This window comes from Salvelinus alpinus, chromosome 13 (assembly GCF_045679555.1).
Source record: "Salvelinus alpinus chromosome 13, SLU_Salpinus.1, whole genome shotgun sequence".
NCBI lineage: Eukaryota > Metazoa > Chordata > Actinopteri > Salmoniformes > Salmonidae > Salvelinus > Salvelinus alpinus.
The window spans coordinates 5,276,993-5,565,350 of NC_092098.1; the positions used below are offsets into that span (position 1 = coordinate 5,276,993).

The window sequence follows — 288,358 nt, forward strand, 5'->3', positions numbered from 1 at the left end:
GATACCTTTAAAAAAAAAAGTAGGGGTGTGGATCAGTAAACCAGTCTTTCTGGTGTGACCCCCATTTGCCTCATGCAGCGCGACACATCTCCTTCACATAGAGTTGATCAGCCTGTTGATTGTGGCCTGTGGAATGTTGTCCCACTCCTCTTCAATGACTGTGCGAAGTTGCTGGATATAGGTGGGAACTGGAACACGCTGTCCTACATGTCGATCCAGTGCATCCCAAACATGCTCAAATGGGTGACATGTCCGGTGAGTATACAGGCCATGAAAGAACTGGGACATTTTCAGCTTCCAGAAATTGTGTACAGTTCCTTTGCCGAATGGGGCTGTGCATTATCATAAACATGTGGTGATGGCGGCAGATGAATAGCACGAAAATGGGCTTCAGACAGCCGGGGAAGACCAGTCTACGAAGCAGAATTTTGCAGTATGTTAACAATATCAGTGAATGATACAAAGTTCCATCTTGAATTGATGGGTAGATCTACAGTAGCTACAGGGCAGCATCTTAAGCTTACAGTCTGGGATCTGGGAATAATGGTCATTTCAATTATTGAACCATTGATTCTATTCTTGGATAATATAATGTATAAATGTACACCAAGATAATTCTTTGTCAAGCCTCATCTAAGGAGGATCAGATGGTGACATGGGTCTCAGCAGGGTCAGGCAGCCAGGTAAGACCAGTCTGTGATGGATGTCAGGTGAATTTTTGCAGATACAACACTTTATTCTCTCTGTGCAGCAAACACTGGAGAAGCCAGATGCTATTTTAAGGTAGTCTGACAAACCTCCAAATTTGATTTTCAAACTGTATCAAGGGTTGATAGAGACTTTTCACGATGACACAAAACATGGAAAACAACAATTTGAGGAAGACCTGGTAGAAGCTATTGATGATGATGATTGGATACAGATATGTTTGAATGCCGAGACATGTTCGTATATCTCAGACATACATTACTGCAGTTTAAGACCATCCATAGAATGTACTGTATGCCAGTGAAACTGAATTACATGCAGAGGAAATGTAATTCCTCTGCTGGAGGTGTAAAACACAAAACGGGACATATATGCATATGTTATGGTCTTGAAATGCATTGCTATTAATTGGAAGGTCGGTTATCCTCACACAATGTCAAGGTATGTATCACTAAATGTAAACTCAGCAAAAAAAGAAACGTCCTCTCACTGTCAACTGTGTTTATTTTCAGCAAACTTAACATGTGTAAATATTTGTATGAACATAACAAGATTCAACATCAGGTTGGAGACCTGAGCCAACTCCTCGTGCTTACCGTAGGGAGCGTGGTACTGGTCAGGCACTGTGTTATGCGGTGGAGTGCACGGTGTCTCCAGTGCGCGTTCACAGCCCGGTGCGCTACATTCCAGCTCCCAGCATCGGCCGGGCTAGAGTGGGCATCCAGCCAGGACGGATGGTGCCGGCTCAGTGCGCCTGGCCTCCAGTGCGTCTCTTTGGCCCAGGATATCCTGCGCCGGCTCTGTGCACTGTGTCTCCGGTGCGTCTGCACAGCCCAGTGCGTCCTGTGCCAGCACCCCGCATTTGCCGGGCGAAGGTAACCATCCAGCCAGGACAGGTTGTATAGACTCTACGCTCGAGACCTCCAGTGTGCCTCCACGTTCCAGTGTATCCGGTGCCTACTCCAAGAACCAAGCCTCCAGTATGTCTCCCCAGCCTGGTGAGTCCTGTGCCTGCTCCCAGAACTAGGCCTCCTGTATATCTCCCAAGCCTGGTAAGTCCTGTGCCTGTTCCCAGAACCAGGCCTCCTGTATGTCTCCCTAGCCTGGTAAGCCATGTGGCAGCTCCACGCACCAGGCTGCCTATACGTCTCCTCACTCCAGTGATGATCCATGGCACGAAGCCTCCAGTGATGATCCATGGCACGAAGCCTCCAGTGATGATCCATGGCACGAAGCCTCCAGTGATGATCCATGGCACGAAGCCTCCAGTGATGATCCATGGCATGACGCCTCCAGTGATGATCCATGGCACGAAGCCTCCAGTGATGATCCATGGCACGAAGCCTCCAGTGATGATCCATGGCACGAAGCCTCCAGTGATGATCCATGGCACGACGCCTCCAGTGATGATCCATGGCACGAAGCCTCCAGTGATGATCCATGGCCCGAAGCCTCCAGCGACAGTCTCCAGTCCGGAGCCTCCAGCGACGGTCTCCAGTCCGGAGCCTCAAACGACGGTCTCCAGTCCGGGGCCTGCAACGAGGGTCCCCAGTCCGGGGCCTGCAGCGAGGGTCTAGTTTCTTTATTTCTATGTTTTCTGTTTCTATGTTTTGGCCGGGTATGGTTCTCAATCAGGGACAGCTGTCTATCGTTGTCTCTGATTGGGAATCATACTTGGGCAGCCTGTTTTGCCACCTTAGTTGTGGGTAGTTGTCTGTGTTAGTGGCCTGTATAGCCCTAGTCAGCTTCACGTTCGTTTTTTGGTATTTCTTGTTTTGTTGGTGACATTTATAACAATAAAAGAAATGTACGCTTACCACGCTGCACCTTGGTCCTGTCATTTCCACCCTGACGACGATCGTGACAATTCCAGGGTTTTTCTTTATTTTTACTAGTCTCTATATTGTAGAATAATAGTGAAGACATCAGAACTATGAAATAGCACATAATAACCAAAAAGTGTTAACAGATCAAAATAAATTATATTTTCCAAAGTAGTCACCCTTTGCCTTGATGACAGCTTTGCACACTCTTGGCATTCTCTCAACCAGCTTCATGAGGTATGCATATATGATAAACAGAGAGTAGCAGCAGCGTAAAAGAGGGGGGGGGGGGGGGGGCGACGACACACACAATGCAAATAGTCCGGGTGCCATTTGATTACCTGTTCAGGAGTCTTATGGCTTGGGGGTAAAAGCTGTTGAGAAGGCTGTTGGTCCTAGACTTAGCACTCAAATCAAATCAAATTGTATTTGTCACATACACATGGTTAGCAGATGTTAATGCGAGTGTAGCGAAATGCTTGTCCTTCTAGTTCCGATCATGCAGTAATATCTAACAAGTAATCTAACCTAACAATTTCACAACAACTACCTTTTACACACAAGTGTAAAGGAATTAATAATAATATGTACATAAAATATATAAATGAGCGATGGCCGAACGGCATAGGCAAGATGCAGTAGATGGTATAGAGTACAGTATATACATATGAGATGAGCAATGTAGGGTATGTAAACATTATATAAAGTGGCATTGTTTAAAGTGGCTAGTGATACATTTATTACATCAATTTTTCATTATTAAAGTGGCTAGAGATGAGTCAGTATATTGGCAGCAGCCACTCAATGTTAGTGATGGCTGTTTAACAGTCTGATGGCCTTGAGATAGAAGCTGTTTTTCAGTATCTCGGTCCCCGCTTTGATGCACCTGTACTGACCTCGCCTTCTGGATGATAGCGGGGTGAACAGGCAGTTGCTCGGGTGGTTGTTGTCCTTGATGATCTTTTTGGCCTTCCTGTGACATCGGGTGGTGTAGTTGTCCTGGAGGGCAGGTAGTTAGCCCCCGGTGATGCGTTGTGCAGACCTCACTACCCTCTGGAGAGCCTTAAGGTTGTGGGCGGAGCAGTTGCCATACCAGGCGATGATGCAGCCCGACAGGATGCTCTCGATTGTGCATCTGTAAAATGTTGTGACTGTTTTTGGTGACAAGCCGAATTTCTTCAGCCTCCTGAGGTTGAAGAGGCGCTGCTGCGCCTTCTTCAGCACGCTGTCTGTGTCGGTGGACCATTTCAGTTTGTCCGTGATGTGTACGCCGAGGAACTTAAAACATTCCACCTTCTCCACTACTGTCCCGTCGATGTGGATAGGGGGCTGCTCCCTCTGCTGTTTCCTGAAGTCCACAATCATCTCCTTTGTTTTGTTGACATTTAGTGAGAGGTTATTTTCCTGACACCACACTCCGAGGGCCCTCACCTCCTCCCTGTAGACCGTCTCGTCGTTGTTGGTAATCAAGTCTACTACTGTTGTGTCGTCTGCAAACTTGATGATTGAGTTGGAGGCGTGCACGGCCACGCAGTCATGGGTGAACAGGGAGTACAGGAGAGTGCTGAGAACGCACCCTTGTGGGGCCCCAGGATCAGCGGGGTGGAGATGTTGTTACCTACCCTCACCACCTGGGGGCGGCCCGTCAGGAAGTCCAGGACCCAATTGCACAGGGCGGGGTCGAGACCCAGAGTCTCGAGCTTAATGACGAGTTTGGAGGGTACTATGGTGTTAAATGCTGAGCTGTAGTCGATGAACAGTATTCTGACATAGGTATTCCTCTTGTCCAGATGGGTTAGGGCAGTGTGCAGTGTGATTGCAATTGCGTCCTCTGTGAACCTATTGGGGCGGTAAGCAAATTGGAGTGGGTCTAGGGTGTCAGGTAGGGTGGAGGTGATATGGTCCTTGACTTGTCTCTCAAAGCACTTCATTATGATGGAAGTGAGTGCTACGGGGCGATAGTCATTTAGCTCAGTTACCTTCGCTTTCTTGGGAACAGGAACAATGGTGGCCATCTTGAAGCATGTGGGAACAACAGACTGGGATAAGGATTGATTGAATAGGTCCGTAAACACACCAGCCAGCTGGTCTGCGCATGCTCTGAGGACGCGGCTATGGATGCCGTCTGGGCTGGCAGCCTTGCGAGGGTTAACACGTTTTACTCACGTTGGCTGCAGTGAAGGAGAGCCTGCAGGTTTTGGTAGCGGGCCATGTCAGTGGCACTGTGTTGTCCTCAAAGCGAGCAAAGAAGTTGTTTAGTTTGTCTGGGAGCAAGACATCGTGGTCCGCGACAGGGCTGGATTTCCTTTTGTAGTCCGTTAATACCTCTCGTGTCTAAGCCGTTGAATTGCGACTCTACTTTGTTTCTATACTGAAGCTTAGCTTGTTTGATTGCCTTGCGGAGGGAATAGCTACACTGTTTGTATTCGGTCATGTTTCCGGTCACATTGCCCTGATTAACCTGTTATGGCTGCAGCCCGACGTCATCCCGACGCCGGTACACCTATGACAACATCCAGCTCAAGTGCAGGGCGCGAAATTCAAAATCTATTTTTTTTTTTTATATTTAACTTTCACACATTAACAAGTCCAATACAGCATTTGAAAGATAAACATCTTGTCAATCCAGCCAACATGTCCGGTTTTTTTAATGTTTTACAGAGAAAACACCACATATATTTATGTTAGCTCACCACCAAATAAAAAAGGAGGACAGACATTTTTCACAGCACAAGTAGGATGCAAGTAGCATGCACAAGCCAACCTAACTAACCTAGAACCAACCTAAATAACCTAGAAAAAACTACCTCAGATGACAGTCCTATAACATGTTACACAATAAATCTATGTTTTGTTCAAAAAATGTGCATATTTTAGCTATAAATCAGTTTTACATTACTGCTACCATCATAGCTACAGTCAGAAATCGCACGGGAGTAGCCAGAGAAAATACAGACACCAACGTCAACTACTAATTACACATCATAAAACATTTCAGAACAATATATGGTGGATAGCTAATGAAAGACAAAGATCTTGTGAATAGAGCCAATATTTCCGATTTTTCAAGTGTTTTACAGCGAAAACACAATATATCGTTATATTAGCTTACTACAATAGCTAGCACACAGCAGCATTGATTCTAGTCAAACGGTAGCATAGCACAGTTCGACAGATATATGAAAAAGCATCCCAAATTGGGTCCTTATCTTTGTTGATCTTCCATCAGAATGTTCACCAAGGGGTCCTTTGTTCAGAAATGTCTTTATTTCGATCCAGAACGAACAATTTCCCTCTTGAATTAGCAAGCACACTGGCAGTGCGACGCTAACCTCTCCATCTTGAAAAAATTATTGCGTCGCATCACGTCTAAAGTCCAGAAAACATTTCAATAATATAATTAAAGTATATTGAAAAAACATACTTTAGGATGATATTGTGACATGTATCAAATAAAATCGAAGCCAGAGATCATATTCACCTATAATGACGGTTTTCCAGGAGGCTACTCCAGATCCAACTTCGCGCCTTCCAAAAAAAATAAAGTGCGCACTTCTCACTCCAAGAGGTTGTATACAATCCCTGACCGAGATAATCAAGTGATTTCTTCTCTCACTTCCGCATGACACCCAGAGGAAGGCGTATGACGTGTTTCTACAGTCCTAAGTGACATGCCCTTTTATAGACAAGGGCTTGAAAAGCGACATCGATTTTGGAAATCTCACTTCCGGATAGGAAATGGGCTGTAAAAATTGTTCTGTTCCACTTAGAGAAATAATTAAAACGGTTTTAGAAACTAGAGACTGTTTTCTATCCAATAGTAATAATAATATGCATATTGTAAGAGTAAAAATTGATTAAGAGGCCGTTTGAAAATTTGCACATATTTTCCAGTTTTTCAATACGCCCCCTGCAGCCATAACAAGTTAAAAGCATTGGTTTGTGCTTTCAGTTTTCCGCGAATGCTGCCATCAATCCTCAGTTTCTGGTTGGGGAATGTTTTAATAAACGCTGTGGGTACAACATCACCGATGCACTTGCTAATAAACTCGCTCACCGAATCAGCGTATTCATCAATGTTAACCTCTAACGAGCCTCTACCCCGGGTCCGGGATCCCCCCCCATCCCCCCACACACTGATTAGCATAGCTAGCATAGCTTCACAAGTAGATAGTAGCATCTAAATATCATTAAATCACAAGTCCAAGACACCAGATGAAAGATACAGATCTTGTGAATAAAGCCACCATTTCAGATTTTTAAAATGTTTTACAGGGAAGACAAAATATGTAAATCTATTAGCTAAACACGTTAGCAAAATACACAATTTCTTTGTCCACCATTTTTTCTCTCCACCAGTAGCTATCACCAATTCGGCTAAACTAAGATATTGATAGCCAATAACCTATAAAAAACCTCATCAGATGACAGTCTGATAACATATTTATGGTATAGGATAGGTTTTGTTAGAAAAAAGTGCATATTTCAGGTAGAAATCACAGTTTACAATTGCACCTACCATCACAAGACGACTAGAATTACTATAGAGAGCAACGTGTATGACCAATTTACTCTTAATAAAACATTTCATAAGAATAGACAAAGCATAGCAATGGAAAGACCCAGATCTTGTGATTCCAGACAATATTTCAGATTTTCTAAGCGTTTTACAGCGAAAACACAATAAATCGATAAGTTAGCATACCACATGTGAAAACGTTACCAGAGCATCGATTCCAGCCAAAGAGCGCTATAACGTAATCACCGCCAAAATATATTAATTTTTTCACTAACCTTCTCAGAATTCTTCCGATGACACTCCTGTAACATCATTTTACAACATACATATACAGTTTGTTCGAAAAGGTGCATATTTAGCCATACAAAACCGTGGTTACACAATAAAAATACTAGGAAATCAAGCCTCAATATGTCTGACGTCATCTATCAGAGTGATCTAGTTTAATTGAAAGCTAATCATATACTTGACTAAAAAATACAGGGTTGACAGGAATCGAAAGACAAATTAGTTCTTAATGCAACCGCTGACTTACATTTTTTAAATTATCCTTACTTTTCAATACAGGGTTCGCCAAGTGACGCGATAACAAACAAAATGGCGAAATATGCGTTTAAAATATTTCGACAGAACAACGATTTATCATATTAAATATTGCTTACTTTGAGCTGTTCTTCCATCAGATTCTTGGGCAATGTATCCTTTCTATGTTGTAATCTTCTTTTGGTCGATAGATGTCCTCTGTCCTTCGAAATGTCCACTAACAACGACCGAGACCGCGAAACGTTCCCAAAGCTAGAAAGTGCACGACAAATAAATTCCTCAGAATCGCACTAAACGGATATAAATTGCTATAAAACGGTTCAAATTAACTACATTATGATGTTTTTAACAACTATAACGACTGAAAACATGACCGGAGAAATATCACTCTCTAAAAAACGATTTGGAAGGAGGCAGGTCTGATGTCCATTTGGCGCATGACGCATGCAGGGAGAGAGCGGTACTTCTACGTTTTCGTGTGTTATAGTGGCTGTGATTGTGCAATCGACTCCATTCAAAACGTGATGACGTACAGACACCCAGAGGAAGACGTAGGCAGTGTCGGTTTCTTCATAGCATTCACTGTCGCCTTAAAAACAGACTCCAGATCAGGGGTAAAAATTTCTGAAATCTGACCCCTGTCATGAAAAGTGCTGTAGATATTGTTCTGTACCACTCAGAGACAAAATTCCAACTTCTATAGAAACTAGAAAGTGTTTTCTATCCAATAATAACAATAATATGCATATTGTACGATCAAGAATTTAGCACGAGGCAGTTTAATTTGGAGACCCAAATATGCTAATGCGGAACAGCACCCCCTATAGTTCCAAGAAGTTTTAATATCCGACGCTATGCGGAACATATCTCAGTCCACGTGATCGAAGCAATCTTGAAGCGTGGAATCTGATTGTTCGGACCAGCGTTGAACAGACCTGAGCACGGGCGCTTCCTATTTTAGTTTCTGTCTATAGGCTGGGAGCAACAAAATGGAGTCGTGGTCAGATTTTCCGAAAGGAGGGCAGGGGAGGGCTTTATATGCGTTGCGGAAGTTAGAATAACAATGATCCAGGGTTTTTCCAGCCCGGGTCGCGCATTCGATATGCTGATGAAATTTAGGGAGCCTTGTTTTCAGATTAGCCTTGTTAAATCCCCAGCTACAATAAATGCAGCCTCAGGATATGTGGTTTCCAGTTTACATAGAGTCAAATGTAGTTCTTTCAGGGCCGTCGATGTGTCTGATTGGGGCGGGATATACACGACTGTGATCATGATCGAAGAGAATTCTCTTGGTAGATAATGCGGTCGGCATTTGATTGTAAGGAATTCTAGGTCAGGTGAACAAAAGGACTTGAGTTCCTGTATGTTGTTATGATCACACCACGTCTCGTTAATCATAAGGCATACACCCCCGCCCTTCTTCTTACCAGAGAGATGTTTGTTTCTGTCGGCGCGATGCGTGAAGAAGCTGGGTGGCTGTACCGACTCTGATGACGTATCCCGAGTGAGCCATGTTTCCGTGAAACAAAGAACGTTACAGTCTCTGATGTCTCTCTGGAAGGCAACCCTTGCTCGGATTTCGTCTACCTTGTTATCAAGAGACTGGACTTTGGCGAGTAGTATGCTCAGGAGCGGTGCACGATGTGCCCGTCTACGGAGCCTGACCAGTAGACCGCTCCGTCTGCCCCTTCTGCGGCACCGTTGTTTTGGGTCGCCAGCTGGGATCCGATCCATTGTCCTGGGTGGTGGACCAAACAGAGGATCTGCTTCGGGAAAGTCGTATTCCTGGTCGTAATGTTGTTGACTTGACGTTGCTCTTATATCCAATAGTTCCGCCCGACTGTATGTAATAAAACCTAATATTTCCTGGGGTAACAATGTCAGAAATAACACATAAAAATGACTGCATAGTTTCCTAGGAACGCGAAGCGATGCGGCCATCTCTGTTGGTGCCGGAAGTGGATCCGGTACCGCTTGCCATGCAGTAGTAGAGAGAACAGTCTATGACTCTTGGTGGCTGGGGTCTTTGACAATTTTCAGGGCCTTCCTCTCACACCGCCTGGTGTAGAGGTCCTGGATGGCAGGCAGCTTAGCCCCAGTGATGTACTGGGCCGTACGCACTACCCTCTGTAGTGACTTGCGGTCGAAGGCCGAGCAGTTGCCATACCAGCCAGTGATGCAACCAGTCAGGATGCTCTCGATGTTGCAGCTGTAGAACCTTTTGAGTATCTGAGGATCATTGCTAAATCTTTTTAGTTTCCTGAGGGGGAATATGCTTTGTCGTGCCCTCTTCACGACTGTCTTGGTGTGTTTGGACCATTCTAGTTTGTTGATGATGTGGACACCAAGGAACTTGAAGCTCTCAACCTGTTCCACTACAGCCCCGTCGATGCGTGCTCGGTCTTTTTCCTGTAGTCCACAATCATCTCCTTAGTCTTGATTACGTTGTGGGATTGGTTGCTATTCTGGCACCACCTGGCCAGGTCTCTGACTTCCTCCCTTTAGGCTGTCTTGTCGTTGATCAGTTTGCAGACTGTTGTGTCGTCTGCAAACTTGATGGTGTTGGAGTTGTGCCTGGCCACGCAGTCGTGGTTGAACAGGGACTACAGGAGGGGACTGAGCACGCACCTGAGGGGTTCCAGTGTTGAGGATCAGCGTGGCAGATGTGTTGCTACCTACCCTCACCCCCCTGGGAGGGTCCGTCAGGAAGTCCAGGATCCAGTTGCAGAGCGAGGTGTTAAGGGTCAGGGTCCTTAGCTTAGTGATGAGCTTTGAGGGTACTATGGTGTTGAACGCTGAGCTGTAGTCAATGAATAGCATTCTCACGTAGGTGTTCCTTTTGTCCAGGTGGAAAGGGCAGTGTGGAGTGCAATAGAGGTTGCATTATCTGTGGACCTGTTTGGGCGGTATGCAAATTGGAGTGGGTCTAGGGTTTCTGGGATAATGATGTTGATGTGAGCCATTACCAACCTTTCAAAGCACTTCATGTCTACGGACGTGAGTGCTACAGGTCTGTAGTCATTTAGGCAGGTTGCCTTAGTGTTCTTGGGCACAGGGACTATGCTGGTCTGCCTGAAACATGTTGGTATTACAGACTCGGACAGGGACATGTTGAAAATGTCAGTGAAGACAAGACACCAAGTCCATATTATGATAAGAACAGCTCAAATAAGCAAAGAGAAACGACAGTCCATTACATACATGAAGGGCACGTTTCGGCATTTGCTGTATGATCGATGACAATCTCCATATTGCAAATGTACGGTCCCTTACTAGACGTCTGCGAATGTTTGTAAAATTCGCCGACGGCGGCGGGTCCAGATCTTCCGGGAAGTCATTGAACGAAGTCTCTCGGACATTTGGTTTCCGTTTTATAAAATGTTCAAATTTTTGTCCTTTTTCCGCTGTCCCGGTAAATTCCACCAGATGGCGAATGGAATCTTATTGCAAAGTACAAAACATCACCAATCACAACATGGCCATTTCTCCTAAACGGAAAGACTTCGAAGACGAAACTTGGTGAGCATAGGTTTGGACTAATGGGCTGTTTGACCATAAACAAGATGGCGTCGAGGCCTCAACGCTTTTTGAGTTAAGGCCATTTTTCTAAGATTAAAGGTCAAAAACGAAAATAGAGCGCTAATTTGACCGCTTCACATCAAAGTACATGAACCTACGATGTCAGGAAAAAAAAGAACCAGCCATTTATCTATCGTAATTTAAGAGAAATCGTACAATGTACAATTGGTGATGGTCAAAGAAATGTGTTTTTTCCCCAAAAAAGTTACAGTTGCGGCGTGTTCAGACGAATCCGTTAAGGCGGGTTTCGGAGCACTGCGAGATTTCTGTGATTTTCTGTGAATTTCTGAAATCACACACACTCATTCAACCCTCTGTAAATCCGTCAGTTCTTAACGTAAAGACTTATAATTCAAAAGTCTGTAAGAGCCTACCCCAAGGAGGATATGTGTTTACTTTCAGCTTCCTGTGTCAACCGGAAGTGCCTTAAATTGGGGTCATAGGGGCTGTTTTGAAGGGTTAAAAAGGTCACATCTTTCCAAAACTTAATGTGTGAGATTAGGAAACCTCATGAACTGTAAATCAGTCATTGCTCCCATCAGATTTCCAAGAAAAGCTCACACACACACACAAACACACAGCAAAGACGGAGTGACACAGTGTGGGGCGTAGAGACACACAAAGCCTGCAATAGTTACCTTTGTTCGAACTATCAAAGAACCGTAAAACCTAGAGCTCTGAAACTTCAGAAACCTGTTCTAGAGCTCAAGTCGATAGTGCACGTTGAGTTATGTGGATCTAGAAGGTTCTCAGACCGAGAAATAGCCTCGTACATTTGCAATAACTTCAATTCATTTTGACCATCACGAAAATGACGACATTTAGAAAAGTCCCAGAGTCACAAGACTAGGTGCATTGAAACCGCCTCGGCCCATAGAGACGGACCCTAACGTTTCTGTCTGAAAGCTCATTCAAGAACCCCGTAGCAACGCCCGGAAAATGTGGATTTTCAGCACCAATTAAGGTCGCTGCTCCGGCTCCAAATTACCTATTGAGCCAAAACTTGGGTTTCAGGGTCGCCTCAGCTAGGCCTACACACAATGTCAGAACTGGACCTGCAGTTGGAACATATCTACGTGTTTTATGGTTTTATTATGGTTTAAACAGAAGGCGCAGTGAATTTTGGGCCGGCTCTGAAATGTGTGATAGTTGGCTTCTAAACGAGTTGGAAAAAGTGGGTGTGGTGTCAGTTTGTATCAGTTTGGTGTCAGAATTATATCTAATTGACTGATGGACGGTGATTTGCTAGCTGACTTTTGTCCATTTGCCATATGTTTAAACAGTGATAGACCATCACCAAATTGACATTCTGAAAGCAACACCAACGAGCGATGGAGAGGAACCACTATCACTGCCCGGCCATCCTGAGTTCATCGGGCCAGTCAATTTTGCATTTCTGCAGTATTTTTGAGCATGTCAAATTCGTGATGGTAAATGCCCATTGAAACATATTACAAATGGACAGCCATGCACCTGGTGATTGGAATGGGATACCAGGAGCACATTTTTTTAATGGTTTTAATATCTTTAGGGGGGAGCAAGTGGTCTATGGTTGGGTAGGGAGCACCCCCATCCATGCCCATCCAATAGGGGACCCCTGTTCATTTTGGATGTTTTTTCCCTCATCATTCATGACAACTAGTCCATCTAGGTTGATTCATGGCTTAACATAGTGCTATATTTCATTTGGGCAGTATAAATGCCATTTGGACATGGTTCTCTGACTTTTGGGTTTGGAAACCGACTTCCTATGATCGTACATGGCAAATGGACATAACATCCTGATTTGGCACTTTCAATACTTTCATATTGCATTTGGACTTTTCTTATGGCATTTGGCAATGGTTCACAGATTTTTGACTTGGACTTTTGACTTCCTATGAAATCATATTGCAAATGGACAAAACATGTGCCTTATGGACAAGTAAAAACAATATGACAATAAAATATGACAAAAGTATGTTCATACAGTTCTTACACATGTATAATTGACAAAACAATCTAAGGAATTTCAAAAAACGGTCCAGAAAGCACTTTTTTAAGGGGGTGATACGTTTTAGATTTATTTTTATTTTTTTCAATATTTGACCCTTGGGTCTTGACTTAATGTGCATTTGCAATATGAAAATGTACTGTGGATTTTTGCTGTGTGACACTTGGCATTTGCCATATTACATTTGCAATAAGTTTTGAATGAAATGCCGTCCATTTGAGTGGTATTGTACATTGTGTATATGTTTCGTACGGTGCCAATAAGTTCCCATTCATTTTTGTCCATTTCAGGGGGGTCTTCCCTTACTTTAAATTAAGACACAAAAGTCAGTCAATACGGAATATTTTAAGAACTTTGAAAGTTTCTTCAACTGCAGTTGCAAAAATCACCAAGGGCTATGAGGACCGCCACAGGAAAGGAGTACCGAGAGTTACCTCTGCTGCAGAGGATAAGTTCATTAGAGTTAACTGCACCTCAGATTGCAACCCAAATAAATGCTTCACAGAGTTCAAGTAAGACACATCTCAACATCAACTGTTCAGAGGAGACTGCGTGAATCAGGCCTTCATGGTCAAATTGCTGCAACGAAACCACTATTTAAAGGACACCAATAAGAAAAAGACACTTGCTTGAACCAAGAAACACGAGCAATGGACGTTAGACTGGTGGAAATTTGTCCTTTGGTCTAATGAGTGCAAATTTGAGATATTTGGTTCCAACCACTGTCTTTGTGAGACGCTGAGTAGGTGAACGGATGATCTCCGCATATGTGGTTCCCACCGTGAAGCATGGAGGAGGAGATGTGATGTTGTGGGAGTGCTTTGCTGGTGACACTGTCAGTGATAAGGCACACTTCACCAGAATGGTTGCCACAGCATTCTGCAGCGATGCGCCATCCCATCTGGTTTGCGCTTGGTGGGACTATCATTTGTTTTTCCAACAGTACAATGACCCAAAACACACCTCCAGGCTGTGTAAAGGGCTATTTGACCAAGAAGGAGAGTGGTGAGTGCTGCATCAGATGACCTGGCCTCCACAATCACCCAAACTCAACCCAGTTGAAATGGTTTGGGATGAGTTAGACCGCAGAGTGAAGGAAAAGCTACCATCAAGTGCTCAGTAGATGTGGGAACTCCTTCAAGACTGTTGGAAAAGCATTCTAGGTGAAGCTGGTTGAGAGAATGCCAAGAGTGTGCAAAGCTGTCATCAAGGCAAAGAGTGGCTACTTTGAAGAATCTCAAATATATTTTTGTTTACTACATGATTCCATATGTGTTGTTTCATAGTTTTGATGTCTTCACTACTATTCTACAATGTAGAAAATAGTAAAAATAAAGAAAAACCCTCCAAACTTTTGACTGGTACTGTATATTTGAGATGTACAGTGGGGAGAACAAGTATTTGATACACTGCCGATTTTGCAGGTTTTCCTACTTACAAAGCATGTAGAGGTCTGTAATTTTTATCATAGGTACACTTCAACTGTGAGAGACGGAATCTAAAACAAAAATCCAGAAAATCACATTGTATGATTTTTAAGTAATTAATTAGCATTTTATTGCATGACATAAGTATTTGATCACCTACCAACCAGTAAGAATTCCGGCTCTCACAGACCTGTTAGTTTTTCTTTAAGAAGCCCTCCTGCTCTCCACTCATTACCTGTATTAACTGCACCTGTTTGAACTCGTTACCTGTATAAAAGACACCTGTCCACACACTCAATCAAACATACTCCAACCTCTCCATGGCCAAGACCAGAGAGCTGTGTAAGGACATCAGGGATAAAATTGTAGACCTGCACAAGGCTGGGATGGGCTACAGGACAATAGGCAAGCAGCTTGGTAAGAAGGCAACAACTGTTGGCGCAATTATTAGAAAATGGAAGAAGTTCAAGATGACGGTCAATCACCCTTGGTCTGGGGCTCCATGCAAGATCTCACCTCGTGGGGCATCAATGATCATGAGGAATGTGAGGGATCAGCCCAGAACTACACGGCAGGACCTGGTCAATGACCTGAAGAGAGCTGGGACCACAGTCTCAAAGAAAACCATTAGTAACACACCACGCCATCATGGATTAAAATCCTGCAGCGCACGCAAGGTCCCCCTGCTCAAGCCAGCGCATGTCCAGGCCCGTCTGAAGTTTGCCAATGACCATCTGGATGATCCAGAGGAGGAATGGGAGAAGGTCATGTGGTCTGATGAGACAAAAATAGAGCTTTTTGGTCTAAACTCCACTCGCCGTGTTTGGAGGAAGAAGAAGGATGAGTACAACCCCAAGAACACCATCCCAACCGTGAAGCATGGAGGTGGAAACATCATTCTTTGGGGATGCCTTTCTGCAATGGGGACAGGACGACTGCACCGTATTGAGGGGAGGATGGATGGGGCCATGTATTGCGAGATCTTGGCCAACAACCTCCTTCCCTCAGTAAGAGCATTGAAGATGGGTCGTGGCTGGGTCTTCCAGCATGACAACGACCCAAAACACACAGCCAGGGCAACTAAGTAGTGGCTCCGTAAGAAGCATCTCAAGGTCCTGGAGTGGCCTAGCCAGTCTCCAGACCTGAACCCAATAGAAAATCTTTGGAGGGAGCTGAAAGTCCGTATTGCCCAGCGACAGCCCCGAAACCTGAAGGATCTGGAGAAGTTCTGTATGGAGGAGTGGGCCAAAATCCCTGCTGCAGTGTGTGCAAACCTGGTCAAGAACTACAGGAAACGTATGATCTCTGTAATTGCAAACAAAGGTTTCTGTACCAAATATTAAGTTCTGCTTTTCTGATGTATCAAATACTTATGTCATGCAATAAAATGCAAATTAATTACTTAAAAATCATACAATGTGATTTTCTGGATTTTTGTTTTAGATTCCGTCTCTCACAGTTGAAGTGTACCTATGATAAAAATTACAAACCTCTACATGCTTTGTAAGTAGGAAAACCTGCATAATCGGCAGTGTATCAAATACTTGTTCTCCCCACTGTATGTGTTTTTTGTGTGTTTTTTTTGCCCCTTCCAAACCTTTCCCTTGGGAATGAAAAAAAAGAAAGGTGGGAAAATAAATTGTGTTGGGAGAGAGTTCGATTATTGACTAGACGGGGGTCGGGCGGGCAGGGGGCTCGGGCTGGCTGGTCGGTCTGGCTGAAATTTGATATTGGTGATGTCTTAATAAAGACAAAAAGTATTTGTTTATTTGTTAGGCAATTGGTTAAAGGTGCAACACAATATGTATTATTGAATTACCTTTCATCTAGTTCAGTCTTATTAAACACTTAAACATATTTAATAATGATCTCTTACCTAGCTTGACTGTGGGCATGTTTGCTTACTTTTTGTTCTAAATAGAAATGGCGTATTTGATTGTGTAAAAATGCAGGAAATTAGCTTTAAATGCCCCAAAAACATTCTGGGGAGGACCCCTAGACAGGTTATGCCCCCCCCCCCACAAACTTCTAAAACCAAAGTGGTGCCCCTGATTGAATCTCCTAGGCTGGCTAGATAGGTAGCTAACGCTAGCCTAGGAACATTCAGACGCTAGCTAGATGATTATCATGTAGCAGCCTATGCTGACTAGAGTCGCTAGCATGCTAACGTTAGCTAGCTAATGACGATGCACGATAGTTGTGGATCCACAAAATCAAGCAAATGGTACTGAATTCATAACAAAAATCATGTTTTAACATTGTAGTTGATGTTTTGGTTGTTTGCTTTTTGCTCAGTAATACTGCGAATAACATATTTTTGGCATTTAACTTAGATTGAACTACTTTTATGTACCTTATCCGAGATACAGCTAGAATTTGCGTACTCACAGATACGGAGCCTCAAAAATAAAAGATCCGGTCACGGATTATGCACCACTCCCTAATGTTATACTATATCCTCTCTGTTATTAAGTGTGAGTAAATCTGACTTGATCTGTTTTACTGTAAATCAATAATGGGGATTAGACTGGACTTGACTACATTAGACTGGACAGAATAGAACAGCACATCGACTGATAGTTGAGTTGGGAAAGTCAGCCCCAGTACAGTGCTCCTGGAGAGAGTTGAATTGTGTGGGCAACAGAAGGTGGCACCATCTGCCAGCAACCCAGGTGAGCAGATCACATTTCACTAGATATTTGTTCTCTCACAGCCAGCTCTTCAGCTGGAAAGAGAGGGCTGGGGGAGAGAAATGGAGAGGGAGATAGAGAGAGTTATTGAGAGCGCATGGATGCAGAAATTAATGAAGACAATGTTCTCTATAAACTGAAGGAGAAGATACAGAAGGAGGGAGAGGTTGAAAATTAAGAAGGAGGTATCGGAAAGGGGGTTGGAGAATGCAAATGAGGAAATAAAGAGGTAGAGAGAAAGGAGGAGGTGGAAAGGCAGAGAGATGAAGTGGAGAAGGAGATTGAGAGGGTGAGGAAGGAAGGCAAAGAAGTGGAGATGAAGAGGAAGAGATGAAAGAAAAGGTGGTGGAGAGGCAGAAATAGAAAATGAAATCAAATTGTATTTGTCACATGCACTGAACCACACATGTGGAGATCATCTGTTCAACTACTCTGTGCCTCACAAATACACTGTGCGGTTGGAACCAAAAATCATCAGACCAAGCCAGTCTCTTCTTCTTATTGGTGTCCTTCAGTAGTGGTTTCTTTGCAGCAAGTCGACCATGAAGTCCTGATTCATGTAGTCTCCTCTGAACAGTTGATGTTGAGATGTGTCTGTTACCTGAACTCTGAAGCATTTATTTGGGCTGCAATTTCTGAGGCTGGTAACTCTAATGAACTTATTCTCTGCAGCAGAGGTAACTCTTCCTGTTGCGGTCTTCATGAGAGCCAGTTTCATCATAGCGCTTGAATGGTTTTTGCGACTGCACTTGAAGAAACTTCCAAAGCTCTTGACATTTTTCAGATTGACTGACCTTCATGTCTTTTCTCTTTGCTTATTTGAGCTGTTCTTGCCATAATATGGACTTGATCTTTTACCAAATAGGGCTTCACTCTGCATTCTTCTGTATACCACCCCTACCTTGTCACAACACTTCTGATTGGCTCAAACACAATAAGAAGGAAAGAAATTACACAAAATAACTTTTAACACGGCACACCTGTTAAGTGAAATGCATTCCAGGTGACTACCTCAAATATATTTTGATTTGTTTGGTTACTAAATGATTACATATGTGTTATTTCATAGTTTTGTTGTCTTCACGATTACTCTATAATGTAGAAAATAGAAAAAATTAAGAAAAACCCTTAGGGTGTCCAAACTTTTAACTGGTACTGTATATGAGCGGGATATATTGACAATATGGACAGTATATGTATAGAACATGTAGAATATCTGAAGAATAGTATATGTACTGTATAGCAATAGTTAAATAGAATATTCCTTGATGAAAATACAATATATACACTGCTCAAAAAAATAAAGGGAACACTTAAACAACACAATATCACTCCAAGTCAATCACACTTCTGTGAAATCAAACTGTCCATTTAGGAAGCAACACTGATTGACAATAAATTTCACATGCTGTTGTACAAATGGAATAGACAACAAGTGGAAATTATAGGCAATTAGCAAGACACCCCCAATAAAGGAGTAGTTCTGCAGGTGGTGACCACAGACCACTTCTCAGTTCCTATGCTTCCTGGCTGATGTTTTGGTCACTTTTGAATGCTGACGGTGCTTTCACTCTAGTGGTAGCATGAGACGGAGTCTACAACCCACACAAGTGGCTCAGGTAGTGCAGCTCATCCAGGATGGCACATCAATGCGAGCTGTGGCAAGAAGGTTTGCTGTGTCTGTCAGCGTAGTGTCTAGAGCATGGAGGCGCTACCAGGAGACAGGCCAGTACATCAGGAGACGTGGAGGAGGCCGTAGGAGGGCAACAACCCAGCAGCAGGACCGCTACCTCCGCCTTTGTGCAAGAAGGAGCAGGAGGAGCACTGCCAGAGCCCTGCAAAATGACCTCCAGCAGGCCACAAATGTGCATGTGTCTGCTCAAACGGTCAGAAACAGACTCCATGAGGGTGGTATGAGGGCCCGGCGTCCACAGGTGGGGGTTGTGCTTACAGCCCAACACCGTGCAGGACGTTTGGCATTTGCCAGAGAACACCAAGATTGGCAAATTCACCACTGGCGCTCTGTGCTCTTCACAGATGAAAGCAGGTTCACACTGAGCACATGTGACAGACGTGACAGTCTGGAGACGCCGTGGAGAACGTTCTGCTGCCTGCAACATCCTCCAGCATGACCGGTTTGGCGGTGGGTCAGTCATGGTGTGGGGTGGCATTTCTTTGGGGGGCCGCACAGCCCTCCATGGGCTCGCCAGAGGTAGCCTGACTGCCATTAGGTACCGAGAGGAGATCCTCAGACCCCTTGTGAGACCATATGCTGGTGCGGTTGGCCCTGGGTTCCTCCTAATGCAAGACAATGCTAGACCTCATGTGGCTGGAGTGTGTCAGCAGTTCCTGCAAGAGGAAGGCATTGATGCTATGGACTGGCCCGCCCGTTCCCCAGACCTGAATCCAATTGAGCACATCTGGGACATCATGTCTCGCTCCATCCACCAACGCCACGTTGCACCACAGACTGTCCAGGAGTTGGCGGATGCTTTAGTCCAGGTCTGGGAGGAGATCCCTCAGGAGACCATCCGCCACCTCATCAGGAGCATGCCCAGGCGTTGTAGGGAGGTCATACAGGCACGTAGAGGCCACACACACTACTGAGCCTCATTTTGACTTGTTTTAAGGACATTACATCAAAGTTTGATCAGCCTGTAGTGTGGTTTTACACTTTAATTTTGAGTGTGACTCCAAATCCATACATTTGATTTCCATTGATAATTTGTGTGTGATTTTGTTGTCAGCACATTCAACTATGTAAAGAAAAAAGTATTTAATAAGAATAGTTCATTCATTCAGATCTAGGATGTGTTATTTTAGTGTTCCCTTTATTTTTTTGAGCAGTGTACATATGAAGTGGGTTAAACAATATGTAAACATTATTTAAAGTGACCAGTGTTCCATAACTATGTATGCTCCCGAGTGGCGTGGCGGTCTAAGGCACTGCATTTCAGTGCTAGAGGTGTCACTACAGACCCTGGTTTGATTCCAGGCTGTATCACAACCGGGCGTGATTGGGAGTCCCATAGGGTGGTGCACAATTGGCCCAGCGTCGTATGGGTTTGGGTTTGGCTGGGGTAGGCCGTTATTGTAAAGAATTGATATGCCTAGTTAAATAAACGTTAAATAACATAAATACATATATAGGGAAGCAGCTTCTAAGGTGCATGGTAGAGTAATCGTGTGGTAGCTGTCCAGTGACAGTGACTACATTTCATGGCAGGGTACTGGGTGGGGGCTGGCTAGCGGTGACTATTTAACAGTCTGATAGCCTTGAGATAGAAGCTGTTTTTCAGTCTCTTGGTCCCAGCTTTGATGCACCTGTACTGACCACGCCTTCTAGGTGGTAGTAGGGTGAACAGGCTGAGGTACTTGATGATATTTTTGACACCGGGTGCTGTAGATGTCCTGAAGGGCAGGCAGTGTGCCCCCGGAGCAGACTGCACCACCCTCTGGAGAGGCCTGCTGTTGAGGATGGCGCAGTTCCCGTACCAGGTGGTGATACAGCCCGACAGGAAGCTCTCAATGGTGCATCTGTAAAAGTTTGTGATGGTCTTACGGTCCAAGCCACATTTCTGCAGCCTGCTGAGGCTGATTGTCAGTGATGTCTACGCTGAGGAACTTGAAGCCTTCTAGGTGGTAGCGGGGTGAACAGGCTGTGGCTCGCGTGGCTGAGGTCCTTGATTATCTTTTTGGGTGTTGGGTAAGGTATAGTACACCTCCTTAACTATCCTCTCAATGCACTTCATGATGACAGTAGTGAGTGCTATGGGGCAATAGTCATTTAGTTCAGTTACCTACACTTTCTTGGGTACAGGAACAATGGTGAATATCTTGAAGCAAGTGGGGACAACAGACTGGCATAGGGAGAGATTGAATATGTCTGTAAACACTCCAGCCAGCTGGTCTGCGCATGCTCTGAGGATGCGGCTAGGGATGCCTTGCGAGGGTTAACACGCTTAAATGTCTTACTCACGTTGGCCACGGAGAAATAGAGCTCATAGTCCACAGGAGCAGTGGTGGCCCACGTCAGTGGCACTGTGTTTCCCTCGAAGTGGGCTAAGAAGGTTGAATATGTCTGGGAGCAAGACATCGGTGTCCGCGACATGGCTGGTTTTCTCTTCATAATCTGTGATTGTCTGGGGTCCCTGCCACATACGTCTCATGTCTGAGCCGTTGTATTCCAACTCCACTTTGTTTCTGTACTGACGTTTTGCCTATTTGATTGCCTTACAGAGGGCATAACTGGACTGTTTGTACTCAACCATATTCCCAGTCACCTTGCCGTGGTTAATTGCGGGGGGTTGCGCTTTCAGTTTTGCATGAATGCTGCCCACTATCCACGGTTTTTGGTTTGGATAGGTTTTAATTGTCACAGTGGGTACAACATCCACTTGAAGCTTTCTGATGAATTCAGTCACCATGTCAGTGTATATGTCAATGCTATTCTTAGAGGAAACCCGGAACATATCCCAGTCCGCGTGATCAAAACAATCTTGGAGCATGGATTCCAATTGGTCAAACCAGTGTTGAACAGTCCTTACCACTTGTACTTCTTATTTGAATTTCTACCTATGGCAAGGGAGGAGCACGATGGAGGCGTGATCTGATTTGGCGAAGGAAGAGCGGGGGAGGACCTTGTAGCCGTCCCTGAAGCAAGATTAGCAATAGTCGAGAGTTTTTGAAGCGTGAGGGGTGCAGGCAATGTGTTGATACAAATTTGGTAGCATTTTCCTCAGATTTGGTTTAGTAAAGTCCCAAGCTACAATAAATGGGGCCTCAAGATATGCGGTTTCCAGTTTGCACAAAGTCCAGTGTAGTTCCTTGAGAGCCGTTGTGGTATCAGCTTGAGGGGGAATATACACGGCTGTGACGGAGATCGAAGAGAATTCTCTCGTGAGGCAAAGCGGCCGGCATTTGATTGTAGGTCGGGTGAACAATAGGACTCGAGTTTCTGTACATTACCACAATCACACCATGATTAGTTAATTATGAAACGTACACCTTCACCTTTCACACCCACTTAAGCCTTAGCCTCACCCATCTCTTTAAGGATTCACATGTGAAGCCAAGTGCTAAACAGTGAGTACAGTAGTATAGTATATGTCAATCTAGCAAACCAGGCTACAAACAGCAACTTTCTAAACAATGTTTTGGTTTGTTTCTAGCTTGTTAGCTAGCTAGCTAACAGTGTGCTTTGATTGACTCCATTGTCTTAGTTGAGATGTTGACATCACTGGTGTGATCCACATGTTGCAGGTCAGTTGTGGCCAGGCCCATAGCGTAGACCGTGGTTGGTGCTTTCATTTGTGTGTGCTCTGTGTTTGATTGAGCTGTTCTGGACAAGAAGTTAGCTACATGTAGTTATTTGCCTTGTTTTATTGCATGTGGAGTTGGTATCTTTGTAGCCTTAGCAACATTCTCTGTAGTCGCTTGGGGGCTGTGAGAAAGGATTTCTTGAAGATCGTCTTGGGGGTTTGTGGTCGCTGTGTATTGTGATGAACTCCCTACCATGCAGATACTGGTCAAACATGCAAAAACAATGGAGAGACATTCTTTCTCAAACTGTACATATCTTTGTTCTGTGTGAGTCAATGTTCTGGAGGCAAATGCAACAGGTTGTACTTTTTGTAGAAGGTCTGCACCCAAACCCGTCTCACTGGCATCACACTGCGGTGTGACTTCATCATTCAGGTCGTAGTATTTGAGCACTGGGTGTTGTGTGACTAACTGTTTGATAGTCTCAACTGCTGTGTCATTTCTGTGGTAGACATGTCCATTCAATGTCCTTGTTAGTCAGTCTTCTGAGTGGCTTACACACATCAGATAGGCGGGGCATGAATTTTGCAAGATAGTTCACAAACCCCAACAGCCGCTGTTGTGACTTGATGTCGGTCTGTATACCCATATTCTGAATGGCTGTTATTTTCTCTGTGTCAGGGCAAAGGCCCTCTGTGGTGAGAAGATGACCCATGTATGTCACACTAGGTAGCTTTAACCTGAGTATATTTTTGTTCAGCTTTAGGTTGGCATCTCTTGTTCTCTGCAGACGAGCTGTAAGGTTTCTGTCATGATCTGTGTGTGTCACCACATCCATAGAGTAGAATGTAATCTGCGATCACACTCACTCATTTTAGTCCCTGTAGTCATTCATCCTCTCTGCGCTGGTATTCTTCAGCTGCTGGGTTGATTCCAAATTGCATTCTCAGAAATCTATACCTTCCTACAGGTGTCCAGGAAGTTGTTAGATAGCTGCTCACTTCATCAAGTTTCACTTGCCAATATCCATCTTTGGCATCGAGTACTGAGAATACCTTTGCGCTGGATATCATTGGTAGAATATTTTCTATTGTGGTCATCTGGAATTGGATCTCAGTAAGGCTTTGTGGAGTGCACTGAGGTCCATGCATATTCGTAGTTTACCAGGTTTTAATAACAACCATGTTGCTGATCCACAGTGTTGGCTGTGACTTTCATGATGTCTGCAATGTCCATTGAATGTATGGCCTTTGTGATCCTTTCCTTCAGTGGAATAGGCATCCGTTTTGGTAGCTGCTGCACAGGCCGGGCTGCATTGTCTACTTCTAGGTGTAACTCTCCAGGAAGGCAGCCAAGCTCATCCAACACATCCTTGCACTTGGAGATGATCTCCTCAGTTGTCATGATGACCTCAGTTGATGTGGTGCTTGGGGTGTCAACGTGATGTAGCACATGGCTGTGGTTCACATGTAGTAGGCTGAGTCTTTCACATGTGTCAGATGACAGCGGAGGAAGCTGGGATGTCTTCAACTGAAATGAAAATTTTTCCCATCATGATCTGCTGAGATTGCATTCTCCTGTTGGAAATGATCAGTGTGCCGTCATATAGCTTGAGTGTAGCTTTGCTGGGTAGGAGAACTGGGTTACTGTCTTGCATGACTCGCTGTTGGTCCCCATAGCTTATGACATTCACTGTTGATCCTGTGTTTAGTTGACATTTAATTGTATGGCTGGGGTCATATGTCAATGGCTCATCACGGAGTGGAGCTAGCTTAAGGTTAATGAACCATTTGTTTGCCTTGTCTTCCACAGAGTTAACCCGTGAGATGTACCACATTGCATCTGTTTGGTCATCTGACTCATTACGGTCCTCTAATAGATTAAGTTGAGGTTTGTGTTGTGCTTGTTTATAAACTCTGGCAAAATGGTTTCGTTTGCCACATGCTTTACAGGTTTGAGTTTGAGTTCATTGTATTTTTACAGGGACAGTGCACATTAATCAACGTTTCAGTAAAAGTGCTGGTTTCAGCCAGCTGGCTAATTTTCAACCGCAGTCCCTGGGCAGGTTATTAAAAACAATTACAATATAGACAATCATTGAGCAGTGAGCACACGCAGAGCAACATAGGACAAGCAAGACGTAGCATACAGACAGAGCAACATAGAACAAAAAGCAGCAAGACAAGGTGACATTGTATGCTTAGCATTTGGCTTTGGCATGTACTGAACCACAGTAATGACAGGGTCAGTCGTTTGGCATTCTATGTTTGTAAGTATCCCCTGTAAACTCTGTCTGTTTACGACCTTATGTTTGGCGTATTGATTCTGAACGTCGCTCAATGGAGGTATAATGTACAGTCTTGTGTTTATTCACTTGAACGACACGTCAATGGATTTGTTCAGTGTGAGGTTAGGTTCTCTGCGCATGCACGCTCGCACAGCTATATCTTTAGTGCCTATGACAGGCCTGTCACAGACTAGTTCCTCTCGTAATGCGCCAAATTCACGTGTCTGCTAGCTTCCTCAGATTTGCAATGTACTGCTCTGATGTTTCACATTGACTTTTGTTGACAAGCATTAAACATGTGACTATTAAAACCTACCCTAAACAGAAACTGTGGATAGATGGCAGGATTCGCGCAAAACTGAAAGCGTGAACCACCGCATTTAACCATGGAAAGGTGACTGGGAATATGGTTGAATACAAACAGTGTAGTTATTCCCTCCGCAAGGCAATCAAACAAGCGAAATGTCAGTACAGAGACAAAGTGGAGTCGCAAGTCAACGGCTCAGACACGAGACGTATGTGGCAGGGACTACAAACAATCATGGACTACAAAAAGAAAACCAGCCATGTCACGGACACGGACGTCTTGCTTCCAGACAAACTAAACACCTTCTTTGCCCGCTTTGAGGATAATACAGTGCCACCGACGCGGCCCACTACCAAAGACTGTGGGCTCTCCTTCTCTGTGGACTACGTGAGTAAGACATTTAAGCATGTTAACCCTTGCAAGTCTGCCGGCCCAGACGGCATCCCTTGCCGCAACCTCAGAGCATGCGCAGACCAGCTGGCTGGTGTGTTTATGGACATATTCAATCTCTCCCAATGCCAGTCTGCTGTCCCCACATGCTTCAAGATGGCCACCATTGTTCCTGTACCCAAGAAGGCAAAGATAACTGAACTAAATGACTATCGCCCCATAGCACTCACTTCTGAGCATCATGAATGCTTTGAGAGGATAGTCAAGGATCATATCAACTCCACCTTACCTGTCACCCTAGACCCACTTCAATTTGCGTACCGCCCCAATAGGTCCACAGACGATGCAATCGCCATCACACTGCACACTGTCCTATCCCATCTGGACAAGAGGAACACCTATGTTAGAATGCTGTTCATTGACTACAGCTCAGCATTCAACACCAAAGTACCCTCCAAGCTCATCATTAAGCTTGAGTCCCTGGGTCTCAACCCCATCCTGTGCAATTGGGTCCTGGACTTCCTGACGGGCCACCCCCAGGTGGTGAAGGTAGGAAACAACATGTCCACTTCGCTGATCCTCAACACTGGGGCCCCACAAAGGTGCGTGCTCAGCCCCCTCCTGTACTCCCTGTTCACCCATGACTGCATGGCCATGCACACCAACTCAATCATCAAGTTTTGACGACACAACAGTAGTAGGCTTGCTTATCATAAACAACGAGACACTCTATACGGTGGAGGTCAGCACATTCTGAGTGTGGTGTCAGGAAAACAACCTCTCACTCAACGTCAACAAAACAAAGGAGATGATCGTGGACTTCAGGAAACAGCAGAGGGAGCACCCCTCTATCCACATCGATGGGACAGCAGTGGAGAAGGTAGAAAGTTAAGTTCACATCACGGACAAACTGAAACAGACAGTGTGGTGAAAAAGGCTAAACAGCGCCTCTTCAACCTCAGGAGGCTGAAAAAATTTGGCTTGTCACCTAAAACCCTTACAAACTTTAACAGATGCACAATTGAGAGCATCCTGTCGGGCTGTATCACCGCCTGGTACGGCAACTGCACTGCCCACAACCGCAGGGCTTTCCAGATGGGGGTGCGGTCTGCACAACGCATCACTGGGGGCTAACTACCAGCCCTCCAGGACACCTACAGCACCCGATGTCACAGGAAGGCCAAAAGATCATCAAGGACAAGGTTAGTACAGGTGCATCAAAGCTGGGACCGAGAGATAGAAGCTATTTTTCAATCTCAAGGCCATCACTAACACAGAGAGGCTGCTGCCTACACACAAACTTGAAATCATTGGCAACTTCAATAAATTGATCACCTGTCACTTTAATAACATGTACATATCTTGTATTACTCATCTCATATGTATATACTGTATTTTATACCATCTATTGCATCTTGCCTATGCCGCTCGGTCATTGCTTGTATATTTATATGTATATATTCTTATTCCATTCCTTTACTTAGATTTGTGTGTATTAGGTAGTTGTTGTGGAATTGTTAGATATTACTGCATGGTCGGAACTAGAAGCACAAGCAGTTAGCTACACTCGCAATAACATCTGCTAACCATCTGTATGTGACCAATAAAATTTGATTACGATTACCTCTAGTAGATCACATTTCTGGATGGCTCCAAGTGTTTCTGTAGCGCATCATCGGGTCAGTTCTTTCTGCTTCAGGCATATGAGGATGACGCTGTTTGAGATGACATTCGTTTCCCCCATCACAGTTAGCCGGGTTGCCATGCATCATTTTGCTTCCTTTTCATTCAGACCCATAGCCATCTCATAGTTTTCCCATTGTGAAGTATATATCTATTTGGTTCTAACACTGTTTTGTGTGGTGTTTGTTCTATACAATAGCAAGGTAATGTTGATGAGAATGTCTTTACTTCAGAGGCCATGCAATTCAATACTCATCTTTAAAACAAAAGCAATTTAGGTCAAACGAGTCCATATTAACAAAGGAAATGGAAGGACTAACAGTACAGTTAGATAGGAATAAAAACTGTACCATAGAGGCACAGAATAAGTTAGAGGAAAAACAAAAAGAAATGGAGGGAATTATTCAAGAAAGATAACGTGTAATATATTAGGCAATATGATACATAAAGCGAAAAATTTACCAATTATATATTACTGAAAATGGTAACAAATGACGGAGTCGCCCATTCAACAAACAATTATTTGAAAGAGAAAGCAAAGTACTTTAAGCATGTTTTCATTTTAGTCTTCTCCTGTTCTCAGCTCCTGCTTTTCCCAGTCTCTCTTTTTCTCGCTTTTCTGCTTTTGACCATTGCCTGTCCTGACTCTGGGCCCGCTTGTCCTGTCTCTGAGCCCGCCTGCCGACCTGTACCTTTGCCCCACCTCTGGATTGTTGACCTCTGCCTACCCTGACCCTGAGGCTGCCTGCCGTCCGGTACCGTTGCCCCACATCTGGTTTACTGACCCCTGCCTGCCTTGACCTGTCTATTGCCTGCCCCTTTTGGACAATTAAACCATTGTCAATTCGACGTTGTCTGCCTCTGGGTCTTACCTTCATTCCTGATATGATCGTGCAATCAGTGAAACACAAAGGCCACAATAATTGCTACAAAAAAATGACTCCATAGATTTTTAGATCAGACAGCAGGCTCAATCAACCAATGACGTCATTGGCGTTACTCCCATGGCGCGAAAATACAGATTTAACGCATAATTATATCTGAAACACCCTCTCATCACTCATTATGTAGGGAGGGATACATTGGTCGGCTAATAGAGGACTAGTAAAAGACTCAGTCCACTACTTGTGAGAAAAAATGTGTAATATATATATATTTTTTATTAAGGTTTTTCAGGGGGTGCTGCAGCACCCTCAGAACCCCGACTTCCCACGGCTATGCTATTCACTCAGTGTAATGAAAAAATGTCTAGCTAAAACTGATAAAATCTTGCTGTGCAATGACAGAAATTTGTTCAATTCGGTCTATGCCTTCTCAGAGTATAATATGTCTAGATAGTCCATAGAAGTCTGGTTAAATGACTATGGAATATGAACTTGTAAAACTGTGCTGTCCAACTGAAATACTCCATCATACATTGCCACCTAGTGGCGTCATTTAATAGTAGCATCTTTACAATCGCAAATATCAATCAAAATCACACATGAATGCAGATAAAACATTTATTTGCAAATCATTTTTATATTTCTTAAGCAGTTCATGATCACTATAATTTTCACAATCCTTATCATTACAGAGGCAGTCATTTGCAACAAAATATAATACACAATCTTCTGGAACACTGTGTAATGCATACATCTTAAAACAATAAATACATAACAGTTTAACAGGATTTTTTTCATGTATAGTTTATGAGCTTGTTTTATTTCCCCTTTTTGCATGGAGAGCACTTGTGGAAATAGTGAGAGCAATTTGGCTCAGCGCAGAGGAGGTGGTTATTATTAATATGAACTCATTTTCCCCCATTAAATGACAACAAAACAAGTTAACGGTAATGTGGGAAGACTCGACTGTGTAGAGTACTGACGACTTAAATAGATGGAGTACTGCCAACTCAAGTAGGATGGACGAAACAGTGTGAGAGTAAAGTGAAGTTGCAAAACCAAGTAAAGGGAATAAACTCAGCACAGAAAAAATTATCTGTAACTTCTTCTAACCAATAATACGTTTTCTTCACTCATTCAATAATGCATTCACTCCTTTACAATATAAATGAATGGTTTCATACATTATCATTTGAAGGCTGTTGTATATATCGTACATACATTTGACAACCATATCATTATATCCTTTTTTTCAATAATAGTGATGCCCCTGTTCATATAGGCAATCACGTACATTTAAAATAAACTTAAATATCCAATCTTTCAACATATTCAAATAACTTTCTAATCTAGCAAACATATCACTGATTAAACACAGACAATGGGAGAGTCCTGAGAAGAGCTTTCTGTGCTCTGTGCAAAGACATGGCATAGAGCACAGTAAAGAGGGGAGAGAGAGAGAAAAACAGTGAGAGTGAGAGGAAGAGACAGAAGCGAGAGAGGGGGGGGGGGCGTGACAGAAGCATTGTTTTAATTTGTAAGATCACGTTTTCCCACTTCTGCCAGCATATTGTGTTTGCAGCCATGTTGTTGCAAGCACAATGCTTTGTTATACTGTAGATGGGTTACTAATGACTTATCAGGTTGTGAAAGAAAGAGACAAGTTACTACTTTGTACATCTTTGCAGAGAGACCGAAACACAGTTGGCCTCAAATGAAGACATATTTGTGATATGACTGATCATCATGGCAAAACACATTTTTAAGTGATATCGGCAATAGATTAATAAGAAGTCCTTACAGAGGAAGCATCTCAATGTTGATGGTTTAATGTACTGTTTAGTCTGTGGTTTGAGCAAAGGTGACATTTGGGGCGGAGGAGGGGGAGGCTGTATGGGTTACATTGCACATTTACCAGGTCTCCACTCATAGGTCACTATATAAGGAAAAGGAAAGCAGACATACATTGAGGAAGAAAAAAGTCTGAAAATATGCTGGTGCTTTTTAACACAACACTGCTTATAACAGGTTCTGAGAAGGATCATTAGGATCGAACGATTCTTCTCAAGACATCTACGATGACTGTCAACCATCTCCATTTCTGTTTCACCTTGATAAAAATCATAATTCAGACAGCAAGAGTAGTTGGTTGGTTGGCTACATCCTAGGTGTCTCATGTGCAGTAGCTAGCTGTCCCAAAACACGTGGTACTGGTTGATATGTAGAACTGCTCATGACATCGTCCCTCTGCCTTCATTGGTTGGACATACCTGCATGTCATTTTCTTAGTTGTGCTAACAAACATGAAATTTTTTGTCATTTAACAGCATGTGCGCTGCACAAATGTAAAAGACAAAAACAAATAAATGTTAAAAGCTTGAACGTTTAACCCTTTCCAAACAAACGTCTTTAAACTAAGCGTTTACGGCTAGGTTGGAGTTGCTGAGGGATGGTTGGAGGGTTGACCTAGCCATCTCGACCCTAAAGCTAAAAGTGACAGCTCTCATCTGATTGTCAAGATTCAGGCCTAGATTTGTGCTTTTTGAGGAGGGTTTATGCAGCGGGTGAAATGACTGAGTACATTGAACGTCACATTTTCAGAGCCATGGAAGATTCTAGCAGACAAGGGGTTTCTTGTGCAGGTCTCTTCTCGTCACAGTGTATGAGAAAGCAGCCATGTTTTTCAAAAAAAAAGGTGGCACCAAAGCGTAGGCTGGGTAGAGACCCCAGGCAGCACTGTCTGAAACATCCCCTTCTCATGACACGACCCAACCTAAGTTTGTTAGCCACCAACAACTGCTCTGAAATATGACATGTTTTCATGAAGCGCTCTCCCCATTCAGTGAGGCATAGGGAAGGGAGGGGAAAGGGCAACTTGCAGAGATTTTGCTGCCCTGCTCCTGTCCTTTGTGCTCTGGCCAATACACACACCTCCTCATTCACAAATAGTGCATTAAAGCATACATCTTCAATACATATCAACATATTCTATCAATATACACTACCGTTCAAAATATAATATAACATCAAATTGATCAGAAATACAGTGTAGACCTTGTTAATGTTGTAAATGACTATTGTAGCTGGAAACAGCAGATTTTTTATGGAATATTTACATAGGTGTACAGAGGCCCATTACCAGCAACCATCACTCCTGTGTTCCAATGGCACATTGTGTTAGCTAATCCAAGTTTCTAATTTTAAAAGGCTAATTGATCATTAGAAAACTATTTTGCAATTATGTTCGCACAGCTGACAACTGTTGTTCTGATTAAAGAAGCAATAAAACTGTCCTTCTTTAGACTAGTTGAGTATCTGGAGCATCAGCATTTGTGGGTTCAATTACAGGAATTACAGTCTATTCCATGCGAGAAATTGCAAAGAAACTGAAGATCTCGTACAACGCTATGAACTACTCCCTTCACAGAACAGCGCAAACTGGCTCTAACCAGAATAGAAAGAGGAGTGGGAGGTCCCGGTGTACAACTGAGCAAGAGAACAAGTATATTAGAGTGTCTAGTTTGAGAAACAGACGCCTCACAAGTACTCAACTGGCAGCTTCATTAAATTATACCCGCAAAACACCAATCTCAACGTCAACAGTGAAGAGGTGACTCTGGGATGCTGGCCTTCTAAGCAGAGTTGCAAAGAAAAAGCCATATCTCAGACTGGCCAATAAAATAAAGATTAAGATGGGAAAAAGAACACAGACACTGGACAGAGGAACTCCGCCTAGAAGGCAAGCATCCCGGAGTCGCCTCTTCACTGTTGACGTTGAGACTGGTGTTTTGCGGGTATAATTTAATGAAGCTGCCAGTTGAGGACTTGTGAGACGTCTGTTTTTCAAACTAGACACTCTAATATACTTGTCCTCTTGCTCAGTTGTACACCGGGACCTCCCACTCCTCTTTCTATTCTGGTTAGAGCCAGTTTGCGCTGTTCTGTGAAGGGAGTAGTTCATAGCGTTGTACGAGATCTTCAGTTTCTTTGCAATTTCTCGCATGGAATAGCCTTAATTTCTCAGAACAAGATTAGACTGACAAGTTTCAGAAGAAGTTCTTTGTTTCTGGCCATTTTGATCCTGTAATCGAGCCCACAAATGCTGATGCTCCAGATACCCAACTAGCCTAAAGGTGGACAGTCTTATTGCTTCTTTTATCAGAACAACAGTTTTCAGCTGTGCTAACATAATTGCAAAAGAGTTATCTAATGATCAATTAGCCTTTTAAAATGATAAACTTGGATTAGTTAACACAATGTGCCATTGGAACACAGGAGTGATGGTTGCTGATAATGGGCCTCTGTACACCTATGGAGATATTCCATTAAAGAAAAAAATCTGCAGTTTCCAGCTACAATAGTCATTTTAAACATTAACAATGTCTACACTGTATTTCTGATCAATTTGATGTTATTTTAAATGGGGGGGAAAAAGTGCTTTTCTTTCAAAAACACCGACATTTCTAAGTGACCCCAAACTTTAGAACGGTAGTGTTTATATATATCTCAATGCTGCAATATACACTGATTGTACAACATATTAGGTACACCTGCTCTTTCCATGACAAACTGACCAGGTGAATCCAGGTGAAAGCTATGATCCCTTATTGATGACACCTGTTAAATCCACTTCAATCAGTGTAGACGAAGGAGAGGACACAGGTTAAAGAAGGATTTTTAAGCCTTGAGACATGGATTATGTATGTGTGCGATTCAGAGGGTGAATGGGCAAGACAAAATATTGAAGTGCCTTTGAACGAGGTATGGTTGCAAGTGCCAGGCGCTCCGGTTTGAGTGTGTAAAGAACTGCAACGCTGCTGGGTTTTTCATGCTCAATAGTTTGCCGTGTGTATCAACCATTGGTCCACCAGCCAAAGGACATCCAGCCAACTTGACACAACTGTGGGAAGCATAGGAATCAACATGGGCCAGCATCCCGGTGGAACGCTTTCGACATCTGGTAGAGTCCACGCCCCAACGAATTGAGGCTGTTCAACTCAATACTAGGAAGGCATTCCTAATGTTTTGTACCCTCAGTGTATAGAGACTCATTCAATGAGTGTGTTTACACAGCATATGCGATGGAAGGCGTGGCATTTTTGGTCTGGTTTTGATAGCGGTGTGTGTGTGTGTGTGTGTGTGTGTGTACGTTTACCGCGCTAGTTAGATAGCAGAGGAAATGTTTGCTTTGCGCTTGCGTTAGCTGCATCCGTCTTAGCTCAGCAGTGTCTCTCTGGGCTGCTGGGAGGTGGGGGCGTGGGCAGGAATTCCTCAGTCCTGCTGTAGCGTCTCCCTCCAATTGAAGCTGTGATTGGGCCCGTGGGTTAATGGTAGGATGGGCGGGTCCACCAGCTGCCACACCCCCGTCTCCCCCATCTCCTCAGCCGCACAGAAACCTAGGTAAGGAATCTATACAGGGAGAGAAGGAGAGATGGATGCGTATTGAGGGACAATCTGGTTTCATTAGAGAAGTGTGCGGGGGGAGGGGCAGAGAGAGAAAGGAGGCAGAGAGAAAGGGATAAAGAGGGAGAAAACGAGAGATACATTAGGAGGGAGAGAGCGAAAGAAAGCGAGATAGAGCAAGAAAGAGATAGCAGATCAAGAGATGTCCTGAAGAAAGCATGCTGACCTTCCTGACCACTTGTACAAAGTCCTTGGCGTTCTGTGGGCTGAGGCCCTGCATCTGGCGAGTACATGCCTCCAGGGAGGAAGCATGGGCCACGATCAGCACAGTGTTTCCTGTGTGAGACCAGAGGGAGACCGCAGAGGTTACATACGTTTACATTTTTTGTCATTTAGCAGACGTTCTTATCCAGAGCGACTTACAAGAGCATTTGGGTTAAGTGCCTTGCTCAAGGGCACATCAACAGGTTTTTCACCTAGTCGGCTCGCGGATTCAAACCTTTCCGTTACTGGTCCAACGCTCTTAACCGCTAGGCTACCTACCACATATAACATGACTTACTGTACAGTACATATGGACTTACACACGCTAACTCACAAATACCATCACTTAAAGTACATGGACCAGTGGAGGCTTCTCAGAAGAGGAAGGGGAGGACCATCCTAATCAGTGAATTTCAGAAATAGATAAAACTATATTAAATATTCACTTCACCAAGTACCTGATTAAAACACACTGTTTTGCAATGGTCTATAGTAGTCTCAACTGCACCCTCTAGGGTAGCACCATGGTGTAGCCGGACAACAGCTATTTTCCATCCTCCTCTGGCTAAATTTATTTCAATACAAAACCTAGGAGGCTCGTGCTCCTCAACCCCTTCCATAGACCTACATGGTAATCATGACGACTTTCGGAGCACGTCCTCCAACCAATCAAAGTTTTTGCAGTATGAACTGACATGTTGTTCATCCAATTAAAGAATTAGAGAATGAACCTAGTACTACGCATGTGTGATTTAGAAGCTTGGTGAGTTGGTGACATTGTTGGTTAGATTGAGATTGGAATAGTGATAGCTAGTTAAGCGTTTTTAGGATATTCAATTAGTTTATTCAAACTACAGGACACGAAGGTAAATTATATATTGTTTTCTTGGTTTTATAACTTTATTTTTGTGTTAGTGCCGTTTATAAAAATAAAAAAAGTGCAGCAAATAGCTAGTTTAGCTACCAGAGTGCAGTTTTCTCTGCCAGAATTGCTGCTAATGCTAACAACAATGTAGTGGATTTTTTGTTGAAGAACCCCTCATTGCCCACATCAGATGTTACGACGCTTTACTTGCTGAGCATATGGAAGTTTCTACTGTCTTCTTCTTTGATCATCTTCTTTGAGACAAAATCAATTCAGAATGATTTGATAGCTTCCATCGCACAATCCATTAAAAGTGAGATTAAAAGGTGACGCGGAGCATTTTGGCACATGGCAAATCAGCTGTCGCTCGCAGTTGTTAGCTGTGAATACAAATAGCCAATACAATTCCATTACAGAAGCGCCATCGTAAGTTTGTGCAACAAGTTTCTCCATGAAGTTAAACTCGGACTTTGTTCATTCTGAGATGTCCAACAGACTGCTCATTTGACACATCAAAGTAACCCAAGAAACGTTCCCGAATAAAGGCCTGATCATCCACATACCTGACTATAACTAACAACTGCGAACGACAGCTGAGGTCTGTGGTTTCATCCATTTGCCATGAGACAAAATCCGCTGTCAACCTTTTAATATAACCTTTAAAATGGATGGAAGCTATCAAATCATTCTGAATTGATTTCGGCATCAAAGAAGACAGTAGAGTCTTCCATATGCTCAGCAAGTAAAGCATCGTAACTTGTTGCCCAAACCTAGGACGGCGCTTACGTAATGGAATGTATTGGGTATTTGTATTCACAGCCAAGTCCCCCCCTGTTCCCTGATGAAGAGGTGATGTCCACTCCACTACCAGTGTCAACTCTCTCCTGACATGAACTGAAGCCGTGTCTCATGTGCCCTCTCATCAACTGGTGCATTGAATGTTTCCTCTCCAAGCATTGTGAGTAGACCTGTCAATTTTCTCTCATTACTGTATGTAGAGTCAATCACATTCACAATCGCATTATTACACATCAATGTAATTTTAATCCTTGCTTGGACTAACTCGTTCTTAGCTCTTTTGTACTGCACCGTAGCCTTTGAACACATACCTCATACCCACATTCAATCACTGCTGTGATCCCTTCCCAACACTAAGTAGCCCTCTCATTCCCATTACATTTCTTTATTAAATGTATTAGGTTAAAATCATTTGTCTTTGGCGATTTTTGAAACGCACCGTCTTCTTCGTGTGATCTGTGCCTATACCGTGGTTCTCTTATAATCCTCCATTTTTGAAGTTTACCAGCCTCTATTGATGTGGATACGCACACGGTAACTCAGGATCATCCCGAGCAATTAGTTGCACAGATTTGCTCATCTTGACCGCATCATGAGTAGTTATTTAGGATGCAGGATGATTTGTAGATCAGGGATTCTGCAGAGCCTTGCTCAGGCCAAATCCTCTGGAACACTCTGAATATGTAGCATAGTGTTACTTCACAGTGACTGTCTAGTCTGCTTTGGTCCATCTTACCCAGGTTTTTGCACTCTGTCAGAATCTCCCTGGTGACCTGGAAGCTCCGGCTGATGTAGGTGTCATAGGACTCTGACACGCCAAGCTTGCTGATGGGAATATGAGGTCTGGAGGAGAAGGAGAGAAGAATCCGTTAGTTACACTGAGCCATGTCCTCTGTAGCTCAGTAGAGCATGACACTTGCAACGCCAGGATACTGGGTTCGATTCCCGGGACCACCATACGTGAAATGTATGCAAGCATGACTATGTTACTTTGGATAAAAGCATCTGCTAAATAAAATATTCAGAAAATCCTTATAATGACACTCTATAACATTTTTATTGCTGGCTATTTTCTGTTTACAATGTATTTTCACCTGACTGCAACACTTACCAAAGAGCTGCAGTTAGTTTCTAAATGGGTAGCAAGGAATTAGTTAGTCCTAAATATTTCCAAAACTAAAGGCATTGTATTTGGGACAAACCAATTATCTAAACCCTAAATCTCAACAACGTCTCGTAATGAATCATGTGGAAATTGAGGTGACTAAACTGCTTGGTGTAACCCTGGATTGTAAAATGGTCAAAACATATCGGTACAACAGAAGTTATGATAGGGAGAAGTCTGTCCATAATAAAGCGCTGCTCTGCCTTCTTAACAACACTATCAACAAGGCAGGTCCTACAGGCCCTAGTTTTGTCGCACCTGGACGACTGTTCAGTAGTGTGGTCAGGTGCCACAAAGGGGGACTTGGGAAAATTGCAGTTGGCTCAGAACAGAGCAGCACGGCTGGCCCTTAAAAGTACACGGTGAGCTAACATTAATGTTGTGCATGTCAGTCTCTCATGGCTCAAAGTGGAAGAGAGATTGACTTCATCATTACTTGTTTTTGTAAGAGGTTGACAAGCTGAATGTACCGAGCTGTCTGTTTGAAATTCTAGCACACAGCTCGGACACCCACGCATACCCCACAAGACATGCCACCAGAGGTCTCTTCACAGTCCCCAAGTCCAGAACCGACTATGGAAGGCGCAGGGTACTACATAGAGCCATGACTACATGGAACTCTATTCCACATCAGGTAACTGATGCAAGCAGTAGAATCAGATTTAAAAAGCAGGTAAAAAATACGCCTTATGGAACAAAAGGTAGACACACACAAAGGTAGACACATGCATACGCACACATTGTGATATTGTTGTATGGTGGTATTACATTTTTTGGGGGTTGTGGATATGTGGTGGTGAAGGGATGTTATATGATGTACTGTTTTACGTGGCCTTTAGATTGCAGGCCTGCGTAAGAGTAAAGCAAAAGAACTGGCTAGGAACTGCTCTGATTCAGCCGTCATGGGGAGCCTAGCGGTGTGGAGGAGAAGGCACTCTTTGTTTCCTTAAGTGTCCATGCATCAACAACCTTTGAAATGTTTGAATCCTTTATGATGTCATGTTATTTGTGGATTCAAATAAAGTATTTCAGGTGTGTGTGTGTGTGTGTTTGTGTGTGTGTGTGTGTGTGTGTGTGTGTGTGTGTGTGTGTGTGTGTGTGTGTGTGTGTGTGTGTGTGTGTGTGTGTGTATGTATGTATGTAGGTTCTGAGGTACTGTATTCAGACTAGGTGTACTGCACCTGTAGGTTGTGTCCACACACAGGCTAGCAGCAGCCATGTCAGTGGGAGGGATCCAGGCAGGGAGAGAGGTGCCAGACACCCACTTGGTCCACTCAAACAGACCAGGCTCTATACGGATCTTAGTCTTCCCCTCCTGCTGCAGACCTGTGGAATAGAATAAAGTAGAATGGAATAGAATAAAACAGAATACAATAGAATAGTTTATTGTAATCCGAGGAGGAAATTCTTTGTTCATCAGATTGATGATTGTGGTGGATGGTGATGATATTGATCAGGACATACCTCTGAGGATGTTGTGGGCAGTCTGGACACAGCGCAGCGAGGGAGAACAGTACACAAAATCTATCACCGCTTGGCTCTCCAACAGGGCTTCACCCACAAGGCGGGCCTGAGTGGAGCCGAACACTGTGATTGGACAGTCTTTGTCGTAGTCTCGGAAGCCTCCACTCCTCGTTGGCAAACTAGACGGCATGTTGAGGTTGGAACGAACATATCGGCCTAGAGTTATGAACGTAAAATAGGAGGCAGACTGATTATCATAATACAGTATGTACATTAGTACTACAGTAAAGCATATCTACTATTAAATCCAATACATTTCCCCCTATATCCTATCTCCTACTGACCTTTAGCATCAAAGCACTGAGTGATCCAGTGTTTCCCAAACACTACATCCATCCTCTCACCATGGCGACACACAAACAGACTCCTCTTGGGAAGACATGACTGAGTGGTGGGCCTCAGCATCTGGAGAACACAGTTGCATTACACAGTTAACACACCGTTCATACAGCATTGATACACTGTTAATACCCATTATTAAGTATTATTATTCAATCATGTCTGTACATAAACATTTTGAATTCTTATTCAGAGTAGAATAAGCAAGGTTGTACAGCCTTTAGTAACCTCAAATGTGTTAAGTTTTGTGACAAATCATTCAGTGTAACACGACTACCTGGACAGGTGGACAGAGGACAGTGAGGCTGGATGGATCTCCAGGGTCGTCAAGAAAACGTCCGTCCAGCTGTCCATCAAATAACAGGCCGCCCACTGCACCCCCAGCGTTGGACGGGGAGGCTGGGTTGCTGAAAGAGTGAGATCTGGGGAACAGATATACAGAATCAGGAGACTAACTTGAACCTAAACCATATCAAAAGTAACAACGCTCTTTTAAAATCACTACGTTTTGGAGTAGCAAAACAGCAAGCAGAAAAGAAAGGGGACAACTCTACTGCATTAAAAACTCACTTTTATTTACAGAATCACATCCATAGCAAATCTCTACCCATTGAGTATGAAGCCTTCCTCGACTTACCCATGGAATACCCAGGTGTCACACTCATCTGCCCGCCTGACATAGTTCTCAGGCAGCAGTCCAGGTAGCCCAGTGCCCAGAGAGGTGCCATAGACCCAGCCCTCGCTGGCACTACCCTGCTCCACGGGGGTCATGAAGATAAAGTCGCCAGGCGCCAGCTCTAGCTCGTCCTCGTTCTGGGGCACGTATGGGTACATCACACGCAGCGTCTGGGAGGGGGGGTTAGAGGGCAGGTATCAAACAGGTCACCAATCAGAGAGCAGGGGTCAAATCTAATTGCATTTAAAAGTTGTATTTAAAAATGTACTTTACAGTAAAACAATACAACAATAGAGTAAAACAATACAGCTAGACTAAAGTAAAAGAGATATAAGGAAAGGAAAACAAGAGATCAACAAGAGATAAAGACAAAAAAGAGAGATGAATAACACATAGGCCACAACCAGGTCAAGCAGATTGGGGGGGCTGGTGTACCTCGTGGTTGGCAAACCGGATGTCCCGGGAGAAGAGCACGGCCAGCCAATCGCAGCCCAGCGACACGTCCACTCCCTTGGCCAGCTTCTCCAAGGCAGCCAGGTGATTGGTCTGGAAGTGGTAGGCCAGGGTCACATGGAGCTGCTTCTTATGGGGCTCCACGTGCACATCTGAGTTACGGAGGGAGAGAAACAGGAGCATTATAGACACCATTTATATATTTACAGCTATATGTTTTTTTGTTTGTTGAAAGTTCGATCATTGGAGAGAGACAGAAACGTTAGAGACATCTGAGCACAGAGGAGCATTAAAGACACTGTGTTGCTCTTATTTGCCATTTTTCTTGTTCATTCATTATAAGACACCACAGAGACAGAGGCGTGTGAGCACAGACATGTGAGCACAGAGGAACAGACACACACTACGTTTCAGGCACTATTATTGCTGGTATTGTCCATTTCTTTCTCATTCATTGCACCACAACACTGTACAGAGACACACAGAAGTATTCCATGCATTATTACTGCTATAATGCGGTTAATGCCCAGTTATTGTAATACAGAACAATACATGTTTACGATGGACTGAATGAATGTTTTCTCCCCTTCAGTCTCTGGTAGGAGCGCAGAGTGGAGAATACATTCATTCAGTCTATCGTACACACTGAGGCAGAGGAACACAATTCCCAACCGTCTGTATGACTGCAGTGGCTACAAAAGAGGGAGGAATGTACGAAGCATGAAACGTTACTGCTTTCATTCTTAGTATGTTGTATTGCTTAACAACGGGTGGATCTAATCCTGAATGCTGATTGGTTAAAACCGCATTCCAGCCGGTGTCTATTGCACGAGTTACCAACGTCTATGACGTTAAAATGGCTATTTACTCTGTTCCATCTGACTGCGCAATCCACTGTCTCATCAGCCCAGCCAGGGCAATTTAAAAACTTGATCTCCACTATAAAAAGCATCTAGACATCTCCCATTTCTTTTAGACTAACATTTTGTTTTCAACAGCGGAGATTTGAATAAATCTTGCTGTCTGTCCGACATTTGCAAAAAAAAATCAATATTCAAATTCGATCTCCAGCTATCCCATAATAATGAACGTGTCGGGGTCGAGAGTCGGGACAAGAGACATGCAGGCAGCTTTTATCAGCCAGTCAAAATCAGCATAATTTTTATGGATATACAGTATCAGTCAAAAGTTTGGGCACACCTACTCATTCAAGGATTTAGATTATTTTCTATATTGTAGTAACTATGAAATAACACATATGTAATCATGTAGTAACCTAAAAAGTATTCAACAAATCAAAATATATTTTATATTTGACATTCTTCAAAGTAGCCACCTTTTGCCTTGATGACAGATTTTACACTCTTGGCATTCTCTCAACCAGCTTCATGAGGTAGTCACCTGGAATGCATTTCAATTAACAGGTGTGCCTTGTTAAAAGTTCATTTGTGGAATTTCTTTCCTTCTTAACGCGTTTGAGCCAATCAGTTCTGTTGTGACAAGGTATAGGGTGGTATACAGAAGATATCCCTATTTGGTAAAAGACCAAGTCCATATTATGGCAAGAACAGCTCAAATAAGCAAAGAGAAACAACAGTCCATCAATACTTAAAGACATGAAGGTCCGTCAATGCGGAACATTTCAAGAACTTCAAGTGCAGTTGCAAAAACCATCAAGCGATATGAGGCTCTCATGGCTCTCATGAGGACCGCCACAGGAAAGGAAGACCCAGAGTAACCTCTGTTGCAGAGGATAAGTTCATTAGAGTTACCAGCCTCAGAAATTGGCAATTAACTGCACCTCAGATTGCAGCCCAAATAAATGCTTCACAGAGTTCAAGTAACAGACACATCTCAACAACAACTGTTCAGAGGAGATTGCATGAATCAGGCCTTCATGGTCAAATTGCTGCAAAGAAAACACTACTAAAGGACACCAATAATAAGAAGAGACTTGATTGGGCCAAGAAACACGATCAATGGATATTAGACCGGTGGAAATTCAAAGGACTCATCTGAGTCACTGGCTTACTGGTGCTCTTCCATGCCATTCCTAGGAGGGGTGCGTCACTTGAGTGGGTTGAGTCACTGACGTGATCTTCCTGTCCGGGTTGGCGCCTCCCCTTGGGTTGTGCCGTGCGGGAGATCTTCGTGGGCCATACTCGGCCTTGTCTCAGGATGGTAAGTTGTATGGTTGGCGATATCCCTCTAGTGGTGTGGGGGCTGTACTTTGGCAAAGTGGGTGGGGTTATACCCAGCCTGTTTGGCCCTATCTGGGGGTATCGTCGGATGGGGCCACAGTGTCTCCCGACCCCTCCTGTCTCAGCCTCCAGTATTTATGTTGCAATAGTTTGTGTGTCGGGGGGCTAGGGTCAGTCTGTTATATCTGGAGAATTTCTCCTGTCTTATCCGGTGTCCTGTGTGAATTTAAGTATGCGCTCTCTAATTCTCTCTTTATTTCTCTCTCTCGGAGAACCTGAGCCCTAGGACCATGCCTCGGGACTACCTGGCCTGATGACTCCTTGCTGTCCCCAGTCCACCTGGTCGTGCTGCTGCTCCAGTTTCAACTGTTCTGCCTGCGGCTATGGAACCCTGACCTGTTCACCGGACGTGCTACCTGTCTCAGACCTGCTGCTCTACCTGCGGTAGAGATACTCTGAATGATCGGCTATGAAAAGCCAACTGACATTTACCCCTGAGGTGCTGACCTGTTGCACCCTCTACAACCAATGTGATTATTATTATTTGACCCTGCTGGTCATCTATGAACATTTGAAGATCTTGGCCATGTTCTGTTATGCTCTCCGCCCGGCACAGCCAGAAGAGGACTGGCCATCCCTCCGCCCCTCACAGCCTGGTTCCTCTCTGGGTTTCTTCCTAGGTTCTAGGGAGTTGTTCCTAGCCACCGTGCTTCTACACCTGCATTGCTAGCTGCTTGGGGTTTTTGGCTGGGATTCTGTACAGCACTTTGTGACATCAGCTGATGTAAGAAGGGCTTTATAAATAAATTTGATAGATGAGTCCAAATTTGAGATTTTTGGTTCCAACCGTCGTGTCTTTGTGAGACACAGAGTAGGTGAACGGATGATCTCCGCATGTGTGGTTCCCACCGTGAAGCATGGAGGAGGAGGTGTGATGTTGCTTTGCTGGTGACACCATCTGTAATGTATTTAGAATTCAAGGCACACTTAACCAGCATGCCTACCACAGCATTCTTCAGCGATACACCATCCCATCGGGTTTGCACTTAGTGTATCATTTGTTTTTCAACAGGACAATGACCCAAAACACACATCCAGGCTGTGTAAGGGCTATTTGACCAAGAAGGAGAGTGATGGAGTGCTGCATCAGATGACCTGGCCTCCACAATCACCTGACCTCAACCCAATTGCGATGAGTTAGACCGCAGAGTGAAGGAAAAGCAGCCAACAAGTGCTCAGCACATGTGGGAACTCCTTCAAGACTGTTGGAAAAGCATTCCAGATGAAACTGGCTAATGCCAAGTGTGTGTAAAGCTGTCATCAAGCCAAAGGGTGGCTACTTTGAAGAATCTAAAATATTTTGATTTGTTTAACACTTTTTGGATTACCACATGATTCCATATGTGTTATTTCATAGTTTTTGATGTCTTCACTATTATTCTCAATGTAGAAAATAGTCAAAATAAAGAAAAACCCTTGAATGAGTAGGTGTGTCCAAACTTTTGACTGGTACTGTATACAAAATAACTATCTATAGAAAATAGGTAAAACAAAATTAGGTGCAGCTTTGCAGTCTTTCCAGCTTCAGTTTGAAGTGATTGTGTTAGCTGTGTTGTTGGCTAGCTCTCGAACAACAGTGTCCTGACCACATTGTCTAATGCAGGTGAAATGTCGCATCATTAGCTCATTGTTATGGATGTATCCAAATAAATATCACTAGAAAACAGCTTAAACAAATGCAAATGCAGCTACTTTGTTGTTATTCTGGCTGCACTGTTTGACCTGACCGTAACGTAGCTGTAGTTGGCTAGCTAGCAAGCAAAGGATAAGAATGTGGCCAGCATGGTAATGGAACATTTAGAACGATCGACTGGGTCGCGTCCAGAGATACAGAACAATAAGACTGAACGATCGGGTCGTGTCTCTGGCAACCGAAACGATAGAACTAACGACCAGTCAGTTTGGGTAGCAACCTTAGATTTGTGTCGGAACTTGTGGAAGGATGAAACAGTGTGAATAAATGAATCAAAATACCACTTTCATTATTGGACTATGTTGGTAACCCGTTGTATATCCTCCAAACACCTGCTTTCATTTAAAAGTATTGTCCAATACATAAGTCCAATATATACCTGCTTTAGTAGCCGCCTCCGTGGCGAAGTCAGCGGCAAAGTCCTTGAGCACTTCTGCCACCTGCTCCTCCACAAAGAGGCCTATGAAGTTGGAAGAGGTGTAGAGCTCCAGGGGGAGAGGGGTAGGGAAACGACCCCTCCACGCCCCCACTGTAGCCTGTAGGGCCTCACTCAGTGCCTCCACCTTACCGTCCGCACACTGGAGAGAGAGGGTGACTGAGTTAGTTACATGTACAGTACAGACACGCAACTCTGTACACAGTGATGCGTAACACAGACATTGCACAGATACAGAGCGACGACAGCTGCGTCAAACCCAGTGAGCAGCATATACATGCACCATGGCACATTACACGGTAAAACAATGCCAAGAATCCAGGTCAAAGAAACCCAGCCAAGACGTGCAGTCACTGCCAGTACTGACGACAAACAGTCTCACGGTTTGTCCTGAAACAGACAAACAAGGGTCCCCCATTGGTCAGGGCAGTACTCACCATGAAGAACTGGCAGAGGGTGATGTGAGGGAAGATGTTGTGGGCCTTGTTCTTGCCGCAGGTGACCCGTGACTGCTGCCAGAAAGTGCTGAGCTGGTGGAGCAGGGGGCCACTGGGGCGCAGGTACAACACATACTCCCTGGGGAGAGGGTCGTCCAGAAATGGGTCGTCCACATGAGAGAACAACCTTGGGCGAGGATAAGGGTAGGTGAGGAGAAGGAGAGGGGGAGGTGAGGAGGGAGTCTCAGAGTAGGAGCACTGATTTAAGATCAGTCTCGCCTTTCAGATCATAACGAATATGACTATATGGACGAGCGTGGGGACCCGATCCTAGATCAGCATTCCTACACAAAGATGCCTTTGAAATATGAGCCTAGGGAACTGGATGTGGGCTACACCCTCAACCAACAACATGAGTCATGTCTTTATAATGAAGTGTCTGTCAAAATAGTATTTGACTTGACACTACAGTATTTTTCATTACTCTACAATATATTCATTCATATAACAACAAAAAAACATATTTCTCCATTTTATAAAGCGGTACTGTGCAATAAAAAGAGTGTCGGGTGAGTGAGTGGTGCATATTTGTTCCATCACCAGCAGCTAGCAACAGGGTTGCAGTAACAGAGTTACAGCGATGTCCTCATACAGTCTATGGACGGATGTTCTTAATGTGATCCGCTTGAATGATTACCACCTCTAACCAGGCCTTCACTATTAAGTCAGGAAGAAGTAAGTACGGGTGTGTGTTCAATACCCACCAATCACAGGCTGCCTGCACATTTCTGCCTCCCGTAGACACCAGAGCTTTTAGCCTGCAGAAAGAGAAAGAGAAAGACAGAGAGAGAGAGATGATCAGCAGAGTCTCAAAATCAATAGTGTCTTTACCGGAGGATGTTTTATTCGAACTTGTTCAAGAGTTTGTATTATTTCCATCTATCCCTGTATCACAGTACCCAGTACTGTACCACAGCGAAAAATGTATCCAAGTGTGCAGGCCTTGCAGTAGGTATGGCTATGGTTTGCATTTTATATGGCTCTAAATGTCACGACACAGTACAACCACTGTCGGCAAAGTCAACTTCTGTTTATTTGCTTCGGAGAGATATTAAATGAAGATGTGAAAACAGGGCTTATTAAGGGTTAAATAAACGACTGCTAATGCATGCTCAACACAAGCTACAGTGTTCATTCTTATCACACGCTAGGGAGGGAGGAGTTATCACACGCTAGTTCCTCTTACACGTTTTTAGTCATGAAGAAAACTGTGGCCACTGACCATCTTTCGACCGGCAAAGCATAGCCACTGTCCTCGTGTCACACAGCTGGAGTGGATGATATTCAGTGGACTGTAATCAATAGCTCCTTACACAACTCTTAACAGGCATCAATAGCACACTTAGGCTTCCGTGGCAAGATTGAGCGGTCAAGATAGCGATAGCGTTTGACAACATGCATGTTTATTTGTGTCTTTACGGACGGCGTGTATCCATGTGTGTTCGTGTCTGAGAGAGAGAGAGAGAGTCATTGTGTGCAGTGATAAAAAGGCAGCAGCTGTAGCTATATGTTCCTTGTTGAAATTAATGATTGAATATGTGAAGAAAATGCAAATGAGTTACTGCTGGGAAATTAGAAAAACACAAGCTCAAACTAAAGTGGGGAGAAAGTCACTTAGAAACATTATTATCTACATTTGATGCTATCTATGAAGCTACGGTATAAAAAGCTAGCTAACTGTGCCATTTCCCAAAGCCAGTCAGCTAACATCTATGGGATTTTTTTTACTCCGAGTGAGAAAGAGCTAATGACATTACAGTTAATGAGAGCTTCTCAGATTATAATTAGTGTCTTTTTATAAAACCTCTAAAATCACATGTTCACACTCAACAGTAACTCTGTAGGGACTAGAATACCTGCTATGATGATCAGAGGCTGTGCCAGGCAGTGCCAGCTGCCACATAACTCAAAGGACTACATATTAACCCAGAATACAAACTGACAACTGGACTACAACTCAGAGGACTTCATAACCCAGAATCCCCACTGACTACGGCACTGGGGATGGTAATTAAATGTGAGCCGCATGGACAGAGTTAAGTGGATGGACTCTTATGGACACACACTCCCTACTCTCAGTGTGACACTGTTCTATGTCACATTGTTTCACACCCACCTCAGTCAGCCTGTCCTCAATGTGTCGTTTGTACCTGTGAAGGATCAATATTCACACACACGGACACCTGCACGCACGAATAAACACTTCAAGTGAATGACACAGATGAGAACTTTCACACACCGTCACACACGTTCGGGATGCAACATACAACACCACGCTGTCTCTCTGACTCGAGCTGAGAATAGCAAAAGCCCTAGTTTATTTCAGATGACAATAGACCACCATTTGTTTGATGTTATCACAGAGGGCCATTGACTGATTCCTTTTCCTGGTTCTTCTCAAGGTTACTTCACTTCCTGCATCTCTTTCACAGGCTACTTACTAGTCACTTTAATAACGTTTACATATTTTGCATTACTCATCTCATATGTATATACTATATTCTATCCTATTCTACGGTATCTTAGTCTATGCCGCTCTGACATTGCTCATCCAAATATGTATATATTCTTAATTCCATTCCTTTACTTTAGATCGTGTCCAGATTGTGTGTTAGATATTACTTGTTAGATATTACTGCACTGTTGGATCTAGAAACACAAGCATTTCGCTACACCCGCAATAACATCTGCTAAACACGTGAATGTGACAAATAAAATGTTATTTGATGAACTGTATGCATTTTATTTCCGTTGGCGGTAAAGACTCGATCAAAAGTACTCGCGACTCTGCTTGATCACCATCAGTGAATGATTAACACACATTACCACACAGACTAAATGTACTGTCTTTCTTCTTTTTTTTTTTCATTTCTGTTCGCAGCATAGAAACAACTGAGAAGACTAGTCTACCAATCACCCTGTTTGTGACTCTGCTCTCTTACTTTGCGTGTCTCATGATCTCACCATCTGTCTGTGAATGAGTTAAGCTTGAAGTTGTATTTGTCACATGCAAAATAACAGTGAAATGCTTAACTTGCAAGCCCTTCAAACAGTGCAACGACAGGTTGATGTAAGCTATATACAGGGTCAGTGCCAGTGCCACACATACAATGTGCATACTAGAGCAGTAGAGGTAGATACAATGGTTTCATAAACTATTCATACCCCTTGACTTATGCCACAATTAGTTGTGTTTTTCAGAAACGTTTGCAAATGTATTGAAAGTGAAATACAGAAATCTCATTGACATAACTATTCAGACCCCCGAGTCAATACTTTGTAGAAGCACCTTTGGCGGCGTTTACAGCTGGGAGTCTTTCTGGGTACGTCGAAGAAAGTGCCACACCTGACTGTGCAACATTGGACCATTTTGCTTTTCAAAATTCTTCAAGCTCTGTCAAATTGGTTGTTTATCATTGTTAGACAACCATTTGCAGGTCGTCGTAGATTCAAGTAAAAACTGTAATTCGGACACTCGGGGACATTCACTGTCTCCTTGGTAAGCAACTCCAGTGTAGATTTGTCCATCTGTTTTAGGTTATTGTCCTGCTGAAAAGGTGAATTAATCTCCCAGCGTCTGATGGAAAGCAGACTAAACCAGGTTTTCCTCTAGGATTTTGCATGTGCTTAGCTCCTTTCCGTAATAATAATTATAATAACAATAACAATATAGCAGCAACATAAGTGGTGGGTGTTTGTGTGTATGTGACTTTGTGTGTGGGTGTAGTGTGTGTGTGTGCAAGAGTGTCAATGTGTATGAGTAGAGACTGAGTTTGCATTTAGTCAGTCAAAGGCATATGGTCCTTGGTGGGGGTAGGCAGCTATTGTCTATCTGTTTAAAAGTCTAATTGCTTGGGGGGGTAGAAGCTGTCTTAGAGCCTGTTGTTCCGAGACCAAATACTCCGCTGCCGCCAGCCGGACGGAAGCAGAGAGAACAGTCTATGGAAGGGGTGGCTGGAATGTTTGGTCATTTTTCGGCCCTTCCACAGACACTGCTTGGTGTGTACAGTATGCCCTGAGGATAATTGAGTGTGTAGACTAGACACTTCATAAAGAGGTGGAAGCAAATAAGTGTCAAAGACAACATTTACTATTACGTTTTTGTTAGCAGTGTAGAAACTATCCAAGACACGAGCAACCAACCAACCACCGTGATTATGACTACTCACTGTGTGTGTGTCTCGGCTCTCTGTGTGTGAATGATTCATAATGGAAACAGAGTCTGCATCCCAAATGGACCCCTTTTCCATGTATAGTGCACTAGAGTTGACCAGGGTCATAAAGCAGTGCCCCATATAGGGAATCAGGTGCCATTTGGGACACATCCAGAGACCCCACCATCACCACTATGTGACCAGACCTCTTGGAGTGAGAAGCTAACAGTGAATGTAGTGCCACTCTGGTGTTCACAGTCGGCGAGCTATTTTTACACTAGCTATCCCCACAGAGAGAAAGCATGGCCCACAGAGCAGTGTGCCTGCCTGCCGCCTGCCGCAATACATTCTAGGATAAGAAAGTCCTGATTACCTCACCAGATGGCTCATACAGTCATGTAGAGAAAACACAAGAGACATACGGACATTTCCATGTAAAATTACCCATGAGCACCAACATATGACATTCAAAGGAGTATGTAAAATTGGGTGTGAAATATTTTGCAAAAGTAATTCATATATACACTACCAGTCAAAAGTTTAAGAACACCTACTCATTCAAGGGTCTTTATTTGTACTATTTTCTACATTGTATAATAATAGTGAAGACATCAAAACTATGAAATAACACATATGGAATCATGTAGCAACCAAAAAAGTGTTAAACAAATCCAAATATATTTTAGATGTTAGATTCTTCAAATGTGACCCATTTCAGGAAACTAGGCATATGTCGCTAGTCATGACTCACAGGAGAGACATTAAAAAATATATATATTATCAAAATGCGTTTTTGGGCAGAAATGCCTTCTGGAATGTGAACTTTCAAGTGCCTTAATAACAAACTTGTGGCATCTGTAAATACGAATACAATTGTAAAATTACGAGCCTTGTTGGTTAAGCCACAGAAAGAGACAGCAACCTTCCCACTAGCCATGATTGGCTGAGATAATGAGTGGGCTAGACATGCTGTGAGAGGAGTTCGGATTGGTCTGCCATATAGAGAGCTTCTGTCTATTTGAGCTGGTCAGTCTGTTGGTAATCATGTCAAACGTGGCATTAAAGAAAATATACACTGCATCTCAGTGCTAGAGGCATCACTACAGACCCTGGTTCGATCGGGAGTCCCATACGGCCGCGCACAATTGGCCAAGCGTCATCCGGGTTAGGGGAGGATTTGGCTGGGGTAGGCCGTCATTATAAATAAGAATTTGTTCTTAACTAACTTGCCTAGTTAAATAAAACGGAGGTACATTTTACCGAAACTGTTACCAAACTTTGCATCGCCAGTAAAAATGTGTTTTCGTCAAATGTTCTGTGTACATTGTTAAAAGCAGTCCGTGCATTGAGTTGTATGGTTTGTTAAATTTGGAAATTAATGGTTTTAATTTGGCATATATTTTAAGTGAAAAATGTGAGTTTCAGCACAATTCCATTACCATGGAATTGCCCACATATAGTGAGGGAGACATGTGGAAGCATAGGCCTACACACATACACAGTATATTCCACCTTTATTCAAGGGAGAAACTACGCTGAACAAAAAAAATTAAACGCAACATGTAAAGTGTTGCTCCCATGTTTCATGAGTTGAAATGAAAGATCCCATTCATTTTCCATACTCACAAAAAGCTAATTTCTCTCAAATTGTATGTACACATTTGTTTACATACCCGTTACTGAGCATTTCTCCGCCAAGATAATCCATCAACCTGACACGTGTGGCATATTAAGAAGCTGATTAAACAGCATTATCATTACATACTGTATATGCACCTAGAGACAAAAGGCCACTCTAAAATGTGCAGTTTTGTCACACAACACAATGCCACAGATGTCTCAAGTTGAGGGAGCAAGCAACTGACATGCTGACTGTAGGAATGTCCACCAGAGCTGTTGCCAAATAATTGAATGTTAATTTCTCTACCATGAACCGCCTCCGTTGTCTTAGAGAATTTAGAAGTATGTCCAACTGGCCTCACAATCGCAGACCATGTATATGGCATCGTGTGGGCGAGCAGTTTGCTGATGTCAATGTTGTGAACAGAGTACCCCATGGTGGCGGTGGGGTCATGGTATGGGCAGGCGTAAGCTACGGACACTGAACACAATTGCATTGTATTGATGGCAATTTTAAATGGAAAGAGATACCGTGAAGAGATCCTGAGGCCCATTTTCGTACCATTCATCCACCGCCATCATCTCATGTTTCAGCATGATAATGTATGGCCCCATTTCACAAGGATCTGTACACAATTCCTGGAAGCTGAAAATGTCCCAATTCTTCCATGGCCTGCATACTCACCAGACATGTCACCCATTGAGCACGTTTGGGATGCTCTGGATCAACGTGCATGTCAGCTTGTTCCAGTTACTGCCAATATCCAGCAACTTCGCACAGCCATTGAAGAGGAGTGGGAAAACAGTCCACAATCAACATCCTGATCAATTCTATGCGAGAGACGTGTCGCGCTGCATGAGGCAAATGGTCTGACTGGTTCTGATCCACGCCCCTACTTTTTCCCCCCAGGTATCTGTGACTAACAGATGCATATCTGTATTCTCAGTCATGTGAAATCCATAGATTAGGAGATAATGAATTTATTCCAGTTGACCGATTTCCTTCTATGAACTGTAACTCAATAAAATCTTTGAAATTGTTGCATGTTGCGTTTATATTTTTGTTCAGTATAGATAGATCTCCTATTTCTGCAGGAGATCTACTTATGAGATCACAGCGACCCAGAGGCGACCGAGTCTGACACCAATAACAAGTAGGACACTGCCCTCGCATAAAACATTTGGCACACAATCAAACGGAAGTGTGTTAGAACTCGTTTTCTCAATATTCTCAGTACAGCGTTCTATGGAAGACACCCCAGTGTGGCTAATATAAAGTAGCTAAATCTATGTAAGTGACACTTACAGCGACACAGACTAAAATACTTTGATCAGCTTATCATCTCATGAGGATTAGTGTGAGAGAGTTTAACTCATTCAGGGGAGACTAGAACACTGTAATATAACACACACACACCTGTTAAAATGCTAGCTTGTCACGTTCTCCAGTGTGTGTGCTGGCCAGGTCTCCAACCCCCTCCACCCCTCTAGTCCCTAACAGTGATGGGAGAAGAAAAAAAAAATCTATAGTTACATATCATATTTGATGATATTGTAATAGATTATATCATATTGACAATATCTCAACATACTGTCATTTTTGCTCTAGTTGGCTGTACCTGCACCAACAACCTTCATTAGCTAGATCTCCATCTTGTTTTTAAAAATATGGAGGTATTTTGTTTTTACGCTCTTATTTCCACGACTGATCAAAACTCGTTTTCTCATGGCTCGTCCTTCTGCAGCCGACATACGGTCAGCGAAATGTTTGGAACATCGCAATACATATCGAACCGAGAGAGTCGCAATACATATCGTGTCGGCATTTAAGCATTGTGATAATATCATATCGTGAGGTCCCTGGCAATTCCAGGCACTAGTTCCTAGCACCTCTCCTCACCTCGTCCACCCCGCCCCTCCTCGGTTGCAAGCAGGAACTCAATGATTTATTTATAAACTGCATTTCCTGTTCAAGGCAAGCAAGGGATAAAAAAGGTTGGAGTGCACTCCGATAATGTACAATCATAGTTGTGGTGTGGTGAAAGGGAGTGTGGATTTGTCTGAATGGACATGTTGCATAGCCGTAGTGTATGTATGTTTTTGTTCTGGAATAAAATCACAACAGGATCAAGCGGGAGGAACCTAACTGCTTGGTGATAAAGAAGAGGAGATATTTGAGCGAGTACAACATTTAGGAAACACTTTGGAGGGAGCTAAAAACATACTCATCTGGTTGCATCCCCTATCAGCATCTGAGCTACAGCTCCCGCTGGCCCCTCCCCGACTCAGCCTCTATGGGGAAATTCACATTTCCTGTTTACAAAGCTGCCAGTGAGCACACATCACTCACCACTTATCACACTGACCGTGCAGAGAAAACTCCTCATCCACAACACACAAATCAACTGCACCTCCAAAACTATCAACAGAGGACGTGTCCTTCCCTGTATCTGGCCTGGCTTCTGACTCGCCCTTAGACAGCTGAGATAAGGCTTCACGGGCCTGATCCTCCTGCATCATCAGCCTGCGTTTGAACTGAACCACACAGAATAAGAAAACACTTCCTCATCCTCACCAACTGTAGGGCCTTTTTTCAACAGCAGTTACCGCATTCCTGTTGGATGACCTTGAAGAACAACACATTCTGTATGCCTCCGAAATGGCACCCTATAACCTACATAGTGTACTACTTCACAGTGCACCCTATGAGCCCTGGTCAATGTAGTGCACTGTGTAGAGAATAGGTGGCCATTTGGGACAGAGCCTATGTCTCAGTCTCGGTGCTCTGTTGTGCCGTAAACGCATCATCTCCAGCTCCGATCAGTCTCAATGAGACTCACTACATATCCCTACTCACTCAGGGAGGAGTGATGGCACACCTCGCTGTAATGTGCAGAGGTAGGCAGAGCAGGGAGGGGGTGAAGAGGGGAGGAAGAGAGAGTTCTAAGACAAAGAGGATAGAGGGGGGGGAAGAAAGAAAAGGATACGGAAGACAACAGGAGGGAGACGGAAGAGAGTTAGGCGTGCTGATCCTCTGTGCTTAAACCACACAAAGCCCATTCTGTGCTGTACTGTCTTGCGCGAGCTGCTCAAACATCTTCTGAACCCAATAAAAAAAGCTCAGCCCAGTAATTGGTTGTGTAAGACATCTTTGTTATCCAGGGCCAGTATTCATAAAGCTGCTCAGAATAGGAGTGCCAATCTAGGATCAGGTCTCCCTCCTGTCCATGTGATCTTATTCATTATCATCTAAAAAGGCAAAACGGATCACTGATCAGCACTCTTACTATGAATACGGGCCCCGGTCTCTAGTACTGTGAATTCATTCATTGTGGTTAACAACTAGGCCTGAACTCTTTCCGTTCAGTGTCAAGGTTTCCCTCAGACCGTAGTCTCTCTACAAAGCCAACAGTATGATGAACCCCTCTGCCAGTGTCTCACACAATCACTCAATTCATAAAAAACTTTTTTTTTTTTAAAGAGGGTAGAGATAGCGGTGGGTGACACCATTAAGTACAGAGCAAGAGAGAGAGAACGAGAAAGAAAAAACACATTTCCATCCACAGTTATGAGAGTTAAGTCATACCGTATAAAACATTTTTTTTTAAATCACAACAGCTGTGATGGAAACAGGAAGTTTCAGTACAATTTTTAATAAGTGGTGTGATCTGTGTCTGTAAAATGTATTATGCGAGAAATGGCGGTGGAAACATCTTTATGTGCAAATATTGATATAATAATCATATCGAAGTAAACTTGGGAGTCACAGATGAAATAAATGATGAACTTCACAGGGTGGTGAAAGCGCACGGTGATGAGCTTGATGCTCCTTGCCAATAAATATTGAGGCTCTTGTTCTGGTTACATGATCGATGCTTGACAAAAATATTCCATAATACACTCATCCTGTAGGATAGCCTACCCGCACAGCCTGCGAGCTGTTGGCTAGAGCGCACGTGCCAAGACCAGAGTAGGCACATTTGCTATTTAACGCAACGCTATTTGACAAAACTATCGGTAGAGGTGATAATGCGATGGAAACACACTGAACTTGAGATTTTTTTATTCGGTACATGAAAACGGAAGAAAGAAGAGAACAAGAAGCTCACATGGAAATGTAAAACCAACTACTAGTCCGTCTAACATTGGGAGTCTCCAGGCGGAACACTATACAGCAAGGACAGATGTGTGTGCAACGTTCTTCTTCATTGGTATAGTTTATCTTATCCGTTAGTCAGCACCACCTCATCTAAACGGTGTGTGTTCTTTATTTCATTCCCTTTCTCTCCAGAAGAGCCACCAGAGAGATATGGTAGTGTCCTAAATGGCACCCCATCACCTATATAGTGCCCTACTTTTGACCAGAACCCTAAAGGGCCCTGGTCAAAAGTAGTGCACTAAATAAGGAGTAGGGTGTAATTTGGGACATGGCCATAGCCTAACATCTGTCACACAGAAAGCCGAGTCAAGCTCAAGGAACCAGCAACATTTCATCCATCAGGTCCTCCCTATTCTACTCTAGCCTGGGTAGACCAGACTAAACACTGTACTTAGGTGGTGAGCGAATCGTACAGTCAGGTTTAACCAGGGCTGTGTTCAGTACAATTTTTAGTTCTGGCACGTTTAATTGAAGGGAAACGGTGCTGTACTGAACGACCATTTGAAAAACGGAACGTGGTTGGGTTGTGAAACGCTGTCAGCATGGCCACTGCCGTTTAAATATTTCACTCAATGCGTCAAGCCACACCCACCATGGTACATCCGCAAGACTAACCTACTTGTCAAACTGTAGAAATAGTAGCCCTTTACTGAAGTAGTACAACTTCAAAAGACTGGCTAGCTTTGCAAGGGGCACAAATAAAAATACTAAATAATACAACAATTAATAACCAAAAAACGCTGATGTCACTGTAGCTATTTGGATATGTTTTCCCCTCTATTGCATAATGCATGAGATGCTGAGTCCACAGAAACAGTAAAACACTAGTCTTTTGGTATTCACTTTTAGTTGACACAGAAGAGCCAGAGTAATCAATACAAAATATCTCCTCTCAAAGTCTGTCCTCAGTGGCTCAGATCAGGTTACAAATGCATGAAGGCATCATGCATGCAACCCCCCCCCCACCCCACCCCCACACAGTCAAACACATCCAAAAACATTTTTTTAAACCGTCCCTCTCATTTTGGTTGTGGTCTAGTCCATGTGTGTGGCTTTAAGCTACAGTATATTACCAACGACACTACAGCTTTCTGACTCAAGTCTACACTGTATCTACTGTCAGCAATCAAACCATACTTATTTTGAAATTCAAAAGAATTCCATCTATTCCAGCAGATCTGAATCTGTCCACCATGCATGTTTGTCTCTGGGGGCCTGCTTGCTGAATGCACACGGTACAGAGCCTCAGCGAGCTATTCTGCAGACAGTCAGTAACCCCCCCCCTCCCCACACACACAAACAAACAAAGGAACATCAATATATCAATTTGCTTGTAGGCTACATCTAGCAATGTGGTAAACATCTCTACTGGATGTCCCTAGAAATGCAACTACAAAGCTTTTGGAAAACGGAAACAAGAACAGGAGAGAGAGAGTCTCCAATAGTGTTGGATCTGTGCCATTCACTTGTGTTGCTCATATCTTCAATGCAATATCAGTTCCCATTGACTTGTAGTGACCATAACATTGGCTTTCCTTGTTATTGCCACAAAGTACCAAAGGAAGGGCTTATAGTTATTGATAAGAGATCATACATGTTCCTCAGGACTCGTTTGTTGAACATTTTAAAAGTGTATGTTAGTCTGATGTGTATAAGGAGGAGAATCCAGATGAAGCGCGGAGTATTTGTAAAATTATTTACATTTACATTTACATTTAAGTCATTTAGCAGACGCTCTTATCCAGAGCGACTTACAAATTGGTGCATTCACCTTATGATATCCAGTGGAACAACCACTTTACAATAGTGCATCTAACTCTTTTAAGGGGGGGGGGGTTAGAAGGATTACTTTATCCTATCCTAGGTATTCCTTAAAGAGGTGGGGTTTCAGGTGTCTCCGGAAGGTGGTGATTGACTCCGCTGACCTGGCGTCGTGAGGGAGTTTGTTCCACCATTGGGGTGCCAGAGCAGCGAACAGTTTTGACTGGGCTGAGCGGGAACTGTACTTCCTCAGTGGTAGGGAGGCGAGCAGGCCAGAGGTGGATGAACGCAGTGCCCTTGTTTGGGTGTAGGGCCTGATCAGAGCCTGAAGGTACGGAGGTGCCGTTCCCCTCACAGCTCCGTAGGCAAGCACCATGGTCTTGTAGCGGATGCGAGCTTCAACTGGAAGCCAGTGGAGAGAGCGGAGGAGCGGGGTGACGTGAGAGAACTTGGGAAAGTTGAACACCAGACGGGCTGCGGCGTTCTGGATGAGTTGTAGGGGTTTAATGGCACAGGCAGGGAGCCCAGCCAACAGCGAGTTGCAGTAATCCAGACGGGAGATGACAAGTGCCTGGATTAGGACCTGCGCCGCTTCCTGCGTGAGGCAGGGTCGTACTCTGCGAATGTTGTAGAGCATGAACCTACAGGAACGGGTCACCGCCTTGATGTTAGTTGAGAACGACAGGGTGTTGTCCAGGATCACGCCAAGGTTCTTAGCACTCTGGGAGGAGGACACAATGGAGTTGTCAACCGTGATGGCGAGATCATGGAACGGGCAGTCCTTCCCCGGGAGGAAGAGCAGCTCCGTCTTGCCGAGGTTCAGCTTGAGGTGGTGATCCGTCATCCACACTGATATGTCTGCCAGACATGCAGAGATGCGATTCACTACCTGGTTATCAGAGGGGGGAAAGGAGAAGATTAATTGTGTGTCGTCTGCATAGCAATGATAGGAGAGACCATGTGAGGATATGACAGAGCCAAGTGACTTGGTGTATAGCGAGAATAGGAGAGGGCCTAGAACAGAGCCCTGGGGGACACCAGTGGTGAGAGCACGTGGTGCGGAGACAGATTCTCGCCACGCCACCTGGTAGGAGCGACCTGTCAGGTAGGACGCAATCCAAGCGTGGGCCGCGCCGGAGATGCCCAGCTCGGAGAGGGTGGAGAGGAGGATCTGATGGTTCACAGTATCAAAGGCAGCCGATAGGTCTAGAAGGATGAGAGCAGAGGAGAGAGAGTTAGCTTTAGCAGTTCGGAGCGCCTCCGTGACACAGAGAAGAGCAGTCTCAGTTGAATGACTAGTCTTGAAACCTGACTGATTTGGATCAAGAAGGTCATTCTGAGAGAGATAGCAGGAGAGCTGGCCAAGGACGGCACGTTCAAGAGTTTTGGAGAGAAAAGAAAGAAGGGATACTGGTCTGTAGTTGTTGACATCGAAGGGATCGAGTGTAGGTTTTTTCAGAAGGGGTGCAACTCTCGCTCTCTTGAAGACGGAAGGGACGTAGCCAGCGGTCAAGGATGAGTTGATGAGCGAGGTGAGGTAAGGGAGAAGGTCTCCGGAAATGGTCTGGAGAAGAGAGGAGGGGATAGGGTCAAGCGGGCAGGTTGTTGGGCGGCCGGCCGTCACAAGACGCGAGATTTCATCTGGAGAGAGAGGGGAGAAAGAGGACAAAGCACAGGGTAGGGCAGTGTGAGCAGAACCAGCGGTGTCGTTTGACTTAGCAAACGAGGATCGGATGTCGTCGACCTTCTTTTCAAAATGGTTGACGAAGTCATCAGCAGAGAGGGAGGAGGGGGGAGGAGGGGGAGGAGGATTCAGGAGGGAGGAGAAGGTGGCAAAGAGCTTCCTAGGGTTAGAGGCAGATGCTTGGAATTTAGAGTGGTAGAAATTGGCTTTAGCAGCAGAGACAGAAGAGGAGAATGTAGAGAGGAGGGAGTGAAAGGATGCCAGGTCCGCAGGGAGGCGAGTTTTCCTCCATTTCCGCTCGGCTGCCCGGAGCCCTGTTTTGTGAGCTCGCAATGAGTCGTCGAGCCACGGAGCAGGAGGGGAGGACCGAGCCGGCCTGGAGGATAGGGGACATAGAGAGTCAAAGGATGCAGAAAGGGAGGAGAGGAGGGTTGAGGAGGCAGAATCAGGAGATAGGTTGGAGAAGGTTTGAGCAGAGGGAAGAGATGATAGGATGGAAGAGGAGAGAGTAGCGGGGGAGAGAGAGCGAAGGTTGGGACGGCGCGATACCATCCGAGTAGGGGCAGTGTGGGAAGTGTTGGATGAGAGCGAGAGGGAAAAGGATACAAGGTAGTGGTCGGAGACTTGGAGGGGAGTTGCAATGAGATTAGTGGAAGAACAGCATCTAGTAAAGATGAGGTCAAGCGTATTGCCTGCCTTGTGAGTAGGGGGGGAAGGTGAGAGGGTGAGGTCAAAAGAGGAGAGGAGTGGAAAGAAGGAGGCAGAGAGGAATGAGTCAAAGGTAGACGTGGGGATTATTCTTGCCAATTGTTGACAAGCATGCGCCTGTTAAGAAACTGTCGGAGCCCACTGGCTCGATGATGAATGGAAAAATTGTATGGTTCAAAGAAATGCAAAAAAAGGTGGCACACAAGTCAGGTTGTTCATCTGTTTGGTTGACATACCAAAACAAGATAAATAAATAAAAACTATGGATAAAGTCTTTGGAGCACCTTAAATGATAGGGAGTGGCTCCTAATCCATGACTGGATCTTTTATTTCTGAGGCTCAGTATCCGTGAGTGTGCAAATTCTTGCAGTATCTCACGGGAATTTGGGACTTCACCTCATTTTCTCATGCCGAAATCAGATTAGATACATACAGGGCCTTCAGAAAGTGTTCATACCCCTTGACTTATTTCACAATCTGCTGTTTACAGCCCAGATTCAAAATGGATTAAATATTTTCTCACCCATCTACACACAATACCCCATAATGACAGTGAAAACATGTTTTTAGAAACTTTAGCAAATTTACTGATAATTAAATTACAGAAATTCTCATTTACATAAGTATTCACACCCCTGAGTCAATACATGTTACAATCACCTTTGGCAGTGATTACAGCTGCAAATCTTTCTGGGTAATTCTTTAAGAGCTTTGCACACCTGGATTGTACAATGACTCCCTAGTCCTTGCTGATGCAAGCATACCCATAACATGATGCAGCCACCACCATGCTTGAAAATATGAAGTTTCTCAGTGATGTGGGTCGGATTTGCCCCAAACATAAAAGTTTTAAGGACATAAAGTTAATTTCTTTGGCACATTAGTTGCAGTATTACCTTAATGCCTTATTGTATATTTGTATGCGGTACAAGCTTCCTTCCTTTTACTCTGTCATTTAGGTTAGTAATTTGGAGTATCTACAATGTTTTGATCCATCCTACCATCAAAGCCATTAGACTAACTGTTTTAAATGTCACCATTGACCTCATGGTGAAATCCCTGAGCGGTTTCTGTCCTCTCCGGGCACCTGACTTAGGAAGGATGCCTGTACTTTTGTAGTGACTGGGTGTATTGATACTCCATCCAAAGTGTAATTAACTTCACCATGATCAAAAGAATTTTCAATGTCTGTTTTCTTTTTTACCCATCTACCAATAGGTGCCCTTATTTAGGAGGTTTTCCAATGCCTCGCTTGTCTTTCTGGTTGAATCTTCGTTTGAAAATCAATGTTCGACTGAGGGACCTTACAGATAATTGTATGTATGTGTGGGGTAAAGAGACGAGGCAGTCAAAAAAATTATGTTAAACACGATTATTGCACAGAGTCCATGAAACTTGTGACTTGTTGAATACCTAGCCACATAGCCAGCAGGGTTGCATCAGTTTTCATTGGACTAGAGCTAGCTAGGCTGGCTAGCTAGGTAGCTAACACTAGCTAAATAACATGAGCTGATCATCATGTAGCAGCCTGTGCTGACTAGCGTCGTTAGCATGCTAAAATTAGTTAGCTAGCTAGCAAAAATCAAGGAAAGTGTACTGAACGCATGACAAAATATTGTTTCAACATTGTAGTTGCTATTGATGTTTTGGTTGTTGTTTCTTTTGCTTAGTGACATTGTGAAAATCATATTTTTGCCATTTAACTCTAATTTAACTACCGGTATGTTTCAAAGAAGTCCTAAATTCCTGCGAAATTTTGTGCACTCACGGAGAGGGAGCCTCAGAAATAAAAGATCCGGTCACGCATTAGGAGACACACCATAAGTGATATTATGGGAAGAAAACCCAATTAATCTCCATAGTTTAGTGATGGGTCATTTATAACAAAACCTTTTGATATAGCCAGTCATTTCAATGATTATTTCACCGGTAAAGTGGACAAACTGAGAAGTGAAATGACAACATTGAACAGTGGACCGCCATATTTGTGTATTGAAGATCTATTAAATGTAAGAGAAGGATTGCCGTTTTGAATTTAGTCAAGTTTGTGTGTGGAAGAGGTAGAAAAACAGTTGTCATCAATGAAAAACCACCAGGTATAGACAACCTAGATGGGAAATGACTGAGAATGACAACCTAGATGGGAAATGACTGAAATGACAAAGATGTTTTCGTTAATGAGTCGGAAGCGAAGGATATAATGTCGCTCCCAGACAAGGCCCAAAACCCCGTCATACGCATTAAGAAAATAAGGAAATAGAGGGGGCGGAGATCATGGTGCCTTGTGAGAATTCGTTGGCAAGTGGGTAACCCGCCTCTACCATCCGTTCTATTAGCCAACATGCAATCCCTGGAAAATAAACTGGATGAGCGCCGTTCGAGACTATGCTACCAATGGGACATTAAAACCTGTAATATCTTATGTTTCACCAAGTCGTGGCTGAATGACAAGGATAATATACAGTTAGCTTGTCCGTGAATCGGCAGGACAGAACAGCTACGTCCGGTAAGACGATGGGTGGGGGTGTGGGTCTATTTGTCAAAAACAGCTGGTGCACAACGTCTAATATTAAGGTTGTCTCAAGTTATTGCTCGCCTGAGATAGAGTACCTCATGATAAGCTGTAGACTACACTATCTACCAAAGAGTTTATCTATATTTTTCATAGCAGTCTATTTACCACCACAAACCGAGGCTGGCAGTAAGACCACACTCAATGAGCTGTATTAGGCCATAAGCAAACAAGAAAATGCTAATCTAGAAGCGTCACTCCTGGTGGCCGGGGACTTTAATGCAGGCAACTTAAATCCGTTTTACCTCATTTCTAACATGTCAAATGTGCAACCAGAGGGGGAAAAGACCACCATTACTCCACAGAGACGCATACAAAGCTCTCCCTTACCCTTCATTTGGAAAATCTGACCATAATTCAATTTGCATGATTACAAGCAAAAAAATAAGGCAGGAAGTACCAGTGACTTGTTGAATACAGAAGCGGTCCAATGACACAGATGCTACAGGACTGTTTTGCTAGCACAGACTGGAATATGTTCCGGGATTCATCCAATGGCATTGAGGAGTATACCATCTCAGTCACAGGCTTCATCAATAAGTGCATCCACGACATCATCCCCACAGTGACCGTACATGAATATCCCAACCAGAAGCCATGGATTACAGACGACAACATCCGCACTGAGCTAAAGGCTAGAGCTGCTGCTTTCAAGGAGCGGGACACTAATCCGGACGCTTATAAGAAATCTCCCTAAGCCCTCAGACAAACCATCAAACAGGCAAAGCGTCAATACAGGACTAAGATTGAATCCTACTACACCGGCTCGGACGCTCATCGGACGTGGCAGGGCTTGAAAACTATTACGGACTAAAGGGAAACCCAGCCACCAGCTGCAGAGTGACGCGAGCCTACCAGATGGGCTAAATGCCTTTTATGCTCGCTTTACAGCTCGCTTTATGCTTGCATGAGAGCACCAGATGTTCTGGACGACTGTGTGATCACTCTCTCCGTAGCCGATGTGGTCAAGACCTTTAAACAAGTCAACATTCACAAGGCCGCGGGGCTAGATGCATTACCAGGACGTGTACTCAGAGCAAGAGCGAACCAACTGGCAAGTTTCTTCACTGACATTTTCAACCTCTCCATGAGTGAGTCTGTAATACCTACATATTTCAAGCACAGCACCATAGTCCCTGTGCCCAAGGAAGTGAAGGTCACCTTCCAAAATGACTACTGCCCTGTAGCACTCATGAAGTGCTTTGAAAGGCTGGTCATGGCTCACAACACCATGATCCCGGAAACACTAGACCCACTCCAATTTGCATACCTCCCTAACAGATCCAAAGATGACACAATCTCAGACTCCACACTGCCCTTTCCCACCTGGACAAAAGAAACACCAATGTGAGAATTCTGTTAATTGGCTACAGCTCAGCATTCAACATCATAGTGCCCACAATGCTCATTACTAAGCTAAGGACCCAGGGATTAAACACCTCCCTCTGAAACTGGATCCTGGACTTCTGGACGGGCCACCCCCAGGTGGTAAGGGTAGGCAACAACACATCTGCCACGCTGATCCTCAACATGGGAGCCCCTCAGTGGTGCATGCTGCTTTTCCCCCTCCTGTACTCCCTGTTCACTGACGACTGCATGGCCAAGCACGACTCCAACATCATCATTAAGTTTACTTTTGACAACGATGGTAGGCCTGATCACCAACAACGATGAGACAGCCTATAGGGAGGAGGTCTGAGACAACCTCTCTCTCAACCTAAGCAAGACAAATGAGATGATTGTGGACTACAGGAGAAGGAGGGCCGAACACGTCAGAATGATAGTAGAGAGAATGATTTATTTCAGCTTTTATTTATTTCATCACATTCCCCAGTGGGTCAGAAGTTCACATACACTCAATTAGTATTTGGTAGCATTGCCTTTTAAATTGTTTAACTTGGGTCAAATGTTTTGGGTAGCCTTCCACAAGCTTCCCACAATAAATGTAGTGAATTTTGGCCCATTCCTCCTGACAGAGCTGGTGTAACTGAGTCAGGTTTGTAGGCCTCCTTGCTCGCACACGCTTTTTCAGTTCTGCCCACACATTTTCTATAGGATTGAGGTCAGGGCTTTGTGATGGCCACTCCAATACCTTGACATTGCTGTCCTTAAGCCATTTTGCCACAACTTTGGAAGTACGCTTGTGGTCATTGTCCATTTGCGACCAAGCATTAACTTCCTGACTGATGTCTTGAGATGTTGCTTCAATATATCCACAATTTTCCTGCCTCATGATTCCATCTATTTTGTGAAGTGCACCAGTACCTCCTGCAGCAAAACATCCCCACAACATGATGCTCCCACCCCGTGCATCACGGTTGTGATGGTGTTCTTCGGATTGCAAGCCTCCCCTATGCGGTGTCAGAGGAAGGCCCAAAAAAGTGTCAAGAACTCCAGTCACCCAAGTCATAGACTGTTCTCTCTGCTACCGCATGGTAAGCGGTACTGGAGTGCCACGTCTAGATCCAAAAGGCTCCTTAACAGCGTCTACCCCCAAGCCATAAGACTGCTGAACAATTCATCAAATGGCCACCCTGACTATATGCATCGACACCCCTCCCGCCCCTTGTTTTTACTCTGCTGTTACTCGCTGTTTATTATGTATGCAGTCACATTACCCCTGCCTACATGTTCAAATTACCTTGACTAACCTGTACATTGACTCGCTACCGGTAACTCCTGTATATAGCCTCTTATTTTATTGTGCTACTGTTTAAAAATGTTTTACTTATTTTCTTACAACTGCATTGTTGGTTAAGGGCTTATAAGCATTCGACGCATGTGACAATTTTTTTTATTTGAGTGTCCCCACAAGTGTGGAAGCTGAAGTAATTCCACTGCCTAAAAATAGTAAAATACACTTTGCTGGCTCTAACAGCCACCCAATCAGTTTGCTCCCTGTTCTTAGTCAACTGATGGAGATAATTGTGTTTGAACAAATAAAGATATTTTTGAAAGAACAAGTTAACTACTGACTTTCAGCATGCATATAGGGAAGGGCACTCAACTTGCACTACATTGACTCAAATGACTGATGATTGGCTAAAATAAATTGATAAGATAGTTGGCACTATATTGTTAGATTTCAGTGCAACCTTTGATGTTATTGATCATAATTTGTTACTGAAAAAAAACGCAATTGTTATGGCTTTACATCACATGAATGGAGAATTACTTATCCAATTGAACTCAGAGAATATTCATTAACGGAAGCTTCTCTAAAATCAGATATGTACAGTGCGGTATACCTGGGCCTTTACTCTTTATTTTTATACAAATTATTTGCCATTTGTCTTACAAGAAGCTAAAATGACTGTATGCCGATGATAACACACTCTACACATCAGCACCAACAGCCAGTGAGCTCACTGAGACTCTTAGCAATCAGTTACAGTCAGTGTCAGAATAGGTCATTGACAATAAACTGGTCTTAAATACATCTAAAATCAAAAGCATTGTATTCGGTTCAAAGCATTCCCTTAGACCTCAACTGGAGTTGTGCATTGTCATGACTCTCTCCTTGGTGAGGATCAAAAGGCGCCAGATCAGCTCGGTACAGGGCTGACAGCCAGACCCCACCCCTCTCTCCCACCAGAGAGGAAGGCCGGTTTGAAACTTTCTCTCGCTTGCCCTGCAGTAAAAATCCCTTTGTTACACAGAGAGACTTCACCGCCAAAAACGTCATCAAACAACGGACACTGGGATAATATATTTCAACATCCAAACGTTGGAGATGATGAGGGATGGAATATGGAAAATTAAATGTCTATTTTGTGATGTCATAAAAAATTTCAGGAAGACTGTACAACGGAAATACTAACTTAGGAAACACATTCTAGCTGTAAAGTTTCCACCCTACAGGATGTTAATACAATATGAAGAGCAATGAAACTGTTTGAAAAGATCGAAAAATTAGTGTAATGAGTTTTTTCATGTCTGTTGCACATTAACTAAGCCACGCCCCTAATGAGGTCAGAGTTCGTGTCCACATGGTTGAACCACCCTCCAAGGCCAGAGTGCTTAAAAGGACTCAGAGAATTTAAACACAGACCACGAGGACGTGGTCCACACGTTGAAATGGTTAAAACTACAAGACCAGAAAATGGTAAGACCCTCTGAAACTCGACGAGTGACGAAGGTGAAGACTAGACCAAACATTCATATTCTGCAGTCGGTATCTAAAGTAGTCTAGGATATTCGACCAAAGACGAGAGGGAAGAACAGATCCCTCTCACCACCATAGGTACCTCTGATGTACCCATTTTAACAAACACTCCAAGACAAGGACATTGTGAACTCTGGTGGACAACCAGAGACTTACATCGAACTACTCGCCATAGAGGGATCGAGTGGTTTACCGCACCCTCCCGCCCGACTAGATTCACTACTCTGGACGGTTCGGACCTAGAATATGTGGATAACTACAAATACCTAGGTGTCTGGCTAGACTGTAAACTCTCCTTCCAGACTCACATCAAGCATCTCCAATCCAAAATTAAATCTAAAATTGGCTTCCTATTTCGCAACAAAGCCTCCTTCACTCATGCCGCCAAAAATACCCTCGTAAACTGACTATCCTACCGATCCTTGACTTCAACGATGTCATTTACAAAATAGCCTCCAACACTCTACTCAGCAAACTGGATGTAGTCTATCACAGTGCCATCCGTTTTATCACCAAAGCCCCATATACTACCCACCACTGCTACCTGTATGCTCTCATTGGCTACATATCCGTCGCCAAACCTACTGGCTCCTGGTCATCTATAAGTCTTTGCTTTGCTAGGTAAAGTCCCGCCTTACCTCAGCTCACTGGTCACCATAGCAACACCCACCGTACCACGCGCTTCAGCTGGTATATTGCACTGGTCATCCAAAGCCAACACTTACTTTGGCCGCCTTTCCTTCCAGTTCTCTGCTGCCAATGACTGGAACGAATTGCAAAAATCTCTGAAGCTGTAGTTTTTTATCTCCCTCTCTAACTTTAAGCATCAGCTGTCTGAGCAGCTTACCTATCACTGCACCTGTATACAGCCAATCTGTAAATAGCACACCCGACTACCTCAACCCCATATTATTAATTACCCTCTTGCACCCCATTATCTCTACTTGCACATCATCATCTGCACATCTATGACTCCAGTATTAATGCTAATTTGTAATTATTTGCGCCTCAGGGCCTATTTATTGCCTACCTACCTCCCTACTCTTCTACATTTGCACACACTGTACATACATTTTTCTTTTGTGTTATTGACTGTACGTTTGTTAACGTGTAACTGTGCTGTTGTTTTTGTCACACTGCTTTGCTTTATCTTGGCCAGGTCGCAGTTGTAAATGAGAACTTGTTCTCAACTGGCCTACCTGGTTAACTAAAATATATATATATATTTTTTTTTAAAGAGACAGAAAGACATCTACGCGTAAATATGTTGCATGTCTAATCCGAATGAGCGGTTGTCAGGGTGCTAAATATTCTGACTCCGGTGGGCGTAGTTTCCAAATGTATGTACGAGAAGTTGACTCCGTCTCTCTCTCTCTCCTTACATAGCCCCCCCCCGCCCCTTTCCATTGTGTAACCAAACGGTCATGTTTTTGTTAGTCCACTAGGGACTGTTTTCATTGCTTTATGTTAGCAATCAATAACCTATACTGTGTGTGTTTATGTATTTCTGTGTGATTTAGTTAGTAAATAAATAAGCCAATTTGTGTATCGCTGATTCATCATCAGGGTTTGTGCAGATTTAAGAAAGTCAACAACGTTCAGAATGAGACCGATGAGGAAATAGTTAATAGTTGACTGTTATTGATGTAAGAGATATTTAGATTAAAGATGGGAGATAGTAACTTGTAAACAACTTTTCCCATGGTGCCCCAAATTCCTAATAGGTTAATTGTTACATGATTCATTTTAAAAAATTGTAAATTAAACCTAGGTAATTATTCGATAAAATAGCAGTTATCACATTAATGATAGTCATGAAAGCATAAAGTGTGTAACCATTGAACAAGCTTGAAACATCTGCTTCCAACTCACTCTCAAACACATAGATCCCCTGAACGCAGCACACTCTCCAGATCCCAATCACCTGTTCACACACCTGTATGTCATTATCACACACCATTTAGTTCAGTTCTTTGCACCCCATCATTGTGAGGTATTGTTTGTTTTGTGACACCTATTCAGGGCTCCGTTTTCCCCGTAATTTAATCCTCCCGTGTATATAGTGAGGCAGGCCAAAACTAACGACTAGAGGTCGACCGATGAATCGAAATGGCCGATTTCAAGTTTTCATAACAATCGGAAATCTGTAATTTTGGAAGACGATTTTGCAGTTTTTTTTTTTTACACCTTTATTTAACTAGGCAAGTCAGTTAACACGTTCTTATATTCAATGACGGCCTAGGAACGGTGGGTTAACTGCCTTGTTCAGGGGCAGAACGACAGATTTTTACCTTGTCAGCTCGGGGATTCAATCTTGCAACCTTACGGTTAACTAGTCCAACGCTCTAACCACCTGCCTCACGAGGAGCCCGCCTATTACGCGAATGCAGTAAGAAGCCAAGGTAAGTTGCTAGCTAGCATTAAACTTAATCATAATCACTAGTTATAACTACACATGGTTGATGATATTACTAGTTTATCTAGCGCGTTCCGCGTTGCATATAATCGATGCAGTGCACATTCGTGAAAAAGGACTGTCGTTGCTCCAACGTGTACCTAACCATAAACATCAATGCCTTTCTTAAAATCAATACACAGAAGTATATATTTTCAAACCTGCTTATTTAGCTAAAAGAAATCCAGGTTAGCAGGCAATATTAACCAGGTGAAATTGTCACTTCTCTTGCGTTCATTGAACACAGAGTCAGGGTAAATGCAACAGTTTGGGCCGCCTGGCTCATCGCGAACTAATTTGCCAGAATTTTACGTAATTATGACATAACATTGAAGGTTTTGCAATGTAACAGGAATATTTAGACTGATGGATGCCAACCGTTAGATAAAATACGGAACGGTTTCGTATTTCACTGAAAGAATAAATGTTTTGTTTGAGATGTTAGTTTCCGGATTCGACCATATTAATGACCTAAGGCTCGTATTTCTGTGTTATTATGTTATAATTAAGTCTATGATTTGATAGAGCAGTCTGAGCGATGGTGGGCACAAGCAGGCTCATAAGCATTCATTCAAACAGCACTTTTGTGCGTTTTGCCAGCAGCTCTGCTGTTTATGAATTCAAGCCTATCAACTTCCGAGATTAGGCTGGTGTAACCGATGTGAAATGGCTAGCTAGTTAGCAGGGTGTGCGTTAATAGCGTTTCAAACGTCACTCGCTCTGAGACTTGGAGTAGTTGTTCCCCTTGCTCTGCATGGGTAACGCTGCTTCGAGGGTGGCTGTTGTCGATGTGTTCCTGGTTCGAGCCCAGGTAGCAGCGAGGAGAGGGACGGAAGCTATACTGTTACACTGGCAATACTAAAGTGCCTATAAGAACATCCAATAGTCAAAGGTATATGAAATACAAATGGTATAGAGAGAAATAGTCCTATAATAACTACAACCTAAAACTTCTTACCTGGCAATATTGAAGACTCATGTTAAAAGGAACCACCAGCTTTCATATGTTCTCATGTTCTGAGCAAGGAACTTAAACGTTAGCTTTCTTACATGGCACATATTGCACTTTTACTTTCTTATCCAACACTGTTTTTGCATTATTTAAACCAAATTGAACATGTTTCATTATTTATGAGGCTAAATTGATTTTATTGATGTATTATATTAAGTTAAAATAAGTGTTCATTCAGTATTGTTGTAATTGTCATTATTACAAAGACTTATTTATTTATTTATTTTTTATTATTATTTTTAAATCGTCCGATTAAATCGGTATCGGCTTTTTTTGTCCTTCAATAATCGGTATCGAAAAATCATAAAATCGGTCAACCTCTACTAACGACACCTTTTGCCTATTCCCCGCCTGTACTTTAGCCTATTGGATTTCCTGTTATCAATCTATTGCCTGATCTCCCGGACGATGTTACTAGCCTTTTCCCTGCCTGTACTATTGCCTTTTTGGACCCCCTGTGTATGACCTTCTGCCTACCCCTGGACGCAGCTACCTGCCTCCTGCTGTGGTCCTTTACAATAAACACCCGCTGCGCCCTGCGCTTGCAACCAGCCCTCTGTGTCCCATCGTGTTCATTACAATAGCTGAACTCCTAGGAGAAACATTGAATGGTCAGTTATCATGTTCAAGTCAGTTGTTGTGAAGATGGGGAGAGGCTTGTCTGTTATAAAATGTTGTGTTTAACACAAAGATCAACTGTACTAGTTGTTCAGGCTTTGATCTAGTCCCATCTTGATTACCGTCCCGTAAAATGGTCAAGTGCAACAAGAAAGACCTAGCAAAGCTGCAACTGGCTCAAAAAACATGATTTCATGTGTTATTTCATATTTTTTATGTCTTAACTATTATTCCACAAAAAAATTATCAGTACCAGTCAAATGCTTGGACACGCCGACTTATTCAAGGGTTTCTTTTTTTTTTTTTTACTATTTTCTACATTGTAGAATAATAATGAAGACAAACTATGAAATAACACATATGGAATCATGTAGTAACTAAGAAAAATTTTAAAAAAGTTAAACAAATCAAAAATAAATTTTATGAGATTCTTCAAAGTAGCCACCCTTTGCCTTGACAGCTTTGCACAATCTAGGCATTCTCTCAACCAGCTTCATGAGGTAGTCACCTGGAATGCATTTCAATTAACAGGTGTCCTTTGTTAAAAATGTATTTCCTTCATAATGCGTATGAGCCAATCAGTTGTGTTGTGACAAGGTAGGGGTGGTATACAGAAGATAGCCCTATTTGATAAAATACCAAGTCCATATTATGGCAAGAACAGCTCAAATAAGCAAAGAGAAATGACAGTCCATCATTACAAGACATGAAGGTAAGTCAATACAGAAAATGTAAACAACTTTGAAAGGTTTCTTCAAGTGCAGTTGCAAAAACCATCAAGCCCTATGATGTACTGGCACTCATGAGGACCGCCACAGGAAAGGAAGACCCAGAGTTACCTCTGCTGCAGAGGATAAGTTCATTAGAGTTAACTGTGCCTCAGATTCCAGGCCAAATAAATGCTTCACAGAAAACAAGTAACAGACATCAACTGTTCAGAGGAGACTGTGAAATCAGGCCTTCATGGTCGAATTGCTGCAAAGAAACCACTACTAAAGGACACCAATAATAAGAAGAAACTTGCTCGGGCCAAGAAACAAGAGCAATGGACATTACACCAGTGGAAAACCAGTCCTTTGTGTTCAAATGCGAATTTTTTGTTCCAACTGCCGTGTCTTTGCGAGTAGGTGAATGAATGATCTCTGAATGTGTGGTTCCCACCGTGAAGCATGGAGGAGAAGGTGTGATATGTGAGGGTGCTTTGCTGGTGACACTGTCAGTGATGTATTTAGAATTAAAAGGCACTTAACCAGCATGGCTACCAAAGCACTCGGCAGCAATACGCCATCCCATCTGGTTTGCACTTAGTGGGACTAAAATGACCCATAACACACCTCCAGGCTGTGTAAGGGCTATTTGACCAAGAAGAAGAGTGATGAGTGCTGCATCAGAAGACCTGGCCTCAATCCAATTGAGAAGGTTTGGGATGAGTTGGACCGCAGAGTGAATGAAAAGCAACAAGTGGTCAGCATTTGTGGGAACTCCTTCAAGAGACTGTTGGAAAAGCATTCCTCATGAAGCTGGTGACAGATTGCCAAGAGTGTGCAAAGCTGTCATCAAGGCAATGGGTGGCTCCTTTAACTTCTTTGGTATAGGGGGCAGCATTTTCACTTTTGGATGAATTTTGTGCCCATAGTGAACTGCCTCATACTCTGTCCCAGATGCTAATATATGCATATTATTATTACTACTGTATAGAAAACACTCTGAAGTTTCTAAAACTGTTTGAATGATGTCTGAGAGTATAACATAACTCATATGGCAGGCAAAAACCTGAGAAAAAATCCAAACAGGAAGTGAAAATTCTGAGAGTGGTCGTTGTTAAAGTCATCGCCTATTCAATTCCCTGTAATATATGGATCTGTTTGCAATTCATACGCCTTCCACTAGATGTCAACAGTCAGTAGAACGTGGAATGAAGTTTATGCTGTGTTGTGGGACCGGATGGGAGGGGAATGAGTTAGTGGTCTGGCAGATTGCCAGTTCTTGGTCACGCACTTTCCTCATGTTGTCGCCTTGCGTTCCATTACTTATACAGACATGAAATAATGCTTCGGTTGGAACGTTATTGGATATAAATGATAACATCCTGAAGATTGATTCTCTACTAAATTTGACCAGTTTATTCGACCTGGAATATAACTTTTTGAAGTTTTCGTCCAACGTTTGCCTGCATCTGCGCGAGCGTTTGGACACGTGTACTACACATGCTAGCAACATTAGCTAATTGGACATAAGTAATGGACATTATCGAACAAAACAATTTATTGTGGAACTAGGATTCCTGGCACTGCATTCTGATGAAGATAATCAAAGGTAAGGGAATATTTATGATGTAATTTCGTATTTCTGTTGACTCCATGAAGGTGGAGAAATGTTGTTAAATCTGAGCGCCATCTCAGATTATTGCATGGTGTGCTATTTACGTAAAGTTTTTTTTAAATCTGACACAGCGGTTGCATTAAGAACAAGTGTATCTTTAATTATATGTAAAACATGTATCTTTCATCAAAGTTTGATGAGTATTTCTGTTATTTGACATGGCTCTGTAATTACTTCGGATATTTGGGAGGCATTTCTGAACATGGCGCCAATGTAAACCGAGATTTGTGGATATAAATATGCACATTTTCGAACAAAACATAAATGTATTGTGTAACATGATGTCATATGAGTGTCATCTGATGATGTTCAAAGGTTAGTGATTAATTGTATCTCTATTTCTGGTTTGTGTTACTATCTTTTGCTGGGAAAATGGCTGTGTTTTTCTGTGGCTATGTACTGAGCTAACATAATTGTTTGGTGTGCTTTCCCCGTAAATCCTTTTAGAAATCAGAAATGTTAGCTGGATTCACAACATGTGTAGCTTTAATTTGGTGTCTTTCATGTGTGATTTCATGAAAGATTGATTTTTATAGTAATATATTGGAATTAGGCGCACTACATTTTTTCTGGATTTTGGCCAGGTGGGACGCTACCGTCCCACCTATCCTAGAGAAGTAAAAGAATCTCAAATATAAAAAATATTTTGATTTGTTTAACACTTTTTTGGTTATTACATGATTCCATATGTGTTATTTCATATCTTGGATGTCTTCACTATTATACTACAATGTGGAAAATAGTAAAAATAAAGAAAAACCCTTGAATAAGTAGGTGTCCAAACTTTTGACTGGTACTGTATGTATGCATGCATGCATGCACACACACTTGAAGTCGGAAGTTTACATACACATAGTCATTAAAACTCGTTTTTCAACCACACGTCTTGTTAACAAACTAGAGTTTTGGCAAGTTGGTTAGGACATCTACTTTGTGCATGATAAGTAATTTTTCCAAAAATTGTTTACAGATTATTTTACGCTATCACAATTCCAGTGGGTCAGAAAATTCCAGAAAATGTCATGGCTTTAGAAGCTTCTGATAGGCTAATTGACATCATTTGAGTCAATTGGAGGTGTACCTGTGGATGTATTTCAAGGCCTACCTTCAAACTCAGTGCCTCTTTGCTTGACATCATAGGAAAATCTAAATAAATCAGCCAAGACCTCAGAAAAACAATTGTAGACCTCCACAAGTCTGGTTCATCTTTGGGAGCAATTTCCAAATGCCTGAAGGTACAACGTTCATCTGTACAAACAATAGTACGCAAGTATAAACACCATGGGACCACGCAGCCGTCATACCGCTCAGGAAGGAGACGCGTTCTGTCTCCTAGAGATGAACATACTTTGGTGTGAAATGTGCAAATCAATCCCAGAACAGCAAAGGACCATGTGAAGATGCTGGAGGAAACAGGTACAAAAGTATCTATATCCACATTAAAACGAGTCCTATATCGACATAACCTGAAAGGCCGCTCAGCAAGGAAGCCACTGCTCCAAAACCACCATAAAAAAAACAGACTACGGTTTGCAACTGCACATGGGGACAAATATAGTACTTTTAGGAGAAATATCCTCTGCTCTGATGAAACAAAAATAGAACTGTTTGGCCATAATGACCATTGTTATGTTTGGAGGAAAAAGGGAGGCTTGCAAGCCGAAGAACACCATCCCAACCGTGAAGCACGGGGGTGGCAGCGTCATGGGGGTCTTTGCTGCAGGAGGGACTGGTGCACTTCACAAAATAGATGGCATCATGACGCAGGAAAATTATGTGGATATATTGAAGCAACATCTCAAGACATCAGTCAGGAAGTTAAAGCTTGGTCGCAAATGGGTCTTCCAAATGGACAATGAACCCAAGCATACTTCCAAAGTTGTGGCAAAATGGCTTAAGGACAACAAAGTCAAGGTATTGGAGTGGCCATCAGAAAGCCCTGACCTCAATCCTATAGAAAATGTGTGGGCAGAACTGAAAAAGTGTGTGCGAGTAAGGAGGCCTACAAACCTGACTCAGTTACACCAGCTCTGTCAGGAGGAATGGGCCAAAATTCCCCCCCAACTTAATGTGGGAAGATTGTGGAAGGCTACCCTAAACGTTTGACCCAAATGAAATGTAAAGGCAATGCTACCAAATACTAATTGAGTGTAAATGTAAACTTCTGACCCACTGGGAATGTGGTGTGTGGTGTCAGGAAAATAACCTCATACTCAACGTCAACAAAACAAAGGAGATGATTGTGGACTTCAGGAAACAGCAGAGGGAGCACCCCCCTATCCACATCGACGGGTCAGTAGTGGAGAAGGTGGAAAGTTTTAAGTTCCTCGGTGTACACATCACGGACAAACTGAACTGGTCCACCCACACAGACAGCGTTGTGAAGAAGGCGCAGCAGCGCCTCTTCAACCTCAGGAGGCTGAAGAAATTCGGCTTGTCACCAAAAGCACTCACAAACTTCTACAGATGCACAATCGAGAGCATCCTGTCGGGCTGTATCACCGCCTGGTACGGCAACTGCTCCGCCCACAACCGTAAGGCTCTCCAGAGGGTAGTGAGGTCTGCAGAACGCATCACCAGGGGCAAACTACCTGCCCTCCAGGACACCTACACCACCCGATGTCACAGGAAGGCCATCAAGGACAACAACCACCCAAGCCACTGCCTGTTCACCCCGCTATCATCCAGAAGGCGAGGTCAGTACAGGTGCATCAAAGCAGGGACCGAGAGACTGAAAAACAGCTTCTATCTCAAGGCCATCAGACTGTTAAACAGCCACCACTAACATTTAGCGGCCGCTGCCAACATACTGACTCAACTCCAGCCACTTTAAAAATGGGAATTGATGGAAATTATGTAAAAATGTACCACTAGCCACTTTAAGCAATGCCACTTAATACAATGTTTACATACCCTACATTACCCATCTCATATGTATATATACTGTACTCTATATCATCTACTGCATCTTGCCATCTTTATGCAATACATGTACCACTAGCCACTTTAAACTATGCCACTTTATGTTTACATACCCTACAGTACTCATCTCATATGTATATACCGTACTCTATACCATCTACTGCATCTGCCATGCCGTTCTGTACCACCACTCATCCATATATCTTTATGTACATATTCTTTATCCCTTTACACTTGTGTGTGTGTGTAAGGTAGTAGTGTGGAATTGTTAGGTTAGATTACTGTTGGTTATTACTGCATTGTCGGAACTAGAAGCACAAGCATTTCGCTACACTCGCATTAACATCTGCTAACCATGTGTATGTGACTAATAAAATTTGATTTGATTTGATTTGATTTGAATGTGATGAAATTAAAGCTGAAATAAATCTATTATTCTGGCATTTCACATTCTTAAAATAAAGTGGGGAACCTAACTGACCTAAAATTGAATTTTTACTAGGATTAAATGTCAGGAATTGTGAAAAACTGAGTTTAAATGTATTTGGCTAAGGTGTATGTAAACTTCCGACTTCAACTGTACACACACATATATAACTTATTTTATATTTAATTACATGTAATATCCTGTTCTGGTCTATTACTGTTCTGTGTCATGTATTTGTAAGTTTTACATGGACCCGAGAACAGCAGCTGCTGCATGTGCAGTAGTTAATGGAGATCCTAATAAACTAAACGGTCTCGCTCTCAGCACTTTGATTCTGTAAAGGTCACAAACCACTTCCTCAAACAGTCCACTTCCTCTAGGCGAACAAATGAGACAGAGCCTGCCCTGCCAGCGTGGGTGGAGAATACGTGTGTGCATGAGTATGCATACATGTGTATTTGTGAGTGTGTGTGTAGACTTTCTTCTCTAACCAGAAAATTAATTAATTAAAAGAGGAAAAGGTGTACGTTGTTTGGTAGAGAGTAGTAGAGCATTTCAAAAGAGATATCTATTTTTACTCTCCGCATTATCATTCCGTGACCACAGAAAGAGAAAGACTGAAGTTCTCTGTTTAGGGAGGAGAGAAACAAAAAACGAGTGGCTTGGTTGGAAGAGACATGTTGTTTAACACCACCATGAAGAAGAAAAATGGTGCTAATTATACAGGAAACGATTAATCCTCCCTGTATCATGTGACAAGAAGCCACACAGTGATCTAACGAGTGTCAAACATTAAGAATTTTACTTTCACTCCAGTATAATACAGATATTTTGTCATGATCACACTATAGTAAGCAATTCTGTCTTAGCATGGTGCAAGTCGCCTATTTTAAGTGTGCAACATTGAAATACTGTTAATTTCGTCAACAAAAATATTCCGTTTTTTTAAGTAAGCATTTCACTGTAAGGTGTACTACACCTGTTGTATTCGGCGCATGTGACTAATAAAATTTGATTTGAATATTCATCAAACATTCATTTTTCAGTGGCAACTGACGAGACTATAGCTGACTAAATAGACCCAGATAAAAAATATATTTCCAGTTGACTAAAACGAGAACATCTGACCAAAATCTGACTACTAAATGGACTGGATAAGAGTTGGAGAGATTAGAGCTTTTCAGTGATAAGCTAAATTAATATTAGAAGCACAGATGCAAAGCGTAATTCTGTTCAGCAGTTAGAAGGATGCGCCAAATCCGGCACATACAAACTAGCCTACATCAGCTGGTGCGCTGCGGGAGGGCAAGAGATGAGTGTGGGCAGACAGGCTCCGCTCCAACGCCACCTCCGATTACACACGTCCCAGGCGACGCTTGCTTTCCAATAGCTAACCAGTCATCACCAGCGTTCTAGTTAGATACCCTTTGCCTAGTTATGAAACACTAGCTGTTTTACGAAATTAAAAACAATAGCAGCATTAAGTTTAACAGTAAAACAACAGCCTAGCTATGTTTCTCTCCCTTGAGTATAGAATGTTTTTGAATTTGTAGTCACGCTCAACCCTCGCACGTTCCCCACTGCATTTCATAGACAGGTACTGTAGCCAACGTACTAGCTGCGTCTCCCTCTTTTCCTCAGAGAAAACAGCTTGATTCTAGCCATTACTGTTCAAAAGTTTGGACCGATAAGACCGGCTATACGTATCTTTCCATCAGTGTATTGGAGGGCTGCATTTTACGTTCGTGAAACATATCGCAGGTCGTTGTAAAACTAGGCTACTTAACCATTTTGTTTAGGCTACACCTTGTTCAATTCCGTTACCTCATCAGCTAGCTAGCATCAGATAGCTAACAATCTGGGGTGCGTTCAGCACGATACAATGTTTTGGAACGTTTAGATAACATATTTCTATATAGAACAAACCTGCCTCTGACATGTTGAATAAGGAATAACGTCACTCTATTCATGGAATTTCTATCTGCAACGTATTGCAGCTTTACTTGGCCCTGGTAACATTACCAACAGCCTATATGTAAACATTTGGTGGCACAGAAAGACAGGAAAATGGATAGCAAACAATGTACTGACCAAATAACTTTATTTTGAGTTCATTTGGACTCAGTGACTCAGACTTGAGCACGGGGACTCTGACTTCAGCCATAGGGACTCGTGACTCGATAAGGGCTCTAGGTTTAGTGACTTGACTACATCTCTGGGCGTAATTACACAGTAACCACATTGTAGTATCACAGTAATAAGACAGTAACATAGGGCTGTTACTAAAAAATAAAAGTATTGCATGTCAGAGCAAAATGTCAGAGCTATTGTCCAGGGACAGTGGTATGCCATGCCTGCATATTGCCAAAGGTTGATTATCCATGTGACATACACTACATGGCCAAAAGTATGTGGACACCCGCTCGGCGAACATCTCATTACAAAATCATGGGCATTAATATAGGGATTTGCTTCGATTCAGCCACAAGAGCATTAGTGAGGTTGGGCGATTAGGCCTGGCACTCAGTCGGCGTCCCAAATCATACCAAAGGCATTCAATGGAGTTGAGGTCGGGCTCTGTGCAGGCCAGTCAAGTTCTCCATACCCATCTTGCCAAACCATCTCTGTATGGACCTCGCTTTGTGCACGGGGGCACTGTCATGCTGAAACAAGAAAAGGCCTTCCCCAAACTGTTGCCACAAAGTTGGAAGCACAGAATCGTCTACAATGTCATTGTATGCTATAGTGTTAAGATGTCCTTTCTCTGGAACTAAGGGGCCTAGCCCGAACCATGAAAAATAGCCCCAGACCATTATTCCTTCTCAACCAAACGTTATAGTTGGCACTATGCATTGGGGCACGTAGAGTTCTCCTGGCATCCACCAGACCCTGATTTATCCGTGGGACTGCCAGCTGGTGAAGCGTGATTTCGCACTCCAGAGAACGCGTTTCCAATGCTCAAGAGTTCAATAGCGGTGAGCTTTACACCACTCCAGACGACGTTTGGCTAGGGCTGGGCGATAGAGTGCATTCAGAAACTATTCCTTTGCTATGAAACTCGAAATTGAGATCAGGTGGATCCTGTTTCTATTGATCAACCTTGAGGTTGCTACAACTTGATTTGAGTCCACCTGTGGTAAATTCATTTGATTGGACATGATTTGGAAAGGCACACACCTATATAAAAAGGTCTCAGTTGACAGTGCAGTTGACAGTTTGCATGTCAGAGCAAAAACCAAGCCATGAGGTTGAAGGAATTGTCCGTAGAGCTCCGAGACAGGATTGTGTCGAGGCACAGATCTGGGGGAGGGTACCACAAATTCTGCAGCATTGAAATTACCCAAGCACATAGTGGCCTCCATTTTTAAATGAAAGAAGTTTGGAAGCGACAGGTAGCCTAGTGGTTAGAGCGTTGGGCCAGTCACCAAAAGGTTGCTAGATCGAATCCCCGAGCTGACAAGGTCGTTCTGTTGTTCTACTCCTGAACAAGGCAGTTAACCCACTGTTCCTGGGCCATCATTGTAAATAAGAATTTGTTCTTTACTGGCTTGCCTAGTTAAATAAAAAAGTCTGTAACGTAACAAAATGTGGAGAAAGTCCAGGTCTAAATATTTTCTGAATGTATATCGAATACATTTGATTCATTTAAATTCATATTTTTGAGCGATATTCCAAATGCCTGTTTTGCAGAGTCAAGTTTTTTTTGTAATTTTCGTTTTTATGAGTGTTTATGTCCGCTTGTTCTCATGGTCACCTCTTTCTCCCAAGCCCATCCCTCTACCACTCACAACAAGATGAGAGATCAGGGACAGTGGAAAATGAATGCTCAGTTTGTCGTGCAAGCATTACGGCTGCATGTATTGCTAGCAACATTTAGTCAAATAAAGATAGCTATACTAGCTGTTTAGTCTGTTTTATAAATGTTCAATAAGCATTAAAAAAAAATATATATATATATATATATATATATATAAGGAATTGGCAACTAGTTCTCATTCTGAGAAATAACGTAGGCCACTTGATTTCAACATTGAACAAAGAGGACAGGCTAGCATGTTGATGAAAGTCTGAGATGGGCAGAAGGTTGTGTTCATAATTCAACTGTGTTGCATTGTCAGCTGAATTCAGAGCTTGTACCTAGATCCAAGTTGGCAAAACCTGAAATATAAATATTAGCTGGCTACTCACTAGCACGTGGACTTGTGCTTGAGAGATTGTTTATGAGATCGGTGTTCATTTTATATAACGCCTGCTACATTATGAGTGAATGTGCATTATGCACGTTTCTGGTTAAATGTGTAACTAAAAGCTGCAGTTTGCCATGTTGCTAATGCTGGGTTACTATGTCACAACATCTCCCTGGTCATGTTTAGCAGTGTTTACATCTAACCAGAGTGGTCAGAGAACAAACAAACAAACAGAGGGAAGCTACAGAAGAAGAGAAAAATGAGGAAGAAAAGGAGGGGAAGAGGACAAGGCAGCAGTGAAATAAAAAACAAAATGTGCCAAGAAAAAGTAGATGGAGAAAATGGAGGAAGTATAGTCAGAGGAAGAGGCCGAAGAATAATAACAAAAGCAGAGCCGGGCTAAGGCCAGGCCAGTGAACCCCACGGTTGTGTCAATGGGCCAAATGTAATCAGGCGTTGTAAATAAAAGCCTATTACTCTGCAGCCATCCCATCCCAACCCAACAGAGAGCCAGAGAGCCATCTGCACTATGCTGTGTTGCACATGCCTTCCAGAGCCCTGCCAGACCCTACAGCCAGTGCCCACAGGCTCTCATCTCAGTATGGAAACAGACTGAGGATGGGCATTAACAGACTGGGAATGGATGGCGATTGAGCACGACCAGTATGGTACAGCAGGGAGGGATGCTTACTATGGCAACAGCGACTAGGCAGATGGCTCATCAATAAACACATGCACAGAGAGACACACTCGTACACAAAGACACCCTCCCTCTGTCAAACACACACACAAGGATAAACATGTGTTCAAACACACCAGTAATTACAGTCAAATGCATTACCCTCCAACAGAAGCATTGGCTACTCAAACATTAACAAGCAGCCTATGTCACATAATGCTAATGCAATGAGGCTGTGGAGTCAACACTTTTGTATTTTTTGGGTTGAGTAAGTACACACTTGTGGTCAACCTCATCTTAGATGTACTGTACAGCAGACATGCAGGCACTGCGAAACACACTTCACCTGAACTGTGGAAACTGATGAAGACATCACTGTTAGTTTATACTGGTTGATTACAAAGCGGGGCTTAACTGCAATCTCACAGTCAAACTGCCAAAAAGATCTAATGAGCATGTGTGAGAGAAAGGTTAATACAGACATTTATGCTGTACAGAGACTTCCTGTCACAACATGTAAATGATTAAAGTTGTTTAAGTGAATAACTCACTTAAATAAAAGGTTAAAAAATGTTTAAACTGTACGTTTAGATGTGTCGCAATACCTGGAGAAGCATAGCTTTTGTCCAGTAAAATACCGTACAAGCCACGGAGTCGCTCTGGCATCAACTCTGCTATCCTGGAAGGACACACTGGGCATTGAGATACACCCAAATCATAAATTGTACTCTCCGCTATTGCATGGCAAGCGGTACCAATGCACCAAGTCTGGAACCAACAGGACCCTGAAGAGCATCTACCCCCAAGCCATAAGACAGCTAAATAGTTAAATAGCTAACCAATAACTACCAGGTCTATCTGCATTAATCCTTTTTAACCCTACTCTTGACTCATCACATACGCTTCTGCTATTGTTTATTGTCTATTGTCTATTTTTTATTTAAACTTTATTTAACCAGGTAAACTAGTTGAGAACAAGTTCTCATTTACAACTGCGACCTGGCCAAGATAAAGCAAAGCGGTGCAACAGAAACAACAGTTACGCATGGAATAAACAAGCGTACAGTCAATAACACAATAGAAAAAAAGAAAGTCTATATACAGTGTGTGCAAATGGCATGAGGTGGTATGGCAATAAATAGGCCATAGTAGCAAAGTAATTACAATTTAGCAGATTAACACGAGTGATAGATGAGCAGATGGTGTGTAAGTAGTGATACTGGTGTGCAAAAGAGCAGCAAAGTAAATAAAAACAAATGAGGCTATTTACAGATGGACTATGTACAGCTGCTCAGATAGCTGATGTTTAAAGTTAGTGAGGGAAATGTAAGTCTCCAACTTCAGCAATTTTCACAATTCGTTCCAGTCACTGGCAGCAGAGAACTGGAAGGAAAGGCGGCCAAAGGAGGTGTTGGCTTTGGGGATGACCAGTGACATATACCTGCTGGAGCGCGTGCTACGGGTGGGTGTTGTTATCGTGACCAGTGAGCTGAGATAAGGCGGAGCTTTACCTAGCATAGACTTATAGATGACCTGGAGCCAGTGGGTCTGGCGACGAATATATAGCGAGGGCCAGCCGACTAGAGCATACAGGTCGCAGTGGTGGGTGGTAAAAGGCGCTTTGGTAATAAAACGGATGGCACTGTGATAGACTACATCCAATTTGTTGAGTAGAGTATTGGAAGCTATTTTGTAGAGGACGTCGCCTAAGTCGAGGATCGGTAGGATAGTCAGTTTTACTAGGGTAGGTTTGGCGGCGTGAGTGGAGGAGGCTTTGTTGCGAAATAGAAAGCCGATTCTAGATTTAATTTTGGATTGGAGATGTTTGATATGAGTCTGGAAGGAGAGTTTAGTCTAGCCAGACACCTAGGTATTTGTAGTCCACGTATTCTAGGTCAGAACCGTCCAAAGTAGTGATGCCTAGTCACTTTATCCCCTGCACTGGTACCCCGTGTATATAGCCAAGTTATCTTGACTTGTGTATTTATTCCTCATGTTATAATTGTTCTATTTTTTCTCTGCATTTTTGGGAAGGGCCGGCAAGTAAGCATTTCACTGTTAGTCTATACTGGTTGTTTATGAAGCATGTGACATTTGATGCAAACTTCAGCATTTCCAACCTTTCTCTTCCCTTTTTAATATCTTCTAGCTGTAAATTGTAAGTTCTTCTTCCTCAAGGTTGAGGGAGAGACTGGAGTGGAAATATTCCCCCCAGGAAGGGTAGTGTGTTTTGCAATGGTCTACAGTAGCCTCAACATCACTCTGTAGGGTGGCACCATGGTGGAGCCGGAGGACAGCTAGCTTCTGTCCTCCTCTGGGTAAATTTACTTCAACACAAAACCTAGGAGGCTCATGGTTCTCACCCCCTTCCATAGACTTACACCATAATTATGACAACTTCTGGGGAACATCCTCCAACCTATCAGAGCTCTTGCAGCATGAACGGACATGTCCACCCAATCAAAACGATCAGAGAATGTATGAATCTAGTAGCTTGTTCAATGAACCATAATTAATGAACATGCACCTGTGGAACGGTCATTAAGACACTAACAGCTTACAGACAGTAGGCAATTAAGGTCACAGTTATGACAACTTAGGACACTAAAGAGGCCTTTCTACTGACTCTGAAAAAAACCAAAAGAAAGATGCCCAGGGTCCCTGCTCATCTGTGTGAATGTGCCTTAGGCATGCTGCAAGGAGGCATGAGCACATCAGATGTGGCCAGGGCAATAAATTGCAATGTCCATACTGTGAGACGCCTAAGACGGCAACACAGGGAGACAGGGCGGACAGCTGATCGTCCTCGCAGTGGCAGACCACGTGTAACACCTGCACAGGAACGGTACATCCAAACAGCACAGGTACAGGATGGCAACAACTGCCCAAGATACATCAGGAACGCACGATCCCTCCATCAGTGCTCAGACTGTCCGCAATAGGCTGAGAGAGGCTAGACTGAGGGCTTGTAGGCCTGTTGTAAGGCAGGTCCATGGGCACAAACCCACCATCGCTGGACCAGAAAGGACTGGCAAAAAGTGCTCTTCACTGACAAGTCACGGTTGTGTCTCACCAGGGGGGATGGTTGAATTCGCGTTTATCGTCGAAGGAAGCCATGACCTCATAAAAAAAAATCTAGAACTCCACAAGTCTGGTTCATCCTTAGGAGCAATTTTCGAACACCTGAAGGTACCACATTTATCTGTACAAACAATAGTAAGCAAGTATAAACACCATGGGACCACGCAGCCGTTATACCGCTCAGGAAGGAGACGCGTTCTGTCTTTAGAGATGAACTTACTTTGGTGCTAAATGTGCAAATCAATCCCAGAACAGCAGCAAAGGACCTTGTGAATATGCTGGAGGAAACCGGTACAAAAGTGTCTATATCCACAGTAAAACGAGTCCTATATCGATACAACCTGAAAGGCCGCTCAGCAAGGAAGAAGCCACTGCTCGAACCTCCATAAAAAAGCAAGACAACAGTTTGCAACTGCACATTCGAGCGCTACAGACAGAAATGGACAATGACCCCAAGCATACTTCCAAAGTTGTGGCAAAATGGCTTAAGGACAACAAAGTCAAGGTATTGGAGTGGCCATCACAAAGCCCGGATCTGGGCAGAACTGAAAAAGTGTGTGCAAGCAAGGAGGCCTACAAACCTGACTCAGTTACACCAGCTCTGTCAGGAGGAATGGGCCAAAATTCACCCAACTTATTGTGGGAAGCTTGTGGAAGGCTACCCGAAACGTTTGACCCAAGTTAAACAATTTAAAAAGGCAATGCTACCAAATACTAATTGAGTATGTCAACTTCTGACCCACTGGGAATGTGATGAAAGAAATAAAAGCTCAAATAAAATCACTACTATTCTGACATTTCACATTCTTAAAATAAAGTGGTGATCATAACTGACCTAAGACAGGGAATTTTTTAATAGGATTAAATGTCAGGAATTGTGAAAAACTGAGTTTAAATCCGTTTGCCTAAGGTGTATTTAAACTTCCGACCTCAACTGTGTGTGTGTATGTATATAAAATCATTTTGGGGAAGGAAAGGAATAGCTCCCTTGTGTGCACTGCCGGTTATCAAGTCGACAGCCTTTCCTGCAAGACTTCTTGGAAACCAATCTTAAAATGGAGAAGCAGCAGGAAGCTAACAGCAACCACATTGAAATGTGAGATATTTACATCTTATAATTCTCTCAGACGGATCCATTTTCCACATGGCTGATCAAGCCTGGGTGCCAGTCTGTTTCTGCTCTCTTGCAACACACACACACTTCCAGATCCCCTCTTGCAAGACAGCAGAAAGACTGGCACACAGGTTAGATCTAACCACCACACTCAGGATCACTGCCCCTTCCTCCTACAGTACTGCATGTGACAGTGGGTGACTGTGCGTGCAAGTGTCCAGTGCTGTGACAGTGGCTGACTGTCCAGCTAGATCACATCTCTGATTATCGCTGCTCAATGACAAATTATTCAGCATGAATTCCCTTCATACAACAGTAGGGTTGTATGATTCATGTTCTCCACACACACTGAAGCTCTTGTCCTCGAAAGGCTATGCCAAAGATAGTTTCCCCCGGGACAAACATTTTGTCTTATCCTCATAGCTACAGTAGTCGGTGAGGCTTGTGTGTTTGTAGAGTGAATCATAACCCTTCTGTTGTAAGTATTAGTGCTTCTCTGTACCAGGAAACCTTCAATCACTACAGGGATTGACGGTAAAGAGACTCACTAAGCAATTAGCCATGCTAACAAACAGAAGGATACACTGAAGTGAGGGTTAAACCCCTGGTCAACTTTCAATATTAAACTGTTTAAATACAAACCAATCAACACTCATTTCCAGATCTCAAATGTTTGGTTGAAAAACCATAATCTATAACAATTTGCTTGTCTTTCCCCATTTTCTCTCCTCCTCCCTCTGCTTACAAAGTTGGATACCTAAACCATCTGTGAAGCTCACATCTGGTGAGGAGTACTAGAGTTGAGTACACTAGCATGTAAAACAGTGTTTAGGCTCGGAGTATTGGAAGTATTCAAGCATGTGAAACAGTGTTCAGGCTAGTATTCTAAGTATACTAGCATGTGAAACAGTGTTCAGGCCATTAGTATGCGATTGTGAAACAGTTCAGATTAATATGTAACACAATGCTGTTTGGTATAGGAAATGTTGAACACCCGACCAGTAAAAAAAGTATATATATATTTTTTAAACACCTGTTGCTACTTAGAGGTGTGACATGACGGTGCATTACTTTTAAGACAACAGATTTTCTTTAAGAGTGGTTTTGGTAAATCCTGAGAAGTATTTTCATATTACTTACAACCTCATGCTAATCACATTAGCCTACGTTAGCTTAACCGTCCCGTAGGCGGGGGGTGGGGGGGTTACAACAACAATCCTGTTCAGGTTAAGAAGAGTTTTTGGTAAATCCTGAGAAGTATTGCTTTAACAGTACCCTCCTGTCCTGTCTTGACTGCCTGGGACGGTATTAAAAACAAACTAACATTTGGCCAGGAAGACAATTTCATTTCCCAAGACGCAATACATGACCAAATATGTGAACTCCTGTTTGTGTTCACATACTTTAGGTCATGTAGTGCATCATGGGCATTAAAATAGCAGCACATCATGGGCATTAAAATAGCAGCAAAGGGGGGGACCAACTCCATAACAGCCTCCAATCTTCTGGGAAGGCTTTCCATTAGATGGTGGAACATTGCTGCTTCCATTCAGCCACAAGAGCATTTGTGAGGTTGATCACTGATGTTGGCCAGTTATGCCTGGCTCGAAGTCGGCGTTCCCATTCATCCCAAAGGTGTTAGAAGAGGTTGAGATCAGGGTTCCGTGCAGGCCAGTCAAGTTCTTCCACACCGATCTCAACAAACCATTTCTGTATGGACCTCGCCTTGTGCACGGGGGCATTGCCATGCTGAAACAGGAAAAGGCCTTCCACAAACTGTTGCCACAAAGTTGGAAGCACAGAATCGTCTAGAATGTCATTGTATGCTGTAGCGTTACAATTTCCCTTCACTGGAACTAAGGGGCCCAGCCGGAACCATGAAAAAAACAAAAAAAAACAGGCCATTATTTCTCCACCAAACTTTACAGTTGGCACTATGCATTGGGGCAGGTAGCATTCTACTGGCATCCGCAAAATCCAGATTTGTCCGTCGGCCTGCCAGATGGGGAAGAGTGATTCCTCACTCCAGAGAACGCGTTTCCACTGCTCCAAAGTCCAATGGCCGCAAGCTTTACACCACTCCAGCTGACACATGCATCGCGATCTTAGGCTTGTGTGCGGCTGCTCGGACATGGAAACCCCTTTCATGAAGCTCCCGACGAACAGTTCTTGTGCTGATATTGCTTCCAGAGGCAGTTTGGAACTAGTAGTGAGTGTTGTAACCAAGGACAGACGATTTCTACGCACTACAGCACTCTGCGGTCCAGTTCTGTGAGCTTGTGTGGCCTACCACTTCGCAGCTGAGCCGTTGTTGCTCCTAGACAATAACAACACTAACAGTTAACCGGGGCAGCTCTAGCAGAGCAGAAATTTGACAAACTGACTTGTTGGAAAGGTGGCATCCTATGACAGTGCAATGTTGAAAGTCACTGAGCTCTTCAGTAAGGTCATTCTACTGCCAAATGTCTATGGAGATTGCATGTCTGTGTGCTTGATTGTATATACCCGTCAGCAAAGGGTTTGGCCCAAAAAGCAGAAACCACTAATTTGAAGGGGTGTCTCCAGACACACACACACGTAATTCCAAAGCAACTAGGACAATTTTACAGTTGATCAATGTATTTATAAAAGGCTTTTTTACATCAGCAGATGTCAAAGTGCTCATACAGAACTCAGCCCAAAACCTCAATGCAGATGTAGAAAACTCCCTAGAAAGGAAGTAACCTAGAGAAGGACCAGGCTCTGAGGGGTGGCCGGTCATCTTCTGGCTGTGCCCGATGGAGATAAGACTACATGGCCATTCAGGCAAAATCGTTCAAGATATCCAACGCTCATAGATGACCAGCAGGGTCAAATAATAATCCAAGTGGTCATAGAGGGTGCAACAGGTCCAGGGGGGGGGGGGGGGGGTTGAAGAGAGCGCAAATGAAAGAAGGCAATACCTAGTCAGTTGCGCAACTGAATGCATTCAACCGAAATGTGTCTTCCACATTTAACCCACCCCCTTGAGATGTTATTGAAGGAGTTCAAGACCTGTCCAAGGTGGATGGTTGATCGTGACAACATTAGGCTATAGAGCAGGGATGGGCCATTTTGATAGGGGTGGGGGCCAAACAATTTATATACACACACACTTAATGACTCACAGGGAGTGCTGTTTTGAAGCCACCGCACGTCCATTTTGGTACTCAACCACGATTATAAAACAAATATTTTGGAAGCTATAGAAATGCATTGTGATGTCTACATTTAATATATTAGACACCTAAAATGCATACTTCAACATAGAAACAATATACAAAATATATACTTCAAGGAAAATGTTTAAGTAATAAATGTTACGGTCCCCACTTCAAAATAAATAAAAAAAGACGTTACATTTTGTACTGTAGAATTCCATTCATTCCTATGGAGGACTGCTCCTTCTAGGGAGTGCCAATATGTCCAATCAGTGGCTTCATAGCCCCCCTTTGGCCATTACATCGCATCAGCAATCCAGGGTTTATATACACATCATTGGTCTGCATACCCACATGCAGTAAGAGCCTGCCCTAGCCTTTTGGGGGCCCTAAGCGACATTTTGTTGGGCCCTAGGCAGGCAAGGGCAATTACACAGCCATAATGCAAATACTCAAAAACAATACATCCAACACTAAAAAAAATCATGGAAAGGTTATAAAGTCATCAGCGGTCATAGGTTTGGTTAAATTTGAGCCATGATTTAAATTTTCTCCAGTCCACGCAGTGTATTCCAGTATATGGTAATTCTGTCAGAAAGTTATTCCAGTATATGGTAATTCTGTCAAAGTGACAATCTGCACTCAGTAAGTCAACTCTGACAATGGTGGTAACTGTTTGGTTTGTTATAAAAAATATGAAGTGTTTGTAGAGTGATTCAATTGATTTTAGAAAGGTGGCTACTGCAAGTGAGAAAAATGACTAATGTGAAAAGATCATTGCATGCAGTTTGGTGGGTTCCAAAGGAAGGTAAGGTCCTATAAACCTTAAATTTGATAGTCCAAACTAGACAGTGTTAACCACCTTCACCGGTTTCTTGAATGTCAAGTTGGAGTCCAAATGATGACAATATATAGGACATGGCATTTGACCCTCTACCAGTACCAACAATGGAGTGTTTTTTTTAACACCGGTATGGAACAATATTGCTCTGCAACTTAAACTATAATAGCAGGCTTAAAAATAAAGCTTTGTTTGCGCAGCCCGATTCTGATATTTTTTCACTAATTGGTATTTTTTGACCAATCAGATCAGCTCTGAAAAAATATCTGATGTGAAAACATCTGATTGGTCAATACCAATAAGTGGAAAAAATATCAGAATTGGCCTCCCTGTGTGAACGCAGCCTTAGTCTAAAAATAGACTGCATTCGCTAGGGAAAGTAGTCTAATGAATAGCGGCAGTACTCTAGCTTTAGGTCAGATACTCACGCCCTGGTCTTGGGGAATCCCATCGACAGCAGCACGTCCAGACTTGACCCATGTTTTACAGTGCCCGATCGATTCTGGCGCTGCCTCCGCGGGGTGACTTTGGTGTAAAGCTCTTCTTTAGCTGCCATCATAACTCACCGTTCCATTGGTATTTCAGTCCTCGGTTTCACTTACTTTCAGTAAAACCGGAAAGATGGAGGCGGCGGCAGACATTGAAAACAGCGGATAATTTGTGCTAAACGGAATTAGACTAGATTTGGCTACACATGAACGACAATCCCTTGGAATAAAGCGAACAAGAGGTTCTGTAGACAAATGTTCTGAACACAGAATGAACTAAGCAGCTTCCTGGTGAAACGCAGATAAAGTCATAACCATAGCTGCAGAAGGGGGGTCACTAGTCGGAAGTCACTTTTGCTCTCACAACGTCGCCGAGTCGAATGCGCCGACTAGGATGTAAACTATTTTTGCTGCGAGTTTCTTGCAATTGTTCGCTAAAAACGTTAACACATTTATGTCCTGAAATTATTTATCTAATGTAACTATGCCTCAAATGTCTTATTTATGAATGGATTTTGAGTGAGCGTCGGGCCAGCCTGTCAAAAAGGTTGCAGCTCTCAACAGCACCGCCCCTTTTTCTTAAAGAGACAGGATTCACTTACAACGGAACATCTTTCTGTATGATCAAATGTATCCATTCAGTGATTATACAGTGACTGCGCAAACAGAATAGAAGTTTAACCATGTGCATGTGGTGCAGAGAGGGTATCTGTGGAATTTGTAATACATTCCTAATTACAAAAACTATTTAAGGATATCGGTCTGTAACTGTACAAATTGTATATCTTTAAAATGTTTGGGTCTGGAAAGCAGTAAGCTACATGGGGACACCTAATTGGCACAGGTCAGAGGGCATATTAAAACATGTTCTAATTAGCCCTACACCAAGCCTGCTATACACTGTAAACAAAACATTTTATACACTGCACCTTAAGAATATTCTCTCCCTCAATCTAGGCTGAACTGATTATGGTAAAGGGGAGTTAATACTCAACGGTGCTGAAGGACCATGGACGATCTTAGCTAGCACCTTGTGGATACATTGTACATAATAACAATAGCTCAAAGTCAAAAATATGGAAAGCACAACTATTACAAAAATGGTCTTTGAGACTGTTCTTCAAATATGATTTAATATTAGAATCAGGTGTTACCTTATAAAACAACAAATACATGAATCTGTCAAAGTCGTAAAATGCTCAATAAAAAGATCTAGATTAAAACCTGACTAATTTTTGCGAAATAAATATCTTAAGTACGACTGCACCCATGTACCTTGTATGATGGGATATTGTGCTCACAGCAACATCTTTGGGATGCTAAACTTGATAACTTGCAAAGAAGGAGACTGTTCATCTCAACAAGCCTGGTTGCTAGTCTGTTACTGCCCTTGACAACTTCTCATGGAATTGTCATGCCAAACGTGTTTAATAGTGAGTGACAAAGAGTTGACACGGCAGCACAAACCGATCTGGGACCAGCAACAAACAATACAAATTTGAAGAATACAAACATTAGGAATGTGACCAAAATAGCATTTTACCACCTGAGAAACATTGCCAAGGTGGGTCCGTTTCCATGCTTTTATTCCAAGCATGCTTGACTACTGTAATGCTCTCCTGTCTGGTCTACCCAAGAAAGCCAGTGGTCAACTGCAAAACATACAGAATGCTGCAGCACGGGTCCTGACCAAGACCAGACGGAGAAGCCACATTACACTGGTTTTATGGTCCCTGCACTGGCTGCCTGTGAGTTTTAGAATTTACTTTAAGATTCTTCTATTGGTTTTTAAAATCAATCCACAATTGTGCACCCAATACATGTAAGGCATGCTTTTAAGTTATGTACCCAGTAGGATCCTCTGGCATTGGCCTTTTAACTATCCCAAAGCCTAGGACCAAGAGGCATGGAACGGCAGCCTTTAGTTACTATGCCCCCAGACTCTTGAATAGCCTGCCAGAGAACCTGAGGGGGGTCAAAACTGTGGACATTATTTAAAGAGATCTTAATACATCTTTTTAGATATGCATTTCCTTGGGGTGCTTTTTAGTCATTCAGTTTGTTATTCTTTAGTTTTTTTCTGCTCTTATGTCTGTTGTGTAGTAAATATCAGTTTATTTATTGTTTTTATTCCCCCCCCCCACCCCCTGTAAAGCACATTGTGTTGCATTCCATGTCAGAAATGTGCTGTATAAATAAAGCTCGATGTGAGTTGATCAAACACAATTTAAAACTATCTGTAGCTACCGTAAACAAAACATTTCACATTACAACTCACTGAACAGCATGGATATTCACAGCACACAAGGTATGCGTATCAAACTGCACCCTATTCCCTACATAAATGCCCTAGAGCCTTGGTCAAAAGTAGTGCAGTATATACAGAATAGGGTGCCATTTGGGATACAGCCAGGCATGGGACAGAGGGAGCTGTGGAATTTCCAAAGCTTGTGTCAGGTTGAACAATCAAGACTTCACAAGGTGAATCCCTTGTGAAGAATGTAGGTTGTAGCTCAAAATGACACTAATCCCCATATAGTGCACTTCTTTTGACCAGGGCCCATAGAGCTCTATATTGGGCTAGCCTAGCAGTTAAGTGTTGCGCAAGAAACCAAAAGGTCGTTGGTTCAAATCCCCTTCTGCCCTTGAGCAAGGCAGTTAACCCCCAACAACTACTCCCCAGGCACAGATGACATGGATGTCGATTAAGGCAGCCCGCCACACCTCTCCGATTCAGCGGGGTTGGGTTAAATGCAGTAGACATTTTGGTTGAATGCCTTCAGTTGTGCAACAGAGTAGGTATTCCCTTTCCCCTTCCTTCTAGTCACTATATAGGGAATAGGGTGCAATTTGGGACGCAGGGCATAAAATGCATGTTCGATTGGGGTTAGAAAAATATCAATGACCAGCGTTATTGAAATATTTTTGGGGAAAATAGAAAAGTTCTATACACACAGCCGCCACAAAATAATGCAGACATACAGTAGGTGACTGCCGGTTAGAGAAATATTAAAGTGGAAATTGTTTTTATAAACAGATGGAATTAAAAAAGATAACATTAAAATCAATCCACACCGAGCAGGTAAAAGGGCCAGTGGTATTAGCATTTACCCAATTATCTCTCCTTCCTCCAAAAGTGTGCACTTTGCTTCACTGATTTGAAAGGAAATGGCTGGTATAAGGAAAAAAATGTGGAAACTCCCACAAGCCCATGCCACTGCCAATCCAATGCTTTGAGATTTGTGGGAAGCAGTGAACAAGAGCACACTTCAGGAGAAAAGGGAGATGTTATTGGGACGCACACGCATTCATTGTCGTTGCCGTAGACTCCTGAGTATATCCTGGATATGTCTTGCATACCCTGGCTATACCACGAAAGAAGACTTCTGTTTGAATTCCCCCTGGAACAGACAGAAAACTGCAATTACAAGACTGCACCTTTTCACTGGAATACAAGACCAAAGGACAGTAACCATTAAGTCTTTAGAGATGGTCCTCTGCAGATCAGTTGGTAGCGCATGGCGCTTGCAACGCCGGGATATTGGGGCCGATTCTCGGGACTACCCACACGTAAAAATGTAGGCACGCATGACTGAGTCGCTTCGGATAAAAGCATCTGATAAATATTATATTTCCCTGACAACCAAACAATACACTACAATCGTAATAATCTAATTCTCAGAAATTGAATTTGAAAGCACAGAGAAAAAACAAATCATATACAAATTATTTTCAGCACAATATTGTCTGTTATCTTTTGAATAATCTTCTGCTTGCTAAAAATGTTACAAACATACCAGAGAAATGGAAGAAATACTTAGAAATTAATGTCTAAAAAGCACCAGACTTGTTAAGACATTAAAGACCGATGAAACTTACATCCTCTTCATCGCCATACTCCGATGTTGGCTGGTAGACCACTGAGGGTTTGGGTTGGCTGTAAGAGGAACACACCAAGTGAGCCTATAGTGATATCTACACAGCCATCAGCCACTTTAAAGTGTACTATATTGTTGTATTATTTACATGGTGTTCTCTTTTTATGAAATGTTACATAAAATCCTTAATTAAAAAGCATCCTAACTAAGCCCTCAGCAACAGGGGCTGAGGAAACCAAAGGAGGACACGGATGTAATTTGACACTGGCACTGAAAACCAATTTGCTAAGTCCTGCATTAACATGATCAGACAAAGTAATCAGTTATTAAAAGAGTCCACTTACCTTGCACTCTTTTCTGTGAGGGCAAATAAAATTTAAAAAAAGTGAGTTAAATGTAGAGACATTTGTATGATGATTTGAATTTGAAGGTTATAACTTGCAGTTCATAATGTTTCAGTCACTGATCTGGGCCCATATTTATTAAAATGTCTTTGAATAAGAGTTCTGATCTAGGATTCGGTCCCTTCTGCCCATGCAATCTTATTCATTATGATCTAAAAGTCCAATCAGTTCCTAGATCAGCACTCCTACTTTGAGATGCTTTATGAATACATGACCAGGAGTGGTTAGGGGGGTGTGAACTCACTAGGCAGGTATCCTTTGCGGCGGGCGTACCACAGTCCAAAGCCCAGCAGGGCCAGGGCTAGGAGAGCCACGATCACCCCGGCAACAATACCTCCAGTGTTGATGTCACCTAGACAGAGAGAAAAAGGAAAAAAGGAGAGTAAATTCCACCAAAATGTATCTGTTGATGGATCTTCCCACACTACAACCATCTGCACATTGCTAAAACACTGTACTAGCAGATAACCTCAGCAAAAAAAGAAACGTCTGTTTCTCAGGACCCTGTCTTTCAAAGATAATTAGTAAAAACCCAAATCATTTCACAGATCTTCATTGTAAAGGGTTTAAACACTGTATCCCATCCTTGTTCAATGAACCATTAACAATTAATGAACATGCACCTGTGGAACGGTCGTTAAAACACTAACAGCTTACAGACAGTAGGCAATTAAGGTCACAGTGATGAAAACTTAGGACACTAAAGAGGCCTTTCTACTGACTCTGAAAAAACCCAAAAGAAAAGACACCCAGGGTCCCTGCTCATCTGCGTATTTGAATGTGCCTTAGGCATGCTGCAAGGAGGCATGAGGACCAGGGTAAAAAATTGCGATGTCCATACTGTGAGACACCTAAAACAACGCAACAGGGAGTCAGGACAGACAGCTGATCGTCCTCGCAGTGGCAGACCACCTGCACAGGATCCTGCACAGGATCGGTACATCCGAACATCATACCCGCGGGACAGGTAGAGGATGGCAACAACTGCCCGAGTTACACCAGGAATGCACAATCCCTCCATCAGTGCTCAGACTGTCCGCAATAGGCTGAGAGAGGCTGGACAGAGCTTGTAGGCATGTATGGCAGGTCCTCACCAGACATCACCGGCAACGACGTCGCCTATTGGCACAAACCCACTGTCGCTGGACTAGACATGACTGGCAAAAAGTGCTCTTCACTGACGAGTCGCGGTTTTGTCTCAACAGGGGTGATGGTCAGATTCGTGTTTATCGTCAAAGGAATGAGCGTTACGCCGAGGCCTGTACTCTGGAGCGGGATCAATTTGGAGGTGGAGGGTCTGGGGCGTGTCATGGTCTGGGGCGGTGTGTCACAGCATCATCAGACTGAGCTTGTCGTCAATCTCAACGCTGTGCGTTACAGGCAAGACATCCTCCTCCCTCATGTGCTACCCTTCCTGCAGGCTCATCCTGACATGACCCTCCAGCATGACAATGCCACCAGCCATACTGCTCGTTCTGTGCGTGATTTCCTGCAAGACAGGAACGTCGGTGTTCTGCCATGGCCAGCGAAGAGCCCGGATCTCAATCCCATTGAGCAGGTCTGGACCTGTTGGATCGGACGGTGAGGGCCACTCCCCCCCAGAAATGTTCGGGAACTTGCACGTGCCTTGGTGGAAGAGTGGGGTAACATCTCACAGCAAGAACTGGCAAATCTGGTGCAGTCCATGAGGAGGAGATGCACTGCAGTACTTAATGCAGATGGTGGCCACACCAGATACTGACTGTTACTTTCGATTTTGACCCCCCCTTTGTTCAGGGACACATTCAATTTCTGTTAGTCACATGTCGGTGGATTTTTTCAGTTTGTCTCAGTTGTTGAATCTAGTTTGCTGAAAATAAACACAGTTGACAGAGGACATTTCTTTTTATGCTGAGTTTATAACACTTGAAATGTATCTTTTCTAAACCTGTTGAGTGCAATGTTCATTATTCATTTCTAATAGTTTAAATTTGTTTATTCTCAGTTGTATTTCTTCATTTCACTTGCTTTGGCAAATGTAAACATGTTTCCTTTGAATTGAAAGAGGGAGAGACCGATAGAGAAATTAGATACATTAAACTGGCTCACAAAGTCAAAATGGGAGAGTGAAATAGCTTAACATCCTTGTCATTGAGTGTAAAAGGAATATGTGCATTCACTATGCCATAAAGACCAAAGCAAATAATGATAATATTCGGGGGGTGCTTGTTACACACACATAATGGAAATAAATCGTTTTTGCATATCCCAAGTTCTGAGACAACTGCAGGGAGTGGGGTCACGACCAAGGTCACCTGCCACTGGAGCAATTAGGGTTAAGTGCCTTTGCTTCACCTCGTTGACGCTGGGATTCGAACCACCGACCTTTCGGTTACTCGCCGAACGCTCTAACCTATCTGCCGCCCACATCTAGGTCTGGTTATAGTAAAAGCACTTGTGCTGATGTAAAAACTTTGATTCCAGGGGTTGTTAGGAAACATATCCACCAACCAAACCAGCATAACAATATTTTAGGTGTACATAATGTGAATCTGCTGCAACAGGATTATCTAGATTTACCTGTGTATGGTATGACCTACATTTGAATGAAGGAAACACTTTCCTATATCGCCTTCACATTTTTGTATTAGGCCAGTAGGCTGCTATCAAAACCAAATAAGAGTGATTCACATTAGGGATGAGGGTCGGAAATAATTTCTGTATTCGAATAGTATCATGATTTAACTTTTGACTGGTACTGTATATCAAAAAATAACTAATCCTTCCAGGGTTTCTTCATTTTTACTACATCGTAGATTAATAGTGAAGACATCACAACTATGAAATAACACACATGGAATCATGCAACCAAAAGAAGTGTTGAACAAAATCAAAATATATTTTGTATTTGAGATTCTTCAAAATAACCACCCTTTGCCTTGACAGCTTTGCACTCTTGGCATTCTCCTATCCATAGAAAACGAAGAGCACTTACGGACTTCCATTCTGACAGCCTGACAGCGTTTAGCAGGGCCGGCGTCGTTCACAGCCTCACAGCTGTAGTCTCCTGTATCCATCTTAGAAGCAGACGGAAACTCCTGCAGGGATAGAACGAGGCGTTTACAAGCGCTGATATGAAAAAAAAAGGGGGGAAAAAAGGGGAAACAATTGAAATAAGAGACTTGACGTTGAATACCACACAGTACTGTTGTGTTAGCTTGGTACCAGATGTATTTGTGCTATACAGCCAACTATGGTCAGTCTGTTTGGCATCCCAATGATCATAGTAGTTAACTATACAGCACACGTGTTATTAGCCGTAGCCTATTTAGCTAGCTCAAACCAGCTAAAATGCCACGATGGATATCAGAAATTGGCTTTGATAAAGTACCCAAACAAAGCCAAAGTAGAAGGGGACACCTTGCTACTGTGTCAGTGGATGTTAAAAGTTGACAGCACTGGAGTTCCTCGGGCACTAAATGCAAGTGTTCGTAAAAAACAGAGTAAGACTGGAGGCTACAGGGTTGCTGAAGGCGGTGAAAGTTTACAGCCACCATTGTGCACATAATCCTCAGTCGTCGCGATCCTTCAAACAAATTACTCCAGGCAACAGCAACAGATCTTTACACTGAAGTCAGTGGTCCGCAGTGCATCGAGAAGTTGGTGTGACAGCAACTTCGAAAACCATTTGGTAACAGTTCAGTGCCAGCGGCACTAATGCACCACCAGCTCCGAGCAAATGACAACGTTATGCAAGTACAACTCTCCAGCAATACGTGGTAGACAGTACAGTAGGCCAGCAGGACAGAGGAGAAAAGACGGCATCATTCTGACATGTCACCAAGAACAGAGAAGGCAATAGCCAACTGGTGGAGGCCCTGTGTGCCCTTGACACAGAGAACCATGACTTTATAGAAGGTGAAACCGCTGCTGGATGTAAGCAACACCCGATTTGGTGGAAGCGGAGCTGTTGCTCGCCAGTTTTTGCAAACTGAAATCGCCCGCTAAGGCTCCAATGTGCCATATCACAGCGTGTTGCTGAACTCACGAACACCATGATTATCCATGTTTGACGCATGCCTACATCTCACTGTTTACTGTTAACGAGCCTGTATCGATCTGATATTTGGCTTACTAAGCCTACTTGGTATCGCCGCTTTGTTCTGTTCGCATTCATTCGTTTGCATTAGCAGTTATGTCAGTATTCTAAGTCAAACTGATATTCATGAATAACTAGGTTGCTACTTTCCAATGCAAGAACCCCCCCCTCCCCCCCAAAACAAATTGTGCCCCCTCACTGATTTCAACTGCCCCCTTAGTCACTTTATCCCGGCGCCGGGTCTGGAAACACCCGCAGCGGGGAGCGCACCTGGCCTGGGGAGACCATCAGCTGTGCCATGGCTACCAGTGATGGGCACACTTAAGGGATGAATGGTCTCGACAGAATTGGCTATTGCTGCTGTCAGATTGACCAGATTATTATTTCCAATAATTGCAAGAGGTTCTTAAATACAATAGCTAGAATGCAGTTTTACTTTTAACCGTGATCCTATTTTATTTTCAATTTCATTAAGCAGTTTATGCGTCTATATTTGCGCGCAGGCCAGGTAGCCTATAGGCCTACTTCTGTGTGTGCGCGTCCCTTACTCAACATTGACAGGAGCGCTCAAAACAAAAAATAACTAAATTCATAAATGGAATGAAATTAATCAAAACTTGTTTCTCACAAGTGTAGCATAGGTTGTGCATTCTGCAAACAATGTGTCCACTCCGACAATGAGAACAGGAAGACTGGAATAATAATATTGAATGCATTAAAATAAATGACTAAATAAAGTAAAACATTGTAGATTTGAAATTAACAGTAAATGCACTACTGGTGATACAGCATGTAAAATGGGGAATTGTTATACACTAACATTCAAACAATTCACACCATGAAGTTGTGAAACAATGACTGCACAAAATGGTGGGGAGTGCGCACATTCTGGAGAGAGAAGTGCATTGTGCATTTGGGAGAAGCATGCATTGGCCATGCAGCATTTATGGTGATATGGCCTCAGCAGAAGTCAGGCATACTTATTGCGCTTCTTGGAGCAATGCAGACCTGTTGTCAAACAGTTTGTGTTTATACAGGATTTTTATTTAACACCCCTACCTACCGTTAACCAATCATGTCAATGCAGGGACCTCCGCTTTGTTACAAAATTGGGAGGCGCATGGCGATGCGGTACGGAGCTCGACTTGGACTCTGCATGCCTATTGAGGCTCCGCAACTGCGTCACACCCTCCGACTACATTTTCGGATCAAGTATAAATTGGCTTTTAGTTTAGGCCCCCGAAATGGATTAGTTCACCGAGATAGGAGCAAATATATATATATATATATAACTAAATAAAAATTATCTTGGTCGACCAACAGCCTAAAGACCAAACAAATTGACGTCAGCCCTAGTGCACAAGTAAAGAAATGTCAAACAGTACGCTTTTAGTTGATGTTATAGGCTATCAAGCAATTTAGCTAGGTAGCCTTACGTTAACTTCCTCACACTTGGCTGGTTCATTTTTGCCATTACGCTAGCTAGTTAACATGAGCCTACATATTGAACTTCAAATTGTCTCAGGCCAGTGGCACAATATGAAATGTATGGTTAAATCAGAAATCGCCTTCATAATCATTGGCCTGTACAGAGAAGTCAAGAACACAACGGCCAATTTAGCAAGTTACTACTACAGCAGGACAACACAAGCAGACCAGAAACTGACACGTTTTTCTGACAATGACATTTTGCTTTAGATGTGATTTGATTGGTGTGAAGCCAAATCCAAACCGGCCTCCCGTGAGGGAGGTTTTGCTGTGCCAGGACAACCCACAGTTGAGCTCAGCTCAAAACTGATTGGCAAATTAGCCAATCATTTTTTAACATGTTTAGGAAACACCTTGGTAAAGTGAACTGGCTCCTATTAGGCAAGTCAGAGTCAAGAAAAGATCTAGCCCTTGGTTTAGTCATTAAATCAAGGAAGGCCTTTAAGAAATAAATAAATATTTTGTCTTTCAAAGATGATTCGTAAAAATCCAAATCACTTCAGATTTATTGTAAAGGGTTAAAACCCTGTTTCCCCATGCTTGTTCAATGAGCCATAAACAATTAATAAACATGCACCTGTGGAACGGTCGTTAAAACACTAACAAGGTCACAGTTATGAAAATGTCAGTGTTCTGCCATGGCCAGCGAAGAGCCCGGATCTCAAACCCATTGAGCACGTCTGGGACCTGTTGGATCGGACGGTGAGGGCTAGGGCCATTCCCCCCCCCAGAAATGTCCGGGAACTTGCACGTGCCTTGGTGGAAGAGTGGGATAACATCTCACAGCAAGAACTGGCAAATCTGGTGCAGTCCATGAGGAGGAGATGCACTGCAGTACTTAATGCAGATGGTGGCCACACCAGATACTGACTGTTACTTTTGACCCCCCCTTTGTTCAGGGACACATTATTCCTTTTCTGTTAGTCACATGTCTGTGGAACTTGTTCAGTTTGTGTCTGTTGAGTCTTATATGCATACAAATATTTATACATAAACGCAGTTGACAGTGAGAGGAGTTTAGTAAAACCCAAGATCATTCTGACTTCCTTTTATATATAAAGGGCTCAAGAGGAATGATGTTCAGAAAAAGATAACAGCCAAGAGGGGGAACAAAAGCCCCAAAAATGTATTCTAAGAATTAGGATGTAGTAACTCTGCCAAAAACAAATCTAATAGTATTGCCTAGACATTATGAGTGGGCTGGTTTCCAACAAAACAAAATGGTGGCTAATGAATGCAACTCATGTTTTACTTCTGTTGCCAATAAGTTGGTTAGCAACTTACCCACCACTTGTTTGGGAATTAACAACTCAAGAGCTACTACGCCAATCTGGGGTCCAACCCAACTCTTTTCTTCTTTAAAAAGTGTTTATGTAGCCAAGGTAGCTAAAATGCTAGTGGAGCTTAACTGCTCCAAAGCCACTGGCGTGGATGCTATACCAGCAAGGTTGTTGAGACGCAGCAGTTCAAATTGCCCCATGTATTACTCACGTAATTAACCTCGAGCTAGGTACATTCCCAAACGAAAAATGGCCAGTCATTAATTTGCACAAGGGGCGAGTGAGACCAAACATGGGAACTACAGGCCAGTCTCCATCCTCACTGTCAAGACCAAAATCTTAGAATGTGGTTCATGAGCAGCTCTACTTGTATGTAAATCTCATTCATTAATTCCAGTCAAGGTTCATAAAATCATACTCTACCGACTCATACTTAAAAATGTCCACATAAGGAAGGAGATTGATAAATGGTGCCGCTTGACCTCAAGGCTTTCGATAAAGTTAATCATAAAATCCTACTTGCCAAGTTAGAGGCTCCGGGTTGGGAAGTACCACTCTTGAATGGGTTGTATGCATGCATGTCCTACTTGCTAGGGAGGGAACATGCGGTTGAAGTAAATGGTTTGCCCTCCACGGCTAAACCCATAAGCGGTGGAGTGCCATAGGGGAGCGTGCTAGGGCTTCGGTTATTCCTGCTGCACATGCAGTACCAGTCAAAAGTTGACAGCTACTAATTCCAATGGTTTCCTTTAAATTGTATTATTTTCTACATTGTAGAATAGTGAAGATGTCAAAACTAAGAAATAAAATGGAATCATGTGGTAACCAAAAGTAGTGTTAAATTAAAATATTTTATATTTGAATAATGTCAAAGTAACCACCCTTTGCCTTGATGACAACTTTGCACACGCTTGGCATTCTCAACCAGCTTCATGCATTTAAATTAACAGGTGTGCCGCCTTGTTAAAAGCTAATTTGTGGAATTTCTTTCCTGCTTAATGTGTTTGAGCCAATCAGTTGTGTTGTGAAAAGGCAGTTGTGTTGTGAAAAGACAGAAGATAGCCCTATTTGGTAAAAGACCAAGTTCATATTATGGCAAGAACAGCTCAAATAAGCAAAGAGAAAAGACAGTCCATCATTACTTTAAGACATGGTCAGTCAATTCGGATAATTTCAAGTGCAGTCGCTAAAACCAAGCGCTGATGAAGTAACTGGCTCATGAGGACCGCCACAGGAAAGGAAGTAGAGGTCGACCGATTATGATTTTTCAACGCCGATACCGATTGGAGGACCAACAAAAGCCGATACCGATCAATCTGACTTTTTTTTTTTTTTTTGTAATAATGACAATTACAACAATACTGAATGAACACTTATTTTAACTTAATATAATACATCAAGAAAATCAATTTAGCCTCAAATAAATAATGAAACATGTTCAATTTGGTTTAAATAATGCAAAAACAGAAAGTGTTGGAGAAGAAAGTAAAAGTGCAATATGTGCCATGTAAGAAAGCTAACGTTTAAGTTCCTTGCTCAGAACATATGAAAGCTGGTGGTTCCTTTTAACATGAGTCTTCAATATTCCCAGGTAAGAAGTTTTAGGTTGTAGTTATTATAGGACTATTTCTCTACACAATTTGTATTTCAAATACAAATTGACTATTGGATGTTCTTATAGGCACTTTAGTATTGCCAGTGTAACAGTATAGCCAGTGTAACAGTATAGCTTCCGTTCCTCTCCTCGCTCCTACCTGGGCTCAAACCAGGAACACATCGACAACAGCCACCCTCGAAGCAGTGTTACCCATGCAGAGCAAGGGGAACAACTACTCCAAGTCTCAGAGCAAGTGACGTTTGAATCGCTATTAGTGCGCACCCCGCTAACTAGCTAGCCATTTCACATTGGTTACACCAGCCTAATCTCGGGAGTTGATAGGCTTGAAGTCATAAACAGTGCAATGCTTGAAGCACAGCGACGAGCTGCTGGCAAAACGCACGAAAGTGCTGTTTGAATGAATGCTTACGAGCCTGCTGGTGCCTACCACCACTCAGTCAGACTGCTCTATCAAATCATAGACTTAACATAACAACACACAGAAATACGAAACTTAGGTCATTAATATGGTCGAATCCGGAAACTATCATTTTGAAAACAAAACGTTTATTCTTTCAGTGAAATACGGAACCGTTCCGTATTTTATCTAACGGGTGGCATCCATAAGTCTAAATATTCCTGTTACATTGCACAACCTTCAATGTTATGTCATAATTACGTAAAATTCTGGCAAATTAGTTCGCAACGAGCCAGGCGGCCCAAACTGTTGCATATACACTGACACTGTGTGCAATGAACGCAAGAGAAGTGACACCATTTCACCTGGTTAATATTGCCTGCTAACCTGGATTTCTTTTAGCTAAATATGCAGGTTTAAAAATATATACTACTGTGTATTGATTTTAAGAAAGGCAATGATGTTTATGGTTAGGTACAGTCGTGCAACGATTGTGCTTTTTTCGCAAATGCGCTTTTGCTAAATCATCCCCCGTTTGGCGAAGTTGGCTGTCGTTGTTAGGAAGAAATAGTCTTCACAGTTTGCAATGAGCTAGGTGGCCCAAACTGCTGCATATCCCCTGACTCTGTTGCAAGAGAAGTGACACCATTTTTCCTAGTTAAAAGAAATTCATGTTAGCAGGCAATATTAACTAAATATGCAGGTTTAAAAATATATACTTGTGTATTGATTAAGAAAGGCATTGATGTTTATGGTTAGGTACACAGAGCAACGACAGTCCTTTTTTGCGAATGCCACCGCATCGATTATATGCAACGGAGGACACGCTAGATAAACTCGTAATATCAACCATGTGTAGTTAACTAGTGATTATGATTGAATGATTGTTTTTTTTATAAGATACGTTTAATGCTAGCTAGCAACTTACCTTGGCTTCTACTGCATTCGCGTAACAGGCAGGCTCCTCGTGGAGTGCAATGTAAGGCAGCTGGTTAGAGCATTGGACTAGTTAACTGTAAGGTTGCAAGATTGAATCCCTGAGCTGACAAGGTAAAAAAAATCTGTCGTTCTGCCCCTGAACAAGGCAGTTAACCCACCGTTCCCAGGCCGTCATTGAAAATAAGAACGTGTTCTTAACCGACTTCCCTAGTTAAATAAAGGTGTAGAAATATAATAAAATTGGCAAAATCGGTGTCCAAAAATACTTGAAATCGGCCCTAATTTAAAAAAAAATCTAATTAAAATAAATAAAAAAATAAAATAAAAAAAACGGCCATTCCGATTAGTCGGTCGACCTCTAAAAGAAAACCAAGTTACCTCTGCTGCAGAGGACAAGTTCATTAGAGTTACCAGCCTCAGAAATTGCAGCCCAAATAAATGCAGAGTTTAAGTAACAGAAACTGTTCACAGGAGAGACTGAATTAGGCCTTCATGGTCAAATTGCTGCAAAGACATTACTACTAAAAGGACACCAATAAGAAGATTTGCTTGGGCCAAGAAACACGAGCAACATACATTAGACCAGTGGAAATCTGTCCTTTGGTCTTATGAGTCCAAATTAGATTCTTGGTTCCAACCGTCGTGTCTCTGTGACGCAGAGTAGGTGAATGGACGATCTCCGCATATGTGGTTCCCACTGTGAAGCATGGAATAGGAGGTGTAATGTGTGGGGGTGCTTTGCTGGTGACACTGATTTATTTAGAATTCAAGGCACACTTAACCAGCATGGTTACCACAGCGATACACCATCCCATCTGGTTTGCGCATAGTGGAACTATCATTTGTTTTTCAACAGGACAACAACCCAACACACCTCCAGGCTGTGTAAGGGTTATTTGACCAAGGTGCTGCATCAGATGACCTGGCCTCCACAATCAGCCAACCTCAACCCAATTGAGATGGTTTGGGATGAGTTGGACCGCAGAGTTTAGGAAACGCAGCCAACAAGTGCTCCGCATGTGGGAACTCCTTCAAGACTGTTGGAAAAGCATTACTCATGAAGCTGGTTGAGAGAATATCAAGTGTGCAAAGCGTGGCTACTTAGAAAAATAGAATATATTTTGACTCGTCTTGTCAATATGGGGGCGCTGTTTCCACTTTGGAAAAAATCGTGCCCAAATTAAACTGCCTCGTACTCTATTCTAGATCGTACAATATGCATATTATTACTATTGGATAGAAAACACTCTCAAGTTTCGAAAACTGTTTGAATTATATCTGTGAGTAAAACAGAACTCATTTTGCAGCAAACTTCCAGATAGGAAGTGAAAAATCTGGAAACGATGCTCTGTTCCAGGGCCTGCCTATTCAATTGCCTAATATTTATCGATATGCATGCACTTCATACGCCTTCCACTAGATGTCAACAGGCAGTGGAAGGTGGAATGGGGTGTCTAGCTTGATCTGAGGTCGAACAAGAGCTCTTGGAATGACGTGTCCAGAATTTCCTTTCTCTACCTAGGCGCGGGAAGCACCTCCCTATTGTCTTATGATAAGCGTTCGGTATACACGGCTAATATCTCCGGCTTTGTTTTTATTTGATACATATTAGAAAAACATCATAAAGTAGGTTTTCTCAACCGAGTTTCATCAGTTTATTCAACGTTTAATGGGACTTATGGAGTTTTCCGTTCTCTGCGTCGAGAGAAATTGGGAACGTCATCAACATTGGCTAGCCTTGTGGAGCAAATTCGACAGGAGAGAAGGACATTCTAAAACCAAACAATGATTTATTCTTGACCAAGGACTCTTTGTACAAGATTCTGATGGAAGCTCAGCAAAAGTAAGAACAATTTATGATGTTATTTCGTATTTCTGTGGAAAATGTTGAGTCCTATTCTCTGCCGTTTTGGCGGGCGCTGTCTCGCTATAACGTAAGCTGTTTGTTATGGTAAAGTTATTTTTAAAAATCTAACATGGCGGTTGCATTAAGAACCAGTGTATCTTTCATTTGCTTTCCAACATGTATTTTTTAGTAAAGTTTATGATGAGTTCTTTGGTCAGATTAGGTGAGTGTCCAAACTAGCTCCGGACATTCTGGTGAATCGATGCTACATATTCACAATGTATAACCACGGTTTGCAGCTCTAAATATGCACATTTTCGAACAAAACATAAGTGTATTGTATAACCTGATGTTATAAGACTGTCATCTGATGAAGTTGGTCAAGGTTAGTGATTCATTTTATATATTTTGCTGGTTTTTGCGATCACTACCTTTTGCTGCTAATAAATGCATTTGTGTGTTTGGCTATTGTGGTAAGCTAATATAATGCTATATTGTGTTTTCGCTGTAAAACACTTAAAAAATCTGAAATATTGGCTGGATTCACAAGATGTTTATCTTTCATTTGCTGTACACCATGTATTTTTCATAAATGTTTTATGATGAGTATTTAGGTATTTCACGTTGCTCTCTAATTATTCTGGCTGCTTTGGTGATATTTTTGATGGTAGCTGCAATGTAAAACTATGATTTATACCTCAAATATGCACATTTTCGAACAAAACATACATTTATTGGATAACATGTTATAAGACTCATCTGATGAAGTTGTTTCTTGGTTAGTGACTAATTATATCTCTATTTGGTCGGTTTTGTGATGGTAGCTATGCGGTAGAAACATGGTGAAAATATGCGGTTGAGTCTTTTGCTATTGTGGTTAGCTAATAGAAATACATAGTGTTTTCGCTGTAAAACATTTTTAAAAAATCGGAAATGATGGCTGGATTCACAAGATGTTTATCTTTCATTTGCTGTATTGGACTTGTGATTTCATGAAAATTATATTATATGATATCCCTGTCGCGTTAGGCTAGGCTATGCTAGTCAGCTTTTTTGATGAGGAGGATCCCGGATCCGGGAGAGAGAAGCGGTAGAGGTTAATACTTTTTTGGTGACTACATGATTCCATGTGTGTTATTTCATAGTTTGCATCTTCACTATTATTCTACAATGTAGAAAATGCAAAAATTAAGAAAAACCTCAATGAGTAGGTGTTCAAACTTTTGACTTGTACTGTAAATAATATGAAGGATGTTGGACGGACCCAAATTAGTCAACTGTTTGGTCAATAGGCTATTGGTCGACCAAGATATACATTTCTCATTCGAGAAGAAGCACACTTTTTATTATTATTCTTATTTTTTTTTTCTCTCTTTTTTTTTTTTTAAATGGCACACGAGACACCTGTCTGAGTCGCACCCATGTGAGTGAACTAATCCATTGTGGAGGCCGCGTGGATGGCACAGTCCAAGAACGGGCTGCACGTCTCAATTTCATTGTGTGAATTGTTAGACTTGATTGTTATTGTATATCAATTCCCCCATTACATTTACCGTTAATGCCTATAATTTGTCATCTACAATGTTTGTTTGGTTATGTGAATTTCTGTTAATGCATTCAACATTATTCCTGTCTTTTGCCGTTCTCATTGTCAGAGTGGACAGGTTGTTTGCACAGAGCACAACATATACTACACAAGAGAAAAGCTTTGGTTTATTTCATTCCATTTACGAGTTGTCAATTTAGTCATCGTCTTTTGTTCGGAGCACTACTGTCAATGTTGAGTAAGGACGAGCACGCATAGAAGTAGGCCTATAGGCTACCTGGCCTGCGTGCAAATGTAGGTATATAAAACATACCCTGATAGTATTTCTGATTGGCTTAATGAACCACCACTAATGACCTGTGGAGCTTCTCAAAGTAATGTTTTACCTCTAACAGCAAGCAAACAAATTATGTTATTACATCCAATGAGAATGGATGCTATTGTCAATGTATTTTTTTTAAAATCTTTCCAGCCCTCTCCCTTTCAATAACCACTCAGCATGAAGGGGAAAAAAATGTCTTGAGTGGTGATTATGGTTCATTGCTTAGCTTGCTAGCTACATGTCTTGGCAAAAGACTACACGTGTCCATTTTAATAGAACGTCAATGCGACAACTGTTAGCCAGTTGGCTTGGGTGCTTGACTGTTACGACAGAACGCTCGAATCAACCCTTAGAGATGGGTGTGGCTAAAGCTTAAGAGGGTGTGAATAATGCATTGTTCCTCAAATGCAGTGTATGATATACCATTTTGTAGCCCCTGTGTGTGTCTGCTTTTATCCAATGTAAAAAAAAAAAACATTTCAAACACCATTCCATTTTTGCTACATTAGATCGAATCAAGGCGGTCGGTCACATACGCCAAACACTATCATGAAAGAGGACCACGATGGATATAAGCAGACTGCTTACCCTCGACAATTCTTAAATCAAGTGCATAATTGTGTACGTGTACACAAAACGTTTTGTTCCCATGTGCTGCAATGAATATGACCCAGGTTAATGTTGTGTAGGCCTAGCAATGAGAGTTGGGGTGAAAAGGATGCCGCAACACTGACCAGGTTGCCAATGAGAGTGTTGATCTTGTAGGTGTAGTTCTTGAAGGCAGCGAACTTGCTGGGGTCCTCCGGGAGAGGGTTATTGTCTTTGTACCACTTGTAGGTAGGGGGAGGTGACCCCTGGGCATCATAGCAGGAAAGCAGCACGCTATGCGCCGTTGTCACAGAGGCTGGGACCCTACACATAGGCATGGATGGAGGCACTGCAGGAAAACGGAATATAGTGTTACACTGACATCTTATTGTCGTGGTATCCTGAATCAATTCACACAGGGTCATAGAATTGTCACATTACAAGGGAGTTTCTATCCTGTGTATAACATTTACAGGTAATATAATTTCTCAGATGAACTCCGACGAAGATAATCCCTCAAAGCAGTGTCTAGCTCTTATGTAATAATAAACCCGGGTAGTTTGGGTCCTAGATGCTGATTGGCTGAAACAGAATTTCAGCTGTAGGTACATCAGATAATATACCACGGGTATGACGCATAAAACACTTGTTTACTGTTCTATTCATGTTGGTAATCATTTTAAAATAGCAATAAAGCACCTCTGGGGTGCCTATAAGAACATCCAATAGTCAAAGGTATTTGAAATACAAATTGTGTAGAGAAATAGTCCTATAATTCCTATACCTCAGCTCAAATAATATATTTGAGGTTAGACACTTTGATTCCATGTGTTATTTAATAGTTGATGTCTTTATTATTCTACAATGTAGGAAATATAGAAGAACCCTGGAATGGAGGTGGTGTGCAAACTTTTGACTGGTACTATATAATGTTTTGTAAATATTATTTTCTCCTAACCCGACCACCCCTCCCCTACTTGAAGTTAACTAATGGAACACTTAGGCTTCCCCTTCCAGTTTATGCATACGATATACATTTTACAGAGTGTATTTTACAATAGTGATCTTTAGTTTGTTTTTAATCCAATCCTTCAGAACAAAAACAAGCTTAAATATATATTAGACAGTACCAAATCAAATTATCTAATGAATGTCTCGGAGTAAAATCTGCAGAGCTGGCACGTGCGCACACACGCAAAAAAGTTCTGAATCCGGCGTCATCAGTTCATAAAACTTGATCTATTTTGCAATCTTTGTGGCACAGCTGGCAATTCGTGTCTTTAAATTAAACTGGTATACTTTATTAATCACAATTTTTTTTTGCCAATTTTGGTCTTTAATGCATGGCCCGAACGACAAGTTCCTTACTCTTCTCCCCTCTTCCATTTCTGCAGTAATGCTGCAATTACTTGGTTGTAAATTTGGGTAGAGCAGATATTTCCATATTTTTGTTAGCTGCTTGTGTGACTTAACTCCACCAGTCCTATTTCTTATATTGTTGACAAAAGATTTAATTTATTCCAAAAGTAATGTTTGTTTTTATCCATTAGTATATTAGAGTTTAACCATAATATTTTTTCTGTCTTTCCTGGTGGATTAAACTGAAATAGCAACCAACTTTCCAGAGCTTGTTTTGAAAAAAAAATGCGATATTTGAGAATTCATTTTTAATAACCGAAAGTGAGAGGTTGTAATCTGAATAAAGGGGGAAAAAGGCCATTCTTGAACATGGGGCGAGATATTCTTAATCTGATAAAGAACAACTTCAGATACAAAAGATATGCATATGACTCATGCCTTTAGTGAGGTTGAATGCTTTAATAATATTTGCCCTTCGAATTCATATTCATTATATAAATAGGCCCGTCCAATTGTGTCTGGCTTGCCGTTTCCAAATAATATATATACATTTTTTTTTTATTATAAAAAAAAAAAAACTATAAACAAGTTGCTAGGTATAGGCAAGGCCATACGTAAATAGTTAAACTGGGATATGACTAAAGAGTTAAATCAGGGTGATTTTTCACACAAAATGGACAGGTATTTTCCATTCCATGGTAGCAAGTTCTTATTTATTTTTATGCTAACTTTCTATTAAAATATATTGTACCGAGATCATATCCTGAAAAATTAAGACCGAGTATGTCCACATCAGTCAGACAATTTTATTGGTAAACTACACGGTAATGTAAGTCAAATTTTTTGTGATCTAATATGTAATAGTACACTTATAATTTCGTTGTAATCCAGAGAGGTTAGAAAAGTATCTAGATCCTCTATGACGCTGTGGAGGAAAATTGTGGATATATTAGAAAACTTGAATCTGCATACAATGACACCCTTGTTTTTAAGCCCTGGATTTCTAGACCCTTGGGATTGTTGGATATGATTTTAATAGCTCATATTTCAATGGCCTTAATACATAGATACAGTGCATTAAGAGAGTATTCAGACCCCTTGACTTTTTCCATGTTACAGCCTTATCCTAAAATATATATTTTAATGAAAATCCTCAATCTACACACACTACCCCATAGTGACAAATCGAAAACCGGTTTAGACATTTTTGCAGAACCCAATGGTCTGACAGAGCTCCATGATTCCTCTGTGGAGGAGAGACTCTTCCAGAAGAACGTCTCTGTAGCACTCCACCAATCAGGCCTTTATGGTAGAGTAGGCAGACGGAAGCCACTTCAGTAAAAAAGGCACAACAGCCAGCTTGGAGTTTGCCAAAAAAATGCACCGAAAGACACTCAGACCATGAGAAACAAGATTCTCTGGTCTAATGAAACCAAGATTGAACTCTTTGGACTGGAGGAAACCTGGCACCATCCCTACAGTAAAACATGGTGGTGGCAGCATCATGCTGTGGGGATGCTTTTCAGAGGCAGGGACTGGGAGACTAGTCAGGATCGAGGGAAAGAGGAACTGAGAAAAGTACAGCGAGATCCTTGATGAAAACCTGCTCCAAAGCGCTCAGTACCTCAGACTGGGGTGAATGTTCCAACAGGATAACAACCCTAAGCTAACAGCCAAGACAACGCAGGAGTGGCTTCAGGTCTCTGAATGTCCTTGAGTGGCCCAGCCAGAGCCCAGACTTGAACCCGATCGAACATCTCTGGAGAGACCTGAAAATAGCTATGCAGTGGAGAGGATCTGCAGAGCAGAAATGGGAAAAACTCCCCAAATACAGGTGGACCAAGCTTGTAGCGTCACACCCAAGGCTGTAATCACTGCCAACAAAGGTAGTTCAACAAAGTACAGGGACTGAATACTTAAGTAAATATGATTTCAGTTTAAATGTTTATATAACTTTGTAAAATTCTTAAAACCTCGTTGCTTGTCATTTTGGGTTACTGTGTGTAGATTGATGATAATTTTTTCATCCATTTTAGAATAAGGCTGTAATGTAACAAAATATGGAAAAAGTCAGAGGGTCTGAATACTTTCCAAATGCACTGAACATAATTTCAGTCCATTGTACAAGAGATTATCCAAAATTGAAATATTCCAGGCATTTATATAAATTCCAGTCGTACTTTATCAAAAGTATTTTTAAAGTCAGCTATGATTACCAGGCCTGGTTTCCCAGATTTTTCAGTGTTCTATTGTTTATAGTACTTGTCTTATTTTATCTCCTGTGTATCGTCCATGTAAAAGAACCTGGCTAATTAAGAAGAATATCAACAATACCTTTTTAATTCTATGCGCCATGCATTTTGCTAGCATTTCTGGATCACAACACTGCAGTGTAAGGGGCCTCAAAAAATTTTATGGACTGGATCTTTATATGCAACACTTGGGTCCCGTTTCAGTAATAATGACAAATCAGGCCTTGTTGAGTATCTGATAATCTACAATTTGTATAGGAGTGGTTAAAAAACATGTTAACAGTCCTCTAGATTGTACTTACCTAAAACGGTGAGCTTCACTTTGACCTCCCCAAACTTCTGACTACCAGACACCGCACAATAATACTCCCCATTATCGTTCCGTGTCACGTTAATGAACCTCAGCACCCCATCAAACTTATTGACACGGCCGGCATACGGTGCTGTGAGAGGGAGGAAACGTTATACTGGAGGAATGGCCAGTCACTCATTTGTAGGGATAACAAAAGTGTTCGGGTTTGAATAGAAGAATGGTCTAACCGTTAATGTGGATGAATACAAAAGCAAATAATCGCAAGTCCTACAAATACAAGAGGCCATACGTAATGCATTTCTTTGGAATAAACATGATGATGTACTTACTGGTAGGTTTCCCATCAAAAATGACATGAGTTGTAGAGCCCTTCATATCCTTAAACTTCCACTCAACTCTGGCATTTGCACCAAAGTCAGCAGAGTGAGTGCAGGTAAGATCAGCACCTGTAGAGAACAGTCTGATCAGTTTAAACCACAAAGCTGTGGGACAAACACAATTAAACATTCTCAATATAATATTCTGTATTCCTTCCTTGCAACAGAAAACATGCCAATTGATAGCTCATTTCCATTCTCCACGACTTACCTTCATTTTCTTTAGCCCTCACATCTGCATTGCTGGTTGTGACTGTGAAGGCACAGTCTATACCTGGGGAGAGAGAAGTAGAGAGATCAGAGACATTAAAGATGTGAAATTACTTGAGGGATGCATTGCATCTTTGGTATTCAAACACCAAGTGCTCAAGTCTTAACTCCACCATCTACCATTAACATAAACACCTGCCGAGATGACTGTTTTGGTTTCCGCTGAACTCTAAAGCCTTTAAATTTTAAATCAGGGAGTCATATCAATGACCTGCTCCCCTCTAAAGCCCTAAGAGCATGCCTGGTGATGTGCCAACCAATGGCCTGAAGCACACAGGGTGTGGACTAGGTCTTCACGGGTCTGGGGTAGGAAAAACTGTAGTTGACCCTCTAATCCGGGTCAGGTCCCGTTCTGTGTCCTCGGGTCTATGTAACTACAGCTGATAGGCTATACAGAGCCATGGTTGGGTCTAGGACATTTATTTTTGCACTAAAGTGAATTTATTGACTTAACTTCTTTGAGTAGCTTGGATAAAAAGGTGCCCAGAGTAAACTGCCTGCTACTCAGTCCTAAAAGCTAGAATATGCATGTAATTCGTAGATTTGGATAGAAAACACTCTGAAGCTTCCGCTTAGCGTTTCCACTCACTACCAAATACTGGGGAAGCCCAGTGGCCGCACAGAGTGGATGGATTTGACTACATCCTGCACATTCTCATCGATGAAACATTTTATCTAAATACAGTTCCCCAAACTAGAATCTTATGACCAGAGTGGACAATTTAGCAGACTTTAGCCTTTGCCAAAGTTTGAAAAACAAAAGTGCATTGTTTAGGAGTGCAAAAGCAAATTGAGTGATTGCACACGTGCACTTCAGAGTAGGCGTTCCCCAACTGAAATATGCAGATTTAAGCTACAACGGGACAATTGGATTTCGCAAACTCATGCTTGGATCTGCCCACCTCCTTGCTTATGCTGCCCACTATGACTTATCTGTTCTCAATGGAAATGACAGGCTGTTGTCCATCTTGATTTAGTTATAAAAATCTTTGATTGGGTCTCTGAGGCTACAAGTGAAGACACATCGGGGACACAACTGAGTGCATCCTTATCCAGTTCCGAGGCGCATATTGAAGATATTGGAATAACTGTCCACATGTTATTATTTTTTTCCACCAGCCAACAAGATGAGTAGGGTAACTGTAACCAACACACTTTTGTACATTGTGCTGGTCCGTAATATTGACCTTATTTTAGCGCCCCAAAAACATAATACTTCCAGGTCGACTGTAATATCAATACCATTGTAAAGCACAATTTCTCCCCTTTCAGCAAAATCAACGACGAGACCTTCAAGATGCCCATCTCTGCATGATTGAAGGAAATGAGCTCCTTCGGGTCTTTTAAAAAATGGTAGGTGGGGAAGTGAAACCTACTGTGTGATAGTGAAAGTTGTGGAGAAACTGCTTTTTTCACCCGATCTGTCCAACTTATCACCTCTAAAATGTAAATAAAACAGTATAGAGTTTATTTAATGTGTCAATACATACCCATTTGAAGGTTTGTGTCGAATTTGAATAAGGTTTTTAGGGCGGTGCTAAAGTTCAGAATTAAACAGCGGCTGTCGCAGCTTTTGAAAGTCTTGATAGATTGCAGTGATGACAAAATGAATGCATTCAGCTGTACAATTGACTAGGTATCCCTCTTACCCTGTCCCTTTGTTTTTAATATGCAAGAAAGAAAGGCTACCCCTGGTGGAAAGAGGCTGTAAGGCACAAAATGAGTTGCAAATGTGTGCAGTACGTTACATCGTGACGTGTCACGATGTAACGTACTGCGTCAGAGGGGTCCGTTTTTTTCTTCATCATTTCTCAAATTAGGTATTTACCGTGTCAATCCACGCAGAATCGGAAATAAACACCCCGAATTTTGATGCAACAGTCGCTACAGTCCCATTATTTTTCATTTCAGCCTCATTTGAATGCTGCAGTTGTGCAAATTTGTACAGAATGGGATTAGTCACAGTTACTAGCCCCCCCAAAAAACAATGTCTAATTGCTTTTTGTCTCAAAATTGCAATGGGGATGAAGGTCATGCTAAGAAAAACAAAACATGGAAATAAACAGCTAGGTATTTCATGAAATGTTTTTAGAGCACAACTCATGAGCCCACCTCCTGCACTGCTCACACCTAATCCAGTCCCCACTTGGAACTGAACAGGGGGAGAGATGCCAATTGAAAACCTCTTAAAAATAGCTAGCTATGATTTTTAACCAGGTATGAACAAGTTCTCATTAACAACTGTGACTTGGCCAAGATTAAGAAAAGCGACAAACAGTTACACCTAAATGTAAAGTCAATAAAGTTCTCTCACGTCACCCCGCTCCTCCGCTCTCTCCACTGGCTTCCAGTTGAAGCTCGCATCCGCTACAAGACCATGGTGCTTGCCTACGGAGCTGTGAGGGGAACGGCACCTCCGTACCTTCAGGCTCTGATCAGGCCCTACACCCAAACAAGGGCACTGCGTTCATCCACCTCTGGCCTGCTCGCCTCCCTACCTCTGAGGAAGTACAGTTCCCGCTCAGCCCAGTCAAAACTGTTCGCTGCTCTGGCACCCCAATGGTGGAACAAACTCCCTCACGACTCCAGGTCAGCGGAGTCAATCACCACCTTCCGGAGACACCTGAAACCCCACCTCTTTAAGGAATACCTAGGATAGGATAAAGTAATCCTTCTAACCCCCCCCCCCCCCCCTTAAAAGAGTTAGATGCACTATTGTAAAGTGGTTGTTCCACTGGATATCATAAGGTGAATGCACCAATTTGTAAGTCGCTCTGGATAAGAGCGTCTGCTAAATGACTTAAATGTAAATGTAATGTAAATGTAAATAACACAATAGAAAGACCTTTGTACCGTGTGTGCAAATGTAGAAGAGTATGGAGGTAAGGCAATAAATGGGCCATAGAGGCAAAATAATTACAATTTAGCATTAACACTGGAGTGATAGATGTGCAAGTAGAGTAACTGGTGTGCAAAAGCGCCCTCAAAAAAACAATATTGGGATGAGGTTCTTGGATGGGCTATTTACAGGTACAGTGATAGGTAAGCTGCTCTGACAGCTGATGCGTAATGTTAGTGAGGGAGATATGAGTCTCCAGCTTAAGTGATTTTTGCAATTCGTTCCAGTCACTGGCAGCAGAGAACTGGAAGGAAAGGTAGCCAAAAAGGTGGTGTTGGCTTTGGGGATGACCAGTGAAGTATACCTGCTGGAACGCGTGCTACGGGTGGGTGTTGCTAATGGTGACCAGTGAGCTGAGGTAAGGCAGAGTTTTACCTAGCAAAGACTTATAGATGACCTGGAGCCAGTGGGTTTGGCGACGGATATGTAGCGAGGGCCAGCCAACTAGAGCATACAGGTCGCAGATGGGTAGTATATGGGGCTTTGGTGACAAAACGGGATGGCACTGTGATAGCAAACTGGATGTAGTCTGAGTAGAGTGTTGGAGGCTATTTTGTAAAGGATCGGTAGGTTAATCAGTTTTACGAGGGTATGTTGGCAGCATGAGTGTAGCAGGCTTTGTTGTGAAATAGGAAGCTGATTCTAGACTTAATTTTGGATTGGAGATGCTTAATGTGAGTCTGGAAGAAGAGTTCACAGTCTAACCAGACACCTAGGTATTTGTAGTTATCCACATATTCTAAGTCAGAACCGTCCAGAGTAGTGATGCTAGTCGGGCGGGCGGGTGCAGCCAACAATTGGTTGAAGAGCATGCATTTAGTTTTACTTGTATTTAAGAGCAATTGGAGGCCACGGAAGGAGTAATGTATGGCATTGAAGCTTGTTAAGTGTCCAAATAAGGGCCAGATGTATACAGAATGGTGTCATCTGTGTAAAGGTGGCTCAGAGAATCACCAACAGCGACATCAATTGATATATACAGAGAAAAGAGTCGGCCCGAGAATTAAACCCTGTGACACCCCCATAGAGACTGCCAGAGGTCCGGACAACCGGCCCTCCGATTTGACACACTGAACTCCAGCTGAGAAGTAGTTAGTGAACCAGGTGAGGCAGTCATTGGAGAAACCAAGGCTGTTGTTTCTGCCGATAAGAATGTGGTGATTGACAGAGTCGAAAGCCTTGGGTTATGATATCGTTAAGGACCATGAGCGCGGCTGAGATGCACCCATGACCAGCTGGGAAGATTGCATAGTGGAGAAGGTACGGTCGGATTCAAAATGGTCGGTGATCTGTTAACTTGGCAAGGTCTTGAACAGTTTGGGTCTAGAGTGCCTCCCCCTTTCAAGAGGGGGATGACCGCAGCAGCTTTCCAATCTTTGGGGATCTCAGACGATACGAAAGAGGTTGAACAGGCTAGTAATAGGGGTAACAACAATTTCAGCCGATAATTTTAGAAAGAGAGGGTCCAGATTGTTTAGCCTAGCTGATTTGTAGGGATCCAGATTTTGCAGCTCTTTCAGAACATCAGCTGTCTGGATTTGGGTGAAGGAGAAGCAGGGGGGTCTTGGGCAAGTTTCTGCGGGGGTGCAGAGTTGTTGGCCAGGGTTGGGGTAGCCAGGTGGAAAGCATAGCCAGCCATAGAGAAATGCTTATTGAAATTCTTGATTATCGTGGATTTATCAGTGGTGACAGTGTTTCCTATCCTCAGTGCAGTGGGCAGCTGGGAGGATGTGCTCTTATTCTCCATGGACTTTACAGTGTCCCAAAACGTTTTGCAATTAGTGCTACAGGATACACATTTCTTTTTGAAAAAGCTAGCCGTTGCTTTCCTAACTGACTGAGTATATTGGTTCCTGACTTCCCTGAAAATTTGCATACCACAGCGGTTATTCAAGGCTAATGCAGTAAGCCACAGGATGTTTTGTGCTGGTCAAGGACAGTCAAGTCTAGGATTAACCCAGGGCTATATCTGTTCTTAGTTCTACGTTTTTTGAATGGGGCATGCTTATTTAAGATCATGAGGAAGGCACTTTTAAAGAGCAACCAGGCATCCTCTACTGACGGGATGAGGTCAATATCCTTCCAGGATACCCGAGCCAGGTCGATTAGAAAGGCCTGCTCGCAGAAGGGTTTTAGGGAACGTTTGACTGTGATGAGGGGTGGTCGTTTGACCGCAGACCCATTACGGAAGCAGGCAATGAGGCAGTGATCGCTGAGATCCTGGTTGAAGACAGCAGAGGTGTATTTAGAGGGCAAATTGGTCAGGATGATATCGATGAGGGTGCCCATGGATTTGGGGTTGTACCTGGTGGGTTCATTGATAACTTGTGTGAGATTTAGGGCATCTAGCTTAGATTGTAGGACGCCAGGGTGTTAAGCATATCCCAGTTTAGGTCACCTAACAGTAGGAACTCTGACAGTAGATGGGGGGCAATCAAATCACATATGGTGTCCAGGGCACAGCTGGGGGCTGAGGGTCTATAACAAGCGGCAACGGTGAGAGACTTGTTTCTGGATAGACAGATTTTTAAAAAGGTAGAAGCTCGAATTGTTTGGGCACAGACATGGATATTATGACAGAACATCTCAGATGGCTGGGTAAAATGTCTAAAAGGCTATAAAATAACATTAACTGTAAAGCTATCAGCCCTACCTACCTAGCCCTCACCTTCCGATCTAACAGGTCCCAGACCTGCTCATTGGGATTGAGATCCAGGCTCTTCGCTGGCCATTGCAGATCGCTGACATTCCTGTCTTGCAGGAAATCATACACAGAATGAGCAGTATGGCTGGCGGCATTGTCATGGTGGAGGGTCATGTCAGGATGAGCCCGCAGGAAGGGTACCACATGAGAGAGGAGGATGTTTTACCTGTAACGCATAGCGTTGAGATTGGACTGAGCTTGTTGTCATTATAGGCAATGACGATGTGACACCACCCCAGACCATGACTGACCCTCCACCTCGATAACGCTCATTCCTTCAACGATAAACGCTAATCCAACCCTGGTGAGACAAAACTGTGACTCGTCAGGGAAGAGCACTTTTTGCCAGTCCCGTCTGGTCCAGCGACGGTGGGTTTGTGCCCATAGGCGACGTTGTTGTCGGTGATGTCTGGTGAGGGCCTGCCTTACAACAGGCCTACAAGCCCTCAGTCCAGCCTCTCTCAGCCTATTGCGGACAGTCTGAGCACTGATGGCGGGATTGTGCGTTCCTGGTGTAACTTCACACATTCTACAGTCACAAGACGACTTCAGATGGGCCTATGGCATGTCAAGGGAACTGTAGCCTACCGTTTAGATGGGTTAAATGAAAACTGAAATTCTGGACGACTAAACAGAATAACCTACTATTTTGGGGCAAATTCCTGATGATACTAGTCCCTTGCAAATTGACATCCATGTGTTGAGAGAAAATGTCAGAGTTTCATGTGTTGCTCACAGTTTGAGCAAGAAAACTGATTCGATAAATTGAATGAATGGCCTACATGAACCTACTTTCACAGCGAATGTTTGTTTATACGTTTTGTGGGAATTAATTGATCACCAAATGCATCATTAAAACAATATTGCACCTATGACTTAAATCTAATTTTATTTGTCACATGCGCCGTGAAATGCTTACTTACAAGTCCTTAACCAACAACGCACTTAAGAAAAAAAAATGTTAAAAAAATAAACACAAATAGTTAAAGAGCAGCAGTAAAATGACAGTAGCGAGGCTATATACAGGGGGTACCAGTACAGAGTCAATGTGCAGGGGCACCGGTTAGTTTAGGTAATATGTACAAGGTAGAGACTCGAAATTGAGCTCAGGTGCAACCTGTTCCCATTGATCATCCTTGATATGTTTCTACAACTTGGAGTCCACCAGAGTTCAATTCAATTGATTGGACATTTGGAAAAGCACACACACCTGTCTATATAACAAGGACCCACAGTTGGCAGTGCATGTCAGAGCAAAAACAAAGCCATGAGATCGAAAGCATTGTCTGTAGAGCTCTGAGGCAGGATTGTGTCAAGGCACAGATCTGGGGAAGGGGACCAAAACAGTTCTGCTGTAATGAAGGTCCCCAAAAACAGTGGCATTCATCATTCATAAAATGGAAGAAGTTTTGGAACAACCAAGACTGCCCGGCCTGGCCACCTAGGCCAAACTGAGCAATCGGGGGAGAAGGGAATTGGTCAGGGAGGTGACCAAGTATCCGATCGTCACTGACAGAGCTTCTCTGTGGAGATGGGAGACTCTTCCAGAAGGACAACCATCTCTGAAGCACTCCACAAAATCAGGCCTTTATGGTAGAGTAGACAGACGGAAACCACCCAGTAAAACGCACATGACAGCTCGTTTGGAGTTTGCCAAAAGGCACCTAAAGCAGAAACAAGATTCTCTGGTCTGATGAAATCAAGATTGAACTCTTTGGCCTGAATGCCAAGTGTCACGTGTGGAGGAAACCTGGCACCACCCCTACAGTGAAGCATGGTGGTGGCAGCATCATGCTGTGGGGATGTTTTTCAGCAGCAGGGACTGGGAGACTAGTCAGGACTAGTCAGGGAAAGATGAACTGATTAAAGCCAGAGCCCGACCGAACATCTCTGGAGAGACCTGAAAATAGCTGTGCAGCGACACTCCCCATCCAACCGGACAGAGCTTGAGAGGATCTGCAGAGAAGAAAATGGGAGGAACTCCCCAAATACAGGTGTGCAAAGCTTGTAGCGTCATACCAAAGAAGACCCGATGCGGTCATCACTGCCAAAGGTGCTTCAACAAAGATCTGAGTGAATGGTCTGAATTATGTAAATTCGTTTTTTTTCCTTCAATAAATTTGCAACAATTTCTAAAAACCTGTTTTTGCATTGTCATTATGAGGCATTGTGTAGATTGAGGGGGGGGGGGGAGCAAATGAATCCATTTTAGAATAAGGCTATAAACGTAACAAAATGTGGAAAAAGGGGTCTGAATACTCCGAAAGCACTGTATAAATCGCAATGCAGCATACAACTGAGCTACACGTTTGGAACAAGTTCACCTTCTCATCCATAGCCTAAACACACATATCAAGTTAGCAGTTAAGCTCACATCTGAAGGCATTTAGGACGTCTTCTTCTGCAGATCATTAAAATATCCTAATGATTATGGTCACAAATATTATGGAGACACTACACCAAAGATGGTTTGATATGGTTTAGAAAAACTTGGGAACCAAGCTTGAGTTATCAACTGGACAAAAACCCCTTAGATTCCATCATAACTGTCATTTAAATAGATATTTAATTTATTAATTTTTTTAAAAAGGGGGTACTTTGGAAAATATGTATCCCATCTGAAACATACTTTGGAATAATGGACATTTTGGGGCAATAAATACATAACCAACAGTCTAGTAACACTAGTCCCTTGCGAATAGAGCTACAGCCTTAACTCCTGCAGAAAATGACAAATGTACACATTTCTTTCTGCATCTTGAGAATGCAATGCTCAGTTATAAAATATGTAGAGGTGCGGTCTTCATAAAAGCTGATCGTATTTCACCCATAAAATATGTATTGCTTTATTGTATTTTCTCCCCAGTCCATAAACGTCATTGTTCCACGAAAGATGAGAACTTTACCGATGTAAACTAGATTGACGCATTCTATCAATCTATTACATTCTGTTGAGCAAGGTTTTTTTTTTTCTCTTCAAGGGCAACAGGACAAAGGAGAAGCTACATGTACCTAATTATAGACAAGTTAACTAACAAAGCCAGAAATAAGCAGAAACATAACTACAATCAGGCAAAACAAACTCATGCACCCCCCCATCAAAAAAAATGTGTTATGCAGTCCGTCTGTAGCGCGGGTTGGGTGCGGGCCTCAGATTTAACATATAGTCCATGGTTGTGGAAGGGTTATTAGCCATTGCGGGCAGGTGAACAAACGGCTGACATGCGCACCACTAACAGGGATGTAAACAAATTTGTGCACAGAATGACAGAAATAAGCTTTTTGTGCATACAGTATGTAACATTTGTGATGTTTTATTTCAGATCCTGAACAATTTTTTAAAATAAAAATGGGACCAACACTTCACATGTTGCGTTTATAATTTTGTTCAGTATAGATAATTTGTAGTCATCAACATCGGAGTGATTGCTTCCTGCAAGAGCACAAAACATCTACATTTGTGACCCGTTTCAGGAAGCTAGGAGTATAATAGCTAAGGAGATGAGAAAACACAGGTCTCCGAATTACATCTTCAAACTAAGGGCAACCATGGCATCCGACTGGAGACGCATCCATCCATGATGTATACGGGTAAGACATTCAGATATTACACGTTTCTAATTGACAGAAATTGGTTTAATTTTAAGTTAAAAAGTGCTGTTAGCTAGCTAACGTTAGCTGGCTGGCTGGCTTGCTAACATTACACGTATGATCTTATTATTCAAATCTCAGCCATTTGCTTGGCTAGTTCTAGCCGAATGTTAACATTGATCATGGTAGGTTAGCTACCTGCAGATTCATGCAGTGTATTAATGTAATGAGTTGGGATTATGGTTAATTGTTTAGCTAGCTACATGTCTTAAAAAGACTCCATTAAGAAAGTAACAATTTCGGGTGCGTTCGCAAATTCAGTCTGGCCATCTACTCAGATTTCAGAACACTCGTCTGTGTGCCAGAGCTCAGAATAACTGATGAATTTACGAACGCTCAACACCGGTTGAATATGGCTGGTGTCAGTAAACGTTGGCAAAAAATACAATTTAAATTGTTGCCAGCAGCAGTTAGTCACCAACGCTCTGGATAACATAAAAACACCCTAACCAGCTCTGTTAGGGCGAGTAAAATTGTCAGAGTAGGGTGTTCTCATGTTTCTGGAAGTAGCTAGCAAGCTAGCCAGTGAACGACAGTCAAGCACCCAAGCTGTGACAACGATCGGATCAACCATACTCGTCGGCCAGAGCATTCAGTAGGCCTCTCCGAGAGCGAAACGCTCTAAATTTACAAAAGGACAACCTGACAGCACAGTTAGTCACCAACACTCTGGATAACATTAAAACAGCCTAACCAGCTCTGCTAGGGCAAGTAAATGTTTAGTGAGCTGTTGACTCATTTGTCTGGAAGTAGCTAGCAAGTTAGCTTGACTGCTGTTAGTGAACGCTTGGATCAACCCTCAACTAGATGGGTGGGGCTAAAGCATAAGAGGGTGTGAACAATGCTAAATGGAAGTAGACAAAGGGCTCTCCAATAGTAGTCCCAAAACATTCAAAGGCCATTTTCTCAAAAGTGAGTTTACAAGTTTATCAACTTTTCAAAGCAGAATAACTTTCCCATTGTTCCTCAAATGTAGTGTGTGATACCATTTTGTAGCTCCAAGTCTAATTTTATCCAATGTTAAAAAAGGTTGTTACATAAGACCGTTGAGCCGGTCAGTCACATTAGACATCTTTGAAAATAGTTGGGTAGAGCTTTTTTTTTTTTTCTCAAAAAGCGGTAGTATTTTATTTTGAGACAGGCTTGAATAAGCTTACTTAGTGAGGATCTTAAGGGCCAAGAAATGATCAACCTGCTGAAGTTGAAGAGGCGCTGTAGCCCAGTGTGGTTGGACTACACGCCCCTATCCACAACACTGGGTGGATCATTTCAGATTGTCAGTGATGTGTACACTGTGGGAACTTGAAGCTCTTCACCTTCTCCACTGCAGTCCCGTGAATGTGTATAGGGGCTTGCTCCCTCTTCGGGCTCCTGAAGTCCACGATCAGCTCCTTTGTTTTGTTGACATTGAGGGAGAGGTTATTTATTCTCCTGGCACCATTCCTCAAAAGGCCCTCACCTCCTCCCTTTAGGCCATCTAGTCATTGTTGTTGTCAGGCCTACTACTGTTGTGTCGTCTCCAAACTTAAATGATTGAGTTGGAGGCATGCGTGGCCACACAGTCATGGGTGAACATGGAGTACAGGAGGGGGCTGAGCAAACACCCTTATGGGGCCCCTGTGTTGAGGATCAGCATAGTAAAGGTTGTGTGCAGTGCGATGGCATCCTCTTTGGATCTATTGGGGCGGTATGCAAATTGAAGTGGGTCTAGGGTGTCAGGTAAGGTGGAGGTGATATGATCCTTGACTAGTCGCAAAGCACTTCATGATGACAGAAATGAGTTCTACAAGGCAATAGTCATTTAGTTCAGTTACCTTTGCTTTCTTGGGTACAAGAACAATGGTGGACATATTGAAGCAAGTGGGACAGCAGACTGGGATAGGGAGAGATTGAATATGTACATAAACACTCCAGCCAGCTGGTCTGCGCATGTTCTTAAGACGTGGCTAGGGATGCTATCTGGGCCGGCAGCCTTGCGAGGGTTAACACGTTTAAATGTCTTACTCACGTCGACCACGGAGAAGGAGCCCACAGACCTTGGGAGCAGGGCACGGTTGCGGCACTTATCCAACGCGGGCAAAGAAAGTGTTTAGCTTATCCAGGAGCAAGACTGTCCGCCACGTGGCTGGTTTGACTGACTGCCTTGACTGTCTGTAGACCCTGCCACATACATCATGTCTGAGGCATTGAATTGCGACTCCACTTTCTCTGTAGTGACATTGCCTGTTTGCTTTTACACGGTTTGTATTTTGACCATATTCTAAGTCACCTTGCAGTGGTACATTTTTTAAATATATATTTAACCTTTAATGTGGTGGTTTGCGCTTTAAGTTGAGAAAACAGTCATCTATCCACAGTTTTTGGTTTGGGAAGGTTTTAGTCACAGTGTGAACAACATCCCCTATACACTTCCTGATGAACTCAGTCACCATGTATAGGTCAATGTTATTCTCCGAGGCTACCCGGAACATATCCCAGTCCTCGTGATCAAAACAACCTTGAAGCATGGATTCCGATTGGTCAGACCAGCATTGAATAGACCTTAACATGGCTACTTCCTTTTTGAGTTTGAGCCTATAGGAAGGAAGGAGCCGAATGGAGTCATGATCTGATTTGCCCAAAGGGAGTGCAGGAGAGGGCCTTGTAGCCATGCCAGAAGGGAGTGTAACAATGGTCTTGAGTTGAAGTGTGAGTACTACAGGCAAATGTGTTGATAGAACTTCGTTAGCATTTTCCTCAAATTTGAATTGTTAAAATCCCCAGCTACAATAAATGCAGCCTCAGGATGTGGTTTCCAGTTTGTACAAAGTCCAGTGTAGTTTCTTGAGGACCGTAGTGGTATCAGCTTGGGGGAAATATACACGGCTGTGACTATAACAAAATAATTATCTTAGGAGATAATACGTCGGTATTCTAGGTAAGGTAAACAAATGGACTTGAGTTCCTGTACATTATCACAATCACACCATGAGTAGTTAGTCATGAAACATACACCACTGCTTTTCTTCTTCCCAGAGAGTTCTTTATTCCTGTCTGCGCAATGTACTGAGAACCCAACTGGCTGTATGGACGGGGATAGTAAATCCAGAGAGATCCATGATTCTGTGAAACAGTATGTTATAGTCCCTGATGTCTCTGGAAGGAGATCCTTGCCCTGAGCTCATCTACTTCATTGTCCAGGGACTGAACATTAGCGAGTAATATACTCTGACTTGAAGTCCACTACGATTACACAAAAAAACATTCTGGACTAATGTTTAAAAAAATAATTTTAAAAACTGCAAAATTTCTTAGGCGCTAGAAGCAGAGCTTCCATGTCGGTCGGCGTCATCTTGAGGGAATGTCTGCATGATCAATGCAGCACAAGCAACAATGACAACTATGCTGTTTTCACATTGCTTCTTAATATAAACCCACTAGTGTTCTATAATTACACTAGCTTGTTTCTTACTTCTGCAAACTAGCTTGTCTTTTCTTAACAAGTTGGGCCTAAATTGTGTTAGCGGCTAATGCTAGTCAACTAATAAATGTACTGAGTCTGCACGAACGTAATTAGCTATACAGCCTGATAATGCCAGTGATGGTGTAGACCTAAATCAGCATGTTATTTGTGCTTCTAAATCAAAGAGCAATACGCAACGTATTAATGTTCGCAACATGAATACAATTTTTGCTACCTTAACTGAGAGCAAGAAATACAGAAATGTATGAAAATTGTTTTTGGTTATAGATGAATTGAACATTATAAACTGGGTGGTTCGAGCCCTGACTTCCGTGATATCAGACCACAGGTATGACAAAACATTCATTTGTACTGCTCTAATCACGTTGGTAGACAGTTACTAATAGCAATAAGGCACCTCGTGGGTTTGTGGTATATGGCAAATATACCACAGCTAAGGGCTGTATCCAGGCACTCCGCATTGTGTAAGAACAGCCCTTAGCTGTGATATATCGGCAATAGAATGGAGAAAGTACCATTGAAATCACTTAAAATGTTGCCACCCTAGGTTCACGCAAAACTATTATTCAAAAACAGTCATACCATCAAAAAATGTAAATTACCGTGATATGATATTTTGGCCATATCTCCCAGCCCTAATTCTTTGTAATAGTGGTATGGGAATAATAATGCATTTGATTTTTTGAAGTGGTTTCTTGCATCAAACATTTTCAGCCACCTTCTTGTCTGAAGGGCAAGTGGATAAACAGGTTAATGTCAAGCCCTGCATGTTTGTTTTTTTAAGACTCATGGAATGTAGGCCTACATTGAACACCACACAGTGGCTGCTACTGTAGGCTGAATGATAGCTATTTACATGTTAAAATGTTATGGGATGCATTTTCTCCATTGTTTGATGGTAGGCCTATATTAAGATCAAACAGCCACAGTAGCCTACTTGATCACTGTCTGAGAAACTAACTTAAAAAGTGAGTACAGCCTATGTGCACAGTGAACGCGCACTGGAAGTTGCACAGAAGTCTCACAACATTCAAGTTTGCGCTCAGCAAACCTGAAATTTGCTCAGTGGTGAAAAACAGAGGGAACATTGGTATGGGCCTCATCAGGTACATGGAGGACAGGATAGCTTAGCTCAGTTCTACACACTATTGCATCTGTGAAGTTGTATTAAAAGAGGATATTATATGTCCAGGGTACAGCTTGTACAGTAGAGCTCCCAATGCGCTGCTCAGTTACAAAGCAATCTCAACCTCCATTATCATTTATCAATCTCAACTCATCAGCTTTTATCTGAAGGTAGCAGTGGTGACTGTGTGAACTGAGTGAAAACAGTTTGGTTTGCCCCATTTAGATAAATGGTTTGTCCAGATAAAAGCATGGGAACTAAGTCTACAGTGTGTAAAATGAAACCAGAGAATTGTCTCTTGTTTGCTTGTCGTGTGAGTTTCGGAGGTGGGGAGGCAGAGCTAGGGTTTCCAAGGTAAAGCAATAACCACATAACAGGTGGAAAGTATAGGTCCCCTTGCACTGATTTTATGAATGTTTAAAGGCCTTCTAGACCAATATTTCATTCAACTCTTGAAACTAAGCTAATAGTCCTGAGGGCTGATTTATTTGAAGCTGTGTTGCACTGTCTAAAATGGCAATCTAAAGAGAAGCCTATTAGTTTATTGATCCCAATTTGTTACATTTTTCTATCTCCAACACCTAATTAAAGACATGAATGCACCATAGTAGCCATACTTAAAAAGGGTAAGAATTATTGTTGTGTCCCCAACTCTGAAAAAGTCATCTTCCATTCATTACTCAATGGTTAAGACAGCAAAGTAAACAATTCGGTTGCAGATGAATTCGAAAAACTTGCCTGGAAAACCAAAAAAGTGTTCGGATATTTTTTTAAAGTTCCCTCACAGGAACTCAACAAGCCATAATGTTGAATTCCGGTATACATTCCTGTGGATACTCTCACATTCCTACCGTCAGAAGAACCAACAGCGGTAACAACCGGTAGAGCGTGTTTAAATGTCACTTTTTTCAACATGCTGGCTTGATTTGATTTATTAGGATCCCCATTAGCGAAAGCTAATCTAACTGGGGTCCGACAACGAAAGACAGTACAGGCAAAAGGTAATGAGGAAACTTTTCTGATCCAAAATACATTTTTACCCGAGGTAGAATTCAATGCAATTCAACGTCGAGTTTCCAGGCAATCGAATATCCTTCTCTCCGTAGGGTTTTCAGCGCCCACAGTTGGCTTCGTGTAACTACACTTCCTACAGTTATTTATTTTATTTTTAGTTTACACATATGTGTTCTGATCAAGCTAGACAACTAACGTTAATAAACCCAGGTAGCAGCCTTCATCTTCCCTCAGTATTCTGTAAACAAGCGCTGTAACATTGAGAAGTCCATGTGGGAACACTAACCCTATAAAAAGGTATCAATAAGCAATTTGTTATTTATTACTAATATGAAAGATAAGGTCCTTATGCTTCCAAAAAAACGTAGTTGTAGTTTAGTAATAGTTTTACATTAGTTATAATCATCAAGTTTGTCTTTCCAATACAATATACCGATTGAAACGTAATCTAAAACCAGAAGAGGAGTTTTGATCGACAGAAGGAGCACTCACCTGTTGCATGAAGGAAGACAAACACCGATACCAAGCCGCCGCCGACAAACATATCGGCCACGACAATTGAAGCCCTATTTGTTTTCAAAGCTGGTGAAGTGTCCGATTTCGATAGTCACTTTCAAATCAAAACTTTTCGATTAATCCAAAAATCTATGTATGGTTAAGTAATTGTTGAAACTGTGGCCCACTCCGATTGAAATATCATTTCGAAGAACAAAAACTCGACGCCCTACCGAATGCACCTGTAGAACAGTATGACGAGTCTTCTTTTAACTGCACCTGTAGAAAGGAATGATTCTTCTTCTTCTTTTAACTTTTGTGGCAGACTACACCTATTGGTGTATTGCTGCCACCTATTGTACGGGGTATTGAAACAACAACAAAAATATTCCATTGAGGGACATAATACAAAAATACTCCACTTTTTCAGTGATAATCCAAATCACATCCCTAAACAGGCTCAGGGGCCTGTGTGGACGGGAACATTCGACAGGATTCCTTATTTTGCCTCTGCTGTAAATGTCTACATACACTTGACACATGTCCCAATAGTTTACATTATCATACTGCAAGGGTTTGGGCACAAAGGCTCTTACATGATATCTCACATCACCCAAATGTACGTATGACGGGAGAGACTCTTCTTCAAATAACAAAATAAAGCATGACCATACGGGTCAGTCGGTGTGCACCAACCACTGCCTCTGCTTCTTCAGTTATATCCTCTGCACTCACTTCTGCACCACCTTGATAGGCGCCCTGCTTCGCAGATCCACATACGACACGTTCCAATCCGATATCTTTTTCAGGTGCAAAGCGTGCTCCTTCTACTCCTCGGACATACAACATTTGAAAGAATCTTGTTATTTTCACTTACGCCACCTCATCTAACGCATCTATAATTTTCATTGAGACTTCAAACGGATCTCCCAGGTATCTTGATCGATCAAACACCCTCACTCTGACTAAAAAAGAGTCAGAACTAGGCTTGGATTTACTAGACTCCACGACCACTGTAATCCAATCCTTCTCACTCTCATCTCCACTCGACACACCATCAATTTCAAACAAAACATCCACCTCCGCCATCTTCTGCCCAGTGGTATGATTGGTCTTCCTCCAAAGTAGTCCTAAAACCCAGAAATAAGTTCCCCGTACTCATGATTCTTGTTAGTTCCTGTTTTCTAGTTCTCCTGTGTTTTCGACCATTCAGTCTTGACAGAACTCAGAGAAAAGGGGAACGGGGAATGGGAAAAACTTAAATTGCACTATCATGTAACCCTGCACCTACACACTATCCCCCAAAACCCACCACCCCTTTCCACTACTTGGCCCTAAACGATCCTACACCAGACCGTCGACCTGGGAGGATGGAACCCCTTCTCTCAAAACTTCCTGTAGATCTTCTGCACTAAAATCTCTCACACCCAAATATGTATCTGTTGCTGCAACTACCACATCTATCTTCTGTGATTTCCACTCCATCAGTGCAGTGCAGTTGATTATCATAGCTATAAATGCAAGAAATCCAACCTTACTAAAACTCATCCTCTATGGCTCTCTCTCTTCAGGCATAGGAATACTCACTGGGGGGCTTCCAGTCAACTCACTCACACTTGGGCTATCCTCTACTCTCTTCACTGTCTCAGCATAGAAAAGTTTCTGCCCTACTCGAACTCTGTCAATCTCAACTTGTCTTTCTCTCACAGGGCACTTCTGATCCCCAGCTGCATGGGCACCCCCACAGTTGACACACGGTGCTTTCTCCAGCCCAAATGTACACTCTCTCTGACTATGCCCTCCTGCACATTTCTCACATCGTAGGATCATTTCTCACATCGTGTCCAAATCCTTGGCACCTAAAGCACCAAAGCGGGTTTGTAACATAGGCCCTCACAGAATAGCAAATAAAACTTAACCCAAAGATTATGGATATACTGACAAGATACATGTCTCTCCGCCCTAACAATGGGAGTCGTTGTCCACAAAACCGCACAGTGGGCTGTCTAGCTCCCGCCTATCCTTTCTTTGAATTGGAGGATACATCTCATTATTGTAATCCTTTTTAAAATATTGACATCAACTGCCTGTTTTCAATGGAGAGAGATACTACACTACTAACCTCATGCCATGAATATGCATAACCATCTCGAGACAACTCTGATATAAAGTGTTTATTCTCAAAGTTGCAGGGATGTCACGTGTCCTACTTATATCAGTGCACTCATAACAATTTAAGCATAACAAAACTTCTATTCGATCAAACAAACCTCACGTAGCAAATAAGTCACCCTCTCATTGACCTCCATACAAACACTCCTTGCTTGGGGGGCAAAATAGCAGAAAAAACGCCACCTGCTGGATTTTTAGCCGATTTGGGACTATTTCTTCCTCTCTGCCTGACCTGACTTTATCAGGAATAAACTCTGTCAAAACTCAACAAGACAGACAGGGTATTCTCAATCTCGCCATTGCCACTGGGTCTACGTCTCACCAAACGACAAGCGTCACAAACACTGTGACGTAGGTCCATGAGGTGGTTTGATTAATCTCGCCCGGGCGCCCGTGTAGGCTTGTTTTGTATTGGCTGAAAGTTGATTGCATTCGATGTTGAACTGGGCCGCCTCCCGGGGGTGAGCCAGGTGCCCCGTTCAAAGCCCACGGCGAAGTCTGCTCAAAACAAAAGTGACGCAATTAAGCAAGTGTAGTAATCACTAGGATTCTGTTTCCCATGCAAAAGAAATTGCTTTTGATAAAAACGCTTTATCTGCCTTCCCAATGAAAACTAATTAGACAATTCTAACATTGATTTTATGAAAAATAGATGTATGTTTCTGGACGATGCATCAGGCTGCTTTGTTGACAAAATGACCGAGTGGTGCAGATTACTGTTCGATTTGAGAAGGGCGTGCCTCCCTCCCTCCCTGCTTTCGACCAATGATGTGACATTATGCCCGGTGGCCCGCTGGTCAGCATAATCAAATCCGCCCAGCATAAAGCCGGCTATTGGTTTATTTGAATAAGCAGTTGAACTTGTTTAGAGTATTTACAGTATATTCTTTATACTGACATACAGCCTTTGAAGTATAGCCTATGTGGTATAAAAAAATAAAAAATAAGTCTTGAATTGTGCAATAATTGAAATGTGTTTTTGTTCTACCTTATTTTAGTTTTAGTATTACATATATTGGTTACTGCATTGTTGGGTTTAAAGCTAGCAAGAAAGGCATTTCACTGTACTTGTGCACATTACATTAAAAGTTTAAACTTATGTAACGGATGTGAAATGGCTAGCTAGTTAGCGGGTACGCGCTAATAGCGTTTCAATCAGTTACGTCACTTGCTCTGAAACCTAGAAGTAGTGTTTCCCCTTGCTCTGCAAGGGCCGCGGCTTTTGTGGAGCGATGGGTAACGATGCTTCGTGGGCGACCGTTGTTGATGTGTGCAGAAGGTCCCTGGTTCGCGCCCGTGTCGGGGCGAGGGGACGTACTAAAGTTATACTGTTACATTGGTGCCGTGACCCGGATCACTGGTTGCTGCGGAAAAAGGAGGTTGAAAGGGGGGTGAGTGTAACGGATGTGAAATGGCTAGCTAGTTAGCGGGTACGCGCTAATAGCGTTTCAATCAGTTACGTCACTTGCTCTGAAACCTAGAAGTAGTGTTTCCCCTTGCTCTGCAAGGGCCGCGGCTTTTGTGGAGCGATGGGTAACGATGCTTCGTGGGCGACCGTTGTTGATGTGTGCAGAAGGTCCCTGGTTCGCGCCCGTGTCGGGGCGAGGGGACGTACTAAAGTTATACTGTTACATTGGTGCCGTGACCCGGATCACTGGTTGCTGCGGAAAAAGGAGGTTGAAAGGGGGGTGAGTGTAACGGATGTGAAATGGCTAGCTAGTTAGCGGGTACGCGCTTATAGCTTTTCAATCAGTTACGTCACTTGCTCTGAAACCTAGAAGTAGTGTTTCCCCTTGCCCTGCAAGGGCCGTGGCTTTTGTGGAGCGATGGGTAACGATGCTTCGTGGGTGACCGTTGTTGATGTGTGCAGAGGGTCCCTGGTTCGCGCCCGAGGTCGGGGCGAGGGGACGTACTAAAGTTATACTGTTACACTTACAATCATTGGTGTCTACGCAATCAGCCCAGTCGGTAATTCACTTGTGTCCCCCTGCCAACAGTTCATAAACCATCCTCCTATCAGGTTGCAAAAGGGGTCGGTTTCCTCAACTCAATTTAATGAAAAGGTCCCGCAGTCGAGCAGTGAATTTCAAACACAGATTCCTTATAGGGCACTATGGCAAACCTTGGGGCTAGTAAATATCCTACTGCAAATGTGTTTTGAGTACCTTCCTTGTATTTATATTTCTGCTAAATGTATTCTATTTTATTCCATTGAGCTTTAAAAAATATATTTTTTTACTTACTCCTATTCTTTTTATTGTCGCATTGTGGTGATACTGGTGGTTTGCTTGCATAGCAGGTTAGGAGAATTAACGTGGCATGTTAGGAGAATTAACATAGCAGGTTAGGAGAACTAACATGGCAGGTGAGGATAATTAACGTAACAGGTTAGGAGAATGAGGTTAAGGTTAGGAAAAGGGTTAGGCTTAGCTGAAATTCTATAATTGTCAACCGTTATCCGACACCTAGATGGAGCTGTACTGGTAGCCACAACCATTCAAACCATCAGTCTGGACAAACCATCAGTATCATAACACCTGCAAGTATTTAATTGTACTGTGTACCATGTGTATTCTGCATATGACAAATAAACTTGACTGACTTGAAAGTAATAAGGGCGGCAGGTAGCCTAACAGTTAGATTTTTGGGTCAGTAACCGAAATGTCACTAGTTTGAATCCCAGAGCTGATAAGGGGACAAATCTGTCCATGTACCCTTGAGAGCAAGGCATTTAACCCTAATTGCTCCATGGTTGGCGTTGATAATGGCAAACTCTGGCTGTGAACCCACTCTCAGCGTGAGATGGGATATGCAAAAAATAAAAAATATTCCAATTCACAAGTGTATAATATATACTTGTACATGTGTGAAATAAGACAAATATAAGCACCCACCCACATTATTATAAGTCTCACTCAATCAGCATAGCTGAATTGAAGGTACATTGTCCACTCATGATGGTGACAGATTGTTAATACCATAAGTTGATTTCATTTCCAGTGTCTGTAAATCAACAAGATATTTCTTTCAGATGAATTTAATAGAAATTACAACAAATCAACCTATAACACAAAATAATATTAGAGGCTGAAGGTGGTATTAACGTAATAGGTTAGTCCCAAATTTTGGAAAACTAAAAATACACAACGAACCATCAAATTCATTATGTGCTCAGTGACTGATACAAACTGATGTAGAACACCAGTGTCAGTCAGCTGGTAGTGAAACAGTCAACCAACAGACATGGTGTTTGGTTCAGTCTAGCATTTAAATAAGCCTTTTCATCAAATATTTTATTTCAAACATAAAAGGCATCACATTTTTTTCTTTCAAATAATGTGTGGCAAGAGCGTACAAATACCCATATATGGGCAAGTTGTTTGAGGGATCACAAAATACTTTTTATTTCAAAGGTGATAAAGAACACAGACATGAGTATTATGCCTGTGTAGCTTAAGTGTTTTTCTAGGTAGGATGAATGTCCATGATCATGGGGAGTCCATAAAATTGTCAAGGAAGAAAACATCACGGAGGAGATCCAAAAAGCGTGCAGTCCAGATTTGTTGGAAGCCACCCTCTGCATACAACCGCCTCCACTGACCAATGTTGTCGTATTCCAACAGTTGTCCACAACATCCTAGACCTTGTTCGAACGCTTTCCAAATACATCCTTCCTAGATGAAATTACAGATATAAGATGACTGGGTTGGTGTCATTGGGACCCTACGTTTCACCTCTCCAATCACATACAGATCAGTTACTACCTCAAGTGAGGAAAGGAGGGTGTATTTTCTGACAATTCAAACAGAGCCCTCGAACAGGCACCTTTGTCACTTCTCCCTCACTGTGGATCTACACCTGCTGCTCCCACAATGCCGTTCTGTCTCAGCTGGCTTCTCATCATCTGGTTCTTGGTTTTCCAATCATCAACCTGTGAGTGGGAAAAGGGAATATGTTATTGTGGTATGATTGTGAGTTGTCATAGTAACCCACATCACCAGCTCTTGACCAACACCGATGCACTACTAATGCATCATCGAGGTTTCTTTGGCTACGTATAGATCTTTAGCATGTTTGAGAGGATCAGTCTGAGCAAGGTGCTGCGGATGAATCACTGGTCTACAGTCCCCCTGCAACTAGTCGTTATGTGGTCAAGGTTAGCAAATCTGTGCAGCACATTGCTCAGACAGATCCCCTTGAACATGGTGATTGTGTGTTTGAGTGGGAACAATCTGAGCTGCTGCAGTACCTCCTGTCTGAGCAACTGGTTGTCCATGCGTAGTCTCTCCAGATTCTCCAGGTCCACCCCCAGTCTGGCGTTGCTCTGACGCAGCTCCTGGATGTAGTCACAAGCCTTGGACAGGATCCCTCCTTTACTCTGTAGGGAACAGACAGGACAGGAGGACACCACACTGGTCACAGCACTGGCATCATGCCTTGATATATACAATGAACAAAATTATAAAACACAACATGTAATAGGCTTCATAGGCTGAAATTTTAAAAAAGAACCCAGAACTTTTGTATACGCACAAAAAGCTTATTTCTCTCAAATTTTGTGCACAAATTTGATTACATCTCTGTTAGTGAGTGTTTCTCCTTAGCCAAGATAATACAGCCACCAGACAGGTATGGCATATCAAGAAGCTGATTAAACAGCAGTATCATTACACAGGTGCACCTTGTGCCGGGGACAAAAGTCAACTATAAAATGTGCCGTTTTGTCACACGACACAATGTCACAGATGTCTCAAGTTGAGGGGGCGTGCAATTGGCATGCTGACTGCAGGAATGCACACCAGCAATGTTGCCAGAGAATTTTATGTTAATTTATCTACCATGCTTAGCTGCCTCCAACGTCATTTTAGAGAATTTTGCAGTACGTCCAGCCAGCCTCACAACGGCAGACCACGTGTATGCCGTCATGTGGGCGAGCAGTTTGCTGATGTCAACGTTGTGAATGTAACCGATGTGAAATGGTTAGCTAGTTAGCGGTTGTGCGCGCTAATAGCGTTTCAATCGGTGACGTCACTCGCTCTGAGACCTGAAGTAGTTGTTCCCCTGGCTTTTGTGGTGCGATGGGTAACGATGCTTTGTGGGTGACTGTTGATGTGTGCAGAGGGTCGAGGGGATGGACGAAAGTTATACTGTTACATGAACAGTGCCCCAGGGTGGTGGTAGGGTTATGGTATGGGCAGGCATAAACTACAGACAACGAACACAATTGCATTTTATCGATGGCAATTTGAATGCACAGAACTACCGTGATGAGATCCTGAGGCCCATTCTTTTTAAGGTATCTGTAACCAACAGATGCAAATCTGTAGTTCCAGTAATGTGAAATCTATAGATTAGGGTCTAATGAATTTATTTAAATTGACTGATTTCCTCATATGAACTGTAACTCAGTAAAATCTTATAAATTGTTGCATGTTGTTTATATTTTTGTTCAGTATAATAATAATAATGCCATTTAGCAGACACTTTTATCCAAAGCGATTTACATAGCTTGCTACGGCCCACCACCAATCTCCTTTAGTTTTCGAGATTATTAATCTCTGTTGAGGGAGGAGCTGACTTTTACATATTGTGTATATTTAATTCTTCTGAACACAAGTTCAATTCTTGCAAATGTTCTTAAAATACTTACTTTTATGTTCGCTAGCTGGACAGGCAAACACCGCTGGTACTAAACTGTAAACCAATCAAAACGTGTGTAGTATCTCTGCTGATCACGTCTGCCAATCACGTTATCCTTATCTAAGGTAGTAGACACCTGGTGACATCTTGAGAGAGCTCCGACCGACAAACTCCTCAAGCAAAGTCTTATTATTTATTTGTAATCTAACTATTTAGTTATAGAAACTTGATACCATCAATGCAAGCTGTAAAATGACTCCCAACTTAGAACACAGCAAGTAATGTAGCTAGCTTGCTAGTTACAACAAATACATATGTTGCTAGCTAGCAGTAGCAGATAGTTTTATCACTAGATGCGCCGAATACAACCTTACCGTGATATGCTTACTTACGAGCCCTTAACCAACAATGCAGAGTTTAAAAAAGTACAAAAACATTGCTAAATAACTATGAAAAATAGTACCAAAATAACAATAACGAGGCTATATACAAGGGGTATGGGTTAATTGAGGTAAGAGCGTTTTAGCTATCAGTTTATTACAAGTAATTTGACTACAAACATCTATAGGACAAGTAGTGTAAATCTAATAGTCATCAAGGCAGGACCCAGTCATTTATTTCATACTGACAAATAATAAATCCCACATTATCCCTGTCAATAGTTGGAGTAGGATGATTGCAGAGCACCCTGCCTCAGACTGTCAGGATCTTCATTTTCCAGCTCACAAACTCCATTCCTTTGCTGTGATGATTTATTTGATGAATTCGTGTCTCTCACTTTTGAAAATGAAAATACTGGAAATAAATAAATAAAAAATATATATAAAAAAAAATATCCTTGTACAGTGTAGATCTAATTAAATGTAAAGGATTCTAAATTAATATCTAAGGGGCTTTTATACAATTATAATGCAGTGTTAATAATACATTTATATATTTGCAGGGGTTGATGCATTTTTTTATTGGGGCAAATCTGGTTTTAGAGTACTTAAAACAATGCATTTGGTGGACACGGTAAGATGGACTGATGGTTGAAGATGATGAGCGATCAGCAAAGGCAATCAACATCGCTCTAATCAGTCAGAAGACAGCTGAAAAAACTTGAGTGGACTTATGGAAAGGCTCTGTAAAACATCTTATATATATATATATATATATATATATATATAATATTATTTATTTCAGAACATTAACCATGTGTGTTCTCGATATCTACTGTTCTGTAGTTTCGACCCAATGATTAGTCTGACAAACAAAGAACTTTGCGTGCTGCAGGCCCAGGCATGGATCAAAGCTGTCGAGACATTCAATGACATCACCAAGAGATATGGCGGACCCTATGTCAGAGAGGTGTTTTGGGGACCACGTCGTGTCTATTGTCCTGCTAATAGCCCTTGTGAAAAACAAGTGTTTGAAAAAAGAAATCCCCCTTCCACTTGCCTCTTCTATTAATTTTGAAAGACTATTTTTATCATTATTTTATTAACATGTTGAAGAAATACTGTACACTATATGCTTTATCCAACATTTTGCGGTTGCATGAGGTTTGGACTTTAGAGAACTTAATACATTAATAAAAAATAAAAATTACATTTAGCCGAGCTATCCTTTTGTAAAGGTTGAAGAGTGTATAGTCCTGCTAATAGCTCATCATCACTTTGATCATGCTATAACATACTGTAGCACCATTACCAGGATCTCTATTCATTTAAGTGAGCAGATTAGGGCTTTCAGGAAGAACGGAAAATTGCATGTCAATTCATAAACCATGTGCCATGGAATCGGTACATCGAAAATCTCTTCCCGACTATTTAGCTAAGTGATGAATCTCATTGATTTATCAAGACCAGTCCCCATGCTGGTCTCAGAGCAGCGCAAAACAGCACTGAAATAGTTGACCACACACGGGTAGGCTATTGCTTCAAATCATATTGGAACAATTGGATGACTTTGGGTGTTCCAGTAAGCAGTAAGCTTACCTTCATTAGCCTACTTTATTCCAATATTTATGTAATTCAGTGATATTTATTCCCATAGTAATTCATTATGGATCCATAACAAAATAAACATTAACATTTTGAAAGAGTATTTTTATAATTATTTTATTAACGAAAGCATTAAGATGTTGATGAAGAAATACTGTACAGTATATGCTTTATCCGACATTTTGCGGTTGCATGAGGTCACCCACACGCACTTTAAACATTTGGATAATTAAGCATTTAAAGCATATTGAAGATAGAAGCCGCATGTATATGTTCATTAGGCTACTGTGCAGTTTGACAAGTAAACATATCCTACAGTACATAGTAAACATGGTAAAGTGCCTAATTCCTTACATAAGGGAGAGCAGGCCATGTCCAGACTTTCTCGGTGACCTCAAGTACTCATTAACTCTGTCTATAATGCCTTTTCGGGTTGCATCAGTCATGGACAGAAACTTCTGAGACACAGTATTAAGGATGAACACCTGGAGGTTCACTGGTAAGCCACATTTGCCTCAGGATCCATCCCAGTTGGATCATGCATTTTTTCGGTGCAGCCCGTTGTCTAGCCCTTTTGTTGTCGGCATGGTTGTATGCTCTGCAAAAACACATTCGCGTTTTTAGTACACAATTATCGATTTTATTACAGTATGCCTACACATTGATAGGCTATATACATTCTTTTTTGGGAAAATGCACTGAAACCAAAATACCTTTAGTTTTGGTGATCCTCTCAGCTCCGGCTCATTTTCAAGTCCTCTGGTGGTTACAGTCCTAACCCTGGAACGGGTAGCACCATAGAAAGAAGCTGGCTTGATGAAAACTGTAAGCCGGAAAAGGGTCTGCTCGGACCTAAACACACTGCCGCCCAGGTTTGCAATGCAAATGAGGGCATAAACTGGGTCAAGACGCCAGCAGAGTAAGTAGACCTTTATGTAGTAAAATATTCATCCGTAACTCTGCCAAGCCTACAAGCAAAGATGAGCTGGTGAAGGCAATCAATATGTTTTGGCTTGAGAAATTGACGATACAATTCTCCCCCTACCCTCCTCCTTGGATGGCTTCTTTTGTATTCCAATGTATTGAATGAATGTATGAATTAGTAATTTACCATTCTCATTCTCGGACTGGAAACGTTGTTCCCAGAGTTCAATCTCATTTTCAAGTCCTTGTTTGAAAAGAATTACGATATTTTGGAGATGATTTCGTTTTCAAATAACCGAAAGTAAGCAGTTGTAATCTTGAATAAAGGGAAAAAAAGGCCATTCTTGAAAATGGCGTGAGACAATATGCCCTTTAAAATTTTGTCTGGCTTGCCATTTCAAATAAAATGTAATATATTTTTTTCTCGTGTAATTTAAAACAGGTCGCTCTCCACCCGATTCTCCGCCAATGCCACCTGACTCTCCGCCAATGACGGTACTCTCCGCCAATGACGGTACTCTCCGCCAATGATTAAAAGTTAGAGGATTGGAGGATTCTAAAATTAATATCTAAGGGGCATTTCTCGTTAGGGAAAATCTGGTCTGTGAGAATATCTAATGGACTTTTATATAATTATTATTAATAACCCTGCATTATAAGGATGCATTATGAAAGTAAAATGGTAATATTTTTCCTTTTAGAGACTATAATACAGTGGGCAAAAAAGTATTTAGTCAGCCACCAATTGTGCATGTTCTCCCACTTAAAAAGATGAGAGAGGCCTGTAATTTTCATCATAGGTACACTTCAACTATGACAGACAAAATGAGAAAAAAATTCCAGAAAATCACATTGTAGGAATTTTAATGAATTTATTTGCAAATTATGGTGGAAAATAAGTATTTGGTCACCTACAAACAAGCAAGATTTCTGGCTCTCACAGACCTGTAACTTCTTCTTTAAGAGGCTCCTCTGTCCTCCACTCGTTACCTTTATTAATGGCACCTGTTTGAACTTGTTATCAGTATAAAAGACACCTGTCCACAACCTCAAACAGTCACACTCCAAACTCCACTATGGCCAAGACCAAAGAGCTGTCAAAGGACACCATATACAAAATTGTAGACCTGTACCAGGCTGGGAAGACTGAATCTGCAATAGGTAAGCAGCTTGGTTTGAAGAAATCAACTGTGGGAGCAATTATTAGGAAATGGAAGACATACAAGACCACTGATAATCTCCCTCGATCTGGGGCTCCACGCAAGATCTCACCCCGTGGGGTCATAATGATCACAAGAACGGTGAGCAAAAATCCCAGAACCACACGGGGGGACCTAGTGAATGACCTGCAGAGAGCTGGGACCAAAGTAACAAAGCCTACCATCAGTAACACACTACGCCGCCAGGGACTCAAATCCTGCAGTGCCAGACGTGTCCTCCTGCTTAAGCCAGTACATGTCCAGGCCCGTCTGAAGTTTGCTAGAGAGCATTTGGATGATCCAGAAGAAGATTGGGAGAATGTCATATGGTCAGATGAAACCAAAATATAACTTTTTGGTAAAAACTCAACTCGTCGTGTTTGGAGGACAAAGAATGCTGAGTTGCATCCAAAGAACACCATACCTACTGTGAAGCATGGGGGTGGAAACATCATGCTTTGGGGCTGTTTTTCTGCAAAGGGACCAGGACGACTGATCCGTGTAAAGGAAAGAATGAATGGGGCCATGTAACGTGAGATTTTGAGTGAAAACCTCCTTCCATCAGCAAGGGCATTGAAGATGAAACGTGGCTGGGTCTTTCAGCATGACAATGATCCCAAACACACCGCCCGGGCAACGAAGGAGTGGCTTCATAAGAAGCATTTCAAGGTCCTGGAGTGGCCTAGCCAGTCTCCAGATCTCAACCCCATAGAAAATCTTTGGAGGGAGTTGAAAGTCCGTGTTGCCCAGCAACAGCCCCAAAACATCACTGCTCTAGAGGAGATCTGCATGGAGGAATGGGCCAAAATACCAGCAACAGTGTGTGAAAACCTTGTGAAGACTTACAGAAAACGTTTGACCTCTGTCATTGCCAACAAAGGGTATATAACAAAGTATTGAGAGAAACTTTTGTTATTGACCAAATACTTATTTTCCACCATAATTTGCAAATAAATTCATAAAAAATCCTACAATGTGATTTTCTGGATTTTCTTTTCTCATTTTGTCTGTCATAGTTGAAGTGTACCTATGATGAAAATTACAGGCCTCTCTCATATTTTTAAGTGGGAGAACTTGCACAATTGGTGGCTGACTAAATACTTTTTTTTGCCCCACTGTACATGGCATCCAGGTCAGGATAACCAATAATATACACAAATTACTATCCCTGACTCTTGGTTTTAAGTGTTCATAGGTCTATAAAAGACAGGGTCCTGAAAAAGGGACGTCTCATTTTTTGCTGAGTTTATAATCACTTCTGTTTTCTATTTTTCACTTCTAGACTATCAGAAAGAATGTTGGTACATTATTTTGATCCAAAGCCATGAATGAGTGAGTCACTCAGCAGGTGCCAAGGCTATATGTTATATCTTAAGAATATAACCTAACTTTTTTAAAGCTTCCAAAAGCATAATCAGTGCTCTAACTCCCCCTTGCGGTGGTCTGGAGCAATGAAGCAGTGATACAGGGTAATGTACTAAACCACAAATTACCTCTAAATCCTGCGGCATAATCTCAAAACTTTAAATTGAGGAACCACTGTATGTGGCAGGGTCTACAGATAATCACTGATTACAAAAGGAAAACCAGCCATGTCGGACAGTGACGTCTTGCTCCCGGACAAGCTGAACAGCTTCTTTGCCCGCTTTGAGGATAACACAGTGCCATCGACGCGGCCGACTCCCCAAGGATTGTGGACTCTTGTTCTCCATGGCCGACAAGAGTAAGATATTTAAGCGTGTTAACCCTCACAAGGCTGCCGGCCCAGACGATATCCCAAGCCGCGTCCTCAGAGGATGTGCAGACCAGCTGGCTGGAGTGTTTCCGGACATATTCAATCTCTCCCTATCCCAGTCTGCTGTCCCCACTTGCTTCAAGATGTCCACCATTGTTCCTGTACCCAAGAAAACAAAGGTAACTGAACTAAATGACTATTGCCTTGTAGAACTCATTTCTGTCATCATGAAGTGCTTTGCGACTAGTCAAGGATCATATCACCTCCACCTTACCTGACACCCTAGACCCACTTCAATTTGCATACCGCCCCAATAGATCCAAAGAGGATGCCATCGCACTGCACACAACCTTTACTATGCTGATCCTCAACACAGGGGCCCCATAAGGGTGTTTGCTCAGCCCCCTCCTGTACTCCATGTTCACCCATGACTGTGTGGCCACGCATGCCTCCAACTCAATCATTTAAGTTTGGAACTTACTTCTTTCATCATCAAGTGCTTTGAGAGGTTAGTTAAGGATTATATTACCTCCACCTTATCTGACACCATAGACCCACTTCGATTTGCATTCCACCCCAATAGATCCACAGACCATGCAATCGCCATCGCACTGCCCTATACCATCTAGACAAAAGGAATACCTATGTAAGAATGCTGTTCATTGACTATAGCTCAGCATTCAACACCATCTGGGGTCTGAACCCCGCCCTGTGCAACTGGGTCCTGGACTTCCTGACGGGCCACCCCCAGGTAGGAAACAACACCTACACTTCACTGATCCTTAACACAGATCCCACGCTCAGCTCCCTGTTCACACATGACTGCGTGGCCAAACATGCCTCCAACTCAATCATCAAGTTTGCAAACGACACAACTGGTACGGCAACTGCACCACTCGGAACCGCAGGGCTCTGCCCAACGCATCACTGGGGGACACTGCCTGCCCTCCAGGACACCCAATGTGCTGTAGGAATGCCAAAAAGATCATCAAGGAGTTCAACAACCTGAGCCACAGTCTGTTCACCCTGCTACCATCCAGAAGGCAAGGTCAGTACAGGTGCAGCAAAGCTGGGACCGAGAGACTGAAAAACAGCTCCTCTCTCAAGGACATCAGACTGTTAACCAGCCATCACAAGCCGGCTAACACCCGGTTACTCAACCCTGCACCTTAGAGGCTGCTGCCCATATACATAGAATCTCTGGTCACTTCAATAATGTTCACATACTGCTTTACTCAGTTCATATGTATATACTGTATTCTATTCTAAATGTATTTTAGTCAATGCCACTCCGACATTGCTCATCCTAATATTTATATATTTCTTAATTCCATTCTTTTACATGTGTGTATTGTTGAAAATTGTTAAGACACTACTGCACTGCTGGATCTAGGAACATAAGTATTTCTGTACACCCACGATAACATCTACTAAATATGTGTATGTGACCAATAAAATTTGATTTGAGTATACAGTACAAAACAAGTTATTTCCATGACAGCTTGACCAGGTGAAAGCTATGATCGCTTATTGTCACTTGTTAAATCCACTTCAATCAGTGTAGATGAAGGGGAGGAGACAGGTTAAAGTATTTTTATCCCGTGATACAATTGAGACATGGATTGTGTATGTGTGTCATTTAAAGGGTGAAAGGCCAAGACAACAAATGTAAATGCCTTTGAACGGGGGTATGGTAGTAGGCGCCAGGCACACCGGTTTGTGTCAAGAATTGCAACGCTGCTGTGTTTTTTACGCTCAACAGTTTCCTGTGTGTATCAATTTATTTTATTTAACTAGGCAAGTCAGGTAAGAACAGGGTTTGGCCGGCAGGCATGTCCTTGTCCCATCGCGCACTAGCGACTCCTGTGGCGGGCCGGGCGCAGTGCATGCTGACACGGTCGCCAGGTATACGGTGTTTCCTCCGACACATTGGTGCGGCTGGCTTGTTTCGGAGGACGCACGGCTCTCAACCTTCGCCTCTCCGAGTCCGGACGGGAGTTGCAGCGATGAGACAATTGGATACCACGAAATTGGGGAGAAAAAAGGGTAAAAAAATTAATAATAATATTATATGTTATTCTATTCCTTTGAAAACACATTTTATTTGTCTTGTTTCATACGACCTTCCAAAACAAATTAATAATGGATTTCTTTGTGATGGTGTATATCAATGGATTTATTAAAATAGACTCCAGCCCACATATGCACACCCCTACTCCCACTCCTCACCCGCATGCGTGTGGGAGGTACAAAAGGCTTATGCCGGCAAGAATGTGGTAAAAATGGGCCTGTTTGAAAGGGGGGGGTCATAGAAACATTTCCCACATTTGAATAAGTTGTACAGGCAACATACTGTGTAAGCGCATTCATCTTAGGTAGCTAGGTGAGAAAACAACATCTGTTTTCTTCTAAAAAAGCAGTTATCTGAAAAGTTTTTTTTTAAAGGGAGAAGGGGGGTGCTGTGGGAATAACCAAGAAAGAAGGACTAGAAAGAGAATCTCAGAAAAGCGTCCATGTGAAAACGTATACCAGTTGAATAAAATATGAAGACTTGACTTGAGTACCTGGGAACTCACCTGCCCATTCTTCGTAGCATCCAGGGTGCAGTCTGGGATGGTTTTGGACAGCTGGACGATCCAGTTGTTTATCTTATCTCTGCGTCGGCGCTCAACTGGGGACGGATTAAAAGGGTTGTTTATAAAATGTTTTGAACAAATATAAAACAAGACTTCACAGATCGACATCCTTGAACATTTTCAAGGTCACAGTACTGCTGTATATTCAAGTACCTTCATTGTGTTGCGCTCGTCTCTTGTCATCTCTAGATGTACGAGGAGGCTCTGACTTGCTGTGGAAGAGAAAAAGAGGATTCAAAACAGTAGCCCAATGTACAACATGTAGACCTATCACCACATTCAAATACTATTGGCAATGTCATGTGTTATTTTAACTAGGGTCGTGTTCATTAGGTCACACAACAGAAAACATTTTGTAACATTTTGCAATGGGAAACCAAATGAGCTTTTCTTATTGGACAACCAATGTTCCCTTGAAGAAAGCCTAGTCAGTGACGGGTTATGTCATATCATATCATAACCTGGACACAGAGCGGATGTGATGTTATGTGTTGGATATCTTTGTGGAGGGTGCTATGGACCTCTGGTTTGTTCCGCCCAACACGTCCTGTGGGGACATCATCACATACAGCTGGCCTGGAAGACACAGGGCACTATTAAGCAAACAGACAATGTACAGATTGACTGACTATTTCAGCTGGCACAAATTCGCTCTCTCCACCATGGCCTTGGACCTAACCCTTCAGCTTTTGCAGATCTGAAGTCTCTTGATTAGGTATAACCGGAAAAGTGCTATCTTGCTTACATCTTACAGATATGCCAACATTGAAAGATGGGGCAGGGAGCTAATTGGGACATGTTTTGAATGACATCACTTCAACTGACCGGTGGGTGTGCTCTGAGTGAGCAGTGTTTCTGGAGCTTGTACATTCTCAACCATGGTAGTCTGTGTGGCATCAGTGACGGGGTAGTAGTAGTGAGTCTCTGAGGCTTCCCCCTCCAGTCCCTCAGGCTGGGAAAACACCGCCTGACAGACAGACAACACACATGACAGATATTTAGATAGGAACAGATGCAACTAATAAACTGAATAGACAGCTGGTAGTATGCTTTGCATGCACAATAAAGTGTGTGGGGAAAGGAAATGATGGGTGAAACTTTATCAAGAGATGCACTCCAGCCAAAGGGGATGATATATGTGAGACAAAGCAAACTTGTGAATTGTGTGTGTGTGTGTGTGTGTGTGTGTGTGTGTGTGTCTCAACACCATCCAAGAGTTGTACCTGTGTGACAGTCTGTGTCGTTGCGGGGAAGCCTGTCACCACGCTAACAGCAGAGGCGCCGTCTGTCTGTCCGTCCACCTGTCCATCAGACACCTGGATCACCCGGTACGTCACCTGAACAGAGGGGGGGGATCAGTAAAGGGATCGCTAGGACATAATCTGGTCGTTCAACCTTACAGATGTGCAAACATTGAAGGTTTAGGGCCAAGGGGAAGGGAGAAAATTAGGACAAACTGTTTGAGTGTATGTGGCATGCAAAGTCCCTTCTACCTGCCCTGAGGGAGGGTACAACTCCCCTACCGGCAACCCGCCTCCTTCTGTCTTGAACAGGTACTTGATTGGCTGATCAGACGAGAAGGTGGCTGCAGACTGGATGGTGGTGATGGCAGTTGGGTCATCGGCCGTGGCAACAGCACCTGAGGGCAAGACAGGAGAGTCTTGTAGTTTTTGTATTTTTTATTTTATTTAAGTCAGTTAAGAACAAATTCTTATTTACAATGACGGCCTACCCTGGTCAAACTCTCCCCTAACCCGGACGAAGCTAGGCCAATTATGCGCCGCCCTAGGGGAAGCCCGATCACGGCCGGTTGTGATACAGCCCGGGATTGAATCCGGGTCTGTAGTGACGCCTCTAGCACTGAGATGCAGTGACTTAGACCGCTGTGCCACTCGGTCCCCCAAAGTAATAAATCAGATCAACCTGACTAACCAGTTTTTACGTTAACATTAGCAGGATGTATGAGAGACAACTTGGCAGAACAAGAAGTCTCTTGCTCCAGCACAAGACAAAGCAACAAAAAAAGGAGCCACAGATAGGAACACAGACGGTCGTAAAATGGGAACAGATTGAAAGCGAGAATACTCAATTGAGAGTCTATTGGGCAACTCGGTCCTCAAGTTTAGACTTTTGCTCTAGCACTACACAGCTGATTCATATAATAAACTAATCATCAAGCTTTGATTATTTGAATCAGCTGTGTAGTCAGGGCAAAATCCAAAACGTGCACCCCTTTGGTGTACCCAGGGTTGAGTTTGGGAAACTATAGGGCCTAGGCCCATGGCTATGACAGCGTGTGTACTTGCATAGATCACAGCCTGAATCGTTTCAGTAAACATACATCACATTGACCATTCAGTGAAGCAATGCAAAGGACGTATATAGTTTACACTGAACAAAAGTATAGAACGCAACACGTAAAGTGTTGGTCCCGTGTTTAAGATCTGAAATAACTGATCCCAGTAATGTTCCATACGCAAAAATGTTTTACCGAAACAAATTTGTTTACATCCCTGTTCGTGAGCATTTATCCTTTGCCAAGATAATCCATCCACCTGACAGGTGTGGCATATCAAGAAGCTGACTAAACAGCATGAGCATTAGACAGGTGCTGGAGACAATAAAAGGCCACTCTAAAACATGCAGTTTTATCACACAGCTAAATACCACAGATGTATCAAGTTGAGGGAGTGTACAATTGGCATGCTGACTAGAGGAATATCCACCAGTGCGGTTTTCCGTTGGGCCAGTAACCCACAAAAAAACAAAAACACTAAAGGGTACAACTCCCCTACCGGCAACCCGCCTCCTTCTGTCTTGAACAGGTACTTGATTGGCTGATCAGACGAGAAGGTGGCTGCAGACTGAAAGGTTGCTGGATCGAATCCCCGAACGGACAAGGTAAAAAAAAGTTATTCTGCCCCTGAACAAAGCAGTTAGCCCACTGTTCCATGGTAGGCAGGCATTGGAAATAAGAATCTGTTCTTAACTGACTTGCCTAGTTAAATAAAGGTTAAAATAATCTGTATTCCCAGTCATGTGAAATCCAAAGATTAGGGCCTACTACATTTATTTCACAATACTGGATTTCCTTTTATTTAACTAGGCAAGAACCAATTCTTATTTACAATGACGGCCTACCGGGTTAACTGCCTTGTTCAGGGCAACGCTCTAACCACTTAGCTAACATGCCGCCCCGAATTGCAACTCAGTAAAATCAATGTAGTCGTTGCGTTTATATTTTTGTTCAGTTTATAAGAAAAGTAGTTAGTTCTCACCATTATGATAAATCATAGAATACTCTCTATGGTGCTCACCTTCATCGATTATGGGCACGTCACCGTCGTCATCCGGGCTCTTCTGCTGCCTGTGGTACAGGGGAGAAGGCGGCAACAATCAGCCAGTAGCTAACGTTAACAAGACAACACAAAAGGTCGATTATCCATTAACAAAAGCTTTTTCTGCCACACTTACCCCTTCATCTCGTTTTGCTGCTCTATGCCTTTAAAAAACAGCAGAGGCGATTCTGTCCGCTACAGTTTAACCTATAACGTTATTTACCAGAATCTAAAAATTAGGGCTATATTAAAACCAACCATGAAAAACGTTGCCATGTTTATCTCGCACTGTAAAGCTAACGTTAACTGGCTTGCTAGCTAACTAAAACCTCGATACAGTCCACAACAATTACGAATTAGCTAGGCACCCCTCGTAAATATAGATAGTTAAGCAGTATTAACTGACAAATAAAAATGAGTGTGTGATGGCAATATGTTCTAGCTACGATACCAACTCAAATTCAATCCGAAACCTCAAACACTGCACGGCAGGGCTCGAAAATGGTTAGCTAGCTATCTATCGTTAGCAATGTAAACAAGGCAAATGTGCTAGTTAGCTTGCCAAACAACCAATCGGCGCTAGAATTCGTTAGAAAACCAAGGGAGAATCTCCCCAAATCGCGAGCTCATCATACGTTTAATGCGTGTTTAATCAAATTGAAGCCAAACTAACCCGTAAATATTGTAGCGCAGCTAGTCCACCCATCCATAAGACAAAGATTTTATATTATATTGACAAGATAGTCGAGTGACCGCTCTACATGTCCTCAAAGATGGAAGCCCTGTACCGATTTTTATTATAACTATCCCAAGACCGACCACAGCCTGTCGTTTCCAATATAGTAATGGCGTCTTTTTGTAGGTACTAACTCCGCCATGGTGCGTTGGACATAGCCTATTGGGGAAATTAATTTAGTTTTTGTAAGGGTTTTGGATAAACGCCAAATAAAAGGTATGTGATAAACATAAAACAAAAAGTTATCCTAAACCTATGTGTTCATCTTCATCAGCTAACATCACTTTTTGTGAATTTTGAAGCACTTATTAAATTAAATAAAAAGCACAAATAATTTATAAAGTTAATGTTAACTAACTAAATCTCAAACTTTTAAGATCGCCTAAACCGCAGACCTAATTTTCGGCGTTAATCCCGAAACCCTATTCTTTCCCCATTAATTTTCCACATAGGAATGGCTGAACAAAACAAAGGTAACTAATTTCTGGGTTTCATTATTATGAGCTGTATTGAAGCAAATTAATCATGGCCGCTTTTCCACTGCACTGCCGTGATTTTCACAGTTCCTCGTTTTGTTTCCAATTGCTCACGGCCCGCTTGATTCCTGGAACCCAGCGGGATATTCAGCCTCATTTGATATCTTCGATGAGGTTAAAAGGTGGTTGGCATCCAATAAATGTTGCATTACCACTACCAACTACACTGGAGTATAACTCCCTAATACTTTGCTTTGAAAAAAGGAAATAAATCAACCAAGACCCTATCATCTAACCCTACACTCATTAATAACCCACCTCCCTACTCCACTAAATCTATCTAGTCATACCTCAGACCAACAGCCTGAAAGGATGGGACCACTCAACACACCCTGTAACTCTTCTGGCGTAAAATCTCGTACACCCAAATACTTCTCTGCAGCTGCCACCACAACCAAAAGGTTCTGTGACTTACATTCCATCCCTGCAGTACAGTTGATAACCATTGCTATAAACACAAAAAATCCAATATAAGTGAAGCATATAGTGTATAACTTGTTGGCCTATCCCTCTGTACTGGTCCAGATCTACTACTCACACCATTCCTCTCAAGATCCCTCCACCATTCACCCATCTTCCTCTACTTTCTTCACTGCCTCAGCATATGACAACTTCTGCACTACTCTAACCCTGGAAACCTCAACCTGCCTCTCTCTCACCGGACATTTCTGATCCCCAGCCCCATGGGCACCCCTACAATTAACACATGCTGCTTCTTTACCCAATGCTACACATACCTTTGTCTCATGCCCTTCTGCACACTTCTCACACCTCGGAACCTCCCTCGCACACACTGCTGCCACATGCCCATAAGCTTGACACCGCTCCCTGACTGAGTCTGTAATACCTACAGGTTTCAAGCAGATCACCATAGTCCCTGTGCCCAAGAAAGTGAAGGTAACCTGCCTAAATGACTACCACCCTGCAGCACTCACGTTGGTAGTAATGAAGTGCTTTGAAAGGCTGGTAATGGCTCACAACAACACCATCATCCCAGTAACCCTAGACCTACTCCAATTCACATACTGCCCTAACAGATCCACAGATGACACAATCTCAATCGCACTCCACATTGCCCTTTCCCACCTGGACAAAAGAAACACCTATGTGAGAATGCTGTTCATTGACTACAGCTCAGCGTTCAACACTATAGTGCCCAAAGATCATCACTAAGCTAAGGACCCTGGGACTAAACACCTCACTCTGCAACTGGATCCTGGACTTCCTGACGGGCAACCCCCAGGTGGTAAGAGTAGGCAACAACACATCTGTCACGCTGATCCTCAAAACGGGGGCCCCTCGGGGGAATCCTGGTCGAAACCGGATGCCGTTTAATTGCCATCTAAAGTGGAGGTCCAATTCACTAACGTTGCCCCCTCGGCCCTCAATTTAGGTAAAGGGAGCGAGTGAGCAACTTTGGTCACTTGCAAGGTTGATATGACCCACAATTCAATGCAAACTGTAGTCACATGTCAAACACTGGTGGCTGTGAAGTGTAAATGTAATCAACAAGGCTGCATTTTCGGCATGTCAGAAAAAAAGTATGAAGCTAGCAAACTTAACGATGGTGTCTTGCTTGGCCACACAGCTGTGGGTGAACAGGGAGTACAGGAGGGGACTAAGCACGCTCCCCTGAGGGGCCCCCATTTTGAGGATCAGCATGACAGATGTGTGGATAACGCAAGGGCTGAGGGGGTAAAAATAATGTGTTTGGACTGCAGCCAGTGAATCTTCCCCTTCAGTTGGTCCACTTTCACATTTACCGCTACCTCAGTAATCACTCCTTTCAATGGCACCCTTTTCTTGGGCGCAAAACGATTCACATATCTTGTCCTCAGTCATTTGGCTCGGAGCGCCTGCTCCCTCTGATCTGCAGAAACACAAACAATTATCACAAGACCACTTCGGGTTACTTTCACCGATTCCACAGCACCCAACTCCGTTTTCACCCACCCTGAAACCACAAATGGATAAGCCAAAAGGCAAGGGGTCCAGTGTTTCCAAAGATTTCACTCCTACCGTTCGTTTGATATCTGGTACTAACCTCAAACCAAGTAGGCTGGTGGGTGGGGTTACAAATGGCCGTACTCAATGATTGGTCTCACGCAATGATGTCACAGTGTTGCGTATGTTGTTAATACTCTGAAGCAACACAAACATAGGCACAAACACATGCGTACAAACACATGATAATAAACGCACATATACACATGTAAACATAGATTTTGTGTTGTATATATGTGGTAGTACAGTATGGGCCTTTGGGCACACACTTAATATGTTGTGAATGTATTGTCATGTCAAACATTTTTTATCTGCTTTAATTTTGCTGGACCCCAGGAAGCATAGCTGCTTCATTGGCAGCAGCTAATGGGGATCCATAATGAATACAAATACAAATTGAGTCAGGGGCTCCATTTTCAAAACATAAGGTACATCTGACTACAAACAGTGCAGCTACACTAAGCAATAACTCTGAAGCTAAAAATGAATAATGGAGGCAGCAAATTGGTCAGTTGGAGATGTTCAAGGCTTTTGAGCATCTGGGCAAAATCCAGCATGGTCCATGTACTTTTTTGGCCAATTAATATTTCCTTTTAGAGGACAAGATAAAAATTGAGTATAGAGTCATGGGCCATGTGCTTATGGATAATTCCTATTTGTGTAATCTCGGCAAGGCCTAAGAAAAGGAAATTAATCATTTTATAATTTTTGTAGTTGGAAAAAAAAATTGGATATCAACTTGTTTTCTCTTTTATGGTTTCCAAATGAGGCATTGAGTAACAGAAAACAAATAAAGACAAAATGTATCACATTTTTTCTTTTTTCTTTTTCTTCATACCTGGAAGTAGACGCCCTATATTGCCATAATATAATATTCACGGTGCATAGCGGGTCTGGGTTGAGCTGCAGTGTCGGCAGCACAGAGGAAAGGATTAGACATTTGTGTGACAGGAAGATAAAAATATTAACGTTAGCTAAGATGTTTAAATAATCATGAAGTTAGCATGCCAATAGAACGAACTCAGTAACAACCGAACAAAGTTGGCTTGCACTACCTGGCTAGCTAGCATTAGCCAGCTAACATTAATGCTGACTAGCTAACAAGCTGGCTAACTGACTAGCTAGCAGGTGGTGCAAACCAATAAGCTAGCAGGCTTGCTAGCTAGCCCTACCTGGCTACTGGCTATAGTCAGGCTAGCTAGTGGAAATTAGTTTGACCCTCATGCTAGCTAGTAGTAGCTAGCTAGTGGAAGTAAGTTAACGTTAGTCTCTCAACCTGCTGCAAGATAAAGCAGCCCGGCCAGAGGTACCTGCTGTAGAAAGGGGAGATTTCTACATTAATTTCTGTAGCTAACTTAGCTAGATCATCTGTCTGGCTGGTGCTTATTGACTGAGTAGCCTAATAATTAACAGTGTTTACCGTAAATGGTTACCTATCTGGCCCTTTGCATAGCAATTTTTTTACATTCAATACAACAATATCCAGTTAAGCTACAGTCAATGCTGATATTGTGGGTGAGGGGGTTCAGAATGTGCCCACAGGAGAAGGACACAGTATGGTGTCATGGAAATTGCCACTAGGGACTCAGTCAAACTTAAATTAATCATCCTTTATTATCAGCAAGCTGGAGAGGTTCCAACAAACTTTTAATGCACCATAGCACACGTTGGTCGGGAGCTCTTATATACTGCTTTCACAGACAAGTTATAATTGCACGATTTACATTATTCATTATTAATCATTAATTCATCATTAACGTTTGGTTCCTGCATGTGACCGACCAATACCTCACGAGGCTTCTTCTCTCCAAGCTGAGACCTTGAAACTGAGATATCCCCTTTGGTTCCCAGAACAATGTTCTGGAAGTACTGCCAATTGGTCTGAGGAGGAGGTCACAGTCACCTGCACAAACCAATTCAATGCTATCTCTAGAGACAACAACATTTTCCCTCACATTCCCTGCTTTATCGTAAAATTTTTAGGTAACATATTGGCGACCTCACCGCAGAGTTACAGGGTCAGGGAGTCAGAGGGCTAATCCGTAGGGAGAAATCCCAACCATCCAGCAGACACAATCTGGTGTGATTTGTATTGAAGCAAGACAAAAACAACACAAACAAAAACAACAACAGCAATACACTTCTTCATATAAAACACCTTATTCACTACCCAATCAAGCTCTCTGTCCGTAAGGTGTCATAGAAATTCATAGTACTGAGAGAGACTTTGTCATTTCTTCAAACAATCATCTTCATTTAAAATTTATTCATTATTGCAATAATGAAGCTGTTCGACACACACGCCTTTAACAGGTGTGCCTTGTTAAAAGTTAATTTGTGGAATTTCTTTCCGTCTTAATGCGTTTGAGCCAGTCAGTTGTGTTGTGACAAGCTAGGGGTGGTATATAGAAGATAGCCCTATTTGGTAAAAGACCAAGTCCATGTTATGGCAAGAACAGCTCAAATAAGAAAAGAGAAACGACAGTCCATCATTACTTTAAGACATGAAAGTCAGTCAATACGGAACATTTCAAGAACTTTTAAAGTTTCTTCAAGTGCAGTCGCAAGAACCATCAGGCACTCTGATGAAACTGGCTCTCATGAGGACCGCCACAGGAAAGGACGACCCAGAGTTACCTCTGCTGCGGAAGATAAGCTCAGTAGAGTTAACTGCATCTCAGATTGCAGCCCAAATAAAGTAACAGACACATCTCAACACCAACTGTTCAGAGGAGACTGCAGGCCTTCATGGTTGAATTGCGGCAAAGAAATCACTATTAAAGGACACCAATAATAAGAAGAAACTTGCTTGGGCCAAGAAACACAAGCAATGGACATTAGACCGGAGGAAATCTGTCCTTTGGTCGGATGAGTCCAAATTTGAGATTTTTGGTTCCATCCGCCGGTGTCTTTGTGAGATCCAGAGTAGGTGAACGGATGAGCTCTGCGTGTGTGGTTCCCAACGTGAAGCATGGAGGAGATGGTGTGATGGTATGTGGGTGCTTTGCTGGTGACACTGTCAGTGATTTATTTAGAATTCAAGGCACACTTAACCAGCATGGCTACCACAGCATTCTGCAGAGATACGCAATCCCATCTGGTTTGCGCTTAGTGCGACTATCATTTGTTTTTCAAAAAGACAATGACCCAAAACACACCTCCAGGCTGTGTAAGGGCTATTTGACCAAGAAGGATAGTGATGGAGTGCTGCATCAGATAACCTGGCCTCCACAATCACCTGACCTCAACCATCAGCAGCCATCAAGTGCTCAGCATATGTGGGAACTCCTTCAAGACTGTTTGGAAAGCATTCCAGGTGAAGCTGGTTGAGAGAATGCCAAGAGTGTCCAAAGTTGTCATCAAGGCAAAGGGTGGCTATTTCAAGAATCTCAAATATAAAATATATTTTGAATTGTTTAACACATTTTCGGTTACTACATGATTCCATGTGTGTTATTTCATAGTTTTAATGTCTTCTACTATTCTAGAATGTAGAAAATAGTAAAAAATAAACAAAAACTCTTGAATGAGTAGGTCTTCTAAAACTTTTGCCCGGTAGTGTATGTGGGAACTCCTTCAAGACTGTTGGAAAAGCATTCCTTATGAAGCTGGTTGAGAGAATGCCAAGAGTGTGCAAAAGCTGTCATCAAGGCAAAGGGTGGCTACTTTGAAGAATCTAAAATCTAAAATATATTTTGATTTGTTTAACACTTTTTTGGTTATTACATGATTCCATATGTGTTATTTCATAGTTTTGATGTCTTCACTATTATTCTACAATTAATAAAATAAAGTAAAACCCTTGAATGAGTAGCTGTGTCCAAACTTTTTTACTGGTACTGCATATATACTGTATATACGTATATTCCAGTTGAAGAGCTTGGGTGAGAGGCCTCAGGTGGTGGCTCGTCAACTTCCTCCGGCTACTTGATCTCATTATTTTTATCCTCGTCTTCTTCGAGTAGCTCAGCATCAAGGGCATCTTCCTCTAAGGCCATACCTTCATGGTCCTCCTCGTCCTGCAGGCCTTCCACAGCAATAACCGGCAGCTCATCTGCCATTAGTGTCCTCCTCCTCATGGATAGGGACTGAATTATCCGCTGGTACTGGTCTCCTAGGTCCATTTCTAAAACTATAAACTATAAAGACATCAAATATAAAGACAAACAATGAAAATTAATCTGTAACAACCCCTCTAAAGAATAACCTAAGATTGACAAAAAGTTAAGAGAATCAATGAAAGTGAATATTGAATACACTTTCATAAAAAATATGGATGTCATTGATCAGATAATATAAACTTTTTCCTCAGATAGAAATTGTCAACTCACTTTCAAGCTAATTCTATTATTCAAGTCTACTTCGTTTGGTAGCTAGTTAGCTCACCAGGTGTAAAAAGGTAGTTATACAGACTCGTCGTATCAATAAAAAATAAAAATATATATTTTTTTTTAAATATTATCATTACCAACATAAAAACTAATGATATACTGTTTTTTTTACCTTGATATTGTTGTCCAAATCTGAATGATGGCACTGCCAAAGTTGGACATAACCTGTCAGATGGAGTCGGGGAGAGGTGCCTCCCTGTGGCAGCAGCATCAAATTAGCCATTTTCGTGTTGAGTTTTTCCCTTTAAATGTTTTTCCAATTCCCACCCTTTAATTAACCAATCATATGCCATTAATGCAGACATTGTAACCTATCAAAGAGGGGTTTTATGAAAGTGATGGTGGTTGTAGAACAGAGATATTGACATGACAACCATCAGAAACATGTTTAAGATTTTTAAAATGGCTGGAAAGGATGAAAAGCTACCACATACAACTGAACTTAAAGGAAACAATACAATTTAAAATTCAATAGGCCTTTTCTGAAATGTTGATAAGAATGCCAAAAATCTTTGTTTATATCCATGAAAGCACACATTTCTTTGGTTTTCAATACTGATGAGCTTTAGGTCTACATAGGCAAGGGCATGAAATATACATTTTTAGAATAATTTTATGCACTGTGGCCCAATAAACAGGTGCGAAGAGTCTGAATTAGAATTATATTCCCTATAATAAAATGTCATCAATAGACACAATTCAATATTTACACAATTGTCTCATCTCCACAATGACTTATTACATGTGACTTTTTCTACAATGGTAAGTGGATCAGGGGTCTGGTCCTCAGTGCTAAAACAGCAGCTTCATCTGCTACATACATAGAGGGACCTGGTCAGTGACTCTAGATCAGCAATGCTACCCTGAGACACTTTGTGAACACAGACTTAGATCTTCCTTGAATTGTATGTGTGTAAGTAGGTGGGAGCTGGGAGAGGAGTGCATTGCAAGTGTGTGTGGTGGCCTGGCTGGTCAGTTAGTGGGCTGTAGCCTCAGGCCTTTGCCTCCTCCTCTTTATTTTATAGCAGAGAGAACAAATGGGAGTATTTGTGCAGTAAAAGGGAATATTCACAAGGTACAGACCACACCTCCAACTGGATTTAAGATATTTAAATCTATAAATAGATATACAGACAGGAGTTGGGGGCTCAACATGACCAACTTAAACCCACTTGACGCTTAAACTTTGCATGTCACGTGTCACATGTGACTGGATCACAACTTGTCATATACTATACAGTTGAAGTCGGAAGTTTACATACACTTAGGTTGGAGTCATTAAAACTTGTTTTTCAACCACTCCACAAATTTCTTGTTAATAAACTATAGTTTTGGTAAGTCGGTTAGGACATCTACTTTGTGCATGACACAAGTAATTTTTCTAAAATTAGATTACAGACAGATTATTTAACTTATAATTCACTGTATCACAATTCCAGTGGGTCAGAAGTTTACATACACTAAGTTGACTGTGCCTTTAAACAGCTTGGAAAATTCCAGAAAATTATGTCATGGCTTTAGAAGCTAATTGACATAATTTGAGTCAATTGGAGGTGTACCTAAGCATACTTCCAAAGTTGTGGCAAAATGGCTTAAGGACAACAAAGTCAAGGTATTGGAGTGGCCATCACAAAGCCCTGACCTCAATCCCATAGAAAATGTGTGGGCAGAACTGAAAAAGCGTGAGCGAGCAAGGAGGTCTACAAACCTGATTCAGTTACACCAGCTCTGTCAGGAGGAATGGGCCAACATTCACCAAACTTATTGTGGAAGGCTACCCGAAATGTTTGACCCAAGTTAAACAATTTAAAGGCAATGCTACCAAATACTATGTATGTAAACGTCTGACCCACTGGGAATGTGATGAAATAAATAAAAGCTGAAATAAATCATTCTCTGTACTACTATTCTGACATTTCACATTCTTAAAATAAAGTGGTGATCCTAACTGACTTAAGACATGGAATTGTTACTAGGATTAAATGTCAGGAATTGTGAAAAACTGAGTTTAAATGTATTTGGCTAAGGTGTACGTAAACTTCCGACTTCAACTGTATATGCATAAGTATGTGGACACCCCTTCAAATGATTGGATTCGACTATTTCAGCCACGCCCATTAATGACAGGTGTATAAAAAAAGCGAGGCCCATACAGAAATGGTTTGTCGAGATCGGTGTGAAAGAACGTGACTGGCCTGCACAGAGCCCTGACCTCAACCCTATCGAAAATCTTTGGGATGAATAGGAACGCCGACTGCGAGCCAGGCCTAATAGCCCAACATCAGTGCCCAACCTCACTAATGCTCTTGTGGCTGAATGGAAGCAAGTCCCCACAGCAATGTTCCAACATCGAGTTGAAAGCCTTCCCAGAAGAGTGAAGGCATTTATAGTAGCAAAGGGGGGACCAACTCCATACTCATCCCCATGATTTTGGAATGAGATATTCGATGAGCAGGTGTCCACATACTTTTGTGTGGTATGTAGTATATCTAGTATCCATAAACGCAACATTCAGGGAATTTCAGGAATTTTTACATTTGCTCAGTACTTAAAGGGTGAATAGAAAAACTCTCACATTAGACCTCTTTGAAGGTGGTAGGACATTACTGCCATCTAGTGGATAATAAAATTATACAACACGGGTTATTCTGTAAATGCTCTACAATTCAACCTTATTTTAGACTTGACGCAGGACTAATAATAGTAACTTCAAACCATGTCAGTTTTAAGGATATTGGATACCTTACTGTACATACAGTACCAATATATAAATAATCATAATTATACAGCCTGTGTCACATGTTTGACACTTCATCCAAAGTGCTATACATAGATTTTTACAGTTTTTCTCAGTTGTTTAAACACAAAAACTGGTTCCTGTAGCACAAAAACCCATATCCTTACGTCATTCCCCAAAACACACACACATTTCCCATAGCTGTAAACACTATTCACCTGTTTACACACGTGTCAAAACTCTTTCTGCAAAATCTTACACAAAAGTGGCCAAATAAATCATTCATTGCACTATATATTCGTTATATAATTAACTCAAGTCATCACAACCTAAACTCAAAGAGCACACCTTTCTCCAGGTGCAAACACTAAGCCTCAAAATTATTAACACACCAATCAGAATTGCAGGATCAATAAATAGGGCCTAGGGGCATGTCCATGTGCTTTGGAACAATGGATCCTGACAATGCCGAAGTTGCAAGACAACAGAGAGCACGACAACGACAAGTAATCTCAGATGAAATCCGTGGAACCCTAGTTCATCATGTGCTCATACATGGGAGGACGATGAGAGAAGCTGGACATCTAGTGCAACACTACCTAAGCTGTTACACAGTTGCATCCATTGTCCGTACTTTCAGAATGGAAAACAGGTCATTTGCCTTGTTACTGTGATGCATGTAATGTTGTAGTGCATATAGACTGAATCCCCACTTTGTTCTCAGTGTACTTTTTACCGCAGTAATGGGTCAGTAATGGTCTAATTTCATTTTCTCAGAACTGAGAGAACTCCATCTATTGGAGGTAGGCGGAGACTTCTCACAGCTGTGCAGGAGACTGCCCTGGTGAATATGGTGAATGCCAATAATTGTTTTAATTTTTAATTTCACCTTTATTTAACCAGGTAGGCAAGTTGAGAACAAGTTCTCATTTACAATTGCAACCTGGCCAAGATAAAGCAAAGCAGTTCGACACATACAACACAGTTACACATGGAGTAAAACAAACATACAGTCAATAATACAGTAGAAAAATAAGTCTATATACAATGTGAGCAAATGAGGTGAGATAAGGGAGGTAAAGGCAAAACAAAAAGAACAAAAAAAAGGCCATGGTGGCGAAGTAAATACAATATAGCAAGTAAAACACTGGAATGGTAGATTTGCAGTGGAAGAATGTGCAAAGTAGAGATAGAAATAATGGGGTGAAAAGGAGCAAAATAAATAAATATAGTAGAGGGAGAGGTAGTTGTTTGGGCTAAATTATAGATGGGCTATGTACAGGTGCAGTAATCTGTGAGCTGCTCTGACAGCTGGTGCTTTAAAGCTAGTGAGGGCGATAAGTGTTTCCAGTTTCAGAGATTTTTGTAGTTCGTTCCAGTCATTGGCAGCAGAGAACTGGAAGGAGAGGCGGCCAAAGGAAGAATTGGTTTTGGGGGTGACCAGAGATACAGTATAAGTTATCCTGCATTGTTACAGCTTATGGGCATGTGGCAGCAGTGTGTAGGAGGGAGGTTCCTAGGTGTGAGAAGTGTGCAGAAGGGCATGAGACAAAGGAATGTGTAGCATTGGGGAAAGTAGTGGTATGTGTTAATTGTAGGGGTGCCCATGGGGCTGGGGATCAATGTCCCGTGCAAGAGAGGCAGGTTGAGGTTTCCAGGGTTAGAGTAGTGCAGAAGTTGTCATATGCTGAGGCAGTGAAGAAAGTAGAGGAAGATGGGTCAAGGGGGAGGGATTCTGAGAGGAGTGGTGTGAGTAGTAGATATGTACCAGTACAGAGTGATAGGCCAACAAGTGATATATGTTTCAGTAAGATTGGATTTTTTGCATTTATAGTAACGGTTATCAACTGTACTGCAGGGATGGAACGTAGGTTGCAGAAAATTGAGGTTGCGGTGGCAGCTGCAGAGAGTGTGGTGTGCATTTGGGTATGCGAGGCTTGACATCAGAAGAGTTACAGGGTGTGTTGAGTGGTGGTGTCCCATCCTTTCAGGTTGTTGGCATGAGGTAGGACTAAATAGATATAAATAGTGGAGTAGGGTGGTGTTATTATACGTTTTTTTTGTGAGTGTAGTGTTAGATGGTATGGTATTTGTTTATATATAAAAAAAATTCAAGCAAAGTATAAGGGAGTTATACTCCAGTCTAGTAGGTGGCGGTAATGCAACAATTATTGGATGCCAACCGCCGTTAAACCTCATGAAAGAAGAAGAATTTCTCAGTCAATTAACACCATCAGCCGACAAAAAATAGAACGTAAACTCACTCACTTTTGTACATCGCCTTGGTCCGTACAATTTACCTTATTTTAGCGCCCCAAAAACGTAATACTTCCAGATCAACTGTAATGTCAATACCATTGTAAAGCACAATTTCTCCCCTTTCCAACAAAATTAATGACATGACCTCCAAGCTGCCCGTTTCTGCATAATTCAAGAAGGCAATGAGCTCCGTTGGGTCTTTTTAAAAATGGCGGGTGGGGAAGCGAAACTAATGCGTGGTAGTGAGAAGGAGAGGAGATGTGTGGGAAAACGTATTTTTTTTCACTCAATCTGTCCAACTTGTCACCTAAAATGTAAATAAAACACTATAAAGAGTTTATATAATGTGTCATTACATACCTATTTGAAGGTTTGTGTTGAATTTGAATCGGGTTTTTAGGGCGGTGCTAAAGTGAACAATTATATAGTATAAATTAGAAAACAAGTCGTTTTCTGTTTTTCCAGTCTCCATTTTGACCGACGCAAACCTGTGATGTTTACTCCGTGGATGCTGGACTCGACACAACCAACAGCGATTTTTGAAGCCATGATGTCGGCAAGCAGCGATGATCAACACGGTAATCCGTTGTTTTTATCCAAAATCTAGATGGCTAGCAATGTCTTTAGTGCAGCTAGCTACTATAGCTGTAGCGTGTGAGAGTTTGCACTGCGATGCGACGCGTATGACAAGTAACTTGTCATACAAACATACATGGAAGACTTAGCTCCATGTATGACGTTTGCCAGAGTATCCAATTTACGTTATACTGTTTGTATACTTTCAGAGGTCATTCCTGAACTTACGGACTCAGAAGAAGCTGCAACATGCTCGAATGGTGAAGCCACAACCTCAGAGCCCTGCACCCCGACACCAAGGGTCCATCGACACAATCAATGCTCCTGCAACCCCCGACCTCAGCACCGCAAGAGTCCATTGTCGGTTGGTGAACAGTTCTGTTCACTTGTTTAGCCCAAATCACACAATTTATCGGTCTTCAACAGGGCTGGGCAATCTTATCAACAGAGGGCTTTTGTCATGGCAGGGTTATGTTCTTAAACATTATTTAAGGAGACATTATGAATCTAGGAGTGTTTAAATAAAACTGGATTACAGATTAAATTCATCATATTCTGAGCCAAGACTTGTATTATTTGCATCATTGGTGTATTCGGTTGATCCCACACTGGCCTTTGGTGGATAAGATTTAATACATTTGCTGAGACAATCCATGGTTGGCGAACAAAACTGCACTCACACTGGCTGCCCTCAGGTTTGCTATGGAGTCTGTACCTTATACTTCCTGTACTGTAAATCTCATTTCATCTGCTGGTTGAGAGAATGCCAAGAGTGTGCAAAGCTGTCATCAAGGGTGGCTACTTTGAAGAATCTCAAATATAAAATATATTTTGATTTGTTTAACACTTTTTTGCTTACTACATGATTCTGTGTTCATAATTTTGATGTCTTCACTTATTTTACAATGTAGAAAATAGTAAAAAATAAAGAAAAACCCTTGAATGAGTAAGTGTGTCAACTTTTGACTGGTACTGTATATTTTCCCACGGAAGAGAACACACTTGGAGCACAACCAGCAAATACCTGAACTTCATGAGGGTGACCGAGGCCTCATACCTGGAAACACTTGAGGCCCAGCGTCTTCTTCTTCTTAGGCCGTCATTATAAAAAAGTTATTTGTTCTTAACTGACTTGCCTAGTTAAATAAAGGTCAAATAAAAATGTTAAAATGATTATTCGGTGGGGTTTTTCAGTGGTTGGCATCCAACGTTATGGTGCATTATTTCCACCTACTGTGAGGCCCAGCGTCAGCAGCAGGATCAGCACTTCAATCAGCTGTGTGAAAATGAGGCAGCAGCCAGGGTGACTGAGATGGCCCAGACAGCCTCGTTTAACAGCTTCAAAGCTGTATTTGGTACAGTTTGTCCAGGCCATAAAATGTACATCAGACACCAGCAACAGTCTCGTCACTAGACTAAACTGGACTAAACTAGCTGAAGTTGTATGTAAAAAAATATCTATACTTTTTATTCACTTAAATTTGCGCTACATTAAAAGCATTGTGAATGTGGCTTTCGATTACTGTTCATTGAATTTAGCATACTGTTAAACAATGAAAATAATGTACATTTTGGAGCATTAAACTTCTGTAAACATGCTTACTTAAACATTAGTCGAAAATAGAAGATACAATTGTGTAGTGGGTAAAAAATAACAGGTCTAATAGTAAAATCAACATAAGGCAGTATATAGTAGTACTTTATTAATCCCCAAGGGTAAATTCATGTAATAGGGGGCAACCAAAACATGGAGAGAACAACTGAGTTAAGGGACCAGGCTCAGTCTGTCATGCTAGTAGTTCTGTTGGGTTCTCTTGGGGACCGCATAAGAACCCTTTCTTCTAAGAGTGTAGCCTATATCTGCAGACCAGAGATGCGGTAAAGAGGTCAAGGGAATGAAGACCGTGGGAGATAGAAGAAGGATGCCGGATTGGCCTACATTCAACAAATCTGATCTAACAAAGTGGATATTCGTCAAATCCGTCATGATTGATGTTATTGTAACAGGCCCACAATGGGGTTACTAAAGTCTGATTTTTATATATTTGGCTGTTTTCACTGCGTAACATTGAGAAGGTTAAGAAGAAGTGGCTGCTGAATGCTAACTCCTGTTCGTATCAGCTGGTAGCATAGCTAGCATACAGAGATCGGTGGTGGTAATCGTCGTTTTTAACTGCAATCTATACTATTTAGAATGCAAAATCACAGAGACGGCATACTTTCCCACTCCAACTCTCCCTCAATCATATGTTAACAACATATTCATTGGACTATTGTTTTCCATAGATTACCTTCCTCAGAACTGCACGGAAAAGCTATAAACTATATTAGCATTGACCTTATCCATGATGACTCAATATCACCAGTGTGACATTAAGGGTAAACTATTATCTCTTGTGACAAAGCATTGTGCTCTCATGACAAAAACGCCAAATGTTATCTTACCCAAAAGGCAGACAGCTGTGGCTAGGATGTACATGATCTTCTCAACTTCTCTAAAGCAAAAAGACTATAAATACAAAACAAAGCAGAATATGGAAGATCAAAATATGTTCAGTTTAGTTACATTTTCATCTAAATGCATAAATTCCCCTAATACAATAGGTTAATCCACTATTCACTACTCTACATCGACAAGTTATGATCAAACGAGATCTGTGTGTGTCTGTGTGAGCAAACTTAGTTGAAAATGTAGCACAAACCTCAAAGTCTGGTGTCAGGACAGATAAACACAAAAAACAGGTACCTGCATGTTCCAAGATCTGTTTATTCATTCACATGAGCAAATGTGCCAATTTCAGAAAAATGTTCACAGACTATTATTATTGTGATCTAAGTATGCAACTTTAGAAATTGTGAAATTTTACATTCCTGGGGAAAAGCCAGCCAATGATATCTTCTCCCCATCCCTAAAATGGACAGGTCTCTGCCTGTCCCCGGTCTCGATTACATCTCCAACCTTGCATAAAGTCATAGGTTTGTAGCTACACTAACTGTAATAGGGGAATAAAACGTAAAATGTTTCGACATTCTTCTTTCATGCCAAGTTGTATTGTTCATTTCATAAATGTGTTTTAAATAAAACAATTTATTATTGTTAATTCAGTTAAATATTGCTTGACACAATGCACACATGAAAAATGTGCTCGAGCCTATAACAAAACAGATTATGGTTTAGCCAATGCGAAGTAATTATGTTATTAATTGATGATAATACAATTAACGATGACAATAACACTGCATAACATTTAGAAGGTTTAGAAGAAGTGGCTGCTAAATGCTAACCCCCATTCGTATAAGCTGGTAGCATAGCTAGCATACAGAAATCGGTGGTGGTAGTCAAGGTTGTTTTTAACTGCAATACAGTTGATTGGTGACGATGACATAAACATGTATTCGGGTCGACATCCATACAAGCATTATACTCAGATTTTCCCATGAACATAGTGTCAAATACACATATGAACTAAATGCCTAAACGTAGATACATTTCGCTGGGGTGGGAGGGCAATGAGGAGATTCGGGAATCTTTCCCGCACGGCATATTTCCCCCACACGTTTCCATGGCATTTCCATTATTTGGGTCGAGTTCCAATGACCTCTTTACCGCATCTATACTAGCAGACCATATTCTAAGACCATATTCTAAGCATTCCAAATAGTATAGATTTAAAAGGCACAATTCTGTGTGAGTGCAACTAGGCTACATTAACGAGATAATGATAAGCTATATTTTTCATGATTATGTTGAACAGCTTTGGAAAAGGAAACAGCAGCTATGATGGTTTTATGATGGTTCTTCACAGCCACTTGGCTTGCAGCAGCAAAACAAGGGACGTCACAATCAACATCAGCATGCTGCCATGCTCACTCCACGCTGAACACTCTAGGAGTAGCTCTAAGAGAGAGAGAAGCAAACACAAGTTGAAGCGAAGGACTCGACAGGGGCGGCCTTTCTCACACAAATCTTTGGTCTATTAAATCAAAAGCCCCAATGAGGAACTTTTTACTTCCCCATCACTTCACCAGTTTCACTGAAAAGCAAATGATAACCACACAAACATGAATTCTATTGACATAGATCAACCGTTCTGTTTTCAGGTTAGGGTAACTTAGAAACTGAACTTGCGGTTACTCTCAAATAGCAATGTAGACGCACAGTCTCATGAATGCAGAAATGGAACGAATACAAGTTTGAAAAAAGACTTACTCTTTTCCACAGTGGAAGTTTTTGACACCGTCTCTTTCTGCTTGATGGTGCAGGTGAAGTTTTTGGGCTTGTCGTCGGAAAAGCCAGTGAGGGTGAGACGGCAGGTGGTGATGTTTTCCGTGATGACGACAACACCACGGTTCTTGAAGGTGGGGTCCGGACTCTTAGCAGGGTCTGTGCTGCCCACCACACTGTTCTCCTGGGTGTATGTGCAGGTAGGAACTGGTGTCGCAGCTGTCAGCTCGTATTTACAGTCCATCCTCAGGTTTTTCTCCTTCGTCAGGCAGGAGGTCAGCTTAGTCACCGTCTGGGTTGAGGCAAAGCCTACAACACAGGGATGTTACAAAAACGATTCACCACTCCAACACTCTTTCAAATTTATAAAATAAATAAAGAGAAACACTGTGCATAATAATGCGCCTAGATTTTACTCTTGTTTTCTAACTATCAAATGTATCATCAAAAATATGTTAATTTGACTTTTAGGCTATTTTATCAGCTCAGTCACCTTCTGGGATAAGGCAAACCCTAAATCACAGAGACGGCATACAGATACTGTACTTTCCCACTCCAACTCTCCCTCAATCATATGTCAACAACATATTAATTGGACTATTGTTTTCCATAGATTACCTTCCTCAGAACTGCACAGAAAAGCTATAAACTATATTAGCATTGATCATATCCATGATGACTCAATATCACCAGTGTGACATTAAGGGTAAACTATTATCTCTTGTGACAAAGCATTGCGCTCTCATGATGAAAACACCAAAGGTTATCTTACCCAACAGGCAGACAGCTGTGGCTAGGATGTACATGATCTTCTCAACTTCTCTAAAGCAAAAAGACTATAAATACAAAACAAAGCAGAATATGGAAGATCAAAAGATTACACCCATTTGTACGTGCATCACTCATTCACATGAGCAAATGTGTCATTTTATAAATATGTTCACCATCTATTATTATTGTGATCTCAGTATGCAACTTTAGAAACTGTCAAATGTTACATTCGTAGGGAAATGCCAGCCGATGAAATATTCTCCCCATCCCTAAAATGGACAAGTCTCTGCCTGTCCCCGGTCTCGATTACATCTCTAACCTTGTATAAAGTCATAGGTTCGTAGCTACAGTAACTGTAATAGGTGAATAAAACGTAATGCCAAAATGTATTGTTCATTTCATAAATGTGTTTTAAATAAAACAATTTATTATTGTTAATTCAGTTAAATAATTGCTTTATACAATGCAGACATCAATAATGTGCTCGAGCCAATAACATACAGATGATGGTTTAGCCAATGTGAGATACTTATGTTATTAATCGATGATAATACAAGTAATGTCTCTTACCTTAACGCGGAAGGAGTTGAAGCTGTGCTCGGTAGTGTGATGTTAGGGGTGGATAATGTCGGCTCTCAATGAGATGCAGAGAGAGGGTTGGGAGAGACAGAGAAAAAAGGAGGGACGGGGTGTGTCAATGTTGTTTATCAAAATGACATTGCACAGTTTAGACTACACACAAGAGGGATTGTGGGAGAACACTGGTAGGCTGCAGGTCTACTAAGGTCTATTTATCTATTTTAGATGGCCAGTTGGCCACAGAATGCATTGTGATAAATATTCAGCCCATGACTGTGCTGTATTTCCTGAATTGTGTAAAACAATTATTATAATATATATTTTTAAATTATATCTTAATTCCCTGGCCATCTCTTCAGCTCTCTATCCTTCCTCACTTGGCCTGAGTGTGTAGCAAATTATTAAAGTAAACAGTCATTGTAAGGCCTTCTACTTTTCCATAATGTGGTTGCAGAGGCCATTTCTGAAATGATGTATGCCCACAGGGACGCAACTCCAGTAATCAGACACCACATAGTTCCTGGAATCAATATTCTGAATCTAATGGGGTAGTTCAAGTGTATAGTTTAGTGACAACCAATATAGACATTTTCATTTGCCATCCAAAATGTTCCTTTTGTGCATAGATATGGTAGGCTTTAGTGATTAGTTTTAAACATACAAGATGTCGCCTATTAATAGACTCTTTTCCTTTTCAAATCTGAAAGCTCCATCAATAGATCAGATTGTTTTATTTAACATGTTGAGAAGTGCACCAAAAGTTAATGTAAATTAATTGAATGTTCCAGGGACACACAATATGATTTCAGCACCACACTGCCATGGACAGTGCCCTGGGCTTGTGGAGCTCGGGCCGGTCGTTGACAGGTGTCAGCATCCACCAAAAGCATCCACCAAAAGCTCTCTCCATAAATGTATGCTATCTGTTGTTGTGTCTTTACTATCATTAAATGTGAAGACTTATTTTATCAAATCAATTCTGTATGTGTAATTGTTATTACGTGATTAAACTAATCATGTAAACTTAATTAACTAGGAAGTCAGGGCACCATGGAAAATTTTGATTTACAGAGCAATGTGTATAACTCTTCAGATATTTTAATATCTGATCGATTCGTCATTCTCATTAATATATTATTATTACCTTGTTAGGCTCATTACAAATGGCGTAAAATTCTTGGTTATCTGCACGAACCCTAGCATAAATTATGAATCAGCGATATACAAATTGGCTTAATCATTTATTTACTAACTAACTAAATAATCACAGAAATACATGACAAACAAACAGTAGATATTGGTTACTAACAATGATAGAAAAGTCCCTAGTGGGCTAAGCCGGTATGACAGCTTGGTAGACAAAAGGAAAGGGTGGGACTGAGAAAGAGCGGGAAAGACAAAATGGATTCATTACACACAGTCTATAAATATATTAATTGAAATGCTAATCCTTTGCACATGAACGGCCGCTCATTTCCAAATAATTGCAATGTATATATATTTACGCCCGTATGTCGTTGTTGTCTTCTCTGTTGGAATCCTTGATCATCCTGTAGGGTTCATCAGAGTCTCTGGTTAACTTTCATTGAAGTCACAGTCTTTCGTGGTTGTAGGTGGTTAGAATAGATACTTCAGAGTACTATTCAGAAATGTTCTCAAACTGCCTCTGGAAGCAATGTCTGCACAAGGACTGTTCATCGGGAGCTTCATGAAATGGGTTTCCATGGCCGAGCAGTCGCACCCAAGCATCGGTTGGAGTAGTGTAAAGCTTGCCGCCATTGGACTCTGGAGCAGTGGAAACACGTTCTCTGGAGGGAGGAATTACGCTTCACCATCTGGCAGTCTGACGGATGAATCTGGGTTTGGTGGCTGCCAGGAGAACGATCCCTGCCCGAATGCATAGTGCCAACTGTAAAGTTTGGTGGATGAGGAATAATGGTCTGGAGGTGTTTTTTATGGTTCGGGCTAGGCCCCTTAGTTCCAGTGAAGGGAAATCTTAACGCTACAGCTACAGAAACTGTAACTCGACTGAGGGACCTCACAGATAATTGTATGTGTGGGGTACAGAGATGAGGTACTCAAAAATCATGTTAAACCCTAATATTGCACACAGAGTCCATGCAACCTATTATGTGACTTGTTAAGCAATTTTCTTTCTCCTGAATTGATTTAGGTTGGCCATGACAAAGGGGTTGAATACTTATTGACTTTATGGGGCATTGTGTGTAGGCCAGTGACAAAAAATCTCAAATTTATGCTGTAACACAACAAAATATTGAAAAAGTCAAGGGGTGTGAATACTTTCTTAAGGCACTGTATGTCTTACTGAAACGTAGCTGGATCATGATGCTCTGCACGTAGTACTCAGTGGATTCTCCATGCAGCGGCAGGATTGGACGACGGCTTCGAGGAATACGAAAGGAGGAGTGTGTTTTTTTCATAAATAAAAACTGGTGTGCTGCTTTAGGTGTGAAGGAAATCTAAAGCTTTTGCTCACCTGATATTGAATACCTCATGGAAAGCTGCAGATTCTTGTATCTACCAACAGAGTTCTCATCCATAACTATCATGGCTGTCTACATCCCTCCACAAGCCAACACCACTCTGGAACTCAACAAAATGTATAGGGCCATAAACAAACAAGAAACGCGGGTAGACTTTAAACCGTCCTACCTCACTTTTACCCACACGTCTCCTGTGCCACTTTTATTCTACCCTCGTCCTCCCTTTGGTGAATCAGACCATGACTCCATTCTTCTGCTTCCTGTTTACAAACAAAAGCTGAAACAGGACGTACCAGTGATGCGCTCAATACAGAAGTGGTCAGACAAAGCGGACACGAGGCTACAAGATTGTTTTGCTAGTACAGACTGGAATATGTTCTGGTTCCTCCGATAGCATTGAGGAGTTTACCACAACAGTCACAGGCTTCATCAGTAAGAACATAGACGATGCCATCCCCACAGTGACTATAAGAACTTATCCAAATCAAAAACCATGGATTACAGGCAATATCCACGCTGGGCTAAAGGCTAGCGCTACCGCTTATAAGGAACGGGACATGGACATGGAGACATACAATAAATCCCACTACGACCTCCGACAATACATCAAACATGCAAAAGAACAATATAGGAGGAAGGTGGAATCCTTTTACCCTGGCTCCAAAGCTAGTTGTATGTGACAGTGCAGGCAGACGATAATAGATTACAAAGGGAAACCCAGCCGTCCGTTGCCCAGCGATGCAGAGCTCCCAAATGAGCTAAATGCCTTTTATGCTCACTGTGCCTTGTGTGAAAGCCGCTGTTTTTCTGTATGACTGAGTGATCTGATGTGAGTAAAGTGTTTAAACAGGTTAACAATCACAAGGTGGCCGGGCCAGACGCAATACCAGGGTACATTCCCAAAGAATGCGCAAACCAGCTGGCAAGTGTCTTCTTGGACATTTTCAAATCAAATCAAATCAAATGTATTTATATAGCCCTTCGTACATCAGCTGATATCTCAAAGTGCTGTACAGAAACCCAGCCTAAAACCTCAAACAGCAAGCAATGCAGGTGTAGAAGCACGGTGGCTTTCAATCTCTCCTTGTCCCAGTCTGTAATCCCAACATGTTTCAAGCTGACCACCATTGTCCCTTTTCCAAAGAGCCCAAATGACTATCGCCCTGTAGCACTCACATCTGTAATTATGAAGTATCATCCCAGATACCCTAGATCCACTGCAATGCGCATACTGCCCCAACAGATCCACAGATGACACAATGTTAATTGCACTTCACACTGCCATCTCCCACTTGGACAAGAGGGGAAATTGCTATGTGAGAATGCTGTTCATAGACTACAGCTCAGCGTTTAACACCATGGTCCCTTCGAAGCTCATCACCAAGCTAGGGACTGGACTCATGTACATATAGTGTATTCAGACCCCTTGACTTTTTCCACATTTTTTTACGTTACAGCCTTATTCTAAAATGAATTAAATTACATTTTAATGACAAAGCGAAAACAGGATTTTTTGATTTTAGATCTAATTTGTTTTGATTTTTGTAAATAACAGAAATACCTTATTTACATAAGTATTCAAACCCTTTGCAATGAGACTCGAAATTGAGCTCAGGTGCATCCTGTTTCCATTTATCATCCTTGAAGTTTTTCTTGATTGGAGTCCACCTGTGGTAAATTCAATTGATTGGACATGATTTAGAAAGGCACAAATCTGTCTATATGAGGTCCCACAGTTGACAGTGCATGTCAGAGCAAAAATCAAGCAATGAGGTCGAAGGAATTGTCCGTAGAGCTCCGAGACAGGATTGTGTATTATTGTTTACGTTTCTTATCATTACATCCTGTGATGTAATTCTCAAGGATGTCTCTTATTGCCACTTATTCTTTGCGTCCTAACATTGGTCTCCACAACATCTGGGTTCTTCTGGACTCCCCGGGGTCCTCAGATGTTCCCCTGCCTCACCTACATGGAGCACAACCTGTGGGTGGACTGAGTTCCCAGGACCTCAGACTGGGGGCGAAGGACTGGGGCGAAGATTCACCTTCCAACACGACAACGACCCAAGGCACACAGCCAAGACAACGCAGGAGTGGCTTCTGGACAACTCTCTGAATGTCCTTGAGTGGCCCAGCCAGAGACTGGACTTGAACTCAATCGAACAGCTCTGGAGAGACCTCAAAACAGCTGTGCAGCGACGCTCCCCTTCCAACCTGACAGACCTTGAAAGGATCTGCAGAGAAGAATGTGAGAAATTCCCTAAATACAGGTGTGCCAAGCTTGTAGCATCATACCCATGAAGAATTGAGGCTGTAATCGCTGCCAAAGGTGCTTCAACAAAGTACTGAGAAAAGAGTCAAATCAAATCCAATTTTATTGGTCACATACACATGGTTAGCAGATGTTAATGCGAATGTAGCGACATGCTTGTGCTTCTAGTTCCGACAATGCAGTAATATCTAACAAGTAATGTAACAAATTCACAACAACTACCTTATGCACACAAATGTAAGGGATGAATAAGACTATGTACGTACAGTTGAAGTCAAAAGTTTACATACACTTAGGTTGGAGTCATTAAAACTTGTTTTTCAACCACCCCACAAATTTCTTGTTAACAAACTATAGTTTTGGCAAGTCGGCTAGGACATCTACTTTGTGCATGACACAAGTAATTTTTCCAACAATTGTTTACAGACAGATTATTTCACTTAGAATTCGATGTATCACAATTCCAGTGGGCCAGAAGTTTACATACACTAAGTTGACTGTGCCTTTAAACAGCTTGGAAAATTCCAGAAAATTATGTCATGGCTTTAAAAGCTTCTGATAGGCTAATTGACATAATTTGATACAATTGGAGGTGTACCTGTGGATGTATTTCAAGGCCTACCTTCAAACTCAGTGCCTCTTTGCTTGACATCATTGGAAACCTCAGAAAGAAAGATGTAGACCATCACAAGTCTGGTTCATCATTGGGAGCAATTTCCAAATGCCTGAAGATACCACGTTCATCTGTACAAACAATAGTAAGTATAAACACCATGGGACCACGCAGCCGTCATACCGCTCAGGAAGGAGACGCGTTCTGTCTCCTAGAGATGAATGTACTTTGTTCCGAAAAGTGCAAATCAATCCCAGAACAACAGCAAAGGACCTTGTGAAGATGATGGAGGAAACAGGTACAAAATTATCTATATCCACAGTAAAACGAGTCCTATATCAACATAACCTGAAAGGCCGCTCAGAAAGGAAGAAGCTACTGCTCCAAAACCGCCATAAAAAATCCAGACTATGATTTGCAACTGCACCTGGGGACAAAGATTGTACTTTTTGGAGAAATGTCCTCTGGTCTGATAAAACAAAAATAGAACTGTTTGGCCATAATGACCATCGTTATGTTTGGAGGAAAAAGGGGGATGCTTGCAAGCCGAAGAACACCATCCCAACCATGAGGCACATGGGTGGCAGCATCATGTTGTGGGGGTGCTTTGCTGCAGGAGGGACCGGTGCACTTCACAAAATAGATGACATCATTATGCAGGAAAATGATGTGGATATATTGAAGCAACATCTCAAGACATCAGTCAGGAAGTTAAAGCTTGGTCGCAAATGGGTCTTCCAAATGGACAATGACCCCAAGCATACTTCCAAAGTTGTGGCAAAATGGCTTAAGGACAACAAAGTCAAGGTATTGGAGTGGCCATCACAAAACCCTGATCTCAATCCCATAGAAAATGTGTGGACACAACTGAAAAAGCATGTGCGAGTAAGGAGGCCTACAAACCTGACTCAGTTACACCAGCTCTGTCTGGAGGAATGGGCCAAAAGTCACCCAACTTATTGTGGGAAGCTTGTGGAAGGCTCCCTGAAACGTTTGACCCAAGTTAAACAATTTAAAGGCAATGCTACCAAATACTAATTGAGTGTATGTAAACTTCTGACCCACTGGGAATGTGATGAAAGGCTCAAATAAATAATTCTCTCTACTATTATTCTGACATTTCACATTCTTAAAATAAAGTGGTGATCCTAACTGACCTAAGATAGGGAATTTTTACTGGAATTAAATGTCAGGAATGGTGAAAAACTGAGTTTAAATGTATTTGGCTAAGGTGTATGTAAACTTCCGACTTCAACTGTGTATCGATGAGCGAAGGCCGTGCGGCATAGGCAAGATGCAGTAGATGGTATAGAGCAATATATACATATGAGATGAGGGATGTAGGATATGTAAACATTATTAAAGTGCCGTTATTTAAAGTGACTAATGATAGGCATAGGCAAGATGCAGTCAATGGAAAAGAACAGTAAATACATATGCTATAAGTAATGTAGGATATGTAAACATTATTAAAGTGCCGTTATTTAAGGTGACTAGTGATACCTTTATTAAGTCAATTTATTAGTGGCCAGAGATTTGAGTCTGTATGTTGACAGCAGCCTCTCTATGTTAGTGATGGCTGTTTAACAGTCTGATGGCTTTGAGATAGAACCTGTTTTTCAGTCTCTCAGTCCCAGCTTTGATGCAGCTGTACTGACCTCGCCTTCTGGATGATAGCGGGGTGAACAGGTAGTGGCTCGGGTGGTTGTTCCTGTGACATCGGGTGCTGTAGGTGTCCTGGAGGGAAGGTAGTTTGCCCCCGGTAATGTGTTGTGCAGACCGCACTACCCTCTGGAGAGCCTTGTGGTTGAGGGTGGTGCAGTTGCCATACCAGGCGATGATACAGCCCGACAGGATGCTCTTGTGCATCTGTAAAAGTTTATGAGTTTAAGTGACAAGCCAAATTTTTTCAGCCTCTTGCGTCTTCTTCACAACGCTGTCTGTGTGGGTGGACCATTTCAGTTTGTCCGTGATGTGTACTCCGAGGAACTTAAAACTTTCCACCTTCTCCACTACTGTTTCATCGATGTGGATGGGGGTGTGCTCCCTCTGCTGTTTCCTGAAGTCCACAATCATCTCCTTTGTTTTGTTGACGTTGAGTGAGAGGTTATTTTCCTGACACCACACTCCGAGGGCACTCACCTCCTTCCTGTAGGCCGTCTCATCGTTGTTGGTAATCACGCCTACCACTGTGGTGTCGTCTGCAAACTTGATGACTGAGTTGGAAACGTGCATGGCCACGCAGTCATGGGTGAACAGGGAGTACAGGAGGGGGCTGAGAACGCACCCTTATGGGGCCCCAGTGTTGAGGATCAGCGAAGTGGAGATGTTGTTTCCAACCTTCACCACCTGGGGTCGGCCCGTCAGAAAGTCCAGGACCCAGTTACACAGGGCGGGGTTGAGACCCAGGGTCTCGAGCTTAATGACGAGTTTGGAGGGTACTATGGTATTAAATGCTGAGCTGTAGTCAGCGAACAGCATTCCTACATAGGTATTCCTCTTGTCCAGATGGGTTAGGGCAGTGTGCAGTGTGATTGCGATTGCATCGTCAGTGGACCTATTGGAGCGGTATGCAAATTGGAGTGGGTCTAGGGTGTCAGGTTGGGTGGAGGTGGTATGCTCCTTGACTAGTCTCTCAAAGCACTTCATGATGACAGAAGTGACTACAATGGGGTGATAGTCTATTAGTTCAATTACCTTAGCTTCCTTGGGAACCGGAACAATGGTGGCCATCTTGAAGCATGTGGGGACAACAGACTGGGATAGGGATTGATTGAATATGTCCGTAAACACACCAGCCAGCTGGTCTGCGCATGCTCTGAGGACGCGGCTAGGGATGCCGTGTAAATCACAGATTTTTGTAATCTGTAGACCCTGCCACATACGTCTCGTGTTTGAGCCGTTGAATTGCAACTCTACTTTGTCTTTATACTGACGCTTTGCTTGTTTGATTGCCTTGCGGAGGAAATAGCTGCACTGTTTGTATTCTGTCATGTTTCCAGTCGCCTTGCCATGATTAAAAGCAGTGGTTTGTGCTTTCAGTTTTGTGCGAATGCTGCCATCAATCCACGGTTTCTGGTTCGGAAATGTTTTAATAGTCCCAGTGGGTCTATTAAACAACATCTCCGATGCACTTGCTAATAAACTCTCTCACCGAGTCAGCGTATACATCAATGTTGTTGTCTGAGGCTATCCAGAACATATCCCAGTTCACGTGATCGAAGAGATCCTGAAGCGTGGTATCCGATTGGTCAGACCAGCGTTGGACGGACCTGAGCGCAGGCGTTTCCTGTTTTAGTTTCTGTCTATAGGCTGTGAGCAACAAAATGGAGTCATGGTCAGATTTGCCGAAAGAAGGGTGAGGGAGGGCTTTGTATGCATCACGGAAGTTAGAGTAGCAATAATCCAGAATGCTAGCAGCCCGTGTCGCGCATTCGATATGCTGATAGAATTTAGGAAGTCTCGTTCTCAGGTTAGCTTTGTTAAAATCCCTGGCTACAATAAATGCAGCCTCAGGATGTATGGTTTCCAGTTTACATAGAGTCCAGTGAAGTTATTTCAGGGCCGACGAGGTATCTGTTTGGGGGGATATACACAGCTGTGACAATAATCGAAGAGAATTATCTTGGAAGTTAATGTGGTCGGCATTTGATTGCAAGGAATTCTAGGTCAGGTGAACAAAAGGACTTAAGTTCCTGTATGTTGTTGTGATTACACCATGAGTCGTTAATCATAAGGCATACACCCCCGCCCTTCTTCTTACCAGAGAGATGTTTGTTTCTGTCGGAGGGTTGCATGAAGAAACCGGGTGGCTGTACCGACTCTGACCACATATCCCGAGTGAGCCATGTTTCCGTGAAACAGAGAATGTTACAATCTCTGATGTCTCTCTGGAAGGCAACTCGTACCCTAATTTTGTCCTCCTTGTTATCTAGAGATTGGACATTGGCGAGTAATATGCTCGGGAGCGGTGGATGGTGTGCTCGACTTCTGAGTTTGATCAGTAGGCCGCTCCGTTTGCCTCTCCTGCGGCGACCGCGTTGTTTTTGGTCAGCCTCTGGGATAAGATCCCATGTCCAGGGTGGAGGTTCGAACAAAGGATCCGCATCGGGAAAGACGTATTCCTGGTCGTAATGTTGGTAAGTTGTCATCACTTTAATATCCAATAGTTCTTCCGGCTGTATGTAATAACACTTGCGATTTCCTATGCTAACAATGTAAGAAATAATACTTAAAATAATACATAAAAACAAATAACTGCATAGTTTCCTAAGGACCTGAAGTGAAGCGACCATCTCTGTCGGTGCCCTCTTAAATCTGAATACTTAAGTCTGAATACTTATGTAAATGTGATATTAAAGTTTTTTTTAATATATTTATAAATGAGCAGAAATGTCTTCACCTGTTTTTGCTTTGTCATTATGAGGTATTGTGTGTAGATTGATAAGGGGGGAAATAACCATTTAATTAATTTTAGAATAAGGCTGTAATGTAACAAAATGTGGAAAAAGTCAAGAGGGCTGAATTCTTTCCGAATGCACTGTATCGACCTCCTACCTTGTACCTCTCTCTGCACGTTGGTCTTGTACTGGTGCTTTCTGTATATAGCTCCATTCTTTTGTATTTTATTTTATTCCTTGTGTTATTGTTTTTAAGCTCTGCATCGTTGGGAAGGGCTCTGAGCAAATATTTCATGGCTAAAGTCGAAAGCAGGTGTATTATGCGCATGTGAGAAATACAATTTGAATAGATCATACTAATTTGAGTGTCGTGTATTTATGTTTACTGTTACCTCTAATCTATGAGACCAGGCTGGACTGCACAGCAGCCATGTAATCGCCCACGCCCTCCCTACTCTGGGACTGTATCAGCCAATGACTGTATATACGAAGGTATCAGCACGTTTGGCTACTTCGCATCTTCTTGCGGGATAGCCTATGCTGTATCAGGACAGGACGTCACGGCTTTGACCTAGGGCAAAGAAGCACGAGTTACCCACTTCCATCAGGTAAATGCGACAGATTTGTTTGATTGACTATTTGATAATGTTATATGCTGTCATTCTACAATTGGGTATAATGCACCATCGAAAATAATAGGCTCTAGCAAATCGCCCTTTTCGAGACGCTTTCAAGGTGTCCTCTATTTAAGCTCTCTATAAGGCTATGCTGTAAACGTGCTGTTTCATAGAAGCCGGTTTGGTGCAGTGTTATTTAAGATGAGACCGCATGGGCGTAGGCTTGTCTCCCCGCAGGCTCTTAGGATTTATGTGGGTACCGTTTAGACGAAAATATTATGTAGATTGTGCTGGGTGTGTTGGGTTCTTTAGCCTACTCTACAAAATATTTGTCCACTGTCATTTTGGCTACAATGCCGAGTTTAACAGCCAAAATAATGTTTTCTCCTGTTGGGATCATCATGGAAGAAGTGTGCTCTTGATAAGGTATGCAATGTGAAGGTATTTTTTATTTCACTTCTGGTTCTTAGTAGGGATGTAGTCTATACCACTATTCACAGTGGTCTTTGTTGAAATTTGGCACGCAGAGCATCTGAACGTACTTCAGTTTACCGGGCCGAGCACGCACGAGCCAGCAGGTGCCATGGAGTCGCATCTCTCTGCCACCGCATATCTCGTCCTAGGTAATGCACTCACTCTGCATGGCAATCATCTGGCTTTTTTTGGGGGGGGGGTGGGGGGTCTTGTCTATGAACTATTTCCTCTGTATTATTGTTTACATTTCTTATCATTACATCCTGTGATGTGAGTCCCAGGGATGTCTCTTATTGCCTCTTATTATGTGGGTCCTAGCATTGGTCTCCACAACATCTGGGTTCTTCTGGACTCCCCGGGGTCCTCAGATGTACCCCTGCCTCACCTACATGGAGCGCAACCTGCGGGTGGACTGCGAGTTCCCTGTGGAAGACAACCCTGCACACTTAGGCCCCTACTGCGAGTACAAGCAGGACAGCCGACTGGTGGGATTTGATTGTTTTTGATAGATTTTCGTTCTCTTATTTTTCTCTTTATTTACACTGAGTGTAAAAACATGAGGAACACCTGCTATTTCCATATCAAAGACTGACCAGGTGAATCTAGGTGAAAGCTATTATCCCTTATAGATGTCACTTGTTAAATCCACTTTAAACCAGTGTAGATGAAGGGGAGGAGGCAGGTTAAAGAAGGATTTTTAAGCCTTGAGACAATTGAGGCATAGATTGTGTATGTGTGCCATTCAGAGGGTGAATGGGCAAGACAAAAGATTGAAGTGCCTTTGAACGGGGTGTGGTAGTAGGTGCCAGGCGCACGTACTGGTTTGAGTGTGTCAAGAACTGCAACGCTGCTGGGTTTTTCATGCTCAACAGTTTCCCGTGTGTATCAAGAAGGGTCCACCATCCAGCCAACTGTTGGAAGGATATCCAGCCAACTGTGGGAAGCATTGGAGTCAAAATGGGCCAGCATCCCTATGGAATGCTTTCGACACCTGGTAGAGTCCATGCCCCAACGAATTGAGGCTGATCTGAGGGCAAAAGGGGTGCAACTCAATATTAGGAAGGTGTTCCTAATATTTTGTACACTCAGTGTATATTTGTTAATTCATTTAATAAATTATTTATTTATTGCATTTAACCTTAATCTTCCCCTATATGCATTTAGCATCAACACTGTTGATTTTAGACATTTAAGTGTTAACCTAAACGACTAAACCAGATATAAAGTATGTAGAAAATAGAATGGTATCAAGGCACAAGGCAAGACCTAAATGCAGACAAAAAGCAGGAGAACTGGAAAAACGCTGGTTGACTTGGAAACATGCAAGACGAACTGGCACAGACAGACAGGAAACACAGGGATAAATCCACTGGGGAAAACAAGCGACACCTGGAGGGAGTGGACAATAACGAAGACAGGTGAAACTGATCAGGGTGTGAGAAATGGAGTAATATATTTTTTAAAATAAGATCATATCTTTGAGAACTAACAATCACCAAAGGGAAAAACTAGACAGACAGTGAGAATCTAAAATACCAAAAATGTCATGAGGCTCCCATTGATTTTGTTATAATGTTTGAGTCACTCAGATAGCATAAGAATAGCATCTGCCACGTGGCAAAATGTGTAGAATTGCAGGAAATTAGTTTTGAAACTTTAAAATGTTCTCTACGCCCCATAACAAAATGTGTAGAATTGCAAGAAATTAGTTTTAAAATGTCCACTTCCACACTAACTTTGCCACCGCTGCTGAAAATAACCATAGTGGAACACTGAAGCAAATAAATTAAGAAAAAAATCTAATTCACAATAGGTGGGCAGCACCTACCCCAACGCTGTGTCCCTGGTGTCCACAGACAACCGAAGGAGGGCCAACGTGAGCCTGGTCAACCCCACCGTGTGTCGCCTCACCTGGGCTCCGATGGCGGACGATAAGCCCTACACCTACACCTGCAGGGTGTACCAGGGGTCTACCTGGAAGGAGAACAGCATGGCTGTACACCAGCGTGAGTCATCATGGGTACAGGGATGAGCAGGAGGAAGGACAACTGAGATAGGAGTGGGGAGGGGAGGGTAGTCTATAGTTGATGGTGCAAACATATACAAACATAAACGATTGCAAAAAATGCAAACATATACAGCATTGGAGTTGTTCAGTGGGTTGCCCAAAGATATGAATTTACTCAATCAAATATGTAGTAGGGTAGATAAGTATTATGAAAGTATTTCCAAGCAAAATTCTCTTTGTGGATCTCTTTGTGTACATGAAGACCTATTTGTTCTTGTGTTATTGCACATCCATGCAGATGAAGTGTGCATTTCGAAAGACATTTGAGTCATTTTAGTCTGGAAAATAAGTATGAAATCAAAAACTATTAGCTAAGTATAATTGAGAGAGAAGTGTGATGACACGATCTTTCAATAATGACTCTTGATGTGGTAGACAATATTATCATTTTTCTAAATGCAATTTTCTTTGTTACAAGGGTTTGTTTGTTGTGTTTGTGTACACGTGTTTAAATCTGATGGTCTGTTTTTGTCTGTCTAGGAATTCTTCCAATCTGTTCAGCCCTCAGCGTGATGTTCCATACCGGGCTATTTCTTCTGTCCCTTGTGATGTCACTTCCTGTAACTACGGGTCTCCTCTCTCCCTGACCTCCTTTCAATGTACAGATAGCTAGATGTTATTACATGTTTTTAAACAGATATTCATATCATTATTATAGTACACAATAATAGCTACAATTTACTGAGATCATAGTCAATGTGTAATGAGTGTGAAACAGTGGTATGTTGGAGGCTGTGGCTCCATATTCACTGTTTTCTGACCACTTCAATGATCACTTCAAAAACTGATCCATCAGACTAGATCTTATTCTGTATTATCTATTCTCTATACTTTAGGCTTTGCTTTTGGAGTATCAGGTGAGAATCCTATCAAAACTATTTCTTTATATCAGTCAAACTTTCAGACCTTCCAGACTTTCAGGCTCTTATCAGCCCTTTGGCTCAGGGATGCTAGTACTGGAATGGGTGGTCATGTCCTAAAGAGATTCACAATGGCTATGTTTACACAGGCAGACCAATTTTGATATTTTTCCACAAATTGTTTTTTTTAAACAATCAGATTAGTTAAAAGCAGCCTTTTTGGGGGGGGTGTAATGCAGCTTTAATATTGCTGAAAGATTGTGGCTTCCGTCAATGTAATTGTCTGCATCATTTCCAATCCCCCTTTTTTGTAAATATTATCCGTTATTATTTTACCCTAACACTACCACCCTTCCCCTAATTTGAGTAAACTAGTGGACTACAACACTTAGGCTTCTACTTCCAGTTTATACATACTATATACATTTTACGGACACAGTATATTTTATAATAGTTATATTTTGTTTATTTTTCTCCCATCCTTCAGCTACCCTCAACTCCTCCCATCTATCTCTGAAGACCATCCAGTTTAGATTTTTTATTTGCCATATAATTTTAAACTGTGCTGTTTCACAAAAGTTCTGAACCTATATACATTTTACGGACACAGTATATTTTACAATAGTTGTCTTGTTCTTTTTAGTACCACCCTTCAGCTTCATTCAACTCCTCCCATCTATCTCTGAACACCCTCAGGTTTTTTGCAGAGTTAGCTCCAGGTAAATGTTGCAATTCTTCAGTACCAAAACAAATGATCTAATGATTCTGTCTCTTCACAGCAAAATCTGCAGAGCTGGGATGGTTGTATAATAATTTCAATTATTTAACTAAGTTTTGAATCCAGCGTCATTTTATGTATCAGTTCATGAACCATGAATTCATTAGGCCTATGGATTTTACATGCCTCGGCAGGTGCACAGCCATGGGTGGGCCTGGGAGGGCATAGGCCCACCCAGTTGGGAGCCAAGCCCACACACTGGGGAGCCATGCCCAACCAATCAGAATACGTTTTTCTCCACAAAAGGGCTTTATTACAGACAGAAATACTCCTCAGTTTCATCAGCTGTCCAGGTGGCTGGTGGCTGGTCTCAGACGATCGCGCAGGTGGCGTGGTTACACGTGGTGTGCGGCTGTGAGGCTAGTTGGATGTACCGTCTAATTCTCTGTAATTACGTTGGAAGCGGCTTATGGTAGAGAAATTAACATTAAATTATCTGGCAACAGCTCTGTTGGACATTCCTGCAGTCAGCATGCCAATTGCACACTCCTTCAAAACTTGAGACATCTGTGGCAATCTTTTGTGTGACAAAACTGCCCATTTTAGAGTGGCCTTTTATTGTCCACAGCACAAGGTGCACCTGTGTAATGATCATGCTGTTTAATCAGCTTCTTGATATGCCACACCTGTCAAGTAGATGGATTATCTTGGCAAAGGAGAAATGCACACTAATAGGAATGTAAACTAATTTGTGCACAACATTTGAGAGAAATAAGCTTTTTGTGCATATGGAACATATTAGATATTTTATTTAAGATAATGAAACATGGGACAAACATTTTACATGTTGCTTTGATATTTTTGTTCAGTGTATATTTTTTGCTCCGTAAATGAAACTGGTATACTTTTTTTATTCATCACAATTTTCATTAACCAATTTTGGTCTTTAATGAAGGGGCGACAGACAAGTTTGCAAACGCAGCCTTTGTGAATCTCTTTAGGACATGATCACCCATTCCCATAGTAGCATCCCTGTACCATTGAGGAGATAGTGGGGGGGTGAAAAGTAAGGCCAACACTACCGTATCAGAGTGTGTATTTGGCTCACAGCCCCTGATTCTGGGGCACTTAAAGCTGCAGTATTGTATGTAACTGTTTGGGTGACCCAACCAAATTCACATAGAAATGTGATATGTCATTCTCATTAAAAGTATAAGAAACTGTGGATCTGTTCTATGTGCGCTATTTCTATGCGTCCCGTGCTTAAGTTTCTTTTTGTATCTTTTACGTTTGGTTTTGTACACCAGCTATAAAGAGCTGATTATACATTATTTTTGTACTTGAAAAAAAAATATCACAGCATTTTAGATGGTACATTGATTATCAACACTTGTTTTTGCACATAAACTGAAATTAGGGCAACTATTATGATTTTAGTAACCAGGAAATGGCAGAGTGATTTCTGCCTATTTTACCTTTAAGGATTTCCTCTGAATTACCATTAAGATAATGGATGAAATGGAAATGATTGGCTATGGAATGGCTAAGATATTTACATGTCAGGTGGTATGTTGTAACTATTCAATAATTGGTTAAGGATCAACTCTTGCCTTTTATTTCAATCTCAAAGTATTAAGAAACCTTTCATAGACGCAAAGAAATATGATGCTCTCTCTAGTTTGAAAGTTTTGTTTACATTTTGTCATTCCCACATGTTCTTGTAGATTTCACACAGTAGAAGCTTGAGCTCAGCTAAATTGTATATCAAAGGAAACATTACACTTAGTGATATCCCCTGTATTGCATAATTACCGATGGCTGATTAGCCGTTGAAAGTTCAAGACATGTCATGTTTTGATACTCAGCTTCACATGGCACATTATTAGTTATTGTAATAATGTATTAAATCCATAGGCAACAACATTCAACATTTTGTAATGTTATTTTTTAGAAAATTATTAAGTGGAATTGCTTACAGATGTATCTTGCCAAAAATGATTGATCAAATTGTACTTTCACTGCACCATAGCATTATTTTTGGAAATAATTCTACAGGTTATTACAAGTAAAAGCCTTTCATATGCTTTGCAGATGTCAAAATTCTTGTAGCAATTTTTTTTAGGACTCATCATGGAGGTCATTCTAGATCTTTGTCCTCAAAAAAAACTCCAATCACTGTGATTGAGATCAGAGTCTAGAAGACCACGCTGAAGTTGAGGCTGTTTTAGGACAAGCCCAAATTATAGAAAAGCTATTTAGATCATAAGATCAGGTGGTGAATGAATGAGATAGTTATGGTAGTAAAATCAAATTAACTAACTAAATGTTTCTGGACAAGAAAATGACTAACTGAAATTAGCACTTGAAATGGACCAGGGTTCTCTGATACACACTACCATCACGTGTCCTGATAGGAGTTAGTAAGTTGATAGTTTGTTGATGTTAGTGTATGGTATGTGCAGAATGAAAATAACATGTAGATGGGTTAAATATGTCTAGTTGATGATGTCATTAGCTGCTTCCCATTCTCTTCCTGTTTCATTCGAATGCTCTTATTGCTCCCACGCACAGCTCCCACTGGCACTGCACTAGCTATTTGCACATGCTTCAAGTGCCTGGGCTTTTTGAACGCTGCGTTATTGTTCACATCAGTTTCTGTGTCCTTGCAGACAATTCTGCTTCTCTTACACGGCACACCTTACTTTAGCACATATCCTATGTGCTGTACCTTTTGTTTTTGTCACTGTAATACTAGTCTAGTCTTCCATGCACTGAAATCTCACTAGTTTGACTGCTTTGCAAAGTGGGATTTGTGAATGTGATGTGGACACATTAGTTTGCCAAACCAGTGTTTTCTCTCCTTTCTTTCTTGCCACTGAATGTGTACAAAATGCAATAGCCAGAAATAAAGGTTTAACAGTAAAAAATATATATTTTTGTCTTGCTAACATTTCAGCATCTTCACTTTATTTCCATGATGTTCACAGACAATCTACTGTATATATGCTATTGGCAAGTTTGGTGTTGGTACAGTATACGTTCATTTCCCGATTTTGGAGGAAGTTATTATAGAATCATTCATCTCTCTTTGGAACATCAAACTTTTTTGACCAGGTCATGTGTTTTGTTCTCGTCCCTGGGGCCCATGCCTCAGAGCTCCAGTACTGTGACAATTACATTTACATTTAAGTCATTTAGCAGACGCTCTTATCCAGAGCGACTTACAAGTTGGTGCATTCACCTTATGATATCCAGTGGGACAACCACTTTACAATAGTGCATCTAACTCTTTTAAGGGGGGGGGGGGGTTAGAAGGATTACTTTATCCTATCCTAGGTATTCCTTAAAGAGGTGGTGTTTCAGGTGTTTCCGGAAGGTGGTGATTGACTCCGCTGACCTGGCGTCGTGGGAGAGTTTGTTCCACCATTGGGGTGCCAGAGCAGCGAACAGTTTTGACTGGGCTGAGCGGGAGCTGTACTTCCTCAGAGGTAGGGAGGCGAGCAGGCCAGAGGTGGATGAACGCAGTGCCCTTGTTTGGGTGTAGGGCCTGATCAGAGCCTGAAGGTACGGAGGTGCCGTTCCCCTCACAGCTCCGTAGGCAAGCACCATGGTCTTGTAGCGGATGCGAGCTTCAACTGGAAGCCAGTGGAGAGAGCGGAAGAGCGGGGTGACGTGAGAGAACTTGGGAAGGTTGAACACCAGACGGGCTGCGGCGTTCTGGATGAGTTGTAGGGGTTTAATGGCACAGGCAGGGAGCCCAGCCAACAGCGAGTTGCAGTAGTCCAGACGGGAGATGACAAGTGCCTGGATTAGGACCTGCGCCGCTTCCTGTGTGAGGCAGGGTCGTACTCTGCGAATGTTGTAGAGCATGAACCTACAGGAACGGGTCACCGCCTTGATGTTAGTTGAGAACGACAGCGTGTTGTCCAGGATCACGCCAAGGTTCTTAGCACTCTGGGAGGAGGACACAATGGAGTTGTCAACCGTGATGGCGAGATCATGGAACGGGCAGTCCTTCCCCGGGAGGAAGAGCAGCTCCGTCTTGCCGAGGTTCAGCTTGAGGTGGTGATCCGTCATCCACACTGATATGTCTGCCAGACATGCAGAGATGCGATTCGCCACCTGGTTATCAGAAGGGGGAAAGGAGAAGATTAATTGTGTGTCGTCTGCATAGCAATGATAGGAGAGACCATGTGAGGATATGACAGAGCCAAGTGACTTGGTGTATAGTGAGAATAGGAGAGGGCCTAGAACAGAGCCCTGGGGGACACCAGTGGTGAGAGCACGTGGTGCGGAGACAGATTCTCGCCACGCCACCTGGTAGGAGCGACCTGTCAGGTAGGACGCAATCCAAGCGTGGGCCGCGCTGGAGATGCCCAACTCGGAGAGGGTGGAGAGGAGGATCTGATGGTTCACTGTATCAAAGGCAGCCGATAGGTCTAGAAGGATGAGAGCAGAGGAGAGAGAGTTAGCTTTAGCAGTGCGGAGCGCCTCCGTGACACAGAGAAGAGCAGTCTCAGTTGAATGACTAGTCTTGAAACCTGACTGATTTGGATCAAGAAGGTCATTCTGAGAGAGATAATGCAGTCTGACACTAGAGAAGAGGAGAGCACCTTCACTGTGGATCAAACCAATAAGCTTCTGTAATTGCTGAGGGAACTGAGAATACTGCCTGTGTCTCTGTAGCAGAGTTGGAGCAGACCTTATGCCACTAGATGGCGGTCCAATATGAAAATAAACATGGTTGAGAATAGTACTGAGAATTGTGCCATTACAGACCCAGCATGCCCTATATACACACTATACAGTGCATTCGAAAAGGTTTCAGACCCATTCCCTTTTTCGACATTCTGTTACATTACAGCCTTATTCTAAAATTGCTTAAATATATTTTTTTGTCCTCATCAATTTACACACATAATGACAAAGCAAAAACAGGGTGTAGCGAAATGCTTGTGATCCTAGCGCCAACAGTGCAGTAATATCTAACAATATACAAGAATAAACATGGTGGAATGTATTGACATTATGGACAGTATATGGATAGAATATGTAGTATATCTGAAGAATACATAGGATAGAATAGTATATGGTCTCATCAATCTACACATAATGACAAAGCAAAAATAGGTTTTTAGATTTTTTTGCAAATGTATTAACAATAAAAACAGATACCTTATTTACATAAGTATTCAGACCCTTTGCTATGAGACTTGAAATTGAGCTCAGGTGCATCCTGTTTCCATTGATCATCCTTGAGATACTTGAGAGTTCAATTCAATTGATTGGACATAATTTGGAAAGACACACATCTGTCTATATAAGGTCCCACAGTTGACAGTGCATGTCAGAGCAAAAACCAAGCCATGAGGTCGAAGGAATTGTCCTTAGTGCTCCGACACAGGATTGTGTCCAGGCACAGATCTGGGGAAGGGTACCAAAAAAAAGTATGCAGCATTGAAGGTCCCCAAGAACACAGTGGCCTCCATCATTCTTAAATGGAAGAACTTTGGAAACACCAAGACTCTTACTAGAGCTGGCCGCCCATCCAAACTGAGCAATCAGGGGAGAAGGGCCTTGGTCAGGGAGGTGACCAAGAACCTGTTGCACTCCGACAGAGCTCCAGAGTTCCTCTGTGGAGATGGGAGAACCTTCCAGAAGGACAACCATCTCTGCAGCACTCCACCAATCAGGCCTTTATGGTAGAATGGCCAGACGGAAGCCACTCCTTCATAAAACATGACAGCCCGCTTGGAGTTTGACAAAAGGTACCTAAAGGACTCTCAGGCCAAGAGAAACAAGATTCTCTGGTCTGATGAAACCAAGATTGAACTCTTTGTCCTGAATGCCAAGCGTCACGTATGGAGGAAACTGGCAACATCCCTACGGTGAAGCATGGTGGTGGCAGCATCATGCCAGTCAGGATCGAGGGAAAGATTAACAGAGCAAAGTACAGAGAGATCCTTGACGAAAACCTGCTCCAGAGCACTCAGGACCTCAGACTGGAGCGAAGGTTCCCCTTCCAACAGGACAACGACCCTAAGCACACAGCCAAAACAACGCAGGAGTGGCTTCGGGACAAGACTCTGAATGAGCTTGAGTGGCCCAGCCAGAGCCCGGACTTGAACCTGATGGAACATCTCTGGAGAGACCTGAAAATAGCTGTGCAGCGACGCTCCCCATTTAACCTGACAGAGCTTGATAGGATCTTCAGAGGAGAATGTGAGAAACTTTCCAAATACAGGTGTGCCAAGCTTGTCACGTCATACCCAATAAGACTCAATGCTGTGATCGCTGCCAAAGGTGCTTCAACAAAGTACTGAGTAAAGGGTCTGAATACCTATGTAAATGTAATACTTCAGTTTTTTAAATATTTATACATTAGCTAACATTTGTAAAAACCAGTTTTTGCTTTGGCATTATGGGTTATTGTGTGTAGATTGATGTTTAATTCATTTTTAGAATAAAAAATTTAAAAAAGTCAAGGGGTCTGAATACTTTCCAAATGCACTGTATAGTGTATCATCCTATTTCCCAGAAGTGCAGATGGCTCCTAATAAGAATACGTGTGATAAAGTTTCACCCGACATTTCCTTTGGTAAATTAAACATGAATTCCCCCGTCTACATTCAAACCCATCTACACACGTCCTCAGGGCACTACTACAGCTATCTAGAAATAGGTGGGAAGATAAATTGAGGTCAAGTGGTGGAGTAGAGGTGGGACTACAAATAAAATAAAATGTTATTGGTCCGCATACACATATTTAGCAGATGTTATTGAGGGTGTAGCGAAATGCTTGTGTTCCTAGTGCCAACAGTGCAGTAATATTTAACCATATACAATAATACACATGATGGGATGTATAGACATTTTGGACAGTATATGTACAGAATATGTAGTATATTTGAAGAATACATAGGATAGAATAGTATATGTACAGCAATAGTTAAATAGGATATGCCTTTACATGAACACAGATTATACTGTACGTATGAAGTGGGTAAAACAGTATGTAAAGATTATTAAAGTGACCAATGTTCCATTATTAAAGTGACCAGTGTTTCATGTCTATGTACATAGGCATCAGCCTCTAACGTGCAGGGTTGAGTAACCAGGTGGTAGCCAGCTAGTGACCATGAATAAAGTTCAGGGAAAGGTAGTGGTGACTATTTAACAGTGATGGCCGTTGATGCACCTGTACTGACCTCGCCTTCTGGATGGTAGCGGGGTGAACAGGCCGTGGCTCGGGTAACTGATGTCCTTGAGGATCTTTTTGGCCTTCCTGTGACACCGAGTGCTGTAGATGTCCTAGAGGACAGGCAGTGTGCCACCGGTGATGCATTGGGCAGACCGCACCACCCTCTGGAGAGCCCTGCAGTTACGGACGATGCAGTTTCCGTACCAGGCGGTGGTACAGCCCAACAGGATGATCTCAATGGTGCATCTGTAAAGGTTTGTGAGGGTCAAAGGTGCCAAGCCACATTTATTCAGCATCCTGAGGATGAAGAGGCGTTGTTGCGCCTTCTTCACCACACTGTCTGTGTGGGTGGAACATTTTGGATTGTCAGTGATGTTTACGCCGAGGAACTTGAAGCTTTTCACCCTCTCCATTGCGGCCCCGTTGATGTGGATAGGGGCGTGCTCCCTCTGCTGTCTCCTGAAGTCCACGATCAGCTCCTTCGTTTTGTTGACATTCAGGGAGAGGTTATTTTCCTGGCACCACTCCCCCAGGGCCCTGTAGGCTGTCTCGCCGTTTTTGGTAATCAGGCCTACCTCTGTTGTGTTGTCTGCAAACTTGATGATTGAGTTGGAGACGTGGATGGCCACGCAGTCATAGGTGAACAGGGATTACAGGAGGGGGCTGAGCACACACCCTTGTGGGGCCCCTGTGTTGAGGATGAGTGAAGTGGAGGTGTTGTTGCCTACCTTCACCACCTGGGGGTGGCCCGTCAGGAAGTCCAGGACCCAGTTACACAGGGCGGGGTTCAGACCCAAGGCCCCAAGCTTAATGAGCTTGGTGGGCACTATGGTGTTGATTGGATGAGCTGTAATCAATGAACAACATTCTTACATAGGTATTCCTCTTGTCCAGATGGGATAAGGCAGTGCGCAGTGCGATGGTGATTGTGTCATTCGTGAATCTATTTGGGTGGTAGGCAAAATTGCAGTGGTTCTAGGGTGTCAGCTAAGGTGGAGGTGATATCATCCTTAACTACTATCGCTACGGGACGATAGTAATTTAGTTCAGTTACCTTCGCTTTCTTGGGTACATGAACAATGGTGGACATCGTGAAGCAAGTGTGGACAGCAGACTGGGATAGGGAGAGATTAAATATGTCCGGAAACACTCCAGCCAGATGGTCTGTGCATTCATATGGCTACACTGCGTTGTTGAGAGGGAGTGATCTATGAATACTCTGTTGGCTACATATGGTAGCAGAGGGGAAAGTACCAACATTTACGAGACCAAAATCCATATGGTCTTGATTCCCAACATATGTCTTTGTATGGGGAAAGGAGGAGTGGAGAAGATACATTCTCATAGAAGTATAGCCTGCATTAATTTATTGTTAAAGGGGAACTGGTAAAAGTATACCGGATCGTTTATTTGATTTCGTGAGAGTGCGAGAGAGAGAGAGTGCGAGAGTGCGAGAGAGAGAGAGTTTTGAAATAATCTTTATTGGGTCTGGGAGCCCACCACACAATAAATACTCATACAAAACCACAGTTACACATCAATTAATAACACAACTCCAACTCCTCCTCCACAGTAACTAAACACAACAGCCTCTGAATACCCCATATACTCAAAAACAGATCAATATTATTGACAAGTTTATAATAGGCAAACTCAACCCTTAGTCTCGCTGCCACCATTCCCTCCAGCATTCCCACCACATCCACAGACCCTTGTCCCCGAATACTGTTCTTTCGGGTCTTCCATATCGCTAATTTTGCTGCCCCTAACACAAAATTAAGCAACACAACGACACCCTTTTGACTGAACCTGTACTTTGGCCCAAATATACAGTGGGGAGAACAAGTATTTGATACACTGCCGATTTTGCAAGTTTTCCTACTTACAAAGCATGTAGAGGTCTGTAATTTTTATCATAGGTACACTTCAACTGTGGGAGACGGAATCTAAAACAAAAATCCAGAAAATCACATTGTATGATTTTTAAGTAATTAATTTGCATTTTATTGCATGACATAAGTATTTGATACATCAGAAAAGCAGAACTTAATATTTGGTACAGAAACCTTTGTTTGCAATTACAGAGATCATACGTTTCCTGTAGTTCTTGACCAGGTTTGCACACACTGCAGCAGGGATTTTGGCCCACTCCTCCATACAGACCTTCTCCAGATCCTTCAGGTTTCGGGGCTGTCGCTGGGCAATACGGACTTTCAGCTCCCTCCAAAGATTTTCTATTGGGTTCAGGTCTGGAGACTGGCTAGGCCACTCCAGGACCTTGAGATGCTTCTTACGGAGCCACTCCTTAGTTGCCCTGGCTGTGTGTTTCGGGTCGTTGTCATGCTGGAAGACCCAGCCACGACCCATCTTCAATGCTCTTACTGAGGGAAGGAGGTTGTTGGCCAAGATCTCGCGATACATGGCCCCATACATCCTCCCCTCAATACGGTGCAGTCGTCCTGTCCCCTTTGCAGAAAAGCATCCCCAAAGAATGATGTTTCCACCTCCATGCTTCACGGTTGGGATGGTGTTCTTGGGGTTGTACTCATCCTTCTTCTTCCTCCAAACACGGCGAGTGGAGTTTAGACCAAAAAGCTCAATTTTTGTCTCATCAGACCACATGACCTTCTCCCACTCCTCCTCTGGATCATCCAGATGGTCATTGGCAAACTTCAGACGGGCCTGGACATGCGCTGGCTTGAGCAGGGGGACCTTGCGTGCGCTGCAGGATTTTAATCCATGACTGCGTAGTGTGTTACTAATGGTTTTCTTTGAGACTGTGGTCCCAGCTCTCTTCAGGTCATTGACCAGGTCCTGCCGTGTATTTCTGGGCTGATCCCTCACCTTCCTCATGATCATTGATGCCCCACGAGGTGAGATCTTGCATGGAGCCCCAGACCGAGGGGGATTGACCGTCATCTTGAACTTCCATTTTCTAATAATTGCGCCAACAGTTGTTGCCTTCTCACCAAGCTGCTTGCCTATTGTCCTGTAGCCCATCCCAGCCTTGTGCAGGTCTACAATTTTATCCCTGATGTCCTTACACAGCTCTCTGGTCTTGACCATTGTGGAGAGGTTGGAGTCTGTTTGATTGAGTGTGTGGACAGGTGTCTTTTATACAGGTAACGAGTTCAAACAGGTGCAGTTAATACAGGTAATGAGTGGAGAACAGGAGGGCTTCTTAAAGAAAAACTAACAGGTCTGTGAGAGCCAGAATTCTTACTGGTTGGTAGGTGATCAAATACTTATGTCATGCAATAAAATGCAAATTAATTACTTAAAAATCATACAATGTGATTTTCTGGATTTTTGTTTTAGATTCCGTCTCTCACAGTTGAAGTGTACCTATGATAAAAATTACAGACCTCTACATGCTTTGTAAGTAGGAAAACCTGCAAAATCGGCAGTGTATCAAATACTTGTTCTCCCCACTGTATACAGTTGGGAAGAGAAAACCTCTCCCAACGTTGAGAACCAGTCAGTGATCAGGTCAATCATCCCGACCAACCTGGGACACAGTAAAAACAGGTGTGCCAGAGTTTCAGACTCTGCACAGAATGGACACCCCTCCCCAACAGTAGGGTCCAGGTGTACCAGATGCATGTTGGTGGCTATAGCTCCATGTATGATCCTCCATTGGAGGTCAGCTGTCCTCTTATCAATCGGCAGTTTGTATAATGATCGCCAACAGCCTTTTGGGGAAGCACCTGGACCAAGCACACCCGCCCACCTCGTCGATTTTACCCCTTCCAGGGAAGAGGCATGGGACACCTTTACACATATTCTGTACATGGCCTTCTTTCCCACCTCCTTGAAATCCCCCAGCTCCGGGGTATCGAAGGAAAGCAGCATCCCCACGTCCTCCTCAAATGTCCCCACCGCAGCACTAACAATCAGTGCAGGGAACACATAATCCAGACCCTCCTTCCACCGATCAGAATTGGAAATGTCAGTCACATACTGACGATGAAGAACTGGCAAGGAGTCACAGACCTCAGCGACGACCTTCCTCAGTAGGCGAGATGATCGGATCCCCGCTCTTTCTCCCAGCTCCTCCAACGATCTGCTCCTGCTCTGCATCAGATGACCCAGCTTGGTGCACCCGACACCTAACAGGCATGAACGCAGGCTGGCTGAACCCAGAGCACTGGACTGGATGGCAGTGTTATAAAAAAGAGGCTCTTCAAAAAGCCACATCCCTGGTAGCGTGCCGGCCTTACGGGACTTGACCAGAATCCTCCAAGCCTGCATAACAGACTCATAGAATGGAGTCAGGCCATTCAACTCACCCCCCTCCAGCTTTAAGAGGAAAAGGTGCTTGTCTAAGCCCAAACAGCCTGCTCTCCTCATCAGTGCGTAGGCTGTGTCGACCCAGCTAGAACCGTCACTGTACAACAGTCTCTGGGCTGCTTGAAGCCGGAAAGCCATGATCCTAGAGGAAATGTCCACCAGGCCTTGCCCCCCCTCGTGCAGTGGCAGGTACAAAGCTGCAGCTTTGATCCAGTGTTGTCCAGACCAGAAGAAATTGACAAGGGTCCTCTGAAGCTCTTGTATCAGACCCTTTGGTGGCTGCAAAATCATTAGTCTGTGCCACAGGGTAGAGGCAGCAAGATTATTAATTACCAGTACCCTTCCCCTATAAGACAACTGGGGTAGCACCCATTTCCATCTTGACAGTCTGGCACACACTTTCTCCACTACACCCTCCCAGTTCTTTTTCTGAAAGACATCAGAGCCTAGAAAAACACCCAATGTCTTCATCCCATCTCTGCCCCACTGAAGCCCCCCTGTTAACCGTGGAGCGGACCCTATCTGAAGCTGACCTGCCCACAGCGCTTCACTCTTTCCCCAATTGACTCTAGCTGAGGAGGCACCCTCATACACCATTAAAGCGTCTGAGAGAACCTTAACATCCTCAGCCCCTGTAATAAAAACTGTCACATCATCTGCATACGCAGACAGTGCTATCGTGGGACCCTTCATTACACCTGGCACAGAGAAACCAGTAAGCTTCGCTCTTAAAAAAACAAAGCATTGGTTCAATCGCCAGACTATATAACTGCCCTGAAATTGGGCATCCCTGCCTGATACCCCTTTGGACAGGGATGTGGCAACTCAAACCACCCCCCACCTTCACCATACACGAGGCCCCAGCATACAGTAAATTCATCCAAGACAAAAAAACATCCCCAAACCCAAAGGCTTTCATCGTTTTGAACAAATACTGGTGGTCCACTCGGTCAAAAGCCTTCTCCTGATCCAAAGAAAGTAAACCCACATTTACATCAGACAGTTTACAAATGTCTAGAACATCTCTTATCAGAAACAAGTTGTCAACAATTGAGCGATCAGGTACACAGTAGGACTGGTCCTTGTGGACCAACAATCCCAGATACTCTTTCAACCTGTTTGAGAGACATTTTGAAACTATTTTATATTCTGCACACAGCAAAGCAACAGGTCTCCAATTTTTTATGAGAGCCAAATCCCCCTTTTTTGGCAACAGTGAAAGCACCGCACGTTGACAGGATACAGGAAGAGAACCCTCATGAAAAGATTCACACACCACTTCATAAAAATCCTCCCCAATAGACCCCCAAAAGTGCTTATAGAACTCAGATGGTAAACCATCAATGCCAGGGGCTCAGCCTGTTGAGAGCTGCATAACTGCTGTGGACAGCTCTTGCAGTGTAATGTCAGAGTCCAATGCGACTCTCTGTTCAGGTCCCAATTTAGGAAGACCATGTAACAACTGTTCAGTACACAGAGAGTCACAATCCTCCGCCTTATAGAGAGCAGAGTAGAAATCCACGGCATGTTGACGCATTTCACTGTCATCCGTGGTCACCTTCCCATCAGGGAGACGAAGGCAGACCATCTGTTTACGTTGTAATTTCGACTGTCCAAGGTTAAAAAAAAAGGCACTAGGAGCATCCATATCCTTGAGGGAAGCGAAACGAGACCTAATCAAGGCACCTTTCACTCTTTCATGCAGAAACGACCTCAGTTCATGTCTCTTGTCCTGTAAGTTCATGACTAGTCCAGGGTCATTCTGAGTGAGCAGCTTCAATTCAATTGATTTGATGTACTGTTCAAGGGCATTGATAGTCTCTTTAACTTCAATTTGAGACAAAGCAGTATACTGTTGACAAAATACTCGTATATGGGCCTTCCCAACATCCCACCATTGTCTCAAGGACTCAAAATTCCCTTTTGTAACCCTCCATTTTTCCCAAAACAACAAAAACCTTTCACAAAACTTGACATCATGTAACAATTTAACATTAAAATACCAGTAAGGTGATGACCTTCGTGGACAGGACAAGTGAATATCAACAGTTATAATGTGATGATCAGAGAAACCCACAGGAGTAATGGCACACCTTCCAACCCTACTACAGTATTGATCAGATACGTACAACCTATCTAACCTTGCTGCACTGACACGACCTTCATTCACTTTCAACCATGTGTATTGCCTAACTTTTGCATTCCTTACTCTCCACACATCAGAAAGCTCTAACTCAGTTAGTAAGCCAGACAGGAAAGTGGCTGACCGCAGGTGAGGTTCTTCAGCGTTGCGATCAACAGTAAAATCCACAGTACAGTTCCAGTCCCCCCCTACAACCATACACCCCTCTTGGTCACACTGTCTTAAGGTTTCTTTTATTTTATCAAACACAACAAGACGCTCGGTACCCTCATTAGGAGCATAAACATTCAAAAAAAAAAAAAAAAAAAACATAACATCCACCTTGACCAATAAAGCCCGACCCTTGACAATCTCTGTTGTAGATATCACAGTCACCCCTAAACCTGAGGAAAACAAGATGGCCACCCCAGCACTGAAATTAGTACCATGACTGAGTATATGCTGCCCCTCCCACCACATTCCCCAGTCAACCTCATTATCCTCATCACTATGTGTCTCCTGTAGGAAAACTACATTAAGCCTTTTCTGTTTTATTTCTTCTAAAACCCAAGCCCTCTTATTTCTGTCCCTTCCCCCATTAATATTGAGAGAGCCCACCCTTAGTACCTCCATGTAGAAAAGAGAAAGGAAAAGCAGAAGATACCACAGAGAAACCAAAGAGAAAAAAGACACCCTATGAAGCATGATCATCATCATTATTTAAATATTTTCTTATTAACCTGACCACGTTTCCCACCACCTTTTGCTGCTGTAACAGCAGTAACAAATTTCCTCAAGCGAAACCGCTTCTTCTCACTCAACTGGTCTAACCCCACCGTCTTCTGTAACATCACAGCTGACCTCACAAACTTATCAACATCAAAATATTCTGCCAATTTTACAGATTTCCCAAAAGTCTGATCCAGAAACCCATTTACCTCCTCTAGATCATAAATTGAGTCCTCACCAGCTGCTGTCATATCAGAAGAGATATCCATATCCTTCTCCTGATCCTCCTCAGCTGAGGCCACAGACCACTGACTCCCCTCTACCACATCCCTTTCAACACTCCCCACTTGCACCCCATCACTCGTACCAGGCATCTCCTCCACTACCTGGGAGACTAGCCCCACCTGAACCCCATTACCCGTGGTGGGCATCTCCTCCACTACATGAGAGCCCAGCTCCACATGAACCCCCTCCTGTACCCCATTACTCGTAGTGGGCATCTCCTCCACTCCCTTGGAGTCTAGCTCCACATGAACCCCCTCCTGTACTCCATTACTCGTAGTGGGCATCTCCTCCACTACCTGTGAGATTAGCTCCACATGAACCCCCTCCTGTACTCCATTACTCGTAGTGGGCATCTCCTCCACTACCTTTGAGATTAACTCCATATGAACCCCCTCCTGTGCCCCAGTACTCGTACTGGGCACCTCCTCACCAGTCTGAGGAACTGGCTCTTCAACACGGATAACTTGTTCCTCGGCAACAGGTGCTTGTGGCTGCTCAACCACTGTCAGCCCACCTCTCCCTACGTCAGTGGGCCCAGGCGTTACGATGACCACCTGCGCCCCTCCCTCTGCCTTCTCCCTTTTCGGGCAAGCATGTCGCTTATGGCCAACATCCCCACACTCAAAACACCGTTGACTACCCGTACTAGCATACGCCATATACATTCTATTGTCATACTTGACTTTAAACGATATCTCTAAAGTCTGCTCCGGTGAGTCCAAAAACATAAACACCTGTCGCCGAAACGACATAACCTGTTTCAACGCCGGGTGTTTGCAACCCAACGGAACAACCTTAATTGAGCTTGCAAACTTCCCAAAGCGCAATAACTCGCGCTCCAATAGCTCATTTGGAATAAACGGTGGTACATTTGAAATCGTTACCCTTGTTGACGGAGAAAAAAGCGGGGTAACTTGAATAAACATTCCCTTAAGAAGTACGCCCTGCTCAACCATACGATCAACAAGGCGCTCTTCCTTAAGAAATACCACCACCGCTTTATTCATCTGTGACGCATACGCAACATTATCGTATCCTACCTTCTCTCCTACGGCGACCAGAAACTCCTCCACCGTGACAGTAGCTTCAGTGACACACCTAAAGCCGTGCCGAAGTGACAGGGACGGCATTCCAATTCTGGAAGCCATCCCCGCCAAAATCAAGGTAATTTCGATACGAAAAAACCTAAATACTTAATTCTACCACACAACAAAAAAAAAATATATAATAATCTTAATCATGCACAGAAGAAACCAAAGAATGCCACCAAGAAAGAAAAAACCGAAGGAAAGTTCTGAATATCTTACTCTACACAACACACGCACTCACTCAATCAATCATTCAATTCCCAGCATGCACCAAACACTCCCAGCATGCAGAGAGAGAGAGTAGAAGTCGTTTAAAGTCAAAATAAAACTTTACAGAGCTACGTGAAAGTGAGAGTTAAACATGAAATACAACTCAATACATGTGCAATAAATCTGCCCGGTTGGTGTCTTGACAAAACACCATTCTCCTGCCATTCTCCCCCTCCTATCAGCAGCTTGATTTTACATCTATGGGGCTGTGAATTAAGAGAAGTAGTGAAGGTGAAGCTCAACACGACGAGGAGTGACATTAACTATCTGGAAGATGTTCTCTCTCTCTCTCTGTAAGGATTTTCCAACGAAAAGATAGGGCGTGACAAACACAATAATGTCCAAGCAAGGATATCAAAAAGTTTAGGATATCAAAAATCATTAAATGGACTAAAAATGTATAATCTAAAAATAATAACATAAAACCCCCAAAATATAACATACATACCAAAAACAACACAGATAAATACAATTTTAAATATTACTCACAGTTACACCACAATAGAAATGAACTTCAGTTATATACATTTTTACCTTTACGGTCCATTAGACAAAGCAATAAAGGGGCCGAAAGTATATTGAAAATCGTCTAGTTTACCCAGAAGAGAGTATGTTACTTTCTCATAGCTAGCCAGCTGTGCCATAGTTGTGGCCCACTCATCAAATCAAAGGGAGGCGGACAGTCTTTCTTCCAATACCTTAGGCTTCGGAGTAAGTGCTTAGCTGTCATTACATTTACATTTAAGTCATTTAGCAGACGCTCTTATCCAGAGCGACTTACAAATTGGTGCATTCACCTTATGATATCCAGTGGAACAACCACTTTACAATAGTGCATCTAACTCTTTTAAGGGGGGGGGGGGGGTTTAGAAGGATTACTTTATCCTATCCTAGGTATTCCTTAAAGAGGTGGGGTTTCAGGTGTCTCCGGAAGGTGGTGATTGACTCCGCTGACCTGGCGTCGTGAGGGAGTTTGTTCCACCATTGGGGTGCCAGAGCAGCGAACAGTTTTGACTGGGCTGAGCGGGAACTGTACTTCCTCAGAGGTAGGGAGGCGAGCAGGCCAGAGGTGGATGAACGCAGTGCCCTTGTTTGGGTGTAGGGCCTGATCAGAGCCTGAAGGTACGGAGGTGCCGTTCCCCTCACAGCTCCGTAGGCAAGCACCATGGTCTTGTAACGGATGCGAGCTTCAACTGGAAGCCAGTGGAGAGAGCGGAGGAGCGGGGTGACGTGAGAGAACTTGGGAAAGTTGAACACCAGACGGGCTGCGGCGTTCTGGATGAGTTGTAGGGGTTTAATGGCACAGGCAGGGAGCCCAGCCAACAGCGAGTTGCAGTAATCCAGACGGGAGATGACAAGTGCCTGGATTAGGACCTGCGCCGCTTCCTGCGTGAGGCAGGGTCGTACTCTGCGAATGTTGTAGAGCATGAACCTACAGGAACGGGTCACCGCCTTGATGTTAGTTGAGAACGACAGGGTGTTGTCCAGGATCACGCCAAGGTTCTTAGCACTCTGGGAGGAGGACACAATGGAGTTGTCAACCGTGATGGCGAGATCATGGAACGGGCAGTCCTTCCCCGGGAGGAAGAGCAGCTCCGTCTTGCCGAGGTTCAGCTTGAGGTGGTGATCCGTCATCCACACTGATATGTCTGCCAGACATGCAGAGATGCGATTCACCACCTGGTTATCAGAGGGGGGAAAGGAGAAGATTAATTGTGTGTCGTCTGCATAGCAATGATAGGAGAGACCATGTGAGGATATGACAGAGCCAAGTGACTTGGTGTATAGCGAGAATAGGAGAGGGCCTAGAACAGAGCCCTGGGGGACACCAGTGGTGAGAGCACGTGGTGCGGAGACAGATTCTCGCCACGCCACCTGGTAGGAGCGACCTGTCAGGTAGGACGCAATCCAAGCGTGGGCCGCGCCGGAGATGCCCAGCTCGGAGAGGGTGGAGAGGAGGATCTGATGGTTCACAGTATCAAAGGCAGCCGATAGGTCTAGAAGGATGAGAGCCATGTCATGATGGTCAGAATAAGCCATCTCTGTAATGTAGACGCAGGAGTCAGGAAGCAGGTGCAGTTGGAGAGTTTAATAAACGATACAAAAACAAGGACTGCGTCTGAACATGGAAACAGAGACAATAACACCTGATGGGAAATAACAACAGAGTGCTTTATATCGGGGGAGTAATCAGGTCCAAGTGTGCCTGATTTTTATTTATTTTTATTTAACCTTTATTTAACCAGGTAGGCAAGTGGAGAACAAGTTCTCATTTACAATTGCGACCTGGCCAAGATAAAGCAAAGCAGTTCGACACATACAGTCAATAATACAGTAGAAAAATAAGTCTATATACAATGTGAGCAAATGAGGTGAGATAAGGGAGGTAAAGGCAAAAAAAAGGCCATGGTGGCGAAGTAAATACAATATAGCAAGTAAAACACTGGAATGGTAGATTTGCAGTGGAAGAATGTGCAAAGTAGAGATAGAAATAATGGGTTGCAAAGGAGCAAAATAAATAAATAAATACAGTAGGTAAAGAGGTAGTTGTTTGGGCTAAATTATAGATGGGCTATGTACAGGTGCAGTAATCTGTAAACTGCTCTGACAGCTGGTGCTTAAAGCTAGTGAGGGAGTAAAGTGTTTCCAGTTTCAGATATTTTTGTAGTTCGTTCTAGTCATTGGCAGCAGAGAACTGGAAGGAGAGGCGGCCAAAGGAGTAATTGGTTTTGGGGCTGACCAGAGAGATATACCTGCTGGAGCGCGTGCTACAGGTGGGTGCTGCTATGGTGACCAGTGAGCTGAGATAAGGGGGCACTTTACTTAGCAGAGTCTTGTAGATGACCTGGAGCCAGTGGGTTTGGCGACGAGTATGAAGCGAGGGCCAGCCAATGAGAGCGTACAGGTTGCAGTGGTGGGTAGTATAGGGGGCTTTGGTGACAAAACGGATGGCACTGTGATAGACTGCATCCAATTTATTGAGTAGGGTATTGGAGGCTATTTTGTAAATGACATCGCCGAAGTCGAGGATCGGTAGGATGGTCAGTTTTACAAGGGTATGTTTGGCAGCATGAGTGAAGGATGCTTTGTTGCAAAATAGGAAACCAATTCTAGATTTAACTTTGGATTGGAGATGTTTGATGTGAGTCTGGAAGGAGAGTTTACAGTCTAACCAGACACCTAGGTATTTGTAGTTGTCCACATATTCTAAGTCAGAACCGTCCAGAGTAGTGATGTTGGACGGGCGGGCAGGTGCAGGCAGCGATCAGTTGAAGAGCATGCATTTAGTTTTACTTGTATTTAAGAGCAATTGGAGGCCACGGAAGGAGAGTTGTATGGCATTGAAGCTTGTCTGAATTGTTGTTAACACAGTGTCCAAAGAAGGGCCAGAAGTATAGAGAATGGTGTCGTCTGAGTAGAGGTGGATCAGAGGCTCACCAGCAGCAAGAGCGACATCATTGATGTATACAGAGAAGAGAGTCGGTCCAAGAATTGAACTCTGTGGCACCCCCATAGAGACTGCCAGAGGCCCGGACAACAGGCCCTCCGATTTGACACACTGAACTCTATCAGAGAAGTAGTTGGTGAACCAGGCGAGGCAATCATTTGAGAAACCAAGGCTATCGAGTCTGCCGATGAGGATGTGGTGATTGACAGAGTCGAAAGCCTTAGCCAGGTCAATGAATACAGTATTGTTTCTTATTGATGGCGGTTAAGATATTGTTTAGGACCTTGAGCGTGGCTGAGGTGCACCCATGACCAGCTCTGAAACCAGATTGCATAGCGGAGAAGGTATGGTGGGATTCGAAATGGTCGGCCAGCCGTAGAAAAATGCTTATTGAAACTCTCAATTATAGTGGATTTATCGGTGGTGACAGTGTTTCCTATCCTCAGTGCAGTGGGCAGCTGGGAGGAGGTGTTCTTATTCTCCATGGACTTTAGTGTCCCAGAAAATTTTTGAGTTTGTGTTGCAGGAAGCAAATTTCTGCTTGAAAAATCTAGCCTTGGCTTTTCTAACTGCCTGTGTATATTGGTTTCTAGCTTCCTTGAAAAGTTGCATATCACGGGGGCTGTTAGATGCTAATGCAGAACGCCATAGGATGTTTTTGTGTTGGTTAAGGGCAGTCAGGTCTGGAGAGAACCAAGGGCTATATCTGTTCCTGGTTCTAAATTTCTTGAATGGGGCATGCTTATTTAAGATGGTGAGGAAGGCATTTAAATGAAAAAAAACAGGCATCCTCTACTGACGGGATGAGATCAATATCCTTCCAGGATACCTCGGCCAGGTCGATTAGAAAGGCCTGCTCGCTGAAGTGTTTCAGGGAGCGTTTGACAGTGATGAGTAGAGGTCGTTTGACCGCTGACCCATTACGGATGCAGGCAATGAGGCAGTGATCGCTGAGATCTCGGTTGAAAACAGCAGAGGTGTATTAGAGGGCAAATTGGTTAGGATGATATCTATGAGGGTACCAGTGTTTACGGATTTGGGGTTGTACCTGGTGGGTTCATTGATAATTTAAGTGAGATTGAGGGCATCAAGCTTAGATTGTAGGATGGCTGGGGTGTTAAGCATGTTCCAGTTTAGGTTGCCTAGCAGCACGAGCTCTGAAGATAGATGGGGGGCAATCAGTTCACATATGGTGTCCAGAGCACAGCTGGGGGCAGAGGGTGGTCTATAGCAGGCGGCAACAGTGAGAGACTTGTTTTTAGAGAGGTGGATTTTTAAAAGTAGAAGTTCAAATTGTTTGGGTACAGACCTGGATAGTAGGACAGAACTCTGCAGGCTATCTTTGCAGTAGATTGCAACACCGCCCCCTTTGGCCGTTCTATCTTGTCTGAAAATGTTGTAGTTAGGGATGGAGATTTCAGAATTTTTGGTTGTCTTCCTAAGCCAGGATTTAGACACAGCTAGAACATCCGGGTTGGCAGAGTGTGCTAAAGCAGTGAATAAAACAAACTTAGGAAGGAGGCCTCTAATGTTAACATGCATGAAACCAAGGCTATTACGGTTACAGAAGTCATCAAAAGAGAGCGCCTGGGGAATAGGAGTGGAGCTAGGCACTGCAGGGCCCGGATTCACCTCTACATCACCAGAGGAACAGAGGAGTAGGATAAGGGTACGGCTAAAAGACTTGGTGCTCCGGTACCGCTTGCTGTGTGGTAGCAGGGAGAACGGTCTATGACTAGGGTGGCTTGAGTCTGACAATTTTTTTATCATTTAAAAAAATAGTAATTTTGGATAATTGGAGATGGAAGGGAGTTCCATGCAATCATGGCTCTGTATAATACTGTGTGTTGCTGTGAATTCGTTTTGGACTAAGGGAATTCGTTTTGGACTATGGTGGCATATCTTGTGGTGTATGTATGGGTGTCTGAGCAGAAAGTTGTTTGATTATGCAGACAATCTGGAATTTTCATCAAAGTACACTGCTAAAAAAAATAAAGGGAACACTTAAACAACACAATGTAACTCCAAGTCAATCACACTTCTGTGAAATCAAACTGTCCACTTAGGAAGCAACACTGATTGACAATAAATTTCACATGCTGTTGTGCAAATGGAATAGACAAAAGGTGGAAATTATAGGCAATTAGCAAGACACCCCCAATAAAGGATTGGTTCTGCAGGTGGTGACCACAGACCACTTCTCAGTTCCTATGCTTCCTGGCTGATGTTTTGGTCACTTTTGAATGCTGGCGGTGCTTTCACTCTAGTGGTAGCATGAGACGGAGTCTACAACCCACACAAGTGGCTCAGGTAGTGCAGCTCATCCAGGATGGCACATCAATGCGAGCTGTGGCAAGAAGGTTTGCTGTGTCTGTCAGCGTAGTGTCCAGAGCATGGAGGCGCTACCAGGAGACAGGCCAGTACATCAGGAGACGTGGAGGAGGCCGTAGGAGGGCAACAACCCAGCAGCAGGACCGCTACCTCCGCCTTTGTGCAAGGAGGAGCACAGCCAGAGCCCTGCAAATGACCCCCAGCAGGCCACAAATGTGCATGTGTCTGCTCAAACGGTCAGAAACAGACTCCATGAGGGTGGTATGAGGGCCCGACGTCCACAGGTGGGGGTTGTGCCTCTGGAGGAGGTGGTCCTCCTCCAGAGATAGTTTCCCCCTCTCTTATCTGCTGGTTCCATACTCTCTCTTATAGGGGAAAGAGAATATCTCATTAGTACCGTCAGCTGTGCTTAATTGCCTATGGTTACCTTGTCTCACATGCCCTGTTGGGCTACTATCCGTGAGCCCAGCCTGCCCTCTGGTGGTCCTTCCACAATGTATACACACAAACTATCTAGATCAAATAGGGGAGAGGCGCTGTGCCATGAGGTGTTGCTTTATCTGTTTTTTGAAACCAGGTTTGCTGTTTATTAGAGCAATATAAGATGGAACGGAGTTGCAATAATTAAATAATGGCTCTATATAATAATGGCCCTATATAAAATGCTTTCTTGGATTTGTTTTGAATTTGGGGACTGTAAAAAGACCCCTGGTGGCATGTCTGGTGCTGTAAGTGTGTGTGTCAGAGCTGTGTGTAAATTGACCATGCAACACATTAATGTTTCTTATAAAAAGAATGGCATGCATAGTATTTATATCAACCCTCTGACTACAATGAATAGCAAGACGTGCCGCTCTGTTCTGGGCCAGCTGCAGCTTAACTAGGTATTTCCTTCTCGCACTGGACCACATGACTGGAGAATAATCGAATTAGACAAAACTTGAACCTGCAGAACTTTTGGAGTGTGGTGTCAAAAAAGCAGAGCATCTCTTTATTACGAACTGACCTCTCCCCATCTTTACAACCATTGAATCGATATGTTTTGACCATGACAGTTTATAATCTAAAGTAACGTCAAGTAATTTAGTCTCCTCAACTTGCTCAGCAGCCACACCATTCATTACCATATTCAGCTGAGGTCTAATACCAAATACAATGCTCTTAGTTTCAGAGATGTTCAGGACCAGTTTATTACTGGCCACCCATTCCAAAAGGCTACATATATTAATATGGGCTATTTTCAGCCCTTTCCTGGTTAGCTTATCAGAGACATAATACTGAAAAGAGCAAACAAAGCAAGAGAAAGAAAATACATTCAGCAGTCCATTAATCGATTGGTGTGTGTGTATGTGCTGCGGGGTTAAAGCTACGAACCCATAGGATTGGCTCTCTCATCCCCTCCAGGCTTCTGGGAGGGAGGGTGGACAATGAGCCTGTCATAGCGGATGTAAGCAATGTTCTCACGCGCTCTGGCAGCTTTCATGGCTGGAATCAGTTGTTTCCTCCTCTGGCACACAGCTTCAGGATTGTCCTCGTTGAGGAAGATATACGTTCCTCTCAAGTTCTTGGCTCTTTCCAGAACAGCTACCTTGTCCTTGAAAATCAGGAACATGACCACTATCGGCCTGGGCCTGTCACCTGGGCCGGTGGAGGGTTTTCCAGTCCTGTGGGTGTGCTCCACCTCAATCTTCTTGTGGTCCATCTTCAATTTATCAGAGATCATTTCCTTCACTTTGTCCTCGGACTCCGTCCAGGTCTAATGTGGAAATTCTGCAATTCAGTCCACAGCCATGTTGCTCCGCCTTGATTGTCTCTCAGTATTTATCCGTCATTGTTATCATGGATTCTCACACAGAACTGATGTCTCTCAATGACTTACAGATTGCTGTCATCTTGCCGTTCTCCTGTTTCAACTCACTTCAAACTGTTCTTCAGGTCCTGTACCTCTCTGGTCAGGTCGTCCATTCTTTTATTAGTTGACACCAGTATTTGGACAAAACACAACACTATTTTCTTGTTGTTGTAACAACTGCTTGTAGAACTCTTTCTGTTCGTTTAAAAGATTTTTCCCGTGTGATAGAGAGACACCACTGTCCTCAATGATACTCCCGCCGGCTTTGGTCTTTGTCATGGCTAGCAACGTAGGTTACAGTGTTACTCCTTGCGGTTCCAGACAGGGCAGGTCACATGGAAGGTTGAAAACAACAAACAGCAGGGATCTAGACAGCCACAATGGCTAACCGCATTGCGGGCTGCTTTCAAGCCCTCAAGAAAACCCAGCTAGCTTGATAAGCAGCTAGCTAGCAGCTAGGCTAGCTGAAACCCTAAATACCTCCTCAGACCCATCCTTAGTTAGCAGGATCACTGGACAGACACTAGCAGTCCCAGCAACTGATGCCAACTGCGTTGCGGGATCCAAACTAAAAAGTTAGCTTGCTACTAAGAAATTTCCAATACACTTTCAAAACAACAAAAAAATTACTTTTTCAAAACAACAAAACCAAGCTCTTCCTCGTGCCGCGTTCAACCGGAAGTGGTGATGTTAGTTCTGCATGTGCATTTAAGAGCAATGTGTGCTGCTCTGTTTTGAGCCACCTGCAGCTTTGCTAGGTCTTTCTTTGCTCCACTTGACCATATTACCAGACAGTAATAAGAAGGAACAAGACCAGAGCAAACCTCTTAAGGATCTGCCCATTTTGTTCAATTTTCACTTAAAAAATGACATACCCAAATCTAACTGTCTGTTGCTCAGGACCTGAAGCAAGGATATGCATATTCTTGATACCATTTGAAAGGAAACACTTTGAAGTTTGTGGAAATTTGAAATTAATTTACGAGAATATAACACATTAGATATGGTAAAAGAAAGAGCTGGCAGCAAGAGAAAGGCCATAATGTATTACTCCAGCCCAGGCGCAATTTCGATTTTGGCCACTAGATGGCAGCAGTGTATGTGCACAGTTTTAGACTGATCCAATGAACCATTACACATCTGTTCAAAATATTGTATCAAGACTGCCCAAATGTTCCTAATTGGTTTATTAATACATTTTCAAGTTCATAATTGTGCACTCTCCTCAAACAATAGCATGGTATTATTTCACTGTAGCTACTGTAGATTGGACAGTGCAGTTAGATTAACAATAATTTAAGCTTTCTGTCCATATCAGATATGTCTATGTACTGGGAAATGTTCATGTTACTTACAACCTCATGCAAATCACATTAGCCTACGTTAGCTTGACCGTCCCGCAGGGGACACGCTGATCCTGTAGAGGTTTTAAAGGTTAATTAAACAACATTCTTAGAAAGTTCTATCAACATTACTTGTTTTTTCTTGTGGCTTTATGGAAAGTTTTCTTAATGTTCTGAGAACATGACTTTCAAATAGAACCACGAGGAAACCTGCAGAAAACATTATGCTAAAGTACTGAAATTCCCACAGAAGAACGTTGATTCTTAATATTCTCTGTACGTTCTGAGAACATGACTTTAAATAGAACCATGAGGAAACCTGTAGGTAACATTATGCTGAAGTACTGAAATTCCCACAGAAGAATGTTGCTACTTAAAGTTCTCTGAACTATTTGAGAATATTACCAATGACAAACCAATTGGAGAACATTCCTAGACCATTGCCAAAATGTAAATGCAATGTAATCATGTTTGATCATTTCGGAAACATTCTGTTAAATAAAATACCAAGAAAATTGACTTTTTTTGTCAAGTTACTTAAATGTGCTGAGAACGTTCCAAAGCAAGCAACTATCCTGCACCATTTCCAGAAATGTGTGGGAAAGTTGTATGCAAAATAACCATAGGACAACCACACTCTCATCAAGCTCTAAGAAACATATGGTTCTCGGAACGTTATGTGCTAGCTGGAAGATATTTCATCCCTAATAATCTTGATGAATATACTATCTTTCAACAGGCACATGCTTAAACTCCTTCTGCGGCTCTTATGAGTGTGCGAGTACTGGGAGAGAAAATAAACACAGGTGTGTGGTCCGAAATGACTATATTACCTATTATAGAACTGACAGTGATATCCACTAGTGACTGAGATTAGGAAGTAATCAATCCTAGTGTAAACAATATGAGGATAAAAAAATAATAGTCCCTCCAATCTGTGTGCATTAAACTCCAGATGTCTTTTAAACCTAGGTCTTCAGCTAGTAGTCTTATTGCAGCTGCAGATTTACCCTCCACACTATTTCTCAGCTGAGACTTGTCCAGATCTTTGTCTCGGATCTGATTGAAATCGCTCCCCCCAATATTATTGAGATGTCTCCCAATTCTAAAACAGTTTGAGATAACCCATGACAAATATTGAGCATGTTTGCAATAGGTGCATATATATTGCATAGAACAACTGATGTTCCCATCAAGAGCCCACACACTATTATATAGAGACCGTCTCAGAACATTCGTTTCTGTAAAGTTGACAGTCTTGTGTATGAGAACAGATACCCCTTGTTTTTACCTGTACCTGGGTTAGAGAAAACCTTTTATTCAAATGTGTCTCCTGGACAAAAGCTATATCAGCTTTTGATTCATTGAGATATGCTAACGTTTTCTATTTATTGATTATATGATTATCCTCTTCGAAAATTCCAGCTGGTTACTTTTCATTCAGCTCTGTCAATAGCTAGGTTTCTATCCAATTGGCAACAGATTTTCATGCAAATATTTCAAAATCGTCATAAAAACTATGTGCACATTTTCCCACCAGATAAGAAGCTATGCGTGATGACGTATTGCACATAAAAATACATTTTGCGGTTAAATTCGCATTTACCAAATAAAAAATACTAGTTAAATGGATTTCCATCGTATTTTCAACTCTACTGATGGTTTTCTCACTAAAACTGTTGCGTTATATAGCGCACGTCTAGCCTACATGATGAGATTATTACGGACAAAAGAGCAAAATCATTTTTATTTGGAATGTGTCACCAGAATAAGAATCTCGATAATAACTGGAAAGGAGCATCAAGCTCATCACCATGCAGTTTCACCACCATGTGAAGTTCATCATAATTGATTTAATCTGTAGCCTAATAAACTGCATGCTTTCCAGATGATTCGTAGTGGGAGGACCACACGACATGTCATCGCGTGACTCCAAGTTTACTTCGATATTATGGTTATTATATCAATACCTGCGCATAAAAGGATTTCCACAGACATTTCGCAATTCATTTTACCGACACAAAATATCCCACCTTGTCTAGAGTAATGTATTCTGTCGACATTATGGAAAATGGACCTAAAAATGTTCTGTTTCCATCAACCCTGTCATGACATTTTTTACCCAACATGCCCTTTACTCGCATAACAAGGTTGGATGGAAACCTGATTATTGAGATATAAAGAGGTCATATTAATCATATGTTATCGTACAGTATATGAGTACATCAGAAAATATAAGAAAATACATATAAAAACGGTACACATATCCAACAGTAAAACTAAGTAAAGTACCAGCCAAACCTAAGGAGCTGGGGAGAAACCAAACCAAGACCTACAGTGCATTCGGAAAGTATTCAGACCCCTTGACTTTTTCCACATTTTGTTAAGTTACAGCCTTATTCTAAAATCGATTAAATAAATTGTTTCCCTCGTCAATCTATACATAATACCCCATAATGACAAAGTGAAAACAGCTTTTTAGAATTTTTTGCTAATGTATTAAAAACAGAATACCTTATCTACATAAATATTCAGACACTTTTCTATGAGACTCCAAATTGACCTGTTTCTATTGATCATCCTTGAGATGTTTCTGCAACTACACACCTGTCTATATAAGTTCCCACAGTTGACAGTGTATGTCAGAGCAAAAACCAAGCCAAGAGGTTAAAGGAATTGTCCGTAGAGCGCCGAGACAGGATTGTGTCGACGAACAGATCTGGGGAAGGGTACCAAAAAATGTCTGCAACATTGAAGGTCCTCGAGGATAACAGTCGCCTCTATCATTCTTAAATGGAAGAAGTTGGGAACCACCAAGACACTTCCTAATTCTGCCCGCCCGAGCCAAACTGTGCAATCGGGGGAGAAGGATCTTGGTCAGGGAGGTGACCAAGAACCCGATGGTCACTCTGACAGAGCTCCAGAGTTCTTCTGTGGAGATGGGAGAACCTTCCAGAAGGACAACCATCTCTGCAGCACTCCACCAATCAGGCCTTTATGGTAGAGTGGCCAGACGGAAACCATTGAAGATTGAACTCTGTGGCCTGAATGCCAAGCGTCACGTCTGGAGGAAACCTGGCACCATCCCTATGGTGAAGCATGGTGGTGTCAGCATCATGCTGTGTGGACGTTTTTCAGCGGCAGGTACTAGGAGACTAGTCAGGAACGCCGCAAAGTACAGAGAGATCCTTGATGAAAACCTGCTCCAGACCTCAGACTGGTGTGAAGGTTTATCTTCCAACAGGACAACAACCCTAAGCACACAGCCAAGACAACGCAGAAGTGGCTTCAGGACAAGTCTCTGAATGTCCTTGAGTGGCCCAGCCAGAGGCCAGACTTGAACCCGATCTAATATGTCTGGAGAGACCTGAAAATAGCTGTGCAGCGATGCTCCCCATCCAACCTGACAGAGCTTGAGAGGATCTTCAGAGGAGAATGGGAGAAACTCCCCAAATACAGGTGTGACAGGCTTGTAGAGCCATACCCAAGAAGACTCAAGGCTGTAATCGCTGCCAAAAGTGCTTCAAAAAAGTACTGAGTAAAGTGTCTGAATACTTATGTAAATGTGATATTTCATTTTTTTTTTTTTTTTTTTACATTTGTAAAAAATGCTAGAAACCTGTTTTTGCTTTGTCATTATGGGGTATTGTTTGAAGATTGATGAGGGGAAAAAACAATATAATCCATTTTAGAATAAGGCTGTAAGGTAACAAAATGTGGAAAAAGTCAAGGGGTCTGAATACTTTCCGAATGCACTGTAAATGGAATTTATAAATTTAAGAGAGTCACCCTAATTTGACTCTCCGACAACCTGACACTCTATGCATCTGCAATACCCATATCAGTTATAGTAGGCTTTTTGAAGGCTTTCTGTCACATAAGTAGAGCCCTGTATTTTGGATGATCATGTCACATGACCTGGATTTTAAACTTTATTTAAAGCCTCTTCATCAACTTTTCATTATAAGACAGATGGCCCAGCACCATTCTCAGACAACTGCTTTACTTTTTGGTCTAATTTCCATTTCTGAAAATTAGACCCCCCCACAAATCCAACTCCAGTAACTTAAATTAGGAGAGAGGCTATAAAAGAAAAAAGATAAAGATGACTCATTCCAGTAGGCCAATAACTCTACCTATATTCTAAACCAACATGGTAAGAAATAATCATAGCAATGGCTAAAATAAATAACTTTATTTGACAGTCCTTGATGGTCCTGATTCCAACAGAATTCTGGATTCAACAGTCCTCCCTGGTGGTGCATCTCTGGATGAAGGCTGATGCTTCATCTGGTGAGTCAAACTTGTGCTTGATCTCCAGTATAGCAGGGAAATGCAGAACTAACTCAATCCCCCACCATTTCAGATCTGTTTTCACCTGTTTAAAGGCCATCCTCTGGTCTGCAAAGCTGAGTGTGCAAAGCTGAGTGTGCAAAGCTGTCATCAAGGAAAAGGGTGGCTATTTGAAGAATCTAAAATATACTTTGAGTTGTTTAACACTTTTGTGGTTACTACATGATTCCATATGTGTTATTTCATAGTTTTGATGTCTTCACTATTATTCTACAATGTAGAAAATTTAAAAAACAAAAAACAAAGAACAACCCTTGAATGAGTAGATGTTCTAAAACTTTTGACCGGTAGTGTATTTAAAATCATGTTCTCAGGACATTTAAGATAATGTCTGTGAGTTTAACAGAACTGATATGGCAGGCGAAACCCTGAGGACAAACCATCCCCCAAAAATACAATTTCAGCCTACCACTGTTTCCAATGGCTTTCATGTTTGTTATGAGGCGAAGTCCTCCCAGATTGCAGTTCCTAGGGCTTCCACTAGATGTCAACAGTCTTTAGAAAGAGTTTCAGGCTGGGTTTTGGAAAAATTAGCTAGAAGTTGTAGTTTTTCTAAGTGGCTCCCATTTTGGCTCTAGTTTTTTCCATGCGCGTGGATGAAACACGTTCTTTGTTATTTATCTCCGGTAATGAACATACTATTCTCCGTCTTAAATTTTATCGTTTATTTACGTATTAGGGTACCTAAGGTTTGATTATAAAAGTTGTTTGACTTGTTTGGATAAGTTTATTGGTAACGTTTGGGATTCATTTTGTATGCATTTTGAAGGAGGGAAACCGGTGGATTATTGACTGAAGCGCGCCAGCTAAACAGAGTTTTTATGGATATAAAGAAGAACTTTATCGAACAAAAGGACCATTTGTGATGTAACTGGGACCTTCAAAGGTAAGGCATTTATTATATCGCTATTTCTGACTTTCGTGGCGCACCTGCCTGGTTGAAATATGTTTTTCATGCTTTTGTATGCGGGGCGCTGTCCTCAGATAATCGCATGGTGTGCTTTCGCCGTAAAGCCTTTTTAAAATCTGACACAGCGGCTGGATTAACAAGAAGTTAAACTTTATTTTGATGTATAGCACTTGTATTTTCATGAATGTTAAATATTTATATTTCTGTCATTTCAATTTCACGCTCTGCAATTTCACCGGATGTTGTCGAGGTGGGTCGCAAGCGGAACGCCTGCGCTAGAAAGGTTAAAAAACAAGGCATGTTAGCTCTATACTGATGGTGCAGTGGACAAATTCCCATGGATAGAGAACCGAAGACCTTGGGTTCAAATCTTACTCATTGTTTTAAATCTCACTGATGCTGTGCCACAATATATAAATATATTTTTGCATGATTAATGCCTAAGGAAATTAGTTTCCATGTGTCCTATTTCTGCTTGGTGTTCAAAACAGTTCAACTAAGCTAGCAATGTTGTTGAAACATGTTCTCAAAACGTTATTTATCTACCTTCATATATTCTATAATTTCCGTTCTGAGAATGTTAATAAAATCTTCCAGGAAAACTTTCAGGGAACCATAGTAAAATGTTCTCAGAACCTCCCTGCAGCCTACAAATAAATGAACGTTCCCAGAACAGGCAGAATTTTGACCTCCGTTTTCAGAACGTTTTACCCATCAGGTAACTCATGGCTTTGTTCCCAGAAACAATGGGAAACCGAAAACGTATGTTCCCACAACTTCCAAGGAGCCAAATGTGCTAGCTGGGCTGCCATGTCTTCTTTCTCTTCCTCTTACTGCCTGGAAAATATCCTCCTTCCCCTAACGCAGCATGTTGACCATGTTGTTCCAGCATGGTCAGAATCTCCTGTAGGTTGGGGTATCATGTCCTTGTTTTCTGCCATCTCAGGACCGCCCAAGATTTTAATATTATCTCTGTTATCCAAATGATACATTTTTGCATTTCTTTCTGGATTTCTTCTATCTGGTCTTTCACTGTGATGGCAGCATTTTCCAATGTTGCTATACGGTCCTTTGCTTCGCCAACACGGTTGCTCAGCGTATACATTTCCCCCTCATTTTTTCCATCGTGGTCTTAATTTCTGATGATTCTTATTTTGCAGGGACACACAAATTGCTCAGATTTCTGAGGCAAGAATGCTCAGTGTGGGCTCGCCAGTGGCAGTATCTGGCATGGCTGGCCTATCTGGCCTGTGAGAAGCGTTCATTTTCTTGCTAAACTTGGGTGGTTGTGTCAGCAGTGAATCCTTTGCGCACTTTGATTTACGGCTATCCCGGATACATTTATTTTTTGTTGTAACAAAGCTGCCTCTCACTTGCATGAGAATAATTATGCGCCAAAATTGCGAAATATCATTGTCAAAATCAATTTAGTGACGAGTTCCCCGGAGGTCCTCAACTACACAGCCACCCTCGTCGAGAGCACATGTGCCCTCCCTCTTTCTCAACCTCTAGTCTCTCTTTCTGAAAGTGAGATTTGAAAGTAATCACTGTCCATCAAAAGGCTGAGGGAGAGTCACATAACACATGATCAATTAACCAAATTACCATTTGAAGTGAAAAATAAGACATTGAGAGACTTATTGAACTGACCGTGTGTTATATTGATTTTCTATTGCCTTTAGCTGCAGGCTGTGTCCTTCAATGAAGTGGTGTGTTTACTAAAGGTCTGGCAGTGGACCAATGACATCACACTCTCTAGACAACAGTTTGGTGATATAGAACACTTTTAAAACCATCTGCGAAAAATCACTTAACCCTCAATTTATTATTGACTTTTCACTAAATAGCCAGGCGTTTTGCAAAGAGCATGAGCAGTGGTTTGTGGGACTAGTGAAGAGGTGTGCGTTAACCCTTACTCATGATTTACCTCCAGCAGCATCTGTTGAATGGTTCATTCCCCTCTCTTCCCGCTGTTCGCAGTAAAGCCTAACCTCCAACGGAGCTCATAACAGCCACTGAATGTTGTTAGAGCTAGACCATCATCAATAAAGATAAACATGACAGATCATTTTAACCAGGATTAACCAAGCATATGAATCACCATAACCACTTGGCTGATGCCAAGTGATTCAGTTCAGATAAAGCGGCGCTACAGTGTAACTACAACTTCTCCACTGCTGAACGTTTTATTTGTTAATTAAGACTTCAAAGTAACAATATCTATATACAACGTATTTACAAAACCAAGTCAAATTAGACATAGTGTTTCGTACAAAAGGTGCGAATATGTTGTCGTAATACAATAAACATAATACACAAAAACATACATCATTCATATTTGACAGATGCACATGGTGAGGGACTTCAGTAGTCCCTGTTTATAGATATACTGTAAATAGACATGATAACAGTTCAAAATTATTGCAAGTTACCAGTAAAGGTTTATATATTTAAGGCAACACTAAGCCAACGTGGGGGCCCAAAACATATTAATTAAATACAAGATATAAAATACTCACAATAACAAAGTAACATCAAAAGTAGAGTAATTTCTCTTTACCACAGGTTGTGCCATTACTTCAGTTACGATGAAGAGTTGTAGTACAGGGACTGGAACACGACAGACTGGAGGGTGGATAGAGGAGCAACCAAACAAAACATGGAAAAAAGAAAAGAGAGATGGAAACACATGTTGTTGCTCTTGCTGTCAATGACAACCAAGTATGTGGACTCCACTCTTTGAAGTGCTCTGCAGAACGATGGAGTGTCTCATTACGTGTGTTGTGTATTGCTTTCTACTGCAGCATCAAATACAGCACAAGGTGGTCCGCTCTTTTACTTTTCACTTATGACAGAGTGCATAGCTAGCCTACAGACTCTGTCCCCCTGATATTCTCCCTTGCTCTGAGTCTCAAGTGTTGTTTCAAGTTGTCATCATGGCCGCCCTGCCTTGATGCCATCAGTACGGGTACTGCTTCTTTCTCTTCCCAGCGAAGCAGGCCATCCAGGTACATAACATCATGGCTGCTGCTGCCCCTGCTCCTGTGCAGTAGAACGCCCAGCCAATCTCACAAGAACCTGGATACACACAGACAGGACAGACAGACGACACAAACAGTGAATTAAAATCAGAGCTAACATAGCATAATATGAGCTGTGACCAAATTGAATGACTTGTTGATTATCAACGTGTGACTTGAATATGATGATGTTGTGTGGATGTGACTGTGTGTAGATGTTTGACCCGTACCAAGCTCAAACTGGTTGGATCTGTTGCTGCATGTCTGTCGGACTTCCTCACTGTCCCAACCTAGAGGGTAGAGTGCACACCCCGACCCAATCAGCAACGCTGTACAGAGAGAGAGAGAGAGCGTGTGCTAAGCTATGTCATAACAAACCCATCATACAGTGAATAGTGCAGCTTGCATTATTCAAAACCACTTAAGTTAAAAAGATAACACGTTCCACTATGTCACATGATTTCCTGAGATGGTACTTTCATCAAGAGCCTACGAACACTTCCCAGCATATTTATGTGGGCAGTGAAGGCAAAACTTTTTCTCCAGCATTTTAGATTTGAGATCAAATGTGTTATATGAGGAACCAGTACAGAATGTCACCTTTTATTCGAGGGTATTTTCATACATATCTGTTTTACCATTTACAAATTAATGCATTTTATTTATCTAGTCCCCTCATTTGAAGGTGTCATAAGGATTTGGACTAATTCACTTATAGTATTAAATTTAGCATTTGGTCCCATATTCTAAGCACGCAATGACTACATCAAGCATTTGCAGTTTATTTTGGTTGTGTTTCAGATTATGTTTTGCCCAACAGCAATGAATGGTAAATAATGTAGTGTCTAAGGCACTGCATCGCAGTGTTACGGCGTCACTACAGCCTGGGGTTCGATCCAGGTGTCACAACCGGACGTGACTGCGAGTACCATAGGACGGCGCACAATTGGGCCAGCGTCCGAGTTTGGGGAGGGTTTGATAGGGGGAGCTTTGCTTGGATCATCGCGCTCTAGCGACTCGAGGGGGCTTTGCTTGGCTCATCACGCTCTAGAGACTCCTTGTGGTAGGCCTGTGAGCTGACTTCGGTTGTCAGTTGAATGGTGTTTCCTCTGATATATTGGTGCAGCTGGCTTCCGGGGTTAAGCGAGCTGGTGTTAAGAAGCAGTGCGGCTTGGCAGGTCATATTTCAGAGGACGCATGACTCAACTTTCGCCTCACTCGAGCTTGATTGGGGAGTTGCAGCGATGAGACATCGTAATTGGATATTACAAAATTGGGGAGAAAAAGGGCGTAAAAAAATTATGCAGTGTCATTTTGGAATTTACTAAAGACACAACGATATGTTTTGATTGGCCAATGCATCTTAACTAAAGTGAGTTTTTCCCCTTCCTCTTTTTCCGTCAATACCCATATTATTGAACAATATTTGACACCTCAGCTGAGAACTCCATTCCCTAAATGGTCAACCGATGGCGCCACGTCCGTTTGCGAGTTTTCTTTCAAAAAGGGGGGGGGGGGGGGGCGAAATATTAGCATTATGCCATAAGCGAGACCTTAGGAGACATTTAAGAAATGACACTCGAATCACAGGAAAGGATCAAATATCAGAAGGGCCTTCCGTTTGAATATCCGAGAAAGTTGTTTTTGATGTAATTAAAACAAATCTTTTCTCTGCTGTCTTTTCCATAAAAATAAAAAAAAGCTTAATTACATGGGGAAAGGCAAATGCTAACAGCTAATAATTATATTTTGTTGGAGGAGAAACAGAAAATATAGACACAATTAGGTTTATGGATCATACAGTCTCAGTTAACGTGAGAATGTAGAATGTCGTGATTGGAAATCTATTTAATATATGTTGAGGAATGTGACGTCATTCTCTTGTCTAGACTAATTGGCACCGTTAGCAACCAGTAGCTAGCGGCACAAGTTATTAGCTAACTAGCTAACTACATAACGTTATATTCTGACATCATTGACGCTAAATATATTTTGCTGTCCTGTACCTTTGCCCTCTACTCTGGATTACCGACCTCTGCCTGCCTTGACCCTGCCTGCCATCTGGTACCTTTGCAACCACTACTCTGGATTACCAACCTCTGCCTGACCTGACCCTGAGCCTGCCTGACATCCTGTACCTTTGCCTGCCTGTGTTCGAAATAATAAACTTTTGCTACTTTGACCTTTTCTGCACCTGGGTCTTACCTTCAAACGTGACAGTAACTAGCTGGTAGCTAGCTAGACTGGTTCTACCTAGCTAGCTGACTTGCGTCACCAGATCACGTTAACGTTAACGTTACATTAATTCATTTCCATACGAATAGCTAGCTACATTGTGAAAAAGTAATGAAACAATTTAGCTAGCTACCAAACAAACTTTCCCATACTGATGTACTCATACCTTTCTGAAAAGCCCATGGCTTTGTATAGACATGTTGATTCATTTTGTGTGGAGGATGTAGCATAACTGGAAGGACTGTCACTTTCTATTTTCACCCATTCAAACCTACCCATTCATTTTAGAAAATCCCCCATCCCCACATATTACAATTATCAATGACAATGATGGTATCGGGAGAGACAGTACCTGTTACCAGGTGAGTAACATGAATGTCTTGCTATCTATTGTGCCTGACAGATATTTGTTTAGTTCTTTGTAGGCAATTCTGCCTGCCTACTGGTGCCTGGAGTGGGCCATGCGAGGATAGAGGCTGGGGCCAGACAACCAAGTGGTGCTGTTTTGTCAGTTCCATCAGGAGCAACTTCCCCTCTCCTGATGGGCACTACGTGGGGTTCCTGGAGGTTGAGGAGTCGCAAGATATATAGTATATATATTAAATGTTTAATTAAACAAAAGTATAAAAACAGGTCTACTGCACGTCCTTATTCGATTTATAACTTTGGTGAGGGGTTTACTACAGTGGAACAGGTTTAGAGGAGGGTAAATTAATCAGGCCACAGAAGTAAAATGCATGCTTTATTCAGATACACAGTTGTCTCCAACTATAGACTTGTGCTGTGAACTTCAGGTAGTTACTATTCATGGAGGGCAGGGTAGCCCTAACCCTACTGAGAAGACTGGTGGTACCTGCAGGGAAGAAAATACAGACAGAGAAAAGTCAGGTAGTAATAAGTCTTACCAGGTACCATTGGTCTCTAAAAATCAATTCTCTCCTACATCCACATCTCTGTGACTGGGAAATCAATACATTGACACAATATGTAAGGTCAGGGTTAAGTTTAAAATAAGGGTTATGGTAAGGGTTAAGGTTGGGGCTAGGGTTAAGTTTAGGGTTAGGATAAGGTTTACGGTTACAGCTAGGGTTAAGAAGGTAGAAATGTTACTGATGGTCTGTGGGACCAGTTCACTATTATTCAAGTCACAAGCTCCGAGTCTCAAGTTGAGTCCCAAGTAGAATGGCTCGAGTCAAGTCCAAGTCATGCATTCTAAGAGCAAGTCAAGTCAAGACAAGTTTTTCAAGTCAAGTCTCAAGTCAAGTAAAAAAATATATATAATGGAAAAAAATGTAACACGAGGAATAAATACACAATGAGCAATGACAGCTTGACTATATACACGGGGTACCAGTATCAAGTCAATGTGCAGGGGTACAAGGAAATTGAGGTACATATGTACATATAGTAGTGCAATGACTTCTTCGACTACAAATCTTTGTCTATTTATTGAGGCTACCAGACAGCCCTTTACATTATTTTGGCTACAACACATTTTGATTACGTAATTGTCAGCAGAAGGCAAGGCATGTTGACATGCTCGGTGTAGATTTACACTGAGCGTACAAAACATTAAGAACACCTGCTCTTTCCATGACAGACTGACCAGGTGAAAGCTATGATCCCTTATTGATGTCACTTGTTAAATCCACTTCAAATCAGTGGAGATGAATGAGAGGAGACATGGATTGTGTCATTCAGGGTGAATGGGTAAGACAATATATTTAATGGGGTATTGTAGTAGGTGCCAGTCGCACCTGTTTATGTCAAAAACTGCTGGGTTTTTCACGCTTAACAGTTTCCCGTGTGTATATCATACAAAATATACAAGTAGACGGCCAATGGCCCAAAAGAAATAGGACAGGTTTAGCCTGATAAAGAGGCTATCTGAATGGACACAGGTAGAGGGCAAGACCGCACACCCTCCCCTTGAGAAACCAAGTTGAATCTGTCTAACAGGACCTCAAACAGGTACATTTAAGTTCTTGGCCCCTACGAAGACCATGCAATTACCCAATTGACAGTTACAACCAATGGGACCGGACCCTTTTTTTCCCATTTTCGCCTAAAATGACACCCAAATCTAACTGCCTGTAGCTCAGGACCTGAAGCAAGGATATACATATTATTGATACCATTTTAAAGGAAACACTTTGACGTCTGTGGAAATGTGAAATTAATGTAGGAGAATATAACACATTAGATCTGGTAAAAGATAAAACAAAGAAATAAACATGCGTTTTCTATTTTTTTATTACTCCCCCGGCTGCGTCCAGGGTCCTGCACCATCTAATATCTCCTCCCAGGTCCATTTCCCCATTAAGCGCTGTTCCTCCTTTTCACGCTGCTTGGTCCTGGTTTGGTGGGTTATTCTGTCACGTTCGTCGTAGTGAGGAGACCAAGGCGCAGCGTGATTTGAATACATTCTTCTTTATTTAACGAAGAATAGTGAACAAACTATACAAAACAAACGTGAAGCTAATATAACGAGTGCTGACATGCAACTACACATAGACAATAACACACAAAACCAAAATGGAAATGGCAACCTAAATAGGATCCCCAATCAGAGACAATGATAAACAGCTGTCTCTGATTGGGAACCAATTCAGGCCACCATAGACCTATAATAAACCTAGACTAACAAACACCCCATGGTATACAAAAAACCCTAGACAGGACATACAAGCATACCCACCCTCGTCACACCCTGACCTAACCAAAATAATACATAAAACATAGAAACCTAAGGTCAGGGCGTGACAACCATGCTCAAAGGGATATTCAATGTCTGTTTTTTTATATTTAGGTGCCCTTCTTTGCGAGACATCGGAAAACGTCCCTGGTCTTTGTGGTTGAATCTATGTTTGAAATTCACTGCTCGACTTTACATATAATTCTATGTGTGAGGTACAGAGATGAGGTAGTTATTCGAAAATTATGTTAAGCACTATTATTGCACACAGAGTGAGTCCATGCACCTTATTATGTGACTTGTTACGCAAATTGTTACTCCTGAACGTATTTAGGCTTGCCATAACAAAGGGGTTGAATACTAATAGACTCAAGACATTTCAGCTTTTCATTTTTAAATACTTTGTTTTAAAAAAATCCTAAAACATTATTCCACTATGGTGTGTGTAGGCGAGTGACAAAGAAATCTCAATTGAATCCATTTTAAATTCAGGCTGTAACACAACAAAATGTGGAAATAAGTCAAGGGATGTGGATACTTTCTGAAGTGAAGGCACTGAACTGAAGGCACTGCGCATGATCCTGCCAGCTGTAGCTTATTGCTTTACCACATGAAAGGTGTCAGGATTGTTTTTGTGAAATGCTATAGCTACTTCCTTTTCAAACTGTGTGACAAGTTGGACACCACTTGTATCTCACTTTATGTGCAGTAAACATCCCTCTAACTGACTGTGTATGTTTTTAACGGTGATGGTAGTAGCTAAACCAGACTGAAAGTGTTGATTTGGAGGTGTGATGTTGTGAGGATGTGGGTGAGATGATAGTGGAGGTCCAAGCAACTGGAGCATGTGGCAGGAGGACTTGGGGCTGTGTCCCAAATAGCACCCTATTCCTTATATAGTGCACCACTTTTGATCAGGGCCCATAGTACTCTGGTTTAAAAGTATTGCCATTTGGGATGCACTCAGACACTGCGGTCTGGGTTTATAACCTGGAGTCAAATACAGAAACACCACAGATAGTCTGCATGGTGGTATGCTGTTTGTCTTTGACTGTCTGTCTGTTACTTTCGGGAGGTTGTAAGAAGTTACAGATGAAAGCATGACTGCAGTGCCACCAGCAGTGGGCTATATCTAACTAAGAATATCGTTATGGGAATGGCTTCTATTCGGAATATTCTGAAACCCTGACCTGAAAAGAAGAAGAATTTATGTTTTACTCTTATTGAAAAGCAAATTCATTGGGAGCTTAGGGAGAGGTCTTTTATTTAAGAATCCTCTGAAGAACTTTTCGAATATAACTCAGCCAGCTGACACAAGTAGAAACCACTCACATGCATAGATAGATACATTGCAATGTCTTGTATTCAAATCATCCTCTTACTTTGCTGCCAGCCCAGGCCCACTATATCATCGTGTCTTTCTCTAAGCCCCTTTTGTCTGTATGCATCAAATCCTTTCTATAGACATTCCACACATGCCTAAGTGTCTCCCTCCATTTCTTATGAATACAACCCCAGAAAATCCTTTACTCTTTAATCGAATCCCAAATCATTCAAGGCATTTTCATCTGGGTTAAAAGGCTTTGTGAAATGTCCACAGACTACTGACTGCAGTATATGAGAGCAGGAGAGAGTAGTAGGAGAGAAATGCCTGTCTGGGAATAAACCACACCCTGAACATGACCTATAGGTCATTATGCCCTGAGGGATTACATAAAGGAACAAGGTGATAAAATAGAGAGGTAGGGTCCATCTGTGAACGTCATCAGATAATACAGATAACAAAACCAAAGTGGGAAAAACAAAGAGGGCAAAAAATAGAACAAAATAGAACAGATAACAATCACAGAATATTAAAAAGGGACACTTCACTATTTAAATTAATCAATCATTTTCTTAGGACCTTTTCTTATCTTTTGGACTACAAAACATAGAAAACGTAAGTTTTTACTTATGTAGACACTGGTATGGTGCTTGAGATGATAGGAAATTAAAAAGTGGTGGTGTCCCTTTAAATGGTTTCTGCATAGTGTGAAGGTTTAGGGAAAATTGAGTCACGCCTAATTAACATTATACTGACTTTTGAGTGATTTGGTAAACATTTATCTACAGTGCCCTACTAATCAGGATGGTGAAATGCATACTACAGTAAAGAACTCCAGCCAGAGTCCTGAGCTCTACCACTCTTTAGGAGAGCACGCATGCACACACACACACACTTCAACATTTTGTCTCTCAGACTTCTATAAGATTTCCAAGATGTCTATGTTAGCTCTTAGAAGAAACGTTGACCAGATTTTCACCACAGATTTTCCTTCCAATCCTCACAGTTTTCACGACCGGCAAGTTCATTCCTTTTAGTTGAGTCATTATCTGTGCACCCCTTAGAATAGTCTTGCCTAGTTAACTGACTTGCCTAGTTGAATAAAGGTCAAATAAAAAAATGTATTAGTCTTGGAAGGAGAACTGCCTGATGACCCACTAGAACAGCTGCCCTCTCTGCAGTGAGTGTATTCAAACGTCGAGCCGTTGTTGTGTCCCAGAGAGAGTTCCTACCGACAGCTCTCTGATCTCACCACAGAACAGGTGGCATGCTGTCGGCAGCCCTCTGTCGGAGTCGCTCGACAGCACAACCAAACCTTAAAACTGTTCACTGAACTTGACGTCTCGACAGAAACAGGTGGTGCACCGCACCGTCAGGAGGCTCTGCTGTCGAAGACTAGCTTGACAGGACCTTAAAACTGCTCACTCAACACAAGAGCCCCAAACAACACAGAGACAGCTGGAATGACAACGGCGTGCCGTTTAAAACACTACCGTAGAGCACCAACTCCACCTGATACTTGCAGAGTATTCAGCACAAGACCTTCAGGTCATCACTAGAGAATCCCGTCTCTCAATACTTTAAAGAAACCATGCTGGCCATTTCGGTGTGAATGCTAGAACTATGTACTTTCAATCAAATCTGTCACATTTATTTATAAAGCCCTTTTTACGTTAGAATATGTCACAAAGTGCTATACAGAAAGTCAGCCTAAAACCCCAGACAGCAAGTACACGTAAAATCAAATCAAATGTTGTGTCACATGCGCCGAATACAACAGGTGTAGTTAGACCTTACCGTGAAATGTTTACTGACAAGCCCTTAACCAACAATGCAGTTCAAGACATAGATTTAATTAAATATTTACTAAATAAACTAAAGTCAAAAAGTAACACAAGAAATGTACATAACGAGGCTATATACAGGGGGTTACGGTACTGAGTCAATGTGCGGGGGTACAGGTTAATCGAGGTCATTTGTAAAGTGACTATGCATAGATAATAAACAGCGAGTGGGGGGAGGGTGTCAATGTAAATAGTCCGGGTGGCCATTTTATTAGTTTAGTTGTTCAGCAGTCTCATGGCTTGGGGGTAGAAGCTGTTAAGGAGCCTTTTGGTCCTAGACTTGGCGTTGCAGTACCGCTTGCCATGCGGTAGCAGAGAGAACAGTCTATGACTTGGGTGACTGGAGTCTGACAATTGTTTGGGCCTTCCTCTGACACCGCCTAGTATATAGGTCCTGGATGTCAGGAAGCTTGGCCCCAGTGATGTACTGGGCCGTACGCACTACCCTCTGTAGCGCCTTATGGTCAGATGCCGAGCAGTTGCCATACCAGGCGGTAATGCAACCTGTCAGGATGCTCTCGATGGTGCAGCTGTAGAACTTTTTGAGGATCTGTGGATCCATACCAAATCTTTCCGGTCTCCTGAGGGAGAAAAGGTGTTGTCGTGCCCTCTTCACAACTGTCTTGGTGTGTTTGGACCATGATAGTTTGTTGGTGATATGGATAAGGAACTTGAAACTCTTGACCCCGCTCCACGGGTCATGGTCTGGGGGCAAACACGCCCGTCAATGTTAATGGGGGCCTGTTTGGCCCTCCTTTTCCTATAGTCCACAATCAGCTCATTTGTCTTGCTCACATGTAGAAGCAGATATAGAAGCGTATTTCACACCGCCCTCCTCTCATAAAACTCACCCAAACAGGCCTACTCCACTCACAAGACTAATTGTATGCATGGTATGCAGTGAGAAATGCAGAGTGGGGAAAGATCATTCTTTTTTACTCAAACGTTGTATAGCTATACACTGTACAACTTGAACTATTAATAACTTGACACAAGCTAACTTTTCCACCATTTAACAAGATAATATTTTAATCCAGCATGAACTCTGACTCAACTTTCTACATTTTTCTTTAGCCCTCTCAAAGATAAGGGAATGATACAGTGTTTGCATTAAGCTCAGCAATGTGAACGATAATAACAAACCAAGGATATGCCTTTGAGAGCATGTGGGGGAGAACAATGAGGAAATTAGCTAGAGGGATAAGGATTATAATAGTTGGGCTAACTTACTGTGATTATGGTAAGACTTTTCCATCCTCAGTGTCTGACACATTTCAGCTTTGCTACATCGCTGCAAAAGTACATTTCCCACAACCAATCTATCGTTGTCTGATTCATTTTTGAAGACTTCATCTTTGAAGACTTTCTAAAATACTAATTAAAAGGTCAATTGTCATTGTCTATTGGCATTGCCTGCAGCAACGAGTGTATTATAGTGTTTCCCACGACCTTCCTTTCACTCTAGAAGAGACCATGGGGAGACATGGAATGAGGTTGGGCCAAGGGCTTGGAAAGTAGGGAAGGAAAACACAACCCCCACAATTCTGTCGGGGGAAAAATAGTTTAGCTGAACATCAAAAGCAAAATGGATTCTAAACTCGGCAAAAATAGAAACGTCTCTTTTTCAGGGCCCTGTCTTTCAAAGATAATTCGTAAAAATCCAAATAACTTCACAGAAATTAATTGTAAAGGGTTTAAACACTGTTTCCCATGCTTGTTCAATGAACCATAAACAATTAATGAACACGCACCTGTGGAACTGTCGTTAAGACACTAACAGCTTACAGACGGTAGGCAATTAAGGTCACAGTTATGAAAACTTAGGACACTACAGAGGCCTTTCTACTGACTCTGAAAAACACCAAAAGAAAGATGCCCAGGGTCCCTGCTCATCTGCGTGAACATGCCTTAGGAATGCAGACGTGGCCAGGGCAATGAATTGCAATGTCCGTACTGTGAGACGCCTAAGACAGCGCTACAGGGAGACAGGACGGACAACTGATTGTCCTCGCAGTGGCAGACCACGTGTAACAACACCTGCACAGGATCGCTACATCCGAACATCACACCTGCGGGACAGGTAGAGGATGGCAACAACAACTGCCCGAGTTACACCAGGAACGCACAATCCCTCCATCAGTGCTCAGACTCTCAGCCTATGGTGGACAGAGGCTGGACTGTTGTAAGGCAGGTCCTCACCAGACATCACTGGCAATAATGTCGCCTATGGGCACAAACCCAGACAGGACTGGTTGGACCAGACAGGACTGCCCAGACAGGACTGGCAAACCCAGACAGGACTGGCTGGACCAGACAGGACTGCCCAGACAGGACTGGCAAACCCAGACAGGACTGCCCAGACAGGACTGGCTGGACCAGACAAGTGCTCTTCACTGACGAGTCGTGGTTTTTGTCTCAACAGGGGTGATGGTCGGATTCGCGTTTATAGTCGAAGGAATGAGCGTTACACCGAGGCCTGTACTCTGGAGCGGGATCGATTTGGTGGTGGAGGGTCCGTCATGATCTGGGGCGGTGTGTCACAGCATCATCGGACTGAGCTTGTTGTCATTGGAGGCAATCTGAACACTGTGCATTACAGGGAAGACATCCTCCTCTCTCATGTGGTACCCTTCCTGCAGGCTCATCCTGACATGACCTTTCAGCATGACAATGCCACCATCCATACTGCTCGTTCTGTGCGTGATTTCCTGTAAGACAGGAATGTCAGTGTTGTGCCATGGCCAGCGAAGAGCCCTGATCGCAATCCCAATGAACATGTCTGGGAGCTGTTGGATCGGAGAGTGAGGTTTATGGCCATTCCCCCCCGAAATTTCCGGGAACTTGCACGTGCCTTGGTGGAAGAGTGGGGTAACATCTTACAGCAAGAACTGGCAAATCTGGTGCAGTCCATGAGGAGGAGATGCACTGCAGTACTTAATGCAGCTGGTGGCCACACCAGATACTGACTGTTACTTCTGATTTTGAACCCCCTTTGTTCAGGGACACATTATTCAATTTCTGTTAGTCACATGTCTGTGGAACTTGTTCAGTTTATGTCTCAGTTGTAGAATCTTGTTATGTTCATACAAATATTTACACGTTAAGTTTGCTGAAAATAAATGCAGTTGACAGTGAGAGGACGTTTCTTTTTTTGCTGAGTTCATAATGGTTGGAAAAGGATAGTGCTCCAAATTTGTTAGGAAATAATCTTCAAAAGGAGAACCTTTTTCATTATTTCCTCGACCTGATATGAATATGCCAAATGCATACAAAATCCTCAACTTTACTGGCAATTTATCAGGCTGTAACAGATAAGATCTGTCAGGTATGCCAGTGCCAATGGAACCACTTTGAAGACTTTGCTTCCCTGAAATAGATCATGCAGCTGCTTAAGCGAATCTTGACAAAATTATTACAGAACAAGTGCACAATATTGCTCACACAGAACCCCGAGGCCCCCTAACGGCACTACTGTAGTTCCGCTATAACATTTCTCTGACAGCCATCTGCTTACTGTATGAATCAGCTTAAATACCAAATCAAATCAAATCAAATCAAATTTTATTAGTCACATACACATGGTTAGCAGATGTTAATGCGAGTGTAGCGAAATGCTTGTGCTTCTAGTTCCGACAATGCAGTAATAACCAACAGTAATCTAACCTAACAATTCCACACTACTACCTTACACACACACACAAGTGTAAAGGGATAAAGAATATGTACATAAAGATATATGGATGAGTGGTGGTACAGAACGGCATGGCAGATGCAGTAGATGGTATAGAGTACGGTATATACATATGAGATGAGTACTGTAGGGTATGTAAACATAAAGTGGCATAGTTTAAAGTGGCTAGTGGTACATGTATTGCATAAAGATGGCAAGATGCAGTAGATGATATAGAGTACAGTATATATACATATGAGATGGGTAATGTAGGGTATGTAAACATTGTATTAAGTGGCATTGCTTAAAGTGGCTAGTGGTACATTTTTACATAATTTCCATCAATTCCCATTTTTAAAGTGGCTGGAGTTGAGTCAGTATGTTGGCAGCGGCCGCTAAATGTTAGTGGTGGCTGTTTAACAGTCTGATGGCCTTGAGATAGAAGCTGTTTTTCAGTCTCTCGGTCCCTGCTTTGATGCACCTGTACTGACCTCGCCTTCTGGATGATAGCGGGGTGAACAGGCAGTGGCTTGGGTGGTTGTTGTCCTTGATGATCTTTATGGCCTTCCTGTGACATCGGGTGGTGTAGGTGTCCTGGAGGGCAGGTAGTTTGCCCCTGGTGATGCGTTCTGCAGACCTCACTACCCTCTGGAGAGCCTTACGGTTGTGGGCGGAGCAGTTGCCGTACCAGGCGGTGATACAGCCCGACAGGATGCTCTCGATTGTGCATCTGTAGAAGTTTGTGAGTGCTTTTGGTGACAAGCCGAATTTCTTCAGCCTCCTGAGGTTGAAGAGGCGCTGCTGCGCCTTCTTCACAACGCTGTCTGTGTGGGTGGACCAGTTCAGTTTGTCCGTGATGTGTACACCGAGGAACTTAAAACTTTCCACCTTCTCCACTACTGACCCGTCGATGTGGATAGGGGGGTGCTCCCTCTGCTGTTTCCTGAAGTCCACAATCATCTCCTTTGTTTTGTTGACGTTGAGTATGAGGTTATTTTCCTGACACCACACTCCGAGGGCCCTCACCTCCTCCCTGTAGGCCGTCTCGTCGTTGTTGGTGATCAAGCCTACCACTGTAGTGTCATCCGCAAACTTGATGATTGAGTTGGAGGCGTGCATGGCCACGCAGTCGTGGGTGAACAGGGAGTACAGGAGAGGGCTCAGAACGCACCCTTGTGGGGCCCCAGTGTTGAGGATCAGCGGGGTGGAGATGTTGTTACCTACCCTCACCACCTGGGGGCGGCCCGTCAGGAAGTCCAGGACCCAGTTGCACAGGGCGGGGTCGAGACCCAGGGTCTCAGGGTCTCAGAAATACAGAACTGATATGCCGTCATAGCTGCTCTGATGTTGCCCTTTTATGAAGCTGCCAAGTGCTATTTTTGGATACAGGAAGAGGACCTTGTCTTAATGGAATAAGATACACAGTGACATTATTAGTGTATTTTAACTGCTTACCAACTCCCTTTGGGGATTCCAATTCCAGCCTGTTTTGATTAGTTGCATTCTATACATTCAGCAGAACTGAGGTGACTTTCACAAGAACAACATAATAGTGTTCTCTCGGAATTCACAAGAACAACATATTGTTAATGCGGCTCACTTCAGATAGCACAAACACTAAGGTTATCGCAGGTGAGCCAACTGAACTGCCCAACAGGGCATGAAGTCATTACAATTCGGAGGGCACAGAGGAGCTGCAGCAACCCTTCACTGTTACCCAACCTTAACCTCATGCTGACCTGGAACAGTCAAAACAGCTCACTTCCTACCTTGCTATTGTCTCAGAACCTGGTGACCTCACCCCATTGGGAGAGGGAGGGGGTGGATGAGGGAGGGAGATCTATTGTCAGCTGCAAAAACACAATTTGTTCCAGTCACAGAGCAGAACACACACCCTTTAGATTAGATAGGTGAGGCCTCAACTCCACACCTGGTTGCTCACGTCACGACAGAAAGGTCTTTCTGCTGAAAAGGTCAAGTGTGGAATTCTAGTGCCACTGACCTACAATTCATTGTCTTTGTGATGTTGAAGTGATCGTTTTACCCATTTCTATATTGGAGTGAATGTAGAGCCTCCGGTCAAAGCGGTAACAGAAAAACATCTCTTCTTCTACCCCTTTTATAGCCTTTGCCTTCTTTGGCAATGGACAAACATCATCCATCAAATTTCTATGACAACCTGAGGCTTTTTTTGAAACAAAAAAATAAGAGTACAGATTATTGTATGGGACAATATACAAAAGTTTTTGTGAAAGATCATTTTGAAAAATAAAATGTTAGAGTAAATGTATTTGTTTTCTTTTCATCTTGAAAATGTAATGAAGTTTATCTGTTGATGTAAAAATGTGAAATTCTCAATTTTTTAGATTGTGTCATTAGTTTTGGGGTGGGGTTGTGAGAAAATATTGCGGGAAAAAATGGGGTCCCCAGAAATTCTGGCGGAAAAAAATGGGGTCCTTGCTGAATACCACTGGGCTAACTCAAACACAAAGTGTAAAAAAAAAAAAGTTGAAGTAGTATCAGTCATACTGGCTCCAATCCCTTTCGTGTTTAGTTTTCTGTTACTTTTTAATATGACTCCTTTCAACATGCTAGGGAGTCTTGTGTCCTGCTACCGTTCTCTGCTCATTATTCATTACCAGACGCCGGTGAAATCCTGGCTCACGTATACAAGCTGCTGCAGATGGCTGCATTAAAACAAATACTATTAAGGGAGAGGCGACACCTTAGGGTTGTCAAAGTTTATTTTATTTCAACCTGATGCACTTCAAAAGAAAATCTAACGTTTCTGGATTCCTCAATAAACAGGCCAGGTCCACGCCCTCCACAACGAGAGAGAAAATGCAAAGTCATTCCTTAAAGAGCAAGGGCATACTGCACCTCAAGTGTACTTTTTTCCAAATACAGTAAGACTAGCGCAAGTGTATGGAGTCAAATACGATAAAAAAAAATCCAACGGAAGCGAGATGGCGCATGCGAGCAAGATGTAACATCATTGCCAGAGCAAATACCTGAGTTGAGAGAGAAGAAATGTGGTAGAGCAAGCAAAGGATGGTCCAGCGAGCGCAGGCCAGCGTGGTGCACGCTAATTAAACTTCAGAGCTTGCGAGTGGGACTTTGAGTGAGCAGAACTGCATTGCTACATGTAGTAAATTCATTTGAGAGGAGCGATTTTTGTGTTTTGTCAAGACTCAGAAATTGCTGAACTCTCACGAATACACCACGTCCCCAAACAATGTATCCTCTCCCTCTCACACCAATTTTCCAATTTGCTCTCCAAAATCCATTTTGCTCTCAAATGCTTACTATAATTCTATATCAGGGGAAAATTCTAGCCAATTAACATAGCCTGTAGCAGTCTACTGAAACGCAATTGGTCAGGTTTTGGACCAATCCGGCTTGACTGATTTTTTTATCACAGATGAATGGGGATGGTGAAAGGTGAATGATGGCTGACAAAGAGGTAAGTTTGCTTGTTTTCAGTAGAGAAACTAGCTAAACAATGAACTATCTAGTTAACCAACTAGGATTACAATATTGAAATTTAAGTAGATAGCTATTTGGTCTTCTGTTCTTAAAGAAAGCAATTGATGAGGCAAGCTAGGTTAAACGTCAGTTAGCTAGGAAGCTAACTAACGTTAGCTAACTAGTTAAGGTTTAACCCTGTGGTTTATCCAAAGCCAAGGTGGTTTTGTTTTCATACCGTCTCTGGTTTAACTAAAAGCATTGTAGCTAAGTCTAGGGCTCCCGAGTGGCGCAGCGGTCTAAGGCACTGCATCTCAGTCCAAGAGGTATCAGTCACTACAGTCCCTAGTTCAAATCCAGGCTGAATCACATCTGGCTGTGATTTGGAGTCCCATAGGGCGGCGCATAATTGGCCCAACGTTGCCCAGGGTAGGCCGTCATTGTAAATAAGAATGTGTTCTTAACTGACTTGCCTAGTGAAATAAATAAAAGTTGAGGAGGGATTTAGTAGAGGAGGACTTGGAAGACCAGCGTGGCCGAAGGGTGAGAACAGACAGGGAAGACCCTCACTTGGGAAGAGGTCAGTGATTGAGGAGGGGGAGCCAAGAGAGGTCAAGTGCCAAACCAAATAAAGATTTGATAACTTTTAGTCTGTCAGTTTTTGTGCAGTTACAATGGTTTGACTTCATTTATTGTATCTCTCCATCCAGGTCCACTGTCACTAATATGTGGTAGTGACGTTTTTCTCTGCTTAGCTGACTGAGATAGGAGATACAGTCCATTATGTTCCAAGTAGGTTACATTGGCCCTCCTCTATGCACAGCACTCTGGGGACTTCCTGCAGGTAACCACGCCACTCACCAATCACCTTCATAATTTAATCATTAGTGGTACTGAGAGTTCCTCTAATTACTTTGACCGTGTATGAAGGCATTGTATATAGGACATTAGTCATGTATAGATGATGATGATGACCAGCTGCTGTCTATTGGTTAGAAAGATGGTTCTATGCAGAGTATGGTTCTACACTGAATGCATAGGATAGTCATTGCTAAACAATATGTGGAATGTAGGTAAGGGATGAAGCTCTCCACAAGGTAGGTTGGGCATGAAATTACAGCAGGCTGTTTAATACTGAGCCTTGTTGACTGACAAGTGGCGTGGATTGGAACAGGGCAATTCCACGGCAACAGTGATGCTGAGACTCAGGTTTTTCCCACTTTAAAATGTATGTCAAACAAACCAATAATTGCAAGTTGTTAACAGTGCATAGAGTTGTATGGTTTGTTACACTTTGAAATCATAGTTTTTTTGTTTGACATACATTTTAAAGTACAGATCTGAGGGATCACTCTATTAACATGTAATCACCCTGCAGCTCAATCCCACAGTGTGTTATCACTTGGCTAAATGATTAGCAATAGTTGCCTCTTTTGATACAGCCACAGCTGTCTTAAAATGGACTGTTGCCTTGAATGCAACATTAAAGATGTTAAAACGTTTGAACTCTCATTGAACTCTGTCTGCGACATTTCCCGACCTCTTATTTTCCTCTCTCTCTTTCACTCCAGCTGTTCTCAGGAGACAGGTCAGTGTGTGTAGAGAACACGTTTGACCAGGTGGAGTCGGGCTTCTACTTCATCGCCCTGGACCACTACACCAATGAGACAGAGGATCTCAAGTTTGGACCAGTGAGTCACCAAGTCATCTCATGCCTTACACAACTCGGCACATAAGTATCGCTCCACCTTCCTCAAACTCCCGTACCCTTCTTTTGTTGATCTTTTTACCAATGTTAATGGATTGTACAAGTTGGGACTTCGATTCCATGCTAAATCTATTTCCATCTCCTGTATTGTTTTGCCCTCTCTATAGATTATGCTGATGCTCCACTGTAAGAACCTGGAGATCTTGACTGGTTCTGAGGGAGGTGATGTGGCCACACAGTGCCTGGGACACCTTCCATCACTACCTCTGTCTAGAGAACAGTCGGAGGGTGGTCAAGACATCTGCCACAACTTCGTGTCAGCTCTGCTTCACCTGGGATCTAAAGGTATGGCACCGCACTCCCAACAGTCATGTATAAATTACATACCCAAATCTAACTGCCTGTAGCTCAGGACCTGAAGCAAGGATATGCATATTCTTGATACTTTTTGAAAGGAAACACTTTGAAGTTTGTGGAAATGTGAAAGGAATGTAAGAGAATATAACACATTAGATTTGGTAAAAGATAATACAAAGAAAAACCAAACTGTTTTTTTTTGTACCATCATCTTTGAAATGCAAGAGAAAGGCCATAATGTATTATTCCAGCCCAGGTGAAATTTAGATTTTGGCCACTAGATGTCAGCAGTGTATGTGCAAAGTTTTACACTGATCCAATGAACCATTGCATATCTGTTCAAAATGTTGTATCAAGACTGCCCAAAGGTGCCTAATTGGTTTATTCATACATTTTCAAGTTCATAATTGTGCACTCTCCTCAAACAATAGCATGGTATTCTTTCACTGTAATAGCTACTGTAAATTGGACAGTGCAGTTAGATTAACAAGAATTTAAGCTTTCTGCCCATATCAGGACATTTTTTTTGTTTCTTACAACCTCATGCTAATCACATTAGCCTATGTTAGCTCAACCGTCCCGCGGGGGGTACACCGATCCTGTAGAGGTTTTAAACATACTTGTATGCTCATTTATGTGTTTTTTAAAGCAGAAATCAGCAGTTGAAACAAAAACATTGCCATTCTCACCCGTTTTGGTAAAAAGCTAGGGATGAGGCTGGAGAAATGTAACCATTCTCAAATTCATAGACAAGAGCTATGGATGCAAGGACTGACCATCGCGCCTCCTAAAACCCCATTGGAGGAGACGACCCAGGGTTCCTCGCCTCAGACCTCCTCCGATGGGTTTTGAGAAGGATGCGAGTAGAGATGAAGTGAGGAGTTGAGCAGAGATGAATTGGGACAGAGCTCATGTCATTGTTTTAGTTGTCACCTTATGTTGAATGATACACGTATTATCGGTTTGCCCTTATATCTTTGTTCTACTTTTGCTCTTTCCACAGATGGCTCTAGCTTGTTGATATCTGATGAGACACCCTATGTGATTTGACTCTTGTATTATTGACTGTATTCAATAAAACTTCCAATGCCAAATTGAAATCATTTGAAATTCTCTAATTGATAGAAAATTGTAGATCCCAATCAGACAATTACTATAAAACAAATATGTTTCCCTCAGTGCAGTGTTTGGTGAATGCATGGTGTTGTTTTGTCCTAAAATCCTCCTTTGAATGCTGTGTGTCCATCCTCACCCCCTTGATCACTGCAACGTATTATCTGGTCTGCTGGGAGGGTCCTTGACTGCCGCCTGCCCTCCGTCGAGGTCCTGCACAACTCCAGGGCAAGGACGTGTGCAGGAAAGATCATCACCGGCCCTTCCAAACCCTCTTCCAAAGACTACCCCTTGGCAAACGGTTCAGGTCAATCACAACGAAAACCTCCCACCACCTGAACGGTTTCTTCCCCCGTGCCGTGGCCCTTACCAACCAGCCACTTGGTCCACGATGATCCTCTCATCCATAGACTTTGCACTATGCTCAAGTGGCTTTAGCTAACTCAACATATGGCTTTGCAGTGCATCGCATTTCACAGAGGGCCATCAATTGCTTTAAAACACGGTGAATTCAAACCATGAAATTAAGTGGTAGAATACCTCTATTCTGGAATTATTAAAGGGATAGCAGGCTAGCTGTTCCTGGAGCCTTCCAGCCATTGCAATAATGATAATTAGCGATGGCTTCAGAAACTACCTTCAACTTCTATTAAACTGCATGCTGAGCCATAAAAATGACATCCATAAGTTCATCTTACTCTGGGTAAATAGAAAAAAGGGCTTGATTGAAGGAAAAAAACAGACCACTATCCCTTTAAAGAACAGTCTTGATAATAAAACGTAGTGAAAGTGCATTTATGTTAGTCACGACTTGGGTGTCACAATCTTCCCTGCTTCGATCTTAAAAATCCCCACATTGCTGCCATGTAGAGTAAGGATCGTGAGGGAAAAGATTGTGATAAATTCACTGCTGCTTTGCAGTTTTAAACCAAGTCAGGATTTTACATAATCCACCAACTGCCTCCCCCTGAAATTGAGTGTAAGCACCTTCTGTGTATATTTCGGTAAATATAGACAGTACTGTAGCTATGCCTGCATAATGAGGTGAGTGTGCGAGAGAGAAGCATAAAGTAGCCCACCACAAAAATGCTGTGATTAAAATGATTTCGCAGAAGAAATAAAGCTTTCCTCTCAGAAACGGAACATGACACAAATAGAACTCAGCTGTAAAGTAGACTTGAGCCTTAAAGAGATTCCCCAGACCGATGTTGACGGCCTCCGTGAACAGAACACAGTCTTTCTGACATCTTTGTATGTCTTTCTGTGTATGTCTCTCTGTGAAGTCTGTATACACTGAGTGTACAAAACATTACGAACACCTGTTCTTTCATAGACTGACCAGGTGAATCCAGGTGAAAGCTATGATGAAAGCAATGATCCCTTATTGATGTCACTTGTTAAATCCACTTCAGTCAGTGTAAATGAAGAGGAAGAGACAGGTTAAAGAAGGATTTTTAAGCCTTGACACAATTGAGATGGGCCAACATCCCTGTGGAACGATTTCGACACCGTGTAGAGTCCATGCCTCGACGTTCTGAGGGCAAAAAATGGGTGCAAATCAATATTAGGAAGGTGTTCTTAATGTTTTGTAAACTCAGTTTACAGTACGTCTCCAGTGAGCACTGAGTAGCAGAGTTACCCATACTAGACATGAAGGATCCTTACAGCCAGGATCTCTGGTACAGGAATATGATAGGGGACCATGTTTTAATTCACCACTAGTACCTATAGAAACACCACATCTGGACATACTTGAGCTCCAACACACGAGGTGGTGCAGCCAAAGGGCACCACACCTAGAAAGTAGCTTGGCCTTCTCTGTATGGGGGACAGTGCTCTCTTTCTCTTAAAAAAACCATCTGAAACATCTGGACTCACTCAAGCTCTAACTTAACACAATATAGCTAGTGCAGCCAAAAGCACCACAACTAGAAACACATTGGTGAAGAGTGGGGGAAGCCTGCAGTTGTAAGAAAAGTCTCACTGATTACAGGACTCAATGAAGCAAATAGACATACACTACATGACCAAAAGTATGTGGACACCTGCTTGTCGAACATCTCATTCCAAAATCATGGGCATTAATATGGAGTTGGTCCCCCCTTTGCTGCTATAACAGCCTCCACTCTTCTGGGAAGGCTTTCCACTAGATGTTGGAACATTGTTACAGGGACTTGCTTCCTTTCAGCCACAAGAGCATTAGTGAGGTCGGGCACTGACGTTGGACGATTAAGCCTGGCTTGCAGTCGGTGTTCCAATTCATCCTAAAGGCGTTCGATGGGGTTGAGGTCAGGGTTCTGTGGAGGCCAGTCAAGTTCTTCCACACCGATCTCGACACCATTTCTGTGTGGACCTGGATTTGTGCATGGGGGCACTGTCATGCTGAAACAGGAAAGGGCCTTCCCCAAACTGTTGCCATAAAGTTGGAAGCACAGAATCGCTTAGGATTTCATCGTATGCAGTGGCGTTAAGATTTCCCTTCACTGGAACTAAGGGACCTAGCCCCAACCATGAAAAACAGCCACAGGCCATTATTCCTCCTCCACCAAACTTTACAGTTGGCACTATGCATTCGGGTAGATAGCATTCTCCTGGCCAAACCCAGATTTGTCCGTTGGACTGCCAGATCGTGAAGTGTGATTCATCACTCCAGAAAACGAGTTTCCACTGCTCCAAAGCCTAATGGCAGCGAGCTTTACACCACTCCAGCCAATGCTTGGCATTACGCATGGTGATCTTAGGCTTGTGTGCGGCTGCTCGGCCATGGAAACCCACTTCATGAAGCTCCCGACGAACAGTTCTTGTGCTGACGTTGCTTCAGGAAGCAGTTTGGTACTCGATATCGAGTGTTGCAACCGAGGAGAAAGGATTTTTAAGCGCTCTGCGCTTCAGCGGTCCCGTTCTGTGAGCTTGTGTGGCCTACCACTTCGCGGCTGAGCTGTTGTTGCTCCTAGATGTTACTGCTTCACAATAACAGCACTTACAGTTGACCGGACCAGCTCTAGCATGGCAGAAATTTGACAAACTGACTTGTTGGAAAGGTGGCATCCTATGACGGTGCCATGTTGAAAGTGACTGAGCTCTTCAGTAAAGCCATTCTACTGCCAATGTTTGTCTATGGAGATTGTATGGCTGTGTGCTCGATTGTATACACCTGTCAGCAACGGGTGTGGCTGAAATAGCAGAATCCACTAGTTTGAAGAGATGTCCACATACTTTTGCATATGTGACTCGTTTCAGGAAACCAGGCGTATGTCGCGTGTCACTACTTTACAGGAGACCATTTGAACAAACTTTTTTCATCAAAATGCATTTTTGGGCAGAAATGCCTTCTGGAACATATGAACTTTCATGTGCCTTAATAACAAACTTGTGTGCCATCTGTAAATACTAATAAAATTGTTAAATTACGAGCCTAGTTGGTTTAGCCACAGAAAAAGGCGGCAACCTTCCCACTAGCCATGATTGGCTGAGATAATAAGTGGGCTGGACATGCCGAGAGATGAGTTCGGATTGGTCTGCCATGTAGCATGCTTCTGTCTATTGGAGCTGGTCAGTATGTGTAGGTAATCCGGTCTAACACAGCATTTTTTAAATAATATATCGTAGTAGAACTGCATAAGCATTGTCAACATGCATGTATAAAGTTATATTGTCTGACATTTTTTCATTTATACCATTGATTTTTGTTGTTGGTAACATTAGAAATAATTGATGTTGAGTCATCAAAATTGAATGATCATATCCTTAAAATGTTTACTAATGAATGTAGCAACAGTTAGGTAGATACAAAAACCATATTCAATTAAAATTGGGCAACTCTGATGCCAGAACACCAATACGCCATTCAGTAATACCAGTGACGCAAGGTAACACCAATGACAAACATAAGATTATTTCAAACAAATGTTATCAATTTATTAGTAATAATTTTAATTACAAATCATTTCAGATTTCATAAGATGAGTTGATTTAATATGAACAATAAAATGAGGGTTATTGTTCAAAGATTAAGGCCAAATGATGAAGCCTATTGACTAAAATGTGTCTTTCATAACACGACATTGTCATACAAACATAGAAAACATGTCCACTAGAACATTAGAAACACAAACATGGAACATAAACTAAAACTGGTTTCCTGACCACACTGATATAAACATTTTGTACGCGGTAAAACATGTTCATGGAATTTGTCCTGTATTGTTCTTCACTTTTACTTCAGACATGTTTGTCTTTGCCATGTTATTGTATCACGTCCATCTCTTATCATCTCTGAGCCAATCTCCATTGCTTTCTAGCTACTGACGGCTTCTTCACTAGTAGCCAGTTCACATTTCCACTTTCACACAGTCAGGTGCTCCTCCAAGTACTTCCAGATACTGTGACAAATTTGAACTGATCTTTTGTTCACTTGCAGTGGCTCTGGCATCAGACAAACAATCTGGTCATCCCCATACCAGTTTATATAATCTCTTGGGATTGGCCAGTAGAACTTGTTGACACCATTCCTGTCCATGCACTTTACTTTGACATTATGTTCTTTAACCTCCAATACAATGCAAGGGTATGGTTGTTCATCATAGTTCACGATACACCACTGTCCACTGAGACTCGATGACATCTGGACGAAGTGGAGCTGAGGTATCCAGGTCGATGACATCTGGTTGTTGTGGAGGTGAGAGATCACGGCCATTAGCCGGCATTGTCGGGAGTGTGACTTCTTGGAATCCGTAACATGGGCAATCCCACATGCCTTCCGCTGCTTGGCAGAAACAACTTATGTCTCTATATTTTAGGATGCCAGGAGTGATGACTTACAACCTAGTGCATTCGCATGGTTCCTTTTATGGTAACCAGAGATACCTCCTCTGTGCCTTTCTTTCCACCTCTTCCTCGCTGACATAATGCAACTGTATTTGAATGCCAGAGTCCCTCAACTCCTGGTAGAAAGACTTTGCATCCGTTATGTCTCTCCCGTGGCGGACCAAGAGGTCGGCTGACCTCTTCAATGAACCCCCCACTCCACCCGGAGCACCTTTTCCGTGACTGGTGTCAAAAAGGTTCCACGTAGTCCCCATGTCGTCCCCTGGAAGCCCTTCGTGTAAGGTTCTGTGCAAACTATGTAAAAGTTGCCCTTCTATTTACAGTTGAAGTCGGAAATTTACATACATCTTAGCCAAATACATTTAACTTCACTAGGGTAGGGGGCAGCATTTGGAATTTTGGATGAAAAGCGTGCCCAAATTAACCTGCCTGCTACTCAGCCATTGAAAATAGAATATGCATATAAGTAGTAGATTTGGATAGAAAACACTCTGAAGTTTCTAAAACTGTTTGAATGATGTCTGTGAGTATAACAGAACCCATCAGACAGGCAAAAACCTGAGAAAAAATCCAACCAGGAAGTGGGAAATCTGAGGTTGGTCGATTTTCAACTCAGCTCCTATTGAAGATACAGTGGGATATTGGTAATATTGGTAACTTCCTAAGGCTTCCACTAGATGTCAACAGTCGTTAGAACCTTGTCTGATGCCTCTACTGTGAAGTGGGGCCGAAGGAGAGATGAATGAGTAAGGTCTATCATGAGCTGAACATGCCCTGACCATGCGCGTTCACGTGAGAGCGAGCTCTGTTCCATTGCACTTCTGAAGACACAGGAATAGTCCGGTTGGAACATTATTGAAGAATTATGTTAAAAACATCCTAAAGATTGATTCAATACTTCGTTTGTCATGTTTTTACGGACTGTAATATAACTTTTTTTACTTTTCGTCCGTACTTTCCGCTGAACCTGCCCGCGCGTCTTGAGTTTGGAAAGTGTACTGAACGCTAGAACAACAAGGAGGAATTTGGACATAAATGGACATTATCGAACAAAACAAACATTTATTGTGGAACTGGGATTCCTGATAGTGCATTCTGATGAAGATCAAAGGTAAGTGCATACTATGGCGGCTATATTTGTGTCTTGATTGGGCTTTCGTAAAGCTTTTTTGAAATCTGACACAGCGGTTGCATTAAGGAGAAGTGCATCTAAAATTCCATGCATAACAGTTGTATCTTTTAGCAATGTTTATTATGATTATTCCTGTAAATTGATGTGGCTCTCTGCAAAATCAAAGGATGTTTTGTGACTTCTGAACGTAAGGCGCCAATGTAAACTCCGATTTTTGGATATAAATATGAACTTTACCGAACAAAACATACATGTATTGTGTAACATGAAGTCCTATGTGTGTCATCTGATGAAGATCATCAAAGGTTAGTGATTCATTTTATCTATATTTCTGCTTTTTGTGAATCCTCTCTTTGGCTGGAAAATTGGCTGTGTTATTCTGTGAATAGGCACTCACCTAACATAATCGTTTGGTTTGCTTTCGTCGTAAAGCCTTTTTGAAATCGGACACTGTTGCTGAATTTACAACAAGTGTATCTTTAAAATGGTGTAACATACATGTATGTTTGAGGAATTTTAATTATGGGATTTCTGTTGTTTTGAATTTGGCGCCCTGCAGTTTCACTGGCTGTTGAAGAGGTGGGACGCTACCGTCTCACGTACCCTAGAGAGGTTAATTCACCTAACCTGCCACGTTAATTATCCTAACCTGCTATGTAAAAAAAACATCTGTGGAGACAAAATCAGCATCCCCCACCGGCAGCCAATCACGCCACCCCTGCCACTCACTTGGAGACAGTGTTGTTGATTATGTATGTAGCTAGTGGGCTCAGCTGTAGCAATAGCAATGTATTTCAAAAGGAGACAACTGTCCCTCTGAAGTCATAGGTCCCTCTGAAGATGCTGGTGGTGATGTAGGCAGACCAACAGTGGGTGAAGTACAGTTTGGTCTGTGGTAGTTGGAAGGTCTCCAGCCATTTCACCCCTCCTGGCCCTGCAGTTGGCTTTGATGAGTTCTAGTCTGGTGTGGAAAGCCACCTTTAGGCAGGGAGGGCAGAGCTATGCAGGCCAAATACAGGCCAATGCAATGGTCATGATAAGGCCAGCCTGGGCAGCTTCAGGACATAACACAAGGTAATACTTATTTACCGGCATTAGCATTTGCATTGTTTTATAGAATGAATAGAAAAATGCGAGAGCCTGAAATTCCGCGTTGTCCACATCACTAAGGAATTATCATGGTCCACACACACACCAACAAAGTCATGAAGAAGGCACGCCAACACCTCTTCCCCCTCAGTAGGCTGAAAAGATTTGGCATGGGCTATCAGATGCTCAAAAAGTTCTACAGCTGAGAGCATCTTGACTGGCTGCATCACTGCTTGGTATGGCAACTGCTTGGCATCCGACCGCAAGACGCTGCAGAGGGTAGTGTGTACTGGGCCGAGCTCCCTGCCATCCAGGACCTCTATACCAAGCGGTGTCAGAGGAAGGCCCCAAAAAATTGTCAGACTCCAGCCACACAAGTCATAGACTGTTCTCTCTGCTACTGAACGGCAACTTTTGGCTCATCACATACTGTATACTGCTGCTACTGTTTATATTTATACTGTTGCCTAGTCACTTTATCCCTTCCTATATTTACATATTACCTAAATTACCTCGTACCCCTGCACATCGACTCGGTTACTGGTACCCCATGTATATAGCCAAGTTATCGTTGTGCATTTATTTCTTGTGTTATTATTTTTCTATTATTTATATTTTTCTCTCTCTGAGTTGTTAGGAAGAACCTGAAAGCATTTCACTGTTAGTCTACACCTGTTGTTTACGAAGCATGTGACAAATAACATACGATTTTGTTTGAAAATGGCACCCTTTTCCCTTTATAGTGCAACACTTTTCATCAAAAGTAGTGCACTATAATAGGGAACAGGATTCTATTTGGGATAGTCCCAGAGACTCACGACTTCAACACCTAAAACACCACACACCAGAGATTATAACACTCGGCTCTCTACTGCAGATCTGCATAATGCTGGGAAGAGAAAGGAGCAGAGAAGGGCATGATTCCTCTGATCAAATCCCACTATTGCAGACATCTACAGTATAGTCAGTGTATTTTATAGCGCTATTTATTTTCTGTTATATTAATTCGATCCCAGTGTATGGAAACAGTTTAACTTCCAATCTAAAATTGAGATATATTGGTGAAAAAACTAACTGGGAAGGAGTTTGACTGTTTCTATTGGAAAATATCAGAATAACGTGACAGAGAAAGGAGTGAGGAGGAGATTGTGAATGAGTGGGAGAAGATAGCTTCAGTATGTACTGATAATGAGGTGTTCATAGATTAGGAGGTGTGTGTGAGTGAGAGAGCGAGAGAGAGAGACAAGGGGGTGCAATGATGCTGGAAGGAAATGTAGTGTGACGGTATACAGTGAGTCTGTGACTACGGTTATAGAGGCCGGGAATAGACACGTGTGAGTGGGAAAATTAGGTCAAGACTGACTGACTGAACTGAGCAGTAGCGGCAGCACTACAGAGCACAGCATGTGTTGATGTCTTTTTACAAACCTCTGAAGTGCCATAGGCCACAACACACCGGCAGAATAGGTGCCAGGAGAAAACTCTGTGTTTACATCCGGCACTGTATAAGACTTCTTACACTATCTTATGGGGATGGCATCCTTTTAACTAAAGCAAGAACATTCTCTCTTTATCTCGTCTCACTTCGGTTATGGGTACGGTAAACACAACACTAACACTAAGGGCAGGATTCAATCCAATGTCAAGCGCGCAACACGGCACGATGGGATTGTATCCCGACCTAAATACCAAACACTGAATAACATGTAGTTGCTGGTTTAATAGTGAGTGGATGTCCTTCAAATCAGTCTGGTAGGCATAACTCCTGTCGTCTGCCAAAACAACGTTGAGGTACTCTCATTTAGCCCGCACAGTTCTGTTTTAAATCAGGACACCCCCTGCGAGGATTCTTAATTATTGTGCCTCTAGATGTCTCACCACCATGACTCATACATATTCATTCCTTCTTTCTTTCTGGTTTCTTTTTCACACCCTTCGGCGAGTCTTTGAAGTTGTATTCTGAAATTGTCAGTCTGCTGCTTAGATGAAAGTAGGGAGCCGTCTTGCTTTTGCCTGTTTTTTTGTCAGAGGTTGTTGGTGTGTTGTAAAGCTCAGCTCTTTACGTGGGAAAGAGGAAGAAAAAGAGGGAGACGGCTTCAACTGGTATCAACTCCAGTCTGATGTTGGAAGAACAGAACAGTTTCCAAGCCACATAGGGAGTGTGATTTGGATAGAGTATCTCCAATCTTCAAACCATGACCGTAGAGTGTAATTGGGTTTCTTCCCCCTGGTCTGAAATGACATCTCCTTTGCAGTGCCTCTCTCCCCAACGTGGTCTCGTGGTCGTATTATGGTCGTGTTATTCTGTACACAAATCCGAAACACTACGTTTAGTATGATATGTTACGTTTCATATGGTATGTATTCATCTGTGGATGTCCGTCACCCATTTCTTACGAACAAATATAAATACAACACGTAAAGTGTTGGTTCCATGTTTCATGAGCTGATTATTTTTTTGTTTATGCTTATTACTATCAAACGTCTTGCACAAAATGTGTTAACTGTACATCCCTGTTAGTGAGCATTTCTCCTTTGCCAAGGTAATCCATCCACCTGACACGTGTGGCATATCAAAAAGCTGATTAAACAGAATGAAGTTTACACAGGTGCACCTTCTGCTGGGGACAAAAGCCTACTCTAAAAAAAATGCAGTTTTGTCAAACAACACAAAGCCAAATTTTGAGGGAGCGTGCAATTGGCATGCTGACTGCAGGAATATCCACCAGAGCTGTTGCCAGATATTGAAATGCTAATTTCTCTTCCATTAGCCACCTCCAACATTGTTTAAGAGAATTTGGCAGTACGTCCAACTGGCCTCACAACCGCAGACCACGTGTAACCATGCCAACCCAGGACTTCCCCTGCGGGACCATCTGAGACCAGCCACCCGGACAGGTGATGAAACTGAGTATTTCGGTCTGTAATAAAGCCCTTTTGTGGGGAAAAACTCATTCTGATATGCTGGAAGGGTTAGCTAACATGCTAAATAGTTGCAAAGTAGCTAAAAAGTAGTAAGTAGTTGCAAATGAGCTAAAATGCTAAAGTTGTCCGTGATGAGATTCTAACTCGCAACCTTTGGTTTGCTAGACGTTTGCGTTATATACCCACCAACCAACCGCCCTCCTTTCATTTTTGCCTTAAGTAAACATCTGCCTTATGTAACCATTACAAAAGTTAAATAGTATACTAATGTCCCGCATTTACATTTACTGTGTTACGTCTAGTCTCCCCCATTGTAGTACCTTTCTCCGCATTTGCGGTGCCTCTCTCCCCCGTTGCGGTGCCTCTCTCCCCCATTGCGGTGCCTCTCTCCGCAATGGGGGAAAGACTTCACGGTTGTCAGCAGGCCCCAATAAGGCCAGTCAGAGAGAGGCACTGAGAGTCTTCTCAATCACTCCACTGAGCTCTGATTGAGACAACAGTATGTGTGGGTGAAGGTGAGAGCGCACGTGTGTGTTCAAGCATGTTCATTACTTAATTTCAAAGCTGTGAAATGCTTGACGAAGGAGAGCTTTATGGGAATAGCAATCCTAGATGATTGTGAGAGAAAGACTAGCTCATATCATACCGTGGAGGATGGTTCGACATATTTACAACATTAGATAGTGTTGCTACGATACAGGATATCCATCAAGTAAACAATGTCTATACTGGTTCACAGTGGATATACTGTACATTTTTGATTTGGAACATATTGTATATACAGCATTCTTGTGATCCTAGATGTATCAAAGGCTTTGGACATTCCAGCACATTGCAGAACTGAGTTACTGCACTTGCAGATAATACAATTACAAACATTGTGTCTGATAGGGATGTTTAGTTCATTCCAAGTTTGGGCTTGAAGCAGAGGTTCTCCTGGTATGTTGCATACTGTAGCTCCTTGGCAGTCAAGTGAACTAGAAATCACATTTCCTTAAACACTTTGGGTGGAGGCCGGAACTTAAAGTTTAGACAACAAGCAGTAGGGCAGGGTGGGGTAAATTGAGCCATTTTTTTTACAATCAGCATCAATCTGTCAAGAGAAATGTAGTATTCTTTCTAACAAGGATATCTACATATATTTCAGGATGTTGTGTATCCCTGGAGATAAATCAGAATTTATGTAAACACTACAAAGTTGTCTCGGGTATGGGGTAGGCCTAAATTGAGCCGTGGGACAGGGTAAGTTAAGCCACCTACACATTTCTGTAATGAATTACAAATCCCTTTCAATAATTTTAATCACTTTTAAATCACACACATATTTTGACACAGGCTTAACACCTAACAAACACTTTGTAAAAACACTTTTAACATAGGCCAGGCCCTGTTGTTGCATCATATCTCATCGGTAATGCCATGCATTACGCCTGGGAAGAAAACAATTACATTTTCTCAACTTGCCACTTTCTCAACCATCGGCTCAACTCACCCAAAGGCAAACATTTTGACTATATTAGCCAACACAGCTACAAGGATACACTCTCATGCTAGGTTTAGGACCTCATATTGAATCTTATAGAGACCCTAACTGATGTATAGAACAGTCTTACAATTATCTACTTTGGTTTAGATACAAGCATCATGAAACCTTTAACACAAATTAATTTGACTTTGTAAAAATATGTTTTTTTGGACCTAACCTGCTTACCACTTTGCCCATGTGGTTTCTTCTTTCACAAACTCCATGAAATGATGGACACTTCCTAAATATTTGGTCAAATGATTCATTTTGTGTATGGGTTCCTACAAACAAGGGTGGCTCAACTTACCCCACTCTCCCCTACAGTAAGGTACTACCCAGAAATTATTTTAGATCAATATAAAAATGGCTGCATTGGGCCTATAGGTATATGTATATACTGTACTATATCATCTACTACATCTTGCCATCTTTATGTAATACATGTATCACTAGCCACTTTAAACTATGCCACTTTATGTTTATATACCCTACATTACTCATCTCATATGTATATACTGTACTCGATACCATCTACTGCATCTTGCCTATGCCGTTCTGTACCATCACTCATTCATATATCTTTATGTACATATTCTTTATCCCTTTACACTTGTGTGTATAAGGTAGTAGTTGTGGAATTGTTATGTTAGATTACTCGTTGGTTATTACTGCATTGTCGGAACTAGAAGCACAAGCATTTCGCTACACTCGCATTAACATCTGCTAACCATGTGTATGTGACAAATAAAATGTGATTTGATTTGAGGTAGGCAGGAATGAGCTAAGTTGCAGCTTCATATGTTGATTTATTCACTGTACCCTAGTCCGTGTAAGATCAGCTTTCAGTTCATCATAATTTAGCTTGGAAGAGAAAGTCTTGAGCTGCACAAGCATGGCACGCTTTAAAAAAGTCCAATGCAGCCATTTTTTATGACTAAGAATTTCTGAGTAACAATTAAGTACCTCACTGTGATTGTTTTCAGTTAAAATGGCCAAAAATAAACAAAAATAGCTTCTTAGCTAAGATCAATTTCTCAAGCAAGATTTTTGCTAGGACTGTCTGGGACTGGTTTGAGTGGTGAGGGGGAAAAAATTGGCGGAGAAGTTTGGAAATCTCTTTCTTATTGCTATATTAACTAATTTACTGCATGGCGATGTCAAAAAAGGCTGAAATTTCAGGTGGTCTTTACCAACAGCACGGGACATGGTCATATTTTATTTCAAATTTCACAGTATTATTCCAACCTCATAGTGTGGAAATATACACTGAGTGTATGAAACATTTAGGACACCTGCTCTTTCCATGACATAGACTGACCAGGTGAAAGCTATGATCCCTTATTGATGTGATTTGTTAAATCCACTTCAAACAGTGTGGATGAAGGGGAGGAGACAGGTTAAAGAATGATTTTTAAAGCCTTGAAACCATTTTTTAAAATGTCATTTATTTAACCTTCATTTAACTAGGCAAGTAATTTAAGAACAAATTCTTATTTACAATGACGGCCTACCAAATGGCAAAATGCCTCCTGCGGGGACGGGGGCTGGGATAAAAAAAATTAAATATAGGACAAAAACACACATCACGACAAGAGACACCACAACACTACATAAAGAGATACCTAAGAAAACAACATAGCATTGCAGCAACACATGACAACACAGCATGGTAGCAACACAAAACATGGTACAAACATTGGGCACAGACAACAGAAAATAAGGCAAGAACGTAGAGACAACAATACATCACGCAAAGCAGCCACAAGTGTCAGTAAGAGTGTCCATGATTGAGTCTTTGAATGAAGAGATGGAGATAAAACTGTCCAGTTTGACTGTTTGTTGCAGCTTGTTCCAGTCGCTAGCTGCAGTTGAGACATGGGATTGTGTATGTGTGCCATTCAGAAGATTTAAAAGATTTATTGTAAGTGTGTTTGAACGAGGTATGGTAGTAGGTTCCAGGCACACCGGTTTGTTTCAAGAACTGCAATGCTGCTGGGTTTCTCACGCTCAACAGTTTCCCGTGTGTATAAGAATGGGCCACCAACCAAAGGACACCCAGCCAACTTGACACAACTGTGGGAATCATTGCCTTCAACATTGGCCAACATCTGCCAGCATCACAGCTTTCCACACCTTTTAGAGTCCATCTCCAGACAAAAATAAATAAATAATGTATTTAACCTTTATTTAACTAAGCAAGTCAGATAAGAACAAATTCTTATTTACAATGATGGCCTACCCCTCTGCAAATCAGGGGGGGGGGGTGCAACTCAGCAATAGGAAAGTGTCCCTAATGTTTGGTATACTCACTGTATAGAAAACACAGGTAAATCATGTTTTTGACTCCAATGGGTCTTTAAGGAGGCGAGAGTGAGAAAAAGTGAGCAATATAGACTTATGGTTGTGGGTTTAAGAGAGAGAGAGGGATATAAATTATGTAGGATTAAAAAGACTGCAAAGGATGAGCTTCAGAGGAATCAGAAGTGGGAGAAGAAGCGGTAGGAAGAAAAACAGCAAACGTGTGCTACGTGTGTGTAAAGCCTGTCGCATGCATCCCAGTCGAAACAGTTTGAGCATATATTATGATGACATTTTCGTTCGTTTTGATGTTAGGCAGGGGGGGGGGTTTGTCGGCTGTTCGCGCACACAACATTTTTTCTTGAGGAAAGTCAAAGTTCGGTAGCCGATGTCTACGCCCTCTCATTGGTGATTGGTCAACAGTAGGGGTGGGAACTAAGGACGGGATTCTTCAATTAAGTGTTTGTTGTCATTTAAGCAGCTACTATGCAGCAGCTACGCCCTACTGTCCGCAGTGCACTACTAGATTCATGAAAGTACTGCACCAAATATCTTAGCTAGACGTAAAATTGTGGAACTAAGACATCCTCTGCAAAAATGTCAACATTTATTACAGATCTCTTGATTTATCTTAGATAAATTCAGATTATTTTGAGGAAGCATTACTGGCTATGTTGTTGCACGGTGGCTCAAGAGAGATAAACAGCAGCAATATTGCCGTTTTTCCCCCAAGTTTTTCAAGCAAATGTCTTTAGGGAGTATGCGAGCACATGCAGTCGCTTCACCTAGCCAAGTTCTGCTAGGCGCAAACTGAACCTATGTATGCGGATGACTCTTAAGAATCCACCCCTTTTTTTCAAATGTTCGCCTAAAATGACATACCCAAATCTAACTGCCTGTAGCTCAGGCCCTGAAGCAAGGATATTCTTGGTACCATTTGAAAGGAAACACTGAAGTTTGTGGAAATGTGAAAGAAATGTAAGAGAACACAATAGATTTGGTAAAAGATAATACAAAGAAGAAAAAAAAAATGCAATAATATATTTGAAATGCAAGAGAAAGGGATTATTCCAGCCCAGGCGCAATTTAGATTTTGGCCACTAGATGGCAGCAGTGTACGTGCAAAGTTTTAGACTGATCCAATGAACCATTGTATTTCTGTTCAAACATTTGTATCAAGACTGCCCACATGTGCCTAATTTGTTTATTAAAGGAAGCGTTTCGCCGTATTAAAACTAGAGTTCAGTTCACGTAACAGGGCTGAGGGACAGATGTAAATGAATCACTAATCACTTGAAATAAAAAATTATGTTCAGAGATGACTTGTCAAAGCAAGAACATCACTTTACAATGATGGTGAAAACATGAAAAATTTGGGGGTTAAGTGGGTTAAAACCTTCCTAGAAGTCGTAAAAACATGACAAGGGACATGTTAAAATTGAGATTTTTGGCACTTTAGCAAGTCTTTATTGATATAAAAGAAATCTGATTTATTGAATTTTCCATGTAGTCTATACTAAAGGGCACTTCATCTAATATAACAGGCTTTGAAAACGCAATATTGGTGCACAATTTCTACTTAAAATATCAAACGGACGCAAACTGTACAAAATGTATTAGCTGAACGGCCCACCTACCCTGACCATTGGCCACACAGTCAGAACAGCACAGCAGTCAACCAACCCACCCCTACTCTGTCACTGACCACAGGGTAAGAATAGTAGTTAACCAACCCAGCACCATTCCATTTCGCCTTCTAGAACCCCTACAGAACACTGACCGCAGAGTAAAGAACTTCAGACATTCCCCAACCAAACTGTTATAACCAAGGAGAATAATACATCTACTGTGATTGGCTTCTAAAAGCAGGACAGTGTGTGCAGCAGCGTCGACAGACAGGCAGACAGACAGACAGTGTCCGCCAGGCAGCATGGTTATCAAATGAGGGGAAATGAGAAAGTTGGTCACGAGGCAATATACAGCTGTTAATTATGCAACGCAACCACTCCGCATATTTAACAACCTGCCTGAGAGGCAGTGATTTACTCCATATTGGATGTCTAAATGACTGTACTGTGGTGTGTGTGTGTGTGTGTGTTTGTCCGGTTCGCTTGCCTGCGTGCGTATGGGGTTAGGATCTTGAACAATGTCTGAGACTTACCTCCTTGTCTGAGACTAACCGTGACAGCTACAGAGAGAAAGGGATCAACTGAAGTAAAGTTGTCTGTATTTACAGGCTATAATATAATGAAAGCCAATAGATTGTCCATAGAAGGTGGTTGGTCAGAGGAGGCATACTGCCACTGGCACGTCCGTGAGGCTGGAGAACAAAGGAGACTGTGTAGCTTTCAAAGATCTCCCTCTGGGCTGCATCCAGCCTGCCAGTAGCCCTACTGTGCCCCTGGACTAAACAGACTGGTCCCAATACATTTGCCATTCTCTCTGGACTGAACCCTTTTACTGTGTCAAGATGGTTCTAAACGTCCCAATTGGTGATGTTTGTATAATTAAAAATCGGCAAGTAACTGGAATTTAAGCAAAGGGTGATGATGCAATATTTTTTTTTAAATCTCTCTGAATCTCACATTTCCATGATTGCTACAAGTTGGCCTCATTGCTGATGTATTCCTGTAAAGACTGTTGATAAAAGGGTGGATTGGAATCTGTCTAAACCTTGGGTGTTTGTGTAGTGATTGCATCTTCAGACTTTCACAGAGTCTGCCTGCTGCTACAGTAATTCAGCCCAGGAATGACGGTATTAGCAAACGCAAGATGTCGTCTGGGGGGGATATGTTCAGATTAGACAGAACCAGAATGAGGCAGGGAAACGCTCAAAGTGAAAAACATGGCAAAAATCACAAGGATATAAAAACCTATAATGGAAGATCTTATCAGCACAACAGATCCGTTTCTTCTTGCCAACTGATTGCTAAAAACGGCAAAGCTCAATCATTTGCGGATGCGGTATTGTGAGTGTACCCGTAGATATCAGCTTTCCCTGCACACATAAGTGAATTGACAAGATCTAATGTCTGATAGTGAAAATGAGAGCAGTTGCAGGCAGCAGCCAGCCAAAACCGTATACAGAAGCCCACCCTGAGCACTGGATCATGGCCTGCCCTCACAGCCACATAGCAAGGCAGCATAGCCTATTATGTGGCCATGGAAAGTGGCAGCTGTAGGTGGCTTTATATTCTGGAGTGGTGAGATGGTGGGGGTGTCGGGGAGGGTTTAGAATGTCCTGCACTCTGGCATTCTATGTGAATTCCAAGGCATTACAAACATTCCGTAGGCAGACTCAGAGGCCCCTGACAAGCTCTCCAAAACCCACAAGAATGGAACGGACAGTGACACCATGACACACGGAAAGTATTCAGATCCCTTTACTTTTCCCACATTTTGTTACGTTACAGCCTTATTCTAAAATGGATTCAATAGATTTGTTCCCTCATCAATCCACACACAATACCCCATAATGACAAAGCAAAAACAGTTTTATTTTATTTTAAATATCACATTGACATAAGTATTCAGATCCTTACTCAGTACTTTGTTGAAGCACCTTTGGCAGTAATACAGCCTTGAATCTTCTTGGGTATGACGCTACAAGCGTCGCACACCTGTATTTGGGGAGTTTCTCACAATCTTCTCTGCAGATCCTCTTCCAGCTCTGCCAGGTACAATGGTGAGCGTTGCTGCACAGCTATTTTCAGGTCTCTCCAGAGATGTTCAATCGGGTTCAAGTCCGGGCTCTGGCTGGGCCACTCAAGGACATTCAGAGACTTGTCCCGAAGCCACTCCTGCATTGTCTTAGCTGTGTGCTTAGGGTTGTTGTCCTGTTGGAAGGTGAACCTTCGCCTCAGTCTGAGGTCCTGAGTGCTCTGGAACAGGTTTTCATAAGGGATCTCTCTGTACTTTGCTCCGTTCATCTTTCCCTCGATCCTGACTAGTCTACCAGTCCCTGCCACTACAAAACATCCCCACAGCATGCTGCCACCATGCTTCACCATAGGGACGGTGACAGGTTTTCTCCAGATGTGACGCTTGGCATTCAGGCCAAAGAGTTCAATCTTGGTTTCATCAGACCATAGAATTTTGTTTCTTATGGTCTGCGAATCTTTAGGTGCCTTTTGGCAAACTCCAAGTGGGCTGTCATGTGCCTTTTACTGAGGAGTGGCTTCGGTCTGGCCACTCTACCATAAAGGCGTGATTGGTGGAGTGCTGCAGAGATAGGAGACTCTTCCAGAAGGACAACCATCTCCACAGGAACTCTGGAGCTCTGTCAGAGTGACCATCAGGTTCTTGGTCACCTCCCTGACCAAGGCCATTCTCCCCTGATTGCTAAGTTTGGCCGGGTGGCCAGCTTTAGGAAGAGTCTGGATGGTTCCAAACTTCCTCCATTTAAGAATGATCGACGTCACTGTGCTCTTGGGGACCTTCAATGCTGCAGAAATGTTTTGGTACCCATCCCCAGATCTGTGCCTCAACACAATGCTGCCTCAGAGCTCTACAGACAATTCATTTAACCTCATTGCTTGGTTTTTTCTCTGACATGCACTATCAACTGTGGGACCTTAAATAGATAGATGTGTGCCTTTCCAAATCATGTCCAATCAAGTTGTAGCAACATCTGAAGGATAATCAATGGAAACAGGATGCACCTGAGCTCAATTTCGACTGTCATAGCAAAGGGTCTGAATACTTATTTTTTATTTGCATAAAACTACTTTTGTTTTGTCATTATGGGGTATTTTGTCGATTGGTGAAAAAATTATATTTCATAAATTTTAGAGTAAGGCAGTAATGTAACAAAATGTGATAAAAGTCAAGGGGCCTGAATACTTTCCGAATGCACTGTACGTTGAACGCACACACAGGCACGCACACACACAGACAGGGCTACATTATACACTAGGGTTGGACGGTATCCAGATTTCCATACCTTCATGCCTGTGCCATCCCAGGATGTACAGTATTACCGGCAGTGCACACAAGGGGTGCTATTTATTTAAAAAAATCTCCAAAAAAAGTCACGTACCAGAATGCTAATAAAATGTTAACACCTACTAAGGAATCCTCAGAGCAAATGCTAGGTAAATGCTAACGAGTGCACACAAACATTTACTACTAGGACAGACAACCCAGCTCATGAAGTTATGCGAGTATCTCAAAACGCAGTTTGCAGCACACACAAAACAAGCACTTTCTTAATCCAGGAGGGAATTGTCTCTGCTTCTGTTAGCAAGAAGCTTTATCTTCCAAGCTAACATTAGCAAAACTCAGCTGGAGAGAATTTATTTGGCACATCTAAGATATAACTATTAAGTTAACTAAGATATATAGCTGGCAAACATTAGTACTTAGCTAACATTTTTTCTCATTGTGCTTCTTTGTAGACAAGCATGTGACTGGCTCAAACCACACAGTTTTGTGAAACTAGTACTGGTAAGCTTAATAACAAAAAAGAATCATAATGAAAAATTATCGAATGGGCAAAATAATGAACGCGATCTGCTTTATCTATTACCTAGTGCGCAAGTTTACCGCAGCTATTTATAAAAAAAATACTGATATTCAAAGCCCCAAAACATCAATTACCAGAATGCTAACACAATGCTAACAAAAACTAAGGAATCCTCATAGAGAATGCTAACTAAATGCTAACGAGCGCATTGCCAACATTTTGTACAGTTTCTGACCTAAACTATACAAGTAATAAAAAAATATATATACTCACAGTTTGCTGCACGCACAAAATTAATATTAGCTAGCAAGGCTCTTGATCCAGGAGGGGATTCTCTGCTGTTACCAAGTGAATGCTTGATTTTGAAAGAAGCTAACCACTTAGCTAAATAGCTAACTAGCTACTAAATTAGCAAACCAAATGCACAACTGCAGAGCATTTAAAATATTTTAGACATTTAACTTAATTGTAATAAGATTTCTAGCTGGCAAACATTTAGTTGTGATTTCCATTCTGTACTTGGATCCCTTGGTGCATGCGGCACAACAGTGAGTTGTATGCTTGTAAACAAACAACACGTGACTGGGGACTACCGTAAGCTACATAATAATGTGGCAGGTGAAATGAAGAACTCAATGTTCAAATCAAATCAAATTTTATTGGTCACATACACATGGTTAGCAGAAGTTAATGCGAGTGTAGCGAAATGCTTGTGCTTCTTTTTCCGACCATGCAGTAATATCTAACAAGTAATCTAACAATTTCGCAACAACTACCTTATACACACAAGTGTAAAGGAATGAATAAGAATATGTACATATATGTATGAGCGATGGCCGTGCAGCATAGGCAAGATGCAGTAGATGGTATAGAGTACAGTATATACATATGAGATGAGTAATGTAGGGTATGTAAACATTATACTGTATAAAGTGGCATTGTTTAAAGTGACATTTATTACATCCAGTTTTTTATTATTAAAGTGGCTAGAGATTTGAGTCAGTATGTTGGCAGCAGCCACTCAATGTTAGTGATGGCTGTTAAACAGTCTGATCGCCTTGAGATTGAAAACCAGCTTCTGTCTCTCGGTCCCAGCTTTGATGCACCTGTACTGACCTTGCCTTCTGGATGATAGCGGGGTGAACAGGCAGTGGCTCGGGTGTTAAAAGCCCCCATGCAGTCTTTATTTTTTAAATCACTGTATGTCTGTCTAATTTAAAAAATATATATATATTTCATGATTTTTTTAAAAATAAATTTACACCGAGCCTCCTTTTGCCATTGAAATGATCAGTCTGATCTTGTGGGCATGTTGATAGAAATGCGTATATATTTACATACAAAGCACTGATTCGCGGATAGGATCATCTAGACCTACCTCGCTTACCCATTCAAAGTAGGAGGATACATATGCAAACAAAAGATTACTGGTCATTAGTCAGAATAACCAGATCAGATTGTGATGTGGGTCAAAAACTCCATCCCACCTGAACAGGCTGAAATTCATCCTTTTTTCTTTCTTTCAAAAAGCTCTTACACTAAAAAGGCAGTATCATAATTTTCACAATTTCAGTGTTATTTCGACCTCAGTAGGGAAATATATATTTTTAAATACATGAAATCACGTTTTTGACTGCACTGCTCCTTTAATATACACTACCATTCAAAAGTTTGGGGTCACTTAGAAATGTCCTTGTTTTTGAAATAAGAACACATTTTTTGTCCATTAAAATAACATAAAATTGATCAGAAATACAGTGTAGACATTGTTAATGTTGTAAATGACTATTGTAGCCAGAAACGGCAGATTTTTTATGGAATATCTAAATAGGCGTACAGAGGCCCATTGTCAGCAACCATCACTCCTGTGTTACAATGGCACATTGAGTTAGCTAATCCAAGTTTATTATTTTAAAAAGCTAATTGATCATTAGAAAACCCTTTTGCAATTATGTTAGCACGGCTGAAAACTGTTGTTCTAATTAAAGAAGAAATAAAACTGTCCTTTAGACTAGTTGAGTATCTGGAGCGTCAGCATATGCGGGTTCGATTACAGGCTCAAAATGGTCAGAAAACAAATGACTTTCTTCTGAAACTCGTCAGTCTATTCTTGTTCTGAGAAATGAAGGCTATTCCATGTGAGACATTTCCAAGAAACTGAAGATCTCATACAACGCTGTGTACTACTCCCTTCACAGAACAGCGCAAACTGGCTCTAACCAGAAAAGAGGAGTGGGAGGCCCCGGTGCACAACTGAGCAAGAGGATAAGTACAAGAGTGTCTAGAAACAGACGCCTTACAAGTTCTCAACTGGCAGCTTCATTAAATTATACCCGCAAAACACAAGTCTCAACGTCAACAGTGAAGAGGCGACTCCGGTCCACGGCCCTGAGCCTCCGGAGCCTCCAGCGACGGTGCCATGGCCGGAGCCTTCCACTGCGCCGGTGCCATGGCCGGAGCCTTCCACTGCGCCGGTGCCATGGCCGGAGCCTTCCACTGCGCCGGTGCCATGGCCGGAGCCTTCCACTGCACCGAAGTCCAGGCCAGGCACGGCGTCCAGTCCCGCTCCATGGCCGGAGCCTTCCTCTGCGCCGGTGCTCAGTCCAGGCACGGCGTCCAGTCCCGCTCCATGGCCGGAGCCTTCCTCTGCGCCGGTGCTCAGTCCAGGCACGGCGTCCAGTCCCGCTCCATGGCCGGAGCCTTCCTCTGCGCCGGTGCTCAGTCCAGGCACGGCGTCCAGTCCCGCTCCATGGCCGGAGCCTTCCTCTGCACCGATGCCCAGTCCGGCACCGGTGGGATATTGTTTTGTGTGAGTGCCTATGTTCGCTACGTATTTCACGATCGTTATATCTTTGTTGTTATTGGAAGTTTCACTATTATTAAAATGTGGAACTCTACTCACGCTGCGCCTTGGTCTAATTATTCATACGACGGTCGTGACAACACTGTATTTCTGATCAATTTGATGGTATTTTAATGTTACATTTTTTTGCTTTTCTTTCAAAAACAAGGACATTTCTAAGTGACCCCAAACTCTGGAACGGTAGTATATACATACATACATATGTATATGTGGCTTTTGCCTGATCAGTTTGGATTCACCAAAACAAGCCACAGATCTGGTTTCTGGGAAAGAAACTTGTTTGTTGTTTTAGCAATTAATGAATGGGCTTTCCTTCAAATCTCCCCTTGTTTTGACAGGATGACCTCTTGGAGGATAATTGACATATTTACATGAGTGAGTCTCCAGTTGAGAAGGGTATAATTTCCACAGCAGCACGTTCAGTCTCTATTTGTGGAAGCAATCCGGTCCATGCTGTCTTCAGGTCACTGATTTACTCTACTGCTGTTCCTTCGTGCTCTCTCTCTACCTCCCTCGGTCCTTCTGTCTCTTTCCTCCCCTCCACTACCTGTCTCTCCCTCTTTTGATGAACTGCCGGGCCGTACATTAGGGAGACTGGAGGTATGGGGCCCTTTGTGGGAAATGAATGGGAGATTGATTGCAGAGAGAACAGTGTTATACTTCAAAAGACCAGAGTTTAGAGACCAGGGAGAAGGAAAGAGAAACAAGAGGGATTGGGTGGGAGATGAGCAGACAAGTACCACCTGGCACCTGTGGATATGTATGATGCAGTAGATTGATAGAACTGATAGACAGAGCGACCGAACAGACAGACGGTGAAAAGCATGAAAATAAACAGACAGAATAATATGATTTTTTTGTTCCTTCTCTCACTTCCAAGAAGAGAAATACTTCCAAGAGCACATATTTTGTGCTTTACCATACAATAATATATGATATAGCCTCAAGCGAATAGGATCAATTTCACAGCTTTGGTTTAGCTTTTGCTTTCTGGATAACTCATAAGTCGTCTGAAACAGTGAAATATTACCTATGCATGGCTCCATCTGAACCTCATCCGTCATACTAGGATTTAAAGCATGCAAAACAGAACAGAACATATAGCCCTAACCTGTCTAGACACAGTAGTGCTCAGTGTGTTGTGCTGAGCTGTGCTAGTGCTGGGTGATATGGCCAAAATATAATTTCACATTTTATGGTATTTTAGGTTATCTTTCAATCATTTTGTTTTGATATCTCACGTGGAATTCACTGGAATCTCAGAAGCTCGAAGAACCAATCACACACGTCTGTCGGATACAAAGGTGATTGCTTTTCCGCTTTTTCTTCCTTTTGTCTCCTGTGGTAGCTAGCATCATACAGCTATGGTAGAATAGGGATGGGCGGTATTTCTTATTTTACTATATACACCGGTATTGATGCACGGACTACTTTAGGTATTTACTTTATTTCAATGTTAAGGATGTGCCCCTTTTTTTTCTTCTTTTTTTTTTTAAATGTTCACCTAAAATGACATACCCAAATCTAACTGCCTGTAGCTCAGGGCCTGAAGCAATGCATATTCTTGATACCATTTGAAAGGAAACACTTTGAAGTTTGTGGAAATGTGAAATGAATGTAGGATAATATAACACATTAGATCTGGTAAAAGATTTTTAAAAACATGCGTTTTTTTGTACCATCATCTTTGAAACGCAAAGAGAAAGGCCATAATGTATTATTCCAGCCCAGGCGCAATTTAAATTTCACCCACTAGATGGCAGCAGTGTATGTGCAAAGTTTTACACTGATCCAATGAACCATTGCATCAATGGTCAACGTTCTGTTATAATCTCCACCCGGCACAGCCAGAAGAGTACTGGCCACCCCTCATAGCCTGGTTCCTCTAGGTTTCTTCCTAGGTTTTGGCCTTTCTAGGGAGTTTTTCCTAGCCACCGTGCTTCTACACCTGCATTGCTTGCTGTTAGGGGTTTTAGGCTGGGTTTCTGTACAGCACTTTGAGATATCAGCTGATGTACGAAGGGCTATATAAATACATTTGATTTGAACGAAAAGTATTCGAATAAACATGAAAAGGTGAATAATTCAAATAGGCTATATTAATAGGCTGTTTAATATGTCATATTAAACAGCATATAAACACTCTAAATAGGCTCCCTCTCTGGCTCCTGACCTAAGAAGGAACAAATGAATTATTTAGGCTATATTACTTCAATTATTTCAAGGCTGTACCCTACATAGAAATACATTGTGAAGCATTTGCGAGTGCGACACAATAGGCTGGTAGGGACATAAAGCGCTCAGCATTTAAACATTTTGTTGTATTAAATCATTATAGTCTATACATTTCACATATAGGCTGTGATTTACTTAGAATGAAATACAAATTAAACAAAAAAGGACTTAATGCTTTTGAAATGATTTATTATTTAAAAATTCATATTTAGAAACACGAGTTTGGCCAGTCTGTGGCTTCAGGCTCATGAGATGGTGCCTGGAGAGAAGGCCAGCAGCGGAGAATATCCTTTCCACACTTTTGTCCATTCTTGAAAAGCTGGGCAGAGATGTTTTTTAATTTTTCTATAGGTAGGCCTAACGTTTTTTCGGCAATAAAAAACTATCAAAACAGAGAGCTTCTTGAATGTGGGAATATACCAGGCCTACTGGGCCAAAATCAAATATGGCCTATTGTGTATATATAATAGAACAAAAAGTTTAAAGAGATCTGATTTTTTGGTTTCTAAATACTTTGCTACACTGACCCACTTATTTACCCACCTTGTTCCTTTCTTTTAGCATGTGCGTGTAGTAAGTACACTATCATGCTTTCGGGATACGTGTCTTTTCAGATTCCACGATGATTCTTTAGTTGTGGACACGGCACTACCTCTCTTGCTCTTGGTCCTCATCTTTGTAAGTCACCTTGAATTTGCACCTTTGTGTGTTTTGATCAGTTTCTTTATGAAAGTATTTAGCGAACGCCACGACAGAAGCTAAAACAAGGGGCTATAGCAGCAGCACACAAGTAGACTACAAATGCATGCTGGGGCGGGCGTGCCCTGAGCTCGTTAAGTGAGCACTACTGGAGCTAAATTGTAGTGGGCGAGAAGGCCTTATGCTCCAGCCTTTGGGAATCTCGCTCCGCGCTCCAGTCATAATGGGATCGCTCCACTCCGCTCACATACACTGGAATGCACTCATATACAGTGCATTCGGAAAGTATTCATACCCCTCGACTTTTTCCAAATTCTGTTACGTTACAGCCTTATTCTAAAATTGATTCAATTGTTTATTTCCACACCATCCCCCCCCCCCAAAACAGATTAAGAAATGTTTGCACGTTTATTGAAAATTAAACTGAAAAATTACATGATTGTGGTAGTAAGCCGAGTACGGCAATAAGCAGAGTAAAGTGTTTACATGACTATCTTGAGGTAAAAGGTAAAGGTAAGGTAAAAATCTAAGTAAGCATAAGCCAATTAAAACACCTGGTTTTCCATTGGGACTGCTGTTGGGACTATGCTGTTGGGACAGCTTTATGTAGGCCCTAACAGTTTATGGGCACCGTTTGTCACCATTATAGTGCAATTAATGTGTTGTGTAGTGGCTTTGCTGGCATGCATCCCACAATTCTTTTTTTTGCCCCACCAAGATTTACATGCTAAAATCACCACTGGTTATATCCATGATGATTCCTCTCTCTCTATGACAGAAGGCATAACTCCCAGATAAGTTGTATTTAACGTTGCCGAAACACCACGTGCGCCCAGTAATATATCAGTGCTTTTAACCATTACAAAATGTCTATTAGATCAAATAAGCTTTACGTAGCAAATTGGCAATTACATTTTTGTTGTTGACCAAATTCAACACTTTCTCATTGACCATACAAAAATTCCTCACTTCATGGGCTTATTTTGTGGAAAAATTTAGGGTGGAGTAAAACCTCTCACTTGGCCTCTTCCTCTCCGTCTCAACCCAATTGAACACTTACGGGAGATTCTGGGCAGCGTTTTCCACCACCATAAAAAAAAACACCAAATGATGGAATTTCTGGTGGAAGAATGGTGTAACATACTGTAAGAATATGTTGAAGATAAATACACAACGCAGAGACAGGACGAGAGGTCAAAAGGAAGAGAGGTCAAAAGGCCGAGAGGTCAAAAGACGATCAATGGAAATAATGTTTTTTTTCTGTAATAGGGGATTAATGAGCAATGGGTCAGAGACATGGGAGGAATATGTCTTCTGAAATAGGATAGTTGTTACTTGGCCATTGGCTAGTTTTATTGCAAGGAATTCTAATTGGTCAACCACAGGCTAGGGCTGGGTTATAACACTACATGCTGTCCCTTTGTTCTGGGGAGAGAATCACTGGAGAGAGCCACTGGAGAGAATCACTAAGAGCATCACTGAGGACAGGGGAGCATGACCATCTACTTCCAAGCATGATTTGTCCTTTTTGAATAAACCTATTTTCCTCCCCCTGATTTGCCTTGTGGTCTGTGTTATTACAGAATAACATAAATTGCTAGCAATACATCCAATGGAGTTCCAGACACTTGTAAAATCTATGCGAAGGCACATTGCTGTTCTGGCTTGTGGTGGCCCAACACCCTATTAAGACACTTCATGTAGGGGTTTCCATTATTTTGGCAGATGCCTGTATATTTAGTATTATAGCTAATATTCTCATTGTTGTCCCTGTTGTTTTCATACTTTTTATGTGTATCGCTTTGGCAACATTGACCTCGTCATTCATGCCATTAAAGCATACAGAATTTGAGAGAGACAGAGCGAGGACTCCGAGGCCCTGATATGCAAGCATGAAGAGGTCACACTTAATCAACCCCAGTCCCCCACACTGGCTGAATGAATAAAGCGGTCAAAGTCTTTATACAGATGGAGGAGAGGGGGATGAGTGCATGAGGGGGAAGAGAAGCAGTATGCTCTGATTTACTACTGAGGCCTTTCCTCTATAAGAGGCATTTTTCTTAGAGGACACACACCACATGTTGAGTGTGCTGCATTTGGATCAGGAAGCCCCCACCATCACCACCTCATTTCTCTCTCCCCTCAGACCCCCAAGGTCCAAAAAATAAGACAAACGGTGAAACCAAAAATGAACGTTGTGGAGTCATTGTTCAGCCCAGCTCCATTCTATTAAATCATTCAACGATAACATTCTACACCCATTGGTGGAGGAGTCAGTCTACTCATTATTGTATCCACCCATCCATCCTTCCTTCCACCCATCCAATCTTCAAATCACTTAAAAAACAACAGCGCATAATGATTTTAACTTACCCCCTACAAACTGGATGCCCCCGGCCACTCGTCCAATGGTCCTGGAGATGAGGTCAGACACACAGCAGCCCATCAGGGCCGTGAGGGACACCAGGAGCAGCAGGCCACAGCCCACCCCTGTCACCACCGTACAGATCCTCCACTCCAGACTGGGGATGCCCTGAAACGAGGCGTAACGCCCACACTGCTCCAGCATCACCGTGGCCTGGTGAACCTCATCACGCACCGGGTACGAGCACCGCCGGAAGGTCCCGAAGGAGACGGGTTTACCCATCTGGGACCCTAGGAGCCAGTATGGCATAAAGAAACCCACACACGAGGCCGCCGCACACAGGAAGGAGAGCAGAGCCCACACCACGCCCGCACATGTCAGGCTAGAACCCATATTTCAGTATCTCCTGTGACCAGCAACAACGATGACCCCCCCCCAAAAATTGTTTTTTTTATCCCACAGAAGTTGCTTGCTTTTTATCAGCAGCTCTGTTGTTGGTGAATAATGTCCAGGCTGAGAGAGAGAAAGAGAAAGAGAAAGAGAGAGAGAGAAAGAGAGAGAGAAAGAGAGAGTTGGATTTGAGGTACAGACAGGAAAAACAACTATACTGTCACTGGATACATGAAGGTTAGTACCCCATGGGGAATAACAACAGATTAAGGGATCATAAACTATGGACCTCACAATTGCAAAACATCTTTACAATTTGGGCTAAGACTTAACAGTGCTATTAAGTAATGCAAGTGGCAACTCTTGACTTTGTTCGTGTGCCCTTAATTGCAACGGGTGACTCATTTTAACAATACATGCATGCAATTATTTACATAGGTAATAATTATAATAGCTGCATATGAGATTTAAAATTCAGACGTGCTAAGCCTTAGCCTACTAATAATAACCCAAGGCAATCAAGGCTATTTTTAGAATGTAATGGCCTGACAAGTCTGCAGTGTTTGTTTCCATATCAAAAGTTGCTAAATAAAAAAAAATATTACCTCTCAGGCATAGATGTCCCTCGTGTTCATAGATATTCCCTATTTCCTTTCATCTCAGCACCATAGGCGCTTAATTTCGAAGCAAACAGACATTGTGTCGAGCATTCTATTCTATTCTTGTAATGCAAGGGAAAGTTTTCAAAGATCTTACGTTTCAATTCCTCAACGTGATCCCAAACGTGTAGGTGAGAGGTGGATTTCAAAGTTCAATCTAATTGCTAAAATGCAGAGCAACACGAGTTCAATAAAGTGCCCGCCGTCGGTACAGCTCTCGTTTATCGAAAATAAAATATCCAATATGTCAAACTCGCTCAGTTACTGTAGGCAAAGCAGTCCGCGTTCTGGAGTTAACGGGAAACTGAAAACACCTCTGTCCCAATGCAGCGACCAGAGAAACATTCCTTGGCTTCGAAGTGAGTGACGACGACGTCGGCTTGAACACAATTATTCTGTGAGCAGCAGAATGTGGGTTGGTTCCTGTTTGCCGACTGCGGTTGCAGCTTGGTCTCATAGACTAGACGTAACATAGGACATTTAAATCCGGAACAATCAATTTAGTATACTGCACGTTACATTTGGTATGGTTACATGAGACAAAAGGTTATTTAAGGCAAAAACGAACAGCTTGGTCTCAGACTATACGTAACACAGTAAATCCGGGACAATCAAATGTATATAATATTGTAATGACCTGACTAGATCATAAAAGAACAACTGTCCAGACAGAGGATTGAGTTTACGAATGGACGGTTTATTAAACCAACTTTACACAGGCTACTGTTTGGCCGTAGCCCACGCCAAATAAGTGAAAGATAACACACAAGCCAATCGTGACCTTCTCTTGTGGAGCCCAGACGTAAGAGAAAGAACAAAGGCAAAACCTGGTCTTAACTTCCAATGCTCCATCCCCCTGCCCAACCCCCCTCCACGCCACTCCGCCAACCACCAGGATGCCCGGCATCAGAACATTCCAGGCATTCCCGTGATTGGCAGATAGCAGGTTGACTGACATGTCGGACCCCGCGAACACAACCACCTACTAGCCTAACACATAACACACAGCTGTCTGTGCGGGTCGCTACACAGCCCCCCCACCACAAAGTCCCTCGTCCCCGAGGGAACAAACAAAGTCTCTGAAGCGACCCGGAGGTCTCCTTTGCCTGCGTGGCCGTGATGGTCGCAGAGTGCCCCTCTGGGAACCAGGGGATGAAGGCAGGGATATGGGGGACAAGGAAGCGGGAACGGGTAATACAGTCCGTGGCTCTGGGGAACCACGCGGTGACACAGGGGGGGAGACAGGGGGAGTGGGCTGTCTGGAGCCTTGTCTGCGGCACCTGGGGGTGGGTGCCTGGAGAATGGCATTGCCAGAGAGGGGAATTGTGGGGGTTCCTGGGGTTTGGGGAGAAGAGGCCCCTCTGTATGGGGCTAACCTGTCCCGGTGCAGTGCCACCTTTCTCCCCCTGGGAGGAAGCTGCACCCGGTAAACAACCTCCCCTACCCTCTCCAGGACACTGCAGGGTCCCACCCAGTGACTGTCCAACTTGGGGCATCTGCCTTTTTTCCTTAGCGGGCTGTAGACCCAGACCAGCTCCCCAGCCACAAAGTGCCTTCCCCGGGTGTGCACGTCATAGTTCCTCTTCTGCCTCACACCTGCATTCACCAGCTGCTCTCTGGCGAAGGTGTGGGCTGTCTCCAGGCGGTCCTGGAGTCTCCGGGCATACTCCGGCCCCGGGGGAACATGAGGGCTATCCAGGGGCCGACCAAACGCCATCTCCGCAGGGGTGCGGATCTCTCTCCCCAGCATGAGGAGGGCAGGCGTGCAGGAGGTGGAGTCTTGGACAGCGGAGCGGCATGCCATGAGGACCATAGGCAGGTGCTTGTCCCAGTCACGCTGGTGTTTGGAAGAGACGATGGCCAGCTGCTGTCCAAGCGTTTTATTGAAGCGCTCTACAAGGCCATCACTTTGAGGATGGAGAGGAGTAGTGCGGGTCTTGTGCATACCCAGCCTCTCACACATGGTGGCGAACACACGGGACTCAAAGTTTCTGCCCTGGTCGCTGTGGATGGACTCTGCAGCTCCAAACCTGCTGAACATCCCCGCTGTCAGGGCGTCGACGATGGTCTCTGCCTCCTGGTCAGGCAGAGCATAGGCCTCGGGCCATTTTGTGAAATAGTCCATGGCCGTGAGCACCCAGCGGTTTCCACTGTCTGTGGTGGGGAACGGCCCAACTACATCCACTCCCACCCTCTCCATGGGAGCCCCCACTGGGAACTGTTGGAGCTGAGCATGAGAGCGGCCCGGGGGGCCCTTTCTCGCTGTGCAGTTGTCACAGCGGCGACAAAAGTCCTCCACATCCCTCTTGTGCTGCCCCCAGTAGAAGCCCTGACGGAGACGGCGCAGTGTTTTTGTGACCCCAAAGTGTCCAGTCCCCACCCCGCCATGAGTACTCTGGAGCACAGCCTCCCGCAATGCTTTTGGGACCACCACCTGCCACCTCTCCTCTCCCGTAGCTGACTCCTTCCATGCCCGCTGTAGCACGCCATCAGCCAGCCGCAGTCTCTCAAACTTTGACCACAACCCTTTGGTCGCGAGTGAGAGCGCTGTCACCTCTTCCCATGGTGGCCTCACCTGCGCCTCTACCCACTGTAGCACTGGCTGTAGGTCTGTGTCCCGTCCCTGCTGCTGCCGCCATTCAGCCACGTCGACAGTCTGCAGCTCACAGCAGACAGGCCCGCTCGCCCGACATACTGTGGCACAGACCCCCTCTGCACACAGCTCTCTCTCCCGTCCCTCTCTCCGTTCGCAGTGGCGGCAGCCGTCTGCAGTACAGGGCCGACGGGACATGGCGTCGGCGTTGGAGTGGCGTGCCCCTGCCCTGTGCACCACTGTGAAGTCATACGGCTGAAGCTCCTCCAACCAGCGTGCCACCTGCCCCTCTGGCTCTCTGAAAGACATGAGCCACTGGAGAGCAGAGTGGTCAGTCCTTACAGTAAAGGGCAGACCACCCAGGTAGTACTTGAAGTGTTTGACGGAAGCCACAACAGCCAAGAGCTCCCGCCGGGTGACACAGTAGCGGCGCTCATGTTTGTCAAATGTTTTGCTGAAGTACGCCACCACTCTCTCCCCCGCTGGCCCCACCTGGGCCAGCACCCCACCCATGCCCACATTGCTCGCGTCTGTGTCCAGGATAAAGGGCAAGGTGAGGTCAGGGGGGGCGAGCACGGGGGCCTCGATCAGTGCACGTTTGAGGGTGTTGAACGCCTCCTCACACTCCACTGTCCAAGTGAAAGCTTTGTCCTTCGGCAGCAGGCGGTTCAGTGGAGCAGCAACGCTTGAGAAGCCCCGTACAAACCTCCTGTAGTACGAGGCCAGGCCAAGGAAGCTCTTCAGCTGACGCTGGTCGGTGGGGGTGGGCCAGTCTCTGACAGCCCCTACCTTGTCCTCCATGGTGCTGATCCCCTCCTTCCCCACTCGGTGGCCCAAGAAGGACACCTCTCTCCTCATGAAGTGGCACTTCTCGGGGTGGAGCTTCAGACCTGCGGCAGCCACCCTCTCCAGCACACGCCGTAGCGCCCCCAGGGCTGACTGGAAGGAGCTGCCATGGGCCAGGATGTCATCGAGGTATACCAGACACTGCTGTCTGGGGATGCCATCCAGCACCCTGTCCATCAAACGCTCAAAAGTAGCTGGAGCGTTGCACAGGCCAAAGCACAGGACCTTGAACTGCCAGTGTCCTCTGTTAGTGGAGAATGCAGTTTTGGCTCTGGCCTCTGGGGAGAGGGGCACCTGCCAGTAGCCACTGCGGAGGTCTAGTGAGGAGAACCAGGAGGACCCCCTAACCAGGTCCAGCGACTCATCGATACGTGGTATGGGGTATGAGTCCTTCCTGGTTACCTCATTCAGCCGCCTGTAGTCCGCACAGAACCTCAGCTTGCCCCCCTTCTTCGGAACCATGACGACTGGCGCCGCCCAGGGGCTGTCTGAGGGCTCAATGAAGTCTGCCCGCTGCATCTCCAACACAGCCTTGTCTGCCGCCTCCTGGCGTGCCAGCGGGATACGGCGGGGACGCATCTTGATGGGTCGAGCATCACCTGTGTCGATCTCATGCTGCACCAGATGAGTCTGACCCACCTCTTCCTCACTCAGCGCAAAGCTGTCTCTGAATTCAAACAGCAACTGCCACAACCGTTCCTGCTGCTCGGGGTCAAGACCAACACAGTTCCTCCCCCATATCTCCCTCACTGCAGACAGTGTCCTCTCCTCTCCCATCTGGGGTAGCTGGGCTGGGGGGGCGCGGCCTGGGCTCACAGAGGGCTGTGTCATGGAGGTAGCTGGGGGAATGTAACACACCGCAGTAGGTGACAGGGGGGCTGGGGAAAAGTCACACACAGCTGTGGGGGAGGGGGGGCAGCCATGAGTCTCTGCTGCTTTAACTGTTGGAGTAAAGGGTTTGTTGGGTTGAGTGAATGTGACATTAGGGGGGGCCATGGTGACTTCCGGCCCTCCCTGGAAGCTCAGTGTGCCCCTATTTAGGTCTAACTGGCAGCCTGTGCTCCTAAGAAAGTCCAACCCCAGGATACAAGGGTCCTGCACAGCCGCCACCCACACAGGATGACGCACAGTCCTGCCCCCTACTGTCAGAGTCATTATTCCCTTCCCTTTCATGGGTGCCAGCTCACCTGTGACTGTGCGGAGCTGCACAGTTGTAGGCTCACACTGAGTCCAACCTGGCACAATATCTGGCCTCACCAGGGTTACTGTGGACCCAGTGTCCACCAGGGCGGAGCAGGGCACACCCTCCACAGTGACAGGGACATGACAAAAGTCCCCAACACAGGTCCGGCCCACCACAACAACAGGCTCCATTCGCTTGCTCTCGTCTGCTTCTGGGGGAAGTGGAGCCTTGCTTCCCCGTTTGTGCCGGTGGGCTCCCCCTGAAGATGATGGTGGTTGGGATAGAAAGCCAGGGGTCCGCACTACCCGGTCTATGCGGACCCCGAGCCGTTTCCCTGAGCTCTGGGGGACATGGGGCAATTTCGGCGCAGATGGCCTGGCTGGCCACAACCCCAGCAGACCCTGGGACCAGGGTGTGTGTTTTGTGCCGCCTGTAGCGACACAGCACGAATGAGTTCTGTCATTTCAGCCACCCATGCAGGCTTTTCCGGCTCCGGGCTGCTCTGCCCCCCAGCTCGCACAGAGGGTGTGTCTCCCTGCACCCCCACCAAAGCCCCAGCTGAAGTCCCAGCCCACACCAGCTCCCTCTCCAAAGCCATCTCCAAGGCTATCTGCAATGACTCAGGATGAGCCAGCTGGGTCTGTATGCGCAGCTCCGTAGGAGAGAGCGCCTGTATGAACTGGTCCCGTGCTAGCTCGCTCTGCACGGAGGGGGGCATGTGAGCATATGCCCGCCGAGAGAGGCTCTCAATGTCATTAGCTAACACCCGTAGAGGCTCTCCTGGCTGCCTGCGTCTATTACTCAGTTCGGAGCGCAGTAGCCCGGGCTGTACACACTGTCCATAGCGCCTCCTCAGTGCTCCCACTAAAGCGCCATAATCATGTCTGTCCTCGGGGCTAATCAATATCAAACAGGACAGAGCTTCATCCGTGAGGCATAAAGCCAACTGCAGTGCCCTTTCTTCATCCGACCACCCCCTAAAATGAGCTAACAGTTCAAACTGAGCATGAAAAGCTTCCCAATCCGCCTTACCGGAATACTTCGGGGTCTTAACAGATACGGACGCAGCCGGGAACTGGGCGCCGCCATGTTTGTTTACATCCTGAGCCCCAGATTCCTCGTCCCGCCGCGTCGACGTCACCACTTCGGCCCGCCCACCAGAATCCGCGCGAAACACAGTCGACGAGGCGCTCATGCCCGCTTCAGCCGCCATCACTCTAGCGTCCTCCCTCAAGCGGCCTCTGCGCTCCGACGCCCTGGCGATCTCCTCAGCCAGAACCTCCGACGTCCATTCACACGTATCTCCTTGGCCATAATCTTCCCCTACCTCCACCTTCACTTTCGGATTCCCTCGAAGCATTTTCAACCCCCGTTCTCACCTACGGTAGCTAGCCACAGAAGTCAGCTAGCTAGCTGGCTAACTTTTATCAACGTTTTTACTTCTGACACCAATGTAATGACCTGACTAGATCATAAAAGAACAACTGTCCAGACAGAGGATTGAGTTTACGAATGGACGGTTTATTAAACCAACTTTACACAGGCTACTGTTTGGCCGTAGCCCACGCCAAATAAGTGAAAGATAACACACAAGCCAATCGTGACCTTCTCTTGTGGAGCCCAGACGTAAGAGAAAGAACAAAGGCAAAACCTGGTCTTAACTTCCAATGCTCCATCCCCCTGCCCAACCCCCCTCCACGCCACTCCGCCAACCACCAGGATGCCCGGCATCAGAACATTCCAGGCATTCCCGTGATTGGCAGATAGCAGGTTGACTGACATGTCGGACCCCGCGAACACAACCACCTACTAGCCTAACACATAACACACAGCTGTCTGTGCGGGTCGCTACAATATGTTACATTTGGTATGGTTACATAAGACGGTTACTTCTACTTCCGGCGCCGACAGAGATGGCCGCCTCGCTTCGCGTTCCTAGGAAACTATGCAGTATTTTGTTTTTTTACGTGTTATTTCTTACATTGGTACCCCAGGTAATCTTTACCCAGGTTTCATTACATACAGTCGGGAGGAACTACTGAATATAAGAGCAACGTCAACTCACTATCATTACGACCAGGAATATGACTCTCCCGAAGCGGATCCTGTGTTTTGCCTTCCACCCAGTACAATGGATCGGATCCCAGCCGGCGACCCTAAACAACGACGCCGTAAAAGGGGCAAACGAAACGGTCTTCTGGTCAGGCTCCGGAGAAGGGCACACCGCGCTCCACTCCCTAGCATACTACTCGCCAATGTCCAGTCTCTTGACAACAAGGTTGATGAAATCCGAGCAAGGGTAGCATTCCAGAGAGATCTCAGAGACTGTAACATTCTTTGCTTCACGGAAACATGGCTCACTCGAGAGACGCTAACGGAGTCGGTGCAGCCAGCTGGTTTCTTCACGCATCGCGCCGACAGAAACAAACGTCTTTCTGGTAAGAAGAGGGGCGGGGGGGTATGCCTTATGATTAACGAGACGTGGTGTGATCATAACAACATACAGGAACTCAAGTCATTCTGTTCACCTGACCTAGAATTCCTTACAATCAAATGTCGACCGCATTATATACCAAGGGAATTCTCTTCGATTATAATCACAGCCGTATATATTCCCCCCCAAGCAGACACATCGATGGCCCTGAACGAACTTTATCTGACTCTATGTAAACTGGAAACCACACACCCTGAGGCTGCATTCATTGTAGCTGGGAATTTTAACAAGGCTAATCTGAAAACAAAACTCCCTAAATTCTATCAGCATATCGATTGTGCTACCAGGGCTGGTAAAACCCTGGATCGTTGTTATTCTAACTTCCGCGATGCATATAAGGCCCTCCCCCGCCCTCCTTTCGGAAAAGCTGACCACAACTCCATTTTGTTGCTTCCAGCCTACAAACAGAAACTAAAACAAGAAGCTCCCGCGCTCAGGTCTGTTCAACGCTGGTCCGACCAATCTGATTCCACGCTTCAAGACTGCTTCGATCACGTGGATTGGGATATGTTCCGCATTGCGTCCAACAACAACATTGCCGAATACGCTGATTCGTCAGTCACCCTACCTGACACCCTAGACCCACTTCAATTTGCTTACCGACCCAATAGGTCCACAGACGACGCAATCACAATCACACTGCACACTGCCCTAACCCATCTGGACAAGAGGAATACCTATGTGAGAATGCTGTTCATCGACTACAGCTCAGCATTTAACACCATAGTACCCTCCAAACTCGTCATCAAGCTCGAGACCCTGGGTCTCGACCCCGCCCTGTGCAACTGGGTACTGGACTTCCTGACGATCCGCCCCCAGGTGGTGAGGGTAGGTAACAACATCTCCACCCCGCTGATCCTCAACACTGGGGCCCCACAAGGGTGCTCTCTGAGCCCTCTCCTGTACTCCCTGTTTACCCACGACTGCGTGGACATGCACGCCTCCAACTCAATCATCAAGTTTGCGGACGACACTACAATGGTAGGCTTGATTACCAACAACGACGAGACGGCCTACAGGGAGGAGGTGAGGGCCCTCGGAGTGTGGTGTCAGAAAAATAACCTCACACTCAACGTCAACAAAACAAAAGAGATGATTGTGGACTTCAAGAGACAGCAGAGGGAGCACCCCCCTATCCACATCGACGGGACAGTAGTGGAGAGGGTAGTAAGTTTTAAGTTCCTCGGCGTACACATCACGGACAAACTGAATTGGTCCACCCACACAAACAGCGTTGTGAAGAAGGCGCAGCAGTGCCTCTTCAACCTCAGGAGGCTGAAGAAATTTGGCTTGTCACCAAAAGCACTCACAAACTTCTACAGATGCACAATCGAGAGCATCCTGTCGGGCTGTATCACTGCCTGGTACGGCAACTGCTCCGCCCACAACCGTAAGGCTCTCCAGAGGGTAGTGAGGTCTGCACAACGCATCACCGGGGGCACACTACATGCCCTCCAGGACACCTACACCACCCGATGTCACAGGAAGGCCATAAAGATCATCAAGGACAACAACCACCCGAGCCACTGCCTGTTCACCCCGCTATCATCCAGAAGGCGAGGTCAGTACAGGTGCATCAAAGCAGGGACCGAGAGACTGAAAAACAGCTTCTATCTCAAGGCCATCAGACTGTTAAACAGCCACCACTAATATTTAGTGGCTGCTGCCAACATACTGACTCAACTCCAGCCACTTTAATAATGGGAATTGATGGAAATGTATGTAAAAATGTATCACTAGCCACTTTAAACAATGCCACTTAATATAATCTTTACATACCCTACATTACTCATCTCATATGTATATGTATATACTGTACTCTATATCATCTACTGCATCTTGCCATCTTTATGTAATACATGTATCACTAGCCACTTTAAACTATGCCACTTTATGTTTATATACCCTACATTACTCATCTCATATGTATATACTGTACTCTATACCATCTACTGCATCTTGCCTATGCCGTTCTGTACCATCACTCATTCATATATCTTTATGTACATATTCTTTATCCCTTTACACTTGTGTGTATAAGGTAGTAGTTGTGGAATTGTTAGGTTAGATTACTTGTTGGTTATTACTGCATTGTCGGAACTAGAAGCACAAGCATTTCGCTACACTCGCATTAACATCTGCTAACCATGTGTATGTGACAAATAAAATTTGATTTGATACTTAAGGCAAATATGAAAGGAGGTTGGTTGATCGCAACCTAGTCCCAGAGCATTTCTTATTATTCTGTACGTAAATCTGAGAAACTTCATTTAGTATGATATGTTACGTTTTGTATGGTATGTATTAATTTGTGGATGTCCATCACCCATTTTATATGATATGTTAAAAATTACAATTCGTATTATAGGTTACAAATCTGCAAGATGCACAATATGTTACTAATTTGCAAAACGCATGATATGATATTTTAGCTAGGTGGCTAACGTTAGCTAGACTAGGGGTTAGGGTTAAGTTTAGGAGTTAGGTTAAAAGGTTAAGGTTAGGAGAAATGTTAGCGAAAAGGGTTAAGGTTAGGGTTAGGGTTAGCTAAAAGGGTTAAAGTTAGGGTTAGGGGAAGGGTCAGCTAACATGGTAAGTAGTTGCAATGTATCTAAAAAGTAGTAAGTAGTTGAAAAGTTGCTAGTTAGCAAAAAAAAGTTGTCCGTGATGAGATTCGAACTTGGTAACTTTTGGTACGCCTGACCAACCACCCTACTTTTGTTTTGCATTATATAACCATCTGTTTTATGTAACCATACAAACGAAATATATTAATTTCAGTATTCCGGATATACATTTACTATGTTACGTTTGGTCTATGAGACTAGGCTGAAAGTAGGGGAATATAAAACTAATGGCCATCAATCTAATTATCTAATACACTCGTTCAAACAGGCATCACTGTCCACTCACGCTTATCAATCTAATGATCCAATAACTCGCATGTACACGCACGCATACCGCAAGTTTACCCCTGTTAATGTCAGACTAAAGGCATACACTCTTCTAACCGCGATGGTGGGTTAAGAGCACAAACAAAAATCGTTTTGGGCACTGTCACTGAATGCGAAAAGAACTGGGATTGAGTCCCTTTCAGTCTGCCTCCGAATTCGCCATAGAACGTTCTACTGTGTAGCCTAGGCGAACACCTTGTAAATAATCTGTGCATAATGGCAACTATTACCGACCTTATCCATGGTGCTTTACCAACAGTGTCCCATGTCAAACTGCTCTCCAAATTAGCTACAACACCGCTATTTTGCAGCTCATTATAAACCTATAGCGGCACACTAGATTGAGTACCCTAACCTGTAGGCTAATCGTACATTGCACAGTGGGCAAGTGAAAGTAAATTATAGGTATAAACAATGAAGCAGGGGTGGGAGGAGAGGCAACTCAGAAACACTCCTGCATGCGCAAAGCAGCTGATCTGAGGCACTCTGAATATATTCATGGGTGGATTCTCCCTCTCTTGAAACTGTCAATGATCTAAATATAGGCCTATTAGATCAATTATGATAGGCTATATACAGTACCAGTCAAAAGTTTGGACACACCTACCCACTCACCTACACCTACTACTTCTATATTCTACATTGTAGAATAATGGTGAAGACATCAAAACTAGGAAATAACACATTGAATCGTGTAGTAACCGAAAAAGTGTTAAACAAATCAAAATATATTTTATATTTGAGAATCTTCAAAGTAGCCACCCTTTGCCTTGACGACAGCTTTGCACACTCTTGGCATTCTTTCATCCAGCTTCATGAGGTAGTCACCTGGAATACATTTAAATTAACAGGTGTTCAAAACCTGAGGTGACAAGGTAAAAACTTGTCGTTCTGCCCCTGAGCAAGGCATTAACCCACTGTTCCCCGGGCACCAAAGACGTGAATGTCGATTAAGGCAGCCCCCCGCACCTCTCTGATTCAGAGGTTAAATGCAGAATACACATTTCAGTTGAACAACTGACTAGGTATCCCCTTTCCTTGTTAAAAGTACATTTTTGGAATTTATTTCCTTCTTAATGTGTTTGAGCCAATCAATTGTGTTGCGACAAGGTAGGGATGGTATACCGAAGATAGCCATATTTTGTAAAAGACCAAGTCCATATTTTTTATTTAACTAGAACAGTCAGTTAAGAACAAATTTTTATTTTCAATGATGGCCTAGGAACTGTGGGTTAACTGCCTTGTTCAGGGGCAGAACGACAGATTTGTACCTTGTCAGCTCAGGGATTTGAACTTGCAACCTTCCGGTCCAACACTCTAACCACTAGGCTACTCTGCCACCCCGAGAGAACAGCTCAAATAAGCAAAGAGAAATTACAGTCCATCATTACTGCTGGATCGGTGTCCCGAAATCGGGCCAATTGCTACTCAATATGCGATAATGTTTTTTTATATATTTTTTTAAAATGTAACCTTTATTTAACCAGGTAGGTCAGTTGAGAACAAGTTCTCATTTACAACTGCGACCTGGCCAAGATAAAGCAAAGCAGTGCGACAAAAACAACACAGAGTTACACATGGGATAAACAAACGTACAGTCAATAACACAATAGAAATATCTGTATATAGTGTGTGCAAATGAAGTAAGGAGGTAAGGCAATAAATAGGCCATAGTGGCAAAGTCATTACAATTTAGCAATTTACACTGGAGTGATAGATGTGCAGATGAGGATGTGCAAGTAGAAATACTGGTGTGCAAAAGAGCAGAAAAACAAAAATGGGATGAGGTAGGTAGTTGGTTGGATGGGCTATTTACATATGGGCTGTGTACAGCTGCAGCGATCTGTAAGCTGCTCTGACAGCTGATGCTTAAAGTTAGTGAGGGAGATATGAGTCTCCAACTTCAGTGATTTTTGCAATTCGTTCCAGTCATTAGCAGCAGAGAACTGGAAGGAAAGGCGGTCGAAGGAGGAATTGGTTTTGGGGGTGACCAGTGAGATATACTTGCTGGAGCACGTGCTACGGGTGGGTGCTGCTATGGTGACCAGTGAGCTGAGATAAGGCAGAGCTTTACCTAGCAAAGACTTATAGATGACCTGGAGCCAGTGGGTTTAGCAACGAATATGTAGCCAGGACCAGCCAACGAGCATACAGGTCGCAGTGGTAGGTAGTATATGGGGCTTTGGTGACAAAACGGATGGCACTGTGATAGACTAAATCTAATTTGCTGAGTAGAGTGTTGGAGGCTATTTTGTAAATGACATCGCCGAAGTCGAGGATCGGTAGGATAGTCAGTTTTACGAGGGTATGTTTGGCAGCATGAGTGAAGGAGACTTTGTTGCGAAATAGGAAGCCGATTCTATATTTCATTTTGGATTGGAGATGCTTGATGTGAGTCTGGGAGGAGAGTTTACAGTCTAACTAGACACCTAGGTATTTGTAGAGTAGTGATGCTAGTCGGGCGGGCGGGTACGGGCAGTGATCGGTTGAAGAGCATGCATTTAGTTTTACTAGCATTTAAGAGCAGTTGGAGGCCACAGAAATAGTGTTGTATGACATTGAAGCTCGTTTGGAGGTTTGTTAACACAGTGTGCAAAGAAGGGCCAGATGTATACAGAATGGTGTCGTCTACGTAGAGGTGGATCAAACAATCACCCGCAGCAAGAGCGACATCATTGATGTATACAGAGAAGAGAGTCGGCCCGATATTTGAACCCTGTGGCACCCCCATAGAGACTGCCAGAGGTCCGGACAACAGGCCCTCCGATTTGACACACTGAACTATATCAGAGAAGTAGTTGGTGAACCAGGCGAGGCAATCATTTGAGAAACCAAGGCTGTTGAGTCTGCCGATAAGAATGTGGTGATTAACAGAGTCGAAAGCCTTGGCCAGGTCGATGAATACGGTTGCACAGTAATGTCTCTTATCGATAGCGGTTATGATATCGTTTAGGACCTTAAGCATGGCTGAGGTGCACCCATGACCAGCTCTGAAACCAGATTGTATAGCAGAGAAGGTACGGTGGAATTCGAAATGGTTGGTAATCTGTTTGTTAACTTGGCTTTCGAAGACCTTAGAAAGGCAGGGTAGGATGGATATAGGTCTATAGCAGTTTGGGTCTAGAGGGTCTCCCCCTTTGAAGAGGGGGATGACCGCGGCAGCTTTCCAAACTTTTGGAATCTCAGACGATATGAAAGAGAGGTTGAACAGGTTAGTAATAGGGGTTGCAACGATTTCGGCAGATCATTTTTAGAAAGAGAGTTTCCAGATTGTCTAGCCCAGCTGATTTGTAGGGGTCCAGATTTTGCAGCTCTTTCAGAACATCAGCTATCTGGATTTGGGTGAAGGAGAAATGGTGGAGGCTTGGGCGAGTTGCTGTGGGGGGTGCAGGGCTGTTGATCAGGGTTGGGGTAGCCAGGTGAAAGCATGACCAGCCGTAGAAAAATGCTTATTGAAATTCTCAATTATAGTGGATTTATCGGTGGTGACAGTGTTTCCTAGCCGCAGTGCAGTGGGAAGCTGGGAGGAGGTGCTCTTATTCTCCATGGACTTTAGTGTCCCAGAACCTTTTTGAGTTTGTGCTACAGGATGAACATTTCTGCTTGAAAAAGCTAGCCTTAGCTTTCCTAACTGCCTGTGTATATTGGTTCCTAGCTTCCCTGAAAAGTTGCATATCACGGGGGCTATTCGATGCTAATGCAGTACGCTACAGGATGTTTTTATGCTGGTCAAGGGCAGTCAGGTCTGGAGACAACCTAGGTCTATATCTGTTCCTGGTTCAACATTTTTAGAATGGGGCATGCTTATTTAACATGGCGAGAAAGGCACTTTTAAAGAATAACCAGTTATCCTCTACTGACGGGATGAGGTCAATATCCTTCCAGGATACCCGGGCCAGGTCGATTAGAAAGGCCTGCTCACTGAAGTGTTTTAGAAAACGTTTGACAGTGATGAGGGGTGGTCGTTTGACCACAGACCCATTACGGATGCAGGCAATGAGGCAGTGATCGCTGAGATCTTGGTTGAAAACAGCAGAGGTGTATTTGGAGGGCAAGTTGGTTAGGATGATATCTATGAGGGTGCCTGTGTTTACGGATTTGGGGTTGTACCTGGTGGGTTCATTGATAATTTAAGTGAGATTGAGGGCATGAAGCTTAGCTTGTAGGATGGCCGGGGTGTTAAGCATGTCCCAGTTTAGGTCACCTAGCAGCACGAGCTCTGAAGATAGATGGGGGGCAATCAAATCACATATGGTGTCCAGGGCACAGCTGGGGGCAGAGGGTGGTCTATAGCAAGCGGCAACGTTGAGAGACTTGTTTCTGGAAAAGTGGATTTTTAAAAGTAGAAGCTCAAATTGTTTGGGTACAGACCTGGATAGTAAGACAGAACTCTGCAGGCTATCTCTGCAGTCGATTGCAACACCGCCCCCTTTGGCAGTTCTATCTTGTCAGAAGATGTTGTAGTTAGGGATGGAAATGTCAGGGTTTTGGTGGTCTTCCTAAGCCAGGATTCAGACAATAATAGAGAAGACAACCGCTTTGCACACTCTTGGCATTCTGTCAACCAGCTTCACCTGGAATGCTTTTCCAACAGTCTTGAAAAAGTTCCCACATGCTGAGCCATGCTGGTTAAGTGTGCCTTGAATTCTAAATAAATCACTGACGGTGTCACTAGAAAAGCACCTACACACCATCATACCTCCTCCTCCATGCTTCAAGGTGGGAACCACACGTGCGGACATCATCTGCTCACCTAATCTGCGTCTCACAAAGACATGGCTGTTGGAATCAAAAATCTCAAATTTGGACTCATCAGACGAAAGGACAGATTTCCACCAGTCTAATGTCCATTGCTTGTGTTTCTTGGCCCAAGCAAGTCTCTTCTTATTATTGGTATCCTTTAGTAGTGGTTTCTTTGCAGCAATTCGACCATGAAGGCCTGATTCACGCAGTCTCCTCTGAACAGTTGATGTTGAGATGTGTCTGTTACTTGAACTGTGAAGCATTTATTTGGGCTGCATTTCCTGAGGCTGGTAACTCTAATGAACGTATCCTCTGCAGCAGAGGTAACTCTGGTTCTTCTTTTCCTGTGGCGGTCCTCATGAGACAGTTTCATCTTAGCGTTTGATGGTTTTTGCGACTGCGCTTGAAGAAACTTTTACAAGTTTTTTTCATTGACTGACCTTTATGTCTCTTAAGGATCTTACCCTTTTCAATTTCCACCTAAAATGACATACCCAAATCTAACTGCCTGTAGCTCAGGATCTGAAGCAAAGATATGCATATTCTTGATACTATTTGAAAGGAAACACTCTGAAGTTTGTGGAAATGTGAAATTGATGTAGGAGAATATAACATATTAGATCTGGTAAAAGATAATACAAACAAAAAAACATGTATTTTCTATACTTTTTTTTGCAATATTATAATGCAAAAAAAATTGTTCGCTGTAATAGCTATTGTAAATTGGACACTGCAGTTAGATTAACAATAATTTAAGCTTTCTGCCCATATAAGACATGTCTATGTCCCGGAAGGTTGGCTGTTGTTTACAACAACATTCTAGTCACAAGATGGCGTAGCAGTAAGACGTGTTTGCTTTTGCCCCGTGTAAAGATTCAGGTTTTTTTCATTTTTTTTTGTATACATTTCAATATATTTCAATTTCTTTATTCCATTTTCGGATTAAATATACCTTCCTGCAACCCGCCTCACCCAATGTGGTACGGATGTGCTATTTTTTTTACCTTATAACTGGAACCTCCATCAGAAGCTAGCCAGCTAATTAGCTACTAGCTATTTAGTCAATGTTAGCCACTGCTAGCGGTCTTTACCTTTAGCTCAGACACCAGTTGCTTTAGCCAGGATAATACTTGCCAGTCTTCGATATCCGCCCTGAACATATCGGACTGTTTTTTTCCACTACATCACCGAATTCCTGCCGCAAGCTCTGGACCATTACACCGGATTATCGCAGTGAGCTAGCTGCTACCGAGTGGCTATTGTGGCTAATGCCCTTGTCCAGAAGCAGGCACCAGTTAGCCTCGAGCTAGCCTAGGCCCATCTCCCAGCTAGCAAACGAAGTACACCAACTACAATACCTCTCTTGCCAATTGGCCTGGATCCTTTGTCGACACGGAGCCCCGCCAATCCATCACGACTGGTCTACTGGTCTGCTGACATAATTCGGCCGATGTGCTCTCAACCGGCCACTGCGTCGTGGATGTCGATGAAGACCCATCTGCTAGCCCCGGCCCACTAGCTTTCTGAATGCCGTGTCTCCCGCTCACCTAGCGTAGTAACGACTACTGAACGGCTCCCGGTTTCATAAACTGCTGCTCATTGGACCCTATGATCACTCGGCTACACAGCTGATGCCTGCTGGACTGTTCATTAACACGGTACTTCCTTTTGTTAATCTGTCGGCCCCAGCCTCGAACTCAGGCCCTGTGTGTAGCTAACTGACCCTCTCTGCCCATTCATCGCCATTTACCTGTTGTTGTTGTCTTAGCTGTTTACCCGTTGTTGTCTTAGCTCTCCCAATCAACATCTGTGATTGTTTTATGCTTCTCTAATATCAATATGCCTTGTATACTGTTGTTTAGGGTAGCTCTCATTGTTTTATTTTACTGCGGAGCCCCTAGTCCCGCGCAACATGCCTCAGATAGCTCCTTTGTCCCACCCCCCACACATGCGGAGACCGCACCTTTTGTCACCAAAGCCCCATACACTACCCACCGTTGCGACCTGTTACGCTCTCGTTGGTTGGCCCTTGCTTCATACTCATCGCCAAACCCACTGGCTACAGGTTATCTACAAGTCTCTGCTAGGTAAAGCCCCGCCTTATCTCAGCTCACTGGTCACCATAGCAGCACCCACTCGTAGCACGCGCTTCAGCAGGTATATCTCACTGGTCACCCCCAAAGCCAATTCCTCCTTTGGTCGTCTTTCCTTCCAGTTCTCTGCTGCCAATGACTGGAACGAACTGCAAAAATCTCTGAAGCTGGAAACACTCCCTCACTACTCCCTGAAGCTCCCTCACTAGCTTTAAGCACCAGCTGTCAGAGCAGCTCACAGATTACTGCACCTGTACATAGCTCATCTATAATTTAGCCCAAACAACTACAGCTTCCCCTACTGTATTTATTTATTTTGCTCCTTTGCACCCCATTATTTATATTTCTCCTTTGCACATTCTTCCACTGCAAATCTACCATTCCAGTGTTTTACTTGCTATATTGTATTTACCTCACCACCATGGCCTTTTTTTGCCTTTACCTCCCTTGTCTCACCTCATTTGCTCACATTGTATATAGACTTATTTTTCTACTGTATTATTGACTGTATGTTTTGTTTATTCCATGTGTAACTCTGTGTTGTTGTATGTGTCGAATTGCTATGCTTTATCTTGGCCCGGTCACAGTTGCAAATGAGAACTTGTTCTCAACTAGCCTACCTGGTTAAATAAAGGTGAAATAAAAAATAAAAATGTATTGTTGTATTTATGATATAGACTTTTGTTTTGTTCCTGTTTGGACCCAAGGAAGAGTAGAGGCTGCCTTGGAAGCAGCAGCTAATGGGGATTCTAATTTTACTATGCAGATAATTGTGTTTTCAAGGCAGATGTTTTATGTACTGATTATACAATACAAGAGCAAGGTAATGTTCATAAGAATGTCTTTACTTCAGCATCATCAGGTAGCCTGCATACAGCTCTCCATTCAGTGCATATTCAATGGGTGTGTTCAAGCGGTAAGCCTAACTCACATGGAGCCCAAACCGGCTGCGTGCGTGCGCCATCGGGCATAAATGTATATTGTCCCCTTACACCAAACGCAATCACGACACGCAGGTTAAAATATCAAAACAAACTCTGAACCAATGACATTAATTTGGGGACAAGTCGAAAAGCATTAAACATGTATGGCAATTTAACTTGTTAGCTTGCACTTGCTAGCTAATTTGTCCTATTTAGCTAGCTTGATGTTGCTAGCTAATTTGTCTGGGATATAAACATTTGAGTTGTTATTTTACCTGAAATGCACAAGGTCCTCTACTCCGACAATTAATCCACACATAAAACGGTCAACCGAATCTGTTTCTAGTCATCTCTCCTCCTTCCAGGCTTTTTCAACTTTGAATTTATATGGTGATTGGCATCTACACTTTCATAGTATTACCACGACAACTGGCAAAACAGTTCGTCTTTCAATCACCCACGTGGGTATAACCAATGAGGAGATGGCACTGGGTACCTGCTTCTATAAACCAATGAGGAGATGGGAGAGGCAGGACTTTCAGCGCGATCTGCGTCAGAAATAGGAATGACTTCTAAGTGCAGACGCTCATTGGTGCGCGCGAGCAGTGTGGGTGCAATAATTTAATAACATATATTCCTAAATTTATTTTTCAAAGCTTGCGCACGCGACGCGAGCGGTGTAGTCAGGGTATAAGCCCAACCACAAGCCTCCGATCAACATGGCAGTGTCAACATAGCTGCTATTGTTTATAAACGTTTTTCTGTATAAATGTCGAATACTTTTCTATACCCCCATATCACACACACACGAACTGAAAACATAATGTGTGTACAATTAAATGGTTAGAGAGGTCTCATATCACTTTCATTGGTGGCACCTGTAGTTTAAGAATAGCGGCAAAGTTGGTTCCTGTTTCTTTCACGTCTTTGGCGAGGGTCAAACAAAAACACCGTAATAATTGGTCGACAAATAGTGCCTCCCACAATGCAGGCGATGTCTGCATGGTGCAGTTGGTGAGATCAACTGCAGCGACTTGAATGCGACTTCATCAAAAACTGCATGGCCTTTGATCACTTGATTTTTGTAAACGTTCATGCAGTCAACATGTAGTCGCAAATCTGACAATATTTATAACCATAATGCAACACACTTTGAAAGGCAAATTGATCAGCTCGAACGCCTCACTCGTACAACGGAGTACCAAACCAAGCTACACATAACAGCAGCGCCATCTACTGTACTCAGTAGGCAACATCTCGTAACACCAGACACCAGTAAGGGGTTGGGTTTGGAACCGCCTGCCTTTGACCCTTGCTTGACACAGATACAGATCTCCTAATACCACTTGAGTAAATTTGAGAGACGATTCATCTACCCCAGTCTTGATAAAGATAATGTTCTGTCTCGGGGCATACCATTGGAACACAGTGTGTAGAACACATTGGCTACACATTTGGTTATCTTCTATTTCTAGTACAGCTCTAGATCTATCAATCAAATTCTTAGCCTTAAGGCTCAACAAGGTAAGTCACACTAAGCTAAGGCTCTATGAATTCACTGTGTGTGTTCTAAGTGTATGACAAAACAGTAATGGATATGGCAAAACATTTATTGTTACAGGTCTAATTACATTGGTAACCAGTTTATAATAGCAATAAGGCACCTCGGGTGTTTGATATACAGCCAATATACCACAATATACCACTAAGGCCTTAGGGGGTGTGGTATATGGACAATATACCACAGCTAAGGGCTGTGTCCAGACACTCAGTGTTGCGTCTTGATTTAAGAACAGCCCTTAGCCCTTATTGTCCATATACCACACCCCCTAGGGCCTTATTGCTTAAGTATATCACACATATATCTGTTTTTAGATCAGTGGTACAAGACACAAGGGTTTTTCCTCACTGAACATTCCCTCTGAAAATAAGTGGCCCCACTTTTCACACTTTTGGTTCGTGACCCTTTGCTCCGAGCAACATTTGTTGTGTACATGGCCCCTTCTATTTTTACCACGGTTGTCATGACAACCCGCTGACTGAATTACCATCGTGCTGTAATGATATCAATTCACTGCTGTCACTGTGGTGTGGACAGCTGTGCGGGGTATAGATGGACGTGGAGGCATAGGGTAAGAAGAAATAGCAAGTTATATTATCACATCCATGAATATAGTACATAGTATGTGTACCATAAATTAGATCTTTTTTTCAGGCAGTTTCCTGGACCCAGGTTAAGCATATTGCTGGACTAAAAAGCACTTTCAATGGACATTCTCCACTGACCATGCTTTCTAGTCCAGGAGAAGGTTTAATCTGGTCCTGGGAAACTAGCCAGTATTATCCATTAAATGCTTAGTGTACACGATCGTTAGATTGTGTCTCTCCCTTTCTAATCTTATACTATATTCTATATAATATACTGTATGTCAACATGCTTTTTAGAACACTGTTTAGTACAAATTAATCAGTTGGACGGGAATTTGACTTCTATAGGCAGGCCCGTTTTGTTCACGGGACCTGTTGTGTGCTTGTGCATGCATTTGTTAATGGGTGTTATAATAAAGACCATAGGCAGCTCATGAGTTTCAAGTTTGTGAAGCTTACAATTTATCTTACCATTTTTGCCTATCTGCGTGCCAGTTATGTTTATAATAACGTTTTCGTTTCTCAAACGTATTGTCAGGTGGTTAATAATAGAAATCTGCGTTAAAATGACACATTGATGGCGGAATAATAGAAATCTGCGTTAAAATGACACATTGATGGCGGCTAAAGAAATTAGCGCATGGAACTCAGAGATAGCCTTGAGGCCAATGCAGCAGTAGGCCTATAACTTCCATCGTCAACTAATTCATATACATCGGCCTAAAACGAACAAATAAAAACAAGTAGAAAATATCCTGATGAAAATGCAGGTTCTTACAATCGCATTAATCTCTCCACTCCACCTGTCTGACCCCCTTTCTATCTGTCTTGATTTGAGCTATCTCTAGTGAAGTGCAACATTGTATCTAACTCAGCAGGTTGGCGTGCTCAGGCGTGCGCACTCCTTCGACGTTATCAGGACAGAGAAACCACACACATGCTCATTGCTTACGTTGAGCACTCCAAACAGAAGACTGAAAAAATTGACAAAACTCCTAAATGGTGGTTATGAAATTAACCCAAACTTATTTCTCACAAGTGTAGTGGGTTGTGAACTCTGCAAACAATGTTTCCACTCCGAGAATGAGAACAGTAAATGACACACTTAACTCAATAATCAGCTAGCTTACTGCCATGAAGCTTAGGTCTGCATATCAAGCCCATAGAAACACATTTGGCTTATTCAGGCAGGTTTTTGATAGAGTTAGCCACTTCCTCTCTGCTGAAACTAGCGAGTGAAACGGCGTCCCACTGTTTTACAACATGTAGCCAATGTATCTGATTCTGTCTGGACAGAAAAAGTATGACATGCCATACTCCGTTTGTCCAGACAGCATCAGATTCATAGTCTACAAATATGGAAGCAGAGGGGCGCTGTTTCGCTCGCTCGGATGCTTAATCTGAGACTGTTGCGTCTTTCTGTCGGCGCTTGTCTCGGTGAGTGAGAGAGAGGGCCTCTGTGTTTCCTTACCCAAGAAGAAATGAAGAGCTGTTAACTCCCAAGAAGGTAGAGGAGTTCACTCTTCCTGAAACACACACTCCTCCTGAAACACACACGTACATACGCACAGACACACACACTTCACGTGTTCTAAAACTGTCAACACACCAATATCTTCATTATTACACTGAACAAAAATATACATGTGAAAGATTTTACTGAGTTACAGTTCACATAAGGAACTATATAAGGACACCGAACTGCAGTCAGGTCAAGACCCTGGTGAAGACAACGAGGACACAGATGAGCTTCCCTAAGACTTTTTCTGACAGTTTGTGCAGAAATTATTAGGTTGTGTAAACCCTCAGTTTCATCAGCTGTCCGGGTGGCTGGTCTCAAACAATCATGCAGTTGAAGAAGCCGGTCCTGGGCTGGCGTGGTTACACGTGGTCTGCAGTTTTGAGGGCAGTTGGACGTACTGCCAAATTCTCAAAAAATGACATTGGAGGGAGTTTATGGTAGAGAATATAACATTAAATTCTCTGGCAACAGCTCGGGTGGACATTCCTAGAGTCAGCATGCCAATTGTATGCTCCCTCAAAACTTGAGACATCTGTGGCATTATGTTGTGTGACAAAACGGTCCATTTTAGAGTGGCCTTTTGTCCCCAGCACAACGTGCACCTGTGTAATGATCATGCTGTTTAATCAGCTTCTTGATAGGCCACACCTGTCAGGTGGATGGATTATCTTGACGAAGGAGAAATGCTCAATAACCGGAGGCTGTAATCGCTGCCCAAAGTGCTTCAACAAAGTGCTGAGTAAAGGGTTACTTATGTTAATGTGATAATTCAGTATTTTTATTTTTTTATACATTTGCAAAAAAATCTAAAAAACTGTTTTCGATTTGACGTTATGGGGTATTGTGTGTATATTTATGAGGGGGGAAATGTTGTTACATTTTAGAATAAGGTTGTAACGTAACAACATTTGGAAAAAGGAAAGGGGGTATGTCTGAATACTTTCCGAATGCACTGTATGCTTTTTGTGCAGATGGAACATTTTTGGGATATTTTATTTCAGCTCAAGAAACATGGGACCAACGCTTTACTTGTTGCGTTTATATATTTTGTTCAGTGTAAAACCGTATGACTGACTCTCCTTCTCTCTGACCACCCATACAGCAGACTGGACATATTCTGGAAATCTGCACTGTGTCTGGTTCTCTGCTTCTGAGCAAAGACTGTCCTAAAATACCACTGACCATCTGAAAGTTGTAGTATGTTTAAAAGGACTTTTTATCCAAACTATAGTAGGTGTATTGTAACGATTTGGATTCAACATATGGGTTGTTCTCCTTACATTGAGCTGGACAGCAGAAACAGCTAGAGAGGAAATATTTGAGAGTGTGGAGAAAGATGAATTGCATGATGTGAAACTTGACTTCTGGCCTGTCAATTGGTTAAATAATATTTAGCTGACAGATTTTAGGCGGTATGGAAAGATGACTGATGTAGTTCAATGTAAGGATACAAAGAGTCACCCATTTTACCCATGGTCATACTGTACTGTTGTCACACCATCCCACTCTCGACTGCAACTCTTTCACAGGTTGTTGCCCTAAATTACATTCTTAATTATTTCACCCCTTAAAGAAAAGGATAATATACAAATCTTGAAATTCTGTATGATGACAGGCCCTAGAGAAGGAGACACTGGAATATGATATCTGGGCTGGAAATGGGAAACAGATGACTATCCATTCCTCCTCTTCCTCTCTTCTGTCTCTCCCCCTCTCCTGCTCTTTCTGCCATCAGACTCCCAAGAGTCCCTTCTACCCCTCTTCTTTCTTTTTTTCAATTGAGACCAGATATTTCCTTTCCTTCTCTTCATGACATCTCCTTCACTCCTCTGTTCCCTTTTTGTCTAATAACATTGGAACTTCTCCGCTCTTTTTCGAGAGGGATGTTGTTGCGGCCGTGAGGCCTGGTTGGTGGTGTGGCTGATTGAGAACATTCATTCCAGGTCTGGTTCTCTCCCTCACACAGACAATGGTGCTTTCATGTCAGTCGGCTGAATCTCCCAGTCATGCCATGGTCTTAAATTAGCAAAGAGATGCCTGCCAGCTCCCCGCGTTTGATACTATTGATCATAACATCCTTGTTGACTGGCTGGAGAGGTGGGTGGGAATCTCCAGCGTTGCCCTCAACTGGTTCAGGTCATATTTAGAGCTATGTAAATAGTGGACAGAACATACATTGGGTTATTTTTGACCCAGCCATTTGGTTCACTTAGTTGGTTTATGGAGCTATAATCCACCAGGTCAGATCAGAAGACTGGAGGTATGGCTTAGTAGGTGGAGGGTGGGAGTAAATGTCATTCCGGTTCACCTGTTCTGTTCTATTGTCAGTACATGTTATGGTTGAGCACTGACACTTTTGTAGCTAATGGTGCTGGCTAAAAATGAGTTCCTAACTATCTGAAAGCCACTTCCCTACTAAGCCAAGCCTCCAGTCTCCTCTGACCCGGTGGATCATAGCTCAAAAACCCGGCATCAAAAACCCAACTGAAAGAAAACATTGGGTTGTTTGTAAACCAACTGGCAAGGTAAAAATAGCACGACGTGTTCTGTCCAATATTTAACCAAATAGCTTTTAACCCAGCATTTTGTAGAGTGTGGGTTGTTCAGTATCGTCCCCAGCACATATTCACTATAGTGTCCCTCAGGGGTCAATTCTGGGCCCCATCCTATTCTCCCTATACATGCTTCCCCTTGGTGACATCATCCGCAATCATAACGTTCAGTTTCACTGCTATGCGGATGACACACAGCTTCATTTACTAATCAGACCCAGTGACCAAGCTAGCGTAGCTACCCTTCACAACTGTCTTGCTGACATCAAATGTTGGATGTCTGACAATTTTTTCCAGCTCAATGATAACAAATCAGAGGTTGTTTTTTGGCCCCCACCTTGCTAGAATCCAGATTGTAAATAATCTTGGTCATTTGTCCACCAATATAAAGCCTACAGCCAGAAACCTTGGTGTCTTCTTTGACCCTGACCTAAACCTTGAGCTGCATGTAAAGAAGGTTGTCCAATCCTGCTTTTATTATCTAAGATATATAGCTAAAGTCAAGTATTTTATTTTAGTCACTGATCTGGACAAAGTTATGCATGCTTTTATTTACTCCTGCCTAGATTATGGTAACGTTTTGTATCAGTGGAGGCTGCTGAGGGGAGGATGGCTCATAATAATGGCTGGAATGGAGTCAATGGAATTGAATCAAACACATTAAAGATGTTGTTCCATATGGCTGATACCACTCTATTGCCTCCATTCCAGCCATTATTATGAGCCGTCCTCCCCTCAGCAGCCTCCACTGCTTTGTATGCATGTCTCAGTCAGAAATCACTCCATCGTCTACAGTTAGTTTAAAATGCTGCATCTCAGCTTTTAAAAGGCACAAGAAAATGTAACCATATCACACCTACAGTTGAAGTCGGAAGTTAACATACACCTTAGCCAAATACATTTAAACTCAGTTTTTCACAATTCCTGACATTTAATCCTAGTAAAAATTTCCTGTCTTAGGTCAGTTAGGATCACCAATTTATTTTAAGAATGTGAAATGTCAGAATAATAGTAGAGAGAATGATTTGTTTCAGCTTTTATTTCTTTCATCACTTTTCCCAGTGGGTCAGAAGTTTACATACACTCAATTAGTATTTGGTAGCATTGCCTTAAAATTGTTTAACTTGGGTCAAACGTTTCGGGTAGCCTTCCACAAGCTTCCCACAATAAGTTGGGTGAATTTTGGCCCATTCCTCCTGACAGAGCTGGTGTAACTGAGTCAGGTTTGTAGGTCTCCTTGCTCGCACACGCTTTTTCAGTTCTGCCCACAAATTTACTATGGGATTGAGGTCAGGGCTTTGTGATGGCCACTCCAATACATTGACTTTGTTGTCCTTAAGCCATTTTGCCACAACTTTGGAAGTATGCTTGGGGTCATTGTCCATTTGGAAGACCCATTTGCGACCAAGCTTTAACTTCCTGAGATGTTGCTTCAATATATCCACATAATTTTCCTGCCTCATGATGCCTTTTATTTTGTGAAGTGCACCAGTCCCTCCTGCAGCAAAGCACACCCGCAACATTATGCTGCCACCCCCGTGCTTCACGGTTGGGATGGTGTTCTTCAGCTTGCAAGCATAGCCCTTTTTCCTCCAAACATAACGATGGTCATTATGGCCAAACAGTTCTATTTTTGTTTCATCAGACCAGAGGACAGTTCTCCAAAAAGTACGATCTTTGTCCCCATGTGCAGTTGCAAACCGTAGTCTGGCTTTCTGATGGCAGTTTTGGAGCAGTGGCTTCTTCCTTGCTGAGCAGCCTTTCAGGTTATGTTGATATAGGACTCATTTTACTGTGAATATAGATACTTTGTACTGGTTTCCTCCAGCATCTTCACAAGGTCCTTTGCTGTTGTTCTGGGATTGATTTGCACTTTTCGCACCAATGTACGTTCATCTCTAGGAGATAGAGTGGTATGACGGCTGCGTGGTACCATGGTGTTTATACTTGCGTACTATTGTTTGTACAGATGAACGTGGTACCTTCAGGCGTTTGGAAACTGCTCCCAAGGATGAACCAGACTTGTGGAGGTCTACAATTCTTTTTCTGAGGTCTTGGCTGATTTATTTTGATTTTCCCACGATGTCAAGCAAAGAGGCTCTGAGTTTGAAGGTATGCCTTGAAATACATCTACAGGTACACCTCCAATTGACTCAAATGATGTCAACTAGCCACAACTAGCAACTTCTTAAGCTATGACATAATTTTCTGGATTTTTCCAAGCTGTTTAAAGACACAGTCACTTTAGTGTATGTAAACTTCTGACCCACTAGAATTGTGATACAGTGAATTATAAGTGAAATAAACAATTGTTGGAAAAATTACTTGTGTCATGCACAAAGTAGATCTCCTAACCGACTTGCCAAAACTATAGTTTGTTAATAAGACATTTGTGGAGTGGTTGGAAAACTAGTTTTAATGACTAAAACCTAAGTGTATGTAAGCTTCCGATTTCAACGGTATTTTTGCTTCTCTACACTACCAGTCACTTCTAGAATAGATTTTAAAAAATTCTTAGTCACGTTTTAGGCTAGTCTAGCCCCATCCTATATCTCGGATCTTATTTCTCCCTAAGAGCCATGACGCAGCCTGAGATCCTCTGGCAGGGCATTGTTGACTATTCCAAAGTTTTGGTTGAAAACAAAAGGAAATATAAGATGAAAAATTGCCAGAGGAGATCTGGTTTGCAGATTCTGTGCCTCATTTTAAATCCCTGCTAAAGACACACTTTTATAAAGACGCTTTTAATATACAGTATGATTTCAATGTATGATTTGAAATTTGCTATCTTTATTAATTCTCTTTCCTCCTGTCTTTGTTTCTTTGTTAGTAATTCTATTTTGTTTTATGATGTGAAGCACTTTGTTACTTGTATTGAAAAGTGCAATACAAACACAATTATTAATATTACTATTATTATTATTATAGCATAGTATGCCAGCTTTTTAAGGCAAGAGCAATGAAAAGAAAGTCTGTAAATGTAATATTTCACACAGTCTTCTATGAAATGAAAATATTTAACTTTAGGAGTTATTGTAGGATAAATTAAATCCTATTTTTAATGTCTTCTTTCTAGATGGGCAATGGAGAGGAGGGGACTGTGATGGGAGACAAACATCACTGTGGCTTTGAGCTGCATGTTGTCCCCTCTTTGAGGAGTTTTGGTCGTTGACCTATCAGGTACTTGATCAAAGGGCCAGTCAAGAACTTTGAGAGGAGGAGGTTTCGATCACCCCCTTCAATACAACTTCTCACTTTATATGCATTTTAGCACATTGAATCAGATTGGTGACGCATGTCACTGCCACGTTTCCTTGTAAGCCTTATGGTGTTTTATGGATGTAAATCACACTTTCTTCATCGTGCCACTGACTGAACCCCCACGTCTATGGAAGCAACAAAGACATTGGGTGCTGGCACACCCACATGTATGATCACACGAAAGAACGCTCACATTGGTCGAAAAGCACCGCCAGAGAAAATGCAGAGAACAAGCTGGTCTTGCTGCCACGGGCTGGGTGTTTTTTGTAGATCATGCATAAGAAGACCAACTTCTGATTTGCATTCAAATACAACATAATGCTTTTGATGAGACATGAGCAATTAGCCACAGTTCACACCTTGTCTGCCATGTATAAGGCTGCATTTACACAGGCAACCCAATTCTGATACTTTTTTCACAAATTGGTATTTTGACCAATCAGATCAGCTCTGAAAGATATCTTATGTGAAAAGTCATAACACAAGTAAAATCTTACTAAAATAGCGTGTAGACACTGGAGCTTTTTGTCAAACAAGAGCAAATTGAGAACACCGCTGAGTACGTACCTCCTGTCACACCCTGATCTGTTTCACCTGTCTTGTGCTTGTCTCCACCCCCCACCAGGTGTCTCCAATTTTCCCCATTATCCCCTTTGTATTTATACCTGCGTTTTCTGTCTGTTGCCAGTTCATCTTGTCTCATCAAGTCGACCCAGCGTGGTTTTCCTTCACTCTAGTTTGTGGTCTACTCCTCCCGGTTCTGACCTGTTTTTGCCTGCCCTGACCCTGAGCCTGCCTGCTGTTCTACACCTGCCTGACTCTTATTAGGATTACTGATCTCTGCCTGTCCTGGACCTGCCATTTGCCTACCCCTTGTATATAATACATCTCTGAGACTCGAACCATCTGCCTTCTGTGTCTGCATCTGTATATATTTCCAAAATGTCAAAATTGTTCTTAGTATGTTAA

At 42.8% G+C, this 288,358-nt stretch overlaps 6 protein-coding genes and 1 long non-coding RNA gene across 38 annotated transcripts; 2 read left to right on the forward strand and 5 right to left on the reverse strand.

Moving 5' to 3' along the window:
- Positions 1 to 32,391: 32,391 nt before the first annotated feature.
- On the reverse strand, positions 32,392 to 89,748 carry ubash3ba (ubiquitin associated and SH3 domain containing Ba). 3 transcript variants are annotated; one of them, XM_071337502.1, is made up of 13 exons: positions 88,618 to 89,221; positions 45,174 to 45,227; positions 44,410 to 44,596; positions 43,916 to 44,114; positions 39,565 to 39,734; positions 39,091 to 39,299; positions 38,728 to 38,875; positions 38,399 to 38,519; positions 38,055 to 38,270; positions 37,772 to 37,916; positions 36,162 to 36,268; positions 33,725 to 33,834; positions 32,392 to 33,504 (listed from the first exon to the last, which is right to left on the reverse strand). In XM_071337502.1, exons 1-13 carry the CDS (start codon positions 88,746 to 88,748, stop codon positions 33,367 to 33,369), a joined length of 1,935 nt encoding a protein of 644 aa, XP_071193603.1. In that variant the 5' UTR covers positions 88,749 to 89,221; the 3' UTR covers positions 32,392 to 33,366. The 3 variants fall into 3 exon arrangements, 2 of the variants coding, with proteins under 2 accessions (XP_071193603.1, XP_071193604.1); XM_071337503.1 differs by having other exon boundaries at positions 32,393 to 33,504; positions 38,731 to 38,875; positions 88,618 to 89,219; XR_011667409.1 differs by lacking the exons at positions 32,392 to 33,504; positions 33,725 to 33,834; positions 36,162 to 36,268; ... (5 more) ...; positions 39,565 to 39,734; positions 43,916 to 44,114 and adding an exon at positions 51,661 to 57,804 and having other exon boundaries at positions 44,523 to 44,596; positions 88,618 to 89,748.
- Positions 89,749 to 89,791: 43 nt separating this feature from the next.
- LOC139536848 (junctional adhesion molecule A-like) lies at positions 89,792 to 127,280 on the reverse strand. Of its 2 annotated transcripts, none has more exons than XM_071337504.1 (10): positions 126,982 to 127,280; positions 111,574 to 111,636; positions 111,315 to 111,431; positions 110,975 to 111,115; positions 107,208 to 107,410; positions 95,934 to 96,036; positions 93,204 to 93,311; positions 92,900 to 92,912; positions 92,557 to 92,614; positions 89,792 to 92,078 (listed from the first exon to the last, which is right to left on the reverse strand). In XM_071337504.1, the coding sequence occupies exons 1-10, from the start codon at positions 127,031 to 127,033 to the stop codon at positions 92,043 to 92,045; spliced, it is 894 nt and encodes a 297-aa protein (XP_071193605.1). In that variant the 5' UTR covers positions 127,034 to 127,280; the 3' UTR covers positions 89,792 to 92,042. The 2 variants fall into 2 exon arrangements, with proteins under 2 accessions (XP_071193605.1, XP_071193606.1); XM_071337505.1 differs by lacking the exon at positions 126,982 to 127,280 and adding an exon at positions 113,123 to 113,242.
- Positions 127,281 to 132,177: 4,897 nt separating this feature from the next.
- Positions 132,178 to 147,440, reverse strand: LOC139536849 (upstream stimulatory factor 1-like). Of its 23 annotated transcripts, none has more exons than XM_071337511.1 (12): positions 147,287 to 147,398; positions 146,750 to 146,820; positions 146,554 to 146,642; positions 144,769 to 144,914; positions 144,499 to 144,612; positions 144,101 to 144,242; positions 143,797 to 143,851; positions 143,429 to 143,487; positions 143,216 to 143,310; positions 133,406 to 133,534; positions 132,982 to 133,087; positions 132,178 to 132,830 (listed from the first exon to the last, which is right to left on the reverse strand). In XM_071337511.1, the coding sequence occupies exons 2-11, from the start codon at positions 146,755 to 146,757 to the stop codon at positions 132,998 to 133,000; spliced, it is 927 nt and encodes a 308-aa protein (XP_071193612.1). In that variant the 5' UTR covers positions 146,758 to 146,820; positions 147,287 to 147,398; the 3' UTR covers positions 132,178 to 132,830; positions 132,982 to 132,997. The 23 variants fall into 23 exon arrangements, 20 of the variants coding, with proteins under 20 accessions (XP_071193612.1, XP_071193608.1, XP_071193618.1 ...); XM_071337507.1 differs by having other exon boundaries at positions 143,204 to 143,310; XM_071337508.1 differs by having other exon boundaries at positions 132,536 to 132,826; positions 143,204 to 143,310.
- A 12,301-nt stretch (positions 147,441 to 159,741) lies between these two features.
- LOC139536654 (uncharacterized) lies at positions 159,742 to 160,405 on the forward strand. The gene is made up of 2 exons (XR_011667365.1): positions 159,742 to 159,854; positions 160,062 to 160,405. It is a non-coding gene; the product is annotated as an uncharacterized lncRNA (long non-coding RNA).
- A 2,194-nt stretch (positions 160,406 to 162,599) lies between these two features.
- thy1 (Thy-1 cell surface antigen) lies at positions 162,600 to 165,532 on the reverse strand. 2 transcript variants are annotated; one of them, XM_071337528.1, is made up of 4 exons: positions 165,419 to 165,532; positions 164,850 to 164,913; positions 164,063 to 164,386; positions 162,600 to 163,750 (listed from the first exon to the last, which is right to left on the reverse strand). In XM_071337528.1, the coding sequence occupies exons 2-4, from the start codon at positions 164,881 to 164,883 to the stop codon at positions 163,653 to 163,655; spliced, it is 456 nt and encodes a 151-aa protein (XP_071193629.1). In that variant the 5' UTR covers positions 164,884 to 164,913; positions 165,419 to 165,532; the 3' UTR covers positions 162,600 to 163,652. The 2 variants fall into 2 exon arrangements, with proteins under 2 accessions (XP_071193629.1, XP_071193630.1); XM_071337529.1 differs by having other exon boundaries at positions 164,850 to 164,899; positions 165,419 to 165,526.
- Positions 165,533 to 175,488: 9,956 nt separating this feature from the next.
- On the forward strand, positions 175,489 to 182,882 carry LOC139536852 (uncharacterized). 4 transcript variants are annotated; one of them, XM_071337533.1, is made up of 6 exons: positions 175,489 to 175,824; positions 176,242 to 176,259; positions 176,361 to 176,456; positions 176,626 to 176,792; positions 178,121 to 178,313; positions 178,856 to 182,882. In XM_071337533.1, the coding sequence occupies exons 3-6, from the start codon at positions 176,417 to 176,419 to the stop codon at positions 178,960 to 178,962; spliced, it is 507 nt and encodes a 168-aa protein (XP_071193634.1). In that variant the 5' UTR covers positions 175,489 to 175,824; positions 176,242 to 176,259; positions 176,361 to 176,416; the 3' UTR covers positions 178,963 to 182,882. The 4 variants fall into 4 exon arrangements, with proteins under 4 accessions (XP_071193634.1, XP_071193635.1, XP_071193633.1 ...); XM_071337534.1 differs by having other exon boundaries at positions 176,245 to 176,259; XM_071337532.1 differs by lacking the exon at positions 176,242 to 176,259 and having other exon boundaries at positions 175,490 to 175,824; positions 176,304 to 176,456.
- A 29,465-nt stretch (positions 182,883 to 212,347) lies between these two features.
- On the reverse strand, positions 212,348 to 278,333 carry LOC139536853 (LHFPL tetraspan subfamily member 6 protein). 3 transcript variants are annotated; one of them, XM_071337538.1, is made up of 4 exons: positions 278,182 to 278,333; positions 259,037 to 259,541; positions 213,426 to 213,524; positions 212,348 to 213,253 (listed from the first exon to the last, which is right to left on the reverse strand). In XM_071337538.1, exons 2-4 carry the CDS (start codon positions 259,419 to 259,421, stop codon positions 213,135 to 213,137), a joined length of 603 nt encoding a protein of 200 aa, XP_071193639.1. In that variant the 5' UTR covers positions 259,422 to 259,541; positions 278,182 to 278,333; the 3' UTR covers positions 212,348 to 213,134. The 3 variants fall into 3 exon arrangements, with proteins under 3 accessions (XP_071193639.1, XP_071193638.1, XP_071193637.1); XM_071337537.1 differs by lacking the exon at positions 278,182 to 278,333 and adding an exon at positions 260,175 to 260,442; XM_071337536.1 differs by lacking the exon at positions 278,182 to 278,333 and adding an exon at positions 260,024 to 260,405.
- Positions 278,334 to 288,358: the final 10,025 nt, after the last annotated feature.

Excerpts from the sequence above, each read along its gene's own strand:
- thy1 (XM_071337528.1), bottom strand. The coding sequence starts at position 164,883 with ATGTACATCCTAGCCACAGCTGTCTGCCTGTTGG. Across the intron at positions 164,387-164,849 it reads CACAGCTGTCTGCCTGTTGG|GCTTTGCCTCAACCCAGACG; the intron begins GTAAGATAACCT and ends CCTGTGTTGTAG. Across the intron at positions 163,751-164,062 it reads AACTTCCACTGTGGAAAAGA|AGCTACTCCTAGAGTGTTCA; the intron begins GTAAGTCTTTTT and ends TCTCTCTCTTAG.
- LOC139536848 (XM_071337504.1), bottom strand. The coding sequence starts at position 127,033 with ATGTTTGTCGGCGGCGGCTTGGTATCGGTGTTTGTCTTCCTTCATGCA. Across the intron at positions 111,116-111,314 it reads TTTTGATGGGAAACCTACCA|CACCGTATGCCGGCCGTGTC; the intron begins GTAAGTACATCA and ends TCCCTCTCACAG. Across the intron at positions 93,312-95,933 it reads GGCTGTCAGAATGGAAGTCC|GTGACATCAACACTGGAGGT; the intron begins GTAAGTGCTCTT and ends CTCTCTGTCTAG.
- LOC139536853 (XM_071337538.1), bottom strand. The coding sequence starts at position 259,421 with ATGGGTTCTAGCCTGACATGTGCGGGCGTGGTGTGGGCTCTGCTCTCC. Across the intron at positions 213,525-259,036 it reads GGGCATCCAGTTTGTAGGGG|CGTTGCTGATTGGGTCGGGG; the intron begins GTAAGTTAAAAT and ends CTCTCTGTACAG. Across the intron at positions 213,254-213,425 it reads ATCCAACCAGTTTGAGCTTG|GTTCTTGTGAGATTGGCTGG; the intron begins GTACGGGTCAAA and ends GTGTGTATCCAG.
- LOC139536849 (XM_071337507.1), bottom strand. Across the intron at positions 143,488-143,796 it reads TTGGGCGGAACAAACCAGAG|CAAGTCAGAGCCTCCTCGTA; the intron begins GTCCATAGCACC and ends TCTCTTCCACAG. Across the intron at positions 143,311-143,428 it reads ACGAGCGCAACACAATGAAG|TTGAGCGCCGACGCAGAGAT; the intron begins GTACTTGAATAT and ends ATCCGTCCCCAG.
- ubash3ba (XM_071337502.1), bottom strand. The coding sequence starts at position 88,748 with ATGATGGCAGCTAAAGAAGAGCTTTACACCAAAGTCACCCCGCGGAGG. Across the intron at positions 38,876-39,090 it reads GACACCTGGGTATTCCATGG|ATCTCACTCTTTCAGCAACC; the intron begins GTAAGTCGAGGA and ends TCTGTTCCCCAG. Across the intron at positions 33,505-33,724 it reads TTGTACAAGTGGTCAGGAAG|ATTCCTTACCTAGGTTTCTG; the intron begins GTCAGCATGCTT and ends CTCCCTGTATAG.
- LOC139536852 (XM_071337533.1), top strand. The coding sequence starts at position 176,417 with ATGGAGTCGCATCTCTCTGCCACCGCATATCTCGTCCTAG. Across the intron at positions 176,457-176,625 it reads CACCGCATATCTCGTCCTAG|CATTGGTCTCCACAACATCT; the intron begins GTAATGCACTCA and ends TGTGGGTCCTAG. Across the intron at positions 178,314-178,855 it reads CAGCATGGCTGTACACCAGC|GAATTCTTCCAATCTGTTCA; the intron begins GTGAGTCATCAT and ends TTGTCTGTCTAG.